General features: G+C 37.4%; 19 protein-coding genes, 1 long non-coding RNA gene and 1 pseudogene across 37 annotated transcripts; 11 read left to right on the top strand and 10 right to left on the bottom strand.

Moving 5' to 3' along the window:
- Positions 1–4,370: 4,370 nt before the first annotated feature.
- Positions 4,371–9,038, bottom strand: LOC116264564 (transcription factor BHLH094-like). Of its 2 annotated transcripts, XM_031644863.2 has the most exons (6): positions 8,716–9,034; positions 6,992–7,114; positions 6,034–6,099; positions 5,843–5,911; positions 5,697–5,768; positions 4,371–4,756 (listed from the first exon to the last, which is right to left on the bottom strand). In XM_031644863.2, the coding sequence occupies exons 1-6, from the start codon at positions 8,965–8,967 to the stop codon at positions 4,724–4,726; spliced, it is 615 nt and encodes a 204-aa protein (XP_031500723.1). In that variant the 5' UTR covers positions 8,968–9,034; the 3' UTR covers positions 4,371–4,723. The 2 variants fall into 2 exon arrangements, with proteins under 2 accessions (XP_031500723.1, XP_031500724.1); XM_031644864.2 differs by lacking the exon at positions 5,697–5,768 and having other exon boundaries at positions 8,716–9,038.
- Positions 9,039–35,463: 26,425 nt separating this feature from the next.
- LOC116264775 (transcription factor bHLH77-like) lies at positions 35,464–39,736 on the bottom strand. Its single transcript, XM_031645157.2, has 6 exons — positions 39,294–39,736; positions 38,569–38,724; positions 38,320–38,385; positions 37,508–37,576; positions 37,332–37,409; positions 35,464–35,678 (listed from the first exon to the last, which is right to left on the bottom strand). Exons 1-6 carry the CDS (start codon positions 39,663–39,665, stop codon positions 35,592–35,594), a joined length of 828 nt encoding a protein of 275 aa, XP_031501017.2. The 5' UTR covers positions 39,666–39,736; the 3' UTR covers positions 35,464–35,591.
- Positions 39,737–52,060: 12,324 nt separating this feature from the next.
- Positions 52,061–55,542, top strand: LOC116263593 (rust resistance kinase Lr10-like; annotated as a pseudogene).
- Positions 55,543–74,275: 18,733 nt separating this feature from the next.
- Positions 74,276–78,776, bottom strand: LOC116263993 (transcription factor bHLH77-like). The gene is made up of 6 exons (XM_031643862.2): positions 78,283–78,776; positions 77,576–77,731; positions 77,325–77,390; positions 76,518–76,586; positions 76,342–76,419; positions 74,276–74,559 (listed from the first exon to the last, which is right to left on the bottom strand). Exons 1-6 carry the CDS (start codon positions 78,652–78,654, stop codon positions 74,473–74,475), a joined length of 828 nt encoding a protein of 275 aa, XP_031499722.1. The 5' UTR covers positions 78,655–78,776; the 3' UTR covers positions 74,276–74,472.
- Positions 78,777–83,355: 4,579 nt separating this feature from the next.
- On the top strand, positions 83,356–90,252 carry LOC116263839 (uncharacterized). 6 transcript variants are annotated; one of them, XR_004174702.2, is made up of 6 exons: positions 83,365–83,993; positions 84,079–84,201; positions 86,182–86,350; positions 87,952–88,132; positions 89,126–89,327; positions 89,863–90,252. It is a non-coding gene; the product is annotated as an uncharacterized LOC116263839 (long non-coding RNA). The 6 variants fall into 6 exon arrangements; XR_004174704.2 differs by having other exon boundaries at positions 83,369–84,201; positions 89,126–89,166; positions 89,267–89,327; XR_004174706.2 differs by having other exon boundaries at positions 83,356–84,201; positions 86,182–86,365.
- Positions 90,253–95,504: 5,252 nt separating this feature from the next.
- LOC116264525 (MYB-like transcription factor EOBI) lies at positions 95,505–98,198 on the bottom strand. The gene is made up of 3 exons (XM_031644808.2): positions 97,985–98,198; positions 97,693–97,822; positions 95,505–96,138 (listed from the first exon to the last, which is right to left on the bottom strand). Exons 1-3 carry the CDS (start codon positions 98,142–98,144, stop codon positions 95,553–95,555), a joined length of 876 nt encoding a protein of 291 aa, XP_031500668.1. The 5' UTR covers positions 98,145–98,198; the 3' UTR covers positions 95,505–95,552.
- A 3,878-nt stretch (positions 98,199–102,076) lies between these two features.
- Positions 102,077–107,766, bottom strand: LOC116263797 (uncharacterized). Of its 2 annotated transcripts, none has more exons than XM_031643576.2 (8): positions 107,205–107,763; positions 106,595–106,639; positions 106,320–106,458; positions 105,989–106,055; positions 105,850–105,898; positions 104,465–104,562; positions 103,350–103,488; positions 102,077–102,622 (listed from the first exon to the last, which is right to left on the bottom strand). In XM_031643576.2, the coding sequence occupies exons 1-8, from the start codon at positions 107,592–107,594 to the stop codon at positions 102,464–102,466; spliced, it is 1,086 nt and encodes a 361-aa protein (XP_031499436.1). In that variant the 5' UTR covers positions 107,595–107,763; the 3' UTR covers positions 102,077–102,463. The 2 variants fall into 2 exon arrangements, with proteins under 2 accessions (XP_031499436.1, XP_049936358.1); XM_050080401.1 differs by having other exon boundaries at positions 102,439–102,573; positions 107,205–107,766.
- Positions 107,767–111,876: 4,110 nt separating this feature from the next.
- Positions 111,877–116,826, top strand: LOC116264863 (mannose-6-phosphate isomerase 2-like). 2 transcript variants are annotated; one of them, XM_031645298.2, is made up of 5 exons: positions 111,877–112,411; positions 114,101–114,268; positions 115,095–115,304; positions 115,745–116,011; positions 116,211–116,826. In XM_031645298.2, the coding sequence occupies exons 1-5, from the start codon at positions 112,109–112,111 to the stop codon at positions 116,574–116,576; spliced, it is 1,314 nt and encodes a 437-aa protein (XP_031501158.1). In that variant the 5' UTR covers positions 111,877–112,108; the 3' UTR covers positions 116,577–116,826. The 2 variants fall into 2 exon arrangements, with proteins under 2 accessions (XP_031501158.1, XP_031501159.1); XM_031645299.2 differs by lacking the exon at positions 114,101–114,268.
- An 8,838-nt stretch (positions 116,827–125,664) lies between these two features.
- LOC116263592 (transcription factor MYB86-like) lies at positions 125,665–126,911 on the bottom strand. Its single transcript, XM_031643328.1, has 3 exons — positions 126,779–126,911; positions 126,498–126,627; positions 125,665–126,355 (listed from the first exon to the last, which is right to left on the bottom strand). The coding sequence occupies exons 1-3, from the start codon at positions 126,909–126,911 to the stop codon at positions 125,665–125,667; spliced, it is 954 nt and encodes a 317-aa protein (XP_031499188.1).
- Positions 126,912–130,345: 3,434 nt separating this feature from the next.
- Positions 130,346–140,548, top strand: LOC116264589 (AMSH-like ubiquitin thioesterase 1). Its single transcript, XM_031644897.2, has 14 exons — positions 130,346–130,687; positions 133,130–133,194; positions 133,418–133,493; positions 133,567–133,758; positions 134,261–134,370; positions 136,797–136,902; positions 136,978–137,024; positions 137,321–137,648; positions 137,760–137,849; positions 137,940–138,002; positions 138,100–138,174; positions 139,805–139,867; positions 140,061–140,113; positions 140,211–140,548. The coding sequence occupies exons 1-14, from the start codon at positions 130,574–130,576 to the stop codon at positions 140,383–140,385; spliced, it is 1,557 nt and encodes a 518-aa protein (XP_031500757.1). The 5' UTR covers positions 130,346–130,573; the 3' UTR covers positions 140,386–140,548.
- Positions 140,549–143,125: 2,577 nt separating this feature from the next.
- On the top strand, positions 143,126–143,837 carry LOC116263591 (uncharacterized). Its single transcript, XM_031643327.2, has one exon. It carries the CDS (start codon positions 143,149–143,151, stop codon positions 143,821–143,823), a length of 675 nt encoding a protein of 224 aa, XP_031499187.1. The 5' UTR covers positions 143,126–143,148; the 3' UTR covers positions 143,824–143,837.
- Positions 143,838–148,573: 4,736 nt separating this feature from the next.
- On the top strand, positions 148,574–153,823 carry LOC116265013 (dolichol-phosphate mannose synthase subunit 3). 4 transcript variants are annotated; one of them, XM_050080676.1, is made up of 5 exons: positions 148,574–149,001; positions 150,123–150,187; positions 150,739–150,878; positions 150,982–151,089; positions 152,478–152,660. In XM_050080676.1, the coding sequence occupies exons 3-5, from the start codon at positions 150,780–150,782 to the stop codon at positions 152,541–152,543; spliced, it is 273 nt and encodes a 90-aa protein (XP_049936633.1). In that variant the 5' UTR covers positions 148,574–149,001; positions 150,123–150,187; positions 150,739–150,779; the 3' UTR covers positions 152,544–152,660. The 4 variants fall into 4 exon arrangements, with proteins under 4 accessions (XP_049936633.1, XP_031501383.1, XP_031501385.1 ...); XM_031645525.2 differs by lacking the exon at positions 150,123–150,187 and adding an exon at positions 153,483–153,823 and having other exon boundaries at positions 148,575–149,001; positions 152,478–152,522; XM_031645523.2 differs by lacking the exon at positions 150,123–150,187 and having other exon boundaries at positions 148,574–149,005.
- A 10,864-nt stretch (positions 153,824–164,687) lies between these two features.
- Positions 164,688–165,846, top strand: LOC116264715 (zinc finger protein 6-like). Its single transcript, XM_031645073.2, has one exon. It carries the CDS (start codon positions 164,949–164,951, stop codon positions 165,642–165,644), a length of 696 nt encoding a protein of 231 aa, XP_031500933.1. The 5' UTR covers positions 164,688–164,948; the 3' UTR covers positions 165,645–165,846.
- A 3,399-nt stretch (positions 165,847–169,245) lies between these two features.
- On the bottom strand, positions 169,246–180,376 carry LOC116264440 (uncharacterized). 2 transcript variants are annotated; one of them, XM_031644660.2, is made up of 15 exons: positions 180,227–180,376; positions 177,134–177,204; positions 176,783–176,910; positions 176,547–176,680; positions 175,342–175,380; positions 175,076–175,168; positions 174,855–174,971; positions 174,117–174,212; positions 172,367–172,480; positions 171,571–171,624; positions 171,105–171,152; positions 170,760–170,910; positions 170,260–170,425; positions 169,929–169,998; positions 169,246–169,672 (listed from the first exon to the last, which is right to left on the bottom strand). In XM_031644660.2, the coding sequence occupies exons 3-15, from the start codon at positions 176,868–176,870 to the stop codon at positions 169,415–169,417; spliced, it is 1,428 nt and encodes a 475-aa protein (XP_031500520.1). In that variant the 5' UTR covers positions 176,871–176,910; positions 177,134–177,204; positions 180,227–180,376; the 3' UTR covers positions 169,246–169,414. The 2 variants fall into 2 exon arrangements, with proteins under 2 accessions (XP_031500520.1, XP_031500521.1); XM_031644661.2 differs by having other exon boundaries at positions 177,134–177,230; positions 180,227–180,282.
- Positions 180,377–191,621: 11,245 nt separating this feature from the next.
- LOC116264771 (zinc finger protein 6-like) lies at positions 191,622–192,714 on the top strand. Its single transcript, XM_031645152.2, has one exon. The coding sequence runs from the start codon at positions 191,646–191,648 to the stop codon at positions 192,336–192,338; it is 693 nt and encodes a 230-aa protein (XP_031501012.1). The 5' UTR covers positions 191,622–191,645; the 3' UTR covers positions 192,339–192,714.
- Positions 192,715–197,179: 4,465 nt separating this feature from the next.
- LOC116264927 (30S ribosomal protein 3, chloroplastic-like) lies at positions 197,180–200,004 on the bottom strand. 3 transcript variants are annotated; one of them, XM_031645388.2, is made up of 3 exons: positions 199,606–200,004; positions 199,106–199,409; positions 197,180–197,344 (listed from the first exon to the last, which is right to left on the bottom strand). In XM_031645388.2, exons 1-2 carry the CDS (start codon positions 199,897–199,899, stop codon positions 199,128–199,130), a joined length of 576 nt encoding a protein of 191 aa, XP_031501248.1. In that variant the 5' UTR covers positions 199,900–200,004; the 3' UTR covers positions 197,180–197,344; positions 199,106–199,127. The 3 variants fall into 3 exon arrangements, with proteins under 3 accessions (XP_031501248.1, XP_031501249.1, XP_049936630.1); XM_031645389.2 differs by having other exon boundaries at positions 197,180–197,332; XM_050080673.1 differs by lacking the exon at positions 197,180–197,344 and having other exon boundaries at positions 198,852–199,409.
- A 1,003-nt stretch (positions 200,005–201,007) lies between these two features.
- LOC116264101 (uncharacterized) lies at positions 201,008–226,921 on the bottom strand. Of its 2 annotated transcripts, XM_031644085.2 has the most exons (15): positions 226,730–226,920; positions 226,379–226,609; positions 223,947–224,261; positions 223,339–223,446; positions 221,873–222,065; positions 219,990–220,252; positions 218,636–218,765; positions 217,013–217,086; positions 215,874–216,137; positions 215,719–215,795; positions 212,588–212,679; positions 212,270–212,352; positions 203,344–203,415; positions 201,996–202,121; positions 201,008–201,428 (listed from the first exon to the last, which is right to left on the bottom strand). In XM_031644085.2, the coding sequence occupies exons 1-15, from the start codon at positions 226,841–226,843 to the stop codon at positions 201,399–201,401; spliced, it is 2,172 nt and encodes a 723-aa protein (XP_031499945.1). In that variant the 5' UTR covers positions 226,844–226,920; the 3' UTR covers positions 201,008–201,398. The 2 variants fall into 2 exon arrangements, 1 of the variants encoding a protein (XP_031499945.1); XR_004174793.2 differs by lacking the exon at positions 212,270–212,352 and having other exon boundaries at positions 226,730–226,921.
- A 2,375-nt stretch (positions 226,922–229,296) lies between these two features.
- Positions 229,297–234,234, top strand: LOC116264361 (nucleoside diphosphate kinase 2, chloroplastic). 2 transcript variants are annotated; one of them, XM_031644505.1, is made up of 9 exons: positions 229,297–229,453; positions 229,959–230,264; positions 230,354–230,407; positions 230,518–230,604; positions 230,707–230,787; positions 230,874–230,986; positions 231,081–231,130; positions 233,840–233,919; positions 234,006–234,234. In XM_031644505.1, the coding sequence occupies exons 2-8, from the start codon at positions 229,974–229,976 to the stop codon at positions 233,905–233,907; spliced, it is 744 nt and encodes a 247-aa protein (XP_031500365.1). In that variant the 5' UTR covers positions 229,297–229,453; positions 229,959–229,973; the 3' UTR covers positions 233,908–233,919; positions 234,006–234,234. The 2 variants fall into 2 exon arrangements, with proteins under 2 accessions (XP_031500365.1, XP_031500366.1); XM_031644506.1 differs by having other exon boundaries at positions 233,992–234,234.
- A 1,914-nt stretch (positions 234,235–236,148) lies between these two features.
- LOC116264362 (diphthamide biosynthesis protein 3-like) lies at positions 236,149–238,468 on the top strand. 2 transcript variants are annotated; one of them, XM_031644507.2, is made up of 3 exons: positions 236,149–236,303; positions 236,743–237,047; positions 238,136–238,468. In XM_031644507.2, exon 2 carries the CDS (start codon positions 236,754–236,756, stop codon positions 237,006–237,008), a length of 255 nt encoding a protein of 84 aa, XP_031500367.1. In that variant the 5' UTR covers positions 236,149–236,303; positions 236,743–236,753; the 3' UTR covers positions 237,009–237,047; positions 238,136–238,468. The 2 variants fall into 2 exon arrangements, with proteins under 2 accessions (XP_031500367.1, XP_031500369.1); XM_031644509.2 differs by lacking the exon at positions 236,149–236,303 and adding an exon at positions 236,619–236,641.
- Positions 238,469–240,396: 1,928 nt separating this feature from the next.
- LOC116263590 (uncharacterized) lies at positions 240,397–242,408 on the top strand (the record flags this gene model as incomplete). Its single annotated transcript, XM_031643326.2, has 2 exons — positions 240,397–240,517; positions 241,074–242,408. Coding segments are annotated over 2 exons (1,278 nt in total), but the record flags the coding sequence as incomplete, so codon positions are not given.
- Positions 242,409–244,580: 2,172 nt separating this feature from the next.
- On the bottom strand, positions 244,581–254,210 carry LOC116264031 (zinc finger protein BRUTUS-like). The gene is made up of 14 exons (XM_031643934.2): positions 253,653–254,210; positions 252,416–252,625; positions 251,243–251,437; positions 250,847–251,154; positions 250,276–250,513; positions 250,023–250,191; positions 248,677–249,921; positions 248,337–248,508; positions 247,863–248,084; positions 247,622–247,759; positions 246,743–246,977; positions 246,581–246,640; positions 245,677–245,748; positions 244,581–245,335 (listed from the first exon to the last, which is right to left on the bottom strand). The coding sequence occupies exons 1-14, from the start codon at positions 253,995–253,997 to the stop codon at positions 245,234–245,236; spliced, it is 3,711 nt and encodes a 1,236-aa protein (XP_031499794.1). The 5' UTR covers positions 253,998–254,210; the 3' UTR covers positions 244,581–245,233.
- Positions 254,211–256,421: the final 2,211 nt, after the last annotated feature.

The following is a 256,421-nucleotide window of genomic DNA, read 5'->3' as shown; positions in this document are numbered from 1 at the left end:
TGTTAGTAGAGACAATTAGGATCTAATTGTTTCACTCATGCTAAGACAGGCAATTAGGATCCAACTGTCGCATCTTAATTATGCATAATGACATAAAGTTTGTCAATTTAGATTACGACTGTTGGCCACATCTTAATTAATCATAATAACATGAAGTTTCCGAGTTTAAATTGGAGAAGCTCAGCTCAAGGAGAAGTGGCTTCAAAATTCAATGGAGAAACTGCAACTTATGGAACTATTTCTGTGTAAGAAAGTGCTTTCTTTCTCTATATGAAACAGAATTTCATGTCAGAAAATTAACTTCACTTCTCATATACAAGGAATTAATGGTGAGTCCTTATTTGATACCCAATGATATCAAATTTTGAAGGAACTTAGATCCACTCAAATCTGAGGGCATCAAATGATCATTCGGGGGATATGTTCCAAAATTTCGGACACTTCCATCGAACACTGTTCCAAAGAATACACACCATTTCTTTTACCAAATTGCACTCTTAGAGCATGTTTCGTAGCTGGAACACTGCTTTTCTTTATACCACACCAAAAGAAAAAATGAAGTATAAAAAACACTGTTAGGAACAACACAAACTCTTCTCTCGCACTCTCAAGAGGGGGTTAGAAGCAACAAGGAAGAAGACAAAAATTTACGTGGTTCGGAGCAATAATCTCCTACGTCCAAGGTCGCACAGATTTTTACTATTCACTCACAGATGAACACAGACACTCCCAGAAAAGAAGACAAAGAAAACTGCGGCCCTCCTCTCAACATAAGGATTAGGACAAAACCCGCATTTATACAAAATAACATAAATGCCCAGTATGAATCAAGTTTCATACACCAACAAACACCAGAAGAAGAACACAGAGAACAACTTGTTCCCGCATTCTAAAAGCGTGAAAACTCTCCATCCATGGACCAGAATATTGTCTCTCCTCCTGCAAGCGCGCATTCATCTTCTAAGGTCCACCTGCCCTGGTGGAAATCCAATCCAACAGCCCTAGCTGGCTTTTTGGCTGCGTTAAAGGGGGCACATTGGCACAAAGATTCTGATCTTCCTCGCAGACTTGCCTGTCCATTGAACCTGCATAGCGAGTTATTAATTACGTTATGAAGATCTTCAAGACTAAACATCCTTTTCAATCCCACGTTCCACACCAACCTGTTTGTTCCGGTCCACATCGATCCACATTAAGCTTCTTCCTACCACTAGTCCTAGCAGAGTTATGAAAACAACTCCAAGGGCCAGATTGTTGAGTTGGAAAACCAGTCCTTTTCATGGGAAAATCAATGGCTTGTTCCCAGACCTTTGAAAAAATAAAATATCTTTTGTAGGAAAAAGCCTAACAACGTTGGCTTATAATTGGTCCCAAAGTCCCCCTCCCACCCCACAAGTTCACATGCCGTTTTCCCTACTTGGGCCCATAGTTTTCTCATAGGAAAGACCTTTGTCACAAAAAACGTGTACGGGTATTAAAAGGCGAGAAAAAAGACAGGTATAATATGGCAAAGTTCTATAATACGAAAAGACATTTTCCAGCACACAATTGGGGATTCCATGTAAGAAGCTAAACAATGAATATGCCTTAAATATTAAGGCAGGTTCATGGTAGAACGAACTATTGTTCTTTGAACCTGCCCAAAGATTTGAGACAGATTAAATGGACAACCACTTACGCGATGTCCTTGCTGCCAAACGGCCCTAACGCTGTGTTTAGATGAAGGGAAATAGAGAGAAAGGGATGAATGGAAGGGAATGGAAGAAAAAGGGAAGAGAAGGGAATGAAATGATCATCCATTCATTTCCCTTCCAATCTCTCGATTTTCGAAAGGATTGAAAATACATTAAGAATTCATTTCCTTCCCCTCCCTTTCCTTTCATCCAAACACAGTTATTAGTTATCTCTTCATTTCCTTCCATATTAATTAGTCATCCAAACACAAGGAAGACCTTTCTTTACATTCCTTTCCCTCCCCCTAGCCCTCTCTCCATCCAAAGAGGTTGCAAGGTCTGGTTTCACATCACTGAGTAAAACACACACACACATCTGTGCACGCACAAGCAGGAATAGAGAGGAAAATCCATGAAACCTCTCTTTTAGAGTATGGAAAAATTCACTTAGGAACTAAATTTAGTCACTAACTTGTATGTTCATATAGTTAAAGTCTGGTTATAAACATAAAACCAGGTTGGGTGGGCGTGTTGGGGGCTTACCACTACCAGCCTCCTAACTTTTTATTTTCCATTTAAGAAGGTTGGCCTGATTTATCGCTTGGCTTTAGTTGGGGATCGGACGACTCATTATCTGGAGCACCCATCGTGCAATTAAAGTTGTTCGAAAATGTTTTCTCTTTGTTAATATTAGTTACAAAAAATGTTGGGGCCCTCTACGACATTTAGGCGCTAGTATTTAAATACAGAGGGCAAAACCTGGTTATAAATAAATCATGATTTGTCCATAATTCAGGTTTGCCAAAATGAATTTATATATATATATATATATATATATGAGAGAGAGAGAGAAATTGAAATTGACCTCAACTGGCTATCCCGTAGCTAGATTTTTTTTTAAATTTTGTGTTGCTAGTTAGTGATGGAATACAAATTTTGCGATTGTTTTTATCAACGTGATAAAAAAACCATCAACTAGCTGATTTCGATTATATATATATATATATATATCTATATATATATATATATATCATAGTTACAAATAACGTTTCATAGTTTTAAACGGTGAGGTTTTTTCTCTAATATAGTACGGCGAGCTTGAAAAAAATGAGAAAAATACGGTAATTTTTTTTTTTAAAAAAAAACTTAAAATGAAAAAAATGAGTGAGAAAATAATAACACAAACATCAAAAAACAAGTAGATTTACAACAAATAAAAAAAAACTGTTTGACATTAAAAAAATGAAATAAATTAAAAGAGTGAAAAAAGAGTTTTTAATGTTTTTTTTTCAAAGGATGCATTTTTTTAAGTTTTAAACGGCACTTAATTTTCTTGCATTTTTTTGTGTTTTTTCGAAAATAATGTGTTTTAATATTGCCACATGACACAATATTTAGAAGCTGTCATTAGAGGCACCTTGCCAAGCAGCACTGGGAATGGTTTGTCATGCAGATGAGTAACTACTCTTTTGGTGGCCAGTACAAAGTTGAACAATTCTGGTTGAAAAATGATAACTAAAAAGTCATAAAACGTTTTTTTTTTTTAAAAAAAAAAACTTTCCAGTCATTTTTCTGTTCTCCAAAATGGCCGGACTAGTAATACCATCCGGCCAAGATGATTTGGGTGGCCGATGCTTTCGGCAAGCACCCGAGACATAATCTTTGTATATTATTAATGGTAATAGCTAATTAATTCTCTGCAAATTCACAAATGAAAACTCCAAATTTGGTGATCTTTTAGTTAGGCATTCCAACTCAAGTCTAAATACAAAATACTTTGTAAATTGCCATTGAACCAATACAAGTACCTCGTGTATACATGCTTCTACTTCTAGTGAAGTGGATTGGAGATGTTCTTGATTGAAGAGCATATCCCGATGGTTAGACAGCCTAACCACATCTCGTCAATCTTTTGACTGTTGTTGTAATTTAGCAATAGGGTTGTTGCTTTTTAATCAACTTTCGTTTTGTTTGTTCTCTCTCCCAAAATACAATAAATTGTATAGGACGATGCAAGTGTGCTCGACACCGTATGTTGCCGGATGTCTAAAACTTAAAAAATTATCACTTTAGAAAACAGTCATTATAAGCAACTGTTTAAGTTGTGATGACAGTTTATGATGACTTTAACTACAAATTTGTAGTCCTTTTAAGAACCAACTTTTTAAATTTTAGCCCCAGCATTTGGCAACATTGAGTTTTCCCACATGCATGTACTTTAATATGAAAGGAACAATCCGATATATAGCCATATAATTCAATATTATGAAATCACTTAGAAGCTTGCTGCACTAAAAGTAACTTTTACTAATTTTCAAACTAGTAGGTTTTTGTAGACATGCAAGTTAAAACATAGTGAGTGCACTGCTCCATAACATAGTGAGAGCACTGCTCCATGGATACTCAGGGCCATGAGAGATGAGAAAAAGATTGAAAGGTTTGGTAGAATGAAATACCACCTGCGAAAGCAACTTTAAAGCAGTCAAACTACTTTTTGCAACATTTTAAACAATTAGGTTTTTAATGTTATTGATTGGACAACTAATAGTTGTTTCATGAAGGAGTCTCCTGTTGTATAATCCATCGGGCAAACAAACTACTGCAGACATGAAATTATCCATCAATCAAGTCATCCGAGTACGTCATTGGATACCCACTGCATCATCCAAATTAGGCCAAAACAGGAAGAAAGGGAGAAGAAAATTTTCATTATAAAACATACGCTACTGTACTACTGCAATTGCTATTGCTAGTGACAAAACATCATAATGTACACCCTCCACTCATTATGGATCATTTACATGGTGATCGGCGACAAAAAGAATAATACCTACCAAGGCTGTCTTGCGGAAATAAAATTTCATTAATCTAGGTGCGAAAAATATAGTTTTCTATGAGATGCTATCGTTCTCCACAGATTTCAAAGCCTAGGCAGAATGCTGGCAGCTGGGGGAGATAAATTTCTGAGCACTACTAGGAACAGAGGGGGAGATCTGAGTCGAAATGTTGCTTGAACCTCCTCCTCCTCCATTGTTGCTGTCGAGAACCAGTCAGTCCTTGAGAGCCTCGTATGTATTGGCTGCCTGCACCAACAAAAAGTTAACCAATATCACATTAATGTAAGAGGCAACTCTTTTACGCACTCAGAAGATCAAACCACTGCAATTTACTGTAGATGTATGCCTAGTTTTAAGAGAAAACTGTACTGAAGTAAGTGAAGTTTCTCAGCAGTAGTACATTGAAGATTCTGATCTGCCGATTGTGTGGATTAAGTGCATTTACATTGATTATCGTTTGAAAATATTCCATTTAGTGGAATCTCATCTCTTCCACAGATTAAGGTATCTGTTTTTCAACAGACTATTGATGCATGTAAATCGTTTCATGAATCATAATTCTTAATTTGAGGACTATGGTGATAAAAGTCTATCGTGGGCCTGATTTCATTTGGATGTGCTAGACATGGTGCAGATCATTTTTCACCTTCAGGGTGATCCAGCTTCCGATCTGACATTTCATATAGGTAAAGTTACTAAGTAACTCAAGATGTCTGGCAGTTCAGAAACCCTCGTGAGTTTGATTGACCTTCTTAGTTACAGAGGTAGCCGCAGAATCTAAATTCACCGTCCTAATTAATGACATTTAGTAATTTAATAGGTTCAGCGTTCTCTTGGTTGGGCTGCTCCGATTCCGTCCGGCAGTGGGTGGCGGTGCCGAAGGACGACTTTTTTTTGCACCGTCTTAACGAGCTTAATCAGGAAGCCGGGGACATGTCTTGTCTTTACTCGTCAAAGTAAAACTTGCCAGGAAAACGAGGTTTTGCTGTAAAAAAGTTAATGAGGAGGCTCTTTTTTTTAGATTTTTATGGTTTTCCTTTTAGAAGTATGTTTTCGTACATTCTAGCTAGTTAACTTCTGTAAGAAAAAAATCATTTTCGTTTAATGTTTCAAGCTTTTGGCCACTTGGCACGTTTGTCTGCGCCAACTACTTCAGTTTTTTGACAACAAAGTTTAGGCTACTTACTGGGTTTCTGTCATTTACTTGTGCATTCAAGTGTTGGACCAAACTGCTGGATTCAAGTTTCATGCATAAGAACTGCATTAGAAAACTGAAAGATATTAGACAATGTACAATTTTTTTTCTAGAGAACGAGGGAGAGAGATTCACACCTCAACTTGGTTCTGGAGAGACTGGATGTATGTAATAATCTCATCAAGCATTACTGCCATGCCCATTGACTGAAGAACCATGTTATTGGTACCACAATAGCAAAAATGGCATTAGGGTATGTATATAGACAGAGAGAGATCAGAAACAGGGAAGAAATTACAAGCAGGAACCGAAGATAAACGGTTCATACCCTATCGCATCCTGGCACAAGGCTTTGTAGACGCCTAAATCTCTCATTAATTTTCTCTCTTCTTGCCTGCAACACCAAAAAGGTAAGTTGGTCATGATTCTGGTGGCATCATACCACCCTTTCTAATTGCTTGCACGACTTCTTTGCTGAGATGCATGAAGAAGACAGTCGTGGAGCTAGAAATTTTTAAAGGTTTGGCCAAGATAAGTAAAGTAGGCAGCAGCAACAGCTTGGTTATTTTAGAACCCGAAGGTGTAATGTTCCAAGCAATGAAAAAGGAACGCAACTCAGTGGTTGCATCCCGTATGGGGTCCAGCCTGCAGGCACATGCGGGCAACTGCCCACACAAGCAAACATATGGCTCCGCCACTGGAGAAAGATAAAGATCGACAAGGTTGTCGGTCGTCGGGGCCATTTTCCACCTCCATGCCAGTGATGAAGTTGAGCAGGTTGGCATAATGACCAAGCATCATGTCGAGATGGATTTCCTTCCAGTAGCATCATGAACAGTATAGATGGTGTTTCCCACACGACAGATGGACTACATGTATTTTGCTTAGTTAAACATATCCGTCCAAAGAAATTCTTCATCTGCAGATCCTAGTGCGACGATCTTATTAGTTATTTTAGTTGCCACTAATTTCAGGAAGGATCAACTAGTGAGAGAGAAGAGAGATCTGAGTTTCTGAATCAGCAACTCTTTCTCTGCGCTCAGGGGTAATATCGAACCATGTAAAGCTTTAGAAACAAATAAACGAAGAAGAAAATTAAGGAAAAAAGTAAAAAAAAAAAAAAAAAACTCCTCTCCCATTCTTTTCTTGGTGCTAAAGCATACTGACACATGGAGATATATACCGTGTTGAACAATGAAGCAGTTAAGGTAGTGACACTCATATTTTCTATGTCATGGTTCTTTAAACTTTTTGAAGAATGAAGAGTTCGGAAAAATTATCAATACCCTTTCAGCTAGCCTGTGGCTCTCCGTTGCTTGACCTCTTCTTAGTGGTTTCACATGAGGCGCCATCTTTTCCTTCTTCTTAGCAGCAGGAGCAATGTTACCAGAACACTTCCCAGCTGGTCTCTGCAACACATGAAAAATTTACTAACAGTTGGAGAAACTGAAACGAGTACTTTTTATTATCCAATATAGTTTTATTTGTGAACCAGGCCCAATACTGTAGTGCAATAGTTGTAAATTTGTAGTTACCTTCTAAGGTCATCGGGGTAGGTGACAAGCGTGTTCATACGTAGATAGTAAATTAAGGAGGACGCACTCCGTCTAATGAGGATATTAAATGGGATGTACCATTGAAAACGCCTATTGAAGACTATAGCTAGTCGGCAAGAATGATTTGACTACTGTGTCAAAGTTTGTCTTTTCTTCAACAGAGGGCTCCTAGATTAGGAGCAGTGAATAAAAGATACTGGTACACGTTCAGATCCCGATCTACAGTAAACGTTCAGAGCACCGGCCAAGCAGAGAACTCATACTGGTGTTCAAAAAGGCCCAAGCAATTATCCCCATTTATCTCTCCTCTCTCTGTCTGACATTTCACATTTGTAGAGGCAGAATCATTTTTCTTTTCATAGTGGTAGTGGTGGATCTGACTTGATCAGAGCAGCAAAACCTATCTGCGCCCAGAAAGCCTGATGCTCGTGTTCCTCATTATTGAGTTGCGAACAACAAGGCAGCCAGAAAAGTAAGAAAATCTGAAAGATTCTCCCGAGAAAATTTAGCAGGCTCGGATCCTACATCTAATAATCTGGAAAGCTTCTATTTCTAAATGAAAACAAAGCTGGAATGATTTTCACAACCCAAATGTGACAATTATACATGAAACACAATAGGCCAGCTTAATTTCTTCATGAAATTTGACCAAGCAATTTTTTTCTTCAAACTGTTGAACCAATGGTTTGTCAGATCTCATTTCTCAATGACTGAAAACAACAGTGGGAGAAAAGAAACCAATGACAGTAGAATCGTTTCAACATCAACACGACCAACATTCTAGTCTCGAAAATATGCAAAATTAAATAACTTCTTTGCGTCTAGCCAGGCACATGAAATCCTTCTTTAACATACTAAAGTTTCGATATCATAGAATGCTACCTTTCTTTTCTTCGGGTGCAAGCATAGAATTATTAGCTGTAGTCTGATGGTGGGAATTGGGATTAGGCCATTTATTACATAAACAGCAATATAACCACACATGCATGACCCTCACAGCCTTGTTTGTATAATAACAATGACAATTTAATAAGTTTCACATCGTTAACTATAAGCATCAGGTATTCTGATCTCTACTAAGAGCTTCCAAGTGCGCCAGCTAGGATCATCCTCATACGTCTTTTCCTATGTTATAAAGAATCAAATACAAGTTTTCTTAAAAGGAAGCAAAGGGGATTAATTTTCACATAGTTCCAATCCTATTATCTTCTCTGTTCTTTCGATTAACAAAAAAAAAAAAAAAGTTGCAATCCCTGTCCTGCAGGAAACTCCAGCTTAGTAGGGGAGATCAGACTTCTACAAATTTCTGCCATCTAGTTTAACTCCAACAATACTGCACACGCGCACACACACACACACACACACACACACACACACACATAGAGAGAGAGAGAGAGAGAGAGAGAGAGAGAGAGAGAGAGAGAGAGAGAGAGAGAGAGAGAGAGAGGACTTACAGTCTTGGAGTCCTCTATATCTGAAAAGGTCGGCAAAGAAGACTGGTGGGGAGAAGAGATGATCACCCTCCTCCTCTTGTTCATGAGACTGAGCCCTTGCAACTCCAAGCCAGTGGAGCTCATGGGACCAAATCTGGAGAGAGAGATTGAAGGAGGGTTACTGAATGACCTCCCCTGCGAGTCGTCCAACACTGCTCCGAGGAGCTCAGAGTAAAGGTTTATGAAATCAAAGCTCAAGTCTTGGCCCTCCATTTCCAAAGTCTGGTACGGATTTTCAGGTCTCTGATCGAGTTGGCTTCGAGGAAGTTCTCTCAAGGACAAGGCGTAGGGGCCGCTTAAATAGGCAATGAAGCGAGAGCATCATGAGTCGATTGAAAGGGACATGACAAATAAAAGGATAGACGATTGTTACAGTTACCGCTTGCACCTTTTCCTGCTTTAATAACATTGCGAGAGAATAAACAGCGTTTAAGTCCTGCAGACCTTCGTACCCTTTCATGTATGAGAAGCGAATCTAGACATGGCTTTTCCAGGTTACGTTTCCATCGGTCGTACTTTAGTTGTCTCCTCACTGGCTTGTGCCTGTCATCATCTTCCCATGTCATGCATGCCCCCAGTCCATGCATCCCATCTCAACTGTCAATGGTTTTAAGCGGATATGTTGATACCCCAACATCTTTTTATATTCTTTAAAAAGATTCTAGTTAGCTGCTTTAAGATATCTATCTCTCTTAAGACGCACAGCATAATTGGTCGGCAGGCTGTTTTTGATTCTTGTAGGTATTGTAGTGCAAATGGTGGAATCACTTATTTTTAGTTAATTGTACCTCATCCAAGTCTTGACATTGTTTAGAACTGTAAGGGAAAAAAATGAAAAAAAAAAATAAAAGGGCATTTAAACCTCTTTTTCAAAGAGTGGTTTGTTAACCTCTAGCTCATCCATTGAGAATTAGATGGTGGACATTTTCCTTTAAAAAAGAGAGGAAAAAAAATTATTTTGATATTTTGGGGTGGGTACTGTCGTAACTATATTCAATTCATAGACTAAAACTTCAAAAGTTCCAATGAGTGGATAAAACCAGAAAACAAAAGGCTACATCATTTTGTAGAAGTCATAGTCATATATATGTAGATGACATAGACCTAACCATGAAAAAGAGTCCCCTCATGAATGTTTTTTGCAAGCAGGGGTGGAGCCAAGGGAGCAACACAAGGCCCGGCCCCCCTTAAAAATAATAATAATAAAGAAAACATTACATATAAATTTTAAAAAATTTTACTTATCCTACATAAAAAATTTGAAAAATGATATTTTGACAACTGTCTAAATTTAAAAACTTTAATTTGGCCCCTTTATGAAAAATTTCTAGCTCCGCCTGAGCTAAGGCCTCCAATGTGTTGGTTCCGGTTGCCTTCAGGTCAAAATGCTTCTCAAGAGCGTTCAAATTAGCATTTCACAAGAAATGCAGCATGCATTTAAGTAAAATGGTGGATCCTGCGGGAGGAAGACGAGGCTGCATTTCTATATTTCCTCCCCAATCAAGTCGTTTACATCATATAAACGGGAGTAGTATGTATTTTTCTTGTCATTAGAGAAATAATGTGCCTTATAATGGTGCCCATTAAAACGTCCAAAATTTCACTTTTATATATATATATATATATATAGAGAGAGAGAGAGAGAGAGAGAGAAAGAGAGAGGGAGGGAGGGAATTAGGAAGACTTTAGTTACAGGTGATAGCAAGAACTGTAAGGTTGTTCATGAAACTACTCTGAAAAGATGGAGAGTGAAAGCGGAACTCATGAAACAGCAATATAATGAAGCAGCAAGACCTAATGAAGTTTACTATAGCTCGAAGTCTACTCTAGCTCCTGTCAAGAAAATTTTCAGGTTGAACCAATATACCTCCCAAGAGCATGCATACAATTCAAACAAGCCAGCCAGAACAGCATATGGACAAGGAACAAAATCCAAGTTTCGGGGATATGAAAAGATTAGGAAAATCTGAACACACAGTTCAAGAGATTAATCTCATTGTAGCATGCAGACTAGTCTTACTCATTTAGAAAAATCAAGATCTAGAATTTACTTCTCCAGTTACTTGATCAGAATAGCAGGCAAGGAAATTTTGCTCCACATCACATCAACTTGCAAAAACTTGAATGACTCGATCGGTAAAGGTAAAGATCAGATGTAATTAGCAGTAGTTGGGACTGGACCCAGTGATGAACCAACTAATCTAGCAAGGAAGTACATTTGTTTTTGCTATGGACAAACTTAAGTACAGAAATCATACTTGGTCATTTGTTTGCCACCAGCGCATGTCGAACAAATAATGGAGCTTTTGCACCAGGTATCATGGAAGCTAGGCTTTTCGCCAGATAAAAAGTTCCATGGGAACTCAACCTTTTTACCAAATAAACAAGAGGACAACGTCGAAACACTAATGCAACTTTATCAGTAAATCTGACAGTACCATTTATCATTTATGGGATCCACCAATGCTGGTCATGTCTTAAATATCATTTTTCATTTAGATGCGGGGACATGGTACTGAAATAAATTTAATTTTCTCGACTCTTATATATGAAACTGTCATATGCATGTGTGCTTCTCTTATTGCACGTCTCTCCACCAGATAATCCTTATGTTATTTCTTCAGCACAATCATTCATTTTTTTCTCGTAGTGATTGCTTTGCTTATTATTATTCATAGGCTTATATTGCCTTGAATGAAGAACTGAAACTAGGGGAGTATATATGTACATATATGCGTGCTAGCAGCTAATATTTGGCGATTTTGAAAACCACAGATAGTGGTCGACCGACTAGCAGTTGCTGATTTCATTTACAGTTTATATGGGTTGATACCAATTGCCAATAAATGGTCAATAATGTCTACTGCAAATACTGGAAATGTAATCTTTTCACCTTCCTGAGTACAGTACCTAATGCCAGGAAGAAAAGCTGCCGTTTATTAATATTTGCTTCAGCATTCAAAAATATCGAGGGCAACCAAGACATGGATTCGCTTTGATTCCCTGAGAAAGTGCCGGAGAACTAGATATGTCACGTACAAAGGAGACATATGGAATCTCTAGGCTTGTCCAAATAATTTCTTATATATATGTAAATGCTGCAAAGAGATATCTGATTAGTTCTCGTGATGTTTTGATCAATGATTGTCTCATTAGTTTGGTTTTGGTAGAAATGAATCACTACAAAATTAAGCACATGTATGGCTATATTGAAGTTCTTTAAACTCGAATCCAGCAACGTCGAGTGCATTTTATGTGTAGAGCAACTCATATTACAAACTCAACAACACAGAAAAAGAAAGTTGCAAAAAAATAGAAACTTAATTCCCAGCAAAAGAGAAAAGTCCCAAAGACATCCATAGAGTTAAAGCTTCATTGTTATGACAGATTTGCTTGAACACTACTCGACCCGTTTCGCGTAAAGGTTAGTTTCAAATTGAAGGTTCAAAATTTCCACACATTCATAACAAGCTTAGACTTGGTTTGCTTCCCTTTTAATTGTCTAAACGCCGTAAAATTACTTGAATATAAATACCGTAACCTAGAAAGGCATTCACCACGACAATTAAGGTAATTCACTTGGATGTTGCAATTTTTTACATTGAGGACACAACTTTTTCAGGATTTGCTGAAAGATGCACCTTAGGTACATGCTAAACCTTTGACCTTCTTCAGTGAAGTTCTTAAGCCCATTTCCTAATTAGCAAGGTGGGGTAGAGCTTTTTTTCTATTTTGACTTAGGAAGCATTTCTCCGACACTTATTTTTCTCCTTTAGTTAGTTAGTCTCATCAAAGTAAAGTTAAAGACATTGCGGAGGTCATGAAGCAGATCAATAATTCTGCATATGAAGTTAGGCGGATTGTAGGTGTGTTCCTAGACAAACTGTCACATATCCCTCAATTCAAGCTTGAACACGTAAGTATAATAACTATCTAGCTAAGCATCTTGCTAGATGAGTGTCATCGATGTTGACAGTCTTTTGAAAGAGATAACTCTTCTGAAATTGGATTCCAGATCCCAAAGGCACATGTACCAATCGAATTAACATCCTTGTTCATGATGTGACCAGCGTTTCTTTTTCTTTCCTTTTAGTGGGGGAGAAGGAAGATGAACATTAGATTTGCTGCCAACAAACTGTGGAATGAAGTTTCTCAATGGCTTTGATTTACTGGTTTCAACACTGTGGTGACGTATAAATAGATCCACAAAATGCCATCATGCAATATAGGAACCAGATTCAACTTATTAATGTGGGCAGGATGTCCCCTTGTTTGTTGGTTTAACTAATGGATGCCCATTATCCTTTCACAAGTTTAGAACCTTATTTTTTTCTTTTCTTATAAAAGAGAATAACCAATCTTCGGATGGAAGACTGGTCGTGTCTTAGTTCCTTCCGTTCGTCAAGATGTGAAGTAAATGTTACAGTACTTCTTAGGAGTAGAACATTCGTGGACCAGAAATAACGAACAGTCAAAGTGCATTAACCGGCTCTCTCTCTCTCTCTAACGGTGAAATTTGCTTGGTAAATGTGATGCTTTGCCGTGAATGCATATTCATATTTTTTATATTTTGTGTAATTAAGAACCATCACAAAAGGAACATTTTGTTATTAAATTCTGTGATCAAGTAACTGGTTTGTTGCCAAAACACCTTCTGTAATAGATTTTAACTATATAAAATTAAAAAAAAAAAAAACATCCGGCCACAAAAATAACATGCTGATTCCAATTCCTCTCTCTCTCTCTTCATCATCTTTGAATCATATATTCAAAACCCTGAACAAGCTGTGAGTTATTCATCAGCTAAATTTAAATTCTCCCATCCTCTTCTTAATTTCTGCAGAAACACCAAGCATCTTTGGATGATCACCATAAGTTCTGCTCGATCCTGCGCCAAAAACCAAGTTTGCCATGGAAGCCGAGGAGGGGCTCTACGGTAGTCAAGGCCATTATGGGGGAAGCCTCCTAATGAAGATGAGCGGCTCCATTGCAGCGAGCAGAAGGGAAGGACAGTGGGGCCCTTCCCTACTGAAAAGACTGTCTCTTGGGTACATGAAAACTCCTTGTTCATTGCACCAACTATTCTAATTAGTGTGCTTAGATTTCCCCTCTTTTTCATGTTCAATGCATTCACCTAATGACTTGCAGGCTTTTGCTCTCTGACATTACAGATTTTGGAGCTGCCTTGGTGCCTTGTAGGTCCGACCCTGTCTCAATATTCAATGGCTGCTAGTTGGCATGCTCAACACACCCATCTTTTTCTGCAGAAGCCATTATTTCAACTACAAAGCTTGTTTGGTCTTTGGAGAACATAATACAAGTTGACAAAAAGGAGCTAAAACTTTGCTTCATCAACCGGTTCCACACATTAAACCAATTTATAAGATTTTTCTTAGTGAAATCCAACGAGAGAAGAAGGAAAAGAAGAACATCAAAGACTTCATATATTCTCACATCCAACAGCCAAAGTGGCATCTTTGTATAGTGACAAGATCATTATGCTGATGTTCGGCGAGGGAGAAAGGGAGAAGCATAATCAAAGGAAATCGGATGGATCGGTCACGTGCCATGGGCGCCCCACCAGATGCAAGTTGCGATGCCTTGACACTAATACGATGTTCTCTCCACCATTAATTAATTACAGAATAATTCATGTCTAATCTTATCACATATCCCAACAGCCTCAAATTGGCCTGCCCACTTTAGAAACATGGATTTCTGCATCAACATCGAATCTGGCTGGCTGTTGTACAAGGGACATATATATATATATATACTTGAGATTTTGATTTTTGTAAGATTTATGTTCTCTCCACCACTAATTACAGAATAATTCATGTCTAATCTTATCACATATCCCAACACCCTCAAATTGGCCTGCCCACTTTAGAAACATGGTTTTTCTTCATCAACGTCGAAGCTGGCTGGCTGTTGTACTAGGGATATATATATATATATAGGATTGGACCTTGAGTTTTTTATTTTGGTAAGATATATATATATATATATATATATATAGGATTGGACCTTGAGATTTTGATTTTGGTAAGATTTTTTAATTTTTTACTCAGATCTGAGACCCTAGCTGTTCCAAGACCATGGGGATCTTAGATCCGATGATTTAAGTTCAAACGCTCTCCCATCTAACCTCAAGTACGAGGTTTTTGCCATATACCAAAGATTTCATATCCTCTTTTTTACATAATGGTGAAATCTAGGGTTTGTTTACTTTGTAGGTATCACAAAAAAAGGACTTTAGAACAGGCACAGATCTTACATCCATGGCTATTGCCTCAAACACTGACAAAACATAATTTTCACTCCACTTATAATCAGCAGCGATCTGGGGCAGGGATGTAAAAGGTTCGGATCTGAGTTCTATTTTGCAGTTTATCATGTTCAATTTCATCAGATTTTTCTTCTTTAATCCGACCTAAATTTGAACCCAGACCAGTTTTGGAACATGAGTTTGGATCATTCTGAAGTGAGGATTCGTTATTACATATAATCGACTGATATTTATTGGAATATAGATCCAAATACTTGAACTGCATGCTGAATTTTTCTTGCCGGAAACAGCTAAGTGGACCAAATATCCCACTGGCCCGTTGACTTCTCTACTCTGCTAGAGCCAATATCACCGTTTCGGATACCATTTAATTGGATTTAGATTTAAACTTCCAAATCGAGCTTTCCAGTCTAATCTGGGTCAAATCTCTAATGGACTTTGGATTTATATTTGAATACATGGGGCTGTATGCCATGCAGGGGCAAAGGCAGGTGTGGGCAGTTGCCCACATAGGCCGACAAAAAAATGTTTATTTTCGTATTGATATTTTAGGGTAATTTTTCTCATTTACATATTGGTGCCCCTTAAAAATTTTAAGTTTTATAAGCAGTTTCCCTTAACAAAAAATTTCTGGCTTCGCCTCTGATATCGTGCCCGATTAAGGTTCGATGAGATTCATTTTTTCTTCGGATAATGACCTTAATTTGGGTTGATGGGAATCGTCTATCTTAATTAGTTGAAGTGTAGCTGTCCCAGCTGGACATTTTGCCTGGATACCTAACCCCTCCGGCAATGTCTTGCAAGTTGATCAAAATTGTCCCAGTGATCAAGTTGGCTGAGGTGAAATGCCCAGGTGATCAGTTTTCCCAGGTGGTGCCCCCATTGATTTTGTTACGTGGGTTGCCTTGTGGCCGTAGGTCGGCGAATCAATCCAAGGTTGATGCATCTTCTAAGACAGCAGGGCCCATTAAGTGACTTGAGACCCTAGGGGGTTGGTGCAGTGGGTCAATGCGGCGCTCCGGCCATTGGGCAGGTGGCCGCAATTTCAATTGCCATAGTCGTATGCTTTCTGCTGCCTCCAAGGTAAGTAAATGTGCCGACGCAGCTCATGACCCTGGAGTCAAAGGTCTTGGTTATATTTAAACAACATTGCTTTGGGGAAGGTGGTTTACGTTTGAGGTTGAACACACTATAGTATGTTTGACCCCTTATCCCTTAAATGTTATTCCTGTCTTGAACATAATAGTAATAAGAAAAATAATAACAAGGCTAATAATAATAAATGTGATGGTGTATTTCATATTTTTCAGTCATACCAACAAGTTAAAAAGTTAATTTATATGGATCAAATTTCATGTGGTTTTAGACGCTCAACGAACATGCATACGAACAAAATCAGGATCTCAGTCATAGGTACCGGTACGGCCATTAATTTTTCTGAACAAATTGTCGTGGGTAAGTCTTGGAGAGAACGCCAAGCCCTGTCGGTGTTCAAACACTTGAAATTTGAATCCCATGTTCTCTAGAAAAAGCAAAACACATCCCAAGATAAAGTTTCCCCACTTTGATTCCTACCGTTAGGAAGGTTGAGGAACTGCGACTTATTTAAACCAAGGCAATCCTCAAGTTAGAAAGTCAGATGTGGGGGCATACATAATAAATGAATCGAAAAGAATAATTTTTTTATATAGTTATGTTAAGAATTTTCTTAAGTTAGAAAGGGTGGGCCCTGACTTATATGTGACTCCGCCACTAAACCAAATATATATAGTATATGATCCATATGTCACACAAATGGCGGTGGCAGCGGCGGTCAGAGTAGCGGCGGTGACCGCGGCGGCCATAATAAATTGACCATCCTGCAGTAGTCATCTTGTGCGTGGAAGTGGTGGCAGAACAGATGTTCAAATTAAACTAATCATTATCATTTATTAAGGGCGAATAGTAAATGGCTACTCATCAAAAGATGGTTGAGCTTTGGACGCAATCATATACATTGTTGTATAATCTAAATTACATGGTTAAAATAAAAGAAATGTGCAATGCCTAGGTCGGCTTCAGTGTCATTTCCTTCATGATTTTTGATTATTTTTTCCCTTAACATAATTCAGATTACTTCTTTTTGAACATGTGAATACATTATAAAAACTTTATGTAATAGTTTTTTCCGACCAAAAGCTGGAAGTAGCATGGATCCTAATCAGAATCTTGAGAACCAACTGGGTCTTCTTCCAGACCTGGTTCTGAGCACAAAACCGCAGATTTCTGACATGGTTACCAGGTCATGTCCAAATGGGTACCTGAGATTTTTCCTTTTCTACCGACGAAGACGCCCGGTATTAACAGATCGAACGGCAAACACCCTTACCAGATGGATCACCACACAACTCAACGACTTCATATATTTGGTTCTTAACCCAAATGATTCTGGGTATCCAAAGTCACCAAACCTACCAAGTGAGACCGTCGGATCATTTCAATTGGACGATCCTGATTTTTCTTTCTTTTTTTTCTTCTTAATCCTTTTCACCCTCTACCTGAAAACACCGTAAATTGTTTATTAAAAGCAAAAGTGAACCATAGCTGCATTGTGGATTGTCGCTAATACTCTTATAGCAAAGTATTTTATTAACAAATTTTTATCTATTTTTTAACCTGCATCTACTAAAAACCGACATCCAGCAGATATATATATATATATAAGCGACCACTGTTGTTCTTTTTAAGGCAATCGACCAAGTTGCATGGGTAACACTGCTTCCGGTTTCTTTGAATCCGACTTCATTCCTCGATGAGCTTGACGGCTTAAATGGCGTTTAAATCTGAAACAGGAAGGGAATTTTAAGAGAATTGAAAAATAGTTAAGGGGTTATAAAATCAATTTGTAATGTTTTGTCGATCCTTTGTGAACCTATCTATTAAGTTGAGTCGTCGTCCAAGATCATCTCTGAAGTTAGAATGAAAAAAATTGGCTGAAGTCCGGCTGGATGCTGCACGTTTTGAAAAAGTACTATTAATTTTTTGCATTTTTATATTCATTTTGAAGTTTCGAATATTATCTTTGCATATAAATTATCTGAAAGGCATTTTTTTCGCCTGTTTTGCATTTTTTTAACTAATTTGTATTAATTCTGCATATTTTGTGTGGCCTTGTGTGCAGTACATATATATTGTGCTGTGTATTTATATCTACAATTTTTAAAATTACCTTGTCCATTACCACACTTCAGTACCCATACCAGTATCGATGTGCAGGGGTGGATCTCAGGGGAAGGGGGGGCTGGCAGGGCCTTGGCCCTACACTAAAAAAAACTGTAAATTTTATAGAATTTCAGTTATTATATATATATATATATATATATATATATATATATATATATATATATATATATATATATATATATAAACTTTGAAAATTTATATTTCGGTCGCTTGAAAAATTATGAAACTATAATTCAACCCCCTCATAAAAAATTCTTCCCTTCACCCAGTCCATGTGGCATAGAATATACGCACTTTGATCGATGAGGGAAAATTGGAACCAGGTAGAACCAATCATATATGGACCCAGACCCAACAACATTTACTTACCTTTGGATCATGAAATGACATTCATGTTGGTTAGAACTTCCAGAAAACAAATACAAATCATTTCATAAATTTATGCAAAAGCATCAAATCCAAGCTCATCATCTATTAACCTGGCCGGCGCCAGGTTGGACTTAACCAGGAGATCCAGTCTTTGAGGACTTTAATATCATTTTCTTCAATCTGCAAAACTGAGTATTGCACCAAGAGGTGCTTGATGATAGAATAATTTAAAATCTAATTGTTTGGATTGTAAAAATAATCACAATTTAATTTCTTTGAAATAAATCATTTTATCACCGACCCTGCTTGCATTTGCGTACAAACAGTCTACCCCATCATGATGCAAAAGTTATACCTTCTGCTGAGAAACTATATATTGCTGATGCAATATGTTACCTGCATAACTTTGAAACATTTAACACCGGATTCCATTACATGGATCTCAGATCCGAGGGGATTTGTATTGGATAAGAAGTAAAAATCTAGAATCTGATTTTAATGAAAGATAATATCAAGAAAATTCTTTTTGACTATTATATGTAAATTTTCTGTTGTAATGTATTGATCTGTGTATATTCCCTGATTTGTGAATTTGTATACCTTTAACTCAAAGGTGAAGGGAAGAACGTGTGATTCCTTTTGACTCAGTGATCTCTCGTTTCTCTCTTTATCTCTCACATCTCTTTCTCGTGGTATCAGAGCTTCCTTGAGACAAAGAGAGATAATACCCACGACAACTCATCACATTGCCACTGAGAACTCTCCTATTCCTTGTATTGATCGGGCTGATGTTTTTGGTGATCAGAATCAGACTTCCTTCTTCTTGTACCATTCTAATAATCCTGATGCCATTCTCGTGACCAACCCACTTGTCGGAGACAACTACTCCACTTAATGACGGGCCATGAAGATGACCCTTAATGCCAAGAACAAGTTCAGATTTGTTGATGGTTCTACCCCAAAACCAGCAATCACGAGTTCAGATTATATGGCATGGGTTCGCTGTAATGACTTGGTCCACTCATGGCTTCTTAATTCATTATCCAAGGAAATTACGAACAACGTCATCTATGTCAGTGAAGCTCACGAAGTTTGGATCGATCTTCAAGACCAGTTCTCTTAAGGTAACACTACTCATATTTATTAATTGAAGAAGAAGATATCTGATTTACGACAATAACAAAATTCATTAGCTACCTACTTTACTACTTTCAAAACTTTTTGGGATGCACTTGGATCTTATTCAATTATGTCTTCATGTACTTTGGCGCATTCAAAGAGTTTCACTCATGTCAAAATCATGAGAAAATCTATCAGTTCTCAATGGTTCTCAATGGGGTTAAATGAAAGCTTTAACACTCTTTGAAGTCATATTCTTGCTATCGACCCCTGCCCAACATAAATAAGGTCTATGCTATGCTGCTTCAAGAGGAGACTCAACGTCTTCTCACTCCTCAAATTTTTGGCTCCAATAACATAGCTCTTGCAGCCAAGTCTTCTTTTGCTCTTTTTATCAAAAATAATCATGCAGGACTGTCTAATGCTACTCACAATCATCCTCGACCAAAATGTGATCATTGTGGAATGCTCAGTCACATAAAGTCTCGCTGTTTTGTGCTTCACGGCTATCCTCCAAGTCATCCTATGGCTGCAAGTTCAATGTCCTATTCTTCTAAAACCGAAAAGGAGCAGCAGGAAGAAACATTGGCAAACAATGTAAAGGTCAGTGTTGTTTTGTCCTAACTTACTGAAAATCAGGTTAGTCAATTGGCTTCTTGGTTGTTAATTCTTCACCAGTTGCTGCAAATCTTATAGGTAAATAGTCATTTACACCTCATTTTCCTGGGGTTATTGATACCGGAACCTTAGACCACATGACACATCATTTCCATTTACTTTCTAATATTAAAAATTTGCCTAAACAACGTATAATCAACCTACCAAATGGACATCAAACGCTAGTTTCTATTACTAGAACAATCCATCTTTCAGCCAATGTTTAGCTCATTGACGTCCTATATATTCTTGATTTTAAATACAACTTATTGTATGTCCCAAAGCTTACTAAAACCACTAATTGTATTGTTGTTTTCTTCTCAACCTATTGTGCTTTTCAGAACCCTTTGTCGAGGAAGCTAATTGGAGTGAGTAACTTAAGCGGTGGACTTTACCATCTTCTACTCCCTTCTACTTCACATGTTTTACATGCTTCTCCTAGTAATAAGACAGCTCATATATGACATATGAGACTTGAATATCTTTCATTTGATAAAACTTTTTCTTTGAATGAAAAACATTTCTATTTTCATACATGATTTTCTTTGTGATGCTTGTTATAAAGCTAAGTTTACTCGTTTGCCTTTTTCAATTAGTACTAGTAGAACAAGTGATCCTTTTGCCTTGATTCATTATGACATTTGGGGAGATATGCCACGATGTGACATACATAAGAGCACATTATTTTTTCACCATAGTAGACGATTTTACACGATCTACTTGAGTTTTCTTGATGAAGTTTAAATCTAAAACTTTCACTTGTTTAACTCGTTTTTGTGTCATGTTTTTTTACTCAATTTAATACCCATGTAAAATGTGTTCGAAGCGATAATGGTGCTGAATTTATAGATCATAATATGCAAGCGTATTTTCATGATCATAGCATAGAACATCAAAGCTCATATGTTGGGACTCCACAACAAAACGGACGTGTTGAGAGGAAGCATTGTCATCTACTAGAGGTGGCACAACCACTTAGGTGTCAAGCCAACTTACCAGTTAATTTTGAGTAAAATGTATTTTGACAGCGACATTTTTAATTAATAGAATGTCATCAACTCTTTTAAATGACAATTCTCTATTTGAACTTCTTTACAACAAAAAATCCAATTATAAAGACTTGTGTATTTTTGAATGCTTGTGATATGCCAAAAATTTAAATCCAACGCATAAGTTTGCATCACATGCTCACAAATGTGTTTTTGTAGGTTATCCTCATAATAAAAAAGGGTATTGTGTATATGATTTAGATACCAAACAACTTTTTACAGGTGGAGATATATTATTTTATGAGGATCGTTTTTCATTTCTAACTGAAAAATGTCATGCAAATGATTTGAACAATATTGTTTTGCCTCATCCTTAAGAAGATTATCTTGGTGAGAAATATATGTTATCTTGTGAGAATGGCGTTCCTCCAAACTCCTCCCTAATATCATCCACATCATCTACCCAACCTCACGTTTCCACCAACAATGTTCAAAACCAACCAGCCACCCATATTTTATATCATCAGCCTACATCACATGATTCAATGCCTCTTAACCAACTTGCTCTACACCGATCTAATCATACTCGTCATTCACCATCTTACCTTCAAGATTATATGTGTTCCAATGTGATGGTTACAAGTTCACCGCCTAAGGAATCTACTTCAAAAAAGTAACCCTCAAGTACCTGCTATCCCTAAGCCTGGGCGTCGGGCCGGGCCGCCGCTGGGCCGGGCCTGCCCGGTATGGGCCGGCCGGGTCCGAGTTGAAATTTGATGTTATCGGGCTCAATTTGAGTGAGCCCAGCCTGGCCCAAGATCTTAACGGGTCAGACCCGGTTCCGACTTTTATAGCCCGGCCCGGCTCGACGGTCCATTAGGTCAGGCGTCTCCCCTGCACGCAGCGCCCTCCCCTTTTCGTTAATCACATTTTTTTTCTTTCCATCGAAGGCAGAGGGAGGCATCGAGGATTCGAGGGAGGTAGAGACAGGGAGAGACGGCGACTGCGTGCCACTGGCTACCAGCCAGTCCGCCACCGTGATGGCGCCATCGTCTCTGCTCCATCGCTGGGCCACTCGCCACTGTCGCCTTTTCGCTGCTCCGCCCATGGTCCACCGTCGCCCTTTTGCTATGTGAAGGTACATGCTTGACGTTGCTCACTGAAAACGCGGCTTCTTGTTCACCAAATATTAGGCCCATTTTGCGTGTGAGTATGTTGGTACACGTTTGACGCTGCTCACTAAAAACATTGTTTTCTTCTTTTTATTCATGTATTTATCTCAACAGTTCGCTTGATTGTGTACCATGCAACAATAGTTTTCTCATCTTTGCTGGTGATTTCACCTTGAAAGAGAGAGAGAGAGATTTGCTTTAACTTGAGAAGATGTACAGTCCCCTTCAATGAGTGGACCTATTATTCTAGATGCAGTTCTTGTGATGGAGTGATTATTGTTACTTTGATGCCCATGGATAAATTGTGCCATCATTGTTGGTGTTTCATGGCCCTTTGTTGGAATTATCCTGTTGGTTGCCCTTTTTTTGGTTATACTTGTCATGTCTGTGGAAAGTTTAGTAGCTCTAGGTTTGTTTTCCTGGTGACGTGGAAGATTATGCGATCTTATGAGTTTGATAATCTGAATAATGTTCAGCATGGATTTCTGTTTGTTTATCTGCTGATTCTTTTGAACTTATGGAAGGAGCTTATCCGTGTGGACTTTCTTTATAAGAGTTTTTAAAATTTCTTTGTGCCATAGGGATTTGTGCATGTAGGATGCATATTCTTTTTCCAAATTGAGTTCATTTTTTTTGCTGCCAAATTCCAGATGTCATGACTGGTATCAATGTTTTGTTTCATGAAATTCAAGGTCTTTAAAATTCACAATATTTTTTATTATGATTAAGTGCCTAATGGTTTGGAGCTCCAGAAAGCCAATGTATGTTGAATCAGTGCAAGCTCTTTTAGCTTGGTTATTGATATTCTTGAAAATCAAGCTTCGTATTTTGTTGCTTCAGTTCAAAATTCCTCTTTGACTGATTATATTTGTTCCCATGTTTCCTTGTTGTTATGTTAGTTTCTCATTCTCTTGTTCTTCCTTGTTTGGTTGTGAGTCTCTAATCCTTTCCTTTGTTTGTCCTTTACTGTATATTTCACATGCTTCTCCTTAAAACCTCTTTTCATTTTTTTAATCATAAGGGCTGTTATTAAGATCCTTATATAATCCATTTTTCTTATTTTTCTTGTGCAACGTTTGAGTCATCTTTGATTGGAAACATTTTGCCCATTGTGCTTATTCAGAAGTACAAATGGGTAGTCAACATATGAAGTATGAAGCAACTAAGAATCTATGTTATTCATTTTCTGTTTTTGGTATTCATTTAGACCACCCAAAATTTCTTAATTTTCATAAAATGCTGAATTATTTTAATTTTTTGAATGGCACTGGCATCATCCATCTTATGGTTATATTTGTTTGTTGGTTGAGAATTTTTCAAGTTTTTCAGTAAGTCAAAAATAAAATCCGAAGGATTGTGCTTGTAAAACAACTTTTTCCTCTTTCACAAAGATAATTAGTAAGATGAACAATACCTAGGATGCAGCTCAAACTTCATTCCCATGATTGCTGAAACGGAACAACTTTTTCCTCTTTCACCAAGATAATTATTAAGATGAACAATACCTAGGATGCAGCTCAAGCTTCATTCCCATGATTGCTGAACCTGGTTCCGTTGCTTCACTGAAGTTTTGGATACCATAAATCAGTGACCTAATTTCTTTATATGAGATTTCTCATTCCCAGTCTTAGGAATATGAACCGTGTTGATTCTTTTGTTCTTATTTTTACTGCATGCTTCGGGAAGGAATACCTTGTAATGTTTAACTTGCAAGAATGTTTACTTCAGTAATTTTATGCGTGCAACTTCTGTTGATTATTGCTCTTACAAACTTTTATGTTTTCAATTTCAATCGGTTTCCCTATGACTCTATGTTTAGGTTGTTCGAATTCCATTCAAATAGTAAGCCATGTCATCTAGCATTGGGAATGAAGAATATCGTCCGATGGCAGATGTAGAGGAAAATGAATCTTTTACATGTACTGAAAAAGACATTGAATCCAAAAGGAAAAGAAGCTCATTAGTATGGAATGACTTCAAATTAGTAGAATTTAAGGGAAAAGAGTTTGCGAAATGCAAACATTGTGGTGAATGATTTGCTGCACATAGTAGCAGTGGTACGAACCACTTAAAATGACATAGAAATACATGTGTCAGAAAACAAATACTTGATTGAAAACAATGAACTTTGTCATTTGGAGTTGGTGAATCTGGTGCCACAAATTTAGGTCTACATAAATTTGATATGAACACTATAAGAAAAGGTATGGCGAAGTTGACAATAGTGCATTCTCTTCCTTTTAGTATTGCAGAATATGAATATCTTAACGATCTTCTAAAGTCATGCAATCCAAGGTTTGTGTCAATTTCTAGGAAAACACTTACAAAAGAGGTACAGTCAATGTTCTTGAATGAAAAAAAGAGATATCAAGAAGTTTTAAATAACCAAGTGCAGTGGGTTTCATTGACATTTGATATGTGGTCCTCACAACAAACATTAGGGTACTTATGTTTGACAGTCTCTTATATTAATACAGATTCGCAATTGCACTTTCTTATACTTAATTTTATACATGTGCCTCCACCACATAATGCAAGTTGTATTTGTGACATTTTATCGGAGTGCATTACTACTAAGTGAGAAATTCAATTGAAGTTGTTTTCTGTCACTCCTGATAATTGTTCAACTAATGATAGTGGAATAAGTTTATTGAGAAGGACCATAGAAAAAAAAAAATATTTCATTTCCATTAAAAGGGGAGTACTTTCATATTCATTGTGGTGCACATATCATCAATTTGATAGTTAAAGATGGTATGAATGATATAGATGATACAATTTCAAGAATTCGTGACAGTGTTAAATATGTAAAGGGATCACCAAAACGACTACATGCTTTCAAAGAATGCGTAAAGGCAATGGGTTTGAATGAGAAAAAATATTTACACTATGATGTTCCTACTCGATGGAATTCTACATTTGTAATGTTGAGAGATGCATTATTATTCAAAGATGTCTTTCAACATTTGGCATCGTGTGAACCTATCTATACATGTTTGTCTTCTGAGGATGAATGATATCATGCATCTGATTTATGTCAGTTCTTAAAGGTCTTCTACGATGCAACAAATCTTTTCTCTACCACCAAGCATGTAACAACTAATCTTGTTTTTGAAGAAATCGTATCAATTTACCATCATTTGTATATGCTTCATAATGAACATATAAGGGCATTGACATGCAAAATGCAGGAAAAGTTTGACAAATACTTTAAGGGCTACAATATTCTCTTTGCAATTGCAGTTGTTTTGGATCCTAGATTCAAGTTGTCATACTTGAAGTATTTGATTGGCAATTTAGATAAACCTGATGCAATAGTGAAATATGAAATTATAGAGAGCATTTTTCATAAATTGTATGCTGAGTACATAAATATGTATGAGGATAGTGACACGTGTAATATGCAAAGGACCAATGCATCCACTAGTACCACGATTGCAACGGAAGAGTATAAAAGTTTGTCTAGATATGAGTTTAAAGCATATGTCAACTCTGTATCTCCTGTAGTGGTTCACACAGATCTAAACAAATATTTGATTGATCCAATGGAAGAAATTACACCTATTGTTGAGTTCAACATATTATCTTGGTGGAAGACAAATGAAAGCAAATACCAAATTCTAGCAAATATGGCTCGAGATGTGTTAGCTATTCATGTATCTACAGTTGCTTCAGAATCTGCATTTAGTATATCAGGAAGAATTCTTATTGATGTTCAACTACCCCTGAACATATTGAATCATTAATCTGCACACAAAGTTGGATTCGTGATGCAAGCAACTTGTGTGAAAGGTAAGATGTTCATACTTCATAATTTATACATATTAACATAATAATGTGCTTAAATTAATAAGTGTGTTTGTTACAGTTTTCATGATGCAGAGCACCATTTTGACGAGGAATGTTAATCAAGTGCATGATTATTATGGTAATTTTTTTTAAGTAATGCTTCATATTCTATGCTGAGAAGCACATGTTAATTTTTATTAACATTTTTTTTTTCATGTTCAACTGCAGATGGACATTTCAAGCTACAACCATGAACTCTCTACTGACGTGATCATTTCTTTGCTGCTCTCAGATAATAGGTATGAGTGTGACATATTTGTCTAAGATCTTGTGCAGAGACTTGATGTTCATGCTTGCATATTAGTTTTGTTGTCTCCTGTCTTAAGCAGTTGTCCTTTTTTATATTATTGGTTGGTTGATTCGACCAAAAATTGTTGTAATCCTTACATACTCTAATATTATTCCTCATGATGAATCGATGATGCTGGTGTTTTTGATGAAGTAGTTTGGCCAAAGGAAAAATGTATATTATTGATCTCGCTTAAATTTATTCCACATTTGAGTTAAGTTGATTTTGATATGGAGCCTTCATCTGCGTCTTTGTTTTTCTTGTTCTTGGTTTTATGTAACATCCTCTCTATTGCTTGTGCTTATACTACTTGTGTAATTCAATCTTTTATAACTGTACTATGTTATTTGGTTTATGTTATTTGTTACCGGCATTGCCATATTTGATTCTTCTCTCGAATGTTAGATTTTGTGGAAACTGTAAGTCTTTTTTCTTTTTTCTTATTTGATTTTTGGACCAAACTGACCCGGCCCGACCCGACCCAGCCCACCAGTTAACAAAACGGGCTGGGCTGGGCCTCGTTCATGGTGGACCAGGCCCGGCCGGTCAGTAATTGGGCCAGGGCAAATGTCTCATGTTAATCATTATACGTTTTTAACCTCTATCAAGAGTGATGTTGAACCTAGCCCGTATGCGAAAGCGGTTGAGTATCAATATTGGTGAAGTGCTATGACTGATGAGATCCGGGCACTTGAATAAAATAGTCCATGGTCTCTTATTACTTTGCATCCGAACAATCATCCAATTGGTTGTCATTGGGTTTATAAAATAAAAAGGCGATTAGATAGAAGTATCGAACGCTACAAAGTCAGACTTGTAGCTAAAAGGTACACACAACTAGAGGGCCATGATTAACATGAGACATTTGCCCCGGTTACGAAATTAACAACCATGTGAACCCTTCTTGCTATTGTTTCAATTCAAGGATGATATTTACATCAAATGGGTGTTAGTAATGCATTTATACATGGAAAATCGCATGAAGAAATATACATGACCATTCCACCAGGGTTTCTTCGTAAGGGGGAGAGTATCCTAGTAATACAGTGTGCCGACTTCATAAGTCTCTTTATGGACTCAAACAATCGCCACACAACTGGTTTTACAAGCTATTGTCAGCAGTTAAAGATGCTAATTTCATTCAATCATCTGCTCATTACACTCTATTTATTTAGGAACATGAAAAACAATTTATTGTTATTCTTGTATATGTTGATGATCTAATTATTGGAGGGAATGATGAACAAGGAATTGCTTCAGTTAAGCAATATCTACATTCCAAATTTCATGTTAAAGACTTAAGAATACTTAAGTATTTTCTTGGTATAGAAGTTGCAAGGGTACCATCATGAATATTCCTAAATCAAAGAAAATACATATATTTTGAATGATGCAAGTTTAATGAGAGTCAAACCTATTGATTTTTCAATGGAGCAAAAATTAGGGTTGACTCCAAATGACGGTATTCTACTAAAAGATCTAGCTAAATATAGGAGGTTAATTGGACGTTTGATTTATTTAACTATTACCTGTCCAGACATAATATATTTGGTTTAGGTTCTCAATCAGTTCATGCAATAGCCATGAACCATACACTATGAGGTAGTACTTTGAGTATTAAAATATTTGAAGTCTTCACAAGCGAAAGGAATATTTTTATCATGGTCAAGTGAAAACAAGTGCGAGCTTATTGTGACTTAGATTGGGCGAGTTGTCCAACCACTCGTAAATCAGTTAGTGGATATATTGTGTTTATAGGAAACAACACTATCTCTTGGAAATCAAAGAAGCAGTCTACTATCGCGAGATCCTCTTTGCCGAGGCAGAATACTGAGGAATGGCTATGGCAACTTGTGAAGTTATTTGGTTAAAAGCCTTATTGAATGATTTGGGATGCATTCATAATAAGCCAATCAATTTATACTGTGACAATCAAACAACTTTGCATATCTCAACAAATCCAGTTTTTCATGAAAAAATGAAGTACATAGAACTAGATTGTCATTTTGTTAGAGAAAAAATTCAGCAAAGAATAATTCAACCACATCATGTATTATCATGTTTGCAACTAGTAGATATTTTCACCAAACCATTAGGGAGAGACATTTTTCAAAATCGAAGTGCTAAGTTGGGTGTTTCATGTTTGCATACACCAACTTGAGGGGAAGTATCAGATAAGAAGGAAAAATCTAAAATATGATTTTAAGGAAAGATAATATCAAGAAAATCTTTTTGATTATTATTTGTAAATTTTCTGTTGTAACGCATTGATCTATATATATCCCATGATTTGAGGATTTGTATACTCTTAAATACTCAAAGGTGAATGGAAGAACGTGTGATTCCTTTTGACTCATTCATCTCTCGTTTCTCTCTTTATGTCTCATGTCTCTTTCTCATTTGAAATCGGAAGCTATGGATTTCAGTGTCCACCTCTAACGTGGATCTCAAATCCTTGATCTAGTGTAAAAATCATGAGTTTGCAAATCTGTAGATAATCAAAGACGAGAATAACACTATCTTTGACTATCTTAGCATTTTGATTGTGATTCAACGCCCATATCACCGTCACCACATTCTTGTTGATGCTTCAAGTGAGCAACATGAGTATTTCATCCTACCGTTCATCCGAGATCCAAAGTCCCCACCCATCCTCCATCGTCCATGATACCAGACATGCTGATAAGCTCAGTACCTTGAAACATAACATTCAGTGAGACAGAACAACATAAATTTGTGGGAAGTTCTGAAGTCACCTCAAAGAAAATCTTGACCTTTTTTTTGAAACCACATTACTTTAGCATCTCTATCATCCCTTTCACCAATCTATAGTTCAAAGCTATTGTCTAAGATGGAGAACAGTCTTTCCTCTCCCTTGCAGCCTTCAGTCAATTCTTTTATAATTCTCTCACCTTTTTTCTCGCTTCAACATGCGTCTTGTAATTTTGTTCGTTCTTTGACTTCTTTCTATCATAGTTAATATGCATTTGGCATATTGATGATTGATCTTTCCAAGAAGAATTTTATGTTGAATTAGTGTTTATAAACTCAATAAAATGTTTATATGATGTTTAAAATATTTTCGACCAAATTTCCTCTACATATAATGTCCGATCTGAAACGTCTGTTAGTTGCCGTTCAAGAATGGCCTCTTCTGCTTGGATTTTCGGTTCCAACCTGAATCAAATCCAATACAAACGGTAGTTTTACATGTCGGTCTTATCAAACTTTTGCTCCGAATATTCAATATGATTTTGCTACTTGGTACTGGAATTGTGGTTACCATTAATCAGAAAACTTCCAGATTCAGATCTGAATTCAGATCAAATTGTTGTATATTGGATTTGGATATGATTATCTCTCCGTCCAAATATGACGATCTGTGGTGCCCGCGAAAACAGACAGCTGAGATATAATATCAAGTTTAAAAATGTGTTTTTCTTGATCATGTTGTGTATATGCCCAAATAGGTTGCAAAGCTGCTGCATAAAATCAATCAGTTACAGTAATTGAATTTGATATCGGTTAAGATTGGACGTCCATCAGATTCAGATGGAAAACTTAACCACGACTTCTTCGGGTTCACGAGATGAGATGAACTCGTTTGAACTTGGCTAATTGAGCTTGGGGTAGAACGCGGGTTGAGCTCGAGTCCACCACCTCAAGCTTGAACTCAGCTCTTTCAATCCTGAGAGAGACCGAGCACACTAAGCTCCATAAACTTACGCCTCGAGCTTAATTAGCTAAAATACATTTTTTTTTTAAACATGAAACACCAGAGGGTTTGAACTTACGACCTCTTTTGAAATGAATCAGGGACGCACCTGCAGGTACACCAACAGCATTCTCCGGTAATAATATTGTCGAAACACTTTATATATATGTGCTCAAAATTTTACTTATAAATTTTAAAACTTTTGATCTAACCTATGTAAAAAATTTTGAAAAATGTATGTTTTGGCCCCTGTTAATATTTTAGAACTATAATTTGACCCCTACGATGAAAAATTAATAGCTCTAGCACATGTTAGAAACCTGGTTATGGTGTCATAGAGAAATCTATTTGAACAAATTTTGCCGCTACGCTTTTTAGGTTGGTTTTTTGCATAATTCAGATGGATAGATAACATATGGTTTGAATCTTATCGGTATGAATAAACGATAAATGAAACCATCAAGATTGGTCCATGTGTACCGCAACCTATATCTCCTAGTTCTCTTTGACACCCCTGAGTACCCTTTCATCACCTCTACCACAAAGGTCTTCTCATTAGGGAGAATCCCTCTGCTGGTTCAAATTTCATTAGGATGTTCACATATTCGGTTTTGAATGAGGAAGAAGAAAAGTCATATATTATGGATCTGATTCCAAACTTAATTTCCACAAGCCGATATGATCTGAATGCAATTTTTAAAGACATGTCTGAATCCTAATCCAAATTTTAAACTGAATTTGAACCACATTTCTACCTCTTAACAACCAACTTTCAAAAAGTGAAAGGACATCTTTAAAACTAAATCTGATCTAAATCTAAATCCAAATCCAAAGTTTATATAAATCCCAGTCTGAGTCTGAATCCAATCAGATGTTATTTCATATATCTGAAACCACTCCGATTTCTTAATAAGATGCTAAACATTTTTTCATATCTCAATCTTTTGAAACCTAGGGAACATGGGAATTGCATTGGGAGTTTAAAGCATGGGCGAAGTATATATATATATAGTGAGTAAATGGTGGCTTTGAACAAAGACTATCTATCTGAAGCAGACATATAGTTGAGAAAAAAATATAAACAACTACTCGATGATAAAATGTTCATCGCTTTTTTCTCTTAGGTAGCGTTTGATGGGCCTGAATTTTACTGTAGCAGAAGAAATTTATTTCAAAATTTTAAAATATTTCCAATTTATCAAACATGGATTTTTTTTTTCCTTTGAGATGGAAAACGTAAATTTATTTCCAGAAACATGTTTCCACTGGGAGGGGTGGAAACATTTTTCTGGAATTTTTTTTTGGCCGAATGGAAAGGAAGAAAGAAAGAAGAGAGAAGAAGAAGGGAAGGAGAGATGAGGAAGAAGGGAGGCGGAGGAAGAAGGGAAAGAGGGAGGATGAAAAAAGGAGTGAGGGAGGAAGAAAGGAGGCGGAGGAAAAAGGAAAGAAAGGAGGAGGAAGAAAGGAGGGAGGAGGAAGCAGAGAGGCAGAGGAAAAAGGGAATGAGGGAGAAGGAAGAAGGGAAGTGAAGGGAGCATAATTGCACCCTTCACCTTTCTTCTTTCTCATCCCTCCTTCTCTTTTTCCTCCACCTCCTCCTCTCTCCTTCCCTCTTCCTCCACCTCCTCCTCTCTCCTTCTCTTCTTCCTCCTCCACCTCCCTTCTTCCTCTGCCTTGGCTCCCTTTTTCTACCACCTGTCTTTTTCCTCCTCCTTCCTTCCCTTGTTCATTCGCCTCCCTTTTTCCTCCCTCGCTCCCTTTTTCCACCCATTCTAACTTTTCGCCATCAAACGAAGAAATTTGTTTGGAAAAAAATAATTCAAGTTAACAAACACAACATGGTTTTGAAAATATAGAATTTTATTTGTCATTCACCTCAGAAATAAAATTCTAAAAACTTTTTTTCAAAATCAAACGCTACCTTAACTATTCATCATCATAGATCAAAACTAGATACCTGGGTGACACTGTAAAAACAAAATTGCCATTCAATATTACATATTCAGACGGGCAGGTAAAATCCGTCACTGCCGGTGTTAAACCCAAACTGCGTTAAAGGAAAAGATGTTAAGATGTCATGATTTTTGTTTCAATGATAGATCGCCACGCGTTTGAATATTCCATCAAAGAGAATCCGGTGTCTCAAGATGTGAAATCGTTAGATGGAGGCTGGCTGATTTGATGGCGACAATTCGTCTGTCTTTTTTAAATATTTGTTGGGTACTTATTTAACTTGAAAAGATTTTCGCGTGTGTGCAACTCATGTGCCCCCATGCCTTTCCAAGTTTCTCAAACCCTCTCCCAATCGAGTTCAATGTTTTGATTCCTAGTCAAATTTGTTTCCTTTGACAACTTTTCCTTTTGTTCTCTTTTCTCTTTTTGAACGAATGAGGTGCCTCAATTGATTGGCCCTTTTCGAAGAAGAGGACAAGACGTCCTAGCCTTCAACATTCACGACACTTGAATTGGACACATCTTAGCACTCAACCTCACCTTCCCATTTTTCTTTTCAATTCCTACTTGGGAAACCAAACCTGTGTTTAGAGAATCAGTCCTTCCCCAAAGTCATAAAACTTTGTCTTCAGCAACATGCTAACCCTAAGTTCTCTTCACTATTCTATCTTGCTTTTATTTCTATGATCTTGGTCTTCTTAATATGCATTGTCTCCTTTCTTGAACAACCAATTAGTGTTCCTTCTCTATCTCATTACAGGTGAGCGGGATGTTAACAATCTACTATTCATAAACAAAAAAGAAAAAAGAAAAACTGTCTATGTCCGAGGTTCTGGCATGCATTACAGTCTGGGTAGGCTACACCTTACTTTTTGCTGCTCAAGTCATGCTGTCTCAACCAGCTATGTTATGCTCCTCAGGACCTCTCTGTCTCTTTCAAAATTTCAAAAAAATGTGAAAATATTTTTTTTTAAAAAAAAAAAAAAACATATGGTTGAGAGCTAGGCCAAGTGCCAAGTGCTTCACCTCAATCCTTGATCTTATCCACATGCATTGCCTTTATGACTACACAATTGGACTTCCATATGAAATCCAAGAAATGCAGAACCAGTTCATCAAGGAAAAAGAAAATGTGGGCCAATTAATTATGGTCTTCCATGCATTATTTAGTCAAAGGCAAGTCCAAGAAAGGCTCTAAGACTCTATAAAGGGCGCACAAAAAGCTGTCTTCATGGCTCATATGCCCTACCCTCTCTTCAAGTGGGCACCAAACATTGGTGTGACCCATGGCAGCTGTCTCTCATAATCTAATGGATTTTAAGAGATTTTTTTTAATTTCAAACAAAAAAAAAAACCCATGTTTCATAATGTTGCTGATTTATAAAATTAGTATATAGTTTTGTTATTTTCTTACAAGTGAAGTTGAAACTTGAAAGTCCAGTCCAAGTAGAAAGAAATGACTATGTGTATAAAAAATTAATTATTCGTTTGAAACGAAATTATTAAACTGTAGATATTAAGCTCCACATGTAGAGATTCCTCCTCCTTTAAAGAAGCCGCACGTCCAATGAACTCTGGCTTGTCCCTTTCTTCCTTGTCTCGATCCTTTCGATAACTAAAAGCATGTATGGTATATAGAAGCTCTTAGCTCCTTTTTCAATTCTAACGTTGTATTGGCGGCGACCACATATTGATGAATGTATGATGATTCCTTTATTGGGAACAAGCAATAGAAATATTAGCAAAATCTAAATATGTAAAATACATATACATAAGCATACGCATGTGTACACTCACACTCACATATAAATGAAATGCACATATAATAAAGCTTATGCACACGTGCATGCACACACGCATACGCGTGCATGCTTATATGCATTAGTTATATGCATTAGTATTGACCACATAGTTTAACCTGGTAAGAGTTCGTAGGCGGCCAATCTCTATTTTAATTATCAACGACATCAAAAGGGAGGGATTTCTTATACGCAAGTTAAAACACAACATGGTGACATTTTGAAACGCCAAAACCAGACCTTGTATCATATGTGAACATAAGGTTGAATAAAAGCTTCAGTTCTCTACCGAGTGATGGATCACACCGGCTCATCCAAAAACTCTTACCAGTGCTAGGTCCATCAGCTCATACCCATGTGGCCATGCTCATGATATTCCTTACAAATTCTCCAAAGTTCACTGTTCATAGTCCCAATGTAATACTATATAGCCAGTCTATAACCCTCACGTCCCTCTTCTTTTGAGACTTTTCTCGTGGGGCCAGGCACTACTTGGATCGAATATTACCATACGTTCGGTACTCCCTCCTTCAATAGTAACAGTTCGGCATGTTCTGAACCGCGTAAGGAGCTCAGCTCAGACTCTTCAAGTAAGTAAAGCAGTTTGTGAATCTGCACATTTGGTGAATCGGCCGAGTCGCCGGTTCGGCATGTTCTGAACCGCGTAAGGAGCTCAGCTCAGACTCTTCAAGTAAGTAAAGCAGTTTGTGAATCTGCACATTTGGTGAATCGGCCGAGTCGCCGGTTTAACTGAATCAAGTCTGGCTCAAAATACTAAGGTTACTTTTTTAAGAATATAAATGAAATTCTGGCCAAGAAAGTGTTCAATAATTGCAAAAATAATTCATTAATGAGATCGGAGGCTTACAGCTCACTTTTCCCACCCACCATCCTTACCATTTGCAGTGCAAGCGTGGGTAATGAGAACGCTTCGTCAGTTCAATTTTTATGGGTGTTACTTTGATACGCAATCATCTGCATACATGACATAATAGTTGAGAAGTATTTTGTTTCACACCTAAGTTCCGAAACAGCTCATAGTAAAAGGTGTATCTCTCCCCTTAAGGTCTATACACTATAGATCAACTAGTGCATTGCTTTCATGTGGGTGCCATCAGCATTTGAATTAGTGACTTTACTGTTATAGTGTAGAGTCTGATCCATATTTAATAGGCTTTCCTAATATTGATGGATCATCTATAATGCACCAATTAAAACAGATCATTCCTTTTCTTTATTGAAGATAATGTACATCCACGTTTCAAGCTTTAAGAGTACGCGAACTGTTTATTCATATTGCCATTGGGAATCGACTCTTTAATTTATACGCTATGATGGACATGACACCGTCGTATTTATACATACAGGTTGGCACAGAGAGAGAGAGAGAGGGATCTAGAGAGAGAAGCATGTGGTCAAAGTGGGGACATGGAGCTGAAGTGGGGAGGGACCCCATATCCATCTTTCTGATCCACCCGTACGTCCCAGCCATTAATCCTGACCTGCATTAATGAAGCAGAATCCATTATCACTATCTTCCTGCATTATTCAAAAGTGAAACAAAAAAAAAAGATTTTTGTTTATTAAACTCGATTTTTTTGGCGTTAATTATTGCTGGATTATTGATGACATACAAGTACCCTAGAGGTCTTGCTAATTATGCGTTTCAGTCGCGGAAGCTAAAAACGGCAACTTTTTAAATTTCAAACTTTCACGAGATTTCGATTTACTAAATTCTTTTCGTTATTTTAATTCAAAAAAAATATGAGCAAAATAAACAAACCAAACTGATAGTATTGAAGCACATTTAAAATTAAAACCCGCGTTTTGGACATAACAAGCTCTTTCAAACAATTTCTTTTCTTTTTGTGCAATATTAGCAATAGTATATGCGACCAATTTGCTGTGACAGCAAAATATTGCAGTACTTTGTGACATAATCGATCATTAATTTGTTGCTAATTTAACAATATATCGAAAGGTTTTTTGTGTTTTTCTTTTAGCAAATTAAGTTTTGCTTACAATGTAATTAATTAGTATATTTGAAGATCGGCAGAGTCATGCATGTGGGCTTGTGCTGGCAGTTGCCTACACGAGTCAGCAAATTTTTCAACTGACATATGACTGGACCCAGTCCAGCTATACCGGTGTCCCTACTAGACCCTGGTAAGTGCCCTGTTTGAGTTGGGCTCTTTTCTCATAGCTTGGATTACACCTTCGGGTAGGTAATATCCCAAGTTGTTGCTACTCAGGAGCAGTGTCGGGAATTTTTTGTCGCATAAGTCAAACTATAGTTTCAAAATTTTAACAGAGGTTAAAATAGAAAATTTTAAATTATATACATATATATATATATATATATTAAACTAAATTTTTTTAGATTTACATATAAATTTTTAAAGTTTTATGGTACCCCTCAACCAAAAATTTCTACCTTCACCACTGCATAAATATCACCAGTTACCAGATCTACAAATCACGGGATAATTTTGCTTCTTTGTCAATATATCTGGAACCACACCAGATTTATCGGTCTTGACTTATGATCCGGATTCAAAGACCTTATTATAAGGATATCAAATCTGTTGTTCTCTAAGTATGTGAATGTCTCCATTAACTAATGAAAATAAGCCCTTACTGCAATATTCAGTTTCATAGCATTATAATTTATGAGTATAACCTAAGTGATCGAAGTTCCTTCAAGCCCTTTCCTCGAGCATGTTTTATAAGCAAATCCAAATACAAAGTAGGCGGACCATGGCCTGCTAGTTTATCAAGTACCTGATTCGTCCAGGCATGGAATAATCTTTAACCTCATTCAACTTGAAACTCTTCATAAGTAGTAACCCTCAAGGCATATAATTCTTGATCTCCTACAACTTGAAAGTCTTTATAAGCACTATACATCGTTATTATAGGTGTTTTATACTTTAAAAATAATTAATTTTTAAAAAGTTTCTATTGGAAGTCGGCGAAAAATAACAGGCGCGGCACGTGTCAAGCTGCGAATCTACTCAATCATGGCATCCAACTTGGAATGGGACCCAATGCAGACAAGGTTCATGCTGGACCCCAATTCACCATGCAAATGGAAATGGCAACCAACAAAGGTAACTCAGCAAGAAGATGATGCGCTTTATCTCTGTGATTTTTACCTGATGTGCTCCACTAGCTCCAATGTTCTTGTTGAAATCATGGATAGAGCTTGCTGCTGATAATTTCATTGACAAAAACTGAAAGCCCAAGAAGAAAAATGAAACGAATCAAACTAATGTTTCAAAACTTTTCTCAGTTTTCAAGAGGCAGTTCATGTGATCAGTCCTTCTCTTACTTCAATTTGGTTTTGCAACGACTGCACGTAGTTTATTATCTCATCCAACATGACTGCCATGCCCATTGCCTGTCAAAGAAGGAAAATGAACCGTTAGATGCCACGGTTGAATTCGGGGGCCATTTGGCGTTAGGAACACTCTGTGTGTGACCAATGAATTTATCTCTAAGATTGAGCAGATTTATGGAACATTTGAATAATTGTTCCATGAATTTATCCCAAATTTTTTTAATAGATTTATGAAACATTCACATACTGTTCCCAGCGCCAGCCATAAAGATCTTATATGATAAAAGAAAATGCACAAACTATATCCGATCCATGAGCAACCCTTGTTAATACCATTAATTTTCTTTTCCAATTTTCTATTGTAAGCCAAGCATTTTCTCTCCTGACTATAATTAAAGAATGGGTCAACTTTGAATTTCCTTGTAGGGGCCACAATTTTTTCTGAAAAAACTATCAAAGAGAAATTTTTTACTTCAACAGTCTTGGAAGAGATGTCTCGATCATTCTAGCTTTGAGCACCATCTTTTGAACCCTATTCCAGCTATGTTTTGAATTATTGGATAGTGGCGGCGTATATTTCCATTCATGCATTTTTCCGAAAGCTTAAGGCTCATATCAGAAAATTTGGGACATTCGATGTTTGTTTTTGGGATTAAAGAAAGAAAAAGTTCATCCCCAAAGCCAAACAGGAATTCAAAATTTTATTTTGCTGAAATGATTGAGTGAATTGAATAATGTAGAGTAAACAAAGATCAAGAGGTACGACGTTATTTGTGGAAGAAAAATTTGAAGGAGACTCTTACCTTGTAGCATCCTGGAACAAGGTCTTGTAAGCACCTCATTCTTCCATTGATCTTTTCTCTTCTTATCTGAAAAGCATATACACAATCGTTTGTATCAGCTTTTCCTCAGTTTTATTGTAAGTTATGCAAGATCCCCACCAACGGATCCATTTTTTTATGCAGAATATTTGTCACAAAAAGATAAATAAACACAAAAGTTATGTAACTGGCCATTTGAATTATGCTAGAATATATATATATATCTGGTACCCTTTCTGCAATGCTGTGGCTGTCTGTTGCTTGGCCCCTCCTGGCTCTGACATGGATAACTTCTTTTTGTTTCTCTGGTTCTTTACTATCGTCGGGTTCATCGTTTCCATTAATTCTCTGTTTCATCTGCTTAACTCTTTTTCCTCTACGTGAGTTCTGCAAGTATTTGCTACCGCAGGTCAGTGATTCAAAGGAGCAAGAATAGAGCAGAATTAACGGTACCTAGAAGATATCTAATGAAAAAAATTGGATTGCGTATTTTGTTTAACATGGTTGTAGATTCTCCCCTTTCTTGGAATCGCAGTTCAGCAAAAATTGCTGCAGAAAATGTCTAGGTGAAGAAAAAGTTCATGGAAAGATGCTTTTAAGAGCTTAGACAAGCCAAAAGAAAAATCAAGAACTTCACAGCGAAATGAGGCGACAATATATCTAGCAACTGTGATCATGATCTAATCAACTGAAGAGATGGTTATTTAAAAAGTTCTCAGGTTAAGGCACATGGGCTCCGCATTCTGTAGTATCAGTGGCATAGTATATAGAATATCTTCACATAAACACCTTTGTGTTTAAAATATGATCCAAAAAGCTCCACCACCACCATCATGTTCATCATAAAAGGGATGGAGTTCCTCATTCATGGTGTCTATGTTTGCTCAATCAACTTGTTTAATGGAACAGGAGAGAAACCCAAAAAAGTTAGAATGTTTCAACAAGAAAAAACTCACATCTTTTGCAGCAGTTTTGCGCTCCAAAGGCACTTCAGAACTGCTCTCAGGCACCAACGCCACCTTCCTCTTCCTCTGCTCTGAACATGGTTCTTGGAATCTGCTGCCGACGTCTCCGATCATTAATGCCGAATTCATTGAAGACTTGGTGCAGCCGTTATCAGTATGAGCCAAAATATTTGGGATTCCATCTTCCCGGCCCACAGGATTGTCATTACAGTACAAAATCGTACTCATACTTGAGCAATCCGTGATCATCCCTTGTAGCTCCTGGTACTGATTCATGAATTCCATTTCTGCAAAAGGAAAGCAGGTGTTGTAGGCCAAAGCTGTCTCTGCCACACTTCTTGATCCAAAGACAAACTCCTCCATGACTCTGGGATTTCTGCTCTTCAATGGCTGCCACTCTGAGTTTGAAATTTTGAATAGAGCAGAAGAAGAGGAGAACATATGGGAAATATTGAAGGATGCAACTGTGGCTTAAATAGAGGAAAATCTGAGGGGGAGCTGCAATAAAAGATTTTTCCCTCTACAATAAAAAAAATTAAGCTATTTTTCTTTTCAAAAACATTGCAATTTGTTTTTTGTTTTGGCTTATAGTGCCCATGTAAGATCATTTGGTGGGCCGGCATATGTCTATGAGGAATTTCAAACATTATGGCTGTCTTAAAGTAAATATCCGCTTAAGTGATTGCATTTTGGGATATTACGTCATTTTAGATGGTATGGGGTAATTTTAAAATGTATAGATACCAGTACGTAATTATGGACTCTTTGATGGGTTGAATACGTAATTGTCCTCATTATATAATGGTAGTGGTCCCTGGGATCGTGCGAACAGTTGCTTTTGGTTTCTAGGGTTTTCTCTTCCTCATCTGAGAGAGACCTGACGCGCACTGCACGTACCCTGGAAGATCCTACCGCGATCTACTGTCTGTGCACTTCAGATGGATTCAGGTACGCTTCCGCTTCGGTTTAAGGTTTTGTTTAATTCAATGATTTAGTATGAACATGATCCTGTTTTAGGGTATATACGTTTGGTTTTGTATATGCATGAGGGGAGAAATCCCAACGTTTGGTATCAGAGCCTATGTTCATTGTTGAATCGTTGATTCTTTGGGTGATTTTGTGCGTCTCCCCGTTCGGATGTCCCCCATTTGGTTTTTTGGCTGCAAGTTTTTCAAAAAAAAAAAAAATCTGGATTCAGGGGGCGACAGCTTGCATCGCCAAGGGTTAAGACGATGGAAGCCGTCGACTTCCGTTGCAATCGAAGAAAAGGACAAGGGGAGGAGCGGCGGAGGATCATGGCCGGGGGCCGGCCGTTGTGGCAGCAACGGGGGACGGCGGCCGACGGTTCGGGCGACGGCCGACCATTCGCCTGTTTCCCTTCTTTGGTTTTCTAAAGGAACAGGCAAAAGGGGGGCAGAGTAACGGGAGACCCGGGCTTCGCCCGCCTCCATCCAGCCACGCCGAGGAGTCCACTGTCGCCGGACGGCACCGTACGAACCACCGGGCCCACCCACAGTCTCCTGGTGGGTTCCTCGCCGCCACTGCAGCTGCCCAATCAAGGAAAAGGGGGCGGTAAACAGAGGAGAAAGCCAGCGGAATCAGCCGGTTTTTCGGTAGGCGATGGCCGGCCATCGCGGCGGGCGACGGCCGGCCATCGCGGCGGGCGACGGCCGGCCGTCCTAGCGGCGCCCGCCGGCGGCAACCCACACAGTTGGGTTGGCCTCCCAGTGGAGCTTCACCGATCGCCTGCCGTTCAGCAGGCGAGCGGTTGAGACGACGCTGCGAGCAGTCGAGCCAGTGGGTCGGACCGGGTCGGGTCGTAACAAACCTGATCCAGATCCATAAGCTTTAAAAAAAAAAAATTTCTTTCGCCCGCCCGCCTCGCGGAGCGCTCCGCTTTCACCTTTCGGATCGGGTCTGGTCCTTTCGGACCCGACCCGTACCCATATGGTTTAAATTTATATGGGACCGGTTCATTTAAGTTTAAAACCGGTTCGGATCTTTTGGGGACCGATTCAGATCTTTTCTGGACTGGTTTAATTAGTTTTCAGACCGGTTCGAACCCTTTTAGAACCAGTTAACACTTTTGGGGATCGATTCGGACATTTGGCGGACCGGTTCATTCAGTTTTGAAACCGATTCGGGCCTTTTCCAGACCGGTTCATCCAGTTTTGAAACGATTCGGGCCTTTTCCAGACCGGTTCAGTTAGTTTTCAGAATGATTCGGGATTTTCTGATCGATTCATTCAGTTTTGGAACCGATTTGGACTATTTTCAAACCGATTCAGGGCTTTCCAGACCGGTTCAATCAGTTTTAAAACCTATTTTTTGCCATTTTTTAACTGGATCATTGGGTTTTGGAACCGATACGGTCTAATTTTGAATGGTTCGTCCAGTTTTTGGACCGGTCCAGTCCTGTTTAGGGCTATGTGGGTGTTTTTGTTGTGGTTTAAGACCAATACGGGCCAATTTAAGCCCGATTCACCGGTTCTTGACCCATTTAAACATAATTATGGTACCGGTTCATGAAATTTTGGACTCTTTTGGGCCCATATCATTGAATCATTTGATTTTGGATTCAATGTAAGGCAATTTTGTATATGTCGCATCATTGAATCATTTGGTTTTCGATTTAATGTAGGGCATACTTGTATGTGAATTTGGTTTATGCATTATGTTTTGCATGTTGTTAATTTTTGGGTGTACTTTAGATGAATGTTTGGATTATGAATTTGATCTTTGGCCATGTCTGTTGTTTGAAATGAGTAAGTTTGTACTTTATGTCGCCAAAGTGATCTCTGTTGTACGAATTTTCCTGTTTCGAACATTAGATGATAGTATACTTAAACCATGCGGGTAACGATCAACCAAAAGGAGGATTGTTGCTTGGTGATGTTTCAGTATACGGGGCAATGAATATGTGATAATTTTTTAGGTTTCCATGTGAATAACGAGTCAATCCAAAGATAGGTTCGTTGTTTGATAGGGTTAATTATCTATATTCATTGTTGACCAAGAATACCACTTGCAGTTAATATTTCAATCCAAAGATTGGATATTAGCGTTGCACCAGTACCTTGTGATGGGATTTAGGCCATTGTATTTAAATTCATTTATATTTGTTATTTCATCTTTGTACATGTTTTGATTGTGAGCATGTTTGGTATTTTTGTTCTTTGTACAGTGAGTTCTGCCTCTATGATACTTGCAAATTTGAGTACTATTCCTGAATTAAATGATTCGATTTTTATAAGTAAGAAAGGAAAGACTGTTAAGGAAGTTGCAGTTGACCAATCATCCGTTAAGAAACAGAAGAAGCATAAGGAAGACCTATTAGGCTGCTTCTTTTGTAAGGGTGAAGGTCATATGAAGGAGGATTGTACTGAGTATCACGCATGGCGTGAAATGAAGGGTTCAGTTCTCACTTTGGCTTGTTCTGAGGTTAATTTAACTTCAGTACCCAGAAACACTTGGTAGGTAGATTCGGTTGCTACTACTCACATAAGTGTGTCTTGGCAAGGCTGCCTAAATTGTCGAACGCCAAATGATGCTGAAAGATTCATCTATGTGGGCAATGACAAGAAGGTGAAAGTTGAAGTCATAGCAGATTTTCGGTTATTGTTTAAGACTGGTTGTTATTTGAATTTGGCAGAAACATATGTGGTACTGTCTTTTAGACGGAATTTGGTTTCTATTTCCTCATTGGACAAATTTGGTTATTATTGTTCATTTGGAGGAAGTAAATTTAAGTTGTTTCTGCACTCAAATTTGATAGTCACTGGTTCTTTATCTGGTAGCGATAACCTTTATTTGCTTGATACGGTTGGTTCATATTATGAAACCTTGCATGTTACATTTAGTGGTACTAAAAGAAAATTAGCCAATGAGAATTCTGCTATGTTGTGGCATAGGCGCTTAGGACATATATCTGGAAAGAGAATAAAAAGGCTTATGTCGAATGGAATTCTTGAGTCCCTTGATTTTACTGACTTTAATGTTTGTATGGAAAGTATAAAGGAAAAACGAACAAACATTAAGGGGTTATAAGTTTTATAATCCAATCAGTAAGTCTTTCTTTGAAACGGGAAATGCCAATTTCTTTGAAGATATTGAGTTTGAGGGAGGTGATTACGTTAAACATATTGTCTTTGAAGAGAGACGTGAGTCTACTCATACAGATGTTGTAAGCAATAGTCAAGTCTTTGTTCCTGTCATTGTTCTATCAACATATTCAAAAGAAGACAATGATGTCGGTCTACTGAAGAACAAACTCAACAACCTCAAGAAAATCAAGTAGAGGTGCCACTGAGGAGATCCACTATAAAGAGGAGAAGTCAATTTCAAATGATTTTGTCTATCTCCAAGAACATGATGTTCATATGGGCTTAATGGAAGATGATCCTATTAACTTCCAGCAAGCAATAAAGAGTTTTAAATCTCATAAGTGGATAGATGCCATGAATGAAGAAATAAAGTCCATGATGGACAATGACGCATGGGAAGTTGTTCTCTTGCCTGAAAGTGTGAAACTCATTGGTTGTAAATGGATATTTAAAACCAAGAGGGATTCATTAGGAAACATCGAAAGGTATAAGACACGTCTTGTTGCAAAGGACTTTACTCAAAATGAAGGCATTGATTATACAGAGACTTTCTCTCCAGTTTTGTCGAAAGACTCTTTTAGGACTATAATGGCACTTGTAGCTCATTTTGACTTAGAGTTGCATTAGACGGATGTAAAGATAACGTTTTTAAATGGAGACATTGATGAAACGATATATATGGGTGCAACCAGAAAAGTTTGTTTCAAGTGATGCAAAGAAAATTATCTGCAAACTCAAGAAATCCATCTATGGGCTAAAGCAAACATCCCGTCAGTGGTATTACAAATTTCATCAAGCTATAGTTTCATTTAGCTTTGAGACCAATATGGTTGATGAATGTGTATACCATAAGTTCAGTGGGGGTAAATTTATTTTTCTGGTTCTATATGTTGATGATATATTGCTAGCAAGTAATGATGTGGGCATATTGCATGAAACTAAGGTTTTTTGTCAACAGCGGTTTGACATGAAGGATCTTGGTTGTGCATCTTTTGTATTGGGGATCTAAATATTTCGAGATCGTTCTCGGGGTATTCTTGGATTATCACAAAAGGCCTACATTGATAAGGTGCTTCAGCGATATGGCATGAAAGATTATAAACCAGGAGATACTCAAGTTGCTAAAGGAGACAAGTTTAGTCTCAAACAGTGCCCTAAAAGTTAAATCGAATCTAAGAAAATTGAAAGGACTCTCTATTCGTCTGTTGTGGGAAGCCTTATGTATGCTCAGATTTGTACTCACCCGGATATTGCATTTATCGTTGTAATGTTAGGCGGATACTTAAGTGATCCTGGTATGGATCATTGGAAAGCAGCCAAAAGGGTATTGAGGGTTTTACAAAAAACAAAAGGTTTTATGCTCACATACAGGAAGTCAGACCAGTAGGAGATCATTGAGTATTCAGATTCTGACTTTGCTGGGTGCCAGGACAGTAGCATAGCATGTTACGAGACATCCAATCATGCTTTGTGGTTGCATAATTTTGTCACAGGGTTGCGCATTGTGAGTGGTATAGAAATGCCACTAAGGTTATTGTGTGACAATAATTCAGCAGTCATGTACTCTTATAACAGCTGCAATTTGTCAAAGTCGAAGCACATCGACATTAAGTTTTGGGCTATTAAAGAGAGGATACAGAATGATCAGGTGTCTTTAAAGCATATTGGGACAAACTCTATGATTGCGGATCCGCTTACTAAGGGTTTAACACCTAAGGTATTTCACGAACATGTTGTTCGTATGGGGATGTTATCCTTGGATGATGTGCTGGTTTAGTGGGAGTTTGTATTTTGTTTGCTCTTATGTATGGACACATATTCAGTTTTCTATAGAATAAAGTTTAAAGTTCTTTGGTTCCATTCTGTGTTTATGTGTTTGTGTTTTTTGATCTCCATAAGGTTTTAAAGTTGGACCAGTTGAGAATAGATATGTTGTAATCACATTACATGTAATTTTCATGCTATACATTCATATCAGATCTATGTCATTGATTATGTTAACATTTGTGATCATTGAAAGTTTAGTTAATTTTGATATAGCGAAAGCCGCTTTGGTTCTGTGTTGATATGATCATGGACGAGATTGGTGAAAATGACGTTTAATAAGATAGCAGTTATGAGCTCTTAAGGTTTTATGTAATGTCTGAATGTATAAAGACATATTTGGCCCAAGTGGAAGATTGTAAGATCATTTGGTGGGCCGGCATATGTCTATGAGGAATTTCAGATATTATGGTTGTCTTAAAGTAAATATCCGCTTAAGTGATTGCATTTTGGGATATTACGTCATTTTAGATGGTATGGGGTAATTTTAAAATGTATAGATATCAGAACGCAATTATGGACTCTTTGATGAGTTGAATCCGTAATTGTCCTCATTATATAATGGTAGTGGTCCCTGGGGTCGTGCGAACAGTTGCATTTGGTTTCTAGGGTTTTCTCTTCCCCATCTGAGAGAGACCTAACGCGCACTGCACGTACCCTGGAAGATCCTACCGCGATCTACTGTCCGTGCACTTCAAATGGATTCAGGTACGCTTCCACTTCGATTTAAGGTTTTGTTTAATTCAATGATTTAGCATGAGCATGATCCTGTTTTAGAGTATATACGTTTGGTTTTGTATATGCATGAGGGGAGAAATCCCAACATTCCAATCTCTCTCTCTCTCTCTCTCTTGTATATTTCATTTTCTTATTTTATTTCGGTGGTTTATTTGCTTTTTCAATAAGTGTCTTGCAATGGAAAGCAAAACCGTGATGAACAAATGCATTCTATTTTTATATAAAGAAAACAAATATCAAACAATTATAGTTTACGCAACACTATATGAGCTAGCAAACCAAACATGTGACATTGTTATAATGGCAAAAGTGTGCTACTCAAAGGGAGATAGATGCAGTTCCTCAAATACGTGAAAAAACAAACATGTTATTTTATAAAATGGTTTTACGTGGCAATGTAGATCTTGTCTAATGTGAATCTAGTGGAGGCTTTCTTTATCTTGAGATTTTAAATTTATTGATTTGTTTGAAATGTAGATAATAACACTTAAAAAAATTAAGCTATTTTTCTTTTCAAAAACATTGCAATTTATTTTTTGTTTTGGCTTATAGTGTCAAATCTCTCTCTATTTCTCCCTTATATATTTCATTTTCCTTTTTTACTTCGGTGGTTTATTTGGTTTTTTAATAAGTGTCTTGCAATGGAAAGCAAAACCGTGATGAACAAATGCATTCTATTTTTATATAAAGAAAACAAATATCAAACAATTATAGTTTACGCAACGCTATATGAGCTAGCAAACCAAACATGTGACATTGTTATAATGGAAAAAGTGTGCTACTCAAAGGGAGATAGATGCAGTTACTCAAATACGTGAAAAAACAAACATGTTATTTTATAAAAATGGTTTTATGTGGCAATGTAGATCTTGTCTAATGTGAAACTAGTGGAGGCTTTCTTTATCTTGAGATTTTGAATTTATTGATTTGTTAGAAATGTAGATAATAACACTTAAAAAAATGAAGCTATTTTTCTTTTCAAAAACATTGCAATTTGTTTTTTGTTTTGGCTTATAGTGCCAAATCTCTCTCTCTCTCTCTCTCTCTCTCTCTCTCTCTCTTGTATATTTCATTTTCCTATTTTATCTCGGTGGTTTATTTGCTTTTTCAATAAGTGTCTTGCAATGAAAACTAAAACCGTGATGAACAAATGCATTCTATTTTTATATAAAGAAAACAAATATCAAACAATTATAGCTTACGCAACGCTATATGAGCTAGCAAACCAAACATGTGGCATTGTTATAACAGCAAAAGTGTGCTACTCAAAGGGAGATAGATGCAGTTACTCAAATACGTGAAAAAACAAACATATTATTTTATAAAAATAGTTTTACGTGGCAATGTAGATCTTGTCTAATGTGAAACTAGTGGAGGCTTTCTTTATCTTGAGATTTTGAATTTATTGATTTGTTTGAAATGTAGATAATAACACTTAAAAAAATTAAGCTATTTTTCTTTTCAAAAACATTGCAATTTATTTTTTGTTTTGGCTTATAGTGTCAAATCTCTCTCTATTTCTCCCTTATATATTTCATTTTCCTATTTTACTTCGGTGGTTTATTTGGTTTTTTAATAAGTGTCTTGCAATGGAAAGCAAAACCGTGATGAACAAATGCATTCTATTTTTATATAAAGAAAACAAATATCAAACAATTATAGTTTACGCAACGCTATATGCGCTAGCAAACCAAACATGTGACATTGTTATAATGGCAAAAGTGTGCTACTCAGAGGGAGATAGATGCAGTTACTCAAATACGTGAAAAAACAAACATGTTATTTTATAAAAATGGTTTTACGTGGCAATGTAGATCTTGTCTAATGTGAAACTAGTGGAGGCTTTCTTTATCTTGAAATTTTGAATTTATTGATTTGTTAGAAATGTAGATAATAACACTTAAAAAATTTAAGCTATTTTTCTTTTCAAAAACATTGCAATTTGTTTTTTGTTTTGGCTTATAGTGCCAAATCTCTCTCTCTCTCTCTCTCTCTTGTATATTTCATTTTCCTATTTTATCTCGGTGGTTTATTTGCTTTTTCAATAAGTGTCTTGCAATGGAAAGCAAAACCGTGATGAACAAATGCATTCTATTTTTATATAAAGAAAACAAATATCAAACAATTATAGCTTATTGTTATAACAGCAAAAGTGTGCTACTCAAAGGGAGATTGATGCAGTTACTCAAATACGTGAAAAAACAAACATATTATTTTATAAAAATAGTTTTACGTGGCAATGTAGATTTTGTCTAATGTGAAACTAGTGGAGGCTTTCTTTATCTTGAGATTTTGAATTTATTGATTTGTTAGAAATGTAGATAATAACACTTAAAAAAATTAAGCTATTTTTTTTTTCAAAAGCATTGTAATTTGTTTTTTGTTTTAGCTTATAGTGCCAAATCTCTCTCTCTCTCTCTCTCTCTCTTGTATATTTCATTTTCCTATTTTATTTCGGTGGTTTATTTGCTTTTTCAATAAGTGTCTTGCAATGGAAAGCAAAACGGTGATGAACAAATGCATTCTATTTTTATATAAAGAAAACAAGTATCAAACAATTATAGTTTACGCAACGCTATATGAGCTAGCAAACCAAACATGTGACATTGTTATAATGGCAAAAGTGTGCTACTCAGAGGGAGATAGATGCAGTTACTCAAATACTTGAAAAAACAAACATGTTATTTTATAAAAATGGTTTTACGTGGCAATGTAGATCTTGTCTAATGTGAAACTAGTGGAGGCTTTCTTTATCTTGAAATTTTGAATTTATTGATTTGTTAGAAATGTAGATAATAACACTTAAAAAATTTAAGCTATTTTTCTTTTCAAAAACATTGCAATTTGTTTTTTGTTTTGGCTTATAGTGCCAAATCTCTCTCTCTCTCTCTCTCTCTCTCTCTCTCTCTCTCTCTCTTGTATATTTCATTTTCCTATTTTATTTCTGTGGTTTATTAGTTTTTTCAATAAGTGTCTTGCAATGGAAAGCAAAACCGTGATGAACAAATGCATTCTATTTTTATATAAAGAAAACAAATATCAAACAATTATAGTTTACGCAACGCTCTATGAGCTAGCAAACCAAACATGTGACATTGTTATAATGGCAAAAGTGTGCTACTCAAAGGGAAATAGATGCAGTTACTCAAATACCTGAAAAAACAAACATGTTATTTTATAAAAATAGTTTTACGTGGCAATGTAGATCTTGTCTAACGTGAAACTAGTGGAGGCTTTCTTTATCTTGAGATTTTGAATTTATTGATTTGTTAGAAATGTAGATAATAACACTTAAAAAAATTAAGCTATTTTTCTTTTCAAAAACATTGCAATTTGTTTTTTGTTTTGGCTTATAGTGCCAAATCTCTCTCTCTCTCTCTCTCTCTATCTCTCTCTCTCTCTTGTATATTTCATTTTCCTATTTTATCTCGGTGGTTTATTTGTTTTTTCAATAAGTGTCTTGCAATGGAAAGCAAAACCGTGATGAACAAATGCATTCTATTTTTATATAAAGAAAACAAATATCAAACAATTATAGTTTACGCAACGCTATATGAGCTAGCAAACCAAACATGTGACATTGTTATAATGGCAAAAGTGTGCTACTCAAAGGGAAATAGATGCAGTTACTCAAATACGTGAAAAAACAAACATGTTATTTTATAAAAATGGTTTTACGTGGCAATGTAGATCTTGTCTAATGTGAAAATAGTGGAGGCTTTCTTTATCTTGAGATTTTGAATTTATTGATTTGTTAGAAATGTAGATAATAACACTTAAAAAAATTAAGCTATTTTTCTTTTCAAAAACATTGCAATTTGTTTTTTGTTTTGGCTTATAGTGCCAAATCTCTCTCTCTCTCTCTCTCTCTCTCTCTATCTCTCTCTCTCTTGTATATTTCATTTTCCTATTTTATTTCGGTGGTTTATTTGCTTTTTCAATAAGTGTCTTGCAATGGAAAGCAAAACCGTGATGAACAAATGCATTCTATTTTTATATAAAGAAAACAAATATCAAACAATTATGGTTTACGCAACGCTATATGAGCTAGCAAACCAAACATGTGACATTGTTATAATGGCAAAAGTGTGTTACTCAGAGGGAGATAGATGCAGTTACTCAAATACGTGGAAAAACAAACATGTTATTTTATAAAATTGGTTTTACGTGGCAATGTAGATCTTGTCTAATCTGAAACTAGTAGAGGCTTTCTTTATCTTGAAATTTTGAATTTATTGATTTGTTAGAAATGTAGATAATAACACTTAAAAAATTTAAGCTATTTTTCTTTTCAAAAACATTGCAATTTGGTTTTTGTTTTGGCTTATAGTGCCAAATCTCTCTCTCTCTCTCTCTCTCTCTCTCTCTCTCTCTCTTGTATATTTCATTTTCCTATTTTATTTCGGTGGTTTATTTGCTTTTTCAATAAGTGCCTTGCAATGGAAAGCAAAACCGTGATGAACAAATGCATTCTATTTTTATATAAAGAAAACAAATATCAAACAATTATGGCTTACGCAACGCTATATGAGCTAGCAAACCAAACATGTGACATTGTTATAATGGCAAAAGTGTGTTACTCAGAGGGAGATAGATGCAGTTACTCAAATACGTGGAAAAACAAACATGTTATTTTATAAAAATGGTTTTACGTGGCAATGTAGATCTTGTCTAATCTGAAACTAGTGGAGGCTTTCTTTATCTTGAAATTTTGAATTTATTGATTTGTTAGAAATGTAGATAATAACACTTAAAAAATTTAAGCTATTTTTCTTTTCAAAAACATTGCAATTTGGTTTTTGTTTTGGCTTATAGTGCCAAATCTCTCTCTCTCTCTCTCTCTCTCTCTCTCTCTCTCTCTCTTGTATATTTCATTTTCCTATTTTATTTCGGTGGTTTATTTGCTTTTTCAATAAGTGTCTTGCAATGGAAAGCAAAACCGTGATGAACAAATGCATTTTATTTTTATATAAAGAAAACAAATATCAAACAATTATATTTTACGCAACGCTATATGAGCTAGCAAACCAAACATGTGATCTTATAAGGAAGATAGATGCAGTTACTCAAATACGTGAAAAAACAAACATGTTATCTTATAAAAATGGTTTTATGTGGCAAACACTAATTGATAAACATGCTTCTTTTATAAAAATGGTTTTACATGGCAAAATAGTGACCAATAACGAACACAATGTATTTCTATATAAAGAAAAAAGTTTTAAAACGATTATATCTTATGTGAGTTCAATATTTTACTACATTCTATTTCTATACCAAGGAAACAATATTAAACAATTATACTCACGCAAGCACTATAATTTAAGAGGTTGGCTGTTGTTCAAATTCTCCCAACCATTATAGACGTGAAACATACATTCAAATGCAACTTTGTAGAATCTGACAAACAAGTATGTAATATTGTTGGAATGGAAAATTGCACTACTCGGAAGTGGATGACGCAATTGCTCAAATATTTGCAAAAGTAAACATGTTTTATAAAATTGATATTTAGTAGTGAACATCAGTTGACAAGTGTCCGCTTTTAATGCGTATCGAAAGTGTAAAGAATTAATGCATGCTATTTCTGTGCAAAGAAAAGAAAGTACCAAATAATTATGACTTACACAAATACCATATATATTTTGATATATTATATTTATATACAAAGAAAAAAACATCAACCATTCATAGTTTACGCAAACACCAAATTTTAAGAGGTTGAATTCTATTGAAATTCTCTAAATGTTATAGACACGCAATGTATACTCAAGATACAACACTATATAAGCAAGCAAACCAGTCCTATGGTAAGTCATCTCAGAGACTTAGAAAACATTCGAGAGCGAACACACGCTTCTGGCAATATCATATTGGTTTTAATGGCTGCTCATCTTACCTCGTTTTCCAGTCCTCTCGTTGCTGCTCCCAAGCTTGTTCCTAGTACTAAGGCTGGCTTCAAGCCAGAGAGCACCACCCTTGTGAGGTGAGCGTAGGGCTGAGGGTTGCGGTGGGTCTGCTGCTCAAAGGAGGCCTTCGAGAGACCAGCCAAATACAAGGAACTATGACTTGAAGAAGAAGCGGCCTAACCCAATGCCCAGCCTTGAAGAAGAAGTGATCTCATGGAAGAAGAAGGGGAAACGCTCCAAGCGCTCTAGATCCGAGGAGAAATACCTGGCACTCTTTCTCATCAAGCTCGCCAACAGCAGCCGCACCGGACCGACGCCAGTACCGGTAGTGGTGGAGGCGCCACCCGCCCTCACTTGCCGCTGCTCTGTCTGCGACAAGGCCTTCCCCTCCTATCAAGCGCTCGGCGGTCACAAGGCCAGCCACAAGAATAAAACCGCCTCCTCCACCGACTCCAGCAACCAATCGGCTAAGCGCGCCAAGGTTGCCAAGATCCACCAGTGTTCTGTGTGCTTCAAGCTCTTCCCCACCGGCCAGGCGCTCGGCGGCCACAAGCGCTGCCACTGGGACGGTCACGGCAATGTTAAGGTAGAAACACTGTGAAGACTTGCTAATAGAGCTCAACATTGTAAAATATTTTATTACTTTTTAATGATGTTCCAAACGCCCTCTTAATGATGTTAACTGGTCTTAGTGCATAGCATATTAATGAAAAGGACAAAGAAAGCGCGAAATTTTTTTTCCTGGTGAAGATTGTGGCATGTTGTATTTTAGTACCACATATCCTTTGTCAAGTTTTTTTTTTTTTTTTTTTTTTTTAAATGTTGGCCTTTACCTTACTCAAAAATTAGTTAGTATGCCTAGTCGGATAAGTTCCTTTCTTAAATACAAACTGTCTCACATCAAAGCGCTCGTTACCCATGTCATAATATAACTTTCTAACTTCCTTTCCCTTTCCACGGAATTGTGATCCAAATATAAATTTTTAAATTTAAAATAAAAATTAAGTGTAATAGTGATACTAGGTTTGAACTGCTGACCATGCCCAACTGCGTTAAAAAGACATTATTATACTCAAAATTTCATTTTACCTCTCAATTGTCTTCTAATTACAGGTAAGCTGCCGATGAATTAATTGATCCGTGCTCTTGGGGTATTTGGACGGTATCGAGTGAGTAGATCGACGATCGTCTCCTCATGGAATAAACATCACTGGACTTTAAAAAAGAAAAAAAAAAAGTCGAAATGTGAGCATTGTTTTTGGCAATATATCAATCAACGAGGCACTACTATGGATTGCAAGAAATAAAATTTCTCCCCGGGTAAGTCTGTGAAATAAAATCCACAGTTTCCTGAATAAGAAAAAAATTTATTGGATTAAAAAAAGTTATCACGGTCAACCACTATGATCATAAGCCCCGATGCAAATCTGAATATTTTTGAAATAAAGAAGAACAACAAAATCTGGCAATTTTTTATATCCTCAAAATTTCAAAAGCTCATGATCGAGCACAAGACCATGGGAACTTTTTACTTTGTCTTATGGTTCTCCCTTCTTCTTCTCCCCTTCTTCTGCTTAGTCTGCAACTCTGTTCTGTTCTCTTCAATTTTTCCACTCCACATTAGAACTGTACTAAGGAAAAATCAAACACCATTTTGCCCTTCAACTATCTCGATGGTCCTCCTAAATTGTGTTATCGCTGTCATAAACGTTTGACACGAGTTTATATCTTCAGCCAAGCTTTTCCATCGGCATTAATCAATCAGTGGAGCAGGCCGCAATCACGAAACGACGGTTTTAAAATATGTTTTTGGTCTACCAATTTAATTTTCAACACGAGCCTGCAGTGCCAACATTAAATTTCCACACTGAAAGAAAAGAAGCCATGATTTCTTCTTATTGGAAGACTCGAGCTTTTATTCTTTTAAAAGATGTGTTACTTTTACCTAACTTTTATAATTCCGATCGACAGATTTTCCGGCCATCAGCATCCCACCCTTCCTTATGCCTTCGAAAATGTGTTTTTTTTTAGTTTTTGAAAATCATTATTTATATATTTTCAGGTTCGAAAATATTATAATTATGATCTGGGTTACATGGTTAATTTTTTTTCTAATTTTTACTTAGAAAAATTTTCTTTTGCGGCTTTCTTTTGCCACATATGAGCCTCAGTAGCTGATGATTTTCCTTTTAATACAGTACTCACTTTTGCCAACAGCTAAAAAGGGCCAGCAAGCAATCAGTACACGGTAACACGGTAGAGCTTGTAGTTTATAAATTTTTCCTTTTAAAGTGTCTACATCTTCATTCATCCTTTTAGCTGTAAGGAGTCAAAGCCTACAACGGCAATCATAAAGCGAAACCCCACAGTTCAGGGTCGGTTTCAAAATTATGATTGGAAAATGGTATCTTAAATGAAATTTTCTATTTTTTATTCTATAACTCCAACAAGTTACACTCAATTTACTCGAAATAAGAAACGAGCGATGATTTCTTCTCGTTTCCAGTCCATTTATTATTTTATTTATTTCACCATATTGGTGGCTTTCGCAAGGGCACAGCCTCTCAGTTGTCATATCAGACTTGCTCCCAAAAGCAAAAGGTGTCCGTGTAAAAGCGGGAAAGAAAGAAAAAAGAAGCGTAAAATTGATTTTCACCATAACATAATCTTCATTGATTTTCACTTGAACAGGTCTGGCAGCAGCTGTCGGCAGCTTTCTATTAGCATGTTTGTTGTTCTGGGCTCGATCCCTCCAGAGCAACAAGATCTCCTGCAGAAAGCGGATGTTTTCAACTCCATTCCATACACCAGCAAAACTTGACAAGTTATTGCTTGATTACAAGACTCTCACAGCCGCTAGATACACATACAGTGACATAATGAAGATGACAAATAAGTTCGAAAGTAAACTTGGGCAGGGTGGCTATGGGAGCGTCTTTCAAGGATGGTTGTCCAATGGCAAACCGGTGGCAGTAAAGCTAATGGAAAAATCGTATAAAGATAGGGAAGAATTTTGTAATGAAGTTGCTACTGTTGGCATGATTCACCACGTGAACGTGGTTCGCCTCCTCCGTTTCTGTGTTGAAGGGTCTCGACGGGTACTTGTGTACGAATTCGAATTCATGTCCAATGGTTCGCTTGAGAACACCATAATTGCAGGTCGTTCGTTGCCAGGAAAGGTTATATGATATAGCACTAGGCATTGCCACGGGAATTGAGTATCTACACCAAGGTTGTGATCAAAGAATCATCCACTTTGACATCAAGCGACATAACATTCTTCTGGACCATGACTATACACCAAAGATTTCTGACTTTGGTCTAGCAAAATCATATTCCAAGGAGCGAAGCACTGTAACTGTTACACAAGGCAAAGGCACAGTTGGTTACGTTGCTCCTGAGGTATTTTATGGCAATTCCAGGCATGTCTCAGATAAATCCGATGTTTATAGCTTTGGAATGTTGCTCATAGCAATGCTTGGGATGAAAGAAAAAATTGGTGCCACTGGTGGGTGTTCTAGTGGACCGTATTTTCCTCAATGGATCCATGACACTATTTTAAAGAATCAGAATTTTGAAGGCATTGAAGAAGGACAAGATGAAATTATTCAAAACGTCACCACTTGTGGTGCATGCAATGGAATCCACTTGATAGACCTTGTATGAAAGAAGTAGTTAAGATGTTTGAAAGTAGCACGTCAAACTTGACAATGCCTCCCAATCGTTTTTACCCCGCAATTTGAACACGAGTTCACGAGTCGAGGTACCGACTCTTCATCTATATCAGAATGATGATTCGGGTACTCGAGAAACAGCAAAAAGTGGGAAACTTTTTTACAGAAAATTGGCAGCATTAATCAGCTGAGTTTGGCTATTCATGTTACCTTGTCGCCTTTCCACAATTTTCAGTTTCAGACCGGAAATTGCCTATCTGTTTAGTTTCTCAGTCAAGTTGAAACATACGGACAGGGGGTTGAGTTTATAAGAATCGGCTTTTGAATTAATTTGTGCGAGAAATATGTTCAATAATGTTGAAAACCATATCCTTTTTATTTATGTGAGTTCTTAGGTTGTGTAAGAGGAGAGCAGGAACAGATACAAAACAAAGTGTGGTCAGAGAACGGCGCGTCCCAAGGCTTGGATTGGATCATGTACCTGTGTTGCCAACGTGGCTATACGGTGGACTATACGAGGAGATCTTGTTGCATTGATCAGGTGGCGTGCATAATAAATATGCACTTAGGGTTCGTTTGAGGGTCTTGAATGTTGATTCTAGAATTAAAATTATAGAAATAAAATTCTACCTCAAACTAGAATTGAAAAGAAAATCCAGTTCTAGTTTTCCTTTAGGTTTGATAGTTCGGAATTTTAATTTCAAGATTCAAAATGATATGTTTGATAAAACAAATTAAAATTTTTAGAATTGATGAATTAAAAACTATTGTGACGTTTGCCCTGAAGAGATATGAAAAACTTTTAAAATTCTTGAATCATAATTCCAGAATTTTTATTCAAAATCGAATCTATAAAATGCGGAACTAAAATTTTTGTGTGTGTATATATATTTATTTGTTGAGAACATGAACAAAATGGAGGGGAAGTCCCCCATTAAGGGCGTCCTAACCTTTTAAATATCATATATTCAATGCTCTTACATTTTGAACTTGCCAGCATTTGGTCTAAAATTTGGAATCAGATATGAATGTAAAAATCAGATTCAGATTGTGACATTGGATTTGGATTTTAAATTTAGACTTACATTGTAGGACGAGCCAACAGGTTAGTTTTCTTTATGTTCCCCTTCTTCTAGAAATTCGGTCTAGAGTCATAGTCATTAGGGATGTCAATATATCCGATTTGAATTGGATATCCGACCTATCTGATCCAAAAAAATAAGATATTGAAAAAAAATTAATATTCGATTAAGAAATCAGATCAAATTCGGATTTAATAAATGACATTCAAATGGATATACATAAATATCCGATCGGATTCATTTTTACACAACTATCTCATATCTAGTGCTATTAAATTTTGAAAGTTGGCTAAATCTTGTTCAAAATTCAGATTCAGAGTCGGTTATACATATAAAAATCGGATTCAGATTGTAAAATCAAATTTCAAAATCAGCTTTGACTTTTCTTTATTCGAATTCGAATCCGAATATGTGAATATCCAAAAAAACAGATATAATCTAGGATATATCGGATCCGAATCTCATCCGTTGACATCCTTAATAATCTTTATGTTTCTCTTTTTATTTGATTTTCCAGCATAGTTTTCTTTTTTTCTTTTTCCTTTTCCTTCACATTTGGACATTTCTAGGATTAAGTTTTTGCGGATCATCAATGGCTAAAGCTTATTTGGCCTCCATTTTCCGCTTCTTATTTTCTGTTTTATGTTCATTTTCAGCACGTTTTAGGTATAGATTAAAGGCATTTTAGATCAGTGGATTACTGTACTTTATGTATACAATGTATATTCCTTTCATATATGATTATATATGTGACATGTTTGGAGGAGAAGAGAAACCAGCCGGCAACCTCTTCATTGCACTAGCTGGTCAATCTTCTTTCTCCCAACCACTAACATAGTTAGGTAAATTGTGTCTTTTATATATATATATATATATAGTTCAAAATAGGTGGCTGAATAAAGTCTTACGGAAATGATAAGGGTCGAGTGGTGAGATGTGCCAGCAACCTGGCTAAGTTTTGCTATCCATTTTGGCAATAATAGTCATTTGTTAAGTTTTAATATCTATCTCGCGACATTTATAATTGGGTAATATTAATTTGACTTTAATGGGACGATGAATTGTTCCCATTGTATATCGAGCAAGTAAATCTAATTGCTAGAGAAAATGGAAACATTGGTGAACATGATAACTTTGCAGGATTTTATTGCTAACTAAGTTGCCAGTAATATTAATTTATTAACTTGTTTGGTCATGCATGACATGAACATTACCTATATATAAATATATATGAAGATGGCTCATTTCATATGAAATAGCCAGTTTTACACGCACACCAGAGTGAATGGGCAGTGGCAGCAGTAGTGAGGGAAACAGAAAAAGCGGTAAAGAGGGAGAAACACCAAAAAAAATTAAAAAAAGAAAGGGCATAGAGGGAGAGAGAGCATATACAGTCTGCTTTACCTATCTTCTTCGGCAGTCCATTGCCCTCTCATCACATTCCCTTTCTTCTGATTCTTACATGATTTCTTATTTGAGGCACCATTCTTCTGGTCAGCTTGTTGTCCTGCTACCCATGCACATTGCATATAAAAGTTTTCTTGCCCTTGTTCTTTTCACCAAATGTTGATGACAAGAATAGGAATGTATAACCTTCAAGAACGGGAATATTATCGTAAATAGCTTTAAGTTTATATTTCATTTCTAGTCCTATTCTAGAAATTCTCTTTATAGTGTCTATCTATGAGAAAAATACTGGTTTTGCTGGCTTTTTTCTGCATGGGGAGAATTGGAGCTTGGACTAAACTAATTATCAAGTATCTCCTTTACGTGCAGAAATCATGTTGTTAAGAACTTAACGTTGACCAGCATTTTGTCTTCTCAAATGCATTTGTGTTAACACCTCAAAGTTTTCCACATTAAAATTGAAACAATAGGAAAATTTCACAAAATAATTGTGAAATTTTACAATTTCAAAGCAAATTTCGAACCTAAACGCAATCTGGATTCGAATCATGAATTTAACCCGTGACACAAATTCCAATGCAGGATTACGAGTTCAAACTATGCCCGAATTAGGATTTGACATCCAAATCTAATTACAAATTTCATTTGAAATCCAAATTTAATTGCAAATGTCATTTGAAATCCAAATCCAATTGCAAAATTCAAATTTTGACTTAGATCCAAAAATTAGATCTAATTCAGTCTAGAATGCTACGTGGGACTCACCTAACCCATGTCGAAGAAAAGATAAATGAATGAGAAACCTAGAAAAAGAGAAACATTTATGCATCTCTCTCTTCTTTAACTGGGTCCTCTTTAAAGAGTTTTCAATCTTCGAAAAGTAATAACTAGGCTGGTGAAACCCACTTAATTCAAGTAGGTTCGACCCTAGTGCACCAAAATCTCAGTTAGGCTCAGTCAACATGAGTTCAGCTTGGTAAGAAAAGGTAGGTATGTCTCATGATCCAAATAATGGATGAAAATAGACTTTGACCGAACTAAACCCACTTTGACTAAACTCAGTCAAAGTATAATTTAGCTCAAGTAAGAGTTTTCTTCGCTCAAATTTATCAAATTACCTCAAACAAAGTCAAACTACTTGCAAATAAACTTTGACTTTCGTCAATTGGTCGAAATTGACCAATCTCAACAATTTTGTCCTTTTATGGTTAAATTGAGATTACAAAGTCCAAATTGGTTTATGAAAGACAAATAAACATTTAGATTTGTTAAAAACATAAATCAAATACCAAATTAAAATTCAATTTTTTTAAACAAAAGTTTGATTCACTTGAAATCCGTTTTTAATCAAGTTATAAACGAAAATACCCTTTTTGAGCCAAATTTGATAGAATTTTCAAATTTTATTCAAATTTGAATTGGATTATCATGATTCAATGACATTTGGAGCTTAATAACTAGGTTTTAACTTAACAAGCTCAATTTCAAATAAAGAAAAAAATAAATAGCACAAAATAAGGTAAAACCTTGTGCAAGGGCATTTTTGTCTGAAATTTTTGTCAAAGTTGGTCAGCTAGGTCTGAACCAAGGTTGACCACACCTAGCCAAGCCCACCTAACTCGTGCAAATGGGCTAAGAATGATTAAATAAAGTCATTAAAAACTCATTTAATCCATTTTCCATCTTCAATTAATCTTTCAAGGCAAATTGAAGGAGGTGGTTAAACCTACCTCCTCCTTTATATAAACCTCCCCTTGGCCACCAAGGGAATGATGAAAATTTCAAGTATTCCATCAAGTTGTTGCAGCCAAGGAGCTAGGAGAAAGAAGCCAAGGAAGAGAGGAGAGATTCGTCCAAGCCCTCTTCCCCCTTTTCTTTTATTTTCTTCTTCATTTTCTTCTATTCTTTCCATTAATTTTGCTAAGTTAGGGTGCTTAAGTGAACCCTTACTTAGGAATTTCGTGGTGAACTAGCAAGCAAGCTATTCTTCTTCTAGCTTTGCTAAGCTTGAATCCAAACTTGGATTCTTGCTCAGGACTGCTTGATTAAGAAAACAAGTGAAGGCGAAGATCAAGTATCAAGATCGACGACAAGGTAGGTGATTTAAACTCATTTCTCATCTATTTTGGCTTCTCGTTAGTTCATCTTAATTTCAGCAATTCGTGGGAGGGTTTATTTTCATTTGTTTCATGGTTGAAAATGATGTCCAACTATGGAAAACGTACGATTAAATGTACATGTTAATGCATAATGCATGAAGACGTCGGTTTTTCTTAAAGATGAACTCATGTATCAAATTATGTGTCTCATCACAACCAAATTTAAAGGTTTCAAAAACAGTCCCTGTGAAATAGAACTTTGGGTGCGAATATATTTAAAATTAACGAAAACTAACATAATCTAGATATGAAGCAATTCAACTTCTAGATGTTTGATCGCAAAATCATAAAAACAAAGCCACTCCTTCAACCACCACCCCTTGTAACAATCAAAGCCATTGCAGATACAAAGCCCAAATTCCGATTCCATGAAATAACACAAATTTTGTGTGAAACAGAAACTTATCTTTGCTAATAAGTTGAATAACCTTCCCCGGAGAGAAGATGGGGCAAAGTACCCTTCTGTAAGGACCTTTCCTCTTCCCCCTTTCCACTGGCAGAACCCTAAAATGAAGGTTTCTCAGTTGTGTAATCTGGCAACGGTCTGTCCGATTCTCTTCAGGCCACAAATTGAAGGTCATTGTTTAACACTGGACAACTCTTCTTAACATCCTCAAGTTTGTTGACCCTTGACTACGAACCACCCATCCTTTTTATTGCAATGTGTGCTTAACTCAGAATTAAAATCAATAATAACACTTAAAAAAATTAAGCTATTTTTCTTTTCAAAGACATTGCAATTTGTTTTTTGTTTTGGCTTATAGTACCCAATCTCTCTCTCTCTCTCTTTCTTGTATATTTAATTTTTCTATTTTATTTTGGTGGGTTATTCATGTATTTAAGAGACTTCTAGTCGCTTTTATAAAGAATATATTGATTTAATGTTAAAAGTTTTAGATTGCTTCTAAAAATTAAAAAAACGTTAAAAATAAAGAATATAAATTAAATGGCTATTTAGAATATAAATTAAATCAAATATACAAGAAAGACAGAGAGAGAGAGAGAGATTGGGTACTATAAGCCAAAACAAAAAACAAATTGCAATGTTTTTGAAAAGAAAAATAGCTTAATTTTTTTAAGTGTTATTATTGATTTTAATTCTGAGTTAAGCAAACATTGCAATAAAAAGGATGGGTGGTTCGTAGTCAAGGGTCAAGAAACTTGAGGATGTTAAGAAGGGTCAACAAATTTTTCAAGTTTTAAAATTTTTTGCTGCAAATGTTGTTTAAAGCTTGTGTTTGTACGATGGTCACAAAACTTCGTTCTTAAAAGTGTGAATATTTTAGTCCCCTTACATTTTTTCCACAAAAAATGTTATTTTGGGTGTGTTCTTCAAAATTTCAAAAACTAATTAAGAAACAAGTTTTGGTAAAATTTGATTTTGCAAAATGACTTTTCTAAACAACATTATCCAAACAAGTTTTGAAAATTTTTTAAATGCAATTTCAAACTCATAAAATTCCATGCACTTTTGAGAGATTTTGACTACAATTTTAACTTTTCTAAGTTAACATTTTTTAAAAAATTTCTAGTGAAATTCTTTAAACTATTTCAGAATTTGTGAAACATCGTAACATGTTTTTTCATGTCTTAGAAGAATTGTTATGACACCAAGTAGGTCCTAGCATTTGTTTCTTTTAACGTTTAAAAATTTCATGTTTGTTCCGGCTAGGCCTGGGCACAGGGCCAGGCCGTCGCCCCTGGCCCGACTCGGGCCCGGGCCTTGAAATAAGAATTAACGGACTAATTATTACTGAGCCCGACCCAGCCCGGTAATATTCGGCCCGAGAAGCCCGACGAATGTTATAGACTTTTACGCCCTGTTTGGTTGGAGGGAAAGGGAAGGAAAGGGAGGGAAAGGAAGGGACGGAAAGGAAGGGAAAGGAAAGGGAAGGGAAGAGGAAAGGAAGGAAAAAGAATGGAATGGATGGAAAGGAAAGGAAAGAGGTGATTAAAAAACTTGTTTGGATAGGAAGGAAAGGAAAGGAAAGAAAAGACTAAAATCTTCTTCCTTTTTTCTTCTAGACGTGGGTCCTCATAGGTATTATGGGCAAAAAAAACTTTTCATCTTCCTTTCATTTCCTTTCCCTCCCAATCCGTCCGATTTGGGAGGGATTGGATTTACACTAATCTATCCTTTCCTTTCCCTCCCCTCGCAGCCAAACACACTTTGTCTCTTTTCCTCCCTTTCCCTCCTTTCTAATTAGCCAACCAAACAAATGAGAGATTACTCAATCCCTCCCTTTCCTTCTCATTCCCTCCAACCAAACAGGCCCTTAGGGTTTTTTTTTTTTTGTTTTGTTAAAGTTCGTAACGACGGATGCCCTCCGTTCTCGCGCCTTTGTTCCTCTATTCAACTCATTGCCCTGCTCAACATCTGCTGGCCACCTGGGTCTTGGACTGCCGACGGCCACTCGCAGCGCCGGTGACAGGTGAAATCTCCCTCTCTACCTCACTTGTTTCTTTCTGTCCTCTCCATGGCATATGTCACCGCTTGAAGGCACCGTGCACCTCTGAGTTTACTCTTTATTTCTCTCGTTCTATCTAGGTTTTCTTCTCTATCGACTCACCTCTGAGTTTACCCCTATCATTCTCTAATATGATGGTTGGTGAAACAGAAAACAAGGAAAGAACCTGTATAAGGGCATGTTACTAGAATATTTAATAAAAATCAGCCCAACTCATTACCTTAAGTAAAGCTTCAATATTTCCAAATTTAACGAAGAAGGGGTCAGCAGACTTCCTCTGATGGCCTTTTATTTATTTCTTTGTCTGTTTTAGAACCTTTTGTGCAAAGGGAGTAGATACGCTATTGAAATTGCTCTAATGGTCTGACCTAAATGGAGTTGGGCACACTAGAAACTGGCAAAATTCCTCAAACCAGAATGATGCGGGCGACTTTCAAGTTATTAGGCCTACTGTTGCTATCTATTCATCTTGCCAGTTAAGATTGACTATAACTTCTTAGTTTTGTGGTTAAGCTTTCTAGTCATTCAAGTCGTTGTAACTGGGCGTCTGGGCCATGGAGAATGCATTTATCATGTGCTATTAATCAACTGCTAGGTCTCTGTTCAACATCTTCCTAAATTCAAAATATTCTTGAAACATGATTAATATTTTCTGGTTCTGATTCTGGTTTGATTAATACTCTGCAGCTCCATGAGCTCCTGATTAGGTTCACTTGTTTAGTATTTATCTTTAATGGCATCGACTATGGTTTTGATACTGACAATTGGGGTCTCAGAGTACATAAACAGTGGCAGAGCAACTAAGAAGACCGATGTTTACAGTTTTGGAGTTCTTGTGCTTGAAGTGTTGAGCGGGAAGTGCCCTACAGATTCATCATTCCTTGAGAAAGGTCTTAATATTATTGGCTGGGTATGTGTCTTTGCTTTGATTCATTATGCTTACCTGCTTGATTACTTGTTTTGTGGATTTGATTTCTAGCAATCCATACTTTGTAGGGGACTAGCTCCAGCGATAGGGTCTTTCTCAATTAAAATGTGAATTCTTTGCTGTGAGAGTAATAAACAAAATATGAATTATGTATAGCTTGTCAATGTGGATCCTTTGACTTCTGGTTTATGTCAGTTCTTAAAGGTATTTTATGATGCAACAAATCTATTTTCTACCTCTAAGCAGGTAACATCTAATCTTGTTTTTGAAGAACTTTTATCAATTTATCATCATTTGTGTAGGCATCGTGGAACATCAAATAAACATATGAGGGCATTGATTTGCAAAATGCAAGAAAAATTTGACAAATACTTCAAGAGCTACAATATTCTATTTGCAATTGCAGTTGTTTTGGATCCTAGGTTTAAGTTGTCGTACTTTAAGTATTTGCTTGATGATTTGGATAAACCAGATGCAATGGTAAAATATGAAGTTGTAGAGAATATCCTTCATGAATTGTATGTTGAATACAAAAACATGAATGATGAAAGTGACACAAGTAATATGTGAATGGACAATGCATATACTAGTACCATGATTGCAACAGAAGAGTATAGAAGTGTGGCTAGATTTGGGTTCAAAGCATACTTCAGTTCTGTCTCTCCTGTAGTGGCTCACACAGATCTGGACAAATTTTTGATTGATCCAATGGAAGAAATTGCACATAATGCAGACTTCAACATATTATCTTGGTGAAAGACAAATGAAAGTAAATATAAAATTGTAGTTAAGATGGCTCGAGATGTATTAGCCATTTTTGTATCTACAGTTGCTTCAAAATCTGCATTCAGTATAACAGGAAGAATTCTTAATGATTATCAATGCTTAATTACTATTGAAAATGTTGAATCATTAATCTGCACATAGAGTTGGATTCGTGATGCACACAACTTGGGTGAAAGGTAAGATGTTCATAGTCCATTTTCTAATTTATTTTACATATTAATATAATAGTGTGTTTAAATTAACATGTGTTACAGTTCTCATGATGTAGAGCACCATTCCGACGAGGAAAGTGAATCCAATGCATGATTATCACGGTAATTTTTTTAATTAATGTTTATTATTCCATGGAGACAAGCACCTATGAATTTTTATTAACATTTTTTTTTGTTAAATTGTAGATAAAACATTTCAAGGTTGGTGACAGCCTTTGAAGACATTTAGTTTGAACATGCCACATTCAAGTTTCAATTTTATTTCTAAATAATGCTTTTGTTAATTCAAATGATGGTGGTGGTGGTTGTATTAGTGTGAACATGTCACGTCCAAGTTACTTTTATTTTTAAAAACTGAACGGGCCCGACCCGACCCACCCCGGCCCGGCCCACCCCGGCCCGGCCCGGTAGTTAACAAAACGGGCCGGGTCGGGCCTTGGACATGGTTGACCCAGCCCGGTATCCGGCCCAGCCCGGCCCGTTACTAATCGGGCTGGGTAGCGGGCCGATCGTATCCAGATCCGGGCCTTAAACGGGCCGGCCCGGCCCGATGCCCAGGCCTAGTTCCGGCGTTAGGAGAAAATCTATTTTCACATTGTACTAAATAGATTAGACGTATAGATTAGACGTGGTGTCTGATTGGATTTTGAACACTTGTGCAACAAAGAGAACGATTTCCATGTTAGGCGACTCCTACAAATTAAAATCAAGGGGTATTTTGAACATTTTAGGAGTATATTTGAATAATACCATTTTTTGCCTTTATAGGGGATCTCTTCCATTTAGTTAGTAGGGACATTTTAGTCATTTACATCTCATAACACAGGGTCCCAAAATTGTCATATATAAAGCAAAAGTATATGTCGTTTGTCTCTTTGCTCATATCATCAATTTCATTTGTCACTTCAAATTTTGTTGTGACCATTTTTAAAAATTTTGCGTGTATTATATTTTTCCAAATTATCACTAGAGTCAAACTAAATTTTTAAAAATATTTTCCTACTTCTCTAAAATTCGGTGGGGGATGGGCAATGGTTCCTCTCAATTAAATTAAAAGTAGCCATGTCCTTTCCTTTATATGTAAATATGGAAATAAAAGTCTAATTTAACATTAGGTATCCCTAGGTCAACAGTCAGAAGTAGCATTGTAAAACGCTGCCATTTGAACAATTTGGTGACTCACTCGAAGATTCTTCGATGTGAATTATTAGATTACGAAAATGCCTGATTAGATGAAGGTATGGATGACCAAAAAATTTTACCTCCTTATAACTAAGCCATGGTAGTATTACCAACGGTCTATGCTACAGTAATACTTTATTGTTCTTTTAATGGCTGTATTTCGTGTTATGATCAATGAGTTAAATATTTAGCGATTTGACAACACCATCCGTTTCAATTTCCATATATATATATATAGACACACCAAAACATTAAATCAATATATTCTTTATTTTAACAAAACTCCTCAATTTTTCAAAATCTTTGTATGTAGCATTTTGAAATCCTAAAATTCTTGAACTTTGAAGATGTTTTGACAATTGTTTCAGCTTTCAAAGGTTATCACTTTTTTATTTTTGTAAAAGTTTTGTACTATTTAAAATTTTGTAAAACTTTATAAATGTGTTTTCTTTTAAAAACTCTCACATTTTTTTTCAAGTTTAACAACCATTTAAACTTCATTTGTAACTAATTTGACATATTTCAATGCAAACATTTGTACATGCTAACTTTTTTCGTTCTACAAAATTCAACGTTCACATGCTTTCTAAACCTCTCAACTTTTGTAGCAACATGTTTAAGTTTTTAAAATTTTCAAAAGTTTAATACATTTTTCAATTTTTAAAAATTTTGCAAATGTAGTTTAAAGCTTGTGTTTGTAAGATGTTCACAAAGCGTCGTTCTTAAATGAAGGTGAATATTCAAGTCCCCTTACATTTTTCCACAAAAATGTTATTTTGGGTGTGTTCTTCAAAATTTCAAAAACTGATTAAGAAACAAGTTTTGGTAAAATTTGATTTTGCAAAATGACTTTTTTAAACAACATAATCCAAATGTTACTTTATATAGATTCTTTCAAACCTCAACAAGAGTTACTTTATTTAGATTTTTCAAACCACTTCTAATTTTATGAAAATCACAACTTTAACAAGTCTTACAAACTCAAAACCATTCTAACTTGAAATTTTCAAAATTTTCAAAAGCTTAAAACATTGTTCAATTTTTGAAGCATTTCACTATTTGAAAATTGAAATTTATATGAGTTTGATAATGTTTTTCCAATTTTACGAAACTCTTGCATTTCCTTATTTTTAATTTACAAAAAGCACAACTTTTGTAAGTTTTGTAAAATCATGAACATTTCAAAATCTTTACACACTCATTAATTTTTAAAAATTTTATTACTATGGTTTTGAATCCATAACCTTTTTTCAGTTTTGTGAGAGTTTTGTAATTGTTTAAGCTTTTCTAAACTAATTATCAAAGTTTATGTTAAAATTCTTCACATTACTTGGAAAATTGTTAAATCTGATAACAGTTAATTCTTTTTTATGATTTTTTTAACATCTTATACAAACACTTCAAACTTTTTGAAGAATTTATCAAATTTCTAGTAAACTTTCGTAAACATTTTTAGATTTCTTCTTATAATAAACTAAAAACTTTCACAAGGTTTATAAACTTATAGTTTTCACATATAAACTTTTATACTATTATCATTTCATTTTTTTTTCTTGTGTTATAAACTTGTTGCCATTTTTACACTTTCATAGGAGATGCAAACTTTTGGACTAACCTGACAAATTTTAATGTTAAATTTTTTTAGCACTTTCAAACTATTTTAATTTACATGGTTCACAACTTTGGTAAGCTTTTAAAATTTGAAACATTCTTTGATAATTGATATTTGAAAAAAATTCATATATTGGTTCTAACTCATATAGTTTTCTCAACTCTTTAAGCGATTTTGGCAATGATTTTGGCTTTCATAAATAATACATTTGTAAACGTTTTTGTGAAATTTTTGCGCTATTTGAAATTTTCCTAAGCTTACAAGTAAAACTTTACCACATTATTAACTTTTTGAAAATTTTTCAACTGCAATTTCGAACTCATAAAATTCCATGCACTTTTGAGAGATTTTGGCTACAATTTTGACTTTTCTAAGTTAACATTTTTCAAAAGTTTTCTAGTGAAATCCTTTAAACTATTAGAAAAAATGTTAAACATCGTAACATGTTTGTTCATATCCTAGATGAATTACACAATTTTTTATGTATTTAATAAATTTTAAATATTTTTTTTTGAACACTTTCAAACTGCTTTTATTTATATCTATCTCACAACTTTCAAAAGTTCGATCAACTCACAGCTTTCGTAGGTAAAATATTTAAATTTTCAAAAGTTTCAAAAGCATGCCACATTTTCAACTTTTGAAAAGTTTTTCAAATATCAAGGTTATCGCTTTTATATTTTTGTAAGAGTTTTGTACTGTTCAAAATTTTGTAAAACTTTATAAATGTTTTTTCTTTTAAAAACTCTTTCATTTTTTTACACGTTTAACAACCATCCAAACTTCATTTGTAGCTAATTTGACATATTTCAACGTTTACGTGCTTTCTAAACCTCTCAAGTTTTGCAGCAATATGTTAAAGTTTTTAAATTTTCAAAATTTTAGTACATCTTTCAATTTTTATAAATTTTGCAAATGTTGTTTAAAGGTTGTGTTTGTACGATGGTCACAAAACGTCGCTCTTAAAAGTAAGTGAACATTCTTGTCCCCTTACATTTTTTCACAAAAAAATGTTATTTTGGGTGTGTTCTTCAAAATTTGAAAAACTGGTTAAGAAACAAGTTTTGGTGAAATTTGATTATGTAAAATAACTTTTTTAAACAACATCATCCAAATGTTACTTTATATAGATTCTTTCAATCCCAGTGTTACTTTATGTAGATTTTTCAAACCATTTCTAATTTTTTGAAAATCACATATTTAACAAGTCTTACAAACTCAAAACCATTCTAACTTGAAATTTTCAAAAGCTTAAAACATTGTTCAATTTTTGAAGCATTGCTATGGTTTGAAAATTGAAATTTATTTGAGTTTGATAAAGTTTGTCTAATTTTACGAAACTCTTGCATTTCCAACTATTTTTATTTTACAAAAAGCACTACTTTTGTAAGTTTGTAAAATCATGAACATTTCAAAAGCTTAACAAACTCATTAATGTTTAAAAATTTTGTTAGTATGGTTTCGAATCCATAACATTTTTACAGTTTTGAGAGAGTTTTGTAATTGTTTAAGCTTTTCTAAACTAATATTTTATCAAAGTTTATGTTAAAAATCTTCGCACTACTTGGAAAATTGTTAAATCTAACAATTACCTTTATTTTACTATTTTTTTTACATGTTATACAAACACTTCAAACTTTTTGAAGAATTTATCAAATTTCTAGTAAACTTTTGTAAACATTTTTAGATCGCTTCTTATCTTAACAAACTCAAAACTTTGACAAGGTTTATAAACTTATATTTTTCACATATACACTTTTATATTATCATATCAATTTTTTTCTTGTGTTATAAATTTGTTGCCCTTCTTCTTTCACTTTCGTAGGAGATGCAAACTTTTGGTCTGACGTGACAAATTTTAATGTAATTTTTTTTAGCACTTTCGAACTAATTTTATTTGCATGGTTCACAACTTTTGTAAGCTTTTAAAATTGGAAACATTCTTTGATATTTGAAAAAAAAAATCATATATTGCTTCTAACTCGTATAGTTTCTGAACTTTTTAAGCGATTTCAGCAATAATTTTGGATTTTATAAATAACACATTTGTAAATGTTTTTGTGAATTTTTTGCACTGTTTGAAATTTTTCTAAGCTTACATGATAAGATTAGCACATGATGTGTCCGTGTACTTGGGGCGAAAAGTTGCAGGATGTAGGACTTGGTATTGCTCGGATCAAGGAACTGAATATCTGCTTCCAGTATGAGTGAGAATAACAAATTAAAAGGAGGACGTTGTTCTGGGCCACGAATTCAGCAAAAAATTTTGTTTTTGGTATAGCAAGAAGAATGTATGGAAAGGAGGATAATGTGATAACAACAGTTTTGCATTGCTCCAATTTTCTTGATAGCAGCAACGCTCACCATTTTTTACATAAAAGAAGAATTTGTTTTACTGCCACCAATGCTCTCTCTATTCGTAGGTGTTTGAGAAACTCAAGTATTCCTTTCTTTTTAACGTCTATAAATTTAGTGTTTGTTCGGGCGTTAGGGGAGGATTTATTTTCACACGACACCAAGTAGATCAGACGCTGATTGAGTTTTGAGATTAAACTCAAGGGGTATTTTGGTCATTTTTATGAGCATATTTTGAAGAATACCATTTTTTGCCTTTATAGGGGATGTCTTCCATTTAGTTAGAAGGGACATTTTAGTCATTTACATCTCATAACACAGGGTCCCAAAATTGTCGTAGATAAAGCAAAAGAATATGTCGTTTATCTCTTTGCTCGTACCATCAAAATTCATTTGTCACTTTAAATTTTGTTGTGACCATCTCTGAAAACTTTGAAGCAAAAGATATGTCATTTATCTCCCATGATTATGATATTAGATGAAGGTCTGATGACCAAAAGATTTCACCTCGAGAGGGAGAGAGAACTAAATCAGCAGGTTTAAAACTATCATTACAAATTCTAAATAAGTTAAATATTTAGCCATTTGACAACACCAAACTATTAATACTATATATATATATATATATATATACACACCAAAACATTAAATCAATATATTCTATATGAAAGATCATTTTATTTGTTAAAACTTTTGCTAGAGCCAAACTACTGCCAAATTGAAAAGGTGGATGATAGGATAAAAGATAATGCCAAATTGGGTCGCTGAAAAATCTTGTGTCTTGGAACACCAATTCCTGTATTTATTTTGGTTTGGGGACAAAAATGAAGAAAAATTCACGCATTTCAATTCTGTTCTCTTAAAATTCGGCGATAAATTCACGCATTTCAATTTTCCGATCACATAAACCAAGAAAAACCGAACATAAAATAATTTCATGAGAAAGACAAATGTGAAACCGCTTTTCGAGGTTGTTATTTTGAAGTGGAATGCACGCATTGAGCTTTAAGACAAAAATTAGACTTTCATATTCTCAATGAGTCTTTGTCATGTGAAATATTCTTAGCTGAATTAGATCATTAACTGTCTTTGCTTTGTAGTTTGTGCTCATAAATCAGTTGATTTTGGTACCATCATTTTTGTCAGCTCAGAGCTTCAAAACTGAGGAAGCATGTTGGTTTTGTTGTTTTAGGGGTTTTCTTTTTGTTTCTTTCTACCTCTTATCTGGTTCTCAGGCGTTCGTTAATATGAAGAATTGAATCATGAGCTGAAAGTTGACTGTAAAGAACTTTACATTAATTCTGCAATGCAAAAGTGTTTTATCTCCACTCGCTCTGAAGTCAGGTCTTGACAGCGTCAGCACTAAAAACTTCCACAGCTTATGCAGTATTTCTGTTGCAATTCATGTTCCTTACAGACCAGCGAAGACTTTGCAAAAACCATGTGTCTCTTGTGCAAGATGTGGAAAGAAATTCAGGGAGAAGGTTAGTAACTCCAATTTTTACCTTGCTCAGAAACAGTATTCTAGCTGCATAAATTGTTAGCTAATGCACAAGAAGTCTCCAAATATGATAAATGTTAGAAGACTAGTGTTCTATAAAAGTCTGCCTGGCCATTGGACGAATGTCTGTGAATGACCCTCTACATGTGGTCTGCATCCTTATCTCGTGGGAGTCATTGTCTTAATTTGGTATCTAACATCTTGAAAATATGTTAATAGAAAGAACTTTTACATCATACCTCGAGACATTTTAGTTTGTTATTTTGCAGTGTGAACTTTTAAATTTTACAAGCAGAATTGTTGCCCACAATATGCTACACTCTTTCCTTGCATAAGAGAACATTGTTTGCTCTTGTTGAGGTCATGAAAGCAATGTCAGTAATCTATGTTGCTGATCCATAAAGCAACCATGCACATAAACCTGAAGAGTGTTCTAGTGGTGATATAGGAATGTTGTTTGTTAAGTTTGCCTGTGTAACCAGATACAGGGCTCAGTTTATTGCTGGATGAATTTTTAAAGTTATGATCACACTTGTTACTCACACTAACCACATTATTCTGCACTGTTGTTTAGTTTCCATTGAAGTGTTAAAAAGTGCATCGTAGTGGATTCCTTATAGACATTCAGACAGTTGTATCTTGTTTAAGGACAATTTTCTGAGCAGCTATGAGGATCAAACATGGGTTTCTGACAGTTTGCTATCCTAAAACAAAGATTCAAGCATAAGGATTCAAGCGAAGGTCAGCGGTTGTTCCAGCCTTGCAGCCGAACTCTGGCATCAATACATGAGCCGACCTTCATAATGTCGTTGATTTATAAAATTAGTATATAGTTTTGTTATTTTCTTACAAGTGAAGTTGAAAGTCCAGTCCAAGTAGAAAGAAATGACTATGTGTATAAAAAATTAATTATTCGTTTGAAACGAAATTATGAAACTGTAGATATTAAGCTCCACATGTAGAGATTCCTCCTCCTTTAAAGAAGCCGCACGTCCAATGAACTCCGGCTTGTCCCTTTCTTCCTTGTCCCCATCCTTTCGATAACTAAAAGCATGTATGGTATGTAGAAGCTCATACTTCCTTTTTCAATTCTAACGTTGTATTGGCGGCGACCACAAATTGATGGCTCCTACAAGCAAAAGAAATATTAGCGATATGTAACATACATATACATACATATACAAATTGATGGCTCCTACAAGCAAAAGAAATATTAGCGATATGTAACATACATATACATAAATAAAGCTTTCGCATGTGTACACATCCACTCACACGTAAATGAAATACACATATAATAACAAAGCTTATGCACACGTGCAAGCACACACTCATACACATATACATTGGCCGCATATTAATGAATGTTAAAATTGACGCAATGGCTTGGGATAGGGGTTGGTAGGCGGGCGATCTCCATTTTGATTGTCAATAACATCAACCTCGAAAAGAGAGAAACCACTTATACGTAAGTCAAAGCGCAACACGGTGACATCATGAAACGCCAAAATCAGACCCAGTCTAGAGCAGTAGCGGAGCTACGTGCTGGCTGGCATAGGCCTCTTCCCACGCCAGCCCAATAAAGCTCCATGTGAAAAGGAGCTTCACATGCGGAGCTTCAAGGCATGTTTTGGCAGTTGCCCATGCTAGAATTGGGTCGCGCCCCACCGTTTTCCTCTGCCTCCAGCCCGCTTTCTGTTATGCTCCAGCCTCCAGGCGAGGTTACTGCAAGCATCTCGTTCAGGGATTTTCGAGAATTCTAAGCCAACACTGAAATCGTTGGCGGCAAGCCGCGGGGTAAATGTACGAGAGTCTGGCATTTAATCGCTTCCGTCTCCTCCGCCTCTGCTGCTTCTGACTCCTGCTTTTTTGTTTCTTTTCTTAACTATTAGTGAAAAATTAAGAAGAAGCGGTGAATCTGATAGCAGTAGCACTTAACGTATAGGATTTTCCTGTAATGAATTTCAGTTTTCAAATTTGTCTAATTTATGAAGGATTTTTGTTTGGCGATCTAATCGCACTTGAGGAATGAGGAGATCAAAGCTTCGCCAAACATCCCTCAATGTTTGTTTATTTTTACATTAATATCTTTAAATATTTGCTTTGTTCTATATGTGAGTGCCCCTTAGTATGTGAAAATCTATGAATGAGTGCCCCCCTCCAAAAAACTTGTCTCGCTCCGCCACTGGTCTGGAGCCCACACGTTCCTATTCTTTTTAAACTTTTCTCGGGGGGCCGCGTTCTACTTGGATCGAATCTCGTTCAATAGTTATAGTTCAGCATGTGCTGAACTGTTTTGAAGTAAGGATCTCCTGGTAATCAAAGCAGTTTGTGAATCTGCCCATTTGGTGAATCGGCCGAGTCACCGGTTCAACCGAATCAAGTCTGGCTCAAAATAGGAAGGTTACTTTTTCATGAGATTCTTGCCCAGAAAGTGTACAATAAAGTGAAGATTTTAAAATAATTGCAAAAAATAATTCATTAATCAGATCGGAGGTTTACAGCTCACTTTTCCCGTACCATTTGCAGTGCACGCGTGGGTAATGGGGGCCCACGAAGACAGGCTACGCCAATAATCAATCGAATCCCCGTTGAAAAATACTACAACATCTCAACCGTTGAGTCTCAAGATTCAAATTCACTACACTTATTAGGCGCTCAGATTTATTTGCTACCTAAGTCCAATCTTTTCTTTCTTGTTTTCATAATGCAGGGACTTGGTTAATCTATGGGTTAGTGAAAGTTTGGTCGTCAGTTCAATTTTCATGGGTGCTATTTTAGTATGTATATATGTACATACATGACATTCTAGTTAAAAAGTATGTTGTTTTCCACCTAAGTTATGAAGCAGCTCGCTCATAGTAAAAAGACGTCTATAGCTATACTGGCATATGGATTGCATTAGAGAGTCTATTGTTAGAGTGTGAGACTGATTTATATTTAATATAATATTCATGGATCAAGGGTTCGAGGGTAGGATCCCAGAAGCAAAAATTATGATAGTAAGAAAATACCGCGACCAAACGAACCAATTAAAACAGATCCTTCCTTTTCTTCATTGAAGATCATGTACATCCAAGTTTCAAGCTTCAAGAGTAGGCCAACTGTTTATTCATATCGCCATTGGGAACCGACTCTTCAATTTATACGCTATGATGAACATGACACCGTCGTATTTATACATACAGGTTGGCACAGAGAGAGAGAGATCTAGAGAGAGAAGCATGTGGTCAAAGTGGGGACATGGAGCTGACGTGGGGAGGGACCCCATATCCATCTTTCTGATCCACCCGTACGTCCCAGCCATTAATCCTGACCTGCATTAATGAAGCAGAATCCATTATCACTATCTTTCTTTCTGCATTATTCAAAAGAGAAACAAAAAAAAAAAAAGATTTTTGTTTATTAAACTCGATTTTTTTGGCGTTAATTATTGCTGGATTATTGATGACATACAAGTACCCTAGAGGTCTTGCTAATTATGCGTTTCAGTCGCGGAAGCTAAAAACGGCAACTTTTTAAATTTCAAACTTTCACGAGATTTCGATTTACTGAATTCTTTTCTTTATTTTAATTCAAACAAAATATGAGACAAACCAAACTGATAGCATTGAAGCACAATAAAAATTAAAACCCTCGTTTTCGTTTTGGACATGGAAAGCTCTTTCAAAAAAATTCTTTTCTTTTTGTGCAATATTAGCGATAGTATATACGATCAATTTGCTGTGACGGCAAAGTATTGCAGTACTTTGTGACATGATTGATCGTTAATTTGTTGCTAATTAAACAATATATCAAAAGGTTTTTGTGTTTTTCTTTTAGCAAATTAAGTTTTGCTTACAATGCAATTAATTAGTACGTTTGCATATCGGCGGAGCCACATGCATGTGGGCTTGTGCTGGCAGTTGCCCACACAAGTCAGCAAGTTTTCAACTCAGATATGACTGGACCCCGGTCCAGCTATACCGGTGTCCCCGCTACACCCTGGTCAGTGCCCTGCTTGAGTTGGCTCTTTTCTCATAGCTTAAATTACACCTTCAGGTACATAATATCCAGGGGCGGAGCTAGGATTTTTTTTACGCTCGGGCCAAAACGATTTGTGGGTCGGGTCAAGAGAAGCAACTAAGAGTGATGGGTTGAGCCAAACTAAAAAAAAAAATTATTTTTTTAATATAATTTTTTTTTTCCGGTGCTCACTCGGACCATGGCCCGGGCGGGCCCCCCTCCCTCCGCCCCTGATAATATCCCAAGTTGTTGCTACTGCATGCTTCAGGAGCGGTGCCAAGAATTTTTTTGTCGAATGAGCCGGACTATAGTTTCAAAATTTTAACAGGGCCAAAATAGAAATTTTTAAATTTTTTATATATATTAAACTAAATTTTTTTAGATTTACATATAAAATTTTTAAAGTTTTAAAATCCGAAGTGGAAGGGGGGAGGGGGGCATACCCCTCAGCCAAAAATTTCTACCTTCGCCACTACATAAATATCACCGATCTACAAATCACGGGATAATTGTGGTTCTTTGTAAAGATATCAACTCTGGAACCACACCAAATTTATCAGTCTTGACTTATGATCCGGATTCAAAGATCTTATTATGAAAATATCAAATCTGTTATTCTCTAAGTATGTGAATGTCTCCATTAACTAAAGAAAATATGCCCTTACTGCAATATTCAATTTCATGGCTTCTAAGTTCCTTCAAGCCCTTTCCTGGAGCATGTTTTATAAGCAAATCCAAATACAAAGTAGGCACAACTTGAAATTCTTGGTAAGTAGTAAGCCTCAAGGCATATAATTCTTCATCTCCTTCAACTTGAAAGTCTTTATAAGCACTATGCATCGTTATTATAAGTGTTTTATACTTTAAAATAATTAATTTTTAAAAAAGTTTTTATTGGAAGTCGGCGAAAAATAACAGGCGCGGCACGTGTCAAGCTGCGCATCTACTCAATCATGGCATCCAACTTGGAATGGGACCCAATGCAGACAAGGTTCCTGCTGGACCCCAATTCACCATGCAAATGGAAATGGCAACCAACAAAGGTAACTCAGCAAGAAGATGATGCGCTTTATCTCTGTGATTTGATTGCTTACCTGATGTGCTCCACTAGCTCCAATGTTCTTGTTGAAATCATGGATAGAGCTTGCTGCTGATAATTTCATTGACAAAAACTGAAAGCCCAAGAAGAAAAATGAAACGAATCAAACTAATGTTTCAAAACTTTTCTCAGTTTTCAAGAGGCAGTTCATGTGATCAGTCCTTTTCTTACTTCAATTTGGTTTTGCAACGACTGCACGTAGTTTATTATCTCATCCAACATGACTGCCATGCCCATTGCCTGTCAAAGAAGGAAAATGAACCGTTAGATGCCAGGGTTGAATCCCGGGGCCATTTGGCGTTAGGAAAGTGACCAATGAATTTATCTCTAAGATTGAGCAGATTTATGGGACATTTGAATAATTGTTCCATGAATTTATCTCAATCTTTGTAATAGATTTATGAAACATTCACATACTATTCCCAACGCCCGCCATAGAGATCTTATATGATAAAAGAAAATGCCCAAACTATATCCGATCCACGAGCAACCCTTGTTAATACCATTAATTTTGTTTTCCAATTTTCTATTGTAAGCCAAGCATTTTCTCTCCTGACTATAATTAAAGAATGGGTCAACTTTGAATTTCCTTGTAGGGGCCACAATTTTTTCTGAAAAAACTATCAAAGAGAAATCTTTTATTAACTTCAACAGTCTTGGAAGAGATGTCTCGATCACTCTAGGTTTGAGCACCATCTTTTGAACCCTATTCCAGCTATGTTTTGAATTATTGGATAGTGGCAGCGTATATTTCCATTCATGCATTTTTCCGAAAGCTTAAGGCTCATATCAGAAAATTTGGGACATTCGATGTTTGTTTTTGGGATTAAAGAAAGAAAAAGTTCATCCCCAAAGCCAAACAGGAATTCAAAATTTTATTTTGCTGAAATGATTGAGTGAATTGAATAATGTAAGAGTAAACAAAGATCAAGAGGTACGACGTTATTTGTGGAAGAAAAATTTGAAGGAGACTCTTACCTTGTAGCATCCTGGAACAAGGTCTTGTAAGCACCTCATTCTTTCATTGATCTTTTCTCTTCTTATCTGAAAAGCATATACACAATCGTTTGTATCAGCTTTTCCTCAGTTTTATTGTTAGTTATGCAAGATCCCCACCAACGGATCCATTTTTTTATGCAGAATATTTGTCACAAAAAGATAAATAAACACAAAAGTTATGTAACTGGCCATTTGAATTATGCTAGAATATACATATATATATCTGGTACCCTTTCAGCAATGCTGTGGCTATCTGTTGCTTGGCCCCTCCTGGCTCTGACATGGATAACTTCTTTTTGTTTCTCTGGTTCTTTACTATCGTCGGGTTCATCGTTTCCATTAGTTCTCTGTTTCATCTGCTTTCCTCTTTTTCCTCTACGTGAGTTCTGCAAGTATTTCCTATCACAGGTCAGTGATTCAAAGGAGAAAGAATAGAGCAGAATTAACGGTACCTAGAAGATATCTAATGAAAAAAAAAATGGATTGCGTATTTTGTCCCCCTTCTTGGAATCGCAGCTCAGCAAAAATTGCTGCAGAAAATGTCTGGGTGAAGAAAAAGTTCATAGAAAGATGCTTTTAAGAGCTTAGACAAGCCAAAAGAAAAATCAAGAACTTCACAGCGAAATGAGGCGACAATATATCTAGCAACTGTGATCATGATCTAATCAACTGAAGAGATGGTTATTTAAAAAGTTCTCAGGTTAAGGCACATGGGCTCCACATTCTGTAGTATCAGTGGCATAGTATATAGAATATCTTCACATAAACACCTTTGTGTTTAAAATATGATCCAAAAAGCTCCACCACCACCATCATGATCATCATAAAAGGGATGGAGTTCCTCATTCATGGTGTCTATGTTTGCTCAATCAACTTGTTTAATGGAACAGGAGAGAAACCCAAAAAAGTTAGAATGTTTCAATAAGAAAAAACTCACATCTTTTGCAGCAGTTTTGCGCTCCAAAGGCACTTCAGAACTGCTCTCAGGCACCAACGCCACCTTCCTCTTCCTCTGCTCTGAACATGGTTCTTGGAATCTGCTGCCGACGTCTCCGATCATTAATGCCGAATTTATTGAAGAATTGGTGCAGCGACTATCAGTATGAGCCAAAATTTTTGGGATTCCATCTTCCCGAACCACAGGATTGTCATTACAGTACAGAATCGTACTCATACTTGAGCAATCCGTGATCATCCCTTGTAGCTCCTGGTACTGATTCATGAACTCCATTTCTGCAAAAGGAAAGCAGGTGTTGTAGGCCAAAGCTGTCTCTGCCACACTTCTTGATCCAAATACAAACTCCTCCATGACTCTGGGATTTCTGCTCTTCAAATGGGTGTCACTCTGAGTTTGAAATTTTGAATAGAGCAGAAGAAGAGGAGAACATATGGTGAAATATTGAGGGATGCAACTGTGGCTTAAATAGAGGAAAATCTGAGGAGGAGCTGCAATAAAAGATTTTTCCCTCTACAATTTCTCTTCTCGGTTCCTTTTTGGTTGCTCAGCCCAAATGGAGGAACCTCATTGGTTGGGGGTCACTGCATTCTAACTCAGTATGGGATGTAATACAAAAGAATGGTATGTCTTTACTATATTGTACAGTGGATGTCAGGCCCAGTTTGCATACTGGTGGTTTTCAATGGCTGGTGGGCCCATGTGAAGCAGCATATCAAGATGCATGGCCCATCATCAGAAGTGCTAAATCTATGTGATCTGTACATGGATCACTGGTTGAAATCACCAAGTAAAAGTACTCCCCATCTTTTCTCATCCACATATTACTGCTCAATTAGTTGGTGCTCAATCTATTTATTCATGAAAAGCTTCTACTCTGTGGGTCATCACATAAATGTGAATTCATGTACATACTTCTTTCCTCTTTCTCATCCCTAATGCAGTTTCTTGTGCACATGTGCGCGCACGCATGCGAGCACACGTGCACATAATACCTTTTCTTTTTGGTGGGCAGAGAGCAGAAATTATCTCATAACATTGCATAGAGGCCCCCAACCAGTTGTCAGGAAGGTGGAGAACAATTACAGAATATGGCATAATGTCTGAGGATGTTTTGGCTTTGTTGGGGTTTTGAATATTTAAATGGCAACTCATAACTCTTAAGCATAAACTGGAAGGATTTTGTTGGATCTCAGATTGTCAATAAAAAAAAAAGTAAAGTGATGATAATGCTTATACTATGTTAGCTTTTTATTTTCACTTAAATCAGCCAAATCTGGGTTGACCATGCTCTAGTACAGAAAGTGGATTCTAGATATCTTTAGTTGTTCTTTGGACTCTCTTTTGTTTCTTTTTTTTTTTATTTGGGTATCTTTGATGTACTTCAGATCCATTATTTCTCACTGAATCAGTTTGATATATGGCCTCATATATACCCCTTTTGTGGAACTAGAAGTGCAATAGAAAACCCACCAAGATCCAGTCAGGACCAGGCCGGTCGATAACAAAGTGAGCTCGACCATGGCTTAGCTGCAAATTGAGATCAGATTACATTGAGATGGTCTCAGCCGGAGGTATAAACAGGTCAGATTCGCAGCATCTAAAAGAGGAACGAGACGGATTTTGGATCAAATTTGAGTCGGCCAAATAAATGCAAAGAGCCCCCAAATAACAGCTTGACCCACCCACACTTCTAGGCTCAACTGTGTCCACAAAGTTCAACTGTCCTATCCTTGGGTATTAGCATCACAATAATGTGGGACATGAAAGATATTTATTAAACCAAAAATACTTCATTCTCCTTTGGTCAAGAAAAATTTCATGTGTTCTTACATCTGTATGACCATTATCTGGCAACTTTCAAGAGGGTCATTTATCTCATCTTCTTCTTCTTTTTATAAAAATCCTCTTCCTAGAAAGTAAAACCCTAGTTTAATGTCAATACCCAAAAACATATACTAGCAGTGGCAGAGATACATGTGGGCTGGTGTGCACCACTGCGCATAGCAATTCACTAAGAATTTCACTGGAAGACTTAAAATTACGACATGATAACTCAAAAAAATTAATTACATCGGGTGCCCACACCAGACCTGGGTTGGTGACTCAAGTGCCGGTGGCCGGAAAATCCTGGCTCTAGAAGTCCTAGAGAACTCTTTAATTAACCATACTTGAGTGACCATGAGGGCTGAGAAAGCAATATTGAAGTTTTTTTTTTTTTCTTCACTTCATGTTGGATTATGTCAGGATATGCACCTCGACTATATATTGAATTCTTAGTACGAACTATTTTCGTTCTAGGTAACTTTTCTAGTGAAATTCATTAATTAATTGGCCGCAAATTTCAAGGAAGATTGGTGACGAAGAATGCGAATTTAAATAATTAGAAAGATACTTATTTGATTTTTGAAATTATTGTGAAAAGAACAACGCACGTTTCTTGTGAGGAATCGTTGTTTACATGCCACCACAAGTACTGTAGTTGCTTTTTTTTTCCTTTCCCCAAATCTACATTCAATATGAGCTCATATATAATTTCTCAATATGAACTCCGTACACCGAGTTAAGTGATGCTGGCTTTAAACCTTTCAAGTTAAAGGAGGAATAGAAGTTAATGGCCAGAAGGCGTGTCTTCTATTGCAACGTCAATTAAAGCAATGGGGAGATTTTTTTTTCCAAATAGACCAGGGAATAGAGATGAACCACCATATGTAGCGTGGCCGCCGTGTTCCAATGGCCATTTCTTCAGTCAATATTTGAGATTTGATCAAATGAGAATACACTGCAAGGTACGTGGTGAAATATTCCATAGGTAACTTCTTGAATTAAACCTGGCTTTTACCTGACATCCCAACTTCATATTGGGTAATATCTCAGTTAGATCGGAAACCAGTTGCAGAATTTTAACTGTGAAGTTAAAATGCACATGCATATAAATGTTCATTCAAGCATGCAAGGAAGAAAAAAAAATCTAAGTTGGCAAAATGGGAGTGGGCAGTTGTCCACACAAAAATTTATTTATTTGTTTAAGCAACTGTTTATTGACCTCATTCATTCTTTTGTACTGCCTCTTATTCATTCTATTATATATTTGAAGGGTCTAAAATGTTGTGTGTTAGTGCCCTCAATCAAAAATTTCTGGCTCTGCTGAACCTTTCGTCTCGATCGTGTCTAATGGTTATTTGCTGATAATGTGTAGGTTGAGTGTCCATGAAGTGTATGGTCCTAAACAATATTTTTCCTTTTCCTAAGACATGACAAACTATTTTCAAGGGTGAGACCTACTAGAATAGAATGCTGTCAATGCATTTCCCGGGTTGTTTGGCAAATGAAATGTTAACTAATATTGTCTCCATTTTCGGGGGCAGGTTTACGTAACGATAAAAATTGGAGCAGGTTCATAGAATAATATGTTTCAATTCCATTAACCAAACGACTCCTAAAGATCAGTGTTGGTTCCTAATAACTAAGAAGGACAGTCGGAACTTGGACTACATTATACATACAAATCATCCGATGGTAGAAAATAAAATGCATGCATGTGTAAAGGCAACAAGGAGACGGTGCACAATCGGATACGAAGGAAAACCATGCAAGCGATCGAGTGCTGAGAGTGGACCATTCCATGTATGACCTACAATATTGATTCGGGCCGGGCAATGTTTTCTACCTCTCATTAAATGCACAAAAGAACTTTACTTCAAGTTTTCCGTTGTCTATATAGACAAGGAAATCTTGGAAAAATGCACCAAAATTTTGGTTGGTAGCGAAAGGAAAAGAAAAGAACCTAAGTCTTTGATATTTTTCGGAACACGATGGTTTAACTCATAAAATGTATAATAAGGTATAAGAATCTCTGTCATGCATGTTTGCTATGAAATGGGACATAAATTGAAATATCAAGCTTCAATTAGTTAACCTTGGATGAAAACTTGGTTTGAAACTTCTTCTTTTTTTAAAAAAAAAAAAAATTGAACCCATTAGCTCAATTTGGGTAGATGGCAGCATAGGCTGAACATAGAGGGAAGTATGTTTTTGGCTAACAATGTAAGAAATTTAGATGCCGTTTTGACAATGCCGGGAAAAAAACTAAATGGTGTTTCTTGATTTATTGAGGTCGAAAACTTTTGGCGTGTTATGATCAAAGGATTGCCCTTAAATGCAAATTGGAGAAAAGAGCCTTCGTTGGGGACACCAATTGAAGAATGCCGTTTCCAGTAAGGTCTTTATAAAGATTGATTTGATGTTGCCTTTGTTGCACATACCTCTTGCGGTCTGTTTCCTGTGGACAAGAATCTCCTTTACATCCTTTGGTAAATTTAGCATGTCAGGGTCCTTTTCCAAGTGAAAGCAAATCCATATTGATTCATTGGGTAGGATTTTCTTTGACTTGGCGTCTTCGACGATGAACTCTCTCTCTTTCTCTCTCATTATTCAATTTTTTCAAATGTTCCTACAATCAAAATATACATGAATTAAAATTCTAGAAACAATAGCCCATCCCCCACCTGACAGTAGTGAAGCTATATATAGGCTGGGCGTGGGCAGTTATCCATGCTAACAACAAAATTTTTATTTATTTTACATATTTTTATATAAATTTCTTACCACTGTTTACTTATTTATATATGTTGTTCTCCTTAAAAAACAGAATTTATATAACAATGCCTTATAGCCAAAAATTCTGCCTCTGAATAACTTTTTGCTACCCATCTTCTTGCTGGGCCAAGATTTGAGATTTTTGTTGGCCAATTACATGGGAAGATGAATCAGACCTGAAACAGTGAAAAAATGCAAAATCTTCTTCCTAGATTTTGCTAGGTAAGACCTTAATGCATTCTTTAATTTGGGTTGTTAAAGACAGTAACACATGTATCGCACAATCATTTGTGGTCAAAACCGCCCACCGCTTCTCTCTGACATCTTTGATTATTGAGATGATGATCAAATTCAAGTTGGTCTTCATCAAGGGCCCATGCATGTTCCTGTGGGGCTTCAAATCCTCTGTGAGCTGTGGCAGATCCAACCCTCTGACAACTCCATCAAATGGGCACATTACGTCCATATCTGTTTCAATAACGTACGTCGCCGCGCGTGGCCCGCAGAAAAAGGATCACGGAAGGTACGTTCAAGCTATTACTCATAAAATGTCTTCATCATGGCTGTCGAGCTGCTGCCAATTGCTGAAAGATAACAAAAACACTTAGATATGGACTTCACGGTTGCCAAGTAGCTCAACGATTATCCTGTCCACGGTACAAAAACACAAACTGTGGTTTTTTTTTAAATCTACAACTTGGGTACTTGGGTGATTGAAGCAAAGGAACTGGCCGCTGTGAATATGGAATTGGTCACGATCTCATCGATATCCTTCTCAGTAAGCACCAGGTGACTACGCACGATTGCAAGAAATGGGGAGCTTGCATCATTCATCAAGAGACAGACCGGCGATGGCAGCCGAAAAATTCTTCCCGGCAACAATGGGATGCATCAAATTAGTTAACCGGTTCAGAAAACATGATCGGAGATAAGCCAATGTTGTAAAAGTCATCTTGAATAGGCTAACTGGAGTCGAATGTGTGGCAGCCATCAATCGAATTCATTTGACGGTTTATAGAACAATCCGCATAGCTCTCATATTCACGATTCAACTCCGGCGCGTTCTGATTCAACCATCTCCTGCTTTTGATTCGGTAAATTGAGTCCAGGATTCTGAATCTTGAAAGCGGATACAATGATGGGTTGAGTCTGACTCAACCGTATCCGACCCGCTTGCAGGACCCGATCGAGAGTCCTTCGATGCCGAAAGCCCTAACGCCTAAGAGTACGAGAGGCGGGTGGCCGTATCTTCCCTCCTTCTCCGCGGCAGCGGTAGCTGTCGTCGTCTATCTCCGATGACCGGTAAACGTTCATTCCATATGATGTCTGTATCTACTTTATAAGAAAAATATCAACATGTGATCTTTTTCTTCTGTTATGGGTGTTTTGGCTGCGCACTCACTTAGTTTGTGGATGATTTTAACCACAAAGGAGTAATGCTTTTCATGTAATGCCGATCGGTTCTGATTTGCTGCCTTTTCTGAGATCGTATCTGCTGCTGGTTCTTTTTTGTTTAATTTCCATGGAGTCAGGTTTCACTTTATTATTTTTTTTTTTTTTGTTCTCCATTTTTGGTGGACTTTGAAGACATATATATATATATATACATATATATATATATATATATATATATATATATAGATAGATAGATATAGTGAGAGTGAGAGAGAGAGAAAAATTGGTAGAATTATATTTAATTTTTTTTTTTTTTGCAATCTAATCTGATTGATATGGTCTTAAGAATATGTTGATGCAAAACATATATTAAGTTGATCATTTATTGGACTTTAATAGTTTTTTTTATAATAAGAAAAAAAATAAAAATTTAATGGACCACATAGCATCAACATTTTGATAATAAAAAAAAATCACATTTTTTATAAAAACAACTTGAATCAAACCATGTCTTATATGAAAATAGTTTTTATAAATATATTAAGATGTTCATATTTTATTTACAATAAATTTTTAACAAAAATTAAAGGGTCTGGTTTCTATCCCTGTCCCAATTGTCTGGTTTCTGCCAAAAAAAATTTTCTCTCTCTCCCTGTATATATATAATTATATATATATATATATATATATATATATATATATATATATATATATATATATATATATATATATATGAGATGGTTCCTAAGGGTTTGACAGAGAGAGAGAGAGAGGGAGAGAGATTGGCAGGTGTCAAACCCTTAGGAACCATCTCAGCCATACATACATACATATATATATATATATATATATGGCTGAGTATGTATGTATATATATATTTGCACAGAAGTCGTTTTTGAGTTCTTGTGGGACTCGGGAAGTTTGTTTTACTCTAGAAAATCTTGAGAAGTTAAAAAGCAAAAAGTAAAAGATTTTGATTTTTCATCTATTTTCTTACAAAAAAACATTGATAGAAATTTAAATTAATTAATAAATAGTTAATAGAAACCTCGAACTTTAAAGCTAACTTTTATAAGCCAAATACTACTTTGTAATTTATCTTTGCAAAAAATGTAGTTTTACACATCACACTGCAAAGTGCAAACCATCGATTAATCTGTCCACATTAATCATAATCAGTCCACATAGTCATCATATATACTCAATTGACAATATATATATATATATATATATATATAGACATGTCATCTGCTTGGAGGAAAATGCCTTACAAAGATGGATTCAGTGGCATAACCATGGATTTCAATGCATGAAATTTTTTGTCGCTTACAAATGAGATTCTACTGTCACTTGCCATTTTCATGTGGAAGAACATGTTTTTATTTGTAAATCCATGTAGATGATTGTTTGCGCTTTGACGGCTAAATTGTGTTCCTTAACTACAGACGTTTCTATTGTGATGACAATCGACCAATCATGGCAATCTATCTTCACACTTTTAGCCATTTCTTCTAAAATGTGATTCCTATTACCTCTTTTACAAAACTCATGCTTCTCATACAAAGTTTTTCTTATAAATATTTCAGAAAGACTACTCAAGGATTTTATTACTTGGATGAATTAGATTGCTACAAGCATATCCAACCATTTCCAAACAAGCTTTTGATAGCTAGATTTTAGAGCATGTTGAGTTTGTTCAAAAGAAGGCATCATAAGATATTTGTGCTTGTGAACTGTAACTGCATCAAGAGTCTATACATTTAAGGGCTTGCAATATATAGACTCTCGTATTCTCAATGAGTTTTGACAAGTTCAATGGAGCATGCTTCATGCCATATGAAATATTCTTGGCTGAATTAGATAGTTAACTGTGTCTTTGCTTTGTAGTTTGTGCTCATAAATCAGTTGATTTCGGTACCATCATTTTGTCAGCTCAGACCTGATCAACATGTACACGCAAGGAAGAAAATCCAAAAGGGCAAGGACACAGACATTACTGGTTTTGAGAAACAGTTGCCAGCTTAAAAACTGAGGAAGCATGTTGACTTTCTCCAAGGTTTTGCTGTTTTAGGTGTTTTCTTTTGTTTCTTTCTACCTCTTATCTGGTTTTCAGGCGTTCGTTAATATGAAGAATTGAATCATGAGCTGAAAGTTGACTTGAAAGAACTTTACATTAATTCTGCAATGTAAAAGCATTTATCTCCACTCACTCTGAAGTCAGGTTTTGACAGCATTAGCACTAAAAACTTCCACAGCTTATGCAGCCAAATGGGTGTGTCTGTTGCAATTCATGTTCCTTGCAGACTAGTGAAGACTTTGCAAAAACCATGTGTCTCTTGTGCAAGATGTGGAAAGAAATTCAGGGAGAAGATTAGTAACTCCAATTTTTACCTGGCTCAGAAACAGTATTCTGGCAGCATAAATTGTCAGCTAATAGCTAATGCATAAAAAGTCTCCAAATATGATAAATGTTTTATGACTGTTGTTCTATAAAAGTCAGCCTGGCTATTGGACGAATGCCTGTGAATGACCCTCTACATGTGGTGTGCATCCTTATCTCATGGGAGTCATTGTCTTAATTTGGTATCTAACATCTTGAAAATATGTTAATAGAAAGAACTTTTACATCATATCTTGAGACATTTTAGTTTGTTATTTTGCAGTGTGAACTTTTAAATTTTACAAAAATAATTGTTGCCCACAATCTGCTACACTCTTTCCTTGCATAAGAGAACATTGTTTGCTCTTCTTGAGGCCATGAAAGCAATGTGAGTAATCTATGTTGCTGATCCATAAAGCAACCATGCACATAAACCTGAAGAATGTTCCAGTGGTACTGGTGATATAAGAATGTTGTTTGTTAACTTTGCCTGTGTAACCAGATACAGAGTTCAGTGTATTGCTGGATGAATTTTTAAAGTTCTGATCCCACTTCTTACTCACTCTAACTACATTATTCTGCACTGTTCTTTAGTTTCTATTGAAGTGTTAAAAGTGCATCGTAGTGGATTCCTTATAGACATTCAGAAAGTTGTATCTTCTTTAAGGACAATTTTCTGAGCAGCTATGAGGATCAAACATGGGCTTCTGACAGTTTGCTATCCTAAAGCAAACGTTCAAGCATAAGCAAGTACAGCAAGTAGCAGGATGTATAAAGAAATTATTTGAGTTTTGATCTCTTTGAAAAGCCCTGTTTGAGCTTCCATACTCGAATGTTCTTGATGCAGGAATTCACAAAGAAAGAGCCCTCTCATACTTTTGTGAGTGCTCAGGATATTAGAGAATGACTGTCGAAGAAATGAGAGAAGGCCATTTGGTCATGTTTAGACCATGTTTAGATGCACCTAGGGTGATTGCATGGAATGAGAATGTCACAAAGTTGGCATGGATAATTCAGTTTCACAAAGCATAAAAAGATAGGTTCTTCTTGAGCTGGTATCATGTCACAATAGTAGTCAGGTCATGGGGTATGGATAGTCGAACCTTTTTTTTCAACCTGTTTAGTTTCATTAGTAACAGTTTTGTTGTCTCCAGTATATGTCTCACAGTTCTCCCTTCCATGCCAGCATAACCTAACAAAAGCTTTGCCAATGATAAATTGCAATATTTTGACTTCTTTCTTTCATTTACTTCACATAATTCATTACTTGATTATAGGCTGTCATTCTAATGCAAGCATAAGGATTCTGAGGCTACCTACGCAAAGGTCAGCAGTTGTTCCAGCCTTGCAGCCAAACTCTGACATCAATACGTGAGCCTATCTTGGAGGATGTAGTATATCCTACAGAGATTGGAGGAAGGAGAATAGGATTGACTTGATGGTTTAAAAATAATGAAGGTAATGTCATCACCCACTAACTCAAGTTTCATTTTTCTTACTGTTAAGATTTCTGACTGACGTTTCTAGATATGTGCTGCATCTAATGTTGACCTCTTTTGTAACATCAAACTTTAGATTTACTTAGAAGTTAGAACCAAATGAATGAAATAATACAAAATACAAGTTGGGGGTGTTTGCTGGAGTTTACACGTAGCTTTCTGAAAAAACTTATGTTTTTTAGTATTCCATCACAGTCTTCTTAGTCATGGTTGTTGGAGAAGATGATTTCCCTTTCAACCCGATCTGATTCCTTTTACTGTCCATTTATAAAAAAATTATTGTTCCCTTTGTTGCCTGTTTCCTTTCTCCTGTTTGGTTTATCAACAATAAGAATTTGATAGACCAACTTAGGAATTGTTAATGAGACATAGATAGGAGATGATAATATTTTCCTTTTTCTACAGTTCCGATCACTTGGTCAACTTTCCTTATTGTCAGTTGTACAGAAATTTATATTTTGAGATATGGTCTTCAAGAATGTGAATGTGTAGTTTCTCCATTTCAATTCATGTCAAGAAGGATCTTGTTTCATTGCTGATTTGTCAATGAGAAGGCCTTGAAATTAATTTCCTTTCATGCATCTTAATGATGTCAAAACCCTGAACTCTTCTTACTGGTTTTAAGTCTCCAGCATAGAGTGTCTTTACTCTCCAGTAGAAATCACCTCTTTCACATCTTATTGATCCTTTATGACCAAGTCTCATATGCATGATGTGTACTCTTTGTTTTGACGAAAGCATGTTTCGGGTCATTGCTATCTCCAACATATTAAATCTTCTACAGATGACAATGTCATGTTTTTACTTTTTACATCCAAATATTTGAAAGTGCATTTGCTAATGAAATGGCCATGCTGAGAGCATCTGTTAAGATTGTTCAAATTACATTTTGTGTTCCTTTCCAATATAGTGCTCTGTGTGTCTGAAATTGAAATTCCTATGTGGGGCACAGATATGTGGAGGTCAGGTGGACGAAGCTTCTCAGATGCTATAGTAGGACCATCCATCACAAAGGATAGGATATGTGGTTTTGTTTGATGGAACGTGGGCATAATATTGTCATTTGATTTTTTCATTGTAAACTGAATTGCAGCTGATACAAAACTGTGACATGGAATTTCGGCTGCCCGATATTAGAAGAGGAATCTTCCAAGGTAACAGTACTCTCTTGGACAAGATTTTATATGCCCTCTCTCTCTCTCTCTCTCTCTCTCGCACGCGCTCTCTCTCTCTCTCTCGCTTTCCTTTTAAAAGCAAATATTATACTCACTCATGTTGAACATATCTTGTTTACTGTGATACTAGAGTGACCCAAAAATTGCTGCATACTTATTCTTTTAAACTGGTTTCTTTTCTCCACAAAGAATGATCCAGAATTTCGCGATCAATGGGGAGTTGCTTTCATGTTCAAGAAAGACTTATTGGTTTGGGTTTGGTTTGCAGGTGCAGACCAATCTGAATCTCTGAAAGTTCTTTTGTCATTAGTCTTTGTGCGCCCCTTGTATGAATGTCCAAAATAATTCTGTCAACTGTTTCGAGCATAATCATCGTGTCGTAAAGTGGCTAGATAGTTTAGCTATTATTATACAAGTAGGTTTTCATTTGGACATGTTAAACAACTGGCACCTAATGTTCCGTGTTTGAGTGTTCTGCGTGATGTTTCTTATCCATATTGACTTGCTTTGGCAGGTGAAGACAAAGGCGGCGAATGGTGGACGCAGACATGGCAGTGATGATAGTATTATGGTGGAAATTAGGAAAATATTGCAAGAAGATACTTTTCTACATGTTCATATGAAGGGAAAATGCAAGGGGCATTCCCTATGAATTTTGCTACCTGCATGATCTAGAAAAGTTTATACTTGTGTCAGTGTATGAATGTTTATTAATTTAGAGAGACTTTCGAATTTTTAAATCAAATTTAGAAAAAGGCTTTGGAGTTTTTAAATCTGTCAACATGTATCGAGGTTCCTGTACATGCTTTCTCTGTACCTTAGGTTGCCCTTTCTGTTCATTTATGATTAAGAATGATGTAGCAGATCAATGAGAATGTATGTTCATGAGGATTACTTTTTTCTACATCATGTTGCTTCTTTCAAACCATTGGCGACTAATGCAGATTGAAGTTTGTTATTCCAACATCTCGAATATTCGATTACAAATGTAAGTTTGAATTAAAGGTAATCATTAGGAACTGAGTAATTGGCCTTCATATGAAAATTTGTTCTACGTCATGAACAATTTTTCAAAGTGGTATAAACTGTCCTCACCCAAGGGTCAAGTGTACGACGATTGATGCCAAATAACTAGCATTCCAGATTAAAATCTACCACGTTGACTCTAATTCTCAGTGCTGTTCACATCCTTTTCTATCAGCCCGTGCCTGCTGCTGATTATGCGATCCTTGAAAATTCCGTTTTTTTCAACCGCTTTAAACGTTTTGGTTTTTTTTTTACATAAGAAATGGCAAATAAGCCAATATTATGTACTGACTATTTTTAATAAGCATTATTTGTTATTTAAGTGAACAAATTGATACGGGTCCAATAGTTATAATGATAAGTTCCAAGTGAATTCAGATGTCGTTGCAATCAGTTAACCAATTTAGACAAGCAACTTTTCCCTTTATTGCTATATTCAATGCTTCCATGGCATTCAATTGGTTAACTGTTGCAGGCAACAAGTTATTTTTGTTTCTCGTCTCTGAATTTATCTCTCTTGAGAGAGAGAGCAAACAAAAAAGAGGAAACGAGTCAAGGTATTACTTGCTATAACTTGATTTTCCTTGATGTGATTTATCTTCAGGGTGGGAAGAATGAAACTTCCAAAGATGTTCTAGAGCTGCAAAAAGAATTGCAGGCACTAAAAGCTTGTGGCTCTTCCTCTGCCCCTCTCTCTCACGGTGAAAAGAATGAAACTTCCCAAACATGTTCAAAGGTTACCAACCAAAAAAAAAAAAAAACTAAAGTCTCCTTTTCTCTCTCTCTCTCTCTCTCTCTCTCTCTCTCTCTCTCTCTCTCTCTCCGCACTTCACAAAAAAAATAGTACCATGGAAAACAAACAACGGCACCAGCCCACACAGTCCAACCAATTGGAAGAAAAAGAAAAGTTTAACTATTTTTCTATACCCCAACTGGAACTTAATACAAAAAGCAGCAACTTTCCACTAAGGCTGCTGAGTTCCATGATTGTGACCAGTTGAACTCTTACTTACAGTCACACCACCGAGAAAGAAGGTAAAAAGATCAATCATGCAAAAGAGGGGTACACGGCAGCCGCGGGTGAAAAGTGACGCAAAACTGTGGCGACCCCCCAGCTGAGAGGGGATATGCCAACCTGTGAAATGAAAGAAAAGAGTTCATTCCCCTCACGGGTCTTATTGACATGAAAGGACTGATAAGATGTTGAAAAGAGAGTTCCATGTCCAAATGCTAGCAAGAAGAACCTAGGCGAGCTAGCCCACTAGGACTCATGGTGAAATGTTGTTTTCAGGGATAAGGTCAAAGCATATGACCTCCCTTAGTTATCATGAATATTTCTCCCACACTGTGGATATGACCCCAACTTTCAATGTCATATATATATATATATATATATATATATATATGACATTATTACAGAATACATATAAAAGAATGATACTGATTGAATGGGAGCTGGTTCATATATATATATATATATATATATATATATATATATATATATATATATATATATATATATATATATATATATATATATATGAAGCAGCTCCCATTCAATTTACATGGGCTTTTTATTTTTTGTATGAAGGGTATTTTAGTCATTTACGCATCTGAAGCCGAACCTCGTTGTATGTGCTACCCTGTGTTCACGCATCGAGGTGTAAAATGATCAGAATATCCAGGTGTGAAGACCGGGCTTTTTACTTCTTTCACTTGTTGGTGGCGCCATGGTGCTCGCTTGTTGATCTCACTATTCAATTCAGGTTCTTTATGATGATAAAGGAAACCCCGTAAATGATTAAACCATAATCTTTTACACTGGAGATAACCATGACAAGTAATTTTGATAGTTTCCCAACACATGCAACATGGTGGAATCATGGTGCCCACGGATCGCTCGATCGGTCAGAATTTTTTCTAACTGCGGCGAAGCCAACCGTCAATGCAAATGCTGTGCCCCTCGACCGAAGCTTTTTCTGAGTGCGTAGCACTACGTTCTAAAGAACGCAGTGTTCCTGCAAGTGGTTTTGCGGCTGCCTGCAATATGCAAAAGAACGGACGGAGAACGCAATGAACAAGCCATTCTCCCCGGTTCTGATCTGCCGAATCCAGCGTTCCACTTACACCCATTTGAGTGGAACAGACGCCTCCAATGGTGCGTGCACCTTCTCTTCCATGCATTCAGGTGCACACCGAGAACGGTGCTGAGAGCCTGAGAGAATCAGGCGGTTCATGAAATGAAAAGATCGAACAAGCTGTTCTTGTTCTCGGCAACCATCAAACACCCTCACACACACGCTCGCATAGATAGAGAGAGAAAGGGAGAGGGAGACAAAAAGCTTCTCCAGTAAGGATGTGAATAGGTCTGGTCTACCCTACATGTGACCTAACGATGGAATCCAAGTTTTTGGATCTGGTAAAGGACATAGGATCCAGTAAGTAAATGGATCCTGGATTAGCATAGAGTTCTGCACCCATAATTGGACCTGACTCACCTGAGCTCAAAACCAACAACTGTCTGAACCATTTACCCCATTTTACATTCAAATATAGAATTGAGTTCGCCTGACCCGGTTTGGTTTAGAAAACCAAAGGAAATCGGATCGGCTGGTTCCACCAAAACTTGGCCCGTTGGTGACATCGGTTCCTGTTCCTTGTCCTCCAACTGCTGTCAGTGACCCCTGCACACCATAATTTAAATTCCTGGCTCTCTCCGCGTACTGATTTGCTCTTGAGTCTTTCCATGAAAAGGAAGGAAAAAAAAAGAAAGAACACATGCATATTTTTGTTTCACGAGATCTTTTACTGCTCAGGTAACTCAATAATATTGAGACCTGTGACTGAAAATATTATAAGAAAAGCTATAAGAATATCGCGACAACATCATGACATTTTCGAGTTAATTAAGATACATTTCTTGGCAGAATATAACGTTCTTTTTTCACAGATCCACCCGATAAAATCATGAAACTTTCGAGAAAGCAGCCGATACATGTGACTGTTGACCATGGACAGGTAAGACTTGGGTTTATTTAGGCCATGAAGATGACAGAAGACATGACAGGCTATGGCGATTAGGAGAACTACCCTACATCGATCAATTCCTTACTGTGTTGAACAAGAATTTCAAAGCATTTGAAAGTCTGTATATGCCCTTGATTGCAGGGGGGCTTCCATTGATTCCCTGGTCAAACCTTACGGGTCGCCGAAGTAAACGGTTAGTTAAACTCACAACTTGTGATCCCACCAACATCATGAGTTACGAAGTTTCAACGTGTGTGTATACATGGGTGGAAATGCTTTGACAAGCCCTCTGTTTAGTTAATCAATAATGTGTTGACGCTGCTACAGTGTGAATCAATCAATGGTGTTGCTGTAGTGCATTAGGCTTAAGATGGGTTGTGTTAGAGTAGTAGGTGTTCTGTAGCAGCATCAGATAAATGCAATTATAAAAGGTCAAATTAATCTCCTAGGTATCTAACGTCTATAGCTGCACCTACTTCATTTGTCTTTGTTTAGTGCGTTGGTGATGACCCCTAAAGCCCATAGGGTGATGAGTTGTGTGGGGAGCGTAGTGCTCTTTTGCAGGCCATACATGTGAGTTCTGCTGCTGTCGCCATGCATGTCTCTGCATGCATGTTCATCTTCCTCATGCATGCGCACATGAGAGAGAGAGAGAGGGAGAAAGAGAGAGAGAGAGAGAGAGGTTACTGTTTTTTTACTATTATCTGTAATGCAACTTTCAGTGACCTCATACTATTATCGGTCCAGGATAACAGTTTTTAAGAATGGCAATTTTCGAACCCATCCTAAGCCCGATGTTATGAGGGGAAGGAGGGATGCATATATGGCTTAATTTAATCATGCCAACAGTCGGAGTCATCGTAAGGCTTATGTCATGAACAGACATGCACACACCCACATACACACAGAAAAGAGAGATAGAGAGAGGTGCATGCTTCATCTCTTTACTGTGTTGGCTTTTTCCTATTATTCAAAGCTTTAATCATCCTACGCCGAGGTACCTAGATCCCCAATGAAAATGATCTTATTATTATCTATTAAGCATGCAAATCTTGAATGCATTCTATGCAAATATGTATCATGTGAAGAGAGCGAGAGAGGAAGAGTTCCTTTTTATCTTTCTGCTTGCCTACCATTCACTTTTAATGGCCCTACTACATTGAGGTCCTTGGATCACCGATTCGCTGGTTTTGTTAGCTAAGTCAGGCTTTCAAAGTATTTCTGCAACTCAAGTATCATTTGGAGCGAGAGAGAGAGAGAGAGAGAGATCATAAGCACTTCACAATTGGGCTTCGGTGCTCACGTATAAGCACGAAAACCAGGCGCTACCGTACACGTGGCGATACCCCATAAGGCTTGATATCCTTTTTGGTTGATGTGATTGGCTCAACTTGATTGATTAATCAACTGATGTTACACATCTTATGTTCTTCCATCATGTCATATGCATGTGCCACCAACAACCCAACGTCCTCAACTTGATCTATGGATTTGACATCCGCCATGCCGGTGATGGCCTCAAACGCCAAAACTACGTGGGGCATCTTCATCTATTGTGCAGATCCCCATTCTTCTGTGATCTCTTTAAGCAATAACTCAGCTTGAACTTTAGTTGGAGAAATATCTGGAAAGAAAGTAGACACCCAAGTAAGGTAGAAGGAATCCCGCACATCTCCCATCACATACCACATCATATGCATCTCTGCTCATTTGAAATGACTATACGTCTTGATTTGACTGATGGATAGCATCTTAGTAGTGGTGAACATGCAGGTTACTTGATCCTCTGCAGTGCTTGTGAGTCCCACCACCTCCGTGTTTTCCACTTTTTATATGCATTTCAGACACTCGTTTTTCTACCAAGAATTTTCTAAAATTAATCAATTGCATCTTTAGAAGAGAAACGCCGCCAAGTGGCGGGTTCCAGCCCTTCTAGTGCCAGTCCCATGCTTTGGTAAAGAAAGAGGCTGGCGTCAGTGACAAAAGAACCATGAAACTGTAGCCACTTAGTTATGAATACGAGCCCTGAAGATAAGGGGAAAAAAGAGAACTCAAAAGCCAAATTGATATCATTCAGCAAACTTCATAAATAAAATTGGTGGCACATATTTTTACTGTAGTTAACTTCTATCAGCCGCAGAAGAGGACCATTTAGAGGCCATTCTGGTACTGTGTTACATACATAAACTCATCCATGTTCCATAGGCCATCTGACATGTAGTCATCAAACCAGGTGCTCTCACCCAATGGGCAGTCAGGGACTGCATCATTCCAACTTGGGGCAGCCATGGTGTTCAATGGATCATAACAGTCATTGAAGTAACAACCTCTGGATAACGGGCTGTGGGGACTTGTTGGGAATTCTGAAACTGTGGGCAGTTGAGAATCTGAACTGACGTTCCCTTGGTTGGTCACTCCACTGTATCCTGAGAAGTTCACTGTGGTAACCTTGTTGTTGGCTTCCTCAGGTGCACACATGGTGAGGGATGATGATGATGAAGGTTGGGGTGTCTCCATGACTTGTGGGGAGCTTGACGCTGCAGAGCTGCCATTCATGGAGGGTGTGGAGATCTTCTGGAGCAGACGCGGCATCCAGAAGCAGCGGATCGTCTCGCGGAACCTCTGGCTGTTTGCATCACACTGTAGCTGTCGAGCCTGCTTCTGCACCCTTGTTCTCCAGTAGTTCTTGATCTCATTGTCTGTTCTCCCCGGCAGATGCTGTGCTATTCTTGACCACCTAAAGCGCAAAAATTTCGTTTATGTTAGACATGCGTTCTTTTTTCTTAACGACAGAACAAAATGAAAAAGTGAACAACAACATGGCACGCACTAGGAAGCAATCAGTAATCCCTCTATTTTCATAAATGCAAGAAACTGTGATATATGATGATATACTTAATGATGCGAAAAGTCTATAAAGAATTACGGATCACCGCGTATGATGATTGATGACAATCAAAAGAATAGTCGTTAACATGAAGAGTCATGTTTTAGAACAGAAACTTGGCAACCGTGGAACCTGTGGTCATGAACCTCATCATTGCGCAGATATTCTTTACTAAGTAAGCTATTGAGATAACTTTGAAAAGGAAAATATCGTTCTCGGGGGCGACATCGTTATGTTTTTTGAGAATACGTAGTGATAACAATTGATATAGAATCTAAAAACAGTACCTAATAGAATGACAACATCTTTGAACATTATTGTCATGATAAATTAATTTGAAACTAACTAAAAGACGATATTTAGCAAAGGCGACGTCGACGTAGAATATCTTCCTTTTCTCTTGGAACTGTATCAATTTTTGAAAATCTCACAAGAAAATCGCAAGAACTATTGCTGAAAAGAGCAGCAAGTATTTGTGATTAAATTCCATGGATCCACCCTGATCGCTATACTCGATGGTCAAGTTTTAGACTGGAACTTGGATCTTATTTAATGGCAATAGTGCAACAAATCCCGCTACTCTTTTTTCTGTTCAAGCTTTACCAGTTTATGACCAGAAGTACGCATCTCGAGCGTTGAACTCTTTACCTCCTCCAATTTGAAGGTATTTTGGATCCAAGCAAACCTGGGCTCTTTACCTCCTTCAATTTGAAGGACTTTTAGATCCAAGCCCCTAGTTAATGGGGGTTCTTGTTTACAGCATCAGAAGCGATTATCACCACGAAATAAACAACAAAAATCATAAAATTTGAAGGAAAAATAAAGAACTTCGGTGTTGATTTCCCTTCGAAATAGAAAACGACGATTTCACATGGAGCAAAGGGCCGGTTCAAATTGTCCCATTAAGCGACAACTTTCTTTTTCCAGGGCTTCGTTGTGCGGTTATGGCGTCAGCCGTCTGAGCGGAGCGCAAGCAAATCATCATTCGTACATGTTTTTATTAGTCAGTGCCATTATCCGTCGACTACGCATGTGGGTAGCCGTGTGGATGCATAATTGCAGGAACAGGAATGACAGAAACAGTGCGATGGAAAACAGTGAGTCAGTGACAGCAGTCTCGACAGAGAATCAGGATCGTATTTGCGGAGCGTGTAGAACAAAAAGTAAAGACTGCAGCAGAAAAAAAAATTGGGCAGGAAAGATACATGTATCAACTCATCACTACTAACTTTTTGTTTGTTGTCATTATGAAGATGGTTTATGATGTTGACGATGACGATCATGGTACACAGAAGAAGCATAATGAGGAAGAACATGAATCACGAACCTCTTTCTCTCTCACACACACACATATCCTTAAGGAAAGGGAGGAACGAAGAAAGAAAAAGACTGTGATGATGTTACCTGTTTCCCCACTTAGAATGGAGCTCTAAGATCAAGAGCTGTTCTTCCGGTGTAAGGTTACCACGTTTAACATCAGGCTTCAAATAGTTAAGCCACCTCAATCTGCAACTTTTACCCGTTCTCTTAAGTCCTACCAAAGAAAACACAGAGACCAACGAGTTCAGAACGTCAGAGAACACAGAATTAGTACCTCGAGTTCCATGATCAGCAGAGAAATGAAAAGACAAAACAAAACGCACGCACGCAAATAAAATCGTGGTAAGGCCTTAATCTTCGAGTCTTTGCTTATTACCTGAGCACCTCGCCAGCATATTCCAACGCCCCTCCCCATGAGAAGCAATATAATGAATAAGAATTGTGTCCTCCTCGAGAGTCCAAGGGCCTCGTCTGAGCTCGGTCTCATCACCGCCAATCTTGCTGATCTTTTGAAACCTGCCGTCCATGTTCCACATTCACTCTTCAATGCCCAATATGCCTATCCCAAAAAGCATTACCTCTGGAGAAAGGAAAGCTTCTGCCAGGATTTTATAGGATCTTGTACAAGGCCATATAGACCATATAGCATGGTACAACCCTATGAACAATAATACGAATTCTGGAGAGACAGCACTTCATTTAGGAGCTAGACTGAACCAAGAGGTAAGGACCAAGAAAACCAAGGACAGAATGAAATTTTCCTTTTTTTTTTTTTGCCTCTTTCTTTTCGCCTCCTAAGGCTTTTAAATTTTGAAATAATATAGGATACCCATCGAGGAGGAAGACGGGGATGTGGGCCGTTGATAGTGAAACACAGACCAGCTCCTGTATGGAATTGGGATCATTGGTTTTTTCTTGTTTTACTAGATATGCGTTGTTAAGAAACGTGTTTGACTGGACAAAATATTTTATACTCTTCATTCTTGGTTCCATCCTGTTTGCCTAATCTGTCTTCGTTTCAGATGCTAAAATCACTACATGATATCAGCCAGTCTAACACGAGAAGTCGAGTCATCCAAGTTAAGACAGGTGTCCTGTTCTAGATGACCACTTCTTTCCCTGCTTTTTTTTTTTTGGCTTCTGATTGATGGCATGTTCAAAACCATCAAGTTTGCATCAAATTTAGAGACAAATTTGATGGTCTGCTAGAATTGACTTCATTGTACTGTTCCCATATTCCTAGCAACTACTGTTTGGTCTCAAAATGATGAGTGATTTGGTCTTAGTTTATCATATTTTTCTCACTGGACAGGTAGAGATCCTTTTTAGTATTATTTTAAAGGCCCTAGGCCATAGTGGTGAAGGATGGGGGCACTTGTCTGTGGCAGGGGATGGGGACAACTAAAAGTATTGACAAGACATCCAATTATGGATGGACAGGTGTGGACGTTGATGGTGAAGTTCTTGTACTTATGTTTGATAAGAATGGAATTGGCACTTTGGGTACCTAGGCCTATCTCTTTTAGGCTTCAAGCTTTCTTCATTGCTTATTTCATCATCTTCCATTAGCGGGCCATGATCAACCGATGTTAAGCCAGATCAAAATAAAATTTCATCAACGACAATTCCTCTTTTCTAGTTAACAGGTTCCTTTTCCTGCTTGCTTTTATGATGCTTGTTCTGCTAAGCAAGAAAGCTCAACGCAGTTACAACTTTCACCCCGTAAATGATTTTTCGGTTTTGGAAAAAGGACAAAAAAAGAAAAGACAAACCATGTTAACTGGATAAAGGAAATTGGGACTTCGGAAATCAAGCAGCCGGGCAAGTGGGCAGAACCCACTTGAAATGGCCTAACACTTTGGCAGGTTTCTGCATCGTCCACAAAAATGATTAGCAACTTCGGAGCTCGAAGACCTTTGGTTAACATGCACAGAATGTGACAAGAAAACATTTTGAAATTCAAAACTTAGTTTACTGTTTTTAACAGTTAAAACACGCTATATCTTCTCATAGCAAACTTTTACATAATCTGTAGACTCTTTTATTTGGTTGCCTCATAATAGAAAGATAAAAACTTTGGAAATTTCTACCAGAAAGGCCACTTTTTAATCCATATTCTCGAAAACAAATTAATTAAATCACTTTTTTCAACTCCCTGATATGGGTAATACTCTTGCAGGCAGCTGCCAAATGAGAAGCTCCAGTTACAATTATATTGTAATCATTTTGATGCATGTGAATCCTTAGAATTTTTTTTTAATATTATCCTTTCGGGTTTAAAAGTATTTTCACTTCCATAAGGAAAGGAAAACTTATTTATCATTTAACCTCACCGATATTATAATGGTAAAAAGTGAGCTCTTATTAGAAATCCATTAGGAAAATAAAGGTCCAAGACTCATTTCTTTATTTTAATCCTTTTTGTGAACCTTTTACGTAGTTTTCCTTATGCCTTTCTTACATTTTCTTCTTTCAGATTTCATTTCAAGTACCATGTAATCCCCGGTACATATTTGCTAGTTTTTTTTTGTCATTACGGATCCAAGAGCTGTTTGCATCCTCCAGCCCGTCACATGTGCAACCTCTGTGTAGGATGAATGACCTAAAGCATATAGAGTCATTCTAATATGGACAGAAATCCGTCATGCTGAGAATCCTCCAGCTAAAAAGATGACAAGTTGTCTGTCCTTAAATTACAGAGGAGACTGTAAATCTGCATGATCCATGACATGACTAGAAATACCCAGATCACTATTTCCCTGGTTTGTAAAAATTTTATCATCAGCCGACGGTTGCTAACAGCCAGAAACATTTCAGGCCATGATAAAAATGGCAGGTCGAGTAATAAGAAAACAACAGCACCAGTTACAATTTCACGATTTTTAACTGCAAGTTTATAGAAAGTGACTGTTTCATCGATTGACGCTTCCTGAACAAACTTCTGAACTCAATGATATGGTCAAAAACACTCGAACTTTTCACATACAGGTGCAATTCCTCCTCCACTATTATTGTTATTAATGTCTTTTCGTTTTGCACGTCTTTTCAAGAAGAAAGAGCATTAATATACGATTTCATGGCTAACCATCATCCAGGAATTGAAGCTTAGCTTCAGTTAGCCAGTCAATGAGGAATACCACCTTATTGGGATGATGACATGAAAGGTAATACATAAAAAATAGAAGTTTATCCTCCACAATGTGGCTTTAAGATGGTCTGGTCTTTTTATTAGTTGCTGACATTTTAGACCTACAACCATATCGGATACATATCTGTGGGAAAGCCTTTACTTGTCTGTCAAGGTGCAAACAGCTAAAATAATTTTTTTTTAAACAAAAGGAAGATGGAATCAAGCAGAAATTTTTGACCGCTGAACTTAGAAATGCTGTACAAAAGGTACCACCACTTTTGTATACTTTCACATTTAACAGAGAAGTGGGTATCCCATGATAAATACATAAACGGGGCAGTTATTTTGACTGTACATTTCTTTATTTTCGACGTTTAGAAAGCATGCAAACTTTTCGCCCACAATGGGCACACCGGAGACCCAGCTGGACAGGTTAGCTTAAGGCATTCAAGTGGAAGCACGACAAGATGACGTAAAGTTGAAGCAATGAAGAGGCTGCATTTAGTGGGCATGCAAAGGGAAGGAATTTGTAAGGTTTCAGATCAAGAGACAACGAGAACATGGCAATCGTGAAAGATATACCTTGTCCATCAGCAAATTGGTGATTTTCTTCTGCACAGCAAACAAACAGACAATAGATAAATTAACCAAGTAAACATTTCAATTGATGAGTCGACCAGAATCATCTTGGCCTTGAAGTAATGTTACAGAATGTTTAGAATTCAATTGGGTTAAATTGGATGGGAGTTTTCATCAAATAGGAACAGCGCAGCTTCGATTAGCAGCTACAGTTGGCTGGTCTCTAGTAGGTAAAAACAGTGATCCCTCTCGACTCATAAGAAATGCACCCAACTCCCTTTTCCGCTTAGATGAGTAGGATTTGATTTTGTAACCTTCTCATCTTCTTCCTAAAACAGAGTGATGTGTTTAAAAGTTGGCAGATCCTTCTAGCGCATCAGTAGTCGACCCTAGTAGTGGAACTGCCCTTGCAAGCTGCCCCCATTAAATTAGCGGTCTTATACTTTGATCACACATGCGATTGCTTTAGCATATCTAAATTCCAGGACAAGATGAGAATTAGAGATGCAGCTTGGAAGACAGAAGGCTTTGATACCATTTAGGAAGAAGAAGCTATATGCTTTTCTCTCACTTAAGGAAAAGATTTTAATCTTGATGATCAGCTTCTTCGAAATTTTCCGTCCAAAGCAGTTCTTCCATTTTTTTTTCCCTTAATTTTTCAATACAATTAATTTATAAAATCACGGTGTCATCGCATACTGGCCCCTCTATTCGCCATTTTCTAGCGTTGATAGGTAGAGTTAACTAACATGATCGAAATGATTGAATGGTAGCACTTTGAATACTAAAAGACAAGGCCTTTATGATACAAGTGACCATTGATGTATGACCATACATGGTATCTCAAGTCGTGATGGGAAGCCTAACCCTCTCAAAAAGAAAAAGATGCTTTGACTAAGCATGATAAGTTCACAAAAATGAAGCAAAAACAATTAACTATTGACATTTGGTGTCAATCTGACTGAAAAAGAAAATGAAAGCAACCTCAAATTGAGACCAAGATGTTGCTTCTTCCCCACGCCATTTTCGTGTTGCTAACGAAGAGACATGTGAGTGTTGGGTATGCACGAATGCATGTGTATGTGAAAACCATGGAGAAACCCACACATACAGGACCATGGAAAGCAAACTTCGTATGCAAAAGACTCATGAAACAAGCTCTTTGTCCAGCTCTCCTAGCCACGATAAGATCACATTTGCTCCCTTCTCCCATGCAGAATCTAGCATCATATCATGAGCAACCCCTTCTACACGAACTGGAGAGACACCATAAAACTTAGCTGTTTCCTCGATCCCTTGATAATCCTACAGAATTTCAGATTCCTTTCTCAAACAACAAGACTTTAACAACTACCATGAACAGATTTCTCAAATAAAACATGTATCCTGGGTGGGGCAGAAATACAAATCTAATAGTCCAACAGGTAAAAGGGAAGGGAATAAAATGATCACATATTATCAACTGCATAATATCCATTTGATCTAAGTAAAATATTTCCTCCAATACTTTGTTGATACGGTCTGCAGATTATTCATACTTGAGTTTACCCACATCCGCTCCTGATGATGGTAAGAAGAAAAACATCCATTTGCAGTTTGCACAATATAGAAAATTTCAAACCCCCTATGGTTCTCTTTAAGAGGCAACTACAAAATGCTGTCAGCCAATATATAGAGAGAAAGAACAACCAGGGCTTGTGGGATTTGAGTGAAACCATCTGGCTGAAGCACAGACAGAGAAATAGAATATTTGAGAAACTTGAACCATATGGCATGTACCTAAAAGAAAGTGAACATGCATTCCTCAGGCTCTCTCTGATGTTTCATATGTGATACTTGCTTTTAAGATTTCAGGCGACAGTCGACAGAAGATTATCGTGATAAATAAACTCTCAGGCAACCTTATGTAGTCTATGGCCTGACGAACTTCATCATCATGCAATAACTTTAGTGCTAAGGAAACTGCATGAGGTACAAGAGCAGATGACAGTAAATATATTTATTAAAATGCTGACAGATAAATGACACTCACCACAATAAGATCATCAGTACCACCCATTACAAGGATATCAACGGAATCCTTTGGTACTAATGGTATTGGCAAGGTCGCATTCAGTTTCCTGAGATCAAATAGTGGAACCTTTGAACTTTCCTTCATTAGCTCTTGATATCTGCAATGTGCCATGGACAATAAGTGAACTTGAACAGCACTCATAAGTTAAAAACGTTTCGCTGAAAGGGAGAACACTGAAGAGGTTACACGTCTGATTCCCTCTATGTTCAGCTTTCAAATAAAGTTTTACCAATTGGCTCATGAACAAATTCGTAAAGGATTTGAATCCTCCCACACTAGGGGATTTTACATATATGCAAGCACTGTATCCATAACAGGGTGAGCAACGAACTCAAACAACATCCTTCTGAAAATAATTGCATAAGGAATGGCATTGAACACCGTCTATGTCCAATTTTGTCCAACCAAACATATGAAGCATGACATAGATGTAGTCCATGAACAACTCAGACTTGGGCACGGTGTGGACAGGCAGTTGTCTATGAAATCATCTGGTCATCAGCCACTGCTTGTGGCTCATAAAGGAACTGTCTAGCAACTAACAGCATATGAGATCTAATATGAAGCACAAAAATAAGTAAAGCTTTTGTATTTTAGGCAAGTACAGAGTGTGATGGTTCAGAAAGGAGCTTGCATTGAGACAATAGTGTGATATGAATATACTCTCACGTCAAGACAAGAGAAACCATCTACTGTCTCACCATCCAATGGGATGTGCAAATGTGGCAACCATAACCTTCCTGTAAAATGACGTTTACACCTCAAGTGAGGTGCATGCCTGATGCCTCCACGGCAATGACCCTGAGAGGCTTAAGCTATATATTTCCGAACACTTTTGAATTTTCCCCTTGACCATCTGACATATTTTGCACATAACATTACTATTGGCATCCTACAATGTATTTGCATTCTTTTACAAATCAGTCATATGTATCCACCACATGGTGAACATGGAAGAACCTAGAAAAGATGGAAACAGATTATGTAGACAACACAAACTCATCGAGTGGTAAAGAATTCTTGCCAAAAAGTACAGTACATTCAGCCACCATAAAAAGGGAAACATGACATACTGCTTCACTTGATGGTCATCCATGTTTGGAGAAAAAAATGTTTCCTTGCAAAGGCTCAGAGAGGTTGCAAAAGCTTTTGCAGCTAAGCTCAATGTAACCTGTTAAATTCAGCAAATGCTCAAACTGTACGTCTCATTCATCAAAAGACTAAATGAAAGGGAACGTTCAAGACATCAAAAGGTAAGCATCAAAACTTAATTATAAAAATTGGACTTCACATGTTCCAAGGTTCATATTACCAACTACCAACATACAAGAACCAGTTCTCACTAAAATGCTGGCTTGCATCAGAAGACTCATCTCAGTGAGTTGATTGCTCAATTTCCTGAAGAAAATACTGCATGGCTTGGCATTGTGTAAACATGCCATCTTCTTTAGTATTAAAAGCATCCAGGGTGCATTTCAATAGAAGATATCTTAAAAGCATTATTAACAGCACTAGAAGAAAATAGAAATATTTTAGATGCAACTATAAAAATTGCCATCACCAGAGGCCTAGCACTTAACAGTCATAGTAGATAAGAACAATAAACAACTTTTTGCCAACATTTTTCTTTGAGAAATGGGCAACAGTTTAATGAACAGATCTGTGCCTTGACGCTCTCAGTTTTCTAAGCATAGAAGCTGAAGAAATTTTTCCAAAAGAAATGTTCGCTAGCTATTTTTTTTATTATTATAGTTAAAACTCTTGACTAACAGAAACTGCTGAATTGCAATTTTACAATATCCAATGTTGTCAAAAGTGAGAATGATAAACTGACCATTCACCAAGTTAAACTACACATAAGGAAGATAACTGATGAGGGGTTCTTAGGCAACCATACCATCAATTAGGTGAGATATTACCCAGTCATCTTGCTTGACTACTTTGTACTAGGGATCTTTACATATTTCCATATTTGTAACAAATCTAGTGCTGTAGAGGCCAAATGAAGTTGTGCATCCTCTCACCCTTCTCATTCCAAATGCACATATTTTTTCTTTACTAGTAGCAATTTATATGAATTTCTGCTGAGAAAGTCCATGGTCAACACCTGACTTCTCCTACGTCTGACCATTCCCCTAGAGCCTAGCACATAAAACTTTTGATAAACAAGAGTGCTCAATAAGGATATTCAAGTAAAACTAAACACGAGCTGACCTACTAATACAAGGAACAACTCCATGGTCTTATCTTTTGGACCATTCACAGTAATTCGCTTCTGCTGAGGACAATAAGAGCTACCATTCAAAAACATATTACAACTTTTGTTCATGTGTTTGTGGGTGTATGCGATTTATTGTGTTTGAAACAATTTAGCAGGTGTAGAAAACCATCAGTCTGGCACGTTCCAGAAGGCAAGAAGATAAATCAACAAGTTGGTACAAGCAACTTCCCATGGTACCTTAAAAGCAGCAACGGGTTTTGAGAAGATGTACCGTGTTATCAACCCACTGACCAATTTACATAAAAAGGCAATATCCATTAGAAATGAACAATAACACATGAAAGGGTGGACAATATTTGTTCAGACGAGTCCTTACCTGTTGCCAGTGGGTGGCACAGAACATACAAGAACAGCTCCTGCTAGCTGACGATGCATATCCTCTCCTACAACTCACATATAAAGTATGTAAGTCCAACATTTCTCTAAGATCGAGGGGGGGAGGGGGGGCGCGGGGAGAGGGGAGAGGGAGAGGAGAGAGAGAGAGAGACTTCTTCCTGCATTGAGATTGAGAAAGAGTTGAAAGAAAAAAAAAACACAAACAGAGGACCTTTAATATAAAGAATCCCCTGCCTGAGAAGCATCGGTAGATTGTAGCAACCCTATTTCCATCGGAACAATAAAGTAAACAAATACTTTGTAGCTCATACCTGACTTAGAATTGGCGTGTCCAGATATCATATTAGAGATATAGGACTGGACGACAAGTCCTCCGAATGAGTGACCAAGCAACACTGGTGGTAAAGGAAGTACTTCCTGGATGAAGTTAGCAACATCCCTCGTATGTGTCTACTGCATACCATTCACAAGATTAGCCACACTGGAGACTACACCTAAAAGTAAGAGAAAGTAGAAAAAAGTCCCGACAAAAAGCTAGCCAAATGATAGATTGCATCTGGGTGTAAGGAAAAGGAAGACAAACTACCTGCAGAGAACCAGGAATCTGTCCTACGGGCACATCGCTCTCGCCCTGAACATAGAATCAAATCACAATTAGGCAAGCAACCAGGCAGGCAAAGCTTCGCTTCAAATTGAAGAACAAACTGTTGATAGTAATCATTCTACCAACAACCAAATAGGCAACTTACAATGAGGAATCAACATGAAACAACCAAACAAACATCACAAAAGAAAGGCGAAGAAGAAAATGAAGACAAATGTAACTAAAATGCTGAAAAAGATGGACATTCCTACATAATCCGGAAGGACATTCCTAAATAGTCCTAGTCCGAGGAATGAATACATTTGTAAGCAGGTCTTACTTTTTCTCACACTGATAAAGAAACTACACATAGTCAAGAGTAAAGAACTGCAGCATTCTAAACACCACCATCATAACAACCAAGCAGTGTTTCAGAATTTCCACCCCATTTGTCCAAAAGACTAAGATAATTTGGAATACTACAACTTTGACCACAATGCAGTACATCACTCACATCATATATAAAACCAAGACAAAGCAGCTTCACTCAAATCCAGCATCAAGAACGGTGAATTCCCAGAAACAACCAAACGAAATTACAGAAAGAGGTTACCTGCCCAAGTAGGCTAAGAGCGTAGCAATCGTATCCGAAGCTAGAGAAGAAGGGCAGCCAGTGAACAGACCAGCACCAAGCGGCGTGGAAGCTGCCATGGACAAACACCAAGGGAGGCTTAGGAGGCACTGTTTCACTTGTTTCTTCCCTAAATCCGGTCTGGACTATGACCTCCATGTTCAAGCCAGAAGGTAGTTTGTGGAAGTGGCGATGCTGCCCTTCCTTCAGATCGAAATTCAGCCGGGACTCCGGCGGTGCATTCAAGGAGGCATTGGGTAACCTCCGTTTTAATGGGTATCTGATAGTCGGACAGTAGGAAGGGAGGTCTTGATGCAGACTTGGAAAGGGAAGAAGGAGGCGGTGGTGTTGAGTTGAGAGGAGGAGGGCCATGGCTGATGGCAGAGAAGTTCCACTAGCAAACCAGTAGCTTTTGCTGATAGGCTGGAAATAGTGTTTTCGATATCTAGAAAAAATAGTTAATTTCCGATATTTCCATGACCTTTCTGCTCATACCGATTCAGGACCAGAATCGATCAAGAAAACGGCCACGCAGCAGGATTGTTTTGCTGATACATTGCCAAATAGCATTGTCGACATTTTGAAAAAACACCTCTAAAAAATGTTCGTTTTCAGAACATTTGGTTCTCTAATCAGTTTTCAACATCTGGGTTTTGTGCTTGACCTTGATGGAGACAAACTATTCACACCTTTCTGACAAAAAGGATGTTTTATCTTGAAACCCTTACCAAACACACTTAAATATGTTTGATACATAAAATCTAAAAAAATTGTATGTCAGATAATTTTAAATTAATCAAGTAATGAACATACCAAATTATAAAAAATTGTACTCAAATCTTAACGGAGGCTACCGCTGATTTTAAAACTATGGATATATGGTCAGATTTCTTTTCCCTCATACTAGAAATCCGTGGTTTTCATATGATATAATACAAAGATTTGAGATCCTCAGTTAAGAAATCCATTGTTTGTTTAAGCTACAAATTCAAGCTAATGAGGATTTCACCTAAAGTTGTGTTTGATTTCTCATGGATGTGATCATGTGAGGTCTGTGAGGGGATCCGAGATTAGCATAGCTGAAATCCACACTTTTAACAAACAGTAGGTTTTAGCTTGAACCCCAAGATGGATCTCAAGTCCAGGCTAGTTGTAAAAAGATTAATAATCTAATAAAGAAGAATAATGTGGATTTAAGATCTCCTGTTTGTTTAGACCTCAGATTTTGCTACCAAATGCATTCTTAGAAAATTCTTGCATTTTTTTTTTCGAAAATGTGATCCAGCAGCATATTCTTTGCAGCAAGGGCATGTTAAATATATTCACAAGATATGATCTGGCTAGCATGCACTTCAATCTTAAAAAGAAATAAAAATTTTCCAAGTTGGCCGGTTGGTAGGATGAATCAAGCTGTTCACATTTATGAGGGGAAAGTGCTTTGGGCTTTTGCACCAGTAAGTATTTCATGGCTTATTTAGGAAGTAACGTACACCCAATTGAATTAATTTAATCAAAGAGATTAATTTTTTTATTTTTTTTATTTTCTTGCAATGACATACATCCAACTAGAATATGTTTTAGGTTCATTTATTTGTTACTTAACCACATAAAAGTATTATTATCGCATCAAAATTCTGAAAATAATGAGAAATCAATAGGAAACGCTATTTTATGAATGTTGTGATGGCTTAAATATAGTCAAAGAGATCATGTGACTTAACTTTAAGTATATTAAAAGTGAACCACTCCTTTTCTTTTTCGGATGTCAGATTTTTAAATGCAGGTGTTGGACAATAAGTTTGGGGTGATATGTCTGTGGTAAAGTCCTGCTAGATCTGAACCTATCACTACACGTGAGTCTGGATCCAGAATAGTTTCAGGTGAGTTCATCTTGATCTCAAGTATATTTAATTTTCTGCAAGTTGGTCTTCAAAGCAACTACTTTGATCAATAATTCTAACTTGGGTGAGCAAGAGGGTCATTCCCACGAAGCGAAGCCCAAAGGCCCCTCATTCCCCTTGCCTCCGGGGTCCTCAACTGTGTCGGTGTCAGTGATAGAAGGAGACACCCTTCAACTTGGATCTCGTGCTCTACCGTCTTAAGATACAAGAGCATAGCACCCACGGGAATCGAACTAAAGACCTGTCTGCCTTACACAAGCTTTTAGTCTGACCAACAATAATTCTAATTTAACATCTCCTATTCAAAAAAATCCTATACATATTAAAATGATTAAGAGGCACATAATACGTGAATCGATGAATTATTGGAAACCATTTGCGGGATTGTGTGGGCAAATGTTCACACATACCCACAACATGTGGTTCCACCTCTGCTAGCCAGGCATTGTCCTACATTTATAGAAATAAATTTTTTAGATTGAAAATTAAAAAAAATCATTTTCCTTGACTTTTACATACATTAATCTTACGCGTGGATTAGAAAAATTCAGTATCCAATTATCATCTGAAAAGGTAAGCGAGGATTCATTTTCAAGGGAAAAAAAAAAGGAGGCCGACCTGGGGCAGATCATACATGTACTCCCAATGTCAAGTCAAATCTCCGCATTAGAAACCAAACAAGGTGCACGGGCTCGCCGGAATGGAAATTTTTTGGTCTCCTTAGAACGCCAGAGTTCCTGTTTCCTAGAGTTTGAAGCAAGATTTGCCACAAAATGTTGAACAGCCATGAAATTTTTAATATTGATGCTTGATTCCAAAGTTTACACTTGAGAAGATGAAGGCCCAAGAAAACGAGCACACAGGTTCTATTTAAATATCAGATCACCGCTCAATTTTTAAAAGTTCACATGTTTCCCCTCAATTTTTGAGTAAAGAGCCGTCATATTGACGAGAATCATGTAAAAAAAAAATCCAATGTCTTGATTATGGAAATATAACGTTATATTAAAATTTATAAAAAACAATTTTAAATATGAGAAAATATAAAATATATATCATTTAGCTTTATGACTTTATAAACTTGCTAATAAATTAAAGTAGAGTGGGGTCAACTGCTTGAAAAGCTGGCAACATGTAAATGGCCCCGTCACATAACCAGGGAGGCACATGCCTCTCAACTTTTCAAACACACACAAACAAGTCTATGTATTTGCATATCGGTGCTCTCTTCAACTAAAAATTTACATAGCAAAATTTTTAGTTCTTAATCCATTCGAGTAAACTCACCATGTTGATTAATGAAAGATCTGTGAAAAGAATCGGCAGATGAGTGCGCACCAACTAGAGACTGACCTTCCTGTCGCTGTCCATTTATTCTCATTTATTATTATTCTTTGCATTAATTTCTTCTAACATTGCATATGAGCACAAGACAAAAACATTAACTCTCTTTATTTCACAAACTTTATATCATATACATATATATATATAGTCAAAATCTTTGTGGTGTTGAAAACATTTTCGGTTCTTGTTTACATAATTGAATTCGAGAGTGGCATCAATCAAGTTGGTTTCGTATATGTTATTAGCTTTTAAATCATCAGAACTAGGCATGCATCAATATTATCTATGAAAAATAATCCAACATTCAACTAGCCCATTTGGAATTCTTGAAATCATGCGTTGACTGTAAAATAAATGTGTTTGTTCATTATTTTTTTTATCTTATCTTTCTTTTGAAAGAAGATCCCAAGTCCCTACTTTTTCCCATGCATCAATCATGCTTTTGATGCCTTATTCAAATTGATGGAGAATAAATAAATAGATCAAGAATAGAGAGTGGGGGTCATTTTCTGAGGAGATGAGGTCATGGATAGCTAGAAAACAAAGTCAGTTGGGCACTCAGATTTAGGTTTCTTTCTTTGCTTTACTCTTTCTTCCTTCAAGTCTCCAAAAGCGGCCACGCTGCGTTTTCTGAACGACGTTGACATTTGTTCAGAATTTTTTTCAAAGCTGGCCAAATGAGAGTTGAGTTTATTGAGTTGGATTTGGGTATAACTGAACTTATATTCAAAAAATACATAAAAACAAAAAAAAATCAATTTTTATACTGTATTTTTTTTTCATTTGCTTGGGGTGAGACCATGGCCTAGGTGACCTCCTCCCTCCACCCCAGCATTTATTTATTCGGTGGAAGTGGAACTGATTCTTGGAACATTGAATAAATTCTTCTTTTTCATATTATCCGGACCCGCGCATTGGCTCGATGTGCAGCCATAAAAGTACTAATTCAATAAAGATTAAAAGACGGCTTCCAAATGTCAGCGGCTGCTGGGAAGAACAATTCCTCAACAAACAGACCCATGTAAAAACTTGGATTCAGTTTTACGAATTTGAATCCAATTCATGCTCAAGAAAAAAAAGTGCGTCTTGTTTTCAGGTTTTTTAGATTTTATTCTGCACTTTTTGGAAAATAAGAAATCAAACTGTTTAATTTTTCCAAAAGTTAAAAAATAGGAGATTCTAAAGCAACCTGCCAAACCCGTCGTCAAACTTTTTAACAGTGTAGTGTAAGAAGAAAATTTCTGGCAATTTCTCTACCAGCCGTCAGGCCCGTTGACAAGATCCAAATTGAGGTCTAATACCGGATCCAGTTGTCAACTATGAGGTCGGGCCCACTTTTTTTGCGATCCAAAACGTGTGCGCGAAGATCTGAGAGCGTGCCTTTTTCTTGACCTTTTTTGACAGTTGCCAGTTGGGGAACTCAAACGGGCAGCCGGAGAAACGCCACATCTCTCCCTCCCTCTCTCTCTTCCTTGTGAAGAAAAAGAAGGAAGAAGAACGAGAAGAATAAAGCGGTCTCTCCAGCTCTCGAGGGAGGAGGTTCATCAAGCTCTCTTTCCTTGCTCTCTTCAAATCTCTGTCCGTCCTTCTATATATCTGTACCTTATCTTTATATCTGGCGGAGGAGGAGGACGGGCGGAGATGAAGCCATTGAAGCCGGTGTTCTTGAAATGCGCCGTGCAGAAGTACGAGTGGGGAAAGAGAGGGGAGGAGAGCGCGGCAGCGAGGATCTTCTCTCGAAACTCCGGCTGCCCAGTTGAAGACAAGCCGTATGCAGAGCTGTGGATGGGTACCCACGACTCCGGGCCCTCTCTGGTGTTGTTTTCCGGTAGCAGCCCTGACTCGAAGCTTCTCCCATTGAAGGAGTGGTTGTCGCAGAATCCGGAAGTTCTCGGGGACAGGGTGGTCCAGAGGTGGGGGACGGACCTGCCTTTCTTGTTCAAGGTGCGTCTTTGCTTCCTTTTTTCTCTCTCGCTCTGGACTTGTTGATTGTTTCAACATTTCTGAAACACCTTTTTGTTAGTTTTTACAGTGGACATTGAGGAGTGGTGGTAATATCAGTAATGAGATTTTTTCGTTTTTGGTGAAACGAAGAATTGCTTTTTGGTTTTTCGGTTTCTTGATAAAACGAAGAATTGTGGTGGTATTAATAAAAACGGTAACGGTCTATGACGAATAAATGCATGATTGTTATAATTGTGATAATAGAGTAGCGTTGACAAAAATAATAATTTGTTGAAATTGAGGCTGTTGATGATAAATTGAGGTTGCGTTTTTCATGATCTCTTTTTCCGTCGATTGTACTGGTTAGAACTGAATATAAAAATCATCAACCCAATCCAACTAATTTTTTCTACTAAATCCTTGCTCAGTTTCTGTCGTTCCGTTTTACTTTCCAGAAAGTTCAATATCGTTATCGAAGACAGTCTTCCTTTACTAAGGTTTGGGATTTCTAGTAACTTTAGTTGTTTGTTTGATCTGTTTCTCCTTTTTTTTTTACGGGAAGTAACTTTTTTCTCTAGATAATGCTCCTTCTTATGGAAGAACATTCAAACCATAATTAACGAATCTGTGTTGTTCGTTTGAGTGGATAAACTTGTTCCCGTGATTTCTAGCTAAATGGTATCGAATATCTTTTCCTTTCTTTTTGTAGATCGGACCCCATAGATATGACCTGCATGTTTTATCTAGTGGAGCACACGTTTGCCTACTATGTTAAGCTGGTTTCTCAATGGCTTCAAATATATGTTGTCCAGCACCTGCCAAAATACTGCAACTAGATAAGACATGCTCGAGGGTTCAAATGTGTATTTGCTAAATGTACAGAGTTTGATCTCTTGGGAACTTTCTTATTGTTTGACTTATGATACTTTCCTTTTGAAATGATTCCTTCAGTTGCATTCCATCAATCTTCTAATAAACAATTATAATTTCAATGACATATGTGAGGAACGTTGGCATTCTGAGTATAATAAAAATGCTTCATGATGAAACAAGCAGCAAATGGTCACTTCCGAGGAGTAAAGGCAGTTCAGCAGCGTGTGTTGAAATCCCCACTTGGCGTTGTGAAACTGATCCATTAGATGAATGTGACTCGATTGTAGTCCACCCTACAAGCAGAACAAACTTCGTATCCTAGCTGCTCTTTAGATACTAATTGCACCACTGACATTTTGAGATGCGAAATTTTGCACAATCTGAAGAGTTACTGGTAGATATGACTTGGCTTTTGACATTTGAATTAGGTTTCTGTGCTCTAGAGAGGGAAGGTCACCATTCCAAGTTAGATATGACAATGCTCTAGGGGAATCAATATATGGGACTCTATGCCCTACTACATTTTTTAGAGTCATCTCCACTTTTGAGTCCTTTCTATGAACGTTATCCTGGTGTTATTCCTACAGCTTTCCAACATGCTTCCGTTGGCTGTTTCTTTGATTCTACTGTCTATTACATTCTTGAAGCTGAGTCCCTTGGAATTGGAAAGCTGCCTTTTCGATCCTTTTGAAGGGTTTGTCATGTAACTAGTACTCAGGAAATTCTCTTTTTTATTGAAACATAAGTTGGAATATTTTATTTTTTCTCAAAGCTCCAGACCCAATTCAAATTAGTCTTTTCTGTCTGTTTCTTTAGGTTCTTTCAGTTGCTAAAGCATTGTCGATTCAAGCTCATCCAGACAAGGAATTGGCTCCAGTTTTGCATAAAGAGCGACCAGATATTTATAAGGACCCAAATCACAAACCTGAGATGGCTTTGGCACTCACTGAGTTTGAAGCTTTATGTGGTTTTATTGATCTTGAGGTAATTCGTTGTTGAATGACCATTGTCTCTTCACTTTTTGAGATAAATGTTATTTGCTTAGCTGAATACTTTAAGTTTGTAGGTTCATGGCAATGATGTCATGAAGCTTTATTGGAATCTCTAAACACTATACTGCTTTGTTCTCTGATATTATAATTCAAATTTTCAAGTAGAAGTTTAACTGTAACTTGTTTTTGCTGATCATTTGATAAGCAGTTGATGCACCGTAAATTCATTTGTCTTTTTTTGAAAATTTTTGTTACTTGATTAATTTTATGAAACCTGATTAATTTGACCTGTCGTGATTGACAAGGAAGGTTGTGGTTTAGGCAAAGTACCTGACTTAAAATTTTCCAAGTAACAGAATAGCAGTAACAAGGATCTTTAGAAGGGGTTATTAACTGGATGATACTAGTAAGGGTGATGGATTAACAAAAGGATATAGCCATTGTACAATCTAAGAGTTTGATATGGTTTCTCTCAATATCCACAAGAAAATCAATGGAGAAGTGATTTTGGGGAAATTCAAGGTAACTATTAATTTTTTGTTAGATACAGAATTGTGTTTATCTTGAATTATGGCATTTGATGCAAATTCAGAAACGAAGGATTGGTAAAGGACAAAGAAGTTTGTATGTCTTTTTTCCAATTTTAGTTTCTGGATAAAAGAAATTCTATTTAAGAACAAAATTTTTGGAGCTCATTTTCACAGAGGATGTTATCTAATGGAGAATTCGTCAAGTACCTTACCATAAGCTCAACAAGCAATCTGAATTTATAATCTCTCTCTCAGTCTCTGATCGTGTGCAATTTAGTTATTTTTCAGGAGCTTAAGGGCGTGCTTGGTAGTCTCCCCGAGATAGTGAATTTGGTTGGCAAGGAGTCTGTTGAGGAGCTTTTAAACATTGATCGTAGTGATGCAAAGGATGTCAAAGCTGCCCTGCAGTCGGTCTTTACACAACTAATGTCCGCAAAACAGGATGCAGTTTCTGAAACAGTCTTGGAGTTGAAAAGCCGCTTGATTAAAGAAAAACAGGTATAAATAAGTTCCTTATTTTCATGGTTGATATCCAAACAGCTAGTCTCTTCATTATTTGCATAATATCTTATTACTGTGTTTCTGTAAATAAGTCATTGGAGAACATTAAAACCTTGGCAACTTTTTGAGGCATCAGCAAGTGTGTTTTTTTTTTTTTTACTTGTTGTGGTATTATACTTTTCTCCATCAAATGGTAAAAACGAAAAAGTTTACTGAAGCTTTTGGGATAGGATGTTCATTTTCCACTTTACTATGAGTGGATGCTGGGTCTTTGGTATTAGCAGATACCACATTTGCAGTTTTGTTTGGTTTCGCAGGGGAATATGTGTCTCCTTCATGTTGTTCTCATAGGTTTAAGGTGTAGGAAATGTCCTGGAATATCCATGCATATGTGTCATTTCTTCCCTGACTCGTGGCCTACTTTTTCTGCTTCATAGGTCAGGCACTTGACAACTAAAGAGCAGCTTGCTCTTCGGCTAGAAGAACAATATCCCAATGATGTTGGAGTATTATCGTCCTTCTTTCTGAACTATGTAAAGCTTAATCCTGGTGAAGCTTTATACCTGGATGCAAATGAACCTCATGCTTACATCTATGGTGATTGTGTTGAGTGCATGGCAACATCAGATAATGTTGTTCGAGCTGGTCTGACACCGAAATATCGTGATGTTGAGACTCTTTGTTCCATGCTTACATACAAGCAGGTGAAGTGATATCAAATGTTCTTATAGATGATTAGTTTCCTCTTAATCATACAAATGTTGACTGTAGCTGTGACTAATTCATATACTGCCTCCTACATGTATTGCATACCTTCAGTACATTTTTGTTTAACCATTGAGAACCGATGTTTATAGTATGATGTTACTGATGAGCTCCTGCGAATTCTAAATGCGATGACAGGGTTATCCTAATATTCTGAAAGGTGCTGAAGTATCAGAATACACTAAGAGTTATCAACCGCCATTTGATGAGTTTGAAGTTGATCAGTGTTGCCTTCCAGCTGGAAGGTCCACAACTTTCAGCGCAGTCCAAAAGCCATCCATTTTCATTGTCCTCGATGGCCATGGATCAATGAAGATCGGTTTGGAGGATGAAATTTTGCTCACAACAGGAAATATTTTCCTTGTTCCTGCTGGCATGGAGATCATTTTAACTGCTAATGCTGATAGTGCAGAGACTAGCTCAAAGGATAATGATACCAATGAGAATAACAAGTCTAGTACATTTCAACTGTGCAGAGCTGTGGTTAACAGTCGGTTTGTATGAGAGGAGAATTCATAAGTATATAGAGAAGCATGTTACAGTCCTCCCACGCGAGGAGCTATTTATCTTAGAGATTCAATAAGCCTGAAGTGAGATGTATAATGATAGTCATGTATACGGCGATAAAAGTAAAACAACAAAGTAGTGGATATGTTACCACGATTTTCTAATATTGCGTACTCTTTTGTTATTTATTGTCAAAAGGGGAAGAAGAGAAGCAATAAAAGATGCAAACAACAGTTCCATTTTTTCATAGTCTTGGGCCTGAGTTCTTTAAATGGAAGAGAGCGAGAGGGGGAGAGAGAGAGAGAGATATATATATGTGACTGCAATGGCATTTATACAGAAGTTTATTGAAGCTTCTTAAATCCTGTGAAGCTCGTCTCATTGATTACAATGTGTTTCAATGCTTATTACAGTTCTTTTCTACACAGAAGGATGTGTCTCATATTTCTGCCAGTATGTCTATATTGCTCATTTCCATCAATTTACTTTTCTAGCAATTTGCTTATTAGGCCAAGAGAAGCCTACAACCTGTCGCCACCGGCACATTATGCAGCCTTCTCATTGTTAAACCTGTGAAATTAATCAGTCTAGCTTTCCAAAAGGGAAAAAAAAATGAAAACACTACAGCAGAATGGATCTTCTGCCTTGGTGTATATCCATGGCAATAACCATGGCAGATATGTTCCTGACCTGGAGTGGAAAGCTCAGGGTTCATCCCATGTAAGGCTCAAATTTCCTTTTTAGGGCATGGTTTTTTTGTGTGACTATTTCTGTAATAGAGAGAGAGAGATAGATAGATAGATAGATAGATAGATAGAGAGAGAGAGAGAGAGAGAGAGAGAGAGTCATCGTCTTCCCCCTTCAATTTCTGTTTCCGGACAACAGGCTGTGGCAGTGGCCGTCCCTAGCAAGGGGAGCTACAGTGTTGTTGGCAGCATGAAAACCAAAAGAGAGAGAGAGAGTGCAACAGCCGCTATTCTTCCCTCTGCAGTGAATCACTGTTGTTCCCTGAGTGCGAAGGTTGATCTCCCCCCACGGACTGCTGATGTTCATCTTGCCTGCGCAGAGAACAAGGGCTGTTGATCTACGTTGCCTCATTTGCTCCTTTCTCTTGATATTATTTTTGGATTTTTAGATGTCCTTATTTTAGGTTCCTGGCCACAATTTCCTAGCGCAACTCAGGTAAGCTGCAATTTTATATTAATGTTGCTTTTTAGTAGCATATATTGTTGTTGGATTGGTGCTATTTTTTGAAGTTTATTAGTGTCTTAAGTGGAAGCTGCATCTTTTTTTTTTTTTTCTGGTATAACTTTTCTTTGATTACATTTTTTTCCCCTTTTCTATGTAGTGCTTTCCTTGGGTTCATCTGACTGTTGCAGCCCAAGTCCACCTGCCTCTGTTGTAGATTACTGCTGTTGTTTCATTTTTCCTCCAAGTCCTGCTGGTTATCTGTCACTGCAAGTTGAGCAGTTGTATAATAAATAATGAATGCTACGTTAAGTCTCTTAATCATTTGTTTGGTTTCTTTATAAAAAAAATGAAATAGTTTGACTACCAGTGAGAAGCAACATAAACATATAGTGTAGAATTCAGTACTTTTGTCATTTATGGAGCTTTCAATTTCTATGAAGTGTCTTCCTAATATAATTAGTACGCAGTTCAGTGCATGGGAAAATTACCTACCTAGATGTTACCATAAATTAGCTTCCTTAATGAGCTTTCAAATCTCCCATGGATCTTAATGTTAGATTATATCTCTTGTATCGCTTATCATATTGAATGCTACTCGAATGTAAATGCGATGTATTTTTTTGTACTTTCATCATACGTAAATAGTATATACTGAGAAATGGCTGTCTTTGATTCTTTGCTTACTCTTCAAAATCATTAATATTATTTGTTAACAAGGTTGTTTTCAGTTTTCTTACAGGTGCCAAACAGATTGCTACCAAGTTATTCATGCTTACTGTGGACAGGTTGTTTTTGATGGACAATCGAATACTGGAGTCTAATTGTTTAAATTTTGACCACGTTGGATTGAATAGGAAAGTCCTACATGAACAGGTAGGTAGCATATGATAATTGGAACAGTTTTTTTCCCAGGGTAGTAGTTGCACTTGGGTTCTTTGCATACTCTTCGCTTATGGAGCTTGCTAGGACCATAAAGTTGCAATAGACCATGACCTTAACAATGTAAGACCAGGCAACTAAATCCAGGTTCTGTAACTCTGTCTCACATTGTTAGTGCTGAATCTGTGACTCTTTCCATGAATTACTTGTTTAGATATTTATTTGCAAGATATGTACTTTGAAATTGAATACACCTAATAATTGCTATTTTGAATTTGAGCTTTTCCTGTGTAAAGGGGCTGCAGTACGTCATTGATTATTTTTAGACATATCTTTGACTGTTTAGCTTCTACATGTCTGCTTGGACTTGTACCAAAATGAACTCACATTTATATAATCAGCGTCTCCATCCTGGTCAGTGCTGAACGTGATTAATCACTTTTGATGTTGTTGCTAGTACCAAAGGATTATGACATGCTAGGTTACAATTTCAGCTCCAGGGCATGACATCCGGTTGCCAAGTTAGTGACAAACAGAAATTCGCTGTGGCCTTTGGAATTGGCTAGATAGCATCCACAAAGTGTTAGAATTGTGAATAAGACTTGAGGATTTGCAGGGAGCCACACAGATGTTGATGTTTGTATCAAGAGTATATGAAAGGGAGATCGTTGTGAGAGATAGAAGCTGAATTTATGCTTCTAGGAGGGTTTCTGCTACTGATCTTGTCTCAGCTACATCGCCTAAAGCAGTCAGTGAACTCAGTGAAGATTTAGCAAGCTTCTCTGAGGTGCCATCTTTGAATTTCTACCAGGCCCATGGAAATAACTCAAGTTTTTATGGTGTAAATGGTTTTAGAACTTTTCTTCATGACTGAAAACATTGCTTGTATGTACAACTTTTTGGTAGTGAAATTTCAGTTTGGAAACCCTCTCTCCCCCGTATTTCATTTGATATATATACTGCCGCCCCGTTGGCCATGGTTTTCATTGCCAATGAGTTCATTTCCTGCTTCGGAATCTGCATGATTTCTCATGGTGACTAGATTTGTTCCTGGCATGCACTGTCGTTCCTCCGTAATCTCAATTGCAAGTGATCGATTATATGAGATGCTGATATATGCATCAGCAAAATCAGTCTACAACACATTCAGTTTGTTTCATAAGTGATGTTTGTCGTCTCCTTAGTGAAATACATATATTAGTCACTGTTGGGGTTGAATATTAAGCCACTTAGTCCTTATCCTTCTCTAAGGGGGCGTTTGATAGCATGGAAATTTTCTGTAGCTCAGGAAAAAAATTTCAAATTTTAAAAAAATGTCCATGCTATCAAACGCGGAAAAATTTTTGGAGCCGTTGAAAGTGGATTTGGCAAAATGTTTTCGGAAAAATGTTTCCATCGAGAGAGGGGTGGAAACATTTTTCCGGGTTTATTTTTTTGTCCGTTAGGGCACCCTCGCATCTCTCGCATCTCATCGCAGCTGCTCGTCTCCCTCCTGCCGCTGCTGCCTCCTGCTCTTCTCCCTCCTGCCGCTGCTGCCTCCCCTGGTCTTCCTGCTGCTTGTCGTCTCCCTCCTGCCGTTGCTACCTCCCCTGGTCTGCCTGCTGCTCGTAGTCTCCCGCCGGCCGCTGGTCGTCGTCTCACTCCATCGTTGACTGTTTGCCCTGCCAGTGTGTATCATATCTTCAGTCTGCCAACGTCCGTCGCCTACACCGCCAGAGGTCTCTCTCTCTCTCTATTTTTCTATGTATCTCGCGTTATTGGGAAGGGGGTTTTGATTTGTAAAATGCTGCAGTGCAAACAGTCTGCTCTCCAGCACTCCTTTTTCTTTCGAGGGGCTGCCGCCTGCCAGAGAGCCCCTCATCGGTGCTTGATTTGTGTCTGGCTTTTTGTTATGGTTCTTTGAATTGGGTTTTGCTTGTGTTGGTAAAATCTTGTGTTGATAGATCACATTTTTATGAAATGCTGCAAGTTATTCTCATAAATTTGGCTTGCTCAATGATACTTTATAGGCTCTATGGGAATCTGGGAATACCAACCTTAGTTGGTGCTTATGGTTATCCTTAGCAGTACATACAATAGATAAGCCATTTATTTATCAGAATCATCTTCTCTTTGTCTCCTGGATTGTAACCCATCAGAAGCTTGTTTTAGGTACGAATTTGACCATAAAAATTGTAAATAGAATTTTCCACCACAGTTTTGTATGGAAATTTCCATATAAGAGATATCCAGTGAAATCGGTTCTTCGTTGTGGCTCAAGGGTGTGGAAGTAACCGCGACCATTTTCTTGCTTCCATGCTTAGAACCTCTCTGCATAGTTGCAGAATCAATAACACACCAGCCTCTACTGTTGTATCCTAAGATTTAGTGGGCAATTTATTGTACGGTTCCCGGGAACACTTCACACATTTTTGGGTGTCTCAGTTCGTAATTGAGAGACCAAGCGAGTGAAAGTGTTGGCTTCTCTCTTTAATTAATCCTTCTATAAATTTTTTCAGATTGCAACGTCTTCTTGTCCTCTTGGCCGTAGAAGCTTCATTAATTTTTTTCCCCCTAATAAGCTGGTTAGCAAAATGGTAAGTATCAAAAGTTTGGGCTACTTTTTGGTGAAATTGAAATGAATCCCTTTTCAGCTTGCCTGGTTTTAATGCAAATACTGCTTCTAATATCCATTTTTGTCATCGCTAAGATCATTACTATTTCCGAAGTTTTTCTTCTTCCTCTGAAGCCCACAGAGCTTCCCAATCCACTGAAGCTTTGACATTATGCAGGAGAGTCCCCATGTTATTATTATTATTATATTATTGTCCCTGTTTTGTATCTTTCTTCCGAAGGTTGACATTTAACTGTATTATTTTCTTTCAGAATATATATTTAATTGGTTGCAGTTTTTCAGTCAACTCCTGTTTCCTGTTTGTATTTCTAGTAGCTATAACTGATGTCGTTTGAACAGGACTGAAGATATTTTCTGTACTATACAGAAATGCACCAGAACTGTGAGATGTTTTTTGCTTGACCTCCTTGGTTTTGTGGTCCATTTGGCAAACTGCGTAGAATCTCAAGTACTGCCATGCCTTCCCATGTGGTTTTGGAGGTGTAGTTTGTGGTATGTGAACCAATTGGTTCCTTGGAACTGCTACAACCATGATCGGTTACCACAGTTATTTAATGATGATTCCTACAGATCTACTACCTTGTGTGCTACAAGAATTTTTTGCTCTGCAGAATACTTGTGTGTATTTTTTTTTCATTCCCCTGCAAACAGATATTACTTTATAAATATTGGATCTAATTTACACATACAGGTCTTTCTTCTCTCTTTTTGGTTGCCATGATGAACATCGTGCTATGCAGATAACTAGCGTACTCTACCCATTTTTCCTATGTCTGGATCTAGCCTTCCTTGCTTTGGTTTTCAATTCATCATGTCATTTGCATAGCATTTCTACAATTTCTCATACTGTTGTTGTTCCACTAAAACTGACTACAGAAATAAGTGACATCTTTAATTATGTGTTTTTTTTTATGTTATGGCCTATGGGATCTTCATGAACAGCAAGTGAAAATTTTATGCTGCAATGTAATTTGCACATTGATGATTGTCATAACCTGTAAACTGCTCTTTGTGAAACAGTAAATGTAGGTAGAATTTAACAATTTGTGCCAGATGATGTTTCTAACCAGTAGAAGTGAGGATTGAAGTTGTTATAAGGATCTCTCTCTCTCTCTCACATACTGACATACATACATAAATGACATTTCTTCCTATACTTGCTCTGAGGGGCTGTTGTGCCTGGAGTTGAGAAGTAACTTGTAGTAGTTATGTTATGAGTAGTTGGGTAATACCCTCTTCGTCACTAGCCTTTGGAGCTTGGGTGGAATTCATCAGCACGTAAATGTGCAGAAGTAACTGTTCATCAGCACGTAAATGAACATTTCTTTCTGCATAAACCAAAGCAGGATGGCCTCCAAGCATACAGTTATGCATAAAGTTGCAGCTTTTAAGTTTGTCGACCTTGTTTCTTGAGCATATTCTTTCGTCTAGAACGTAAGTAGAGACAATGTTGTCGGGTTGTTCTAGTTGAACGGTGGAAGCCTTTAGTCTGTGTTCTATTTACACAAATTCTGGAAATAAGTTTCTAATATCAAACTAAGAAATGTATTTCTGAAAATCTGGAAGTATGTTTCTTAAAAATCAAACACAGAAATATGTTTCTGGAAATATATTTCTCAGTTATCAAACACTCATCAAAATGGGAATCGAATATATTTTTTTCATTCTTTTTTTAGGAAATATATTTTCAGAAATATATTTCCAATTTCAGATTTCCAAGCCATCAAACGGCCCCTAAAAAAGACAACAAATTGTCTGTTTTTTTCTTCCCATCAAACGGCCCCTAAAAAAGACAACAAATTGTCTGTTTTTTTCTTCCCATTTTTTAGTGAAAAAGTTTCTGAAAACAATTTACATCGGTATCCAGCCCAGCAACATTAACCGCCAAAAACCGTCTCATAAGATATGATTTCTCTTGTATGGGAGGAAAAAAATCCGCAGATCTACAAGCAAATTCAACCCCAGAAATGGAAAAAACTTTTCAAACTTTTATATAAGCCGCTTCAGCTTCTTCTTTCAGAATTTTATTTATTCCTGCATCATGCTTTTCCCGACAAAATTTGGTTCAGCATTGGATGGATCCTGACAAGCCGTGAAAGATGAACTGTGAGGAGGTCAGATCCAGATCCCATGTAGATCCAACCTGGAGGGTGAATTCGAGTTTGCCATGGCCAAAATGGGGGCAAAGAAGAAAAACCAATCAGATCTGACCAGTACAGCAACCCCTTTCTTTTTGGCATTATCCCTGTGTAGGGTGTGGAGCATTAATTGTCCGAACAACTCGTCTTCTTGCTTTCTCTTCGATCTCTAATTTCAATGCCCCGTTGGTTTTAATTTTCGTTGGCAATTGTCGAGTATCTTCACCTCAAACATTCTACGCTATGGCACAGAAGCCGATCTCTCTGTATTTTCGAAGAACCAACTCCAATTTTATTCATCGACAATTGTCAGGTACTTTACCTGTTTTATACTGTTCGAGAAGACGATTGTGAACTTGGGCAGTTTCCTTTTCTTTCCTTCTTCATTTTTTTTTCTTTACCTCCATGATCAGACGAAGAAAAGTACGGAGAGGTGGAGAAATTGATGTACTGAGATTTGACAAGGTCCCATCCAAGTCAGAAGTTTAAAACATCGCGGACCCATTGCAGCAACCACGTAACTACCGCTGGTTGAACTGCACATATCTCTGAGATTCATCAGTTTCGATCATGTTCCCTTTCTGTGGACCACATGAAATGCTAGAAGTCTTGATGAGCCTTGGTCTATTTGTAGGATAAGAGACACAATAATCGGTGACGTTAGGGGAAAAAAGCTAGACCACTTAGAATAAATTATTATCAAAGTATTCATGTCTTGAGTTTTTTTTTTATCATAAAAGAATGAATGGCAGTTTTAACATCAGAATTTCGATAGTAAAAAACTCGATATTTTTTATTCAAATAAGTGGAATTAAGGCGTGCTTTTTACTAAAATGGTATTCTTAAGCATGTTAGCCTGTTGAAATTTTGTCTAAAATGCCTTTTGAGAAGATCTTTGGTGGTCTAGTTTTTGGCCATGACCTAAGTGGTTAAACTGAGATTTACCTATTTCGTTTCTTATATACATAAAAATTAGATCTTGAATCCTCTCTCTTTTATCACTATCCCGTTCTTTTTTTTCATTCTTTGTTAAATTATATTTAATAAACAGAGAGATTATAGACATAAAAATAAGAGTGAAGGATGTTAGACTTAACGGGTTTAGGGGTCTGGTGTCACACACACACATATATATATAGACAGTTTAATCAACTTGGGTAGATGGTTTTAAGACACCATATTTAAATTCCTTTTTTCAAAGTTCAAATACATTATATATGTTTGTGAAAAACATAACTTTCCACAGGCCACCTTATGAACCACTAACAAAATTCATTGTACTGTTAATAATTAGTCGACATAGTTTTCATATTTACGTAGTCTATAGACTACATCAGTGATATACATAAATATTGTTAATCTGTAAGTTATTAAATTATGACAACTATTTAATAGCGTCAATTATGTCATCCAACACTAGTTAAAAAAAAATGATGAAAATATCCTTGTGCTTTAGAAACAAAATGCCAATATAAAGAGGAGGACTATATGACAATTTGACATATGATACCTTCTATATATCGACGTTATGGGACTCAATTAGCTCTCTCTTGAGAATGGTTCCACGAGAGTACTGTAATAAGAAATAATGAGCAAGCAAGCGCCACGGCAGCCCCAAAAAGAAAAAAAAATAAAAGAAAATGATCACTGAGAAGCAACTTTATATTCTACACAACATATTGAATATAAAACAGTTTTAAGTTCACAATAATGTGGAAGATCTGAAAGGAAGAGCTACAACCATGGAGCAATGGATAGTCATGCAAAAGAAAAAAAATCGAAGTCCTATAGAATCATAGGTATCTTCAAATTCTAAAAACTGCTCATGATCCTTCATTGATGTGCAGACTGCAAGATGCACAATGGCATCGCTCTTCCTTCTAGCCTCCACGTTTTTTTTCTCACACGAGATTCCTATGATCCTCACGTGTAGCAGCAACATACTGAAAGCAACTCCTCTACGTAAAGTTCAGCAAAGCACTTTCATTTCATACCAGTGGATCGCTTTCACCAGTTATCCGCACACCGTAGTAGCATTCTATCTACTGTTCCAATATGTCCTGCATATTGGAAATCAATGGACCTGTTGCAGTCTTGAGCAAAAAACAAATGATCATTGCAGTTCACATCCATGTTCCATTATTCACCCTCTACCATACACCATCAATAAATAGTTTTGCATTTATTTAATATGCTTTAATCAGGATCAACCTTCAGCTGAATCTGAAACCATAAATATGAATTATTTAGCTCTCACTTCCTCTTACTTAGGAGGGAAACTTGCCCTCGTAAGGACATTTTCGTATGGAGAAGATGATCCTGCCACAATAGAATCAACATACTGCATGTTATCTAATGCTACATATGGTTCAAACGCATCATGGCATGAGGTAGATGCAAAGTAAGGATCATCCTCAATGTTAAGAGTAGCCTCATTCTGATACGTTAGCATGCCATATTCATCAGCGCCCTTGAAATCACATAGCTTCGGCATCAACGTGGATGCAGATGGAGAACACAACTGGTAATTAGAAGAGGCGCCAGTAAACTCTGAATTGTTTCCTTGAACATAGCATGCAGGAGTTACTCCATTATCATGGTAGAGAGTTGACATGTGATTCTGGTCATTGAAAGACCATGCACATGGTGCAGCATTCCATTCTGCTCTGTCATCGGCAGCAGAAACTTCATGACCATCAAGATTTTGATTGACGGGCGGTGCACAATCTGAGACAGACATGGACATTAGATCTTGAGAAGGAATCATGTTAGGATTCATGAGATGCATGCTTATGGATTGAATCTCATTAGAATTTGCTATAAGTTCTGATTTGTTACTGTCCGTTGGCCGATCTGTGCTGCAGGAGACCAAATTTTTCTTTATGCAGGAGTTCCAGAAGTTCTTCACTTCATTGTCTGTTCTTCCAGGCAAATGCTTGGCTATTTTAGCCCATCTGCGACTTAAGGAATGACAGATAAGTCTTGCAGTCATAATAGCAACCAAGAAAAGGTAGTACATGGAAATTGACTAACTTGTTTCAAGGCAAAAAAAGAAAGATAAAATGATGAGTAAAAGAGAATATTCGTAGCAATGACCTGTTTCCAAGTGTCCTGTGGAGCTCGATGATAAGAGACTCTTCCTCTGCTGAGAAGTTTCCTCTTTTCAGGTCAGGCCTTAGGTAATTAAGCCATCTTAATCTGCAACTCTTGCCACATCTTTGAAGGCCTTCCACATAACACAGAGAAGAGTAAATAGACATACTAAAGCTGAAAGTACTTACGTATACACAAACACATGCATACAGTGGGATGTCAACATTTAGTTTTCCTAGCTAAAATATAAGGCAGAGAGAGAGAGAGAGAGAGAGTAATGCAACCTGCTTGTTTGGGCACAGAACTCCAGCAACCGTGACCATGAGTAGTGACATAGTTAAAGAGCTTTTCGTCTTCCTCGGGAGACCAAAGTCCCCTTCTAACTTTCTGCTTACTGCAGCAAGAATGGTGTCCCATATTCTTACGATTCCACACTCCCCACTTCAGCACAACCGAAGAAAGAAGAGAAAAGTTCCTGAAATTTGACGTATGGAGAGGCTTTTTTTTTCATCACAATGAAAACAACAGAAAATAAAACAAATAAGTGCACGATATGATGCAATTCATCGCTGAGATATGAATCATGTTGGCTGACAACGGCAGTTGCATGACCAACCTGTTAAAAGAGAAGAGGAACAATGAATTTCAGTGAACAAGGAGTTGCCTCATGATGCTCACACCAAAATGAGTATCTGACATGAATGCTTGGCTTTGTTGATTTTAACCTTCACTATGGCAGGGGGAAAAAAGTATTATGTTTGAAAGTTTTGTCACATCTCCTTCAGGATAATTTTCACATGGGCACCTCATTTTGTTGTAAACTAATGCACGTAGGCCAATTTTCAAATATTTGGGAGGAACACATAATACTATGTTTGCCGAAGTTACTCTTCTTGTGGTTGGCTTAATTTTAATTCAGATGGTTTTATAGTTGAGGAGATGCTTTGATGGAATGTCGGAGTTAGCTAGCCCAATAAGGTGATGCAGAGCAGGAGAAGATGATGAGTTTTTATGGTCAAATCACGTTCTAAATCCACTTTGAAGTTCTACGTTAGTTCTCATTCATTTAATCACTATACAGGATTTTAGTTTTATCTTTCCACTATTTATTTACTGTAATCAGCACTTGACCTATATCTGATTCATATAAGTAGGAAAACTTTATCAAATTAGTTAAAAGTGTGACATGATGGTGATCAGGAAGACATTAATTTGTTTTTGATAAAATTCTTAACCATATATTAATATTAATAGATGAAGATCGGGGTTAGAGTTTTGAGATTGGTGTCAAATTTCATTCTTCCTTGTATATCCTGTTACCTCATTGATAATATTTAAATATGAAAAATTCTAAAAAATTTCCAAGTTATGACGTCAGTCAATCATCTAAAAAATGTTGGTCCCGTGGGATTCACTGCATTATATAGGAAATTGAATCGCTTCTGAAGACAATTAATAAAAATAAACATAGGTAAAAGATATAAGAAAAATTAACTCACGGAACTATTTTACTAGTTTCATAAAACCTAGGTGTTTATCTTCCAAGTATTTCAAAAACAAGATCACGAACTAAATGTAAGTTCAATGTTAATTAGGTACCAACATGTAAAACTATGCTTCCTTCATAATTATGCATACCCAACAAGAGCTTCTCAAAATTGTCAGAAACTGGAGATATTGTGATCTCTTGCATTGATTGAATGGGCCCTCAAAGGCATCAAAAAATGGAAACTTGAGAGAGATGTACATGAGATGATTGTTGCATGGACTAGAATTGATTCTGAGAGTTTGTTGAAATTTGAATTTCAGGACAGAAAAGCAAGCAACTCTGTTAGCATATCTCCAGTCTGTGCTGGGGTGCATGAATGGTTTCCTATAGTATGATGTGATGCTTCACCAGCATCAAGCAAGGGACAATGGGCAATGGGTTGGATTCATCTTTACTACCAGGACAAATGTTTCTGAAATTTTTGGTTGTTTGGAATCTGATCTGAATTCAACTAATCAGGCTTAGTGAATTTTTAGATATGCTTTTTATTCACATATGGATCCTGGAGACATATAACCAATTTGAACTGACATTCGAATCCAAGTATTGTTTATATAGAGGTGTCCCTTGTCATTTGTTTATTTATATATATTAATGTGTCTCTCAAACATTTAAATAGAAGAAGGTTTACAATTTAGTTGCTCTGTCAAGTGTCTTTCAGACAAAAAATTCTTAGCTCCGCCTCTGCATCGGATCGACGTTGCATTACCAATGTGCGGCCGCAGCCGATGGTGACAACTGGTTGGTGCAAGTTCAAAGAATTGAAGCAACGTTCTTTGGGATACACATTTAATGGGCTAACTCTGGCCCTTACCATTGTTGCACCAAAATTAGAATTGTGATTGGTACTTTCATCCAAATGTAACAGAAAATCCACTAAAAGTGGTGAGAAGAGAGAAGGAAAAAAAAATGTGAAGAGTACGAAGTTGAAGTCCTTGAATTAAGTCTCAAATTCCACTAAATTTTGCTCTCCGATCTTTTTTATGGAATTGTCTTTATATATAAAAGTTTATACCTGCTTAGGCTTATGCAAAGGGCCGTGTCTATGAGATAAAGAACTCTCTTTATTTCTTTCTTTCTTTTTTCTTTTGTGTTTCCATGTAACCAAAACCAAACTCACTAGACATACCAATTTGGAGCATCCTGATTAGTTTCACTTATAAGGTATGATCTTGGTCGCACCTACATGGACATAAATATATGTATGATACATAGCAAGGTGAAATTAGATAAAATCTGTCATTTTTGGATCTAGTCCTTTTATTGCAGTCATATTTGTATGCTCCATTTTCTATACAAACCCATACAAATTACTTATGTACATATTAGCTTTTTGTAGCCATTTGCATGTTTACATATTGGCTCTCCTAAGCTATTTTACTATATATTTGAAGGGTCTGAAGTTTTTTAAGGGATTTAGAATGTGAGTATTATGTATTAGTGTCATGTGGCTAGAAGTTTCTGGATCCGCTACATTAGCAATCAAATATTGAAACTTTTGGTCTTACTTTAAACGTGACCTTGGAAGTAGGTGGCTAGTCGACTCATGTAACTTTGGAAAAAAAGAAAAAGAAAAAAAAATCTGCCATTGATCCAATTTCTTAAATTGCAATTCTGGAATTTTCTTATGCATTTCAAAATTTCATCATTTCTCTTGAATGCATGGAAAAGTGAGATAGAGAAAAGCTAAAAAGTATCAAAAGATAGAATATTCCTTGCTTGCAATGGAGGTTGCAAACTCAAAGGTTTTATACCAAAGACAGTTTCCCCTAAGTAAGCATTAACGAAACTTCAAATAAAATTTTCTTGGTGAGATTTTCGTTTTTTTTTTTTGCATTGAGCCCAAATGGGTTCCACCCTAATGACTTCAAAGATTAAAAAAAGTCTCGAAAAACTTAATGAAAAAAAAAGAATGCTCAATTTATTTAAAAAGTCCCATGTGAAAATGAATTTTTCAAACAGCCCTTCGACTAAATATGGTGTGAAAAGGAATACCAAATGAACGTAATGCTCATGATGTGCACATAATGTGCACATCCTTACGCATGCCTTTGCGTCTATTACCAGTCAAATTTAATTAGAATATTGTCATAAATGATAAGAAACACTTTATCAAAGTTGAAAGATATATTGTAAGTAAGATAAAATCTTTAGATACATAAGAGTTCTACAAAGATGATTTTTCCTAAATAAATATTAAAAAAATATTTTTAACTGTTTTTAACTGAAGTTAGTTTAGTATTAAGGTGTTTTTCTTTTCACGTTAGTTAGTTTTTATGTCAGGATAACATCGTCTACGCTTGTCACATCAAAGGTTACACAGTTTCCACTTTCCACCAGCCACGAGGGCGCTTCCTTCTTGCCTGAGGGCAGGAGGAGAAGTCCAGACTCCAGAAGGGTCGACCCTTCCGCCGTGAAGAACGACGCCGTCGTCTTCCTCCCTTTGTGAGGGATCGCGACGTCTTCATCATCATCATCACCATTTCCCTCTGAGGATCGTCGAACCTCCTGCCGACCAAACCCCTCGAAGATGAGGCCGTCGTCTGGGGGGATCAGCATCGCCGCGAGCACGCGCAAGCTCGATGTCGACAGTCGGATATCCCTCCGATATTATTACCGAATCGCGGAGAATCTCCTTAAGCAAGTACGACGATCTCTCCATGACTCCTCCCTTGTTGGTTTTTGGGGCGATGAATTGGTGTTTTTCGTTTTGATCGCATGAGGGTTTTCTTATTTTAATGTGGGAATTTCGATTGTCTAGTAAGTTAATCGGAACGAGTTGGTTTTCCTTTGGTCGCTTTCCTGATAAACATATGAATTTAACTGGGAATATCCTGTGCAATTTGCTTATTATTCTCTGGGAATTGGCTCTTTTTAGTCCTTTTAATGGGCGGAGTATTGTTAAATTGTTATCTTGAATAAGGAAGTAGTTGTTGGTTCTGCTGCTTTTGCCCGTCCGTATCCAAGAATCGGCCAAATTGATCAACTTCGACTAGGGATGGCGCTTGTCTGGTTGATTCCGCTAAAGAAAGAAGAGGTCTGTATGTCAATTGAACTTTTCATGACCACATTGATGAGTGGGAAGCATTGTATGAGTAGGAGGGAAATGGTTGTATGTTGAATCATTAATATTGTCTCCACTTAGAGTGTGTCGTCTAGTAACTTTCATTCAAGATTTTGTCTGCAGATTGACTGTTGATTCAGGGGTTACATATGATATGTTTTTACTTGCAATTGTACCTAATGGCCAATTAGGTTTAAAGTATTATCGCTTCAAAGCCTGAACGTGATGGCACAACCTTTCTTCATGCCTATGTGTATTTATATGATGGTAGGTTGATGGCGTTTGATCTTATCATGCGAATTGACTGCCCCATATTTCAGGTTTGAGGTTAGACTTGGTGCGTAATGCATGGTGTCGTTGTCCATAATAACATACTTTATTTATCTGGTGATGTTGGTTGAGCAGAAATTATTGGTTTAGCTGCTTGGTAATTTCTCTTTCAGGATGCTGCCTGTTGTGTTTCCTCTGAAGTTATTTTTGTACAGATGAGGTGATTTAGGAACATAACAGTCCTCTTTCCTACCTCGATTACATTTACTTCCCACTTCCCAGCCATTTCTTCCTATTCTTTTGTTTCTCATTTGGCTACAATCCTGCTTTGATAACAGCTTCTTAGTTATGTAATGCACATGCATGTAGGGCTTGCAAGTTGGTGGGTCAGGTATAAGTTCTTCTTCATTTTTAGTCGTACCTGATCCAACTCCCACTCTGCTCTCAATTGTATTTAGCTGCCCTGGGTCTAAGCCATTTGCACTCCAACCTCCATCGCATTGTTAATCACTGGAGGGATTGATGCAGTATAGGAAGGTGAACATCGGAATATGATGGAATGGATGATTAGATTCTTCCTTTTCAGGGCATTAGTGTAGCTGAATGTATTTGATGGTTATTGTCAGTTGCAGTTCATGTTGCATGATATATATTCATAACATTAAGTGGATTCTGCTTTGCCACAGTAGCACATTGTATGGCTCCATGGTATTATGTGACAAATACTACTGATATTGAGCAGATGTGAAGTGAAAGTGACGAAAATTCTTTTGAGGCCTAATGAAGTTTTTGACTTTTTTATGGGCTTTCATCTGGCTAATGTTTTCCTGCTTCTTTCACTAGTACATCCTCTCTCTCTCTCCCTTTCTCTCTCTCTCTCTCTCTTTGTTGTCTGTCTTGCACACCCATGCTGTAATTTCCAACTTCTTTGTGTTGTTTTCCTTCTCTTAGAGTTAATTTTTCACTTTATTATTATGTGTTCTATATCATTTAGTCTGTATTTTTCGTGCTTGATTTGATTTATCGTTGATATATTCCCTTTTTCCTTCTAGTTCTATATTGTGATCACATGCTTCCTTTCTTTTATGTGCACCTTTTTCTAAGATTTTCCTGTTACGGATGTTGTTGTCATTTTCAGCTTTCTTCTTCCCACTTCATTGCCTGTTCTCATGGTCCGCACTTTCTCTGTTTTTTTGATGTGTCTTTCTGCTAAATATCACAAGTTTGCAAGGCAGCATGGTGTCATCATCACTTTCAGCCTAGTTGGTGTGACACTGCTTTTATCCATTCCTGTTCCACTTTCTCCTCTCTGTTGAAGAACGCCAGCTTCACAAGAAGCAATGTGTTATCCATGTGAACCCATGAGCCTTACTGATTCCTTCCCACTGGATCTTCATTTCAGCAGAAGCAGAAAGCAGTGCTCTTTATTGTAAAATAACCCTTTCTGAAAGTGATAATGAAAAGAATGAGCTTGTCCATCCTTCCAGAAAATTGACTTTTTTTTTTTTTTTCTAAATATTGCCTCCTGGAATGCTCGAATAACATTCTTGGTGTGGTCCATACAATGGTGGTAACTATCTTTAGAATGTAGTCAGAAAACCATATAAATTTTGTATCGTTGCTGATTGTCAAAGAGAAGAACACCTAATCTTGCACCCCTTTCCTTTAATGTGCTTCTATATATCAGCTGACATATTCCTGCTTGCTTGGCCAATTTGCTGATGAGATGTCTTTTTTCAATATACTTTGCAGGCTAGTATTTATCGAGAAGAGAAGAATCTAATTGATCTGTATATACTACTTCTTAGATTTTCAAGGTGTGGAAAACATATCTTAATCTCACAAGTTTCTTGGAATGATACTTCTATTGTAGAGAAAAATTCCCAAGCCTTTAAAATCTTCAAAAGTAATTTATGGCAGTAGCTAAACTGATGTGTTGCCAAATGCTGATAAATAAGTTTAAATGTTGACTAATGCTTTGTTAGAGTTTTGTTTCTTACTGTACGTTGTGTCTAACTCTGTTTAAATTCTGATGTTCAGTTTGATTACTGAGACCATACCATGCCATCAAGATTACCAAAGTTCATTGCCCAAGGAAAAGGCTTTCTATAAGAAGGTGCTCTTTCTTTGTTCTAAACAATAGGCAAATATTTTCTTTTGAGTTTCTTGACCAATGCATAATATTGTAGAAATTACTGGATACATTGACTGAATTGGAGAAGCTGAAGCCAGTTGTCCAGAATCAAATAGAAGATTTGAACAGGAAGCAGAATAGTAGAAATGATTACCAGCGCCATGGCCAACAAAATATCTATATGGATTCCTCTCTTGAGTGGCCTCCAGTGACAAAGCAAAGTTCTGCAAATTATAGCATCAGACAGGTAATCGACCTGTTCATCAGAAGAAGTATTGTTGTTGTAAGCTTCCATTAGGGTTGTTTCTGTAGTCATCTACATTTTGAAGATGTCATGATATTATCACAATATAATTGTGGATGTGGGGCTTAAAATTTTGTGATGTTTCTTAAATAACAGAATTTTGGTAAGTAGCAAGATGTTATTGCAACATTCAAGTTAAATGTGGGTTTTTAATATTCTTTATTTTTCAACCTTTTCCTTTTTTACTTTTTATATTTCTTTATTCAGGAAATCTGATTTTAGTTTGGAAAGAAGATATGTTGCTAAAACTTTCTTTTTTGGGTATTATTTTGTAATTTTCTAATATTTGTTTTACACATTGCATCACTATGATGACTTATTGTTGAAACTTTATACACAATGGCCTGTAATGGCTCCAAGAAACGCATTCTGAGAATCTATGGTTGGCATCCTGAACTGGCAGATGGCGCCATCCTTATCATCATTGTGTTTACTTGTATTGCAGGTTAGTGGTGTATGGCAACCGGAGCCACCTCAGACTACACAGAAACATTATGAAACACCTCGGGATAAGCTCTTGCAGTCCAAGCAAATAGAAAACCAAATTCGTAAAATGTAAATGCCGTCACCACTAAGCATATCAATTTAATTTTTCTAGTCATTGCTTTGGAGAAGTTACTTATGGTCATTATCTGGCTTCTTTTTTAAACTTTTGTCCTTTTCATGTATTCTGAACATTAGAAAGCTTGAGCTCTTCAGATAAAAGGTGATTGAATAAGTGTGGCGGTTCAGACAAATGTACATACTGTGAGAAGCATTGATGGAGTTTTATTACCACAATCATTGCAATTTGTTCATTAATCTGGGAATGTTTTTCATAGGTTGAAGTTAATGCTTAGAATTTGTTTTTTTGATTCTTTGTCAGGCGCCTAATTACACACTGACATATACTATAGAGCATTAGTTCATGTAAAGAGATTGTACTAAAACACTGATGTATTTTCTTCAGCTTCTGAGCTGTTTCTATGAGATAAGCTTAATATTCTGGAAGTTTGAAAAGGTTATGTGAAAGTGAAAGGTGTAGCTCATTCAACCATGATGTTTTTGCTATCATGTCTTATTAAATACAAAGCATTTGTAAAATTGGTGCAACACTCATCAAATTAGAGTGGTAAAGTATAGGCCATTTATTGATGAAATTTATGCATAACCTATTTAAGTGTTAAAGATTATTAACTTGAAGGAGTTGCCAATGATGATTTTATGTTTTGGAATGCAGTTTTCTGCAAAAGGTTCTGAAATTTGTATTCCATAATTGCAAAGTTAATCTTAACGGAAATAGAAAAATGGAATATTGAGAAACAGTCAATTAGTTAGTCTCAGCTCTTACTGAATAAACTAGACTAAATTTGAGAAGTTTCATGACAGTTATATCTACAGCATGAGCAGACATAAATTTTCTCTGTCTAAACATCCTGTCGAAATGCTTTTGTGAGATCAATCTCTGGGCAGAAATATGTTCCAAATTGGTCTAAGATGAAAAATGCTTTGAGGTTATGAAGATGTGAAGAGGGTGCAGGGGAGCGGGTTGGGACGTTGGGGCTTACAAAGATATGCCAAAAGTTTCATCTTGAATTTGGCTTTTGCTTAGGGATATAGGTTTCATCCATGTATCAAGTGGATTGTCCAGGTGACGTATGTATCAGTTAGGCTCAGATTAGCACGTGGATTTTCCAGGTGATGTGTATATCAGTTTGGCTCAGATTAGGATGAGACTTCATCAGGTTTGGACAGAATTTGATTGTAGGCTGTATCAGGTAAACGTGTATAATCGAAATTGGGTTTGGATTGAATCTAGTATGACCTGTTTTACTTCTCCACAGAAACGTAATACCTCTTACCCTTTCAGCAGATCCAATATTACATGGACATTGATCACAAATGGATCTATGACTCCATTTTGAGATACAAGTCAACTCTAGATCTAGAATGACAACCATTTTATTAAAATTTGGATGTACATAGGTTTCACAGGATATGAGCACCACCAAATATGTGCATTCTTGGGTATTAACCATCATCACAGAAAACACGTCTTATTTAAAAAAAAAAACACGAAAAAAGCATTAAAAACAAGTCAGCTTTTCACATGTTAGTTTTAAGATCTTTCATTTTTTAACTTTTAATCTTGTATTTTCCGAAGAAAAACCTTTCCGTTGAATAGCCACAAATGATATTTGTGACAACTACTAACATGAACCATTCAATCAATATGATTGGACAACTCACAAATGAACACAAGTAATTTTTCAAAAGTTACTTGGCAGACACCTCTTTGAGTTGGTAAGTTCCTTTTTAAGTTTACAGTCTCAATAACCACCTATTCAACATGATTGGACGTTTGGAATGAACGCTCATCAATGCTCACATTCCACAGGCCCATATATGCATTTATGAGTTATTACGTCTTGTTTATTCTGCAGTTTTGTGAATATCTCTCAATGTAATAAAGCTGACATAATGCCTAAAAAAACATGAGATCCTTGAAGGTAAGTGAGTACCTACTTTGGTGTTAACTCGGTAGAATTTTTTCTTCGATGCCTTTTTTATGTTATTGGTATATTTTTGTATCTTTGTTTCTATATTGCTAAGATTTTCCCAAGAAAATTGAAAATATTAAAATATCATCAGATATTCTGTTATTGAGATGCTCATGAGTTGAAATCAACAGTCGGCCTCAATTGTTAGACATACTTAACCTGGTTAAAGTTTATGTATTTTTATTTATTTATTATTATTTACAAATTACAAAGCAGTAGATCTGAGCTTTGGATGTTTCTGACTTTATTTGCTTGGAGATGATGTGGATATAATATATGCTTCTTTTACTGTATTGAACTGGTTTTGTGTCATAAAAAGTTCACTTATCCAGTCCTGCCTGTCTAGGTAAAAGATTACCATCCAATTTGGCTTTACTAGTTTCTATAACCGTGTATTTTCTTCTGCTTCACTTCATGAATTTAATTCTGATGACATTGTAGGTCTTTGAGCGTGCCAAAGCCAAGAGAGGAAACATTATCAAGGCACTCTATTCTTGGACCAACTGGCCTTCGTGGCCAATGGCAAGCCCCTGCAGTGAACAGAGGGGTACACTTCGAAGTTTAAACTATAATTTTTTTTTCTTTGACATTCTTTGTTTTAATAGTTGTCAAATTGATGCAGATTCAATATCCAAGCAATGTCGACTTAACTCCTATTGACTTGCCAAGGTTAGACTCTTGACATTTATATTCTCTTAAAAAATTGTAAGGTTTCTTTGCACTTCCAGAGTGTAGCTTATGGTTTACATACTGTAAGATTGCATTTGCCATTGTGCGCTTGAACTTTTGCAAATTGAGGTTTTAGTGTCATTAGCGAGATTGCATTCATCAACAATTTCTATTTACTTCCAACTGTCAAGTAGTTAGGATCATTCCAAGTTTGTTATGGTTAATGGTACCACGTCTGTTTTAGTTGTCTTTATTGTACTACTAAGTAAAAGTTTGTGGTTAATCATGCCAAACAGCCTTGCACTTCCTGCACAAGATGGACCCCCCACTATGGGCAAGGAGAGTGTTAGTTCAGCGACCAACTCTATTCTTGAGGCAGTTCTATCTTTGGATGATGGTCAAAGAAGACCAGTGCCTGAAGAACCTTGTCCAATAAATATTGCCAGTTCAGTGGAAGAACCTATGCATCTTGATATATATAGGCAACCTTCTCCTCCGCCTGTTCTTGCTGATGTGCAGGGCTTGATTCCAGCTTCTTCTCCAGCAATTGATGAAATGGCAGGGCCAACAAAGTCATTGCAAGATGATTTAGTTAATTCCGGCTCTCCTTTGCAACTTCATGTGGTAACTCTCTCTCTCTCTGTTCTGCATTCAGAGGAGCAGTCTTTTCTAATTTTTGTTTCGTGAGGTCTAGTTTGGCCTTTTAATTCTCTTTCTTTTTGAATGTTATAATAGCCAATTAAAATGATGGAAGATTTCATGAGGCTGGCAAAGGCAAATACCCTAAAGAACCTAGAAACGTGCGGTGTCCTTGCAGGTTCCCTTGTGAGTTGGTCATTTATTTATCTGTTTGCAGAGTATGACTTCATACATGTGAGTGAGTTATTCATAACCATGCCAATATATTTTTTGCAGAAAAATCGAAAATTTTGTATCACATCCCTCATCATTCCAAAGCAGGAGTCTACATCTGATTCTGTAAGCCATTCTTGATGACATGCTAAATAGTCAAAGTTGTGCCTTTCAATTTCTAAATGTGGTGGGCCTATAATGAGGCTGTTATTGTTGTAATCAGTGTCAGACTATGAATGAAGAGGAGATATATGATTTTCAAGATAAGCGGTCGCTCTTTCCACTGGGTTGGATTCATGTAAGTATTTCTTTTGGACAGTGTTGTTTCCTTAGCCCTTTTCTCCCAAAAGGAGATTTTCGTTTAGACATTCTGTCTCATTTTTCATGATTTTATCTTTGCGGTACAATTTTTAGTAGAATGACATGATCTACATTTGCACCTGATGCTCTGATGATATTCATTTGTTTAGTTAGATTGGCATGAATTTATGTGGCATGATCCCTTTGTAACATAGCTTAAGACCATTTTCCTCTTTCAAAAACAGCCATAGCCAACCCTGCCCTTTCACATCAATGTTAGCCTCTTATCTTTGATCATACACAAGGGTAAAGCTAGTAGACTTGTGTGATTGCTTCTGTAAGAAAGTAGGTATTGGTATGAGTTATGAGTGATTTCCATTGTAGGTGGACAAGAGAAGTTTACCTAATTATACGAGTGGGAGAGAGAACAGGTGGACCGTATGAGATGTTCCTTTTTGTGAGAATACGTCAAGGATATCCTTTTGTATTTAGAGTCAGACCTATGGAACAAAAATGGAGAATGAAGAGTGCAAATGATTGCTGTGGTTGTCATTCACAGATACAAGAGATGAACGATTCAGTTATTCCCGTCAATTTTTTTTGCTCGTGTTCAACTCCTTAAAGGGTCTAAATACCTTGATCTGTGAAACTGTTTGTCAGTTGACCAAGTTGTTTCGTGTCAGGTTATGAAGACTTCCTTGGAAGGAAGCAAGATTGAGCTGGTTCCTCTTTGAGGTTTTAGCATTTGTTTTTTAGTAGTGTTCTAAAATAGAAAGGCTCATATTGGATTTAGGAAAATCAGGTTAGAACTGTTTGACTTTCACCGTTTCACCATGTCAAGATGATACTCTATTGCTGAATTACATCTCTTCCTTTTCCCTTATCAAGAAATAGACTGTTGAGTCCCACTTCAAATTAGCTAAGAATCTCAATACCATCATTGACGAACCACCTTGAGTCCTTTTTTGCACAGTTGATCCTGACCAGCCTTCCCTGGACATAAAAGAGGTAATCTTTACTTGTGTAGATTGGGCAAGAAGATGAGGTCTATGAACCTTATCCAAGAGTGCTGAAAATCAGGGATATGTTGATGTGATTTCACTTGAAAGGTAAGATGGTGCTACATAGCTGCAGAAGCTGGAACAAACATGGAGATTCATCTAGATGATAAATCTTGACAAAATGCAATCATCACGATCAGATACCTTGATGGTTTGGACAAACTATGGGTTGGTTCATTGGGTTATGAAATCTCTGAATGAGTTTTCTTATGCCTTTTGCCATCTAATTTTAGCCCGTCAGGCAGAGGACTACTTGGAAATGCTCCCAGTTCTACAATACTAAAAGAAATATACTCAGGTCTATCCATGCAGTCTGTAGCCTCATTAATTAGATAAAGATCTGATATACTTGATGACGACATCTGCAACTGTACTGTCTGAGCCTGTTACATTTGTCCAGTAATAGTATTTATCTTCTTTAGTAGTTTAAACTTACTGGGACAAATATAGGTGTAACACTTTCTATTGTTTTAATGTACTTGGGACTGTTGCCTTGTGAGTTTTCTAGGCCTGAAACTGTTGTTCTTCCGAGTTCCCACTCATTGAATTTTTTTCTTATATTTTCAGACGCATCCTACGCAGTCTTGCTTTATGTCATCAATTGACCTCCACACTCATTACTCATATCAGGTAATCCTTAGTTGCCTAAGTCATAGCTTCCTCATTTGAATACAATTACTAATATGTTTGTCTCTGGATGCCCTGCTTTGCTCCATGCATGAACACGATCAAGTGTCTCATGCACGAGACATTTGGTTTCTTGCTTTTTGGTTGCTAATTTATGTTTTCTGTAATAACTTTTGGAACCACAATTTTGTGATAGATTATGCTTCCAGAAGCAATTGCAATCGTCATGGCTCCTACCGATACCACAAGGTGGTAACCATGTTTTTGTTTGCCTGCTCCACGTGTGTTGCCTTTTATTCTTAATGTGCGGTCGATTCAGAAACTCACAGTTACGTTGAACCAACAGATCCCACGGCATATTTCGGCTATCTGACCCCGGAGGCATCACAGTCATAAGAAATTGCCAGCAACGAGGATTTCATCCCCATGATGAGCCACCTGATGGAAGACCAATCTATGAGCATTGTACGCATGTATATATGAATCCCAGTCTAAAATTTGATGTTGTTGACCTTCGCTGAAAATATCTTAGTACTTTTACTGACTCCAGATTTTTTTTTTCTTTTTCATTATTTTTGTAATATGATCCCCAAAGTTGTCCTATTTCAGTGACTATGTTATGCAACCACTGATGAGGTTTGCTGATTGCGAGTTCCAATCTCCAAAAAACTAGTTTACTTTTTTCGTTCCGGTCGTCGAGCGAGAGTAATCGGTTCATCCTCACCTTTCTCTCGTCTCTCTCTCTCTCTCTCTCTCTCTCTATCTCATGGGTTTGGCGTCAGTGGTTTCTCTTCTCTCTTCTTTCACCTTCAGCAAATAACTAATCGATGAATTTAACACAGTTGCAGTGGTATTAGGATCTTCATCGCTGTCGATGCTGGCTGGGTACAATTGATAATGGAAGTTGGGATGACGGCGTGAAACTGTTAGCTGCATTTTTTTCATTGTTATTGATTGTCATTATCATCATTGATAGTGCAAACCTGGAGGTTAATCTCATCCTTTTTGGAACCTCAGTGTCCTTCGTTAAAACAACCTGCAGCCTCACCATCTAGCTATAGTAAAATTTTTTTGGAGGCATTCCGCGTATTATGTCCCTTCTGTATATGCTATTGCAAAACTTCACTGCCGTATATGATCCGTGTGCGTGCGCGCACGCTCACGGACACAGACATGCGGTAGCCTAGAACGTTCCCTCCCTGTATCACAGCGAGTAGTTGGAATAATAATTAGGTTCAATTGAGCTGACTTCATCGCAGTACTGCATTTTATAAAGATCAAGTGGCTACTATTAGTTTAACAATTGCTAATATATATACGCAATGTAAGAGGCGTATGCATATCATGTCTCTTTTTTATCTAGCATGACTATGAATGCTGCGTTATGGTTTATTACTCCTATCATGGCTACTAGTGTACTAATAGGAATATATAGAATTTTCGCTTGATTATGATACTGCTGTTCTATAAGTCATTGATAATTTCTTGGAATATTCTTCAAATCTTGATTGGCAGGAAAACAAGAGAGAGAGATCCGATCTTTTCCGTTTACTGTAGTGCTCCAATCCGGAGAGACTCGTATGTGGTCCGTGCGCTTTCGTTGAGCATGTATGTTGCAATTTCCAACCAGATGTTGGTGTAAGCATCAGATGCCATTGATCAAACTAAGAGAATTTTTCGCAGATTGGGATTAGTCTCAAATGTCTTTGAAACATGTAGAGCTCCCCGTAATATTCTTTCGTGCATTCAAGTAATGGGCGCCATCTTAATTTGTAGGTCCACCAACTTTTTATATCGGTAAGTGGCTTCCAAGTATGTCCATTGGAACATCTATGCAATAAACTAAGATGTGCAACAACCCTTGATATATATATATATATATATATATATATATATATATATATATATATATATATATATATATATATATATATATATATATATATATAGAAGAGAGAGAAAGATAGAGTTATGACAAGCAACTGTACATATTGAAATTTATGCCTTTTCAACAATTTTTTTTCGTAGAAGGAAACATATAGATGTTATCTACATGATTGATTTTACAAAAATAGTATATAGAATGGTGAGTTGTGATTTATAATCTCGAAGCCTTATTAATATATAAAAGCTTGAAGATTATCCGGCAATAGTTCCACGAAATTTCTAGAATTAAACAGGTAGTTTCTTTTTACTGACAAGTTGCGCCACTTTAGTAAAAGATTTATGGCGATGAACGTGTGTAAATCTGCGAAAAAAATAGTCACGATTATATAGATTTTATTGACGTTAGGCTGAGCTTTTGTTTAATTGGAATAGAAAAAATGTCAACAGCGTCTTTGGTTGAACTTTAGTGAGAGAAGAGAAAAAACTTTTCCCCTAAAAGATATCACCTATGTCAACAAGTTTGTATCTAGGGATGCTTTAATCAGTCAGCAGTAGAACATTGACCTTTTAATACTGACATTGGTTTAATTTATATAATTATTTATTGAGCACAACTAAAATGTTCAAACAGAATTCATGAACATCCCTGTAGCTACTGCTCTTTCAATCTTAAAGCAAATCCTTTGGCCAAACTTAACCCTGCAGATGTAATCAACGTGGTTAACCAACGGGTATAGAAATTTCATGAGTTATGCTTTCTAAATTATGTTTAAAAAATGAAGTCTGCTTTAAAACCACTGAACTTTGCCATTTGTATGACCGTTGAACTTTGAAACCCACTACAAAATACCATACGTGTCTCGGATTCCAGCGGTGGATAAGAGTTTATTCTCATCAAATATTGCACCATAATTGCATTCATGAGATCAGATTTTATCAAAACTACAAAGAAAAAAGAGACTTGTGCGTGGTAACAAGATAAGGCTCATATCAGATCCCCACTAAGAAATACATTAAAAAAACTAAAATTTCATACATTGATAATGTATATATATATATATATATATATATATATATATATATATATATATATATATATATATATATATATATCATATTTAGAGAGAGAGAGAGAGAGAGAGAGAGAGAGAGAGATTGCGCCACCTCTTCTGCAACATAGTCGTTCTTCTCTTCCACACCATAAAGCTTCAACCTGCTTCTTCTTCCTCTTAATCCCTTCTCCTTCTTACTATCTCTGTCATTGTCAATAAACAGGTCATCCGCTATCCTTCGTCTTCGGCTCCTCTATTGCCTACAGCCGTCTTCATAATTTGTTCCTCTGCTTATGCTTGACTTTCAATGGTGTATTTCTCCTGCATTGTCTCGAACATTCCTTAATGGCTATAGAGATCTTGTTTGATAATTCAGACTGGTCCACCGTACCCCGGCTCTCATTCTCGGGAGATCTCTCTCTTGCCGATCGGTTCGACGACGACCACCGGGAGGATTCCTCCCTTCTTCAGTCCCCTTCCAGTGATTTCTGCTTTTGTGTTCCCCAGCAGAATTGCTCTTCATCTGCAGACCAGCTTTTCTCTAATGGGAAGATCCTCCCACTTGCGCCTCTCTGTGCTCCTCCTCGGCGGTTCTCCCCTCCATTTTTAAGGAAAGAGAGCCTCCAAGAGGTCCCGGACAGATCAAAGAAGCCGGCTCCGACGACGGAGGCATCGAAATCCTTCTGGTGTAATTTCGGCAGAAGCAGCAGCTTGAATTGCAGGAGCATCACCAAGTCTGCTTTCCTGTGTTCTCTGAGCAGACTGACAAGGAGCCAATCGGTTGGAACAAGCACAACAGAGGTCGCTTCTAAGAAGGCTGCGGCAGCGGCGGCAGTGCCACCGGCATCGGCAAAGCCCGGCAAGAGGCCGACGAGGAAGAAGAAGGAGCACAACAATGGAGTTAAGGTCAAGCCTGTTCTAAACGTCCCAACGCCATATATTTCTAGAGGGAAGAGCAGCTTGTTCAGCTTCGGATTTTTCTTGTGCAGAAAAGAGAAGAATAGGAAGGCTTGCTTTTGATCTTACTTCTACTGTATTTTTTTTTTCTTGTATCTTTTCTTTTTTGTGGATATACAATTATGTTAATTTCTTGTGATTATGCAGAATTCCGTGGACGAACACCGGAACCGTTTTCCCGTGGATGAAGAAATGTCCACCCTCCAAAGTAAACTTTGAAACTATATTTACAAATAGGCTCTGGTTCATGATGATCTAAAATTGTTGTTTGCTTAGTCTAAATCTTCATATGTTGAAGGCATGGGAAGTCAACGGGGATATCAATCTGATAATCTGGTTTTAATTGGACATGCTCTAATCAATCGAATATGTTGGACTAAAGCAGGACAAGGCCGGACCAGCTCAAGTCTCGATAAAACTGGGTTCCAGTAGGTTTAGGTTCATAGTCCTTGTTGGTAGGTACGAGTTCTTGGACAATTTTAACGCTTTGTTTGGTTGGAGGGAAAGAAAATGATGGAAAGGGGGAATGAGAAGGGAAGGGAAGAAAAAGGGAAAGGAAATGAATGAAATGAAAAGAAATGGAAAGAGTTGATTAAAAAGTTTGTTTAAATAGAAAGGAAGAGAAATGAATGACATGGACAAAAAGACTAAATAGCACATGGATTTAGAAATGAGGAAAAGAAAAGGAGGGGTAGTGTAGGAATAAAAAACTCTTCCACTTACCTTTCTTTCATTTCCTTCTCAATCCGTCTGATTTGGAAAGGAAAAGATTTACACTAGACAATTTCTCCCTTTCCTTTTCCTCCCCTTGCAGGCAAACACCTTTTGCCTCTTTCCTTCCCTTTCTCTTCTTTATAATTAGCCAACCAAACAAAAGAAGGATTGCTCAATCCTTTCCTTTTCCTCCTACCAAACAGGTCCTAACATAAATTTCTTCTATGCTTGGCTCACGTTGGGTTGGGTTGAGTCGAGCCAAGTACGAGTTTGGCTGAGTCAATGAACTCAAGTTCGACTCGAGTTTGAACCAAGCCAGAACCAGGTCTTCCAAATCTCAAGTGGAGATCAAATTCATGCCAGCGATCAACATCTACGGTCGATCAAGTTCCTTCCTTCCTCTATATGTTAGTTTCATTTTCTCAATTTCATTCTTTCTTCTTCTTCTTTCGCCTCATATGGGTGGGTGAATGAAGATCCCAAGCTGCTTTCTTACATCAACTCCAAAAACGTTGGATCAAGTGTAGGAACTCGTTGGTAGGGCTGAACACGAGCCGAGTCGAGCCCGAGCTCAGTCAGCTCGAACTCAACTCGACTAAGTAAGATACGAGCTCAACTCGGCTCGAGCTCGAGCTCAACTCGATAAGCTCGTTTACAGTCATCAATACTTGTTGGGCTCGACTAAGGCTCGAATACGTGAGCTTGACTAAGGCTCGAATACGTGATCTCGATTAAGGCTCAACTAAGACTCGAACCGGTTTTTTTAAAACCGATATTTTAATAACGAGCCGAGTCGAGCTTTAACGAGTCCACATGAATGAACTCGAACTCGACTCGATTAGTTAAACGAGTTGAGCTACTCGAGCTCGACTCGTTTAACTAATGAAGCAGCTCGAACTTGCTTACGAGTCGAGCTCGAGTAGCTCAACTCGTTGTGCACCCCTACTGGTTGGTGCCAAAAAGCCACCACTGAATGGAGAAATTAATTGTTGTGTTCATAGGGTAGTACCAACCTTTTTCAGATGTTTACTCTTATCTAATCTTTGCTCACTGAAATAAAATGGGATTGGAGCTTCCTGGCCAACACTTATCGAAGAATGAAATTGTAGCAACCGCATGCAATCTGTACGTGCTCTAGAAAAGGCAGGCAGTTGGTTTATGGAGCAAGTCCAGCTTTCTTCAATTAGGAGTGAATCTCGAACCCAGTTTCAAGCCCTTCCACTTTAACGCTTTGTTTGGTTGGAGGGAAAGGAAGGGATGGAAAGGGAGGGAATGGGAAGGAAAGGGAAGAGAAAGGGAAGGAAAAAGAATGAAATGGAAAGGAATGAAAAGAGTTGATTAAAAAGTTTGTTTGGATAGAAAGGAAGGGAAATGAATGGAATAGACAAAAAGACTAAATAGCACATGGATTTAGAAAGGAGGAAAAGAAAAGGAGGGGTAGTGTGGGAATAAAAAACTCTTCCACTTACCTTTCTTTCATTTCCTTCTCAATTCGTTCGATTTGGGAAGGAAAAGATTTACACTAGACAATTTCTCTCTTTCCTTTTCCTCCCATTGCAGGCAAACACTTTTGCCTCTTTCCTTCCATTTCTCTCCTTCATAATTAGCCAACCAAACAAAAGAGGGATTGCTCAATCTTTTCCTTTCCCTTCCTTTCCCTCCTACCAAACAGACCCTAACATAAATTTCTTCTATGCTTGGCTCACGCTGGGTTGAGTCGAGCCAAGTACGAGTTTGGCTGAGTCAATGAACTCAAGTTCGACTCGAGTTTGAACCAAGCCAGAACCAGGTCTTTCAAATCTAAGGTGGAGCTCAAATTCATGCCAGCGATCAACATCTACGGTCGATCAAGTTCCTTCCTTCCTCTATATGTTAGTTTCATTTTCTAAATTTCATTCTTTCTTCTTTTTCTTTCGGCTCATATGGGTGGGTGAATGGAGATCCCAAGCGGCTTTCTTACATCAACTCCAAAAACGTTGGATCAAGTGTAGGAACTGGTTGGTAGGGCTGAGCACGAGCTGAGCCGAGCCCGAGCTCGGTCAGCTCGAACTCAGTAAGACACGAGCTCGACTCGGCTCGAGCTCAAATATAGCTCCACTATCCTGGCTCAAACTCGACTCAATAGTCACTTGTCGAGCTCGAGCTCGAGCTCGACTCGATTAAGCTCGATAAGCTCGTTTACAGTCATCAATACTTGTTGGGCTCGACTAAGGCTCGAATACGTGGGCTCGATTAAGGCTCGACTAAGACTCGAACCGGTTTTTTTAAAACCGATATTTTAATAACGAGCCGAGTCGAGCTTTAACGAGTCCACATGAATGAACTCGAACTCGACTCGATTAGTTAAACGAGTTGAGCTACTCGAGCTCGACTCGTTTAACTAATGAAGCAGCTCGAACTTGCTTACGAGTCGAGCTCGAGTAGCTCAACTAGTTGTGCACCCCTACTGGTTGGTGCCAAAAAGCCACCACTGAATGGAGAAATTAATTGTTGTGTTCATAGGGTACCAACCTTTTTCAGATGTTTACTCTTATCTAATCTTTGCTCACTGAAATAAAATGGGATTGGAGCTTCCTGGCCAACACTTATCGAAGAATGAAATTGTAGCAACCGCATGCAATCTGTACGTGCTCTAGAAAAGGCAGGCAGTTGGTTTATGGAGCAAGTCCAGCTTTCTTCAATTAGGAGTGAATCTTGTACTGTGTCTCTGCTGGAGCTGAACTTTGCCTCTATTTTTTTGCTGCAATTAAATTTTGTGCAACTACTATCTGCACAACTGATTATACATGTATACAAGTGTATATACACATATATGTACTGTATGCCACCATGTTGCAGTCTATGCTCCAATGGTGGTATATGGAGAGGGATGGAATATCACGCCATGAGCTTGACTGCATTCTGTCGCCTGGATTCTTCTTCTCGTCCTTTCTGTTTGTGTTTTAGTATCCAGTTAAGCTGTTTTGGAGGCTGCTTAATTTCTCATGAGCATGACCTTTATCAATCTGAAATTATGAAGTGACCGAGCCTTGAATAGGTTTCCAAAGAGAAATCCAGTGATCCTATTGACTCTCTATCAACAGGATTACCGGAGATGTCCTGGACGTAGAAAGTGTCGACTACTTTGCCGTCCTTGGTTATGATCTCTTCTCTTGTGATGCATGAACTGTTCTCATGAAAGCATGATCAGGGAACAGCCATGCTGAAATTCAGAATCGGGTTTCTCCTACTGGTTAACACTTGATAAAGATTGGTTGACACTTGATAAAGATTGGGAGAAAGGGTCAGAACTGACTGAATTCAGATCTACGTTTGTTATAATCAAGTGTTAGAAATATGTTATCACCAAAAACTGAACTGATGTTTTAAAGGATAATTTGATGATTCCTCTGCTCATGAAACGAGACTCTAGATTTTAGCTGTGCTCAAGTCATTACTATTGCCTTTCAAAACGCTGCAGAGAACCTCCTGGTGTTTTTTTAATATGGGGAGTTTGAAAAAAATAGAAAAAATGCAAAAATATATATTAAATTTTTTAAAATTAAAAAAAAAACTAAAAATAAGGAAAAAAATAAAATAAGTAAAAAGTTAATAACACAAAGATAAGTAAATTTGCAATAAAAAACTGTTTGGCATTAAAAAAATAAAAAATGAAAAAAAGCAAAAAATATGTTTTTTCATTTTTAATGTTTTTTTAAGTTTTAAACAATAATTTAATTTATCACAATTTAAAAAAAAAAACACGTTTTTTTTGTTACTAGAGCATTTACAAATATCTTAAAACCTGGAACTTAAGACCTTCCAAATGCTTGGTATTAAAAGATCCTTAGAAGAAGACCATGCATTTTAAGGACCAATCTCTTTCTTTTTCTTTTTCCATTTCAGTTTGGTGGCGTATTTGGGAGGAGCGCAACAAAAGAGTCTTGTTTGTCATTCAACTGCAACGTTGGTTTCTTTCTGCAATTGAGAGATGATGTCGGTCTGTCATTTTGTCTCCTAATTTTTTATCATCTTTTATCATCGCTCTTTCTCCTCTCTGTTTGTACCCCCAGAAGTTGATCGTCCATCATCACTTATTTATTGCGCGTGTCGAGTGCAGTATGTCGCATCAGTGTGGACGACGCGGAGGTGCACCCAACTCGCGTCAATGACTAACTAACCGGGTGCGATCAGAACACGCGGAAGATCAATAAGTCCTTTGATTTTTTATTTTCGTGAAAGTCCTTCAGCTGCCCGACGGCCGATTGCTCCTCTGCTTCGTGAGAAGCTCCTTTCCAACGGCCGACGAAGATTCCCGGCGAATCGTGGTTCTCTCCGACGAATCATCTTCTTTCTTACGTCCTCAAACTCGCCGGCGAAGCGTCTTCTTTCCAGCGTCCTCAAAATCGCAGGCAAAGCGTCTTCTTTCCAGCGTTCTCAAAATCGCCGACCGCCGTGAATCACGGCTTCTTTGATCGATTTTCGGACGCTACCTGACGGTCCAGTCCCTCTACGCAACAGGTCTTCCTCGACGTCCGCTTGGTTCAGGCAGGTGCACTCAACTCTCGCATCAAACGATGCCCTTCACACTCTTTTTCGCCGGATTTCACGCCGTTTTCCGGCCAACCTATTGGTTAGACGACGCGTTTCCCATCCCCCACGCCGCAACTACACATTCCCAACATTCAATTGAAAAGCCCCTTGCTGATTTACCCATTTTCCTCAATTACTGCCGATTCCCTCTTTTGAACATTCCGGCGACTCCAGTTGATTTCCGATTTGTTTTTCTGTTGTCAGCAACTCATCCTATGATACTCTATATTTCTGTTTCTATCTTTCTATTTGTAGCATTTTTTATTTTTGTTCATGAGCATGTTAGCGACAGATTTTCCTCTGGTTGTGCCTTGCTGATTTTTTATGTTTGTTTCCATCTTTCTGTTATTTGTATATTTCTTATGTTTTAGTTTTACATTATGTTCCTCAGCTTGGTTGGGATTCTTATTTCTTACATGTTTTTCAGTCATCATATTGGCTTGCTATAAGTTTTTCTGATTATATATATATATATATATATATATATATATATATATATATATATATATATAGATAAAATAATGTCTCATCACACCTGCACCGAAGTATTTTTTGGACCTTGCCGCATTCCGCACCTGCACCCCACTCACACCCCACACCCATGTGACCTAGTTGTCCAGTTGATGCGAAAATAAAAAATCTATTGCAAAACTCCGATACAAGAATATGATTTTCAATAGAAAAGATACACTGAGAAATCGTATAGATTAATGTCGAAACTATGCCAATTTTTATCTGTCTTTAGTTTGGTTTCTAGGTGGATGTTGCTTTCGTATTTCTTTTGTTTCTCTATGCCTTCCTTTTGATTCCTCAGTAGATGAATTTGGCTTATTTGTCCTGTATGGTTCGGGTCTTGTGGATTTCCTAAACTTCCAAGGAAAGAGGTTCAGCTTACATATTTAGGCCCATGTTGAAATTATGTGATTCCTAGCCAATGCTTTTTTAACATATTAGTCTTCTTGTTAGCTTGGAACTTCATATTATGCATGCTTTAACATGTCCCTGATACTTGGTCATGTGATTTTTAGCGTCCAGGTAGAATTTTTCTGAGATGAATATGATCTATCTGTCTGCAGATAGCACATAGCTATATTCTAAAGACAGTCCGATTTAAATGGAATTCAGATTGTTTGGCTACTAAGTAAGTGGGAAAATATGCAACTTATTTTTCAATGTGAATCTTTGATGGAATGCTGTTTGGAGATTGTGTCTTGACCGTAAGAATTGTTTCATCTTCTTGGTCCAATAAAATGCTCTTACTGGAGCACTCACTTTCCTTATGGACTACAAAGGGGAACTAATAAAAAATTTAGATGAGGATGTGCTTTTAGGTGGCATGAAAATCTGTCCAGATTACCTGGTCCAAATGTTCGAGTGATGTTTGTTGTTTCCTGTAAGATGGTTCTCATCTTTACAATGAGATAGGAATTGATTTGATGGAGTGGGGGCACATTTGACAATAGTCTAAAGGGAATTGATTTTTTATTTGTTTTTCATGCCCTTTGAAGGTAATGAATATTACTGTCTCTTTGGAGACATCCAATGAAATTTGAACAACACTGAAGATTGTGAATATTACAAGCTAAAATTTCCAAATTTTATACTTAAGATCTTGTCTGTGGTGTTCTTTTGGTAGTCACATATAAGATTGAACATTATTAATTAATGCATGTTTTTCTTTTTCCATGACAGTTTAAAAGTCTGAAAGGAGACCAATTTTTTTGTTTAATCTAATGAAGCACTTTGTCAAGATTATGGCCTTGCTTCTGGCTGCATCTGCCGTTTGGATTGGCTTATTAAAATCATCAATTGTCTCAGGGAGTATATGGTTGGTGAGTTTTTGTATACGTTAATGATTTAAGCTGCACTGCTCATCCTCAAACATCTTGATTGAAGTGCTTCTAATATTTCACAAAATTCTTCTGTTTGATCTAGTTTCCAGTATACTTTGTGATATCTTTGGGTTGCTATGGCCTCCTAATGGTGGGTGTTGGTCTAATGGTGTTCCCTACATGCCCACATGAAGCTGTCCTGTTGCAGAAGGTTTCTACTCACCCTTATAATTGCACCCTTACAATTGTGGCAGACATGGTTTCTCTTTTTTGTGCATGCAACGTTTTCTACGCATAGACAGCTTTATTGCTTTTGATATATCCTATAATGTTGTATATTTCACTATATCTCTTTGTGAGGCTACATTGGCTTCCAGCTCACTGGGAGCCGGGAGGTATATTAAGCAAATCACTGAGTGCATTACATAAAAGGGTGTTTTGCCAACAACTGAAGTACAGATTAGTGTCTGACCGTCTGTTTTTGGTGAGGCAATCTGGTTGTTCGGATCTGCTATAATCTTCAATAGTTTGAGAGGAACTAAAGCATGCTAGAACATACTTCCTGTGAAACATGCCAAATATTTTGACAGTGATGGACAGATAAGTGCAAAACCCAGCTTATTTTATATATGGAGTGGACCAGAGAAAGATATAAAGTTAATAGTGGCCAAGCCATCCTGATGAATTTCTTAGAAAGTGCTAAAGAAGACACTCTAGACAGACTTCCAACCTTACTTTGTTGACATACGTTTCATTGTTTGCATTCATGTCCCATGACTTTTGTGGTAATCATGTCATCTAGAAAAGAGAAAGAAAACTTCTAGCAAAAAAGTGGACCTGAGTCACCTGACAAGCAAGTGGTCTATAAGATGGTTCACGTCCCCTAGCCCTGGCTCTTCAATCAACACAATCACGAGTTATGCCTCTTGGGTAAAACATTCATGTTACATTTGGTTATTTTTGATGTGGTTTGCAGGTTGGCAACTTGTATCTCAACTTGATGTGATCAGAATACAAGCTCTCCAAACGATCTTGGCTTTCAAAATGCTTTTAGCTTTCTTCTATAGTGATATGTTAAATGCTGTTTTTTTTTATCTCTTTAGCTTTCCCTTTTTTCTCTTTTTGTACTTGATGCCATACTGTTAAAATGTTTCTGTCCTTTTCTGCAAATTAATCATTTTCCTGGAAAGGTGGACCGTTTCAGAGTGCATCAACATGGATTTAGCACCTCTTTTAGTGACAGGAAAATTTTGATCTATGTTATCCCTAGCCTTGTCTAAGATATGATCTATGTTAAATTGTCCCTCCTTTTTGTCATGGCATTGTCATGGCATTGATTTGGTGACATTAATTGCATTAATGATCTCTGCTGCACAATTTTCGTGTACTTGCCGCTCAAATATATTAGTTTTGTAAGTAAATTAGTTCGGAGCATCATATAGTACATTGGATGTCTTATTGGCTTTTGTGTTTTTTATTTACTTGATTTATCTGATCCATCTGTTGCATGTGAAGATGATTCTTTTACTGCATGGTTAACAAAGCAGCCTTTTGTTCTATATTGTTTCTGATGCCTCTTGGTTCGATATTTTTTTGTAGGATGTCACAGAGGCAGTGGAGTTTTTAAAAAAAAGGGGGGTTGACGTGAGTTCCTATAGAAGTTGAGACCTGATTGGCAGTTGCTAGTTTCACTATATTTTCCTTCTCTTCTACATCCTACCAAATGTTCACATTTGTTAGATGATTTGAAATTGTACATGATGAATATATCTTATGCTTTTATGTGGGTCTTGTCTTATTGTCTAATTGATGTTTCTTGTAGGCTATAGTTAAGATCTTTGAAAACTATTCCATGTGTTTGAATATGTGACGTCCACATGAAACCTAATCACGCTTTCCTGGTCGTATAATGAGCTATCCTCTAGGCACTTTTTCCGGTGCGCGAAGTCTTATTCTGGTTCTGCAAGGGGACGAACATCCTGGATGCCATGGAAAAAAGAAGTGGAGAACGTATCCGAAAATCTCATATCCTTTCCGAGTTGAACGTGTTCCATATAGACATTATGGTTGTTTAGATGTTAAAAAACGATTCCTCTGCAATTCTGCAGGGCTTGTGATTCAAATGATAGAATCTTCGGGTGAGAGGGAGAGTTAATCTCTCAGTTAATTCCACGAAAAGTACTGTTGGGTGATTACTTGGTCCAGCAGTTCTACAAATTAGGACTTGAGAGTAGGTTATGACAGGTTCTTGTGTTCTTTATTAGAGGCTGTGAAGCCCGTAACTGAAGCTCTGTCAAGGAGTCCTTCAGGGGTATCATGGTTTCATTTTCACCGCGCGTATGGGCCGAGATGCGTCCTACGCCTTCAGGTGCCAACCAGTGCAGCTTAAGTTTTAAATAGTGAAACTTTAGCCTACCCCTTGTACTTTCTGGCTTTCTTGGCTTCGTTTAGTTTTGTCAATCCTCGTGCTGCGTTGTGTGGGCTCATGGGATAATAGAAATGAGGCCTTCCTTGCTTCCTTGTATGCAGTTTACTTATTACTATGTCCTTAATATTCCAAACATTTGCGTCCTCAATCTTACAAATTTAATAATGTTTCTACAGATCTTTCTGATATGAAGCCCTTCGTCGAAGAACATTGAGAGTTGAGTGGCTGGGTTGTGGATTCCCTGTGCCAAGGCTGAACCAAGGGGAAGATTTGGGAAGGTTTTGGAGGTTTTACTCCCATGGAGAGTGATGTTCGCAACGCAACGGGCTATGAATCCATTCCCAAAAGTTTTGAGAATGTGAACTGACCGGGATTTTAACTATTGTCCCCGTCCATTAATGGAGTCGGCCGTATTTGCATTCAAATTTTACTGCGATCGGTTTCATAAGCAAAATGCTGTATTAAGTTTGATTTCAATTACTTATCAGATTCATTCAAACCGATTTGGAAAAAATATATGATACGTGGATGTTCAGTTTCCACACCAAATGTTGATATTCCTAGCTTCGTTGAATGTCCGCAGCTGAAACGCCAACTGCATTCTTTAGTTGGACGTTCACCACTGTGCTCCAGCCACCTTAGTTTCATCCTCCTTTTGCCTTTTCTATCTTTACCGTCCACAAAATTGGAAATTAGTGAAATCTAACTGGTGAAAAACTGATTGACCTTTCAGGCGATCAGTTGACTCGTCTTCGTTCTCAGGTAAACTGTTAACGACTGATCAGTGAATGAGAGAAAGCGTCATATGTAAAATTGTCATGGATGGATTCGATGGGAGATGTACATGAAAGAACTGTTAGAAGCCAAATTGGTTTAAGATGCTAGTTTGATTATTTAAGAACAATTATTTTTTCATTAGTATTAGGCTTTTCATTCAAATCCAATCATTCATCACCACCTCTTGGTAAGCTACCTGATTTTGGTTAAGATTCCATAAGGATAGTTAGCAAATCGAACTTGTATCGGCTGAAGATTGGGCCACCCGGTCAGAGATCTAAGATCATAAATTTTTATAGTTCATTTTCTTTTTTTATAAATAAATGAAAAAGATAAGTATGTCGGGACTTCATGTTTGATTTTTTTTCATCAACTAAATCAGACAACATGTAATATGAGTATTTGTGTTTACTTAGTAAAAATTGTAAGATTTCACAACTAAAAAATAACAAACTTGCATGCCGTTGCACTTGTTTGAAAGGCTGGATGGAGTTTTATCAACTCCAAAGTAGAAGATACTGAACCTCAGTCTCATTTACATAAAAGTGATTTAAAATCTGTCGCATCCTTGACCAGTGGCGTAGTCACATGTGGGCTGGTGTGGGCAGTTACCCATCTTTAAAATTCTTTTATTTTTACATTGGAAAATTTAATATTTACTTTTATACATATATAAGTGTCTTTCCAGATATAAATGTTTGTAAACAGGTGCTCTCTAACTAATTTTTTTTTTTGCTCCGTCACTGCATGCAATAGGAGAGTGGGTGTCAGAAACACTCCATCTCATGAGATGGAAATGGCGCCCTATATTGGCACTCAAACACGCCCCTGGTGTGGCTCGCACCACCTAAAGTCCAGAAGTGTAGTTCACTAGGAGGTCATTTGGTAACACGAAGAATTCATAAATATTTTATGAATCCTTCCGAAAATTTAGAATAGATTTATAAAGCACTTCAATCTACTTTAAAAGTAAAGTCATATTTATGTGTAAGCCTTTTATTCCCTGCATTGTGAGACTGCCCATCTCGTGCACAATCGTACAAGTCCATGCACGATGGGACTTGTCGGACACCCTGAAATTTGTCACAGCCATGAAGGGGCGAGATTTTTCAGTATAAAAAGAAAAAAAAAATAAAATTGGGATATTCTTGTTTGTTTCATAGGAGTCTCTACTGTGTTGATGAGGCAATAGAACTAACAAAGTTAGACGGAATGTCGCATGAGATATGCATATATCACCTCTGTATATGGAGCACTAGTTTTTCTGAATGGCCAAGGCAAGAAGCCACAGCGAATGGGGTGAAGGCCTCGAACGTAGCATGACTAACTAGGATGTTAGGTGAAGCGATGTTGGCTTTTATAGAACATCATGAGCTGGGTTGGTTTGGCATTTTTATGACTACGTTAACCTACAACCATACTTCTACACGATCCTCTTCCAAAATTCTGTGGTCATTGCTGTCTGAAACAATTCTTTTCATGGTTGGTTCACGGGCCGCTTCACTTTTGTTCTCGTCTTAAACTCTTAAGATGCAATACTTAGCGCGGAAATGCACAGGTACTTGCATAGTGCATCTTTTTAGGCGTGTCAATGTGAGTTATTAAGAAATGAACTAGGTTGGTGTTCCACAGTTTAGTTTATGAATGCGTCTTTCAATGCAGATTGATACCGAAATGTGTTACTGATCCTGATGTGACTTGTCTGAGCTGCGTGCAGCACATTTCCTCAGCAAATCCTCCTCACCAGATTGATGCACAGGGAAATGGATCAAGACCAGGTTAGAATCCTACATCTAAGATTTGTTTGGCACAACAGATCCTAGCAGAATCTCAGAGCGGGCATGAACCTACCTCAGCTTCCAACCCACAATTTTACCTGTTCTATTTGCCGCAATGCAGTCTCACCACTAGAATTTGAACCAGGTGATGCGACAAGCCATAAAATCACTGTGTTTGAAATCGCCACCATCCATTTCAAGCGGAGACAGCTCGCAAGTCCAATTTGGCAGCAATCAGATTAGTCAGATTGGTAGTGGCTACATTTCATCTGAAGCTGGTCCATTTACTTCCTACGATATATTAATAGCTACATCAGATATATGCCCCTACACAGGCATGAAACGAAGATCTGAATGCGTTCAAATTCGAGATCTAAGATCAGGGTTCGAAGCTTCATGATATAAAGCCGTTGGTTTTCTTGTTCAGAAAGATTGATCCTCTAGTTTGAATTGCCACAGAGAACCATTGAGTCACACGGATCAAGGTTGGATATTGCATGAGGCTGACGACAGAATAGAAATAGAACTGATGCATCAGACTGATCTCACCACAAAACTGAAGCGGCATTCTAAGAGGGGTAAACAAGCTATATACTGAAATGAGTTCCTAGAACCTCAGAATCCAAAGTGATTTTGGCGTGGTTCCGCATGTTTGGGCCTGTATGAACTAGGGTCCTGATCGTGGCCCACTTTTTCCCAAGTTGGAGCTAAAACTCAGACTGGTCCCCAAACTTTTCCTACAGGCATACAACAAAAGAAATGGTGGGAAGTATTGTTAATTTCACCCCATTGGAAAGAATAAGCAATTTGTCAGTGTCTGTGGTGCAACCAAAAGCTATGCCTTTTTATAGTGAGTCTTGTTTTGCTTGCTAGACATGTACATGTGAACAGATTTGGACAGAGAAGATCTGATTGCTAAGATTGGAAGTAACTTCCACGCATCGTTGTTGTGTATGGTTCATGTCTTATCATTGAGGCTGAGGGTCTATTAAGCTTCCACCTTTCTGCCGATAGGCTTGCTGATTTGTCAATTGTTCTGCTGTCTATTTGGCTGATGCCAACACCCTACTTCCACAATTCATGCTAGGATTGTCTCACTGTTGAGCCATAGGCAAGAATAAAATTCAATCAAGGCTTCCTGAGAGCGTGATTCTTAATAAATGCACTGTGTTTAACCCATCTGTACCATGAAAGTTTCCACGGTATTATTGGTTTCCTTAACTTAAACCATGAGTGCTTAGTAGTAAAGCTCGTACAAACTCTCCTGAAATACCTTAAAAGGGCCCCTCAGCAGTTCTGACTAGTAATGAAAACTTGGGCACTCTTTCTGACTAGTAATGAAAACTTGGGCACTCTTTCCTCCTTGTCTTACTCCCGATCAAGAATTGAGGTTCTCCCCTGCAAGCACCCACACACACACACACACACAGAGGGAGAGAGAGAGAGTCCTCGCCGAACTACTGCCATTCTGGTCTAGACCAACCAATATTCTGATCTCCTTGTGCAGGAGTAAGCAGTTTCTTTTCTTTAGTTTGTTTTTTTGTTTTCTTCTGACATCCCTAAATAGATCTGAATCTACCTACCAAAAGGGTGGGTTAAGGACGGAAAAGAAAAAGGAAAAAGTGCAGTATTTCATGGTGAATCGTGCAATGCTGCCAACACAGGACATTGTATCAACCTCATATGTAACATTGGCTACTTTGTTCTTGAGGTGAAATTTCTTCTCGGCAGTGGTATTGTTGGGGCAATACAGCATTCAAGCTTCCCATCTAACCTACAACCTGCTGCCCTAGTTTGATAAAAAAAACAGCGTCCTGCAAAAACAAAGCAATATGGTGTTGGTCCCCTTCCAAGTACGCTGTGCTTTTCCAAATATTTTTCTATACTATTAGTTCACATGGAAATTAATGCTTCCATATTTCACGACTCTTGTTCTTCCTTTGGAATGTTTCAGGGTTTAGATCCCAATCAGTTGAACTCACAGGTTCTAAGTAGCTTGCACAGTGACATGTCTGACAATACAGCACCATGTCTTGATATTTTATACACTTCTCATATAAAACTTGATTTGACAATTCAGCATTTAGACATTGCCTTCCTGGTTTTACTGATCTAGATTCTTCAATGAACTGCCCTCTCCCTTATGACTGCAGCAACATCTATTAAATACGTATTTTTTCTTGGATTTTTCTAGATGGCCATGCAATTCTTATATCTGCTTGATCCCTAAGCAATCAAAAGGCTTCATTATCTTTATGTACGCCTGATTGGTCTAGTCTTAACTTCATGAGTGCCTCTAGAGCCTAAAGTTTCTAGTCTTAGGTAAACAAATATTTTGTCAGATTCTTGGGGGTGGCAGCCAGTAGCCATTGCTTGATTCATGGCTGGCATCTTGTATTTAAAATCCACATCATGGGAGTGATTTTGGGTCATGTTTGCCAAGTTGGTTGATTATAAAAACTTCAACATTCTAGGGTTGCGGTCTAGGTCTGTATTACTTTATTGTCTTCCTGAAACCTGTTGATTTCCTAAGAACCACTTACCTCAGTTGCTTGTTTGTGTTTTATGGGTATTAGGTGATACCACTTGCAATACTTAGTTACCCTAGTGTGCGAAATATTTAACAAAAGGTATAGACTTTCTGACATGGTCTATGATATATAAGGTTACAAATAGGGGTGCGCGCTTGTAAAAGAGAGAGGAACAAAACTGATGACCTTTAATATATAGAAAGAAAAATGTAATGGTTTGTACTACTTTTTGTCATTGTGTGACACGATGTTCATTATGAACACAACTTGGTGGGACATGCCTGAGATTTGGGGATCAAAAACGTAAACATCAACATCCTGTCAATCAACAAAAAGGAAACATAATTAAGAGCCTAAACATTATTTTACAAAGAGTGGAGAGCATGATAGGAAGTAAAGCCCTTGACTTTAAGGTCCCTAAGACAAAGTTCAAACAGATGAATTGAAACCAACTTTCTATAAACAATAGTAAAGGGAAATGACTAAAAGCTGCTTGCGTTCAAATGAAATGACGTTTACACGATTCATAGCACGCATCCAGCATATAGATACGTCTGCACACGTTTGAAACCATAAAAAAGTTGGTACCCAATTGATCTAATTGATTGTAGGGGCAATCTAGTTCACTGCCTCCATATCGTTCGAACCTCCATAGACTTTGACTCGAGAGTTTCTCGTGAATCGCAGGAACAAAGTGCATACATGTCAAACTCGAAGTATCAATGGTCGATCCAACAAAATAAAGCATATAAAGCACAGTATCTAGATTTAGGGAAAACAACAACAACAACAACAGAGACTGGAAAGAATTAAAGTAAACTTTGCCAAATCTTTTGCACGCACACACACAGAGACAGGCAGGCGCACTGACAAATATACAAGAGATAAAATCTTGTTAGCTAGTAAGACTAAAATTGTAAATTCATGTGAGTTTATATTAGAACAGAAAGCCATTTCGTTGTCTCTCCTGGCATCAAGTATACTTTTCAAGCAATTCTGTAATCATGGTAGCAACGATGAGACCAGGAAAAGGATCGATAATGGAGGGGTTGCAGCAGGGCCCTTGTCCCCACTAGAACGTACTCCATCCTGAGTCAGAAGATGTCACCGGAACGTGGCCGTGCTTTAGCTGGATCTTCACATGTGTTTTTCCTCACATCAAGGGGATGCCATGTGCCTCTTGCAACAACTCATCTAATCTTGTTTCATTATCTTTGCATAAGATATGGTTAGGTTGGGACCCTGCCTCTTTCCTTAAAAAATATTATACCGATAAAGAAAGTGTACCATGGGAAATAAGTACTTAGGCTATTTCTGTCTGCACGGCCACAGTTGGTAGTTAGGTCTCTAGTCATTCAAGACGAAGCATCATAGTGTAACCCTAGGCGTGGCCTATGGCAAGTAGCCGCTCAACCTTTTCTACGACTCGAGTTACAACTGTCCCAATAATTCAGGGCTACTGTGTTTGTTATGTAGATTATCTTATTAGCGCTAAACCAACAAAATCACTGAAGCCTTGAGATTTTCAGTTAAAAATAGATGCTTGTATATATATGACTGCCGGCTGCCACCGACTAGCTAGCTGCTAACTAATTAATTAAGTGATGTAGCTTATAAATGTTGATTCTTATCTCAAGAGCTTTATGAATATAACTAGGTGGATTAGGTTTTGGTGCATCATTTGGTATAATCTAGCATGGTCAGTCTAAACCCACGTTTGCAAATATAATTGCATTCATATCCTGATAATCATAAGGAAATGAAGTTTTCTGGTAAGCAAGATCATAAATGCTGAAGCCCCTCTTAGGGGTCCAGGGCAGTGTGAATGCTGGGTGAGGGGGCAGTATACCTTTGATCTCGAATTGTTTCTCCACCCTGTCATTGGCCCTACTAGTTATGCTATGCCCCTTAAAAAATAAGTAGATAAAAGCTGTCAAATAAAGGATTTTCATAGAAAAATCAATCGTGCTATTTTACATAAGCAACCTTTAAGCATGTCACTGCCAAAATGGTGATGTCTTTCTGAATAATATGTTAAACCCTTCTGCTTGTGTTGCTTGTAGAAATTAAGCGTTGAAGAAGGAATATTGCAGATAACAACTTCAATCTCTTGGTTCGACAAGGATGGTATCAACCAATGTTGGTGGTGCATCGCCTCGATTAGTAGAACTCAGAGCTTCAAGGCAGTTCATAGGGTTTTAGATGTGGAACGACATATACAGAAGGTTGGTGACCCATAATGTGTATAGAACTCACCTAGAATGGGTTGGCAGCTTTGCATGCTTCCATTGTCAACAAGGACATGATAAAAGAGATTCAAATACCATTCATCACATAAAGAAATGGTCCTCAAGCAGTTCATCATGTGGAGCCTACCATTTGAATCACCAAATTGGTGAGGACCTGTACATTACAGACATGGAGCCAAATTCCAAATTTCGGTTTGTGCGTCACACGACCGGCGAGCACTGAATATCTTGGTACAGTCATTTGGAAAAATCAAGGAAAATCTGATTGGGAACAGCATGGTCTGTAGTTTGAAATTGTGGATTCCCACCAAGAAATGTGCACTTCAGGACAAGTTCCACACAAACTAATGGTGGATAAACTAAACAGCACTCTACATCCAGTGATCCCACTTTGAATGAGTGCTTTTTACACAAAGGCATCTTGCTCATAAAGAGCAGTACCATATACTCATTGTCTCAAAAAGAAAAGAGAAAGAAAATATTCCTATCAGTCAGCTGTAAAAGCAATAATGTGGTCACAAAAGTTAGTTAACTGGGTTTGCGCTGGACCCAGTCAATTTACTGTTCCAAAGTTTACAGCCAGAGTACTTTCCTCACTATATAACACAGCCAAGTATTCCAAGATGAAGAAGACTGTGCTCCATAATATAGAGCAAGTAGTAGAGTGCATGGATCATATATAATCTTGTTATGCCCACTGTCAGCATATTGACAAGCAGATGGATGTTCCTAGTGGTGTTTCTCCTTTTCTGAAGCACAATAAACGAGTTACCGGATCTGCTTTCACCAATTGCTGTTTCAAAAAGCTCAGGCTAATTCAGAATTGAATTAGAACGACCATGAGAGTGAGTTGCGTACACCAGGGTAGTGCAAGTAACAGATATGCACCCCAAAAGAAGAAGGGGGAAGTTATGGTAACTTGGGAAATTTTCAAAAAGAAAACGTCTTGTTTAACCTTTTAACTTTGTCACTACCTTTTTTGTCTTTATAAGGGTCCTCTTTTTACTGATCAGGAGTATTTTTATCACTAAACCCCCAGAGCACAATCCTTTATGCGCATATAACCAGCTTCCAGCTACCATATGTTTCATACAAAATCAGGATTTACCTCTGTGTTTAATCCTTATCTTAATTACACGGCTCTATGAACGCGATTTTGACACATACTGATGACAAATTAAGACTAACATTAAGTTTGCTAAGGTGTGGTTAAAGGAGGGGAACATGGTGGAACCCATGTGGTGATTATGGAGGACTTTGGGAGAGGAGGTGGGTCCGTGTCCAGATCTATGTGATGTGGGTTCATGATATGTTGTGCTTTTGAGGGTTCCATATGTTCGTATAAAGGTTAGAAAGTTGCAACTAAGACAGAGATGTGAAAGGAAAAGGCCAACGCCAATCACGCAAACAATGGCGAGACGTCACACATCGTTCATCCACAGACAAGTTGGGTTTGGAAAGATTTGAACCCTAAAGAGAAGCCGGGGTTTGGTTGCTGGGGCCTTTGCCGATCGAGTTGTCACCATCAATTCCGGAGGTGAATCACTTTGCGAGATTGTCCAGAGAATTGGGCTATACTTGTGATGTTGATGATCAAGTTGAATAAGTTTTCTTTTTCTTTTTTTAATTTTAAAAAATAACTTTAAATAATTAACAACATGAGTTACCGTCATTTACAGTTCATATAATTAGTGCCCACGAGAATAGAACTGGCAGTCATTTACAGTTCATATAATTAGTGCCCACGAGAATAGAACTGGCAATCGAACTTTCACCGGCCACCAGTCCAGCAACATGGATTTCACAATACACATTTTGGTACCCGGCAAAAAACCATTTTAAATGGGAAGGCTAGTGGGTCTGATATTTTAATGAAAATCTTTCTGGTATCTAATCTAAGTTCTTTGAAGAATGATCTCTGAGTTGAAACTGAAAAGCACCAAAACATGTTTTGATATTTTGCAAATTATGTTTTGTTTTTTCATATATATATATAAGGGGAAAACCACCAATTATAAGAATATTCTAGCTGGGGGATGGGAGATAAGGTTGTAAATTTTGGTTTTTAGATGTGGGCAGTGTATCAAATAAGAGCTTTGCCCACTTGTCTAAGGATCTAAAGACTTCCAAGTTACAAGAGGTCCAAAGTTTTATATAAATATAACCTGGTAGTTCTGCATAAACTATTCCAACCAAATTTTTATTAAATTGCTCTTGGAAAGCAGTTGGGACGATAAAATCTTAGAAAAACGTTTTCTTTTGACAAATCACTGTTTTTCTGAGACACCTAGCCGCCTGAATTTAACCTATGATCACCTCCCCAACAGTGTAAAACTTTAAATCGAACGCCTCTTAAACCTGTGACGAATACAGTGCTCTTAAATACAGTAGCGAACGAGCTACCACTCTAAATCAATTTTTAATTTCAAGAAACCCAGGAATCTCTGCGTTTTTCAATCATCGAAAAGCTTTCAATGTTTTTCAAAAGGTTCAAGTTTCTAGACCGTCCATTTTCTCTGTACTGCTACAAAAACAATGATTCTGCTTGGTGACCAAAATTCTTGCTTGTTACAAAATATCAACTCCAAGACTTCCAATAAAGTTTCAAGTTTTTCAATGACATGATAGTACCTGACGCACTGGTGATGTACAAATTTGTTGGCTCATGTACACCAAGAGCTGCTATTAATTAAATGCTTTTTCATGGTGATCGTCCTGATGAGCTTGAGATATGAGTCGGCTAACTAAGGATTTTCTTGCGAAGTGGGTTTCCTCTTCTGCCACTTTGTTGTTCAGATTATTTATTCAAATGTGTGCAAGTGGAGAATACACCAAGAAAAAAACAAGAAAAAAAAAAGATTGAAGTACAAACATGTTTGAGTAAATTGCAAAACACGTCAAGCGACAGAACTTGCACGAACTTTTGTTTAATTAAACTAACGATTAATTTAACTGATAAAACCCACCAAGACCTCAATAAAGTCGGGTTTTCAGATCGAAATCTTCAATACCCAACTCGATAAATTAAATCCAGAGGTGGCAAGCGGCGAAGCCAAATGGATCTTGGGCTCCAACAAAACTCACTTTAGTTAGTGCAGCAAGCGCACTCTGAAAATTATCCCTTCTTCTGAAACCTGTGAATCGACAGCTGAAGAACTGTCCTGCATGGTGGCGTTCAACAGTCAAAAAGCCTAAAAAACCTCCCGAGTTTCAGCCATGGCTTCCACACAGACCCGCACGTCCTCAACGCCCTTACCACACTGCTTTTGAAGTAAAAACCTTGAAACTGAATCAGAAGGGGGGAGGGGCCACCTAAGGGCCAAGATAAAAGTGAAAGGAGAAAAAGTAAAGATTGGACAAACAGATGGGGACCTTTCATGACCTCATCATGTTGGGAGTCTTGCCTTTGCTGCCTTTGAGTGATGTCCATGTATCTCAGCATCATCACACATGATGGACGCCTACCACCACCATCATCATCTTCTTCATGATCTCCATGAATGGTGGTCGCTGTCTGTGCTTGGTTTGGACGTTAACTCAAATTAATCAAATACAAGGACCCGCATTGAAATAAGAAGCGATATAGCCACCATCCTTAGGCTTTCCTTTGCCAAATCTAATTAAATGGGAATGTAGTATGTGGGTCATGGACCCCGGCTGCCAAAGGGAAGCGGATCTGCCAATAGAACACAGTAGGCCTCTCTTGTTAGTCGATTCTCAATAGTTTTGCCATAAAAATAAACTGTTGAATCCCTGTTTTTTCCGAATCCGAAACCCCTTCCTCTCTTAGACGAAGTAAGGTTGATTAGAATTGGGCCAATTGGCACGCGTGCTTATGTTTATTTCTAAACAATAGATCCCTAATCACTTATACTCTCTCTCTCTCTCTCTCTCTCTCTCTCTATATATATATATATATATATATATATATATATATATCCAAATGGTATAAAGAAAAATGTTTATTTTGACAAGGAAGCTATATTATATTTAATGAGACAAACACAATCTAACTTGGCATTGCTTGTGCTTCGACTGGTTGGTTATGTTCCCAATGACACTCTTCTGTTACGGGGAAGCGTGCTGCTTTTAATTCATCTTTGTTTTTGCTCAGCTTACTTTATATAAATACACATATGCATATACACAGATATGCACCCACATAAATTCTCATAATCACCGTCGCAAGGGCGCCAAGCCTCCCTTTTCTTGCTTTCTTTTCTTCTCTTTTTCTGTCAGGGCTTTCAGCTCCTTCAACAATTAATTCCATGGCTGCTGCAGTTTGAGTGGATGAAACCTTGGCAGCCATGGCAGAAACTTCAGTCATCCCATGCCACCACCCTGACCAGAAGAAGCCACTGAAGCTATTCGGCTTCCAGGTCTACGAGGAAGATGATTCTAGTTCATCTAACCATGGTGGTGGATCTTCGGAATCCGGTGCGAATCCCGGTGGAGACGGCCGGAAGTACGAGTGCCAGTATTGTTTCCGGGAGTTCGCCAATTCTCAGGCACTGGGCGGCCATCAGAACGCTCACAAGAAGGAGAGGCAACAGATGAAGAGAGCGCAGATGCATGCTAATCGGTATCCGGCGGGGAGCACCTACGGCTTCCAACCCGTGTCTGGATCCATCGTTTTCTCACCCCACTCTTCAAGGCCCATAGTTGGCTACACCAGTGAACTTAAGAACTTGCCGGCTCCGGCCATGTTGCCGTCGGCGCGCTCTCCGTCGTGGGGCTACCCCTCTCAGCCTGTCGCCGGCTTTGCTGGGGGGCCGTTTATGGCTTTTCATGGCCCTGGTATGACATCACCGCCAGCAACTTACAGTTCCTTGCCGCCGTCGCCGCGGCAAACGTTTCAAGGTGGCAGCAGCAGCCACCACTCGTCAGTGCCTTACTTACCTTCGCACTCCTTTGCTTCACCTTCGCCGACAAAGTTCTCCGGCGACGGAGACCAAGAAGTCGGCTTGGATCTGCATCTGAGCCTTGGACCAGCTGCACCATGAACTATGCGTTTCGAAGCTCCCCAAGATAAACCGGCTTCTCTGAACTTGTCTATAGGCTTCGCTCCGCTCAGCCCGGCTCGACTCGGTTTACATAAGATGCCTGGTTTGAGAGGCTAGACAGGATGTTTCTTAGCTGGTATTGTAAATCTTCCTTTTTATTTTTTATTTCTTAATGAAAATTGAGAGTTAATCTTCAATGAAATGGAAATATGTTGGCAAGTAGATAACAATTTTTCTAACTCAAATGCGAGAACAAAGAAATTAAAGGCAAACATGAAAATGCATTCTTATGTTGACCCATGTTCGGATCTGGTGGAAATTGTTTCCATTGAACAGACTTTCATGGAGTTCTAGTGCCATGCCTTCCCTATGAAATGATGGTAAGTCTAAAAAGGTGTGATTTTTTATAGTTTTGTGGTAATTCTTTTCAAGCTGGGAAGGAAAGCGCGCAGAGCACCTGTTTGCAATTTCCTGTCAAAATTTCCCACCCCGGCAACCAACTGCCACATTTTTGTGGAAAATTTATCAGTTATTGTTATTTTTTCTTTAAGTTTACCAATGATTATATCAAGATTGATGGAGATGCATTAATTACAATTTAGAAAATGGTTTCCCCATCATGCTTACAATTCCCAGATTGCAGCAGATAGAAAAACGGCGGCATCATTGTGGGAAAATACTAATTTGTATTACTGTAGGCAGATGTACTGAGTAGAAACGGCAGCCCTTTCCCACGTTCTTTTAAATTTCTTTTGCAAATTGGACTTCAAAGTCAACTAAATCACCCCAGAAAAGATTTCCAGCTTCCCAACTAGCCAAAATGTTATTGTAAGCATGTTTTCTAAGTACTTTGGAGAATTGGCGCCCACAAAAAAGCCACACATGTAACTTTTAACATGAACAACAAGATCTGAATGTTCCCTTTCGTAGAACACATATTTGTTGGAGTGAAGTTACAGTACGATTTGCAACTGTGATTTCCACCATCGACAGGACCAAATACTGTTCTCATCCACAATAAAATGCAGTACATGTTTCTATGTTCCAGTTGGAAGAATGAGTATATTGACATATACATATATATATTTGATCGGCCACTTGCGGAGATGTATGAATAGTTCACTGGTATTGCATGCAGAAAAGTTGAGCATTCTTTTGTACTTTGTGCTCGACGAGTCAGATCATGTCGATGAAGGTTCGGCCCTCCTTTAAGTATCGCATACTCATATATTCCAAGTTCTAAGTCACATGCTGATTCAATTAAAATCCAGACAGATCGATTCTGTGAAGAAAGTATAAATATTTTTTCTTCAAACCAATTACAGACTTCCAATGTGGCGATGACCTCAAAATCACCAATCTGGTTGAGACTTCAGCAAATTTAAAATCCTATATATATGTGCATGTGTGCGCATTCGTGCGCGCGTGTGGAAAACTATACAAAAAGCTCAATGCCGATAACGTTCATGTTTAACACAATTTATGTGTTCCAATTTACAGATCACTCTTTTATTAGATTTGACAGTTGAAACCTTCATCCGCTTTATAGAAACTCGTTATCTCCACATTCGATAAGGTGCTTTCTTTGTCAATGTCTGCATGAGGAATACATGAGTGCACTTTGTTTCTTAAAAAGAAAAACCACTTGCATGAATGACTTTGAGCTGGAATGCGCATGAAGCCATGTACTCAAGTACATGATATAGTACATCTACAATATATATATAGGGCATTAGTAGAATCAGTATCTTTTCCTATTAGATTTTGAAGTCCATTTTCTTTTTTAAATCTGGCGATCTTAAAGTGAAAGGAAAGGTTGTAAAAGGAAAAAAATGAAAAAGGAGGAGGGGAAAAAGAAAGTAGGTAAGATAGTGAGGTTTAAGAAATTATAACTTCAAATTGGATAATATATATATATATATATATATTGAGTGAATTCTGACTCTGACTATTTAGAATCATTCAACCATTTAACTTGGGCTATTCATTTGATGCAAATAGATGGTTGAGAGAAAAACAGGAAGAAAAAAACATGCATTATAATAGATGACAAAAGTGCTTATCATTTTTTTCTCCATGTTTTATTTTTAACCATACATCATGATGAATTAAATGCTTAGATGGCTGAATAATTCTAAATAGGTAGATTCAATTTTCACAAAATCATGTCAATTGTCACTAGCCTTCCACGACTTTCTTTGTTTCTCGCTATTCAACAATGAGCATTTAATGCAACAGAAGTGAAAGAAACTTCCATTGTTTGAAATTTTGAAGATTGAGCTTATAACACGTGAACATTGAGCTATATATAACATTTATGGGTTTGGCACCTATCCTCTCACACTCAGACAGAGAGAGAGAGGGAGAGAGAGAACATGCGTTTTAATATATCCTGGCCCTTAGCGTCCTGTCAGTCTATGAAAACCTCGTGAATGAATAGCAAGATTCTCAAGAAAATACTGACATCTGTTGTGCAGTTTGGAGTTCTGCATCCAACTTGACCAATTCATAGGTGGACAGGCTTTGGTGAATGTTCAGTTCATCCTGCTCCATCCATTGTTCAGGAGATCACTGTTTCACCACCTTTCGGCCCATTGTTTCGGAAATTAAATTACAACCTTCCTGACATCATCTTCGGCTTTCAGCAATAAGGTGGCAAGGAAAATTTAAAACTATACCTTAATTTTTATGCATCAATGGATTCGGATTATGTATAAAAGTTGAACATCAATTAAATTCAGTAAGAGAAACCCTCCAAGTCATACCTGCATTTGATTATTAATCAGATGCCGATTTTTCTTATCGAATCCTACGACTTGAACTCAGGTACAGATGTTTAGACTATGTCCCAATCATTGACATGACTACTTACGGTGACTGACGAGCCTGCTTCTCTACGCCAAGTCAATCGATTTTTATGATTGACTCCACAAGTCAGTCAATTCATTTTCTTGAGTCATATTATATCAGTGTTGTGAAAATCAGGTCTTAAACCAAATTGATAGCGCTGCCAACTGATCCCGTCCATGAACCGGATCAGTTGGTCACAGATTCATTCAAGATCAGCCAATTTAGACCGATTCTGACTACATTGCTGACTAACATACGTATAACAAATTTAAATTTTGAATTTTTATATATGCCATTACTATTATTATTGCCATTTTGATTAAGGTACAATTATATGGTATGTTAAGGGTCACTATCATAAATTATTGTTTTGACAAAATAGAGAAGACTTGACTTGCCCGAGTCACCAAGTTGCCAATTAGATGCATGAAATTGGCCAAAGTTGGTAACAAGTAGATAGCAATATCCAACCATGCTTTCCCGCCATCCACTTGCTAAGTAGCATTTCCGACCTGGTCTGATTGGGGTAGTTGACGGAAGAAACCGACTTGATTTGATTGCAGTTGACGGAAGAAACCTAGTGGACTCCCATAGTCTGTTTTCCGACTTTTTTTCTTTTTATCTCAGACCACTTCCCCTTTAAACGGACTTGGAAGACAGAGGAAAGGAGGGAGGAAGACGGAGGAATGGATCAGAAGTAGGATTTTTTTAGGAAAAAACATGGAAAAAAAAAAAGGTAGCACCCAAACCATTGACATTTCTCTTTATCATATTTTCATATTTCCATAAAAAAATAATAGCAAGTGAGGTGACAATGATCTACCTATACTTTTTGGAGGACCATAATTGATCCCAACCATCAAAATTATAAAATTAAAAAAAAAAACTGCAAAAAGGAAAAAATCGAGAACGATGCCGGTTTATACATTGTGGTTGGTCGAACCAAGCAACTTGTCTTCCTCACTTGGGAGTTCACTCATGGATACCTGCAAGTTTTGCTTGGTCGTCATTTTGTTCCACTCGTTCTCCACTCGAAAGAAAACCCACTGGAACCGTCGAACGATCTCCAAGGCGGTTATCGCAAATACGGTCAAGTAATTATGCCGAAGATGAGCTGAAAGCTTGTATGTCCATGTGCAGCGGAGGATCAGATTGCTTCCTATTACCCAGAAATAGACCTGCAAAATGGTCAGAGTGAACAATCATGGAAAAACTAAAGCCTTTATCTCTTTAGAGTGTTGGCACTTGTGTCTCTCACATATGGTAAAAGATCAGTTTTTTATATGGAATAGCGAGAACCCTAACAGATAACTCAACCAACACAGACAGGAAAGAGCAAGAAAATTACAAGAAACCAGGAAACATACTGAATATTATTTCCATTAAGAGTCATTGAAAGAGCAAAAGCAAAAGAAAGGAATGTGAAATGCTCACCCATTGCCGTCCATATAACAAGCTGGAGAGTATACTAGGAGCCTTAAACTTGAAAATTCTGGAGAAAACACTGGTAGGAAAACAAAGTGAAATGAATAAACAAATGCACCAGCATAGATCCTGACGTCCACAAGGAGTCGCTTGGTAACCGTAACAAGTTGATACCGTTCCATCAATCTGCCCCAAAGAATGAAGCAAATTCATTAAATGCTGTCACATATCGTTCCACAAATCCAGCCCAATTTTTGGGGCAACTTCATGGAATGGTAACTTGTTACTGTTGCCAAACACCCCCTTTAAAGTATCACTTCTCACAAATAAAATGGCATACCTCAAATCCCAATCCCGGGTCACATCCCAGTAAAATGAATACAGAGAATTTACTACACTTGAAATAAGCCAAAGAGGACGATAGAAATTTGTCCAGCTTTCAGGAAACACGTGATACTTGAGTGCCGAAAGGAAGATTACAGGTACTGCTGTTGAGTACTTTAAAGCTGAAAAAACACAAAGCAGATGTAGTCACAGAAACGTCAGCGGATCTAGATTTGCATCTGAGAAGCTCATTAATGGAAAAGTGATGTTAGATTGGCATATCTAGCAATCCCAAATAGGATGAACACACATTAATTCTTAGGCTTGTGTCCTTGTTAGAATGAATCAGGCTAATGTTTGATTCCCATTTCTCAATGTTCATGTCCTCTTTAAATTGAAGAGGCTAATCTTTATTCTTAACCCCGTGAGGTACGTTTGCCAACTTTGCCTATTTGTAAATATGGCAGCATATCCTAGCAGCTAAATGCTTTAAGGCTACCAAATAAAAGATCTTACCATTTAAAAGACATGTTTTCTCTTTAGTATCCTTGTATTGCCTAACACATTGGAAAAACCGGCATAGGTAAGGTAGGACAAGCGCTAAGGGAATTGCAACAGAGTGACTGCCACAAATAGAATCAGCTTCAAACCATGCAATTGTTGCAACCTGTTACCAAATTCATCAAAATTACATGTCACTACAGTAAATAAAACAGGCACAGGAATTCAGGCATATAAAGAACTAAACATAAACTACTAACTGACATGCCCATTTGGGCACACAGTCATTTAACAATGATAGGATCTTGCACTTTCTATTTTAAGAGCTCCCAAATTAAGGATACCGATTCAGAAACAAACCTGTCGATGGACCATTCGGCAGACTGAACGCTCTAGATCGGACAATACCTGCCAATCACTTGGAAGTCAAGATATGTGCCTTGAAAGCTACTAAATAAGCTTATGAAAAATAAAAGCATAAAATCACCAAATCGAAGTTATGAGTTTCTTGTGCAGGGGAAAATGAGATCCAAATTCACCCACCACTAAAGGGGCCATCTGATGAAGATATGCAGCCAATATAAGCATGAAGAAGGGCAAAAATCACGAACGATGGTGGACTTTACATTTAAGAGGTTTATGCATGCAAAGAAGATTTCCATTTGTAGGCATATATGAATGTGTTCGCAAGTGCCAATTCAGTATTTCTTACTTCCTATCCTTGGACCATTGACTTCCATTCCAATCAGAGAAAGAAATGTGGAGGCTATCCACTTATCAGTTAGTATGAATCAGATGAAAATGTATAAGAAAATGCTTTGGTTACCTTTGACATGGAGGTCAAGATATCAGCAATAAAAAAATCTGCAAATGTTATTGCCTGCATTAGAAAAATGAAACTAAAGAGTTAATTACTAAACATCCAAAGTCACCTACAATTATGATATATCAAGGTCAGCAAGAAGTTAATGTTCTTGACCAGCCAGATATAAGCCAAGAGATTGGTGATGGCTGCTTGTTTTCATTCTTCAAGACAAAGCAAACTTAACAAATTTTAGTACAGAAAGCAGCAAAAGTCAGTTTAAAGTTCAAACAAGTGCAGAAAGAACGTGCAAGAGAAAACAGTGATAACAGTATGCAGTAATTCCCTATCGCAGAAAGAGGAACAGGAAATTTAGGTGTGTGAATATGTGTTGTAAAAATTATAGGCAGGGTCATAAGTGAGCTTTTGAAAAATTCTATATATTCGGAAAAATGCAGGGGGTCCAGGACCTCCGCCCCTAAGTCTTCTTCTGGTTCCACACCCATCACATTATATACCTTCAATTGTCAGTTTGTCACCCAAAGTAATTTATGTGCTGCAAGTCGTGGGTCATAATTTGCTTTATCAAATTTAAAGATTTTATAAACCCCAAAAGAAATTGATCAGCTCAGAATTTTTGACTTGGTTGATTAAAAGCAGTTTGAAGCAGCTGCTTTCTGCAAAGCAAACATCAGTAAAATTATCCCACCGACAGTGCCATTCAGAAAGAAGTCAAGAACCAGAATTAAGCAGGCTTGAAACACTGAAAGATATATATAAGTCGAAGGATACGGATGTGTCACAAATCTCAAATATGTACCTGTAATGGGAGTAGTATCCTCCATAATGTCTTCAAGAAATAATAACGAGAAGATAAATAAAAAATATCAAATGGAAATATGAGAACCATAAGAACAGCTGCATACAAGAGTACCTGTGATAGTAAGAAAGAAAGTAATTACTCTGATAAATTATAATTACTCTGATAAATTACTGCACAGTTAAATTCATAACCAGTTAAATTACTCTAAAATTTCTCATAAAGTCATAATGTTAACTCAGATGATGACATGATAATTGTAAAAGAAATCAGTCCAAATCCATGTAACAAACACTCTGAAAGAGACAATATATCTTTGCAAACTGCAAAGACATATAGAAAATAATAAGTCATGCATTTCAAACACATGAATTTGCTACTCCCATCCAGCCAGAGAAACAAAGTAACCTCCTAATGAAATAGAAATATCACAGAGCTCCAAGTCTAATTTAATAAGTTACAACAGCTATAGAGAGAGAGAACTCCATGGTGAAGCTTCTAAAGAATAAAAAGCATCTCTTAAAAAGCATCTCTTAGCATCATAAGTTTAATTAGAAGTCGATATGTCTCATTATAGGAATAAGAGGCAAAAGCAGACAATTGCCCTTCCAAGAAAAGACTAGATGCTAATTTAATAAAGCAGATCGCATGCCCTTTTTGAAAACCTAGCACAGCAAACGGAATCTACACAAACACATGCACTTAGAAACATACACATAAGTGTGTGTGAGCATATAAACTTGAAGGCTTAAAAGTATTCACATATGGGTTGGTCAAAGTTTAATAACCTGCATGATCCTCTAGGTGGTATAGGAAAATACTGGTATTTTTACCAAGCAAAGATAAAAATATATGGCATCGACTTTCTTGAAAATGAACAAGTAGCACCACCCATATCTGAGCATACTTAATTCTCTACATTTTATGCATTTGTAGACATAGAACACAAACTATATCTAACTCCTGTTAAACTGGCCTATTTATTTTTAGCATTTCATGATACAACCACATATCGATATCCAACCTGATACCAGAGGAGAGGAGCATATTCATGCTAGACATCCTTCAAAGTGGATAAGGCCAGTTACATAAGAGACATATATCTAGCAGCCTTTATGTACTTTTTCCAGAAAGGATATGACTAGACTAAGATGGTCACAGGTATTTAATGAAGAGACAACTTAGGAACCTTTTGCTGTTGTTAAGGACAGGGAAGAATTCTGTTTTGGGTTGCTGCCAGGATGAAGATGTGATACAATACAAATGCCAACAAGAAAGGTATGCATGAGATGCAAAAACAACATAGATATGCTGCCTCAAGGGGCATAGCATGACTCAGCACAAGGTGGTTCGTAAAAAAGAGGTTCAAGGTTCAAATCTCATGGCCGCTGTCACACTCCAGTGCATTACTCCTTTGAGCTGCAAACAATGGGAACTGCAACTCTCAAGTTGAAGGATGTACCGGAGGTTCACCCAAGCTCAGAAACAAGCCAGAACCTTGAAGGCATAGAGTATGGAGTCTATGGACCTTAGGAGTTTTTTATGCTGAAGGTGGTTTCCCCTAAACAAACATTAAAAAAAAACAGAGATATGTTGGAAAACTTGGACCAAAACAATAAGAAATAAAATGGAAGTAACTTTCCAATTTCATTACGGTGTTACGTCTCCAAGGAAGACAAATACATGAACAATAACAAAAGATGTAATATCCTCAACGCTTAAACTTCAAGAGAAAGGCTAGATGTTACACTGGTTGAGATGCAGCTAAGGATACTTCTCCATGAGAGTACAAGTAAAGATACGCAGTCATGCTTGTTGGGACAAATATTGTCATCCATGTTGCGCACTGCAAATACAATCATCACAAAAATTACATCCCATAAGCAGTTTTGCCATGTCTTTTATATAAAATTCTGCAAGCCCAACCCACCTAAGAACTTGAAAAGGAAGAAGGGAAGTAGTCCATTTTGTAAAAGAAAAAGGTCTATTACTTAGTTAGTCACAGGTGCCAAACAATGACTTAATCTCTCTCATAAAGCCCCTCAATCCTCTCTTTTATGTTACTCAGAGGTGCCGAACAATGACTTAGTCTCTCTTATAAAACCTCTAGGTCGTTCTCTTCTTTTGCATCTCCTTTTTCACTTTCCCTCATACTCTTCCATCCTATCGTACTTTCCTTCAATTATAGGTAGATTATGGGGCATCAAGCAGTAAAAACATTGTAGTAGAGCAGCCCTGACTGCTGCCACCATACCATAGTTGTTGATGTCATACTTGGCCAGCCAAACAGTTCTACAAGCTCCAGAAAATACAGTTCAAAAAGTATATAGTCTTTACTTTACTATGTACTGGTTAGAACTTCAGGAATACCAGATTTTCTTTCTTAGAGTTGTGATAGTGAATAAGAAAGGAAAGTATATAACACAGTAATGGGAAATAAGCGCACCAAAGCAAGATTCAATTGAAACTTCATCAACAGTATCTCTACCTTCCATATTTCTCTGTGAGTGAGATAAGTATGATCGAGGTCAAATATTTTTCCGTAATTCACAGATGATTGAGAAAAGACCCATAAATTTACTCCCCAAAGCCAAACCATCATTGTCTGTAAATGAAGAAAAGCAAAAACAAAAAAAAAAGGTAGTTTTGGAATCAAATAAGGAGATTTAAAATGGAGCTCAAGATTGCATCAAGGAAAAACAAACTTACCACAAGAAGAAGAGGATTATAATATAAAAAGACCTCATACAAAAAAAGATCACGTAAATCTGCACTCATCCTCATCACAGAGTCGAAGCTAACCTAAAAATTCAAACAAAATATGATCTTTAAATTTGAGAGTTAGCAGACAGCATTTGCAGCAGCAACAACATATAACAGAGGGACAGTATGAATAACTCTTCATTTATGATAACCACGAAAGAAACCAACTATATAACAAAGGAGAAAACAATCAAAAAGATACTCATACTAACCTTGCAGCAAATGAAGCTCCATAAGAAAAACAGAAGAACCTGAAAATATCAACATTTATCTTCGTTTCATAAGCTTTCATTATGAAGAATAAACTTCAGAAAATTCAGACAGAAGTTGTAGACTTTGGAACATAGAAAAACAAGGAAAACACTTTAATACAAAAAAAATATGATGAACATAAAAGAAGGTTTAACAATGTGACAGAGAAGAGAACCACCTATGCATTCACTTATCATGCACTTGGTGGTGAGAGGAACTTCTTCAAATTGAAATATTTTCGTCTACGAAAACATTATTGAAAGTCTTCAAACCAATGTTGGATGAGATATATAAGTCACCATGCTTGGCGCAAGTTCACCATTGAATGCAGTTAGCAGTATTTGCTGCTATATATATACTTACACACCCTAATGCATTGCACGTACTTCTGTATTTGCACATTAAACTTTTGTTGTCTGTGTGTGTCAATAAAGGAACTAAAACACAGAAACATATATGGTTTTCAGATATGAGACTTAAATGCACTAATCTCAACAGTCAACATCTTATCGATATTGGATGGCTTGCAAATGGACATGTGTAAATTACTTTTTCAAAAAGTCAACTAACAATTACTTTTATGAATTGCCCTTCTTTATAATCATAGATTTATATTATCTAAAGGTTCACATTAGCCATCAGTGCATAACTAGTACTAAAATTTGCTGGTACTCATATGCATATAAGGAGAGAGAGAGAGAGAGAGAGAGAGAAAGAGAGAGAGAATATAAATGCATCCTTGCTACATCAGCATCAGCACTCCATGCCTGCACTCATGTCACATAGCTTTGAATAGAAAACTAAAATAATATGCTCAAACTAAACTACTATCTGTTATCCAGATTAAACTGGCACGAAGATATTCCTTTTCCAAAGCAAGTAGCAATAATAGCTCCTGATTGATTTAATAGAAAACATTTATGGTTTACTTTTGGACCCATTGATAAGGAGTATATTTTGTTCAATTATAAACATGTTTCTAAAGTAACTGAATAAAGAATCTGGTGAATTCAGAAGTTGCAACTGTTACCTAAATGCATGTCACCAACTGAAGGAATTAGGAGGAATAATACTAGGAGAATGAGAATGCTATTTCAACAAATGAGAAATCCTATAGCATCTGAAGCACTTTCTAAGCAAATCAACATATTCTGAAATGCCAAACCTTGAATCTCCATAAGAAAATTGGAGAAGGCATTATTGCAGGACCATGTTTCAGAGAACTTTCTGATCTAGTTTCAAGTGTCTCATTTGGTGAAACAAAGTTTTCATCAGATGCTAAGAAGGGTTCACCAGAGCCTACAAAAGAAGAAAAAAATAATGTTAAAAACCATTTCCATAAATAAATTATAAATAAATTACACTATTAAAGCAAGTATGAAAAGTAAGCAGATGCCATACCAGGCCTGTTGCCAGAACGTCGAAGGAGGGGACTAATTGCAGGTGGTGTTACGGTTACATTAGAACCAAACACAGGTGGAGATGCCATTAAAACTGCCTTCTCAATTTGGATTATCCCCACCTATGATCTGTCAAGACAACCAAGTTAGTAGAGGTTGCATGCTCTGAAAAGGTCATGCAATGTTATCTATCAATGAGGTATGCTTTTTAGGGGACTAACAGAAAGAGCTTATGAGCAGGAGAAAGGAGAAAGGAGCAATTTATGCTCCTACACGTCAGGAAGAGCTTATTCATGACCTCATATGAGAAATCATAATTGATTTGAATCTACTCAGAATCATGCTTACTGACCTTCAAAGCTGTTATGATGCATGCATTGGATAAGTTTTTTCATTCTCCGCACCACCTTTTCCACCTTCAATCTAAGGAAATGGCCACAACAAATATTCTACATTGGATATTGAACAATATCGATAAATCATATACTATGTGAATAATAAATAAATACATATTTATTTATTTACTTTACTTATCTATTTACTTAATCCATATCTGTATATCTATATAGCAATGTCATTTAACAAAAACATAAAAACTAAGAAAAAATGTAACATATGGAGCAATTATAGAGGAACTCAGCTGAATATGGCATGGCGAATCTGTGTAATGCTGTAATCTCAAATTGCAGGCAAGTAATTTTTTCTTTTTAACTTAATAGCCATGACTGGGGGAACAGCCCTCATGGGACCCAAACCAGAGGCCATTCAGCCACGTAATGGTGCCTTAGCCATCCAGCCCTATTGTGTATAATATTGTAATATCAATTTGCAGACAAGTAATTTCTTGCTTTTTGAGTAATAGTCAGAATTAGAAAAGTAGCCCTCATGGGACCGAAACAAGAGGCCATTCAGTTATGCAATTTGGCTTGAGCATCCAGCTCTGCCATTAGATCCCAATTAAGTGAGTCTCCTTTAATTAACCAAAACAACAAAGAAAATCGAAAATCATTCCGACCAGTAAAAAGTTAGCATTTGCGTAAGTGGTTTAACCCAAACAAAGAAAAGCTACTCGCTAAAAACAAAAAGGTTAGAGACCCACAAAAATTCACTATCGGATTACAATGCCTAAGAGGTCTTGCGACGCTTAAAGATTATATTTCAATTGAAATCCACTTACACAAAGATAGCCCCCGTTGATGACGAGTCTCCGCGAAGCATCCATGGCTGAATGGTTAAAGCGCCCAACTCATAATTGGCAAATTCGTAGGTTCAATTCCTGTTGGATGCACGCGAATTGGAACGTTCAATAATAGAATTGGCTCCGTATCAACGGATGAAACTCCTTGGCCCCCAAACTTGGAGTGTCCTGCTTTCACGTGATTCACAGGGTTCAACAAGCAATCGATATTTCACTTTCACGATCAAAGGTGTAGTACTGCTTGTAGTAGCGGTCCTTATATATCGTATTAACAATCGAAATATGGTCGAAAGAAAAAATCTCTATTTGATGGGGCTTCTTCCTATACCTATGAATTCCATTGGACCCAGAAATGATACATTGGAAGAATCTTTTTGGTCTCCCAATATCAATAGGTTGATTGTTTCGCTCCTGTATCTTCCAAAAGGGAAAACCTCTATAACTTAAGCGACACAAATATTTTTAACTATTATCAATGAAGGTAATACGATGTATTTTCGAAGAATCGAGTGGGTTACTAATATGGAAAGTCAGAAGAAATGGTTCGATCCTCTTATTTCTCGAACCGAGAGATCCATGAATCGGGATCCTAATGCATATAGATACAAATGGTCCAATGGGAGCAAGAATTTCCAGGAGCATTTGGAGCATTTCGTTTCTGAACAGAAGAACCGTTTTCAAGTGGTGTTCGATTGATTACGTATTAATCAACATTCGACTACTAATTGATCCATTTCAAAGACCCTACTACCCATTGTCTCGTCTACTAGCGTTCATTATTTATAATACTTCGGGAGCTAATGAGACTATCTTAGTGAAATTTAACTGTCTCAATTCACGAGCAATCGAACCAAAAACTCGGGTGCCTTTTGGATTTCCTTCTTGATCAATGACAACTGCTGCATTGTCATCATACCGGATTATCATACCGTTGTCGCGCTTGAGTTCTTTACATGTACGTACAATTACAGCTCTGATTACTTCTGATCTTTCCAGGGGCATATTTGGCACTGCTTCTTTGATTACAGCAACAATAACGTCATCGATATGAGCATATCGGTAATTACTAGCTCCTATGATTCGAATACACATCAATTTTCGAGCTCCGCTGTTGTCCGCTACATTCAAAAAGGTCTGAGGTTGAATCATCTTTCTTTTATTTGAGTTCTTTCAATGCAAGAGGCGAGGGGGAAAAGAAATTCGACAAAAGACCTACACCCGAGTTCCATAGCTTTGCGTCCGCTATCCCGATCATGATTTTCCTACCCGCAGAGGTAATAAAGGAAAGGAAGGGGCCTTCCCCTTTGAGGCCGGTTGTGGGTGAGGAGGGATTCGAACCCTCGACACTGTGGTTCGTAACCACGTGCTCTAATCCTCTGAGCTACAGGCCCCACCCCGTCTCCACTGGATCCGTTCCCGGGAGAAACCTCCAAAAGGAACCTTTCCTCTCCTCAGCCATTTTATTTCAGATTAAGAAGATGTGGAAGCGCGTTTCTCTCTACTCTATAAGAACAGTGTGTTGTTCCGAGGTGTGAAGTGGGAGAGAGGGGATGTCATAATTAGAGTTTTGAATAAGACGACCTTTTCATTTAATAAGAAAAAGAGGTGTTAAGCTTTTTATCATCCTGGCGCCGAGCTATTTTTCCGCAGGACCCATTAGTGAGCACGAATCATGATGAGTGCTATCGCATCCATTTCAGAATAGAAAGTCACCCAAAGAAGGACCAATTAGCATGCATTACCAAATCAACCTTGTAAAAAATACCATCTACAAGTACAATTCAATCACAGACCACAAAGCTATACCAAAAACGACCTAATTGTTGCCGTCGCTGCAATGCCGCAAATTCTGAATACCATCGCTCTACAGTCACGCAACCAAATAGACTAATGCACAACAGTTGGGGTTACCTACTACTCCACTTCCACAAAGCCGAAAAATAGAAAGGTGTAAAACAAATCAAAGGAATGCATCAACTTCTCCATGACCCAAATCCAGAAATGGAGCTTGCGAGTAGTCCAAAAAATCCAGTGCAGACCATGAAGATCCATACACATGGAGCAACCACACAAAAGAAACAAGAAATTCGTAGTCCTCAATGTGTTCAACAACAAAAAGCGACCAATACAAGAAATCAAATCGACGCCCAACATTCCAGATTTGCTCCAACTTCAAAGTTTCGCACAACCAGAATCATAATTACATAAAGATAAGCACGAATCGGAGTCATAGAGAGAAAGACATACATCAAGTCACAGATGCAGCTCCGACTTCTCCCTTCCCGCGAAACAAGAGAGAGAGAGGGAGAGATCTGAGAGTTTCAGTTTTCCTTTTAGCAACGAGGCGTCTTTTTCCCGGTCGCGCGGAATGGCTATTGACACCTTCAGGCGGTGGACTTCAACGACAAGCCCATTACGTAATTATAAAACACCTATAAAGTCAATGGCACACATGCTATCGTGGCAAGCTCAGAAAAAAAGACTTGAGGCTGAGGCATCCTCCTTTTTCGTTCTCTATTGAAGAATAAAACTTGCCGCTCCAAGAAAAAAGGAGAGCTCAACGCTTCAGTTTCACTCATTATAAATGACAGATCTCGCCACTCCTATTGACTTCGAAGATCCAGCCATAATGGCTACCGGACGCCACGTTTGCTTCGTGATCATAATTTTCCTTTTTATGGGTTTGATTCTCAATAACACGCTGTCGTCTTAAGATCGACGCGTTTGATAGGATGGTCTGTCCTAGAATACTAGAACAGTGGACCGTCCCAAAGGTAAGAAGTTGGGTGTCCGTAACCACGGTTCGAATTTCACTCGAAAACAAAAACATTATTAAAATATATTTATATATATTTCAATAAGATAATATTAAAATTAAATACAGATATTCATTGGGTACTTAGTTCGATCTCTGATGTCTCTTATTTTCCGATGTAAATGACTTAGAATGGGACCAGATTTAGCATTTACCAAACTAGCATTATATAATTTAATTCTTACCATGCAACATATATTCAAGTAGCAATAGGTTGGGCATTTAAATAGATTTTTAAATGGTAGACCCATTAACCCCATATCTAAATGGCCTGCGTCCGGATTTTCATATGAAGTACCATATTAATATTAGATTATGATTGTACAAGGTAAATGTGTTTCTTACTTTGGTTGTTTTTAAAGGTTGTTTGGCATCCATAACATATTGTTATTGTCTTGTGATTCTGCCTCAAATTTTTGAGTAGATTCATGAAACACTATATTTCATGCACCTTTGTCCTAATTTCACTAAACAATCACAATTTGTTATCGGTGTCAAACAACCTTTTACGTCTAAGGCTGCATAAAATGGTATGTTTTGGGATATGCTCAATAATCTAGAGGATGATCATGAGATTCGTTCAAGAAAAGCCGAACGTGTAATAATTTATACTAACACTGATCCCGATAAGGATACTAATACCATTAACACCAATGATGTATCGTATATCAATCATACTGATAATATTGCTGATAATATTATGTACACTCCCCACTTTTTTTTTGACAGAATAGACAAAACACTTTTGTTTTCTTTTGATATCTAAATGATGATGAACCTCATTTTTAGGAATTGGATGGAGAAAAAAAACCCAAAAATAAAAACATCTGATTATGTGGGTGAACGGGCAAAAGAAAAAGAGAAAATGGAGGAAGAACACTAAAAAGAAAAAGCGGAGCATAAAAGAAAAAAAGGATAAAAGACTTCATAGTAATAACAGAAGCTTGGGATAATATTATATTTACTCAAGCAATAAGGAGTTACATATTAGTAACCCACTAGATTCTTCGAAAATACATCATATTACCTTCATTGATAATAGTTAAAAATATTGGTCATATGCTATTATTTCAATTCCCTAAGTAGGCAATGTCTGTCAAATACACACATAATAGTATTCAATTATCAAAAACATAATTTCCAAAAGATTGGTTGACAGACTGTATTCAAATAAAAATCATATTTCTTTTCTCTCTAAAATATTGGCATAAAAAAAAGCTAAGATCCCATCATAACTATCTAAGGAAAAAACAAAAAATAAATGTTTTTGAACGATCTAAGGGATGAAAACATAACTTCCCTTTGGCTCTACCCGTCGGTATCGCGTCAGTTTAAACTGAAGACCTCGATAGCATGGATTTTAAATCTATGCTACATGTTAAAAACCATGGATATAAAGTTGGATGGGGGGTAGTCTGATTTTAAATCCATGGATATGAGATCCTAGGATCTCATATCACCATGTCAAATCTGTGGTAAAACAAACACAACCTTAAGTAGGTTTATCATACCACTGAGGATCTCGAATTCATGGATTCAAGGTTGGACCCCAATCAATCGAACCTTAAAGCTATGGTTTTTTTTGTATATAGCATGGGTTTAACATCCATGTATGAGGTCCCCTGATTGTTTAAACTGAGGATCTTATATGCCACAACTTTTAAAGCAGTCTCGGATCGATCAAGCATGCCATAGGTGATTCATACTGAAATATTTGAATCTTAAGTATCCTAACTAAAGTAGTAAAGCGAGACTGGCTTCGGATATATATATATATATATATATATATATATATATATATATATATATATATATATATAGTTTTTAGCTTCCTAATGTAGGTATATATATATATATATATATATATATATATATATATATATATATATATATATATATATATATATATATATATATATATATATATATATATATATATATATATTAGGAAGCTAAAAACTGTTTGGATAGGTGGTGCCTAAAGTTGGCTGGTTCAATCTGATCAATTAGCTTCCATTGTAATAGCTTATGGATCAGGACATCCTTGGATCTTGCCCAATTCGAGTTGGTTAGGACACCGAAATCTAGGCACTGTTGATCAACTGAGCCTTAAGAACAATGTAGTTGGAGTGTAAATGGAACAGGTGCAGCCACTAGTAAACCAATTTTAGATGCGTTTAGTCGGGTCGAGAAAGAATATTAGATTTCATTATTAATTGGGTTTAGTAATGCCTTTAAACAGGTGAATTCGAATCTTACGTCCCATATCCTACTAGCTAGGACTAGGAGTACTCCACAAATATATCTCCCGATTACATATTGTAAATTTCAGATCTTGTCTTGTTGGTCAGATCCAAATTCAGTTTTAAACAATCATGTTTGGATCTGAATCAGATTACGTATGGCCCATTTTTACATGTGATGTTAAAACTACGTTATGAACCCAAGATTAACTGGCTTCAAAATGAGTTTAAAGGACGTGCGTTTTGATATCAAATCAGGTTAGTTTCTGATGACATGATCTTTGGCATCGGCATCACGTAGATGCGGCCAGTGACGGACTTGGGCGGTACATACACATGAGTTTAACGCACAACTGAATCATAACCTATGTCACCAGAACCCGGGGTGTGGGTACGGGTGCCGGTGCCGATGCGATACATCTCAAAAAATTATGGTGCGGCGAGGGTATTTATTATTATTATTAATTTATTAATATAATGTATTAATAATATCAAATTTGCTAAAAAAAAACCGAAATCAATAGGGTGCGGGTTGGGTGCGAATGTGGGTCGCACCAGCACCCGCGTCGCGTCGACGCGGGTGCATCACCAGGGTTGCCGCACCCTGGTGACATAGATCATAATTATATGCACCTGACTATGGCTAGAGGAAGTAACATTCTGAATGAAGTCGGACGAGGAGACCAACCAGTGGCATAACCAGAAATTTCTGAGGGGCACACCAAGTTTAAATTTAAAATTTTAAGGAGCACTCATATATATTAAAAAAAAACTAAAATTAAATTAACGAAGTTTTCGCATGTAATTAATGTAATTTTTGTGAGCTGGTGTAGGCACTGACTGGCAAACCAAAAATTTCTGGCTGAGGGGCACTCCAAGTTTAAATTTTAAATTTTAAAAAGAACTCGTACGTAAAAAAAGAAAAATTATTGAAGTTTCTACATGTAAATAATCTAATTTTTGTGGGCTGGTGTGGGCAATTGCCCACACAAGCAATAATGTAGCTCCACCACCGAGCCCAACCCCCTACCCTCTTCTTTTTGCCCCGAGGGGCTATTTGATGTGCATTGGAGTTGAAAAGAAGTTTTCAAAAACTTATTTGAGGAATTGAAGAAATGGAAACAAAATCCAGATTTTCAAAAGCCCTTTGCGTTTGCTGGACTTGGGTTTATGTTACAGGAAATAAATTTCTCAGTTTGACATGAATGAAAATGGAAAAAGAGAATCATTAGATTAAGAAATGCCTTGGGAGCCCGACAATTACTTTTTTTCATCCTGAAAACTTTTTTCCACCCTTTGGAGTGGAAAAAAAATTTCTCGAAAGAAATTTCTAAAAACCAACTCAACGGTTACTTTTTTCATCCCAAGTTTGAACGGCAAGAAAAATTTTTAAAAATTTGAATTTTATTTCCCGTACTACAGGAAATATCCTGCGCCAAACACGGAACCCCAAGGTCTAGGCTAGTTCAGCTTGTACAAGGGGTTAGCACTAAAAACGGATCATATTAAGAGATGTATATATTTAGGCTTGTATATTTGGCAATGCCCTGGTAATTTCAAGGGTTTTGTCCCTCTTCTTTGAACTTGTATCATGTCATACAGGTCCATGGCCTGTCCCCAAATTGCATTTTGTGATGCCTTTGGGCTTGTTAGGTTGTTGTTCTTTTTTCTAATCTACAAAAGAAGCATACCATATGCAGTTTGGCATCCTCTTTTTTCTTTTCCAAGGATATGCTTTGGAATGTTTCACACCCAAAGAAAGATTCACATCAAATCTATTTAGAAATATAAAACCCCAATTCCATTAATCTAGTTGGTCTTAGTCATTCTTTTAAATCCATGTCTTCTCATAATCTAAGAAATATAAAACCCCAATTCCATTAATCTAGTTGGTCCTTAGTCATTCTTTTAAATCCATGTCTTCTCATAATCTAAGAAACATAAAACCCCAATTCCATTAATCTAGTTGGTCCTTAGCCATTCTTTTAAATCATTGTCTTTTCATAATCTAATTGGCTCTTGAACATGTGTTTTCTTTCCTTGGAAACTAGTAGTGATAGGATAAAGAAGTTATCATTTTTTAAAGGAAATAATTTCAAAGCAGAAAACCGCTTTATCAGATCGTGGACTCCAGTATCATGACATTGATGGGTCTCAACTAGTGTTTTTAAATTTATGCATTGTGGGAAGTGACTTTGCAAGTTGCTTAATTTAATAAAATACAATGTTTAGATTATCTTTTGGTTTTACTTTTGATTGATCTCATCTGTTCACTATCTAAATAATCTCCTTTTTAATTGTTGAGTTATTGATGAGAAGCACTTTACCCTCAAATTTATTAACCCCAATTATTGCAAGTAGCAGGTATTTGTCTCTTATAGTACATCGGTTCATTTAAATAATGAACTTTCTCCAAACTTGGTATGTAATGTTCTATACATAATTTAGAAATCAGTGCCCGCCTAGTTGTGTGGATCACAAATCCACCCCTGAAATTTCCAAATTCAAGATGAATTCTTCCTTCTATTACTTTAAAAATGTCAGATGTATAGAGAAACTCAAGATAGTTATGTTCAGGGGCGAGGCAAACCGAATTAAAGTCTCTAAATTTTGAGTAGGGTCAAAATATCATTTTTCAAAATTTTTATATAAAACAAGTGAAATTTTTTAAAATTTACATATAATTTTTTTAAAAAAAAATTTTGAGATGGGGCCAGAGCCCATGTGAGCCCTACCTTGGCTTCGCCCCTAGTTATGTTATCAACAGGTAGACGAGTCTTTGCTATTAGAAAATGTCTTGAATACACTTCCATTCAAGCGACTCGTGCATTTCTCTCTTTTTAATCATCTTCCTTCTGAAAAGTTGGCCAATCAGTTTAAAATGAGTAAGAAAAGATCAAGTAAGGATCATTTCATTACTACTTGCAACTAGGGAAGAACATGTCAAAAAGCTCATAAGGCAAGAGTGAAAATACACATAAAAAGAAACATTTCATAATCAGTGTTCATCACCTAATTAAACTGTTCAGCTTTGAAGTTGCCAAACATTTTTTGTTTTTTTCCACAAGAACTCATGAACGATTCCTGCATTGTTTAATGCCAAAACAAGCTACTGCTAAGGCGCTTTAGAAAAGTGAAAAAGATGGTACTTGACTCAAGGTTTTCTATTTAAATAGCAGACTTGCGTCTTCACTTTTGTCTTCTCATGTCCTCTTCATTGAAGAAAATGCTCCCCTTTTAGGATCATAATCTAATGGTGGCCATTCCCCAAGATTTAAGCAATCCATGATACTTAAATTTATATCCTCCCACTCACTATCAAAGAAAAGAAAGAGCCTACATAAAGTGATCGATATTCTATGGTTTAGGCGCAGACCCTGGTGCCCGGAAGCACTTCAATAATGGAGCACCTAGCGTATATGCATGGCCCTTTAAATGGTTAGGTGAGCGTCGGACGTCACGAAGGCAACCATGCATCCCCACTGCTCCACTCTAGTGCTTTTTTAAGCTTACAATGGAAGAACAGGACTAATTAACAAGAGTTTATGATAACTTCCTGGTCATTGTGAATAATACAATTATGTATTGATTTTAGCTTTGCTTTTTCTAATAGATAAGTGTTAAACAAGTCCTACCTCATATTGAATATTGAATATTAGACAAGGAAAAGGTTTAGGAGCAATACTTAACTGCATATTGAATATTGGACGACCTTGGCTTGATTTTCAATTAACTTCCTAGCAATCAAGGTCGCATATAATAAATTATTGTTTGTTTTTTAGAGGATTGGTATAACAACCCGACCCACTCCTGAGCTCAGGCCCTTGGTCTGACGGATTCCAACTCGCCTCATAGCAGTTTCAACTCCAACCTCAAAAAGGTTAAGAATCAGGACAATCTTCTTATCAATGATTCCATTTATAAACCTTTGAAGATTCCTCATAATCTTCGATACAAAACTAAACATTTGGAACATTACAATTGGTATAACGGATTGAAATGGTGTTGGCAAGTAGTCAGTCTCTATTCTCAGTGTTATAAGCATCATGCAAAATGAGAATAAACCATGCCTTTTATCGCAAGGAAGACAGGACAAAGGGCGGGCTTGTGATGGACTCCAGATTTTTGTTGGAACAATAAATTATTGCTTAATAAACACTAAACTTTTAAGAAAAATTCTCAAATGATTGCATCCCGACAGAAAACGTTAATTTTAATATAAAATAATAAAAAAATCCTTTTCTCAGCAACAAAAAATATCTTTCATCGGCCAAACAAGAGTTGCTCTTTATAAAGGAGTATTGTCGTCATTCTATATCAAAAAATTAATTTTTTTAATCAGTAGGCTGCTCTTTCATCATTTCCTTCGAAAGTTAAGGACCTGTCTATTATTTTTTCTTGAGCCATGCCCATATACCAAACGTTCTTCTGTCGATCTTTTTTTTCTTTTTGTTCTAACACCAGCCATGCAGGAACTCATAATTAATCAATTTCGGGCTCTTACGCAATCAGTTTCAAGTGGCTTAGCGAGGAAATTGAAGGCCACGGATTCATGATCCGAATAATAATGTAATCGACCGTTCAGTCCTCCATTATTGTCTGTGCTTTAAAAATCAAAAACCGAAATTAATCAACGACGATGTCAATTCGATGAAATGGTCAATTCAGTGAGCCAGCTAAACCGGTTATGAATCGGCTGAAAAAAAAAAATTGAAAGTAAATGAAAAATTAACTAAAAATAAGAAACAACTTTAAAATGTGCTACGAATGATAAAAACAATGTTCTACCAACCAAATGAACTGGATCTGTTTGCCGCTGACAGGATCAAAAGAGGCAGATTTTTGAATGTTACTGTAGTCCTTTGCTGCTATATTTGGAAACACGTTGGTAGGAACTGTCCTCTGCGCATGTGAGTCGGATCATTATCAGGCCACGTCGCGTCCTGAACAGCAGCAATGGTGCAGGCCATTGTCCGGAGATGGTGATGGAGATAAGGTGCAGACACCGAAAAACGAAAGCCATCTGCACCACCACCATTCAATAATGGCTGTTCGATCTCTCCTTAGCGTACAACATCAGCTTACTAAGTTTATCGATCGTGGTGCAAGATACTGTTGCCCCTCCTGCTTCTTGTTATATGTTTTCGAGTCAGCAGGAAATTGAAGACAAAGATGTACAGTCCCGAAGAAAGAGATGGCAATGGAGAACCTGAATGCGAGGAAGAAAGTTCAGTCCCTCCAGTCGAAAAGACAAACCCTGACGTGATGCACATTCTTTAGCTGCTTCTGTCATAGACACTGTCGATCCTTGAACGGGATGAAAGGCAAAGGATCATGGTCATCACGAGTACTTTTCCCCTGTTCTTCTGTTGGTCCGAAACGATTATGTTCAGTACATCTGAATGGAATCTTTTTGAAAAACTTTAAGAAAAAATCTACCGAATCAAATCAAGTGGAGAATGGGAGATCTGTTTTAAATAATGAACTTAAAACTATAAGTGGTTCAAACTTTCGAAATGTGGAGGTCAAGAAAAACTTCATCTAAAAAATCTATTCGATCATGGCTGCAGCAGGGATTAGAAAAGGCCGATTCAGATCAACCTTGGTAGGGGTCCAAAGCTGTCAGTGGCTCAACAGTCTCAAATTCAAATTTCTTTTAATCTACATATATACCAATATCAGATTCTGCATTCATTTCAAAGCATAATGCATTTTAACCATAACTAGGAATGAGAATGAGTTGGATTCTTCCTGCCAAGTTTGACTATTAACTTGAAAACCTAATCTCCATGCAACTTATCAAGTGATCAGGATCGTGCTTTAGGATTTCGTCAATTTCCAGTTGTCCCCTGGAGTTGTTGTGGCACCAAATAATCTGTTAATTGGAAGTCCAGAATTCGAGAACTGGTGCATGGAGACAGCAGATTCACCAAATATTTTTATATTATCTCAAATGTTAGCATCCCTCCTCTCTCTAAATTAAGCAAATCACAATAGATCGGCACTTGGTGGGCAGGAAAGCGCGCGGCTTAAATAGAGTGTAGAGGAAGTGAAGAGCGTCAGCAATTAAAATATGTAAATGCATGGAGACGAAGAAATTTAAATGAAAGATTATTTATCCGAAGCTGCTTTTTTAAATTCTTCAATGTTGGCAGTGTACACATCCGCCCACAAAATTTCTTTATTTTTACATATCGATTCCTTCAACAATTTGTACATTTAATTGTATGTATAGGTGTCAATCCGAAATTGTTTGAATTAGTCTTCTCAACCCAAAATTTCTGGCTTCACCACAGAAAATTGATACTAACATAGTCTTTAGTTTTTTTAAATTATAAAGAATGATATACAATCTGGAGCTCAGGAAAATGTCGAGAAATCAAATCACTCAACGAAATATGAATACATATAAATCATGAAATAGCTGCATGGGTGATTTTACGTGAACCTGGGCTATATGTATGTTTAACGCTGAAAATACTTTTTGTTCAAAAACAAACCTTTCCAAAGAGTCCTGACCTTTCAATAAAGTCACTGCACGCGTGAAGCGTAATATATTGCTTAATATAATAATTTGCATGACATTCAATTAGATATTTATGTTAGGTGGTGCTTTGTCATCGTCATTTGTGGATAGGGTCAAGAGCCATGATGCAAGTACTTAGAAACTTGTAATATAGACACTATCTGCGCATTCTTCCAACTTGTATTGGACAATTATGCAGGTTGTTCAAGTACAAAGAGACATAATAAGGACTATTGAAGTACAGCTCTCGAAACTCAGTGTCCAGTGCGGAAAACGTTATCCTTGGAAAACTTTTTCACCATTCCCGGCAGTTCCTCCCGACTGTGATCGGCCGGTGGCAATAATGGCCTCCGGACACATGGGACGCAGTCCACATGCCATGATTCGTACCCGGAAACATTTGTCTTGAAACACGAACTGTGGCCGCTTGATGCGTACATATACGTGTTTGATTATTGCATCCGTGAGATATTCAGTTCAATGTGAAATGACCAAAATACCCCTGAAGTGGAAAAAAACTGGAATTTTTTCATACAAATGAAATGACCAAAATACCCCTAAAAGCGGAAAAGTTGGAATTTTTCTCATCCAAATGAAATGACCAAAATGCCCTTGAAATGAAAAAAAAGGTAGATAAAAAAGGAGCTCCCCTTGTAAGGAGAAAGTTGGGAAAGTAAGAAATGATATTTTTTAAAAAACAAACAAAAATAGTACCCTTACAAAAAAAAAAAAATTATGCCCTTCGGCAAAATAAAAATACTCCTTGGGCATTAAGGTCAATGGTCGATGCCGAGCCTTACGTTCACAGGACCATGGCAATTTTAAATTAAGCAGATGACGACACAGACTGTCTTGTTATGAGCTAGAGAGAGAGAAATATTGTCTTGTAATGTTAGATGAGAGAGTACCTATAATTCTCTTTGGGGCTAATTTGTTATTATGTTTCATATTATATATATATATATATATATATATATATAGAGAGAGAGAGAGAGAGAAAGAGAAAGTAGATAACACAACGATTTTTAAAATAAATTTATGAAACAATAATAAACTATTGCTATTACCAAACGATCCCTAACTTCTTTTATCAGAGATATTTTGGTAATTTCAGGCGCCAACCCAGATATTTTTGGTCATTTCAGGCACCCAAAAACATGTTCCTTGTGTTCACTGGGCTTGCATCAAGTCCTGTGCAGTCTTTCAAGCCATCATTTGACCAAAATTCTAGGTCATATTTTCTCTTGACAAGTACTGCACAACTGCTCAGTTTGTGTCACATTTTATTAAATATTTTTTGAGTTGCAACTTCGTTTTCTTTTCTTCCATAGAGTCTCTCTCATCAATATTTGTTCTTCTTGGTCATAGTCATCTTGACCCAGCTCACACATGTCAACCTCAAAAGTGCCCAACTTAACTAGATTTGGAGACTTGGGATTGGCCCTGTGATATATATATATATATATATATATCCTTTCATTTTCATTGCATAAATTTCCTCAATCTTTAATCTCAGATTCGAAAACTTGCCTTAGTTTTGAATCTGATATTGATATGAGCTACTATTAACATTAAACTCCAAATCAAATGACTTTTTGATAACAACAAACCCTTCAATGGCCATAAGGCCACTCGGTTGGTATGCTATAGTTAACCACCTCTTTCCAAGAAGATAATTTTGACAGAATGTTGCTGCTGGCTTGAAGATATTCAGAAAAAAGTAAGGCCCCTTTCGTTAAATGATGAATAAAAAGTTTTCATTTGAAGAAGCTTTTCTCATTTTTTTAAAACAAATGTATATTATTCAGAATTAGTCACATAACACAAAAGATTAATGCTTCCTCTTAAGAAACTCCTTTGCTCTCCTGGCTTATGGTTGGGCAACAACCAATTTGGTGTATTTAAGTATGTTCTTAGAACTCGGATTCCTAATTGATTGATCTTTTTTCCACCAGCCAGTAAATATTCACAAGTTTTATATATATATATATATATATATATATATATATATATATATATATATATATATATAGATAGGAAAATGTGTCTAGAGCAAAAGGAAGCAGCACTCTTCTTCTCCTCATGGCAGACGCTATGAGCCGTTCCTCTCTGAAAATCTTCGGCTTCCAAGTTTTAGAAGACCATGAAAGCGGACACTCAGAGCCTAACAGCGGGGTGTCTTCAGAATCGAGGGGAATTCCGGCCAGCGACGGCCGGAGATATGAATGTCAGTACTGTTTCAGGGAGTTTGCCAACTCCCAGGCCTTGGGTGGCCATCAAAATGCTCACAAGAAAGAGAGGCAAGAGATGAGGAGGGCTCAGCGTCTGGCCAACAGGACGCATGGGATCTCAGCATCAGCTTTTCTGGGCCCTCATGGTGCAAGGATCATCCCGAATTATGTCGAAGACAGGTACCTCGGCCTCCCCACATTGATCCCAGCCTCCGGCGCCACCCCCTTCGTCTATACTGTGAAACCTTCGGGCTTTGCCGTCAGATCTTCCGTCAGCTGCTACCCGGATGCACCAGTGCAAAAGCTGCGGTTCTCCAACCCAGACGCGCCGGTGCCCATGTCTTGCCAGCTACTGACGTCGCCGTCACCATCTCCATCAACACAATCACGCAGCACTGCTTACACCCCTTGCGTAACACAACCATCTGGTGAATTCTCCGGCAACACGGCCGTGGCACCGTCACTTTCCAAGTTTTCCGGCAACTTCACTGACCAGGATGTGGGGCTGGACCTACATCTCGGCCTTGCACCCTTTGCACCATGACTGAAAAGTGACAACCATGGCTCAGAAACTTCACAATTTAGCGCATGTTTTGGTGCTTGGCTCACCTTAGCTCGATCGGCTCAACCTGCTCGGCCATATAATTGTCATTTCTAGGGAGTGTTCTGTCATGTGCGGTTGGGCTCAGTTTAATCCTCAAGTGTAACTTTTGTGGTGGCTAAATCCCCCATGTATGTTCTGTTGTCTGCACCTCCATTAGACCTTCTTCTTAGCTCATTCAAGATGGTTGCATGCAAATTGCAACCTTCGTAATTACGGATTTCTTTTTCTTTCGAACGTTCTGTTAAACAGGCACTAAATTTGTTGTAAGTTAGGTCTATGCATTTTTTTGGTGAAAATTCTTCTTTTGGCCCTCCTGCAATCTTTGAAGGATAGACCGCCTACACTTGAAAGGAGATTCTTCTTTATCAAACTCAATCCCCTGCTGAGGAATTTGGTTGGAATCTAATGGGAAAAATATCTGATTAATTTTAACTGAACACTCTTAGTCCCAGTAAAGCAAGAAGCTGCTCAAATCAAAATGAAACCTGTTCTTCCAAACTCAGTTCAATGGATCACCTTTCCCAGTAAAGCAAGAAGCTGCTCAAATCAAAATGAAACCTGTTCTCCCAAATCGAGGACAAGATTTAAAGTTGGACTGAGTCTCTTGCAATGTTGCAACCAAAATTAAATACAAACATTCATAGTCGTTTACATGGCACTTCCAATTTTCTTGAAAGACTTGCATGCCGCAAAATTCTACAAATAATCATGAAACTTTGTAAGCTTGCAGATCAAGCTCTTGCTGGATGCAACTAATACTTGTTGGTGGTGTTCACCTTTATTACCTTGTTATGCACGGTTGCTTGTATGTGCATCTGTGCGTGTACCATTGATGTGAAATGCATGATTGCTTGTGAAAGAAGTAAAGGCGATGGAATGCAACCAATTTCTTGGTAGGAGGCATGAACTTTCTACTTTTTTTTTTTTGCAAGTTAGGCTTAGGCAGGCTACTGTATAAGTTTACAAGTTTATGTTCAAGCACGGACGCCGGCACCGGAGATCTTAACCTTCTTCAATTTAAAAATCTCCAATCCAGCCCTCTGGCGGACTAAACTCTTGATAAATTGGCCCTGACTTAATTCTACGTGTCTACATACATCGGTCTTCTTCTTTGATGACGAAGAATTCTCAACCCTAGAGGTGAAGCCTTACAAATATATGGTATAGCGTGATTGATGCGTTACATATGTTGGCATACAGCCTAGCGTCCAGCCATCTTCAAATTTGAGTTCCTTTTGTTTGCAGTAGGAAGAAAAATGAAGACATGCAGGACTGTTCAACTTTATGCAGCAAAGTGTGAATGGATTTAAAGAAAGAAGATGGCACACCCAATACTCACGGAATTTGTTCGTGAAAAGACATAGAAAGTATCACTGCAGACATGTACCTTGAATGTGACATACATCTCTCTCTCTCTCTCTCTCTCTGTATATATATATATGTATATATATATATATATATATATATATATATATATATATATATATATATATATCTTAAAAGCAGGTTGATGAAGATGTAAAGCACAATAAGTTTTATCAAGCTTTAACAGGATCCGTATGGGGCCAGCTTGAGTGAACCATTTCTGAACATTTTCATAAATGTCCCTAAGAGGATTGGTGCAATGGACGGGATGGAGGCTGGTAGACGGCCAATTTTTGTTTTGAATCATCATAATGTCAACTCTTTGTGCTGCAAAAAGTGGATCATCGATGCTCAAATTAAAACGAAACAGATGCGGCTTCCCAAAGCAACAAAGTAAGCTTCGTACCCTAAGGAGATGAAGCTTGGGCCTTTAGCCAGATGGTGGGTTTTCTCCTTTTTCACCTGGAAACATTTCCATAATTTGGAGCCGTATGACAATTATCTTCCTTCCCTAATTGCAGTGGTGCAGGTTTTGAGGGAAAAAGAAACATGAAACTAGCATATGCCCATGTCCAGAACAACTGATAAAGTCGAACTCAGACTGATAGACTCTAGGAGATGAAGGGACTTCGACTTTCAGTACAGCAGTTAGGTCTCGGGTCATGAGTTCATCCAACAATCTCTTCTCATGTCAACAATATCAATGCAATTGCTCGTGAAAGCCCAGCTTATTTTCGCCTGTGAAAGAAGTCACCAAGTTGGTACAACGGTAACACGTTCACAACTACAAAGCAAACGTCTTTTGTCGCAATGTCAAAGCCGAGTGAAGCAGACAGAAGAGACATGAAGAATGCAATTCATTGTTGGTACCAAGAACATTCAGGTCTAGAGAAAACAAAGTCAAGTCTCAACCACTTGGTCTTATTTGCTTGGATGCTTGTTTCCTCGAAAGCCCCTCACAACCGAAATGAGAGGAATTTCCAAACTGCATGATTATTCTAGTGCCTAATGTCTTCCTCCAGTTAAAAGTCCACAAAAAAGCCAAAGAAAATGTGTATGAAAAGATTGATTTCAGGACAATGACTTCGGAAGTACTCTAGACTTAAGGAAAATGTTGTCAACATCGGAAGCAGAACCCAATAATTTTGCAGAGAAGCTAAAGAGAATCAGCCTGCGCCTACGCTTCTGAGAATAAATTTTGCACCGTTCTTTTTAGTAGAATCAGCTAAAATGGACCGACTTTACCGATGTGGCGATCTACATGCAAAAATCAATTGACCTTCCAAAACATAGGCATCAACCCTGCATCATTTGAGTGAAGATGACAGAAATCATGTATATCGGCTGATATGCTTTTGTAAGACCCAACCATATTCATGTCTACCAAGTCACATGAGTGTGTGGATACAGGTTGATGTGGGCATGGTGGTACGGGTTTGGACGTAGCAATTTTTAAAAAAAAATGTATGTATAAGGATATGGTAGGCTATATATATATATATAGCCTACCATATCCTTATACATACATTTATATATATACACACACACATGCACATATGATACATGTATGTATGCATGCATGCATGTATAACAAAATTTCACGCCAAACAAATTCATAGTTAATAATTGCAATGATCCAAAAAATTGCAAAATGATTTTTAAGTTTATACATAACACATTCTATAGAAAAACGAAAGCCATGATAAAGAATACCTTGGCATCCACAACCATAGGCTTCATTAAAAGATGACTCTAAAAGGTGGCTTAAAAATGACTCGTGAATTCAAGCACCCCTTCAATTTTTACCAACGCAAAAGAATCTTTCAGGCTAGACCATAAAAAATAATAGAAACCTTGGAAGAATAAACTGGTGAAGATGACATCCTTTGCATGAGTTGCATTGAAGATAGCTACTTGAACAACTGGGGGAGCTTTTCATTTACCCGAGGAAACCGCACCATGTTCTCTCGTTTTATAAAGAAACATCGTCCATGGAGTTATACCATGGACACCAGATTACAAATCCATTCCATTGCTTCACTTTGCTTTGACAAGCAGCACAAGAAAGCCACATGATACAACGGAACTTCTCTCTCTCTCTCTCTCTCTCTCTCTCTCTCATATATATATATATATATATAGAGAGAGAGAGAGAGAGAGAGAGAGAGGACTAAAAACTAATGTATAAATGGATTTTTTAAACAAAATCATTCAAAAAACGTAGTTCGAGTATCCTCAACAAAATGTTTAGCTGCCTACCTTAGGCACAAGTTTGAACCATGACATCCTGCAGGTGATGACACGTCCGCTTTTGCCTTTCAGAAGTTCCAACAGTGGTTAATACACGCATATTTGCCTGAATCTAAAAACTAATGAAGATTAAGAAAGCCAGTATGTTCAGAATAACTTGATTTTTTTTTTTATTCTTTCCATATGGATGACTGCAATAGAGTAAAGCATGACATCTTGGCAGACAAAAAAAGGGTTGGCATGGTAGGAGCATGCCACGGCCATCAACCAGGCAATTGCAGCTCGACTCCGATGGGCGTCAACTCCGTGTGCAAGGTGAAACAAGGTGCATTTCCTGGGGCCAGCTGGGCAGGGAGGTTTCAACAAGAGAAAAAAGCTATTTGCACCCTAAAGTTCTGTAAACTTGACGAAAGCATAGGTTAATGTGAGCCACTATCCCGTGCCAGCTCTGTAAACCTGACTAGGCTGGTCGGTGGAACGCATCAAGGAACTTGATACCCCTCGATTATGAAACTACTAAAATGACTTTCTTGTGGGCACGGAAATGAGGGAGAAAACGGATGCCAAGGAACAACAATGATCATGATGATAACAAATATTACTATTATTATTATCCACTGCCTGACCGCCTGACCTAACAAATTTTGGTATGTCAATAAATTGTTTCCCATATTAAAAAGTCACTGAATAGTATGAACACATATCCACACATGCTATAGAAGGCTAAGGCAAAGAACAGAGCAAATATTCTAGTTATAATTTTGCCCTCCTCATCAAGTTAACAATGACTCCTAAAAGAAAAAACATTATGCTATGCCATTCAGGATATCCATCCATCCAAGCTTCTTGCTGTTGATGGGTTCTCATAAGCACAAAAACAATGGATCACGATAACCAACTCACATTATCCAATGAAACAACACAGCCAGACGAATGGACTTACCATTTATCTGTGTATTTGAGAATGCAGTGTTCTTTGCAGTTTGCACATTAGGAGGTCATTTGATATGAGGAACAGAAAACCGCATTCATAGGACCCAACATTCTGCCGCCATTCCACCAAAATGGTGGAACAGCGAGAAACCATATTTTGCATGGGGCCCACTGTCCGGTGTTTGCTTGGACTCACAATAGAATTGGCATGGGTATCCATTCTACCAACCCCGTTAACCTCATCCAATAACTTCTAATAAAGCCATGGCACAAAAATACATAGGAGTAAACAACAATTGAACAACTTTGCTATTAAAAGCTGTAAGATACAAATGATTTTATGATCCTGGCATGATCTGCAGCAGGCTACTTCTCAGCACTCCTTCCTTCATAAACAACTGCAGTTATATCACCAAAGTGGAAGCATAACAGTTATTCTAATAAATGAATCAGAAGATGAAACGACTTCCCAGCATCATGATCCGTGTTTCAATATCTTTGCTCTATCTTTGAAGAGAATATAAATAGTTAAGTATGATAATAAGCAGAAAATTAGAAAAAAAAAAGTTGAAATAATTCAAATGAATGAGAAGTTAGATAACATTTTATCAATTGATAAATCCATGAGATCATATACTGAAGAAACTACATGGCCTGGCAAGCTGAAAGGCAGCTACTAGGTGAAAAGGTAGATGTTCAGCAGGACATTTATCAATACCACCCATACATGTTCTTATGTTCTGCAATCTTCATTTCCTTGCAAGCCTACTGTTGGAAAAGACTCTCCACCTAGTGGTATTGTCAGACGTGAAAGGTGTAACATTAAAGCTTGTGAATTCGATTAATATGGATCTAAATGAATGTGTCTTGGTAAGGTGACATGCGTCAAACTTCAAAGCAAACAAACACATCAAGTTGGAACCCCACCAATAAGGATCTTAGATCCAAGATTAATCAATCAATCAAGCATTGTAGCTTAATGCTTTGGATAAGTCTTTTACAAAAGGTAATTAAATGTATGCCACCTGAAACTATTACCTTGATAGCTCTAAGGCGCAATCAAGCTTGAATAGCTCACAGCTAGAATGTCATTAGTTAACGCAGTGGCTTTATTCAGGTAGCTAAGTAACAGAAATAAAAAACTTTAATTGCTAACCAAAGTAGCGTAGAATTTGAAAGGAGATGCTACGAGTATTCAATACATGGCTGACTAAATTCTTGGTTATATGATATTGCTGGTTTGCCTGTATCTATCATATAATGAAATTTAACCCTACTTTCATTTGAGTTCTCTTCACGCATAACTTTCAAATGCTTCCTTTTACTTATCCTGATTCTTTGAATCCAATGACAACTTTGTCTGATCAGTTGTCTACTTGAATCCAGGAACTCAAATGAATAAGCAGGAATGAACATACATGGATCTGTTATATAAAAACATACCTTCAAGTATAGAGATGTGCAACTGAAAAGCCTGATTCTGGAAGAAAGAGTTTACTTGCACTTCCAGAAATAATAAGAAAAAAACATGTTTTTTTACCTTCACCAGCACTCTCGTATTTGATAGACGCAACTTTATATATTTGTACACTAGGGCCTAGGTGAAAACGACTGCGTAACAAGAAACAGTCCTTCCTTTACTGGCAAATTAATCAGAAGGAATGTACGCAAGTGCGTAAACGTTTAAACCATCCTATTCATCCTGATAAATAATAGGGAAAATGGCAAGCCCTTTACACTGGCCAGCAATTATGCATTGAATTTGTTGTACTGCATCCACAATCCTTTCACCTCTCATGCTTGCAACTTGATGTTGCTACAAGGGAACATCATCATTCATTTTCATTAGCAAGAGAAAAGAAATAGTATTACCAATAAATAAAACCTCTCCATTACCTCAATATATAGAGAAAAATTACTTTTATCATTAACCCGAGAGTAATAAATAAAACATCTCCATTATCTAAATATATATAGATTACATGACCAGGTGACAATAGATAATGATGGACCGAAAGCATGCGCAAGAAGCAAGTTCTACAGAACTAACTTCAATGAGCAAAATGCTTCAAATGCTCATAGGTGCACTACTCTAGACAAAACATTCATTTTCAAGGAAAAGAGCGCCCGGTTAAGGGGGAAAAGAAAAACCAACTGACCAACAACAGAGCTCCGAACCAGCTATTGCAAATTGCCCCCACTCTGTTGCCATAGATTGATGATGTCTGTCGCCTGATTAAGAAGAATTATCATTCTCTTTTGAGAGATCCATGGCTTGCTTTCCAGCTTAGCTTTGAGTTCTTCCCACGCGTCCTTTCTAGGCCAGAAATAATAAGGGCTAAGTGGTATTGTTCCATGGCCAGGAATTACCTGATCCAAAGCAAGTCCGATGTTCTTCTCAAGCCATATGAACTTCAAAACAAGCCTTGGCTTCTTCAGTGGGTTGACAACAACCTTCAGTTTCTGCAATCCCAAAGAGCTCCACTCTCAGAATATACGGCCGCACATCATAACATGAATTCAAGAGTTCAATGTTGGTGGTATTACTTAAAAGCATAAATTATGAAGAAATCGGAAAAACACATAAGTTCTAATTTAATCTTCACTTCAAGGCACTGCAAAATGACAGCATTGAGAGAGAGAGAGAGAGAGAGAGAACCTCTTTTTGCTCTTCGGGCTCAGGGTCAAGCGTCGCAGAAGGGTCCCCAAGTTGGGCTGCTTCTGCAGCCGCTGTGCGGATTTCCCATTTGTGGGAATCCATCCTTCTCTCAAGAGCACGACAAGAAACCATGGTGGTTAAGGGTTGATGATGGATGGCTTTATGCGGCAGTTCAGAGGACAAAGAAAGAAAAGTGGAAGGACTTTGAGGGTGAAGCGACCGAAGAAGAGGCATGGCAGCACCTTTGCCTCTACTTGCTGGAGTTGCTGGAGATGCTATCGAGAGCATTGCCATTTTGGTCCCAGAATTCCCCGATAGAACACTTGGAGTCGGAGCCTCAGGAATCCGGCGGGCTCACCCTCGTCCACAATGGATAAGGCCCTATCTCTCACTCTCTCTCTCGATATATATATATATATATACCGCGATACGGCGACGTTCGGCCTGCTTTGAAATCAAAAAATTCATCCGTCTTTTTTTATATTTGGGTTTATGAATTGACTATAAAGGTATTTTAAAGACGTTAAAAATTAATACGTAATTACAAAATAAAATTTTATGAGAATATAAATTAAACGTTGCAAATTATTTTGAATTTATTAAAAGATTAGAGTTAATAAATTTCAACCATGTATAAGATTTTAAAGTTTATTTAACTTATAAATGTAAGCATTCAGTATTAATCCATTAGACTGTAGAATCGTCAACGTATTATATTGGATGCATAAAAAAGACATAAAAGGTTTGTAGAATAAGAATATGTTAATTTGGAAAAATTAATGCTGCTAAATGTCAGGTAATTGACACATGGCTAAAATGTAAAAGTATAATTAAAAGAACCATAAATTGTGACGAAAATCAAGATAAACCAACACCGCGCCATAAATTATAATAGCTAATGTCAATGCTGTAATGGTTCTTTAGCAACAAACTTTCAAAATTTAGCCACCAACATTTGGCACTGGTAAGATTGAATTCTCCTGTGATTTTTTTACTCTACCTTCAAAACAAAATTGGGTCCAAACTCGAACCTCTATTTCTAATAATTCAAATTTGCATGTAAAATTGTTATAAAAGATAACCTAAGACTCGCAAGTGCTGGTTTTTGTATGTGGCTTTGGTGTCATCCAAATTGACACCAAAGGGGTCAAGACTTTTCCTTTCGTGCGCGGAACTTAACGACCTAGATTATCATAGTCCACACTACCGTGTGTCCCTGCTTGCAGGCCACGAAAGGTTCCCAGTTGCTTCGGGTACGACCTGTAAGCTTCTCGATCCGAAGGCTTTGTCTCAACCAACCTAGCCAGGCGTCTGAGATCCCGGCGGCCAAAAGCCAATGAAATTTACAAGTATGAACAATTATTGTAACATCCAACACATTTAACAAGCATGAGAAGAGAAATAAATCGCAAAACTTTTTCTTCAATAATGAATCGAATTCCAAGTTACAGTGGAAAACTCTATCAGGTAACCGCATCTCGCTGGAACGTCACTATGTCAGTCCCAAAGGCAAAGGGAGGAGCTCTTCCAATAAATATATACGAACTAACTTTCAATAACGTACACGGGAAAATTTTACATGAAATAGGTAGGGACACCAAAATTTCTTTCACTTGAAAACTTTACAACATTAATTAGGTCAAAGCGTCCAAATTTTTCTGCTTGACCCATAGATGAGGACGGGGATCTCCAAATGGGCATCCACCAGAGAACAGATTCAAATTTGCTCTCTTTAGATAATGCTGTTCTACCGCTTCTGCCCACTGTAAGCTGCAAACTAAGAGATATCTTTGCTATTCTTCTTCGGAAGCTTCTCTTAACCACTGCACAAGAAGGAAAAACAAAGTTCTCTTTTCATAACCAAGTTAACAGACTTTAGTTGGTAAACCATCTACGTGCAATAACTAAACATTTAAGAATGTATCCTGGCCAATCTGAGGTCAAAAAAATTGAGCCAAAGAGAGATAATAGAAGAACAAACTGATGATTGAAGTCAACAATTGGAATGGGTTCCAAAGCATCTTCAATCTACTGGGGTAATATTTATATTTCCCTAAAAGAAATCCAGCATCAGGTTAATATTTTTATGCTCACTATAGGTATTTCATTACAAAAAAAAACTGGTTCTACCGTTCTACAATTAACCAATCCAATCTAACATGCTTTGAGGCCCAGAGCATGTCAAGCTGTGAGCTTCAAGTTCATTTGAGGTGTTACATCTCAAACGGTAATTTGGGCCAGGATAACATGTGGCTAAGCCCATCAGGATGGTGCCCTGGGCCCAGCTGATTATGCTATGATTAGCGGCTAAAAATTCCAAAAGTTCATCAGCAACAAAAGCAAGAAGATAATGGACTATAAGAATGCATTTCATATAGCATGCCACATACCTGGATGAATGCTTCACACTGATTCACAAAGACCTTATCAGATTCTTCAGCTCCTTCCTTCTCTGAAGCCCAAGACATGATTGCGTCTTCCGTCACAATATCTTGATCATAAAGGATTTGCAGAATCTGCATAAAAATACATAAAATATTTCAGCTTTATGAAATAAATCACAAAATGTCCTTTGATAAGAATGACTATCAAACAGACCATGACGCATCACTGATCTGTGTTGCATGAGATGTTAAACATATTTGTGGTAACTCTTATGACTAGAAATACGTGATACTTTGCCTCAAAGTTTTGAGTTAGACTTGCAACCTTAACGAGCATTAGATCCTACATTGACAGTGTCTTGTGTAATTATTTATAATGTTTTCTATTCTTTCTAACAAAAAGTTGCTTTTCTACAAGAAATATATACAAAAAGTGGATATGCTTTGCATTTCATTGTCAATGTGAGCACAATAAAATGTGAGTGCAAAAACCACTACAAAATGTTTGATCAACAATATAGCTCACAATGCATACACTGTAGTATATGTCTCATGCTTAAACATGAACCATCTCAGGCTTTAGGTATTGACTATCAGAATAAAAGAAAACAATGTTTACACTTTACACCTACGCCAGGTATAATGTAATTGTAAAAAAGAACAACAGCAGTCACCGTCAAAAAATATAAATGAGGAAAAGGCAGGAATAAGGTGTAATATAATTGCTGGAAAACATTACAGCAGTCCCGTTGTCTAAAAATAAAGAGAAGTGAGTAGAGAAGACGGAACTTCCGCCCTCAGCAAGAGCAAGACTGGTGATAGGCATCACCACTGTATACTTTAACAGCAACATTTGATTGTCGATAAGTAATAGTAGCTAAAGGCTAGTTCTAGAAAATCGAGTTATACTGTCCCTTGATGTCATATCCTGTGCCATCTGGAGGTACATGTGACAAATCTCTCTCTTACTGGTTGATATTGTAATGATGCAATCTTTTTCTTGGCATATCATATTCTTTACAAGTGCCTCAGATATCTGAAACATTCTCTATTTTAGTTATTCTTGTATCAGCCTCCTTAATTCTGGCAAGAAACATTTTAATCACTTAGACAGTGCTTAAATCCAAACCGCAAGCCCAAAAAGTCCATAATGTTGTTCCTCACACAACTATATTACACATCGACATTATTTTTTTAATTAACATAAGAAACATCAAACCATGCATAAGAGGAATAGAAATTGCTAAAGATTCTTCTGGCGTGTATGAACATCACATAGAAAAATTAAACTATCCATAAAAACAAATCAATAAACATATAAATTACAAAAATTATTGAGTCTCATGCACATTACCGATGAAAAAATTGAAGCAAATTCCTTCGCAGATTCCAAACATATCTCTTCCAATTTTAGCAGTATTTCCACCTGTAGCATGAGTTAAACAATCAAGAATAGGTAGATATATTGCACGAAATGTTGAAATGGCTGATGCAATGACCTGCAAGCCGTCGACCTTAATACTTTAAAATTGTGAGGACCACGTAATGTCTATACTTTCACCTAAGGAGTACATATCAATGATGCATTGACATCTATAAGTTTATGCTAATTAAAGAGAATGCAGTTACACTGGAAAACAAAATATACCTATTTTACATGGATTTGCTTGATGGAGGCATTCATATAGGCAAGTCTTGTTATTTAGGATCAATCTCCTTTTAGAAAAGGAAATAGATTCTAAAATAATATAGAGGAAGAATCTTCTTTGCCTACATCATAAAATTAGGATGTGATATCCCAGTTGACGACAAACTCTTAAGAAGCATAGAGACAGCCTCATTACAAGCAAAAATTCAAATTTTGAACTGATGCAAGCAGCAAGAATGATGCGAGCCTAACTCTGTCCCAGGCGACGATGGCCGAGTGAGTGGCCGAGGCCAGGGCAACAGCTCGTAACCAAGGCGTAAGCCTAGGCAAGGCATGTCGAAAGCCGGCTGCCGAGCAAGAAATGTCAAGGCCAAAGGAAGACGCAGCCCATCACAAGGCCGAAGAAGGGCGCAAGCCGAAGAAAAGAAGCGCCGAAGTGGCCGACAATGCCAAAGTGTTAAAATATAAATCCTTCACCAGCACGTTGAAGAGGAGTCTCTTAGGATTCCACCTCCTTGTAGAATGTGTTAAGATATTTAATGTCCTTGTAACATGTGAAGAGTCTCTTAGGATTCTATGTTGTAGTTAATATCCTTGTTATATGTGAAGTCTCCTAGGATTCTATGTTGTAGTTAATATCCTTGTAATATGTGAAGTCTCTTAGGTTTCTATGATGTAATTAATGTCCTTGGAGCTTATGAAATCTCCTAAGATTTTACGATTGGAGACTCTTAGAATTCTGAAAATGAGATTATAAATAGAGGTCGTGCAAACCATTTTGGCGACGGCTTCTTCTCCTCAGTTTCTTCTTGTTTTCACTCTCTCTCTCTCTCTCTCTCTCTATCTTCCTGCGTGAGTACTGTTTTCTGGTTACAGATATTGGTGCTAGATTTCTATCATGTTATCAGAGCGCCAGGTTACGTTATCTCTACCAAACGAAATGCCTAAACAGGTCTGATCTGGTTAGAACTCTTTTCTCATCTTGTCTCTATCCTGAATTTACTTTTCTCTTGCGCAATTCTTGTTCCTTTTTCTTCTTGCTTACCTAAGGACACATCTTGTTATATTGTGTCTTCTTTCCCTCTCATCTTCTACCTATATATCATTCCTTTCTGCTGTCATGGAAAACCTTTCGCATTTTGGCATGTCCTCAAGTTTTCTTCCTCACCTTATTACCGAAAAACTCAACCATGAGAATTATCTGATCTGGAAAAGGCAAATCATGCCTTTCATAAGAAGTCAAGGCCTCTTTAGACATATTGATGGTTCAACAAAGGCTCCACCAATATCCGTTTTACAGGAAATAAAAAATGAGGCAGGAGAAGTTATTGCTGTTCATGAAGACAGCAATCCTGAACATGCTATGTGGATGAGACGTGACCAAAGTCTGGTTGCGTATATTTTGTCCACTTTATCTCAACAAGTGTTACTTTCAGTTTCTGATGATTGTACTGCAGAAGAATTATGGAAAACCCTTGCTGATACCTTTTCCCAAATATCAGAAGCTGGAATTATGTACTTAAAGAAAGAATTTCAGAATTTGAGCAAAGGTTCAACGTCTATCATGGATTATTTGGGGCATATTAAGGTCGTCGCAGACCAACTTGCTGCCTCAGGGAATAACATTTTTGATAAGGAAAAGGTGCAGCAAACCTTGAATGGACTTGGGCATGATTATCATGCTTTTATTACAGCTCTTGAGGTCCTTCCTGTTCTGCCTTCCTTCAACGAACTACAAGGTAAACTTCTCCAACACGAAATGAATATGAAAAGAGTCATTGAAAGGACTGATCAAGGGAACTCCCAAAATGTGTTGGCTATGAATGTAAAGTTTGGTAAGAGCCATGGGAACTCCAACCATGGTGGTCGTGGCATTCTACCAACACCACATAACCAAGGTATGTCTCCTTTGGATACTTCAAGAAAAATACCAATTTGCAAGAAAGGGCACATGAAGGCACAGTGTTGGTTTAATCCTCAAAATAAAAACAAAGGGGTAAGACATGATTATAAACAAGGAAAACAAAGTTCTAAATTCACCGCTGAAGATATGCAACAGCTATTGATGACCGCATTCTCAAAGATGACTATAAAGCAAAATGAACAGGGAGAATGGTTCTTGGATTCATGTGCAGCTACCCATGTGACAGGAAATGCAGGTAAATTGACTAACTTATCCCCTCATTACGGTAGAAGTTGCATTATAACAGGTGATGGAAAATCTCATCCCATTACACATATTGGAAATGCACATATTCCATTGTCATCCTCGTCTCTATCACTGTCTAATGTTGTTCTTGCTCCCAATATCAAAAAGAACATCATATCCATTTCTAAACTCATTGATGATACAAGCTCTTCTGTTAAATTCACACTTTCTTCTGTCTATGTCAAGGACCTCCAAACGAAGAAAATGTTTGCTAGAAGGGAGCGTCAAGGGAATATGTACGTCCTCAAGGAATGTCTACCCAAGGATTCATCCACTTTTGATATAGGATTGAAGACATTTTCTCTTTCTCATAATGCGTCATCAGTGCCAAGCTCTTGCCATTTTCAATCAAAAGGGGCCCTAACCAATTTTTGGAGTCTGATTTGTGGCATAGTCGGCTAGGACACTATGGTCGACATTTCATTGAAAAACTTGTCACAGATAGGCTTATTCCAAGATCAAGCTTACCTCTTACTTCAAGTGTCAAAAAATGTTCAAGTTGTGGACTTTGTAAGAGTCATGTTTTACCTTTCCATAATATAAATCAAATGGCTTCCAAACCTTTTGAAACTATTTTTTTTGATGTATGGGGGCCAGCCCCTATTGATTCCATGTCTGGGTCAAGATATTATGTCTTATTCATTGACTCTTACTCACGTTTCACCTGGATTTACTTCATGAAACACAAATCAGAAGTACCCCACATATTTCGAAACTTCTATGCCATGATTCAAACTAAATTTTCATCCAATGTGGTGCATTTTCAATGTGATGAGGGGGAGAATATTCCTCGCTTGATTTCATTGAATTTCTACGTGAAAAATGGATAACTAGACAAATTTCCTGCCCTTACACACCACAACAAAATGGTGTAGTTGAGCGGAAACATCGACATATAGTTGAAAGCGCCATGAGCATGATTTATGATACTAATGTGCCCATTTCCTTGTGGACTCAAGCCTTCCATACTGTTGTATACATAATAAATTGTTTGCCTATGACACTCTTGATGTCTAAATCGCCATATTTTACACTCTTAGGCAAACAACCTGATTACAAAAACTTGAAGGTTTTTTGTTGTGTATGCTATGTTCACGTTGATGCTGCCTTGAGGAACAAGTTTCAAGACAAAGTTATTCAATGTAGATTCGTTGGATATGTTGATGAATATCAAGGTTTTCGATGCTATGATCCAACAATTAAACGTATCAAAACTTCAAGAAATGTCATTTTTGATGAACATAGTTTTGATAATACAAATGAAATGCCTATGACCATTGAATCTTATGATCCCTGGACCAGTACACAGTTATTCAATGCAGATCCTGTTATAGAAAATGATGTGCCTCAAAATGAAGATCCAAAGAGAGCAATACAATCGTCGGATATGGCTCAAAGTGAAAATCAAGAAGATCCAACACAGTCATCAAGTCATCACGAAAGCAATAATGAAGAACAGAGCAACGATGCACATCGGTATTCGGGTCTTATCTACAGTCGACGACTAAGGGACAGAGATGCTCACAGTGAAGAAGACAACATGCCCCACCTTAGAAGATCCCAACGCATTCGTCATCCCATTCACAGGTGGGTTAGCTATGATTCTTTATCACTTGATTTTCAGTTATTCATGGCAAAAGTTGGCAAGGAGGAAGAACATACTTCATTTGATCAAGCATCAAAATCACATCATTGGAGAAAGGCAATGAAAGAAGAAATGGATGTCTTGCATGAATGTGGAACATGGGAGATCGTTCCGAGGCCACACGAAAAGAACGTAGTGGGCTCCAAATGGGTATACAAAATTAAATACAAACCTGACGGCAGCATAGAAAGACACAAAGCAAGGTTAGTAGCAAAAGGGTTTACACAACAATATGGAGAAGATTATGATGAGACATTCAGCCCTGTGATCAAAATGGGAACAATTCGCGTGATTATATCATTGGCAGTTAAATATGGATGGAGACTACATCCAATGGACGTGAAGAATGCTTTTCTTCATGGTGATTTAAGGGAGGAAGTATATATGGAACAACCTCCAGGATACACGAAAGGAGACTCTCATGCATGGGTTTGCAAACTAAGAAAATCTATTTATGGACTTAAACAGGCCTCACGTTCGTGGTTTGACAGTTTCTCCTGCACGATTCAAGAATGTGGTTTCGGAGATGTCCTCTAGATCACTCTCTTTTCATTTATCGAAAGGAAAACATATTTACTTTACTTCTTATATATGTTGATGATATTGTTATCACAGGCAATTCAGAAAAACACATAGAAGAAGCTAAAGTTTTGATGATGCAAAACTTCAAAATGAAAGAGCTTGGTGATTTACGATTCTTTCTTGGAGTGGAGATTGATAGGCACAATAATCGCCTCACATTGACACAACAGAAATACACGTTGGGTCTGCTGAAAAAGTCAGGTATGTCTGATTGTAAGCCTGTTGGAACTCCTAGTGTTCTAAATCAAAGACTAAGTGCTCAGGATGGGGAGTTATATGAAGATCCTACGCAATATCGAAGTATTGTTGGGGCACTTCAATATCTTACATTTACTAGACCAGATATTATATATGCTGTGAATCAAGTATCTCAATTTATGCATGCACCAAGAGATACTCACAGGAATGCTGTCAAAAGAATATTAAGATATCTTAAAGGGACAGCAGATGGCTTAGTTTATGGTAAGAGTGAAAATATAACTACTGGACATCAACTTATGACATTCACAGATGCAGATTGGGCTGGGAGATCCCGATCAAAGAAAGTCCATTTCTGGTTTTTGTATTTTCATTGGACGTAATCTTGTGTCTTGGAGTTGTCGAAAGCAAAAGGCAGTCGCAAGATCCAGCACTGAAGCTGAATACAGATGCATGGCTGCAGGTACTGCTGAAGTTACATGGGTTAGACATTTGCTAGAAGACATTGGAGAAAAGATTAAAACGTCAATGTTAATGTGCGATAATCAAAGCGCTATTAACATTGCCTTTAATCCCATACAACATGGTCGAACAAAGCACATTGAGATTGATCAACACTTTGTTAGACAAAAAGTGGAAGACAAGGAAATTCAGCCTATTTATGTTCGTACAGATGAACAAGTTGCAGACTTATTTACAAAAGGATTAACAAAGGAACGATTCTGTTTCTAAAAGGCAAGTTGTACATGGTGCAAAACCATGCACAACTTGAGGGAGGGTGTTAAAATATAAATCCTTCACCAGCACGTTGAAGAGGAGTCTCTTAGGATTCCACCTCCTTGTAGAATGTGTTAAGATATTTAATGTCCTTGTAACATATGAAGAGTCTCCTAGGATTCTATGTTGTAGTTAATATCCTTGTTATATGTGAAGTCTCCTAGGATTCTATGTTGTAGTTAATATCCTTGTAATATGTGAAGTCTCTTAGGTTTCTATGATGTAATTAATGTCCTTGGAGCTTGTGAAATCTCCTACGATTCTACGATTGGAGACTCTTAGAATTCTGGAAATGGGATTATAAGTAGAGGCCGTGCAAACCATTTTGGCGACGGCTTCTTCTCCTCAGTTTCTTCTTGTTTTCATTCTCTCTCTCTCTCTCTATCTTCCTGCGTGAGTACTGTTTTCTGGTTACAGATATTGGTGCTAGATTTCTATCACAAAGCACACTCGGCCAGGAGAGGCCGAGTAAAGGAACATAATGAGAAGATCTCCCACGGCTCGAGGAGACCAGATGTAGCAAAGAAGAATTCGAGCTTAGGGAGGTTAACTGAGTACTTGGAGGTGCTACAGTGGGCGGTGTGGGCGGAGTCATTTGCGGGTATCCCTCAATTGCCCTTAGTATATTAATTACATAATCAAAGTTTGGTTTTATTACAAGGGGCAATTCAGTCTTTTGATCCTCCATCGAGTAAAGACGAGAGGGCGAGCTGCCGAGCGTTACACCTTCGCTCGTCACCTTTCTTACCTCTTCGGCACCCTCTCATTAAAACGAGAGTTCCAAAACTCTCAAGCACCATCAATCCCAGCCATCCATTGAGCCACGTGTCACCATCAAAGGCCCCAAGGTCACTCGCATATCACAACCTCCAAAAGGATTAAATCTCTTCCCTCGCATCACTCCACGCACCACCTCCATAATCATGAAGAGTGAAGGTAAGTATCTCTAACTTACGCCAAGTGTCCCTTACCTCCACCCGTTGGACTCTCCTCTTCCTCATAACCGTTCCTAAAACCAACCCACTAGCTTGAGCCTTGATTCTCAACTCGCCACTTAGCCTTCCCTTCATCATTACCATCATTACCCTCCAAACGCACCATACTCCAACTCCGTTGTGAATTAATTCACATTTACCTCATGCAAGACCCTTAGCTTTCTCTCTAGGTGTAACCAACCCATCTTCATCATTAACCATTCCCTCGTGTATTAACCCAAGCCATTACCAATTAACTCTCATTACTGCCCACCATAGACGCCCCATCACTCGAGCCATCCCTTAGGCTTTCCCAAGCCTAACCACTCCTAAACTTAGCCCAATTGACCAATCCTTGACCTACCCGAGCTCACTCCTCTCATACCGAGCTCATCCATTTCACCCGAAGACCTTAGCTAGGCTATCCACCTCCAAGCTCTAGACCGAGCTTTCATTCCCCAACCAGGCATCCATCATCTGAAGATCGGCCATCGTACGTGCTCAACTGTTCGTGATCCACTGCTCGAGAAGGTTGTTCATGATCAACTTCTAGGCAACGCAACCTCAAGGCAGACGACACCTTTCCAGGCATCCAGCATTGTTGTATCACGTAATCGAAGGCATCAACCAGCTTCGGAGACGCTCTAGGCAACCTCGGCCAGGCGGGCCGAGCACTTTCTTCATCCGTTGTTGTGATTTCCGAGGGCAGTGCCTCACTGCCGGGATTCACTCGGATCCACCCCTGCTGCTAGGCCGACTTCCTATCGGCCCGATAAGTCTCTAAACATCCTATAGAACGGGGATTTGGGTGTTCATTGCTTTACAAACCAGGCTCACGCCTTAGCATCCGTCGGCAGTCCCTCTTAGGCTCTCGGCCAAGGACACGTCTGCGGGATCGCTTGACCACCCACGGGCAGGGTGTGGTTTGGCCGTTCCCTAGGCATGTATGTGAATGGTTTGTTATGGTTGGATTGAGTGAGTTGTTGTGAGAGTTCAAATGTATCGCGCGCGATTTGTAAGGCCTTGAACTCTTAGCTTTGTAGTAGGTAGTAGACCTTGGGTGGGACAATCCTCACTTGTATCTTTACCCAGGGTTGATTTTGAGTCGGGGTTCCTGTCCGACGGGGTTGTTTTTGTAATTTCATCTTGTCTTTGCTTGAGTCTACGGCTCCCCCGAGAAATCTTGGGGAGGGATCGACACTGGGTCAGCGATTTTGCCGACGCCCAGTCTAGGGTCCCACCAAAGAAGCACCTACCTGCTAACAAAATTTGTATAAACTAAAAATAGAGGTTCACCAATCTATCCTTGCATCAACTTTAACTAATACAATTTCCAAGTATAACCATGCTTCAAATTAGTGGATTGCTTTTACTGTATACTGTGATTACTTGCAAATACACGCATTCTGGTGATGTTGCACTTTGGATGTGAAGGGCTAGACTATTCTTAAACTGCTGCATTTCAAAAGGTGAAAAAAGTAGCATTTACTTTGTTTCCAAGTTGAGTCATTCATTACCAACAACGTCATAATATCCATTTTCTTCAAACATCAAAAAAATTGACAGCAGGATCCATCAGATTTCTGTAAGAATCAGTAAGTGACAATTACAGCTTCATGCCCGAATTACTATTTTACATGTACTGTTTCAATTTTTGTAATTGTTCGTACAGGCTCACAAGGAAAAAGCACATTCATACAAATTTAAAAGCATATATAACATAATAATTTATTAGTACAATTCCTTTGTAGTTGCCAATTTAAGTTTGTCATAAACTTGATCAAGTCAAGTCTCCACTAATCTATTAAATTGGCATGGGTCGTTCAGCATTTACCTATTTATGTTTGTCATAGACCATGATCAAATGAGGTCACCACCAATGTTTTAAAATGAAATAGATACATAAGACAAAGTAAGTGGGTTTGATCATTGATGTATCATCATATCATGCAGAGGGACATTTTGTCACTGAACACTTCAAAGGATAAACCACCTCAATTTCTTCTCCTAGAAACAAGCTGGCAAGTGGATATGCATGACGAAATGAAGCACAAACAGAAATTCTAACCTACGATCAAGTATTCTGAAGGACTAAATCCCCAAGTCAACCATAAAAGAACTTCATGTTTATACTTTATAGGATTGATTAAAGGCAAAAAGTTCAAACCAACCAAAAATGTTGAAAAACTGAAGCAAGATTGAAAAAAAAAAGTAAATCTACAATAACTGTGTTCCACTATCACAAACCTCATCATCCTCTGACTGAACGTAATGACTTAGAAGACCCTTCCACTTCACGATAACATTTTTGGTATTAATAAGTAATTCCCCTGGAAAGTTTAGACTAAAATATAAAAATCTGTGGAACTTTCTATACAAACAAATAAATCCCCAGAAAGTAACCAAACCGAATGTAACCAAAAGGCATGCATTGCCTTGACTTATTATCTACCAGACATATCCAACATAACATGTTTACCTGGTAAAAAATTGCTTTTGCAACGAATAGCACACGTTTCTGGAAAAAAGAAAACTAGAAGAGGAACTGACAGAAGAGAAACTCACTATTACTACTACGTGGTGGTTCTAGAGCCAGCTTTATCAGAGAATCAAAGATTGCCCCGGCACAGTCTGAAAATGTCATATTGTATGCAAGCCTAATGATAACAACTGAAGTTAGATGTTATAATTAAAACATATTACTGGGAAATGTCAGTTAGCTATTGTTCATCAGATATTCTTGCTACACTAGCTAAGGAGGGAAAAAAATAATAACCAAATTAAACACCAAAAAGAAACAGACTCGCCAATCTCCAAAGGAAAAAAATGCTAAAGAAACAAAACCTAGAAGGTAAACAACTGAGAGAAATTTAAAAGTAACAAACAGCAACTGAAGCTATTGCAATTATATGATAAGCTAAATACTCTTTACTGAACTAGCTAGACATAATAAGAAAATAGCATCATGAACAGGTAATGCAACTCGACCAGGATTACCATTATGCAGAAGAATGTTGATCCAGCAATTCCTTGCTAAGGGTAACCAATTTAGAGGGAAAGATGAAGCTAGCTTCATAAAAGTTCATGAAGCATTTATATCATGGATGCCTAAACCTATCTAATCAGGTTAATCATGCAAACGAGAATAATGTCTAATAGCAGGAGTTTTGATAAAGTAAATTTACCCACTCTCAGGACCTGACTTGTCCTTTGAGGTAGAAGAGGAATCAGGCTTAACATCTCCGATGTCTTCCAGAAAGACATACCTTTATATTTAACATCAGCCTCTAAATGACTGCTTTGTTAATGAGTATTGCAATAGGAAAATCCACATACCTTGGTTCACCATGCGGAGGAACTTTTAAAATGGATTGTGCCACAAATCTCATCTTTATCAAATGAATCCGGTGGCTCTTATTTTCCCAATCTTCTTCTCAGCACAGATAATACCAGATTTGCCCATCTATTGTTTATAAAATTCTAAGATTCATCAACATGTGTCTTGGAAGCTCTTGGAGGAACTCAGAATTAACTTGGACTATTAACAGTAGGACTTTCAGAGGTTATGTGAAGACTTTAATATCACATATATACAATTTCTCTTACTTAGAGAGGGCTTCTGCCTTTCACGCATGCAACCAGAGGACGAAGCATACGGACAGCCGGAGAAATCCACATCCTATATATATATATATATATATATATATATATATATATATATATATAATTTGGATCTAATAAACTAGAACTGAGGCTTTTCCACAGCCATAAAATTCTTTCTAACATAGGGTTTTGCTCTTTAAACATCAGTTACACACAGAATTAACTTCATGTTCTAGCAGCAATCTTTAGATAACTAAAAAATAAAAAAGCAACAAAAACTACATTAAGTGTTATATAGAGGAGTCCATGTCCATCCACCATCCCCACACGTGAATTCCATCAATATGCAGCTGCATAACCATATAAAATTATATTGTCATGGGATGGATTTACACCTCAAAGCCTTTTTTCCTTCAAACCCAATTATATTCCAATTTACAAGCTGATTTCTAGAAAGGTAATCAGATTCAAATCTTGCCAAGTCATAAGCTTTTATAGTTTTAATCCAGAGCGGAATTTTACATAGCACTTGCTAAAGATGATGATTTTGCAGCATTATTCCTGCTAAAACACACTGGGTCATATTAGGCGTTCAAGTTCCTCCATTGTTTTGCAAATTTCAATCATCCTGGACTGAGATTTGACTACTTTTCCCAGCAAAAAATAATGGAAAAGACTGAAATATTATTTACAACCATGTAGAAAATGTCTCCTTGCTCAAGCAATGTGGATGGCGGAAGAAGAAAAAGTACTATCAATAGAAGTAATATATTATTAACTGAAAAGGCTTTAATAGATTATGAACCAAAAAGGACATCAATGTTTAGGGCATTTGAAAGACAAAGAAACAATGTCTCAAGAAAATGGTAAGCTTTTAACAAGATGATCGGGTCATGAACAGATGCATATGACCTCCTTAGCACGATTTTAGATCATTTATGGATAGTATATACTATATACTACATATATCATATCACCCATATGAGCAATAAAGAAAGTCATTTATGTAGGTATCCTTTAAACTCCTGGGTCATTTTAGCCCTCTCCTTTCTCATTCTCTCGCATTCTATGATTCTATGAATTTTTCTATATTCTTCAACTTTTTTAAATTTTTATATATTTTTAACGGTTTTTTCCATGCTACCTTGCAATACAGAAAACATAGCAAAGCCTCGTCATTAACTTCTACATGGGTTCTATCACGATCTTTCAAACCCACCACCTTCCTGCCTGAATGAACCGTTCACTAGCTACCTTCCTTAGTGGGAGGGGGGCCCAGAGATAGAAAACCATGCCTTTCTTCCAACCAAATGCATGGCCTCTCTTCCTTTTGGGGGAAGAAAAATGGAATGCAGCCCGTAGAGCACATGCAACAATCAAACGGTCAGGTTGCTCACACTTAAGATATATCTTTCCTTTCTCATCCCTATAGAAGAGATGGGAATCTGCCTTATGTTATTGTGGTTGCCATTCTATTATTGGCCTCTACAATTTTACACTACTATTATTGTGATGTGAGTGGTTCAATGCCTTAATCAATTAAGGTAAGGTTGGTACCAATCATCTTGGTTGGAACCTATATGTTACACTTGTATGGAGATGTGTGCATAAAGGGAGGGATCCAACTCTTTTCCTATCAGAAAATTAAGGACAGGACCAATTTCTAAAACCCTATGTCTCTACCCTGCCCAATACATAATGGACCTTTGATGTCTCATTGGCTCCATGGCTGCCAATAGTCTTTCTTCAGAATGCTATGGCCCGTTTGTTTTAGCAAAATCCTTTGGTCCTACAGTCTCCTTGTTTTAGCAAAAATCCTTAGGACCACCCCTTCATGCATATCCTTAGAAGACCCAAGTAGGCGGGCCGAGGTACCCGCTACTCTAAGTACCCTCCCACTCCAAAAAATGTGTTTGTCAGGTTCAATTCTTCAGTTGGGCTGGGTGGGATTGACTACAAATGCTATACTTACACACAAGACTACCCCCCTTCCCACAAGCTTCAGGAAAGCACTTATGGAAAAGAAACTAAGAAAACATAGGTACATCCATAAGAACCATAAAGCATCGGTCCACAAAAGATTTGACATGTACCTAAGTGCATTTATTTCCAAAATCACATGGTCCTGTTCAACACCTTCTACAACAGCCCGGGCAAATGTTTCTTCTACCTGAAAATCCAAAGTACTTGTGTCTGAAAACACTGCAAAAATACAAACTTTTACCAGAAGCAACAAAATCTGTTTTACCTCTTTATCAAACTGGACTGTCTTAAGATCAACATCATCATCAACAACACTGTTACCATCTTCATCAACATCCCTTTCAATATTAGCTTTCACACCCTCAGAAGTTTGCAGAGTACCCAGATCTTGGGAAGCTTCAGCATCAGCTAGTGCAGCAATTATGCCACCCAATTTTTCAGCAGGAATGGGTGCAATAGAATGTTTCCATTCATCTTCCTGCAGATTCTCACCAATGGACCAAAGGACACCAGCCCCAGAAACACCAACCTAGAGAACAGTAGAAGATACAAGATTAATCTGAAAGACTGTTAAGTTCAAGTTCAGACATTAGCATTTGGTAACATGTTATAAAATGAATCCTTACACCATATTAAGGAAAGGACAAAAACAGAAAATTATAAAAACATATTGGGGGTCAAGGTACCTGGAGTACACAAAGGGATAATCGAAGGTTCTTAGACTATGTTTATAATGTGTAGGATAAAGGAAATCCACAATGTCAAAAGAGAATGTATACTACAAGTAATTTAGCCAAATCCTGAAGGGGACAATTCTTCAAACGGCTATGTTTCCTTAAAGAAGCGAATAAGAATTTGCAAATGTCCATAAATTCATTTCTACTGTAAACCTGAAGCAAAGCAAGCTTGACTACAGGTTTAGCTGCAAGGTCAAGCTTGACCTTCTTCCTTTACTAATTCACAGAGGAAAACTAACCATGGAAATCCTGTCTTCTTGGTTATGTATATCAAAGTTTCCAATTTGTGTGTGAAGCCCCCTTGTTGCAAATAATGCCAGCTAGCATTATTTGAGTTCAGTTATAATACTACTAGATACTTGTCTACTCAACCAGCTATAACGGCTGCCAGTGTCTATGTACACAACATTATTCTTACATCAAAATTCAAATGCATAGATGATAGACCTCAGACAATATTTATAAATCAAATGCAAGGGAAAAAATGCTTTAACCAGCATAATAGTTCCCATATAAATTAATTGTAAGGATCCAGTCAGATGAACTGCCAAAACAGAAGGGAACCGGGTGTCTGACATTGCTCAACATGTAACCATAAGCTCAGAGACATGAATAAACAGGCTTTAAAGTAGGAATTTTGATATCAACTAATGATAAGTTCTCCAACCTTAGAAGTGTCCCAGTGCTGGTCCTCAGATGGCTCATGAACCAGCTCACCATTTTCATCTACACCGCTCAATGCTGCAGATAAAGCACAGAAATAGCAGCACATTTGTCAGTTGAACAAGGAGCAAAATTATTTCCAAATTTGTTACTTATTTGCATGGTATCGCTAAGCCATGTGTGGTTCAAACAAGCATACCAAACAGGATCAAGGATGAAGTTGCCCAAAAGCAAAGACAAAACACAAACTAGAATTCACGAGGAAACTAGCAAGATCGATGTACACGACCTAATTTGCTCTCAGAACAGTGAGCTGAAAGCTCAGATGCAGAGTTCCTCAACCGGCATGTACAGAGCATTATGCTCAGATATAAGCAAGCAGCAAATACATAAGAAGCAGAAAAAGTGAAAAAAGTTTACATAAATCATATGAAATTAGCATCACAGTCAGAGTAGTAAACACAATGTCAAGAATATGACCATAAGTATACTACTGCCTTACAGAGTATTGGTAATCCGGTCATATTTACACAAAAATGCAGTGGAGGCATGCCGAGTAGAGTGAAGGGACAACTATGATGACTTATTGGATCTTAACTGCACTCATTATACATGTAACATATAAAACAAACATATATTTGGTTCCTCCATTCCTCCCAAACATTTTAGTTTGAACTTAAAATTATGTAGAATGGTGAAGAAAATCAGGTTGCAGTGCATACTAAAGAATTCCTTTGAGATACTTGACAGGACAAATACATCTTCTTTTAATGATTAAATTCAATGAAAATATCCATCAGATTTCACTGCCTTTGACAGACAAAGGAATACAGATGCAGGTGTCTTAGCATAAAGTAGAATACAATAAGAAAAGTAAAGAAAGCACAATCAGTTATGTCATGGAACTTTCTCTTAAGGTCTCAACATTGGATCTCATTCTTATATCTTTCTAAGAACTAAAAGATGAACAAAAAAACAATGGTAAGTGCTTGATTCAGCTGGGCAGTCATGTAGGAAGACGGTTCCAACACACTAATTTTTCAGATGGCATAACTGTACATATTGCTCAAGTACTTAAGGAAATAAGTTGACTAAGAATCTAACCAAGGTGCTCAGTTCTTGAAGAATCAAACAGCATGCCATTGGAAGAGGTATGGAAAGGACATCACAATCAAAAGAAAACTTAGACCATACAAGAAATTAAGTTAAAACCACAAAAGGAGATTATGGACACATACAGTGATATGACTGCTTCATATAAGTTAAATATATGGATATAAGTTAAATATATGGAGCATTTTGTAGACAACGTTGTGACAAAGTCACAAAGGCAGTGTCCTTTTTACAAAAAGACATGGCTAAATGAACCATCCAGCTACCGTAGCTACCATGTGCAATAAATACTAAAAGTAGTAAGCTAAAAAGACAGCACTGATTGGATGGCAAAATGGTGACTCGAAATCCCTTGCTAGTTCAGAAGAAGATTTGAGGTACTTATTGCAAAGTATTCCATGAGAATGAGGATTTCTCAACATTGTGTCATCCAGAACCAGCTATCCACATAATGTTCTACCTAGAATGATTTTAACAATGATTTCAAAAACTAGCAAAAATGCAAACAAGTTACATGGATTTTCTACAATCCCGTGACTGCTGTCTGCATATTCAAGTTCCTCATCACTATCTTGAGTGTTTGGTTGATGCAACAAGGATATCTTTGAGTAAGCTGGAACTTCAATATCTTCCCCAAGCATAACCTGAAATAAAGAATAAAGAAGTGTCAAGATAGAAATGAGAGCTTGTCACAGTAAAATTCACCAAGCTCCTCACATCAACAAACTAATTTTATAAACTATCACTTAGAAGCTTCATTCTGCATATTCTAGAACAACAATGCTGAGACACATAGATTTTACGTGCTGCAAAAAGCTTTCCTTTTTCCTGTTCAAATGAGTTGGATGTCTGGAAAATGTGAATATTGAATAACAAATTTGGAAACTTCTATTACAAACTCCATAAACAGGCAAACAGTTATTATCACATAACTACTGAATTGCAAGTCAAAATGTCAACTTTTGAATTCAATGAGGTCAACAAATCACAAACGGGAACAAGAAAGAGCAATCAATTGTTCCTTGCATCCCATGAAGACAAAGTGATGTATTCCAAAGAAGCATCTGGCTACATCTATTTTGACAAGTTGGCCATTTTTAACAATATAGTTACCCTACCAGGAAGTCGATGGACTTATTGTGACTTAAAGTAGGCGGTGGGTTGTTCTGAGCTATTTTATATATGCCTTGGGTAGGCTAAAATCCAGAAATATTTTGATGGAAAAACTGGTGCAACTGGAATCCAGCCAATGTGCAAGAGGTGATGGTGTTTCTCCCCTGATTACCCAAAACAAATAAAGCAACGGAGACACACTTTAGCTAATCCAGTTGATAAAACCACTTGACACAGTTTATCTAATCTGATCTAATCAGGAAAAGTCCAAGAACAACTCATGCACATAGGGATACACAAGAAATAAATACGAAGGCATGTCCAATGTTCCGACAAGAAAGAACGGAAGGCAAAGATAAGCTGTAAAAATCTACATGCAGGTAAACGTGATGAAATACAATATAAGACGACAAGCAGTTATTCATTCCATCATAAGACAACAAGCAAATATGCATTCAATTACAATGCCAGAAAAATGATTAAGATCTCAGCAAATTCAAAAAGTGGATTTACTCCAGATATCAGTTTAACTAAACATAGAAAATGCATGCAAGGACAGTAATCATAAACATCTTTTTTGGCTTCTCAGACTTGTTACGGTTCAGCAGCCAAAAGGAACCAAGGCAAATAATCGAAGGTCTTGCCTATGTCAAGTGAACAAATTTAAATGAATGGGAAACAAACATGGACTAAAGTATATATGGAGTGTAGGTCTTATTTAGTCAACAAAATCAGTAGACAAGTGGTAACAGTACCTTAAATGTTAATATAACACCTGGTTGAAGCACTGCTCCTGCCTTTAAAATTGCTCCATCACATACTATAGCATGCTTTAGCTTACAATTGTCTTGGATTGTTACATTATTCCAGATGTAACAACCTTCAATTGATACATTGCGTCCAATTGTGCAGTTATCACCAATAGTTGAATTGATAACACAAGAATAGTCACCAATAGAGGTGCCAGCTCCTACCAATGTATATGGACCAACCCTTGCAAAGCGTGATTGAGCAACATCTATAAAACCAAAATACAATAAGAAATAAAACATAAAAAAAGGAAATATAAGAAAAATAATTAAAATCATGGCAGGAAAACCTAAAAGAAACTTTAACAAAGGCATGCAATACTGCAAGTATTAACAACAGATTGTGACCTGAAAGATGTTTGTACCATTAGTAAAAAAAAAAAAGTTCCCAGCTGATTGGGGATGGTCCACAATTAGTCAATGGCCCATTGGATGTCTACTAGCTTTGGGGGACTACAAAAAGGAAATTAATCCATGACCATTACTTCTACATGAACCTCAAAATCGGCAGCTAGACCACTGCCTCCTTTTTGACACCACCAACCAGGCATAGGACCTCAGATTAAGCATCATCTTTAAATCTTCATGATAACACTACCCTATGCACCTTTCTCCAAAAATTGTCATATATAAACTTTCTAGAATCATATTAAAATTGTTACTTGCAATGTGCATTGTACGAAATGTAGCCCCCCAAGACTGCAGACAAGCACAAAACATCCATTTCCTCGATACCTATTTCACTATGGGCACCTCCAAGTCCAAGGTAAGTCCAATACAGAATCTACACGGACAGCAAAACTGTAATCATGTCAACCAACAACATCTATTAGCTTAATATAATAATATGCAGCTCCATAATCAACATAGAAAGTTACTTTCCCAGCAAACTACCTCCATTCACTATCAAAATTTCTTAAGCAACTGACCTGAGTTTGATTTTATGATTGCTTTATCGCTGTTAATAGGCCTTATTTTCAGTATTAGAAAAAAAGAAACAATGGCAATCATAAATGTTCATCTTTGCAACCTTAGATTCTACTATATAGTCTATACCAAAGCAGTTTTCAGTTTTGTTGCTAAAGTCTTTTCTACATCAGACGGTCAAAATACACCAAGTTCATCCAAAGAAATAAAATCTTCATTAAAACCAAGATCATCTACTATATAAGATTGAATTCCATAGTTTTTGAAGACTTCCTAGACAACAACCAGTCTAGATAAGAGACTTGTAGACTACTCCTGAGCAGTTATCCTCCAAAAGCAACAGACCTTTCATCATCATATGTCCTTGGGAATTTGAAAAATGTCCAATAAAATAGCCTCATTTTAAGTATGACTTCTAACTTTATAAGTTTATAAAATAACAGTGCACATGAAAGACAGGTACCACCTAATCAAAACAGAAGGTGGTTACAAATTAATATACTACTGAAACAATCCTAAAACCACAAAAAAGACATGCACGAGATCATTTCTTACTGTGAAATTTCAGTAGTACGACTTGACTTAATTGACATCTCATTTGAAAATATAAATAAATAAATATTAAAAAAGCCACAGGAAAAAACCTTCAGAAAATGGAGCACCTGCTAGATATGATGGTTGCAGCATTACAGGTAATTAAATAAAAAACATCGAGAAGGACAGATCAAATGGAAAGATTTCTCAGATTAGCCACAAGTTGCCAGACTCTTTTGCGAAAGAAGTAAAAGTCATAAATGGTGCAAATCTACTAAAGATTCAATGAGATAAGTACTCAACGCTACTAGATCAAGGACAATTATTTAGGTCATTGCCATCAGTAAAAAGGAAAATTAGCTTCATACCATTTGCTCTGTATATTCCCTCTCTATCCATTTTAACTGCTGGGCAGTTTCCAGAAAACTGAACATCTGGAACAAAAGGATACATCCATCTCTGAAGGATATCTTTACTAACAGTGTCATAGCTTCTGAAATTTTCTATTCTAGCTGCATAGCTAGAGCCAATCTCATACGTGAAAATTTTATAGCCCATTATCTGAACATGTTACAAAAAACGACAATCATTATATTACATAGAAATATGACACCTACAAACTATTTTCCAGCACCATGGAAACAAAAATCTGGAAAGGTAGAGACCATAAATGACATGAAAGTGTTTTCAGTCACTTTTTTAGAGAGGAAGGAACTACTAACCTAAACATGCATATCGAAGAAGAAACATATGACAAATTATGCTACATCATGTACAAACTGGACATAGACCATGAAAACAACGTCAAAGAAAAGTTGACAATCATATTTTTTTATCTATGGCTGAATTGCATACTTGCACCCTAAGAATGGGGCACAATAATAATACTACCTAGACTTCTAGATGCATTAGTTCCTTATTATTGCCAAATCAATTTCATTGGATCCAGAACAGTTACACTATTTCTACGGTTCTACCACTAAAATGCATCTCAGTTCAAGACACAGATAAAGGACAACGGTTTTATGAACTCTTGAATATAGTTTAGCCATACATCTGAAGCCAGTGCAAGCATTGCTAAGATGAATATAATGAACATAGAAGCAACTTTTCTTTAGCATGAGTAGAAATACAAAAAATATATTTCAAACCCCAAAAAAAATAGCCATTTCACCTGATTATGTATAATACTACAAGGAACTATGCCATATCAAATTCGATTGCCGAAGAGCAAAAATGACTGCTGGGTATGTCAGGAACTAGCTCCTTATTATTGCCAAATCAATTTCATTGGATCCAGAACAGTTACACTATTTCTACGGTTCTACCACTAAAATGCATCTCAGTTCAAGACACAGATAAAGGACAACGGTTTTATGAACTCTTGAATATAGTTTAGCCATACATCTGAAAAAGAAATGGAGGTAATATAGCTCGGGCATGATAAATCAGACTGCATGAAATGCAATCGCCCTAAAATTCGTATAAAGAATTAAAGAATAACAAATTTCTCCAGCAAATTAAAGACTAATCATTTACATGTGATGCCTGTAATCATTTACATAAATAGGAAAATATTTATGACAGTGGGCTTCCAAAGAAACAGAAGACTGAATAAGTATTCTTGTCATGAAAAACAAATTCAATTAGTAAAAAGAATTCACTTTACCACACAATTTCTACTATGTCAACAGGAATGAAATAATGCACTAGTAAAAGCTAGCTATTGAGGGGGAAAAAAAAGCTTCCATTTTATTCCCCTAATTTCTTTACTGCTTTGTCTTAGGTTCTTAGGAAGACTGATTGATGATGAAAAAAAGTTCAGCAGTCATACATCGTCCATAAGAAGCCCCTTCACAAAGTCACGGCGAAGCTGTTGATAGTCAAAATTGTCAGTGAAAAGGGAGAGAACTTCGGGAGAGCAAATGTCAATATAACAGTCCTGAAAAAAAGAAGAATGATCAATATACTATTAAAGACATTGAAGATTATCTAAAAATGAATAGTAATACTGAGAAAAGGATGTTGTGTTCTATGATCTAGATTCTAGATAGAAATACTGTGATATTGTGCAGATAAGAATATAGAATTGCCAGTTTCTATCAAAAGTCGCAAGCATGGAGACTTAAAAGGGATAAGGAATAAATATTTGATACATCAGCCAAGACATAAAAACAAAATATCTTGTTTCTGAGCATCAAGCATCACAGATCCTCATACTCTGAAGAAGTATAGATTGCAATTTAAAAGTTGACCATGGAACCCACAAGTTTTCTTTTGGAATGCGAAGGATAGGCATGATAATAAAATATCATGCATAATAAGAGAAGATAACAATGCGACATTGGAGAAGAATTTCACTCTTCAAAGCTCCTATCCTATGTAGCCAGTTCAAAGTAAAATGCAGTTAATAATACACAAAAACATCAGTTGGTAAGAAACCTGCTTATCATTCTGCAAAAGCACAGCTGGCCTTTCAGATAATAATGTCTTATCAAGTGAAACCAATCCTTTCGAATAGTCTGCTCTATCCTCATAGTACAGAAGTTCATTGCTCTCTGGATCAATTCCTATGAACAGCTCATCATTCCCAAGTCGTGTTCGACAAGATATTGAAGAAGGTTTTGATTGTTTGATAACCATGGTCATGACAGCAAGTGGATCTTTCTTCCTTCGCTGCTTATGCTCTTGAAGTGCATCGGCTAGAGACATGTTGCTTACTGTGTCTCCACTTATAAGAACAAAGTCTCCACGAATCTACACAATGAACAAGTCAAACCTCTTCTGAGATACTGAAACATGAAAATAGTTTACTATTCAATGTTAGCACCACAAAACATGGCTGCTAAAAATACGAACAACTCTAATAGAGAAACAACTACGGAAATACAATATTTTGAAATTGTCAACAAATTAACATTTTTTTCTAGTAAACCATATACTGCCAAGCAAGAAAGAAATGAAAAATTAAACAAGAGTATAGCACCAGATCGCATATTGCTTCCATTAAGAATAGCATGTTAATGCTACTATCAGACACTCGCATATATACTAACAATCTGCTTCATCTGTTATGACAAACGTCAGCATGTGAAGTAACTGTTGATGGGACTTCTAATGAACAAATAATTAAACACATGAACAATTGAACATCATGTGGGTGTTCTGCATTTATGTTGTCCATCTACGTCCATAATAGGACGGGACAATAAAGAAGAAGGGAAGGAGGCATCCTTTTTGCACAAAAAGAAGGAAATGACAGTGAGCATGACTGCATTATAATGACAAAAATAAGAACAAAAAGAACAACATACTCCTCTATTGAGAATCTGACAGAGACTGGTAGCCTGGTAGGACATGATCAAGTGTTTAAACTTTAAAGTTTAAACCAGCTTGACTAGTCCGGATAACCATCTACCGATCAGTGCCTCATACTGCAGATTTGATCTTGTAAAACCAAGTTCAGAGTTGGAGATAAAGGCAGGTAAATAAGCATAAAAAATGTAAAAAAGAAAAGCTGTAAAATTCCTAGAGTCTGCCTCCGCTGAAGAGTGTATATAACTTCTCCAAAACAAACTTGGCCATACTATGAAGGTTTAAACTTTAAAGTTCAAGTCGTTGAAGTAAACAGTCGCCCTAGATGATAAGTTAGTAAGTCAGAGTTTCCCTTTGTGGTAACAGATTTCAATATAACATGATAAGCACAAGAACAGTTATTTGCAGCAAAACAAAGTGTATTTAATGAAGCTATGAAGAAAATATTCCTTAGCGATGCTGATAAAAGCCTAAAACTTTATTTTAGCACACTTCAACATCAGATATTCAACACCTAGGGGCTCCCACAAATACACAAAACTACAAACTCTATAGATTTCCATTAATAGTATTCATAAATTCTGCTCCAAATCAAACAGGGAAAGACGCCTTCCTTTAACCCATAAATTACGGCAAGCAAATTTAACAACAAAAAGAATAAGTAAATGAGAGCGAAGGGAAGAAAAAGACACCCTAAGGAAACCATTCCAAGTTAAGATAAGCCTGATAATCATGAGGTTTGATCAACTCCAATAATAACACCAAAGTTAACAATTAACATCAGCTCATTTGTGCATTTTAATTATTAAGAACATCAAAAGAAAACTCGTATGAATCAGGTATTTTGACACTGCCTTCTTGCTCCTGCTTATGAAATACATGGTGATTTTCCAAGCAGAAATTGAACCGCAGCTAAAAATATAAACCGGAATGATAAATCAGTTATTATAGTCACCAATGCCAATCAAGAAATTAGACTGGAACTAATTTCTCAGGAAGTATAAAAACCATATTCTTTCTCACGTATATCATGCAACACTTTAAAAATATGAATCCGAAACGAATTTTAAAATGTTAAACAAACATTTGAAATAGCATCAAAAAGGTACACTAACACATTTGCATTCTTTGCAATTTGAAGTCATTGTCATTTTATTGCAATGGTAATTTGTATGGATAATGATAATCGTCTACAGTGTCAAAAGTATAGCATACTAGGTAAATTTGAGTCGTTATTTCGCAGTCAAATGAATTTTAGTAACATCTATTACGTGGAACACCAATCCTAACAAAACCAATCACGAAAAAAGACCATCACATGGAACCAATATTACGAACTTAATAATTAGTGAGTAGAATCTCGAAGCGCGTTGCAATAATTTCCTTTTTTTTACCGACTCAAGGACAATACTTCTTTTCTTTTTATGGTCTGCGACGCGCGTGATAGTTTCGTAACACGCACCTATTGAAGGATGAGAATTACACTAAAAGGATAAACATCCATAGTGGTACAAACAGGGGAAAAAAAACATCACGAGCTTGAAACATCAATAACATACCACATTCTTTTCGTATATCAAGCGCAAAGCATCGCCGGCGCTAATGGAATCATGAGACTCGATCGTGTCGACTTTGATTCTCGACTGTCCTAGCCACTGAGACTTTTGTAGATAATCCTTCACCTGATTCGCGTGAGAGCAGCAGAAGACGAACACTTCCGCGACGCCGACTGATTCGAGCCATGCGAGAGCATACTCGATCATCGGGACATTCGCTAGCGGCAGAAGAACCTTCGTCAACAGCAATACTCAGAGTTAGGAAGGCTCCGATCGGCATCAGAAACTACCTAAAGTATCGACTTAGCCGACCAGGGGTTTGGAGGAAGAGAACGAGAACGACCGATTCCTCACCTTGGGTCGCTCGAGGGTGATGGGACGGAACTTCTGGGTGAAGCTGTCGGCGAGAAGGACGGCCTGCAACGGAACGGGCACCTCCTCCTCGCCCAGGCCCTTCTTCTGCGCCATTCCTTCTCTCTCCCGCTTTCGCGCCCGCGCGCTCTCTAGCTCTCCCTCTCTCCTTCCCTTTCTAATACAAGCGGCCTCGGATTCTAATTGGTTTTCTTTTCTCCCGTTTGGGGGGAGTCGGAATTTCCTCTGTTTGGATCAGGCCGATTTGAAGGGAAAACGACTTCTATAAATATATTTTTTAGAAAAACTTATTTTGACAAGTTTCCATTTTCAATATTTAAGTCGGATTTCTTTTTCTTGAAAATTTTTTACGTTGTTAGTTCGACAAGCCATCAAATGCCCTGAAAAGTGGGCAGGCGGGATATTCTTCCCTTGATAGAGGAAATGGAAAATCCGAGAAAATCTCGGACGCGTCAAACACGGTGAAGTGGTTGCGTTTGACTGCAGTTTACTGTTTACCCTCCTTTTTTCACCTACAACATGCGACAGCATGGATATCAAGTCGGACCCTTGATCCGTGTTTGTTGTGACTCCTCTTGCTTGATTTTATTTAAGATGATTCCGCGTGAACGGGAGGTTATACTACCATCTTAATAAGGTAATCTAGTTCTTTGTGTCTCTCAGATCCTGAACTGCATCAGAACCTAAGTAAACAGACTTACGGCTTGTTTGGTATCAGGAAAATGGAAGAAAATGAAGGGATTGAGCAATATCTCATTTGGTTGATTAATTAGAAAAAAAATAAACAAAAAGAAAAGGGGTAAAATGTATTTGGCTGCAAGGAAAGGAAAATGAAATGAAATGGATGGATTGTATAGTGTAAAAAAAAAAAATGAAAAAAAATGGGCAAAATGTATTTGGCTGTAAGGAAAGGGAAATGAAATAAAATTGATGGATTGTATAGTGTAAATTTCTTTCCTCCCATGAAAAGGAAATTAAAAAAAAGGTAAGTGAAAGAGTTTTTTATTCCCACACTATCCCTCATTTTATTTCTTTCCTTTTTAAATCCATGTATTATTTAGTCTTTTCTTGTTTTTTTATCCTTTATTTTCATGAAAAACTTTCTTAAAAAAAACTGTTTTGGAGGCAAGAGGTTGTTTTGTCTCACAAAGTTTGTTTTGGAGTGTCATCCAAACATTACCTTTGTTTTTTCATCTATACAAATGAAATCAATACATTCATACACATGGCCACCTCACGCATTAAGGAGGGCGGGTGTGATTAAACACACTGCTGCAATACATTGGGTGGTATGCTGTGAAGCATCAAATGACTTCCCCATTCAAATCTAGATGGAGAAATCTACAAATTATATATGTAGGAAAATTGACTGGTGACTATGGTTTTCTAGAGTTACATAACCATTTAACTATGGTCGTTTGATCTATCACAATTGACAATTAAGATAAAAAAAATATGATGGTAATTTTTGTCATCTAATATACGATGGTAATTTTTGTCATCTAATATGGATTCACTTTATTTTTCTTGTCTTTTTTTAAACTATCCATTTTCTCTAAATGGACAGTCATGGTTAAATGATGGGTGGTTCCAGCCAAAGTTATCATTCACTCACTATATATGTGTGGGCATATAAACAGAAAAATTAAAACCCAGTAAATGCTCGCCATTTAGATGTTAAATGAATAAGGAACAATGTTAGCTGTTTATTTTTTCAATAGCACAAGAAGGTTACAATAATTTTTATCTTTAGTTCACATGTATTTGTATTTGATTATCTCTTATATACAAAAAAAAAGGTCAAATGGCCAAATTTGTTCGTTACCAATTTAGCATGCAAAGTAATGAAATGTATTAAAATATTTAGTTCGGCTTCCGGTGGAACCATTATACTACAGAGATAAACTGTCTCAATTACGCTAGAAGCTCTACTAAATTCAAACGAACACCTGTTCGGGGGGAGGGGACGAGAGGTGCTTACTGAATGCGTCTCTCCCATCCTAAACGATGAATATGTGGGACTTGAGAAGGAAATGTTTTCTCACAAACCGATGCAACGAACATGAAGACCTGGTAGGCAAGAAACAAAATTCCAACGGAAAGAGATGGGAATGTCATCTGTACATTTTGAAGGCATTGTTTGTTCCACTTACTTTTCCACCCAGATAATTTGTTTTCCTAGGAAACAGTGATTTTTCTTAGCTAAAAGTAAAATAATCAGGAAAAGTTCATTTTTCTACTAAGCTCACCACAAATCTCATAGTAATAGTTTTCTCAATTTATCTATCATTCTCCTGGAAAAAGTAGCATCACATACACTCTTTTCTATTTAACTTTCGTCTCAACCTTTCATCCGTTTTACCTGCAGATGGATAGTCTTTTCACCTCGCTTTATTCTCTTGGAAGGTGGCAGAAAGTGAAAGCGAGACAGAGAGAGAGAGATGGATTCTTTATTTGTCATTATCGAGGTTATTTTTAGGTTGAAAAGTTGTTTTCTGTCATTCGGAAAAAGCATATCGGTACATATGAATTATGTAAAAACCTTTAGTGGGACGCTGGAAATCCGTCCCAGGAATTCCAGATAAAAGCATTTCCGTTGCGATTTTACGCTCCCCATTGCCCGTCTCCCTCTCTCCCTCGTTCTGGGCTGCGGTATCTTGATTTATCCTTGGGCACGCAGCCATTTCTGCTGGAGCAACCATTAAGGTATTCTCTGTCTTCCTATTTGCCGCTGCTGCTGCTGCGTTATTTTCCTTCCGCGTTCACTTGCAACTATTTTGGTAGGATGTGTCTGGAGCTATATTTTGGCTGCCATGCCAAAATTGGAGAAGCTGGGAACCTTTATCTGTCAATAGAATGCCACCACTTTCATCGGGCTAAAACAACTGTTTTCAAGTCTTGTTTTTTCAATTTTATTGTTCCAATGAAGTTTGCGCTGGAGTAACAGCTTCTTGATGTTCATAAAGTTGTGAAATGTAGTTTTACTGATGCACGCACACGCGCTCATGCGCATGCACGCACACGCAGGAGCGAATGGAAATGGCTGTTCATCCCCGTGGTGTTATGGAATTTGCAGTCAATCCTTTATATGTCCTATGAACCTTCAAGTCTGCACAAATGGATCCACATTTCACGGCTTTCTCTTTGGTCTTTACATGCTATTGCCTATTGGTCATCATAAATTGACATCATTGAAAATGCTGACCTGCAGGCCGCAGAATTGAAGATGGCAATGGTGACGAGTGTGAATTGGAAAGGCGGATCAACTCTCACTTCTTCCGCCCTTCCTACAAATCGTGGCTGCGTTGTGAATAGCAATGGAACACCAAAACGAATAACTTCATCCTTGATGGTATCTTTTGGTTCTAACATTTATGGCCCTGCTGCTTCCATCAACAAAGCATGTACTCTTCGCCTAAGGCAACAATTGCAGCAGTGGAGTCAGCCTAATCTCATCCCAAGATACAGGAGACGACCTGCCAACAATGTGTTCCTCCCTCACCTTGTCGCCTCTATGGTAAACAACAAGCGGCGATCCCCGCCCCCTTCCCCCCTTTTTGGGCTCAGAAACTGTCTCATATTTTTGCATTTTTGGTCGTGCTTCAGGAAGTAGAGGTCACATACATTATGGTCAAACCAGATGGAGTTCAACGTGGTCTGGTACTCTTTCAGTTTCTACATGCTTGAGATATTTGCTTCATGTCTTTCTGATTGTATGACCTGGAAAAGTGTCCTTTTGCTCACTTTCGTATTCTGACAAAAAAAAAAAGGTAGGAGAAATTATTTCTAGATTCGAGAAGAAGGGATTCTTGATGAAGGGCTTAAAGTTATTTCAATGCTCCAAAGAACTTGCGGAGGTTTTGGCTGCAACTTTCTGAATCTTCTCTTTTTTTGTTGCTAGATTTTGCATACGAGGGTATTTCAAGAATTGTGATTTACCGTTTGATCTGTAATTCCAGGAGCATTACAAAGATCTTAAATCCAAACCATTCTTCCCCAAACTGATTGAATACATTACTTCAGGCCCCGTTGTTTGCATGGTATGTTTGCATTCCTATTCAATAATTGCTCTTTACTTCTACTAGGACTATCCCACCACCACGTTCTTGGTTGGATAATATGACAGGCTTGGGAAGGTGTTGGAGTTGTTGCATCAGCACGTAAGCTCATTGGTGCCACAAATCCTCTTCAAGCTGAACCAGGAACAATTCGTGGAGACCTAGCAATTCAAACTGGAAGGTTAACTGCTGATCAGTGATTTGACTAAGAATGCTTATTTGTCTGATGTTACCTGGGACTTTGATTAATGCAAAACTGGTGTCTTCATGTGCAGAAATATTGTTCATGGAAGTGACAGTCCTGAAAATGGTCTCCGTGAAATAGGTTTGAACTTCATCACCTTCTCAATATTTTGGCTTTAGGTGTATGAAATGCCTGCCCTGTAGTTTGGTTTTCTCCAAAAACTAAACATCTTTTAGTCCATTGTGAACGATGTGACTAATGCTGTTGGCTATCTACAAGATTTTGTAGCGTTCATACTTTTATTTGTTATTGCTGCTATATTTGCTTCAACTGATATGTTAGTTTAACCATCCTTACTGTCTTTTTACCTAGTCATAATTTAGGAATGAATATCTCTTTTTATATTAGTAGGGATCCATTATTCAGTTAGCAACTGGTAAAAAATTATTTAACTCAGTTTTTGTGTTTTCTTCTACTGTGTATTCTTTGGCCAGTGATTCATGAAAGTTATTTAAAGTTACAAAAGGACTCAGCCGAATGAGACAATGCAGCATGATCATCTTGGTTATTGTCCTTGTTTTTTTCTATTTCTGGTGTTATTTCACTTAGTAATTGGTATCCAAATGTTTAAGAAGTGGTTATGCTGAGAGCATTTTAAAAGGCAAATAACATTGTTGTGATTTTCAAAAATTTGCCTTTTCACTAATGTCCATGTCAATTAAATTAACAATCAGCACTTCAACTTATGATTTCTTAACTCAATTGAAGTTGGACAAAAGTTTAAAATCTATCCCTTGGAAAGTAAGTGAACACTTCTCCCTTTCTCATTCATATATCTGGCAAAAATGGTAAAACCTTTTGTAGAAGCTCTCTTTAGTTCAAATATTAAATAATGAGATGAGATGAGCAACTGTGACCTGTGAGTGAACCAGGCAGGACACTCGATGATGAAAGGGGGATGCGGTGCAAGCATGAGAAATTGTCCTCATGGAAAAATATTGGTGTTCTCACACGTGCACATTGCTAGGGGAATGAGCGTTGTTGGAGAGGAGAGAGAGGAGAGGAAATTTAGGTTTTCAACTTTTCCTTGAAATTGGATAAAATAGTTTCATATTTCCCCCTACCTTTTGTTAGCTTGTCCTGGTACTGGTAGCTGGGAGCAATTTGAGAAATGTTACAATTGCTGTTCTAATTTGTACTGTGGAAGGAACTTTGAAATTCTTAATGCATGAAAATCTTGCTAAATTTCTTTTGTTTGAGTACTTGCATAACCACCAGGAACTGCACTAAAATTAGTTGTTGAACCAGGATTGGAGAAATTTGTGTTGCCTTCAAAAATTTCTCAGTATTATTATGAGCATGATCATTATGTTTCACATTCCTCAACAATCTAAATATTTCAATTATGTTGATAGATGTGTGGGCACATACAGTCTGCATAATCCACATAAAAAAACAGCTTTAATTATTAGAGCTTATTGCTCTTGAATGCTATTTGACGTGCTATTATGCCTTGTTATCTTCTCATGTATTGACCATCAGTTATCCACTTCATGAATAATTGAATATGTGAACCTTCTTCAGTATATACTATATGCAATATAAACTTCATTTGTACTCCCCTCCAGCCTCCTTGGGGATAGTTTCATGTTCACTGCGCATGCAATTAGCATGTGTCTCTTGTGTTGTGAACTTGCCATGATCCAGCAGCAAAGAGTGACAATGGACAAACCACAACACATCAATGATAGAGGGAAACCTGTTTTGTACCATGTCAAGAATATGCCCCCAGCTTCATTTATATAATTTTTTATTCTTTTTCTATTTTTGGTATTTGTTTGTGAAGTTTTCCTTTTAATATTTTTGTCATGGATTACATTACATTTCAATGTTTGACTTGAATTCGTTAATATCTATAATTGTAAGGACATATTTTGTCAAGGGTATGACCTCATCTATTAATTTCAAGAAACCATCATATGCAGAAGGGTCATACGTTATGCCAAGTGCAAATTAAATGCTTCAGTGTGTGGACCGTGTCAAGACTGTGCTCCTAGCTTGATTTATATAATTTTCAGTTCAATTTTATTTGTATTTGTTTGTGAAGCTTTTCCTTTTTAATGCTTCTCATGAATTACATTGTGTTTCAATTTTTTACTTGAATTTGTTAACTTAGTCTACAATTGTAAGGATATGGAATTTGTCAAGGCTCTAAGCTTATCCCTTAATTTCCTAAAAAGCCATCACATGCAGAAGGGTCATGTCTTATGCCAATGTCCACGTGCAAGTAGCATGGTTCAGTGTTGGTTCTCTATTCTAATTGAGTCACTGATTTTGCTGCTTCCTATCTAATTTTTTCTGCTAATCATACTGCAATTATGCCTCGAGAGGTAGCACGACCAACTTGTGCCAATGGCTGGTAGGTGGCAGTCACTGGTTCAAGTGGCATGGGCTCCCTTGTGCCAAGAGGGAAAGTGATGCACAAGCTAAAGTGCAGCACATGCTTTAACCAAAACACTGATGCAGCCCTAGGGCAGAGGAGGTGATTTTTGCCTGTGTGTGCTTTGGTTGGGGGGGTGGGGGTAGGGGGTGGTCACTTTAACTCTCACTCTGGTGGTGGGATAAACCCCTTGCTTACCTGAAATCAGACTGCATTTATGGTATACAAAAGAGTGAAAGACCAACTGGTTCATGGTAAAATTGTTCTATTGACTCCTTGCCAAGTGGAATGCATGATGATGGCTGCTGAAGGCATATCTGTTATTCATATATTAAGGTCAAGATAATTCTTTGCATGGGATGAAGATGATCTTTTTTTTATTTTGAGGTCTGATAATTTCTCATGTGCAGCTCTTTGGTTTAAAGAGGGGGAGCTGTGCGAATGGGCTCAAGTGCAGGCTCCATGGTTGATGGAGTGATATTTCTCAATGGTGACCATCTTTGTGATTCTGATTAGTCTTTTTTGGAAGAGCATGATCTTTTCTTATTTTAAGGTCTGATAGTTTCTCGTGTGCAGCTCTTTGGTTCAAAGAGGGGGAGTTGTGTGAATGCACTCAAGTGCAGGCTCCATGGTTGACAGAGTGATATTTTTCTCAGCCCTATTTTTGCGATTCTGACCAGTTTTTTGTGGAAGAGCATTTTCGTTCATTGGTTTCCAAAGCTTGAATAGCTTATAGAGGCTGTATGTGAACGGAGTGTACTCTAGATCTCATAAAGGAAATTGAGTTTTCATTAGTTTTATTTCATCTTTTTGGAATCTTGAGCCTTTATGATATGCTAGAAACTATCCGTCCATGGACAGGCCAGTATATATACATTTCTATAAAATTCTGTTCTGGTAGTTTCATTAAAACTGCATTTCTTTAATTAATTGGTATATATCAGGTGAAACGCACACACATTGTATCATGTACTCCAAGTCTATATGTGAACTGTTCCTGGATACAATATTGAGTGTAACGATAAATTGATGTTGGCCATAACCTACAAGGAATGCCAAGGCGGCGGTCACATTCACAAGTATCCTAAACCTGCCACTGGAATATCAGCCACAATAAATTTTCTCTAGCTGTGTAACATGATTTTTTTCGTAATTTTTAAGTGATTCCTATACCAATGAATCGTGATCTATGAATTGTTCTCCTAATATGATTGTTAAACCTACTACATGAAGAAATAATTTACTTTGGACCGGAACAGGACAAGGTAGACCAAAGGTCTGTTGGCTGCGTCTTTATCAATCCATGTAATAGTCTTCAACAATATCGGAGGAAATACACCCAACTTCTCGGAGTGTTTTTACAATGATGTATTCTAGATGCCCAAATAGGTTGTTAAGGAAACTTTAGTTAAGGCATGTTGCCCGTTCAGGCACTCAGTCCTATACCAATGAATCGTGATCTATGATAACAAAGTGTCTCATGAATATCTTTAGATACCATGTGAAAGTCAAACAAACAACTCCTTAAGATTGCACTATTTGTTATTAAGATGCACAAACATCAATGCACCAACTAGCATCACCGGCCTAAAACTGTTATATCTATGCTGAAATTTATAAGTATAAACAACTACTAATTTACGATTGTCGTAAGTAGATACACAGAGTGTGAGCAATGATAATAGAAAATTATATGTTGAATCAGGAGCAAGTGCAATTGAAAAAAAAAGACTAGCGATGGAATACAAACTTTAAACCACATGGTTGCGTGCCTTCATGGGTCTTACTCGAATAAAATTTTGACTAACTATGAAGTGTTGATTTTACAATTTAGAATGCAGTATAACTCAAATGGCACGTTTGGTAATAGGAACATTGTGGTAGTGTTCCATCGATTCTGTTCTATAGATTTGGCAGATTCATAGAAAAGACAGATTCATGGAACGCTGGTCCAATGTTCTCTTACTAGCATCCCAAGGGGTTAGCAAAATGAGAAGGCTTGATCATAAGTTTAAAACCGCGTTCTCTCTCTTGTAAGACTGAGTTCTCCTTTTATTGTTCAAAGTGCTCTAGATTTTAAAGGCATCACTTGTAAAGCTTGTGTTTGACAGAAAAAAGAAATGTGGTAAACCTTGAGGGGGTTATTTACTTTACCTTTTTGAATGTTGTGTTTTGCCAAAATTAGGTTTCAGAAACTCAATTTTGCGCCTTAAAATTCGTTTTTCTTACAAAACAACATTTAAATATGTTATCAAAATAAAATATTGGAGATATGATTTATGGCAGACTAAGCATTAACAAAGTTAAAAAACGATTAAAACCTTCACTTTGGAGAATTGAAGGTTTGATGGGTAACCAACATTAATAGATCTTTATTTCAAATCTAAAGTGATTTTTTTAATAGAAAATACAATATCAAAAGTTTTTAAGCGAGTTGAAAAACGTCTGGATTCGAACTGAACATAACTTTTTTTTTGGTCAAACGATTTTGAGCTGGTCAAAAGATGATTCTTCGTTATTTAAATTTATGCTATATTATTTTTTTTGGAAAAAGAAATAGGCAAAAATTGGCCAATGCGAGTTAGATTTCAGTGTCAACAGACACTTCTTGTTCTGGATTCGCGACATTAACGTTGGGAAAACAAAAAGTTCTTCTTTACTCATTTCTCATAATCTGACTCGTTTTGAGGTTTCAGCGTGTATTATAAGCACATTAAATATCGACTTTAAATAACGAGATTTCAAGGATGTCGCCGTCGGTTGTACTTGCTATTTAAAAGGGCGACGGCCCTCGGAAATGAACCCCTTCTCTTCACCGTTCTGGCGTTCAGGCGCTTCTTTGAGCACTCCCCCAACGGCCTCAGCTGCAGCACGGTCTCTCTCTCTGCACCATCTTTTGCAGCTGCTTTTAACTTGTTCTTTTGATTTTAATCTGAGGAATTTGGTTGTAAGGGACGTTTAATTGAATGTCTTTCTATTGGTACAACCATCTGAGTTTTGAGTTCGGCGTTGAACTTGATTTGAATTTTATCCATCTAAAGTTCGACTTATTCTTTTGATTTTGCTCCAACGTCTAGTTTTGACGATGTTTTTCGGTTTGGTGCTTTTAGGGTTTATTTGAACTCTTCGTTTGAAATCTGTTTTAGGGTTTGACGGTACTGCTGTTTATGATAGATTTTGATCCCTAATATTGGCGTCTTTGTCTCTTACAGGTTATAGTTGCGCGTTTTTCCCTTAAGTTTCCGAATCTGGAATATTGATTTTTTTTTTTTAATCTTCTATCCTACTTGTGTTTTGCCTTTTCTGACTGCAGCTTGGTCCATAATGTCGTACGACGACGTAGAGATCGAAGATATGGAGTGGAACGACGAGCTTAACGCCTTCACGTACCCTTGCCCTTGTGGCGATTTGTTCCAAATCACAAAAGCGGAGCTGCAATTGGGGGAAGAGATAGCTCGATGTCCTAGTTGTTCTTTATACATAACAGTTATCTATAATCAAGAGGATTTCATGGGCAAAGGTAGTGATTCTTCGAAGAAGATAGAGCAGGCAGGAGGACGAGCAATCGCGGTCGCATAGGAACTGGAATTTGAACTGGCAAAGATATAATATCTTGAGGTATTTTACCCTACTTTCCAGATTTTATGTTTATTTTGATGTTGAAAATTTTGTGATAGTGTTTGTTTTTTGCGTTATGCTAAGGTTTGGGTTATTACGAAGGGTCACATAGAGGAAGAATGATGGTGGAACCAAATTGTAGTGGAAAACATTATTGGGCAATTAAACTGAGAATTTTAAGAGATTAGGTCTCAATAGTTGATGTGTACCATGAAGAGGTGCCAAACACAAAGAAAGGGGACAAATTCATGCTTGTGATGCTCTTATTATCTAGTGCATATATAGTAGTTCCATGTTACTCGGTAGGCCAGGACCTCGTTTTGCTGGTTTGCAAGTTGATGGTAGTTCCACTGAATAGCACCATGGCAACTTACGGATTGTTGTAGGTAGAAATTAGCTGTAAGTCAAGTAAGAAGAAGTTCAAAAAGGTGCATTTTAGGATAAAAATTTCTCAATTTTGTGTTCAAGAAACTCTCTTCTCTCTTTGGGAAGGCAAATCATTTGTGGGAAATATTCGCAAATCTGTTGGTTGAAATTATGTAAATGTTAGATCTTTACCAGTCTCATGTGGATACGGGTTAGCTCGTCTGAACAATTGAGTGTTTCTCATGTGGACTTTCAGTTCTTTTTGAATTTGACCATTTGTCGACTAGAGATTCATTCTTGTCTGTTTTATGCAGTTCGAACTCTTCTGTTGAATAAATTGGGGATCACCAAGTATTGTGCTGTTTATCTTACAATTGTACATCCGATTATGATTAGATATATAGTTCATGTTTGTTATGTAAGAATTGTTATATATGGTTCCTGAATGAACAGATAGAAGTTTTAGTTGAAGTTTCTCATGTTTTTATGGTTATGTGTTCTGTGGAGGAGATTCACTCAACTGATCTTTGTATCATCTCTTGCAAGCCATAAGCGTGATATTTCTGCTGTTGTTCTAGGATGGATGATGCTGATTACATCAGAGCATGGAAATGTGTGGATAATTTTAATTGTTTCCATGTTTGAAGGTTGAGAGTGATATGCTAATTATTTCAGTATCGCGTGCATTTTCAAAGGTAACATCTTCTATTCTTGGATCTCAGGTTTGCTCTGTTGCAACTGGAAATCAAGGAGAAAAGTGTACTAACTACTAGGAAGATCAATGTCAGGAGAAGTTACTTTCATTGCAGCTTGAACATATTTGAATTAACAGATAAAGAAAGCTGAGTGTGCAGTTCGTTCCCATTCTCAATTTTGATCAACTGTTAGTGTGGAGTCGGCAGACTGATGACTTGTGTGGTGTTGCTGGATCATTAAACTCTGTCGAGTAACTTTACATTTCAAGGCTTTATACATGAAATTTATATGACAGTCAAAGATTGCATTCTAAAACGTGGCTTCTAAATTTAAGGATATTATGGAGATTCTAATTATTATATTTGTCCAAGTCTTGCACAAATTTTGTTAAAATTCTGTTTCTTCATGAAGATTTAATGGCTTAAATTCGGGAATAAACAATCTAAGGTGAATGATCAAAAGAATAACGACAAGATGATTGCATCTACCTCCACGAAACGATTCAATATTCCAGTTGGTATAACAAAATGGTTTCTTCGGCACCTTAAAGAATCCAAGCTTTAATCAATAAAATGGTGATCAACCTGAGCCGATGGGGAAGTGCATACTTCTTGTTCACTGCTGCAAGGCCTGCATCTCAGCTGGTTCAAAATCTCCGGTTTCCTTTGGCCTTGCAGCGGAGTGTTTGTGGAAACTTAAATGCCAAATGCTTTAGCGCCTAGTTTCTTCTTGGATGTTGTTGCTCTCTCTTTTCTGGCTCTTGTTTTCTGATTGAAGCATTGTTCCCAAAATGACATTCTCATTTGATGAGTCCAGAATGGATTGGTGTAGCTAGTGGAAGTGAACAGCGGCTCAGGCCGGAAATCGTGCAATTGAACTGCATTACTAGTAGAAGTATGCTATATCCAGGGTTCAGCAACCAGTTTTTCCTTTCAATTCGCTCGAAAGGAAAAAGTTGGTGTCCTATGTTAGGGAACACGATATACATGCAATTTCTTTATTCATTCGTTACTCGTTAGACGTTGATCTTGCGAACAAATCATTAAAGACGAGAAATAATAGAGTGTGCCCATCTCAAACTTGCCCTTTATCTTGTGTCTATGATGTCACTCGTGGCAGTAAATTGTGAATGGCCCTGATGGAAAGGAGTTAAGATCTGAATGAAATCCTGTCTTCATCTTACTGTTAATTGGCTGATCTTTGCAAATATGTCACCATTTGATACGCAGGTTAAGACTGGATTAAAAGACAACATTGGACTCGTGTGATAATGGCAAGAGTTAGGACTTGAGGGTTTTTACTTCAGTAATTTTATGCAGTTCTTTCCGTTTTCTCCATCTACGTTGATGATAACCTGATAAATGAATAATCAGACCTCGTTAGGAATTCAATTCCAGCTAACGATCTTGTACACGAATCAGAATAGTTAATGAGCACCAAAGATATACTTGGTACAAAGGTGTAATTTAATTAGATAATACAATTGTTTTGTCTGAATTTTGAGTCAAACTCGCTTCCTATTACTCAGACCCTTATTAATTGGGTATACGTGTATAATGACAGTACATCCTAGCTGATCCGAATAATTGCTTACAAGTTACATCTTTAGAATCCAAGTTAGTTGTTAACTTTTTTCGAAGTAGAAGTGCTTTTTACCTCCTCCCCACCCACACGAAGAGTTGTGCTCGTTATAGATATTCAAGTACAATAATGAACATAGGCTGGTATGCAACAGTCTTCCGGGGGTAACAATTTGTCTATGAACAAGAATTTCTCATATGACATCAAGTGGTTAACTTGTCTGTTAATTATTAAATGAAGACAAGAACTTCCCATGTGAACAACTTTTCTTTTATTTATCTGATTGTTAGTGACGAAGAGATTGCATCCCTCTCTCTCTCATCCGAACATCTATCTTGTAGCATAAAACAATTTCATCTATCTTCTTTCATTTCCATTAACCGTGCCAAATTGGTTATTAAGGTTAAATTTGTAGATCAAATATTATTTTTTATAACAAGATTATACGCGAGCCTTAAAGAGGAGGGAGGATTTGTTGCTGAGAAGCCATGGCACTCTGCTAACCATGGTTAAACTAACGAAATCTTGAAATTATCTAAAGAAAAAGAAAAAAAAGGCTGATTTGTTAATCGCACGGTCGCACTAGGCATCAGACCGGAAAATACGGAAAAGGAGAAAATATTTTAACTCGGATTCGACCCTTCCAAGCGAAGGACCCCGTTATCCGTTCGACCCGCCCAGCCAGTTTCCCTTCTCTTTTACCTGAATTCGCAAATCGGTGTCCTGCATTTTCTCGGCGTATCCCGAATTCTCGAATGCTGCCAAGGCGTATTTACCAATTCTTTTCGCCATCAAAGCACCGGAACATCCTCCTTTCCCTGTGACTGGTACATAGATTGGCTCGTTTCAGCTTCGATTTTCATCTCCAATTTGTATCTGCCGACGCTGGCTTCTTGTGGGTTGCAGGCAAATTTTCTTTCCAGTGCATCAATTAGTAACCTTTTGGTTCGGGTACAATTTGCTGTTAAGTGCATAGCAGTAAAAGTGGGTGCCCGATTGACTGAAGACGATCCCAGCTGTGGCCATCTGATGAGTTACTTCTGTTTTGGGCTTCTCGGCATGCTTGAAATCGACCACGCTTCAGTTTGTTAATCTAATTTTTGGGGTTTTCAGCTTGGGTTTTTGTAGTGAACCCTGAAAATCCATGTCTTTTTTATGATGACTCATCTTGGTGGTAGTGAATGATTTTGCTGTTTAGAAACATTTTTCTTACTCCTACGCTTTCAGTTTAGTCTGATCTCAAATCTGAAATTTGGGAGAGGAATCTTCTTTACACAGGGGATGCATGTAGACGTGGGTTTCTTTCGTTAAATTTAGGACCAATGTTAGCAGCTATTTGTCGTCTGAGGCTTCTGAACAGGGCTCCTTTGTATCTAAATGCAGTATACTGCCACTGCGTTGAGGATATATCCGAAAATCCTCCACCATTGGGGTGGTATCAGAGAGCATATAACTCCGTGATTAAGCTGAGCCGGAAACTTAAGAACATTGATCAGGTTGACGGGAAGCTGATTAATATTGAGGACGATTCAGTTGTCAGGGATGATACTGTTGAAAAGAAAATGCAAAAGTTCAAGTTGTTAACGAGAGAGTTAGTGGGGAGTCCATTTATGCAGCAGTCTTTGAAGAAAAAGTCGGCTACACATGCCCTGCCTACTGGTTGCTTCGCTAGATTGAGTGAAAGAGATTCGATGACGCTGAATAAGTTGACGAAAGTGTGTGAACTGCTCAATATCCCTATTCAGCAAAGAAAGATTGTACGTTACACCGTATCTACTCAAATTACACAGAGTCGTATATTAAGGAATACTTTGCTGGAGATACTGAATGAATTGAATGCTGAGATGCTGCACATGGGTGCTACAACACACACATTACGGATGGGAGAACAGATAGTTAACAGTTGTATGAAGCTTTTTATGGCGAGTGCAGTTTCTTCAAACCTTGAGTCACCTTCATGGATGCGACTTGCTTCCAATAAAAAGCCTGATTCTGCGCCATTAACATGGGGAGAACCTTTGGAGATGATCATTGATCTCACTGAGTGCTTGAAGAATGAGCCGAGACTAGCACCTTATGTTTCAAAGCTGGAAGCCATGAAAGAAGGCCTGTATCAAATTAAGGATGTTATGATAGATATAGACATTGGCTACAGGCAAGCGCGAGAGCAAGAGTGTCTGGTCCGGAAGAATCTATCTCAGAGCCTGGGACATTCATCTGAATGTCTTTTCACTCTCTTGTTGTATTATCTGTATGGTACTGTCAAGAACATGGAAATCGATCTACGTGGTGGTATTTATGGGAAAGAGCCTCAGTTTTGCCTGTGTTTCGGAAAAGTTATGACTTCCAGTGATGACTATATGATCTGGAGAGGTATAAAGCAGCTTGATAGAGCCCTTGGCTTGTGTACGTTTGTCTGGAAAGTGGCAGGAATGAAGGCGTCTTTAAAGGTTCAAGGACACATTTGGGTTGTGGATGCAGAAGAGAGGGTAATTGAGTACAGAATGAACTCATACTTCGTTCATAGAATCGAATTGTGATTCAATTTTGTTTTGGAAATGAGGAATAGGTTTATGACAATAACACGAGATTAGCTTAGACATTTTTGGAATTGTCTTACCAGTAAAAGTTTAGATTTAGATGCCTAAATTCTGTATGGAAAGGAAGAGAAACGATATGTGTAGCAAATGGCAGACGTTCTCTATTGATTTCTCATAACTGATTCTGACATGTAATATCAACATTATAATAAACTGTCAACGCTGAAATTCTCGAACGAAAAGAGACCTGCATCTGCTGATCTGTTGCTGTCTCTCCTGGGAAATTGTTTAGTTCGTTTGCTAGCTAACTAACCGAACGTAATGATGATCTTGGACTTTAGGAAGCTGGTGCAATAGCACGGGCAATGCTTCATAACAACTACAAAAACTGTCTCCTCTCCTGTTTTTCTGCAAATTTAGAGTTTTCCGAGGAGTTAATTCTGTGAATTTATATTGTTCCGAGAACGTCGTCTGAGATTTATACACAAATGTTGGTCATCCTTGAGTTTTTCTCAACGATGTGGATCTCCTTGTTTTTTTGTTTCTCCAACCGAGATAGATTCTCACCGAGTGTGGGATATGCAAAGCTCATGTACTGAAATTGTTTGCCACGTATACGATATTGAGTCCCTCTTCTCGGTGATTGGTTTTGGAATGACACAGAAAATTGTCGCGAACAATTTCAACAAAACATCCTCAAAATGTATTGCTTTTGTGTTAAGTCATCACTAGTTGCTTTTGTTCTTAGATAGATCACAGCACAAAGTTCTTAAATTTCAGTGATGCGTCCGACTCCTGCCATGTTGATTATGTGACAAAATACGGCGACATCCAATTCAGCTTCTTTGATTCGCAATGATCTTGTCCACATTTCTAACGAATGCACATCAGCTATAGTAGAAAGGTGTTAGACTGCTGCTGCTTCACTGTTTCTGATACTTCAGTAGCATCTTGACGTTCATTATGGTAGCGAAGCATCGATGGTCCGATGAGTCCATTGCCATATTACTGGTGCAAATGTAAGTGGCCTTGAAATTGTAGGTCAAGTTATTTAGATACATCTCCTTCGGGTTAATGTGACTGTTTTCTAACCGCCATAAAAACGCAGACGTCCAGTTCTCTTGGTTTCACTGATTTAGGAAGTTGGATTGCTACCGAAAACTCATTTTACAACCAACTAAAAAAATTTGTGGCACCAATCTTTAGCAATTGCTCATGCTCTTAGGAGCATACAGTTCACTCGATGGACTTTAGCCACCCTCAGGGAGCAAGTCCGGCAAACACCGCCTTATGGCAATGTGAGTAGGCACGATGAGACGAGGTCGATTTGCCTCCTAAATACTTTCCCCCCTCATTGCAATCATCCGGTGATTAACTGCGAGCCCTCGGCAGCATGCAATGGCTCTCGCGCTTTTCAATCATCGCTTACTTCGTGCCATAATCTATTCTTTAATTTGCCGATAGATTGGATATTACTCTTAGAAAATGTCAAAACAAATTTTTGTACTCACTTTTTTCTATTAACTTATTCTAAAAGGATGAACTAAAATATTTCTGTAACTAAGGCATTTTCACCAGCCAAAAATTGGTTTTGGTCAACCTCAAGATGTAATTAGCACATATCAAAAAATTTAAATTCAGTCAAATCCAATCAGTTAAAATCTAAATTAAGGCTGGTATACATGCTGATGTTATGTACAACCATAAACTACTTTAAGTCACTCTAATAAGCATTTCTTCAGCAAAGGAAAGAAAAAATTATAAATATAAGGTAAACATTTAAAACTAAATTAACATAGAAATTGCTTTGACATATATAATTTTCACCAAATAGAGAAGCTTCCGAGGCATTGGCGATGACAAGTTAAGCTACCATCCCTTAGTCTTATAGTATGTATCGAAATATCAGAAACTCATTAAAGCAATCGGTGGACGAACCGTTGGATTCCCTATAAAAGTATCAACTAACCAAGCAAGCAGTCGTGAAAAAACACATCAAGCAGCAATCAGCCCACCACAATTAGACCACAGAAGCCTATGATATGAATACATAGTAATAGAAACAATAAGCAATTCAACTATGGCCGTTCACAAGGGCTTTGCCCGCTTTAGCTGACCAAGTTGGCTTAAAAGCCTCCAGGTTGAAGGAGAAATAGACAACAGAATTTTGTCTTCAAGTACATCCTTTGTCGCAAGGACAAAAAGTGGAACGACTTTTGGATGCAAATAGAACAGATACCCAACGGTTTTCGACAGAAGGATAACCAGAAAAGACATGACAAATATACATCTCCTGACCCCAAAGAATTGTATGTCCAAAAACCTCGAATGGTTTCCATCATCGGGAGAGTGAGGTAAATATTTTGAACTATGATACTGAATTGTAAAGACAAGCATAAGAATTGAACAGAGAATACAACAATGATAAGAATACATTTTCAAAAAATATAAGTTTCCCAATGAATTTTTGCACCGAGGCAGTCCGTAACTACCAATTCACAGCACTCAGTCACTTTACAAGCATCTGTTCTGCGAGGACTGCCGATTGTGAAACATTGAGCTGGAGCCGATGCCCATAAGCAACGATTTTCAAGTTGCACTAGGATAGAATTAGCACCTTACATCTGGCGAGCGAGCTTTCCTATCTTCCAATCTTTGTGGCACCAAGTTGCATACCAATGGCGGCCAATCCATCTCAGTCAGTCTGCTATCGTCTAATTAGAGAAGCTTTAAAGCTCGCTCCACCAAAGCCAATGTAACAGTGTCCTTTTGTAGCATGTTTCAGTTTTCTCTTCTGCCTTAACTATAAAATGAAAGAGTTTATGATGCTAGGCCGTATGTACATGTATACATGAGAGCCAAAAGAGTAGCAGCACACTGCATCAACCTGTTGAGACTTGAGAGATTTCATCCTTCTTTCAACCTGCTTCAATGGAAGGGTTATAAGGAATACGCTGCCAGTGCCTATAATGTTCTCTTCCAACATCAGAAAGACGTCCTTCCCTAGATTACTCTAGTATTATATGAGCCACAAGAACCACACTTATGGTACAGCCAGTGGAAACGAGACATCCCCTTCTTCTCACAGTCATTGCAGAGAATATCCTGAAAAGTAATTTATTTCCAACTAAGACTGTTATCTAAATAAAGACGTTAAACATTCCATAGTTTCCAAGTGATGGAGCAAACTTTAAGACCTTTTACATCTTTCCTCCAGATCTTTGCACACAAAAAGTTAAAAAGGATTCTTTTCAATGAAACAAATCACCTTTAATTTTTATATGTTTTCCAATATTTGTTAACACGATTCCAAGTAGTAGAATGTCCCCTTCGGGTTTATCATTGTAATCATAAAGCATTTTTCCTTCTTCATGTGTGTGTGTGCGTGTGTTCCACATGGAAATACTTGGTTCCATCCAATGTTTTGAAACTAAAGGGTATGTTACCTGATACCGATCTTTATATTCCTCAGGAAGCACCTCCGCAGCTAACAAGGCATCAAGCATGCCAAAGTAGACCTGATCAATAAATAGCACAATGATAATATTGTCAAATTCAGCCCACAAGAGCACAATGAATGAGGTTAAACTCACAAACCATGTCCAGTTGCTTTTTTCTTTTCCTTTCATCTAAATGCTCTCCAGTTTTTCAGTTTAACTTGCAATTTCCGATTGGTTGACTAGACCCGGGACAGTGATTACAAGAATAATCAACATTTCCACAGCCAAATAGGCTGAATCAGAAGGGCTAAAGAGATGGTCTGTTAAACAGGTTGGACCAAAAAAGAGACAAAAGTAAAACTGCTGTAAGCATATGCAACACCCTTGCTTGTATAAATAAGACATCAAGCGTGGAATTTACTTGGAAGCATGTATGCATCACAAAAAATATTAATCAACAGCACTTTACGTTCATGCTAAGTTGATCAATGTCATATATGTGCAAAACTATTTCCTCCTCAAGTCTCAAGTCTGTATTGACCTAGGTGAACCGGAAAAATTTTCACCTTTTTTCTTTGTTAACTTCCAAGTTAATCATGTTGAAGCACCCAAAGCAAGACATCAATAGCAAAGGGTAGTTTGAAGATGCTGAAAGCAAAGAAATGGAATGCCTACTGTAATAGACCACAATGTACAAAGTTTTGACAAATATACTATCCACTGGATGATTGAAAATGATTCTCATGCTTGTGCATTCTAACAACCCAGTAATTTAACATCATTCCTCCCATTATCTACCGCAGCTCTTCTCTCATGGGAGTAAATAAAGTAAGCAAGACAGTTTGTGCCTCCACTATTCATCATCTTAAACAAAATTTTCAAATCAATTAGGGGTAAATAGATCACTTACGGCCATGTCTCCCAAGGATTTGCAGCATATTGGACACGTATAGTGAGAGCAAGTGTAGGCCTAAGCACAGAAGATAAATCAACCAAATTGAAAAGTTTAACAGATTTAGCAATACGTAGCTTCCAAATATAGCAGTAGCCCAACTACTCATTAAAACAGTACCTGAAAGCACGCAGAATGCATGAAATGACCACAAGGAAGAGCCTTCACTGATGCACTTGAAGTGAAGAGAAAATCACAACAAATTGGACAATTTGTCTCAAGACCTTTCTCCCTACACTTGTGCTCCACCAGTTGCATTCCCAGGCAACAGTTGCAAGTCATGCAATGGAAGAAATCAACACCAAGCCCCTTTCCAAGGCGACATAGATTACAAAATGGACAATGATACACAGTCCTGAAGTAAGTAAAAGTTCTGCTTAGGAATCTTTAAGAAATTGTTGAGACAACAATTAATTTGTGAAAAAGAGACTGAAAGAGAAAAAGTACATTTGCTCAGGAATTTGACTTAGAAAAGTCAAAGTTGAGGACCACTATCATGGAAGTGTAAATAATTGTGAAAAGAAAAATTAATGAAAATGAAATTGACAGTTCAGAGGACATTGAAACATAGGAGACAAAAATAATTGCTGATAATTAGTAAGTGGAGTTTATTAAGTGGAGACTAGAAGTGTGGCGGTGAATGGTAACTGAAATAAAAGATGACAAATCTTACCTAAACACGAAACTTACTAGTGAACCAAGATAATTACTGATAATTAGTAGGTGGAGTTTATCAAGAGGAGACTAGAAATGTGGTGGTGAATGGTAACATAGAAGATGACAAATCTTACCAAAACACGAAACTTAATACTGAACCACAAAAATATGTTGCTCAAGCAACTAAATCATTTAATGCATTACTACTAAGGCATGCAACTTTCTAAAGCACAACCTACGAAAATTTATCCCCAGCTAACCATTCACCTAGATTGAAGGTAGAACTCCAGTTTAATAAACTATCCAATTTTATGGTGTCAGTCATTTAAGATGTATGCCAACCTCTCATCATCAAAGAACTTGCAAATGTTGCAAAAGTACTTCGCCATTAAAAATCCAGCACAAGACGGTGTAATGCATGTTGGTCCAACAGGCTGAATTTTCAAACAACGCATACACATCATCTCAACAGTTGCTTTCCTGTAAAGAATAAACAGAAAATCAGCATGGTTTTAGAAAATAATACTTTAGACGTGATCATTATTGCAAATGTTTCAGCTGACAAAATAAAAAAAAAACAAACCTGTCCATTGAATGATCACTGACTTTATCATGACAGAACCTACATGTGAACAACTTGTTGCAACATGCAGCAACAACCTTGCAGTTTCTTTTGTAGTGTTCACAACCATATATTTCGTTTTCTGCATCTCGAAAAGAAGGACACTGTCCAGGTATGTCATCACCACTTGAAGTTTCTCCTGTAGATGATTGGGGCAACTTCTGCTGGGAAGCTAACCAACGACTAGTCAAACCAGCTCATTAAGTTAGTTCATTTTTTTTACCGTATGAAGAGAAAAAGCACAAAAAGAACAAAAAGGCTGGCACAATTGTCATTCACATCAAATGCAAGTACAAATTCAGCTCAAATTTAGAACACAAAGGACAGCAGGAATTAAGATTAGTGGCTCCCATGGGTGTTCTCCATATCTGACTCTGTGTGTGTGTGTGTGTGTTATTCATGGCCTCATAGCCATTTTTGGTGATGTTCATCTACCTGGTCATTAGATTCTGAATAAGATAAGCCTTTCTGCGAGGGTCCAGGGATGAATCCCTAGACACCTTTCTTATTTCTGCCTCAAGTTCATTTTGGTTCATTCTGAAGATATCCTTCCATCCTGGCTTGAACATCTGCTCACATTCATCTGCATTTTCCTCGATGTCCTTACCTGTTTATCAAGAGGGAAGAAAGTGTCAAAAAGTTGGAACTATCCAGATTCCCCTTGTTTCCCCTTAAATGAAAAGGAACTTTTCGTATTTGTCTTAATTCCACATTCTGCCCTGTTTTACCATTAGTGCTTGAAAACAAAATGTAGAAAACAAGAAGTAACTGAAACCTTCTGCAGAAATGCTATTATCTGAAGTTCTTGATAAAGATGCCTCAGGGCTTTCAGTCCACCATTCACTTAGCCACTCACTGAACATCGTATTCTTTGTTGCATGTTTCCATGTGTCCATCATTTTATTTTGCTCCTCCTGAGTGAGAGCAGCTGTCACCCACGGCAGCATTGACTGAAGTACCTCTGCTCCTGTGGTTCCTATAATACGGCCTACAATCTTATCCTGCTCTTCAACAGTAAAATGTCTATCAAACAAGGGCCATAGCTCAAGCTCCTCTCTGTAGACATGCTGGTCTAAGGCAACTCTTAGTGATTTGCACATACCCTGGAGTTTGGTTGCAAGCTCATTGTGCTTTCTGGCCCATTCATTGTCATGAGAACTGGACAAGCCTAATATATTTTCTCTATTATCAGCACTCATTCCACTTAAAGCTTCATGCACCTGTGTTAGCTCAGAAATAACAGCCGATATATCTTCAAACAAATCTTCCTCCTGTTTATGATCAATGCTATAGGAGTGGCTAACATTATGAAGAGATTCCTTAGATTCCAGAGCAGGGAACACAATATCATCTTCTGCATTGCTGTGAGCTTTGTATAAACCCCTTAATAAGCGAAATCTTCCACTGAACTGCCGCAGGATTTTTTCATCACAGTCCGTAAGCTTGCCAGATTCGACATCCAAATACTCCAAGTCCTTTCTCAGGGCTTTGTGAAACTGAAAAATGTTGTCAATGGGTCTAGAAGCTTGTCCACCGCTAGAGCCAATGCATGATTGCCACGTGAAAAGGCTGGAGCAAAGAGATGGTGCAGAAGAACTATATGATGAGGAACGTAAACACTTTGCAGCAGTAAGTGTTTTCCCGCGATTACTTCCACTAACTCCTAATCCTGGTACACAACATGGCTGATTACTCAATAGCTTCTTGGAATTTACAGCTTCACAATTATCAAGATTATCAACATTTTCATACTCCTCTACAACATTGGCACGTTTCAAAGGCCTTATGCATTCATCGACCAGTGGACAGAACAACTCCTTACTATTAGACCCTAATGCAGGGCCACATATACGGCACTGGCCATCAAAATCATTGTCGACACAGTTTAGTTGTTTAAGAGGGCAACCAGCTTGATCTGAAGATAGACATACAAATGCCTCACCATCACCACTATCCTGCGCACGACCTTTACAAGCCCAGCCAGAGAAAAGTGTAACGAGTGCAACATCAGAAGGTGGAGCTGCAAGATGTACAAACAAGCAAATTGTAACATTTGCATATAGGACATATCACTAAATTTAAGGAGATGGGATCTCAATCCGACTGTACAAATAAAAGGACCTGCTAAGCGCATATTTTGAAGAACATATTTTGCTTCTTCTTCATTCAATGAGCTTACAAGCCATGGTAATACACGCTCCACCAACCGCAATGGCATCACACACAGGCTTTTATAGATAAGTTCCCGCTGCTCTTTGTGACTGAAATGCTCCCTTGCAAGTGGAAGAACCTAGAGATAAATCACATTAATCACATTAGTTCTTCTTCCAAACAAATTGGTGCCAAAAACAGGCAAAAAAAGTCATAGCTTTACCTGGAGTTCCTCATCTTGAAAATGATGTTCCACAGTGTTCATTATTTGGTCAGCCTGTGCACATAATTTCCTGTAGAACTCAGCTGTAGTTGAATTGGCCTCTGCATTTTGAATGTCTTCAATGAGGCACCTAATCTCATTGAATTGATTTTCTTCTTTTGCATGTTCCATAACAAAAGAAACACCTTTCTTGACTTTTGTATCAACAGCTGGGAATATGACCCTGTCTTCAGCAATACTGCAAAAAATGAAGTAGAGTAAGCTTCATTACCTGGACATGCATAGAAGACCCTAAGAAATTTGGACATAAACACTGACACTCCATGGACAGTATCTTTTTCTTTTTCCACATATAATGACCACAAAATGAACATATGATCCACATTTTTTACACATTTTCGTGTCTTAAATACAAAATAGTTTGTTCTCATGCCTAACACAGATACTCGTGCATCCATTCAATCTCGATGGTAAGAAATCTGGAGTTACAGAAATTTTACATCACAACAAAGGGAGCATAGTAGTGATGATAGATAAAGGCAGTCAAAATCCACCAGAAAAGACAATAAACCTGTGGAAAATGCAGACTTCAGCGATAAAATGCATTTTCTCATTGAATGATGAAAGGTCGGAAAAATCTCCTGAAAGCTGAATCTTTCTTGCCTCTTCCGCAATAACCTTTAGTTCGCTGTTTATGGCATTATGCCAGTGCAAAATTTCATCTATTGGACATGGGCTGCCAGCATCAGGATCATCAGGTTGTTTCCTTTTACCAGTTTTTGGATACTCATACTTATCCATGACACCCTCAATCTGAAGATCTTCACAAGACTTGCATGACCTGATTGAATTTGTACCGTCCATCCATGCAAATACAACCTATGTTTGTAAAAACGCTACAAAAATAAGTATCTTTGACTACAAGAACAACCAAAAAATGAAGAGGACCTCCCAGAGGAAGTGTTACTTGTTGAAGAAGCTTTTCTTCAGGAACTATCTTGGACAAGCACCTGCGCATATCATGTTTTTCATCTGCTGAAAGAGAAGACGATATCCATGGCAGGAATTCAGCCATCATGCTAACTGGAATGCTACATAGAAACTGCCAGACTAGTGCAGCTTGTTCTTTGAATGAGAACTTCTCAATTAGCAAAGGGAAGACCTGAGTCACACGTAAAAAGTCAGATAAAACTTAACGTTTTTTCATTTCAAAATCTTCTAACCAATAAACATAAGATCATTTTTGTCTTTTGATATTTGAGTATTAATTGGTGAAATTTCTGCAATATTTTAACTGTTCAGAAATAAAAGGAATAACTAAGGACATGAAGACACATTTGGATCATGCAACTAGACAACTCCAAAATTATGCTGTTTTCTCAAGTCGCTTTTAAAGAAGTTTGAGGTCTAGACACCTTTTCTTTTCTCAGTCATGTTTTACGTGTGGGAGAGGAAATTTAAGTGGTGGACCAGGAAGCAAGTTAAAAAGAAAATGTTGCTGAAAATTTGTATTTGTTCCCTTCATCCAAGAATAGAAGACACCTCAGGCTAGAAAACTCCAGAACTTCATTGTTCTCTCAATCATTAAGGTGAAGTTTGAGCTTAACAAAACCTTTTCCTGTTTCAGTCTTGTTGTATGAGTTGGTAGAGGAAATATAGGTGGTGGACCAGGAAACAAATAAAAATTAGTTGCTCAAATTTTGCAATTGTTCCCTTCACCCAAGGACGGAAGACACCTCAGCTGTTGGTTAATCTCCTGAAGCTTCGTCAAGTATACATGCATGGTTGAAGCACAATGCTTCACGAGCTTTATAGACTTCCAGGGACAGCATTTTACAACACTCAACACCTTAAAAAGAAACACATTTGAAAATCAAATGCATATGCATTCTCAATCCAATCACTTCCTTGAGTAAAATTGTAGCTATAGATGAAACTAACAAATATCCAGTACAAACAAACTGTAATACGGATACATCCTTTGGCCATTTAATAACCACTCGTTAAACTGCATTTTCCTGATTGTTGCAAGAACAGGGAGATGGTCATAAATTATTTTCAAGTGACCAAAAAGACTAAGCTGAGAGAGATCAAACATGCTTAACAAAATATCCTGACATCTAGTCTTACTGCATGGTACCTGTTCTTCTTCCTTGGACATGTGCTGAGTCAGAGATGTCTGGATTGCGCTCGTGCATCCAGCCAGTTCTCTCCGGAAATGGTCATCATCATGCAAGTTGGAGTTTAATACCTCAAACAAGTGATCAAAAAGGTCAGTCTCCCCTTTATGCTCAAGAGAATATGCTCGTGCTACATTCTTCACACGAATATCCAGTGCTGGGAAGATGACCTGCGTCCAAGAAAATTTCCAACACAAGCAGGTGAATAACGTTAAAGACTGTAATGTTTTTTATCAATAGATGGACCGACGGAATTCCAAACCAAAAAGGAAGAAGAACATGTAACAGCTCCTGGTCATTATGACATGCATCATTCAGCGTACAAAGGTTCAACTGCGTAGATAGAGTTAGATAACCATTATATGAAAGAATGCTACCAGGAACACCTATTTTGAGGTGGAAATATATCGATCAAATGCATGCGAGCATGGTTTTACTAGTTTCGTAAACACATAGGCATACATACATATAGTAAACCGATATAAACGACGATAACGCCCAACTCATAAATTGAAGAAAAAAAATCCAAAACGACAATCACACAAAGTACATAGGTCAAACGACTTCACGTGCAATAAATTGTTAAGCAACAAATATAAATTTCCAACATATATGCATCTACTAATTCAAAGGCACTTGCAACAAGCAGAGAGATAGAAGAGCAATAAACAAGAGTTGGAGACGCGGGAAAACAAGAATTTATTGTGTCCTTAGTTAAAACACACACACACACACACACATATTATCTACACTTCCCGTTTAGAAAACGATATCACATGACCCATTCATGTCAAAATTCCCAGGTAGCAACTTCCAGTCATCTAAAACAATGAAATTCACACTAAAATTGAGAGGCATGAAGTTCCGACATGGTTGTCGACATCTGGTTAAGGAAGAAATCAACGAACAAGACACTGAAGACGAACTCCCAAAGTTATGAACCAGTAATGAACAGAAAACTCACAAGTCGAAAATGAACGCCCCAATCTTAAGCGGTCGCAACAAATTAAAAACCATAAGAACGCTAATAAGGCGTCTTAAGGCAAAACCGGACCGAATGCGAATAATTTCTACAATTATACGGACTGAAAACCACAAAATTCTTGCGAATTAGATACGTATCTTCGCGATCTGCATGCAGGCTCAGCCTGCGGCAATCAAAACAAAGAGTACGACGGGGGGATGAAATGAGCGCACCTCGTCCTCGGCAATGACGTGGTTCTTGTAGATCATTCGGAGGAAATGGTAACGGCCGAGCAAGGCGTCGATGTCGCCGCCGGTGGCGAAGTCGAGCGCGGCCCGGTGGAGTCGATCGAGCTCCGTCTTTATGGCCTTGTGGAAAAAAAGGAACATGAGGATCGGCGATCGGTGCGACGACTTAAGCAGGTTCTCCTTCGCAGCCGCAGTCCCCTGAGACGAGGCGGGCGAAGACGAGGACGGTGATGAAGAAGGATCGATGCTCCCCGGGTTGTTCACGGGGCAGACCATCTGAGCGGAGAGCACTCTTTCGCTGTGTTGTAGCCCCGCCAACGGCGTCGCCATCACCCACAGGAATCAGCAGCTGAATGCAAACGCGATAAGCTCCCCCAGAATTACGCAAAAAAATTCTGCAGATCTCTCTCTCTCTCTCTCTTCCTGTTTCACATAAGAGAGCTAACTCTCGCTCTCCTCCCTCCCTCTCTCATTCTTCCTCCCTCTCTTGTTCCACGGAAGGGAGAAGACTCCCTCTCTCTCTCTCGGTTCCCTTCCCTTGTGATTTTCTTTTTATATATTTCGTCTTTGTTGTCAAAATGGGTGTGGAACTAGAGACGCGAAAAAATTAGAGAGGGAAGGGGAGAGAGAGAGAGAGAGAGAGAGTGCGTGCGTGCGTGCGTGCGCGCGTGTATGTGTGTGCCGCGTTTCTTTCACTGCGAGTCGATGTGACTGGAAATTTATATGCGGTGCGGAGGATCCATCTGCTGACGTGGCCTATATTTGCCACGTCAGAAAGAAGCTGCCACGTCCTCGGGCGGGTCAGGGAATCGTCTGATTCGAGAGAAAGAGAGGATCGTCAGATTTGTGTTCCATATCAATGATTTTGGATCGGTGATTTGAGAGAAGAAGTTTCAAATTCAATTACTAATTAGATTCGGATCCCATTTGCAATTTTGCAATTCAACTTAAATTCGAGATCTTATGGCGGCCGTGTCTGGACTGGAGTTTTGTTTTGAGAGATAGAGTTTGAATTGAAGTTGAATTTTCTATAGTCTGGATTCGGCCCGAATCCAAACTATTTATACGGCCATAAATTTCTGCAAATGGATCAGAGCTAGTTACCTAAATTTGTTGTACATCCAATTGGAGTCGGATTTGAAAAACAATAAATATTTCAGGCTAATCTCAAAACCTAACTCTTAAGAATTGCTAAATCGACAAATTAACAGACTATTTTTCGTAGCAATATAAGGACTACAAATTTAGTTTTGCTAGAATTGTGAGTAAATAGTGAAAATTCTTTAAAATGTACCTTCACCAATAAGTAAATAAATATAACACCTCAAAAAGTTTAGTTCCGTATTAAAGATTGTGAAAGATCTTAAAGAGTTTATAAAAAGAGTCACTCATAACAAACAAACACAATCACAAGCCCCCATGTGCCTTCGCCATTAATTGTAGTTTGATAAATCTTGTATCTATATAATTTCGCGTGCAATACTTACCAGATTAATGATGCATCCATCCAGATTTGAGACGCTTGTAGTTGAAGACCATTCTCTCTTTTCCTTTCTTTACCTCCCATGTCTCTTTCATTTGAGGCGTCACGTGCTTCAACGGTCGATCTTCTATGATGAACTTTGGATTTTTATTAGAAGTCTCACTTCATACAAGATCCTTACGATGCATTTGATGTGTTTGGTTGTTTCATATTTGAAATATTCAACATGAATATAACATGATAGAATTGGTATTTGAAATTCATAGATCATCCATTTCAACTTCTTTTCTTGACATGACACTTAGTCGCTCTCTTGGTTGGGTGAAAATCTTAGCCCGGACCCACGCCTACTTAGGCTTTGAAAAAGGCAGTGCTCATCAAACCCATCTCACTTTACCACTTCACCACGTCGGTCGGTGCTGTTCACAGCCGTAATCTTACTACCTCACACTCTGTTAATTGTGTATCAATTAGTGATGAACTCAAGCAAATAATTGTTTTCTACGGTTTCCTTTGTCAATATGATGAGTTCAACAATTAATTGTGTCCACTGCAGAATCTGGCAAGGCATCTGCCCAATATTAGCTTATGATTTTCGCATTTTTATTTTGCCGTAATTGTTTTCTTATATGAAGGCCAGTCCTTGTTGAGTTTTGACCCTTGTACAACAAATGATTTTCTACTAAAAATTATGGGCAGCGTGAGAATAAAAAAAAATGCCGGTTTCGAGGTAATATCCGGTATTAAAAACTCCATATATTCCTTATTACGTACACAAATAAATAATATAAAAATATCGGAGGCTTTCACTTAACGTCAATTCAATCCGCATGGTAGCGTGTCAACGGCCTCTCTATGTTCATATTATTTGAAATAATATGAACAGACCTATTGAAGGGTCAAAAGCCTTTCTAAACTCCTTTTATGCGTCCTGTGCATGCTAGCCGTATCGGGCTGGGCTGCCGATTCAAGTTTTGATCTTAATAGCACTAGCAAACACGCAAAACACTGTCATCTATATTTAATATTTTTAAAGTTAATTTATTGTAAATAAATTAATGTTCTTATTATTTACATTTTTAGACAATTGAACTTGAAGAATTTTGTTTGGGGGCTCAGCATTGAATGTTAGGAGAATAAGGAAGCTTTAGCTTTTCATTTCACTCGAATTTTAGGGTTTCCAAGTCGCCAGCGCAACAGCCAGAATTAGGGCTGAACTCGAGCCGAGTCGAGCCTAAGCTCGGTCAGCTCGAACTTGGCTCGAGCTCGAA

The sequence above is a fragment of the Nymphaea colorata genome, chromosome 11 (assembly GCF_008831285.2).
Source record: "Nymphaea colorata isolate Beijing-Zhang1983 chromosome 11, ASM883128v2, whole genome shotgun sequence".
NCBI lineage: Eukaryota > Viridiplantae > Streptophyta > Magnoliopsida > Nymphaeales > Nymphaeaceae > Nymphaea > Nymphaea colorata.
This window is presented reverse-complemented; position numbering and strand designations above follow the sequence as displayed.

Excerpts from the sequence above, each read along its gene's own strand:
- LOC116264589 (XM_031644897.2), top strand. The coding sequence starts at position 130,574 with ATGAGGCCGTCGTCTGGGGGGATCAGCATCGCCGCGAGCACGCGCAAG. Across the intron at positions 130,688-133,129 it reads CGGAGAATCTCCTTAAGCAA|GCTAGTATTTATCGAGAAGA; the intron begins GTACGACGATCT and ends TATACTTTGCAG. Across the intron at positions 138,175-139,804 it reads TTCCACTGGGTTGGATTCAT|ACGCATCCTACGCAGTCTTG; the intron begins GTAAGTATTTCT and ends TTATATTTTCAG.
- LOC116264775 (XM_031645157.2), bottom strand. The coding sequence starts at position 39,665 with ATGGAGGAGTTTGTCTTTGGATCAAGAAGTGTGGCAGAGACAGCTTTG. Across the intron at positions 38,725-39,293 it reads GCAAAACTGCTGCAAAAGAT|AACTCACGTAGAGGAAAAAG; the intron begins GTGAGTTTTTTC and ends AAATACTTGCAG. Across the intron at positions 37,577-38,319 it reads TTGTTCCAGGATGCTACAAG|GCAATGGGCATGGCAGTCAT; the intron begins GTAAGAGTCTCC and ends CTTCTTTGACAG.
- LOC116263993 (XM_031643862.2), bottom strand. The coding sequence starts at position 78,654 with ATGGAGGAGTTTGTATTTGGATCAAGAAGTGTGGCAGAGACAGCTTTG. Across the intron at positions 76,587-77,324 it reads TTGTTCCAGGATGCTACAAG|GCAATGGGCATGGCAGTCAT; the intron begins GTAAGAGTCTCC and ends CTTCTTTGACAG. Across the intron at positions 74,560-76,341 it reads GAGCTAGTGGAGCACATCAG|GTCAGGATTAATGGCTGGGA; the intron begins GTAAGCAATCAA and ends TCATTAATGCAG.
- LOC116264101 (XM_031644085.2), bottom strand. The coding sequence starts at position 226,843 with ATGGCGCAGAAGAAGGGCCTGGGCGAGGAGGAGGTGCCCGTTCCGTTG. Across the intron at positions 215,796-215,873 it reads CAGTCCAGTTTGATAAAGAG|GTAGAAGAAACATTTGCCCG; the intron begins GTAAAACAGATT and ends TTGGATTTTCAG. Across the intron at positions 212,353-212,587 it reads ACCACCACGTAGTAGTAATA|GGGAATTACTTATTAATACC; the intron begins GTGAGTTTCTCT and ends TAAACTTTCCAG.
- LOC116264927 (XM_031645388.2), bottom strand. The coding sequence starts at position 199,899 with ATGGCAATGCTCTCGATAGCATCTCCAGCAACTCCAGCAAGTAGAGGC. Across the intron at positions 199,410-199,605 it reads AGCCCGAAGAGCAAAAAGAG|AAACTGAAGGTTGTTGTCAA; the intron begins GTTCTCTCTCTC and ends TTGGGATTGCAG.
- LOC116264362 (XM_031644507.2), top strand. The coding sequence starts at position 236,754 with ATGTCGTACGACGACGTAGAGATCGAAGATATGGAGTGGAACGACGAG.
- LOC116263591 (XM_031643327.2), top strand. The coding sequence starts at position 143,149 with ATGGCTATAGAGATCTTGTTTGATAATTCAGACTGGTCCACCGTACCC.
- LOC116263592 (XM_031643328.1), bottom strand. The coding sequence starts at position 126,911 with ATGGGACACCATTCTTGCTGCAGTAAGCAGAAAGTTAGAAGGGGACTT. Across the intron at positions 126,628-126,778 it reads TTCTGTGCCCAAACAAGCAG|GCCTTCAAAGATGTGGCAAG; the intron begins GTTGCATTACTC and ends GTTATGTGGAAG. Across the intron at positions 126,356-126,497 it reads CACAGGACACTTGGAAACAG|ATGGGCTAAAATAGCCAAGC; the intron begins GTCATTGCTACG and ends CTTAAGTCGCAG.
- LOC116264525 (XM_031644808.2), bottom strand. The coding sequence starts at position 98,144 with ATGTGGAACATGGACGGCAGGTTTCAAAAGATCAGCAAGATTGGCGGT. Across the intron at positions 97,823-97,984 it reads TATGCTGGCGAGGTGCTCAG|GACTTAAGAGAACGGGTAAA; the intron begins GTAATAAGCAAA and ends TTTCTTTGGTAG. Across the intron at positions 96,139-97,692 it reads CATTCTAAGTGGGGAAACAG|GTGGTCAAGAATAGCACAGC; the intron begins GTAACATCATCA and ends TTTGCGCTTTAG.
- LOC116265013 (XM_050080676.1), top strand. The coding sequence starts at position 150,780 with ATGAAGCACTTTGTCAAGATTATGGCCTTGCTTCTGGCTGCATCTGCC. Across the intron at positions 150,879-150,981 it reads TCTCAGGGAGTATATGGTTG|TTTCCAGTATACTTTGTGAT; the intron begins GTGAGTTTTTGT and ends TGTTTGATCTAG. Across the intron at positions 151,090-152,477 it reads AAGCTGTCCTGTTGCAGAAG|GATGTCACAGAGGCAGTGGA; the intron begins GTTTCTACTCAC and ends ATTTTTTTGTAG.
- LOC116264361 (XM_031644505.1), top strand. The coding sequence starts at position 229,974 with ATGGCAATGGTGACGAGTGTGAATTGGAAAGGCGGATCAACTCTCACT. Across the intron at positions 230,265-230,353 it reads CTCACCTTGTCGCCTCTATG|GAAGTAGAGGTCACATACAT; the intron begins GTAAACAACAAG and ends GTCGTGCTTCAG. Across the intron at positions 231,131-233,839 it reads AAATGGTCTCCGTGAAATAG|CTCTTTGGTTTAAAGAGGGG; the intron begins GTTTGAACTTCA and ends TCTCATGTGCAG.
- LOC116263797 (XM_031643576.2), bottom strand. The coding sequence starts at position 107,594 with ATGGCCCTCCTCCTCTCAACTCAACACCACCGCCTCCTTCTTCCCTTT. Across the intron at positions 106,459-106,594 it reads AGATTCCTGGTTCTCTGCAG|ACACATACGAGGGATGTTGC; the intron begins GTAGTTTGTCTT and ends GGTATGCAGTAG. Across the intron at positions 103,489-104,464 it reads GATGACCATCAAGTGAAGCA|ATATCAAGAGCTAATGAAGG; the intron begins GTATGTCATGTT and ends GGCACATTGCAG.
- LOC116264863 (XM_031645298.2), top strand. The coding sequence starts at position 112,109 with ATGAAGCCATTGAAGCCGGTGTTCTTGAAATGCGCCGTGCAGAAGTAC. Across the intron at positions 112,412-114,100 it reads ACCTGCCTTTCTTGTTCAAG|GTTCTTTCAGTTGCTAAAGC; the intron begins GTGCGTCTTTGC and ends CTGTTTCTTTAG. Across the intron at positions 114,269-115,094 it reads GTGGTTTTATTGATCTTGAG|GAGCTTAAGGGCGTGCTTGG; the intron begins GTAATTCGTTGT and ends GTTATTTTTCAG.
- LOC116264031 (XM_031643934.2), bottom strand. The coding sequence starts at position 253,997 with ATGGCGACGCCGTTGGCGGGGCTACAACACAGCGAAAGAGTGCTCTCC. Across the intron at positions 250,514-250,846 it reads GAAGTCTGCATTTTCCACAG|TATTGCTGAAGACAGGGTCA; the intron begins GTTTATTGTCTT and ends CATTTTTTGCAG. Across the intron at positions 246,641-246,742 it reads TGCATTCTGCGTGCTTTCAG|GCCTACACTTGCTCTCACTA; the intron begins GTACTGTTTTAA and ends TTCTGTGCTTAG.
- LOC116264715 (XM_031645073.2), top strand. The coding sequence starts at position 164,949 with ATGGCAGAAACTTCAGTCATCCCATGCCACCACCCTGACCAGAAGAAG.
- LOC116264564 (XM_031644863.2), bottom strand. The coding sequence starts at position 8,967 with ATGGAGGGCCAAGACTTGAGCTTTGATTTCATAAACCTTTACTCTGAG. Across the intron at positions 6,100-6,991 it reads GCCACAGGCTAGCTGAAAGG|GCAAGAAGAGAGAAAATTAA; the intron begins GTATTGATAATT and ends TTGGTGTTGCAG. Across the intron at positions 5,912-6,033 it reads TTGTGCCAGGATGCGATAGG|TCAATGGGCATGGCAGTAAT; the intron begins GTATGAACCGTT and ends ATGGTTCTTCAG.
- LOC116264771 (XM_031645152.2), top strand. The coding sequence starts at position 191,646 with ATGGCAGACGCTATGAGCCGTTCCTCTCTGAAAATCTTCGGCTTCCAA.
- LOC116264440 (XM_031644660.2), bottom strand. The coding sequence starts at position 176,870 with ATGGCATCTCCACCTGTGTTTGGTTCTAATGTAACCGTAACACCACCT. Across the intron at positions 176,681-176,782 it reads ACGTTCTGGCAACAGGCCTG|GCTCTGGTGAACCCTTCTTA; the intron begins GTATGGCATCTG and ends CTTCTTTTGTAG. Across the intron at positions 170,911-171,104 it reads GCCGAATGGTCCATCGACAG|GTTGCAACAATTGCATGGTT; the intron begins GTTTGTTTCTGA and ends ATTTGGTAACAG.